Source organism: Oncorhynchus mykiss, chromosome 6 (assembly GCF_013265735.2).
Source record: "Oncorhynchus mykiss isolate Arlee chromosome 6, USDA_OmykA_1.1, whole genome shotgun sequence".
Lineage (NCBI taxonomy): Eukaryota > Metazoa > Chordata > Actinopteri > Salmoniformes > Salmonidae > Oncorhynchus > Oncorhynchus mykiss.
Genome location: NC_048570.1, coordinates 87,524,604 through 87,747,193, shown reverse-complemented (window position 1 = coordinate 87,747,193; position 222,590 = coordinate 87,524,604). Strand labels below are relative to the sequence as shown.

The 222,590-nt window shown below is 44.3% G+C and overlaps 4 protein-coding genes across 7 annotated transcripts; 3 read left to right on the top strand and 1 right to left on the bottom strand.

Moving 5' to 3' along the window:
• The first annotated feature begins 27,435 nt into the window (after positions 1-27,435).
• Positions 27,436-35,914, top strand: LOC110526757 (ceroid-lipofuscinosis neuronal protein 6). 3 transcript variants are annotated; one of them, XM_021607941.2, is made up of 8 exons: positions 27,436-27,592; positions 28,910-29,027; positions 32,056-32,154; positions 32,738-32,926; positions 33,175-33,230; positions 33,825-33,947; positions 34,828-35,113; positions 35,567-35,914. In XM_021607941.2, the coding sequence occupies exons 1-7, from the start codon at positions 27,534-27,536 to the stop codon at positions 35,096-35,098; spliced, it is 915 nt and encodes a 304-aa protein (XP_021463616.1). In that variant the 5' UTR covers positions 27,436-27,533; the 3' UTR covers positions 35,099-35,113; positions 35,567-35,914. The 3 variants fall into 3 exon arrangements, with proteins under 3 accessions (XP_021463616.1, XP_021463617.1, XP_036837283.1); XM_021607942.2 differs by having other exon boundaries at positions 35,505-35,914; XM_036981388.1 differs by lacking the exon at positions 28,910-29,027 and having other exon boundaries at positions 27,472-27,592.
• A 515-nt stretch (positions 35,915-36,429) lies between these two features.
• Positions 36,430-44,918, top strand: LOC110526758 (calmodulin-like protein 4). 2 transcript variants are annotated; one of them, XM_036981390.1, is made up of 5 exons: positions 36,430-36,812; positions 36,900-36,930; positions 37,275-37,415; positions 39,629-39,817; positions 43,137-44,918. In XM_036981390.1, exons 1-5 carry the CDS (start codon positions 36,810-36,812, stop codon positions 43,232-43,234), a joined length of 462 nt encoding a protein of 153 aa, XP_036837285.1. In that variant the 5' UTR covers positions 36,430-36,809; the 3' UTR covers positions 43,235-44,918. The 2 variants fall into 2 exon arrangements, with proteins under 2 accessions (XP_036837285.1, XP_036837286.1); XM_036981391.1 differs by lacking the exons at positions 36,430-36,812; positions 36,900-36,930; positions 37,275-37,415 and adding an exon at positions 38,737-38,760.
• A 4,694-nt stretch (positions 44,919-49,612) lies between these two features.
• Positions 49,613-52,195, bottom strand: LOC110526759 (relaxin-3 receptor 1-like). Its single transcript, XM_021607944.2, has one exon. The coding sequence runs from the start codon at positions 51,493-51,495 to the stop codon at positions 50,287-50,289; it is 1,209 nt and encodes a 402-aa protein (XP_021463619.1). The 5' UTR covers positions 51,496-52,195; the 3' UTR covers positions 49,613-50,286.
• A 1,926-nt stretch (positions 52,196-54,121) lies between these two features.
• Positions 54,122-200,958, top strand: LOC110513865 (A disintegrin and metalloproteinase with thrombospondin motifs 7). The gene is made up of 23 exons (XM_036981387.1): positions 54,122-54,685; positions 60,210-60,577; positions 65,422-65,602; positions 66,777-66,973; positions 75,881-75,964; positions 78,116-78,240; positions 79,509-79,658; positions 98,829-98,972; positions 116,504-116,648; positions 145,196-145,288; positions 146,151-146,296; positions 149,802-149,971; positions 155,137-155,270; positions 158,172-158,292; positions 158,951-159,195; positions 168,951-169,098; positions 191,139-191,265; positions 192,009-192,222; positions 193,866-195,953; positions 196,454-196,606; positions 198,470-198,643; positions 199,415-199,561; positions 200,449-200,958. Exons 1-23 carry the CDS (start codon positions 54,643-54,645, stop codon positions 200,617-200,619), a joined length of 5,568 nt encoding a protein of 1,855 aa, XP_036837282.1. The 5' UTR covers positions 54,122-54,642; the 3' UTR covers positions 200,620-200,958.
• The last annotated feature ends 21,632 nt before the right edge of the window (positions 200,959-222,590 follow it).

Genomic DNA, 222,590 nt, shown 5'->3' with positions numbered 1-222,590 from the left:
AGATCTCAATCCATCTCTATGGTGGCCCACCAAACGGATGATGACACCTACAGTACCACTACCAGGTAGAGATCTCAATCCATCTCTATGGTGGCCCACCAAACGGATGATGACTCTACCAGGATGCTTTAATATGAACTTCCCCCTGACACATCCTCTTCATGAATCAACTATTGTGTAGCAGCTGCTGTGACGTCTCTTGTCATGGAACAATAAGCCCACACATTGTTGTTAAAACACAGCCTGACTGGTTTGCCTACATTTCTTCAGCTTGATGGCAGTCTCCCAATGCTTCTTCTCCCTCTCCTCTTTTCTGCTAAGACTTGGCTTACCATTTCTCCAATATAACCATCACATCATAAAAATACTTTCAATCAACTGCTGTGCTACTGCTATTTTTACTCACTGTCTTTTTTATATTTTTTTATATATATATATTTTTCTTTATTGAATACTCGAAACATACAATATACTTGCAATGACGCTGCTCAATAACTACATCATACCAGTCATCCAACAGATTCCCATTCAGAGTGACACACAGAAGCATCCAGGGTCAATGACGCTGCTCAATAACTACATCATACCAGTCATCCAACAGATTCCCATTCAGAGTGACACACAGAAGCATCCAGGGTCAATGACGCTGCTCAATAACTACATCATACCAGTCATCCAACAGATTCCCATTCAGAGTGACACACAGAAGCATCCAGGGTCAATGACGCTGCTCAATAACTACATCCTACCAGTCATCCAACAGATTCCCATTCAGAGTGACACACAGAAGCATCCAGGGTCAATGACGCTGCTCAATAACTACATCATACCAGTCATCCAACAGATTCCCATTCAGAGTGACACACAGAAGCATCCAGGGTCAATGACGCTGCTCAATAACTACATCATACCAGTCATCCAACAGATTCCCATTCAGAGTGACACACAGAAGCATCCAGGGTCAATGCCCTGCTCAAGGGCATGTTGACCGATCTACCACCAGGCCAAGAAACATGAACCCGAACCCTCCAAGATCCCCCCCACAGTTCCCCAATAGCTGTCCCTCATGTTTGTGTGCATGCCTGGCACTATTACATGTACAGTGCCTTGCAAAATTATTTTGATCTGAGTCACAACAATAGACACACACAGTGTGCTTAAACTAATAACACACAAACAATTATACGTTTTCATGTCTTTATTGAACACAATGTGTAAACATTCACAGTGCAGGGTGGAAAAAGTACAGTATGTGTGTGTTCTTGTGTGTACAAACACCTGCACGGCATCAGCTTCAGGCAAACCGACATTAGTTGTAAAAACACTGCCACTAAGTGTCATTTAAATGTACTTTTTATTATGTTTAATTTAGACTTTTTTTTTTTTTTTACTGTTATCTTTGACCATCATTCTATCTCTCACACAGCAACTCCACTCCCACTTGTCTTTTTTTACTGTTATCTTTGACCATCATTCTCTCTCTCACACAGCAACTCCACTCCCACTTGTCTTTTTTTACTGTTATCTTTGACCATCATTCTCTCTCTCACACAGCAACTCCACTCCCACTTGTCTTTTTTTACTGTTATCTTTGACCATCATTCTCTCTCTCACACAGCAACTCCACTCCCACTTGTCTTTTTTTACTGTTATCTTTGACCATCATTCTATCTCTCACACAGCAACTCCACTCCCACTTGTCTTTTTTTACTGTTATCTTTGACCATCATTCTATCTCTCACACAGCAACTCCACTCCCACTTGTCTTTTTTTACTGTTATCTTTGACCATCATTCTATCTCTCACACAGCAACTCCACTCCCACTTGTCTTTTTTTACTGTTATCTTTGACCATCATTCTCTCTCTCACACAGCAACTCCACTCCCACTTGTCTTTTTTTACTGTTATCTTTGACCATCATTCTATCTCTCACACAGCAACTCCACTCCCACTTGTCTTTTTTTACTGTTATCTTTGACCATCATTCTATCTCTCACACAGCAACTCCACTCCCACTTGTCTTTTTTTACTGTTATCTTTGACCATCATTCTCTCTCTCACACAGCAACTCCACTCCCACTTGTCTTTTTTTACTGTTATCTTTGACCATCATTCTATCTCTCACACAGCAACTCCACTCCCACGTGTCTTTTTTTACTGTTATCTTTGACCATCATTCTCTCTCTCACACAGCAACTCCACTCCCACTTGTCTTTTTTTACTGTTATCTTTGACCATCATTCTATCTCTCACACAGCAACTCCACTCCCACTTGTCTTTTTTTACTGTTATCTTTGACCATCATTCTTTCTCTCACACAGCAACTCCACTCCCACTTGTCTCATCTCTGCTGACCACCCACTTCGGGTTTCTACCCAACACATATCTTTCAACTATGCTGTGATGTTTAACGTACAATTTCAATCTATCTAATCGAATAGAATCCACAAATTGCGAGTTGAAGATAAATACTTTTACTAAGAGTATTAGTATATTAGAAATTGACTCACCCGGTCTCTCCAGATCTCCTAACAGTACAATTTCTAGGGTCAATTTTAGATCAATGCTATGCATTTTCAAGCCATTCCTGAACCTGAGACCAGAAACAGGCTACCTGAGTGTCACGTTCTGACCTTAGTTCTTTTGTTATGTCTTTGTTTTAGTATGGTCAGGGTGTGAGTTGGGTGGGTTGTCTATGTTATTTTTTCTATAATTTGGGATTTCTGGGTTTGGCCTGGTATGGCTCTCAATCAGAGGCAGCTGTCAATCGTTGTCCCTGATTGAGAACCATACTTAGGTAGCCTGGTTTCACCTTTGAGTTGTGGGTGATTGTTTCCTGTGTCTGTACCACATGGGACTGTGTCGATTTTTGTTTGGGCAGTCACGGTGTTATTTTTGGTAGTGTTCAGTTTTCTATATTAAAATGGACACTTACCACGCTGCACATTGGTCCGACCTCTCTTACTCCTCGGAGGAGGAAGAAACCCGTTACACTGAGGGCAATACCGAAATTAATGGTCTATTGATTCTGTATCCTCACAACAAAATCTGCAGAGCTTCGATGATTTTATGCCCCAAATATTCAACATTTTGTTGGTAGCAAGAATTCTATACAATAATTTTAGCTGAAAAGCATTAAGTCTTAAATCTTGTTGTTTTATACATCAACTCATACACCCTGTACCATGGAATCGGTACATCAAAAATCTCTTCCCAACTATTTTGCAATCTGTATGGCACGGTTGTCAACATCCCGGTCCTCAAATGAAACTGGTATACTTTCCCATTTATGCTATTTTTATTCCTCCACTAGTTTTGATCCTTTATATTGGGTAGACAGACCAGTTCCCGACCTCCTCCCGATGCCACCCGCCTCCTCTGTTTTTGGGGCGATGGTGTAATCAATTGGTTGTACTCTTGGAATGAGCAGACCTTTCCGTATAATTCTGATAACTCCATGAAGGTCAGAACTCTACCATTCCAATTTACAATATAATTTAAGAACAAAATACCCTTTTCAAACATCTTTCCCATAAATACAGGTATTTTATCAACCAGAACATTTGAGTTCAGCCATAATATTTGTTGTAATATTTGTCATGTCTTTTCAGGGGGATGAAATGTAAATTGTAGCCAGCTCTGCAATGCTTGTTTTAAAAATAGTTACTTTGAAAAAAGTATAATTTTCAATTCATCAAAAATGAGACATGGCAATCTGCACAAAGGCAAAAAGAAAAAAAATAAACAATGGATGAGCTTTTCTTAGTAATCTACCTGAGAACCATTTAGGGTTCAAATAAAACCTTTGAATGAGTGAAGCTTTTAGAGAGAGGTTTATTTTACACCTGGGGTTGCTATATATTATTTCTACCCATTTTATAAGAGAATTACCGAAATTGAAAAATCCAGGCATTTATAAATAAAATCCAGTCTTTATCAAATGCCTTTTCAAAATCTGCTATAAATACCATTCCTGGCTCTTGTATGTTTCATGATGTTCTATTATTTCTAGTAGTTGTTGTATATTATCTCCCTCGCCGCCGACCTCTCTGTCTGATCAGGATGAACAGTACCTGGTAAAACCCTTTTAATTCTGGGGGTTGGCGCCCCCCCCTTGGGTTGTGCCGTGGCGAAGATCTTTGTGGGCTATACTCGGCCTTGTCTCAGGATGGTAAGTTGGTGGTTGAAGATATCCCTCTACTGGTGTGGGGGCTGTGCTTTGGCAAAGTGGGTGGGGTTTATCCTTCCTGTTTGGCTCTGTCCGGGGGTATCATCGGATGGGGCCACAGTGTCTCCTGACACCTCCTGTCTCAGCCTCCAGTATTTATGCTGCAGTAGTTTATGTGTCGGGGGGCTAGGGTCAGTTTGTTATATCTGGAGTACTTCTCTTGTCTTATCCGGTGTCCTGTGTGAATTTAAGTATGCTCTCTCTAATTCTCTCTTTCTCTCTTTCTTTCTCTCTCTCAGAGGACCTGAGCCCCAGGACCATGCCTCAGGACTACCTGGCATGATGACTCGTTGCTGTCCCCAGTCCACCTGGCCGTGCTGCTGCTCCAGTTTCAACTGTTCTGCCTGCGGCTATGGAATCCTGACCTGTTCACCGGACATGCTACCTGTCCCAGACCTGCTGTTTTCAACTCTCTAGAGACAGCAGGAGTGGTAGAGATACTCTTAATGATCGGCTATGAAAAGCCAATTGACATTTACTCCTGAGGTGCTGACTTGCTGCACCCTCGACAACTACTGTGATTATTATTATTTGACCATGCTGGTCATTTATGAACATTTGAACATCTTGGCCATGTTCTGTTATAATCTCCACCCGGCACAGCCAGAAGAGGACTGGCCACCCCTCATAGCCTGGTTTCTCTCCAGGTTTCTTCCTAGGTTTTGGCCTTTCTAGGGAGTTTTTCCTAGCCACCGTGCCTCTACACCTGCATTGCTTGCTGTTTGGTTTCTGTACAGCACTTATATCAGCTGATGTATGGAGGGCTATATAAATACATTTGATTTGATTTGATTTGAAGATCCGATCGCATTCTGTCTCCTATTAAAACTTTTTTAACCTTTGATGCAAGAGAGAAAGAGACAAGAAAGTAGTCAAGACGACTAGCTTGATTAAGTCTCCTCCATGCATATCTGACTAGGTCTGGGGTTTTTTAGTCTCCAAATATCCACTATTTCTAATGTGTCCATAATATTTGTAATTTCCTTAAGAGCACGGTGATGATAGTTTGTAGAGTGATTACCTTTACGGGCCATTGAGGTACTGAATACTGTGTTGTAGTCTCCTACCATAATGATTTGATCATTTGTTGCCTGTAAGTTCAATAAATTGGTATACATGTTTTTGAAGAAGTGTGGATCATCCTGATTTGGACCATCTAGATTAATGAGCCAAATCTCTTTTTCGTCCACTTTCATATTCAAAGGATCCACCTTCCTTGCGATTCATTCCTGACTATTTGCACATTCAAATCGACATTTTTGTTCATTAATATCATCACACCCTTTGGGTTCCTTTGTCCATGACATAAAATGATTTCACCATGTAGAGTGAGTTTCCTGTAAACAGTGTATGTTATATTCCTTTTCTTTGAGCCATGTAAAGACTGATCTTTTTATATAATCTGCTAAACCAATTATAACTGGCTATACTTATTTCACCCCTTACCATAACTAGACACTATTCTCAGTCTAAATTGGCCATAATTAGTGCTTGTAAAGTTACTGCCATCAGAGGTATTATGAAGGTCAAAACTAGAGCTTTCAAATGTCTGATATTTAGAATTCAAGAAATAAGTTCTAGCAATATTTGTTTTATTCCCTTTCCTGTTTGCTTGTGAACCAATGCCACAGATGTTATAAAATTGAGACAAGATATTATGTGAGTAACAAATCTGAGTAGGTTGATGTGTATGATATTGGATGTGATATAATGAGAGTGTGTACGATGTCTGTATAAGAGTAAGACTATAATGTGTGTTGTCCAAATAAATAATAACCAATTTGCATGGTTGAGTGTCTATGTGTGTAACATGTAGTGCGTATAGCCTTAATATTCATGATGATAATTGTAATCCATATCGTATCCCCATCATAGTTGCATCATAATTACCTTTAACATAACGGAAAAACACATCCCAGCATTTCCATAGGAATTGACGTTTTACATGGTCATGAAAGAGACCTTGCATTACTCTAGAGACGGCTTCACTACAGTACAAATGTATTCCATACAATACTGTATGGTATTATTAACCAATGCCCCTATTCTGATATCTTCCCCTTGCTTGTTGTAAACATATATAAACTTGTAGACAAATACATATAAAAGATAGACAAACAATAAACACATTAAATTATAAAACTGTTCTCGACAATAGGGAGAGAAGAGAAAAGAAAGAGAGAGTGAGAGAGCAAGATCAGGTGTGTGTGTGTGTATGTACAGTCGTGGCCAAAAGTTTGAGAATGACACAATATTAATTTTCACAAAGTCTGCTGCCTCAGTATGTATGATGGCAATTTGCATATACTCCAGAATGTTATGAAGAGTGATCAGATGAATTGCAATTAATTGCAAAGTTCCTCTTTGCCATGCAAATGAACCGAATCCCCCAAAAACATTTCCACTGCATTTCAGCCCTGACACAAAAGGACCAGCTGACATCATGTCAGTGATTCTCTCGTTAACACAGGTGTGAGTGTTGACGACGACAAGGCTGGAGATCACTCTGTCATGCTGATTGAGTTCGAATAACAGACTGGAAGCTTCAAAAGGAGGGTGGTACTTAGAATCATTGTTCTTCCTCTGTCAACCATGGTTACCTGCAAGGAAACACGTGCCGTCATCATTGCTTTGCACAAAAAGGCCCTCACAGGCAAGGATATTGCTGCCAGTAAGATTGCACCTAATCAACCATTTATCGGATCATCAAGAACTTCAAGGAGAGCGGTTCAAATGTTGTGAAGAAGGCTTCAGGGCGCCCAAGAAAGTCCAACAAGCGCAAGGACCGTCTCCTAAAGTTGATTCAGCTGCGGGATCGGTGCACCACCAGTACAGAGCTTGCTCAGGAATGGCAGAAGGCAGGTGTGAGTGCATCTGCACCCACAGTGAGGCACATACTTTTGGAGGATGGCCTGGTGTCAAGAAGGGCAGCAAAGAAGCCACTTCTCTCCAGGAAAAACATCAGGGACAGACTGATATTCTGCAAAAGGTACAGGGATTAGACTGCTGAGGACTTGGGTAAAGTCATTTTTTCTGATTAATCCCCTTTCAGATTGTTTGGGGCATCCGGAAAAAAGCTTGTCCGGAGAAGACAAGGTGAGAGCTACCCTCAGTCCTGTGTCATGCCAACAGTAAAGCATCCTGAGACCATTCATGTGTGGGGTTTCTACACCTGCATTGCTTGCTGTTAGAGGTTTTAGGCTGGGTTTGAGATATCAGCTGATGTAAGAAGGGCTCTATAAATTGATTTGATTTGGGGTTGCTTCTCAGCCAAGGGAGTGGACTCACTCACAATTTTGCCTAAGAACACAGCCATGAATAAAGAATGGTACCAACACATCCTCCAAGAGCAACTTCTCCCAACCATCCAGGAACAGTTTGGTGACGAACAATGCCTTTTCCAGCATGATAGAGCACCTTGCCATAAGGCAAAAGGGATAACTAAGTGGTGCGGAGAACAAAACATCAATATTTTGGGTCCATGGCCAGGATGGACAAAAAAAGGAACACAAACTTAGCCGTCATGGAATCCTTAGCAACAAAACTTTAGTTCAGATTAAAATCGATGTAATGAAGATGTTTTAAGGTAAACAACAAACCGAGTGTAGACAGTACAATGTGCTCTGATGGCGTATGACGAAAAAGGCTGTCAGGCTGTTGAGTATTAATCTTCACATGTATATTTGGTTAATTGATCTCTGGCTCTTACTCACTGTCTTAATCCTCGTCACTTCTGTTTCAGACATCCCAAGTGCATGTTCTTTAATGTGAAATATTACAACTGTTAGGCGAACTACCCATGCCAGATATGGAAAGACATACTGTACTTCTGCACACAAGTACAGTATGGAGCAATGACTACCCTACCCACTGGGCATAGAAGTCAATTCAACGTCTATTCCAAAGTTGATTCAACCAGTGTGTTCCCAGCGGGTATATTGAGATTGCAGTGCAGGTAGTAAATTAATAAGGTCAACTGATTTAAATAATAGAAGAACTCTAAAACATTGGATTTGTCTATATGCATTTCCCTTTTCAATTATGTGGGTGCTAGTTAGCTAACAACAAACAAAAAACACATGTGGATAGGGGCGGCATGTAGCCTAGTGGTTAGAGCATTGGACTAGTAACCTAGATCGAATCCCCAAGCTGACAAAGTACAAATCTGTTGTTCTGCCCCTGAACAAGGCAGTTAACACACTGTTCCTAGGCTGCCATTGTAAATAAGAATTTGTTCTTAACTGACTTGCCTAGTTACATTTTAAAAATTACTATCAAGTGTGGTTTTAGTTGAATATGGTAGTAAGGAGAGTGGTGCCAGGAAAATAACCTCTCCCTCTATGTCAACAAAACTTAACAGGGAGGAGATGAGAGACCTGGCAGTGTGGCGCCAGGAAAATAACCTCTCCCTCTACGCCAACAAAACTTAACAGGAAGGAGATGAGAGACCTGGCAGAGTGGCGCCAGGAAAATAACCTCTCCCTCTACGTCAACAAAACGAAAGGACTAACGGAGACAGCAGAGAGAGAACCCCCTCATCCACAAACACCTTATGGAACAGCTGGGGACTGTGAAGAAATTCCAACATTGGCACATACGCACTATAAATACACATGAATTTAGTACTGTAGATATGTGGTAGTGGTGAAGTAGGGACCTGAGGGCACACAGTGTGTTGTGAAATCTGTGAATGTATTGTAATGTTTTAAAAATGTATAAACTGCCTTAATTTTGCTGGACCCCAGGAAGAGTAGCTGCTGCTTTGGTAGGAACTTAAGGGATCCATAATAAATGCATATACAAATGCATCGATGGGGCCACAGTGGAGAAGGTAAAAAGCTTAAAGTTCCTCGACGTGCACATCACTGACGAACTGACATGGTCCCTACACACAGACAGTGTGGTGAAGAAAGCGCAAAATGCTCCCCTTCGATGGCCACTGACATGCTGAAAAAGTGTGCTCTTCACGATGAATCCCGGTTTCAACTGTACCTTGCAGATGGCAGTCTGTGGGCTAGCGGTTTGCTGATGTGAACTTTGTGAACAGAGTGCCCCATGGTGGAGGTGGGGTTACGGTATGGACAGGCATAAGCTACAGACAACGAAAACAATTGCATTTTATCGATGCCAATTTGAATATACAGATACTGTGATGAGATCCTGAGGTCCATTGTCGTGCCATTCATCCGCCACCATCACCTCTGATTTCACCATGATAATGCACAGCAAGGATCTGTACACAATTCCTGGAAGCTGAAAATGTCCCAATTCTTCCATGGCCTCACCAGACATGTCACCCATTGAGCATATTTCGGATGCTCTGGATCGATGTGTATGACAGCGTGTTCCAGTTCCCGCCAATTTCCAGCAACTTCGCACGGCCATTGAAGAGGATTGGGACAACATTCCCCAGGCCACAACCAACAGCCTGATCACCTCTATGAGAAGTTGATGTGTCACGCTGCATGAGGCAAATGATGGTCACACCAGATACTGACTGGTTTTCTGGTCCACACCACTAACTTTAAGGTATCTGTGACCAACAGATGCATATCTGTATTCCCAGTCATGTGAAATCTGTAGATTAGGGCCTAATGAATTCATTTAAATTGACTGATTTCCTTATATTAACTGTAACTCAGAGCTGCACTGTCGGAGCTAGGGAAATACAAGCATTTCACTGCACCAGCAATAGTTTCTGCAAATCTGTGTATACAACTAATACACTTTGATTTGACTGTGTGATGATTGTACGAAAGGTGAGGAGAGAAAGTGAGGGAATTTAATTGAAGCCGTGGAGTTGGTCATGTGATTTGTGATGGGAATATAAAACCACAGTGTCCTGTGTAATATTTAAACAAGATGAGTTCCTGCTAGATACTGGCTTTATATGGGAAGGGAGAAAAGGAGTGTGTGTCATAGTTTACAACTTCTGTCTCTTCACGTGGGCGGGCCACTGAGTGAGCAGCCCTAACTTATGAAAACCCACATTTCAGAAGCTAAAATTACATTTCATCCCACAAATAATTTCATATTCAAACATTTAAATTGAACAATTGAATGTGAATCTGATAACTCTGATGTATAGACTTTCCACTGTAGAGTTTATGTCATCTTATCATTGATGAGAATGTCTCAAATGACAACCGAACTGACATCATATTCATTAAGTACCACCGCATATGTTCAATTGTTCGGATTATCAGAATATAGTTAATTTCCCCCTCACATACTGAGGTTCCCAGAATCTCTATGTTAACCAAGTTTTTTTTATTTAACCTCAGTAGGTTAGAGAAGGGAAAAGGGGGGAAGAGGTATTTATGACTGTCATAAACCTATCCCCCAGGCTTTACTCAAAGCCAGTGGCATGTCATTAGTAAAGATTGAAAAAAGTAAGGGGCCTAAACAGCTATCCTGGGGAATTCCCCATTCTACCTACCATCCTGATTCTACCTGGATTACCACTGTATCATCCAAGGTATTGTGTCTGCCAATGCCCCTGGGATAATGTACATTTGACGCAGCATTGTGACAACTCATTGTCACAATGGTAGGGATTAGTTGAGCTGGTCTTGGGTCATTGAGAAGTCATTGTCTTAACGCAGCCTTGAAATGCGTAGACAGAGTCCAGGAGCCAAGATGATTAGGATGAACTCATTCCTGTAGAGTATCTTCTGTTTCCAGAAGGTGTCAAAGTTATCTATAAAACTGATTCCAACAGAGCTACAGTAATCTTTTCGCCAGATGTGTAATGCCAGTAGCCTGCTGAATCTTTCACACCCAGGGCAAACGATGGTACCGGACCAGAAATGACAGGACGCTTTTGAAGTCTTTCAATGCTAGAATCAGTTTCTTAAAATGAATCTTCAGAAATTCAGAGCCAGTCCTCCTGATGTCGTTTGACCCCACATTGACTATTACAGCGTCAGCTCCCGGCATCTGTCATAGAATGGTCAGAAGCAGCCTTGTAATGTCATGTACACGAGCTCCTGGATAGCACAGGGGTTTTGTTTGCTCTGGGAACCGAGATGTTTCTCACCATAGAGTTGCCGATGATGACAGCTGGTGACACAGCCGGGGAGGTCCGGCCGTTCTTTCTCCTCGAGTGGAGGTCGGGGTAGGATGGGGAGGGCAGGTGAGATGGGAGGGGATGTAGTTTCCTGTCACGACAACTGCCGAAGTTGGTCCCTCTCCTTGTTCGGGCGGCATTCGGCGGTTGAAGTCGCCAACCTTCTAACCATCGCTGATCTTCTTTTCATTTTCCTTTGGTTTTGTCTTGTCTTGTATCACACCTGGTTTCAAACCCATTCATTACATGTTGGGTATTTAACCCTCTGTTCCCCCTCATTGTCCTTGTCGGTGATTGTTTTGTTTGTAAGCGTTGTGGAAGATATGTTCTGGTGTGCGACGGGTTTTGTACCCACATGTTTTATTTGTATATTTTGGTTGTCTGAGTTTTTGAGCTCTTATTAAACTGCTCTGTTTATACCAAGTTCGATCTCCTGCGCCTGACTTCCCTGCCACCAGCACGCACCCTTACATTTCCAGTACAGGTCGGTTGAAAGCCGAGAGCGCGGTAAGCACTACTCCAGGACACGGAGAGTCAAAAAGAGTAAATCCAAGTGCAGTTCAAGTTTGGCAGTAGTCCAAAAACATCCAAGGCACATTGTTAAGTAGAAGGCACAATGTCAAGTGGAACGATGAAAGCAGCAGTAGGCAGGTGTCTGCTCAGATAATGCCCCAGTGCAGAGTAGGTAACCAGATATATCCAAGTAGGCCTCAAAATTTTCAGCAGACCCGTTTTGTATGTCTCCCTTAAAACTCTGCATGCAATATTGCAGTATTGTCCAATGTGTTCACAGACAGAAGAAACAAAGGTAAAGTCCACAGTAGATAGTGTGGTTCTGTTGTCTGATGATTTTTGTCCTTATGTAGGAGGTAATCTGAGACAAAATATTCACAGGGAAGTGTTATTAGCCTGACTTTAAAGCTGCAATATGTAACTTTTTGGGCGACCTGACCAAATTCACAGTGCCTGAGGAAAAGTTAAAGTATAGAACAGTGTTTGTCATATTGAAGTGTACTGTGTCAATGTTTGATTCATGTGATGTTTTTATCGTTTTTAGTCAGATCATGGGACTAGGGATGAACCTTTCTGGTCATGGCTCACATCAACACCATTATCCCAGAAAACCTAGACCTACTCCAATTTGCATACCGCACCAACAGATCCACAGATGATGCAATCTCTTTTGCACTCCACACTGTCCTTTCACACCTGGACAAAAGGAACACCTATGTGACAATGCTATTCATTGACTACCGCTCAGTGTTCAACACCATAGTGCCCTCAAAGCTCATCACTAAGCTTAGGACCCTGGGACTAAACACCTCCCTCTGCAACTGGTGCCTGGATATCCTGACGGGTCGCACCCAGGTGGTAAGGGTAGGTAACAACACATCCGCCACGTTGATCCTCAACATGGGGGCCCCTCAGGGGTGGATGCTCAGGCCCCTCCTGTACTCCCTGTTCACTCATGACTGCACGGCCAGTCATGACTCCAACACCATCATTAAGTTTGCTGATGACACAACAGTGGTAGGCCTGAACACCGACAACGATGAGACAGCCTATAGAGAGGAGGTCAGAGACCTGACCGTTTGGTGCAAGGACAACCACCTCTCCCGCAACGTGATCAAGACAAAGAAGATGTTTGTGGACTACAGGAAAAGGAGAACCGAGCAGCCCCCATTCTCATCGATGGGGCTGTAGTGGAGCAGGTTGAGAGCTTCAAGTTCCTTGGCATCCACATCACCAACAAACTAACACGGTCCAAGCACACCAAGACAGTTGCGAAGAGGGCACAACAATACCTATTCCCACTCAGGAGACTGAAAATATTTGGCATGAGTCCTCAGATCCTCAAAAGGTTTTACAGCTGCACCATCGACAGCATCCTGACAGGTTGCATCACTGCCTGGTATGGCAACTGCTCTGCCTTCGACCGCAAGGCACTACAGAGGGTAGTGCATACGGCCCAGCACATCACCGGGGCCAAGCTTCCTGCCATCCAGGACGTCTATACCAGGTGGTGTCAGAGGAAGGCCCTAAATTGTCAAAGACTGCGACCACCCTACCTACATGTGCAAATTACCTCAATTACTTCAACACCTGTGCCCCCGCACATTGACTTTGACTCTGTACCGGTACCCCCCTGTATATAGTCTCCACATTGACTCTGTACTGGTACCCCCTGTATATAGTCTCCACATTGACTCTGTACTAGTACCCCCTGTATATAGTCTCCACATTGACTCTGTACCAGTACCCCCTGTATATAGTCTCCACATTGACTCTGTACCGGTACCCCCTGTATATAGTCTCTACATTGACTCTGTACCGGTACCCCCTGTATATAGTCTCCACATTGACTCTGTACTGGTACCCCCTGTATATAGCCTCCACGTTGACTCTGTACCGGTACCCCCTGTATATAGTCTCCACATTGACTCTGTACCGGTACCCCCTGTATATAGCCTCCACATTGACTCTGTACCGGTACCCCCTGTATCTAGCCTCCACGTTGACTCTGAACTGGTACCCCCTGTATATAGCCTCCACGTTGACTCTGTACCGGTACAACCTGTATAGAGCCTCCACATTGACTCTGTACCGGTACCCCCTGTATATAGCCTCCACATTGACTCTGTACCGGTACCCCCTGTATATAGCCTCCACGTTGACTCTGAACTGGTACCCCCTGTATATAGCCTCCACGTTGACTCTGTACCGGTACAACCTGTATAGAGCCTCCACATTGACTCTGTACCGATACCCTCTGTATATAGCCTCCACATTGACTCTGTACCGGTACCCCCTGTATATAGCCTCCACATTGACTCTGTACCGGTACCCTCTGTATATAGCCTCCACATTGACTCTGTACCGGTACCCCCTGTATATAGCCTCCACATTGACTCTGTACCGGTACCCTCTGTATATAGTCTCCACATTGACTCTGTACCGGTACCCCCTGTATATAGACTCCACATTGACTCTGTACCGGTACCCCCTGTATATAGCCTCCACATTGACTCTGTACCGGTACAACCTGTATAGAGCCTCCACATTGACTCTGTACCGGTACCCCCTGTATATAGTCTCCACATTGACTCTGTACCGGTACCCCCTGTATATAGCCTCCACATTGACTCTGTACCGGTACCCTCTGTATATAGCCTCCACATTGACTCTGTACCGGTACCCCCTGTATATAGCCTCCACATTGACTCTGTACCGGTACCCTCTGTATATAGTCTCCACATTGACTCTGTACCGGTATCTCCTGTATTTAGTCCTGCTATTGTTATTTACTTCTGCTCTTTAATTATTTATTATTCTTACTTCTGAATTTTTGGGGGTATTTTCTTAAAACTGCATTGTTGGTTAATTAAGGGCTTGTAAGTAAGCACTTCGCTGTAAGGTAATATTTATTTGGCGCGTGTGACAAATAACATTTGATTTGATTTGAAATGAGCTGAAGCTAGCATTGTCTGAGATGTTGATTATTGTGCCTAAGGTACAATGAGTCTTAACAGGCTCTGCTCTCTCGGTTGTCAATGGTATAATTATCGCTGTGTGCCCGTTCACTGGAATGCAGGTGTGCATTGAAGTATACTTGAACTCTGCTTCTGAACAATTCTTAAATCCTGTACATACAATTCTATTCTGGTTCAACAGCCATGTGTATGACTGTGACAAGAGCCTATAGAAGCCTTTCACGTGACTCGAGGCTAATACATTCTACTGTGTTTTGACAGCTCTTCCTCTGTGTGGGTGAGGGCTGCACTGACAACAACACCAACCCCCTCCACCACACCCACATCGCCCTGGCCTTCTTGACCACATTACTCTTCGCCACACACCTACCAGAGCGCCTGGCCCCCGGCAGCTTCGACTACATAGGTCAAAGTGCATGGCCTATCTGGAAAGGCTGCTTGTTTGATTCATTTCAGAATGATTTGTCACTGTATTGTGCAAGACTTGTGGTAATACAGTGGATACTGACCAACACTGGCTTGACATTAGTGGTATGACATATGTAGCATTAAAACAACATAGTATTCTTTATATCACTGCCTCTGGGTCTCACTGTGCCTTCCTGTTTCCCCCTTATGCTGTGGAGACCAGTTCCTCTGTTGCTGGCCAGTTACAGTTCTCCTCGTTGAGTTCTGCTTCTTACCTCTCCTGTACCAATACTACTGTAGGTATTTAACCACAGTCCTTTTGCACCCTCTGCAGGTCACAGCCACCAACTGTTCCAGGTGTTCGGCATAATCGGCACTCATTTCCAGATGGAGGCCATTGAGCAGGACATGGTGACGCGACGCCCGTGGCTCCTCATGTACTCTCTGCCCATCACCTTCACCAACACACTGGGGGCGGCACTGCTGAGTGTAACCCTCAGCCTTGGCATCATCTTCCTCTTTAGTCTGCCTCTGTTCTGGTCAGCCACCCGGGGAGAACACACTGAGAAGAAGACACAGTCACATCCAATAGCCAAGGGCTGCCAGTACCACTAGCACTAGCCATTAGCCACATGCTAATGATAATGTATGTAGGAACTGGATGGTTCAGTTGGTGGAGCATGGTGCCTGTAATGCCGGGATTGTGGATTCGATTCATGGGCCACCCACACGTAAAATGTATACAAGCATGAATGTAAGTCTCTTTGGATAAGAGCGTCTGCTAAATGGCATATATTTGTATTCTATTACTATGATTAAACTGGACACTGTGGTGGGGGTGGGCTTGGGAGAAGAGGTGAACAACTGAAGTGAACCACTATTGCTTCTTGGTGTTGGATAGAGGTGAAGTCCTGACAAGATACAATGCTGAAGGAACAATGAACTGTTCTTCACATTGTCAGCACGGATGAATAAACTGGTAGCTGAACAAGAGCTCCATATATACTGCAATGAGGGACAGACAGAGTTAGTGGTACCTCTGGTAGTATTACATTGACTATAGGACTAGTACACAGTACTAAACACATAGTCCTTGCTTTTGTTCGATGATTTACCAACGCTACTGAGGAGCAGGAAGAGACTGAAGCAGTTGGAAGTCAAGCTGTATATGAAGAATCAATCCACTGAGGAGCAGGAAGAGACTGGAGCAGTTGGAAGTCAAGCTGTATATGAAGAATCAATCCACTGAGGAGCAGGAAGAGACTTGAGCAGTTGGAAGTCAAGCTGTATATGAAGAATCAATCCACTGAATGTTACATGAAGAGGAATTCTCGATATCGCTTCAATTTTGTTTTCTTCCTTTTTAAACATTATTTGTACACAAAATATAATGATCACTTTATCATTTCTATACACAACAAATTGATATGTACTACAAACACACAGTATATCACCTCACCAATATTATATCCACAGTCTAAGGCATTGTTTCCCAAACTAGGGGTGGGTTGCTTTAAAGATGGGGTTGTGAGAGACTTTGTAGCTTTTATAACAATACTGGTAAACGGCACTGCGCAAGTTGAAAAAATGTCCAGAAAGATTGACATTGTGTCTGCAGCAGAGCTAATCCTGGATTTGAAAGATTTAACATCTGAGGAGCTACAGATTACTGACTCGTGCAGTCCCACTCTCTCAGGCCCTAGAGCCTGAAAAGGGGATTTGAGGTTTCAAATGACTGAAGGAGAGGGAATATAGATACAGTTGAAGTGGGAAGTTTACATTCACCTTAGCCAGATACATTTAAAAACTAAGTTTTTCACAATTCCTAACATTTAATCCTAGTAAAATAATTCCCTGTCTTCGGTCAGTTAGGATCACCATTTTATTTTAAAAATGTGAAATGTCAGAATAATAGTAGAGAATGATTTATTTCCGGTTTTATTTATTTCATCACGTTCCCAGTGGGTCAGAAGTTTACATACACTCAATTTGCATTGCATTGCCTTTGAATTGTTTAACTTGGGTCAAACGTTTCAGGTAGCCTTCCACAAGCTTCCCACAATAAATTGGGCGAATTTTGGCCCATTCCTCCTAACAGAGCTGGTGTAACTGAGTCAGGTTTGTAGGCCTCAATGCTCGCACACGCTTTTTCAGTTCTGCTCACACATTTCCTATAGGATTAAGGTCAGGGCTTTGTGATGGCCACTCCAATACCTTGACTTTGTTGTCCTTAAGCCATTTTGCCACAACTTTGGAAGTCTGCTTGGGGTCATTGTCCATTTGGAAGTGTCACGGCCGTTGAAAGAAGAGGACCAAAGTGCAGCGTGGTGAGCGTACATTTTCCTTTCATTTAAAATGTCACCAACAAAACAATGCAACAACTGTGCCACTTAGAGGGCTAAGTGCCACTAACAAAGGTAATTACCCACACTGAAAGGAGAGGAAAAGGGCTACCTAAGTATGATTCCCAATCAGAGACAACGATAGACAGCTGTCCCTGATTGAGAAACATACCCGGCCAAAACACAGAAATAAAGAAACATAGAAAACATAACATAGAATGCCCACCCAAATCACACCCTGACCAAACCAAAATAGAGACATAAAAAGGCTCTCTCAGGTCAGGGGGTGACAGGAAGACTCATTTGCGACCAAGCTTTAACTTCCTGACTGATGTCTTGAGATGTTGCTTCAATATATCCACATAATTTTCCATCCTCAGGAGGCCATCTATTTTGTGAAGTGCACCAGTCCCTCCTGCAGCAAAGCACCCCCACAACATGATGCTGCCACTCCCGTGCTTCACGGTTGGGATGGTGTTCTTCGGCTTGCAAGCCTCCCCCTTTTTCCTCCAAACATAACAATGGTCATTATGGCCAAACAGTTCTATTTTTGTTTCATCAGATCAGAGGACATTTTTCCAAAAAGTACAATATTTGTCCCCATGTGCAGTTGCAAACCGTAGTCTGGCTTTTTTATGGTGGTTTTGGAGCAGTGGCTTCTTCCTTGCTGAGCGGCCTTTCTGGTTATGTCGATATAGGACTCGTTTTACTGTGGATATAGATACTTTTGTACCTGTTTCCTCCAGCATCTTCACAAGGTCCTTTGCTGTTGCTCTGGGATTGATTTGCCCTTTTCGCACCAAAGTACGTTCATCTCTAGGAGACAGAATGCGTCTCCTTCCTGAGCGGTATGACGGCTGCAAATCAAATCAAACTTTATTTGTCACATACACATGGTTAGCAGATGTCAATGCGAGTGTAGCGAAATGCTTGTGCTTCTAGTTCCGACAATGCAGTAATATCTAACAAGCAATCTAACCTAACAATTTCACAACTACTACCTTATACACACAAGTGTAAAGGAATGAATAAGAATATGTACATAAAAATATATGAATGATGGCCGAACGGCATAGGCAAGATGCAGTAGATGGTATAGAGTACAGTATATACATATAAGATGAGTAATATAGGGTATGTAAACATTATATAAAGTGGCATTGTTTAAAGTGGCTAGAGATACATTTATTACATCAATTTTTCCATTATTAAAGTGGCTGGAGTTGAAAGTGGCTGGAGCTGTTTAACAGTCTGATGGCCTTGAGATAGAAGCTGTTTTTCAGTCTCTCTGTCCCCGCTTTGATGCACCTGTACTGACCTCGCCTTCTGGATGATAGCAGGGTGAACAGACAGTGGCTCGGGTGGTTGTTGTCCTTAATGATCTTTTTGGCTTTCCTGTGACATCGGGTGCTGTAGGTGTCCTGGAGGGCAGGTAGTTTGCCCCTGGTGATCCATTGTGCAGACCTCACTACCCTCTAGAGAGCCTTACGGTTATGGGCAGAGCAGTTGCCATAACAGGCGGTGATGCAGCCCGACAGGATGCTCTTGATGTGCATCTGTAAAAGTTTGTATGTGTTTCTGATGACAAGCTGAATTTCTTCAGCCTCCTGAGGTTGAAGAGGCGCTGCTGTGCCTTCTTCACCACGCTGTCTCTGTGGGTGGACCATTTCAGTTAGTCCGTGATGTGTATGCATGGTTCCATGGTGTTTATATTTGCATACTATTGTTTGTACAGATGAACGTGGTACCTTCAGGCGTTTGGAAATTGCTCCCAAGGATGAACCAGACTTGTGGAGGTCTACAATGTTTTTCTGAGGTCTTGGCTGATTTCTTTTGATTTTCCCATGATGTCAAGCAAAGAGTCACTGAGTTTGAAAGTAGGCCTTGAAATACATCCACAGGTACACCTGGAAAGGACCCAAAGAAGCCATCAAGCTATCGACCAATAGATTATGGAATGTATGATTGCAGAGGGGCTAACGTACTTCCTGGAGAGCATGGGGTTAGTATCGCCACATCAGAGTGGGTTCCCGGAAGGGGAACTATGGACCCAGTGCTCTGCTTTGAAGCAGAGGTCAGGAAGGCTCAGGTGAACAAGAAGACTGTTGTGGCTGTCTCTGTTGATGTGGAGAAGGCATATTATATGATGTGGAACAGTAGCGTAGCTTAATGATGACGGGCCCAGGTGCCAAAAACAATTACGGGCCCCTATCACCACCCATATTTCCCTTAAAATTAAAATAATTTAGTTGGTAAGGCTGTGCGTTAATATTGTGGGACGGATGGAGTCAAACAGACTTTTAAATCTGTTTGACAGCTGGTGGATAACGATGTCAACATTTGCATTAAAGAAGTTGACTCTAAACTACTCTCACCATCAGACAGTCGCTCATCCTCACATAGCTCATCAAAATGACGCCTCACCTTCCTTCTCCGAGTGTCTCAAATGCGTTCTGAGCTCCCCATTTGTCGGCAAGGGTCTTTGCAGTGACTTTGGCCTTCTCAAAATCCTGTGGGAATCCGGACAGGACCTCTATAATGTCTTTGAGTAGGCTGACTGCTCTGTACAGGTCTGCGTCTTTGGCCTGTAGCATTTTGGAGACGACGTTCACATTTGCTAAAACCTTAGTCTGTAGAACGACAAAAAAAATAAAACTACATTTTTCTGTTTTCTTTTTCAGTGCTGCATCATCCCTCTCATCCTTCTTGTCACTTAAAAGCACAATGTTGGTGAGGGCCTTCATTATGTCCACATACCTGTATCTCAGGGTGGCAGGGGACTCATATCTAGACGACCAGCGGGGGGGACACAGTCCTTTTAGAGTTACATTTTCTTTTGCTGATGCCAAATCAAACATACCAACATTGACCATCTCTTTATGTAATGCCCGAACAAGGTGCAGAGCAGTATCATAAAACTGTTTAATCTCTGGCACATTTTTTGACAGAGTCATTGAGAGTGTTATATAAATATTCATACACATAGCTCATATAAACAAAGACATTCCGTCGTAAGAACACATACACCCAGCCATAAGACTGACCCCCTCTTCCTTATATAAACACACATCTCATCTCCCTCTAACTGGCCGGTCCCAAGAGCAAAGAACTTTTGCTGTGCACCAATGGGGCCCGCTCTGGCTAGAGCAAGGCCCGCCTCCAACCCTCCGACCAGTCAAGAAGACCGAAACGACAAGACTCCACCTACTTTATTCTATGTATAAAAATGTATGTAACCATTGTATAGGCCTCTTTTTCACCTGGCTCCTTGCCGAGTTATGTGAACTAGGTCCGTGCACGTAAAACTGCGGGACAAGATATCTCTGACTCATTAAAACTGTCTTTTGTTACAACTGAAATCCACTCTGTCCAGCGTCCGTGATTTGGTCTCAACTCTCCAGTATTTGAACACTAACAGAATTGGTAGCAGAGGATGGTTGTTCTTGAATTCGATCTATTATAAGTTAGTGTGAGAGGACGAGACTGATCACGGCTAAAAAATCAGACGGAAGAGTGACTTCCCCAGCCATTCATCTTGCCTCAGGAAATCTGATCGGAGCGCTCTATATAAAGGTGAGCAGAGCCCGTTATATCGAAATCTGCATATTGTATTATAGCCTAAACCAAATTTTGATCAGAAAGTACTGGGCGTGAGTATGAATCGGTGCCCAAATTTTTTACATAAGAACCTAAGACATTGATTAAAGATATCTTGTTTTGTAAAAAAATATATATATATATTCTTATTAATGGGCCTATACTCAGTTATTTTAATAGGAATGTGTGAATTGTGATTGACCAATGTGTTAAATTCCTCCAGGGACCCTATTTGTTCTGAAATCTGCATAGAAAACTGTCCTAATTATATATGTATTGGGTTGTGTATAGAGGTGACGTTAAATAGTGGCTGTGTTTTAACACGTAATGGACACAATTATGGATGTTGGAAATTCAATGAGAATTTCATACGAATGAATGAATTATAGATGAACCGAATCTGCAAGTAAAAATGTCCTATTTTGATATGTTCTGTACTATCGAATAAGGTCTTGTGGAGGTGTGGTTATAGATGAACCGAATCTGCAAGTAAAAATGTCCTATTTTTGATACGTTCTATACTATCGAATAAGGTCTTGTGGAGGTGTGGTTATAGTTGAATTATGGATGAACCGGATCTGCAAGTAAAATCTCCTGTTGATACATATAACATCGAATAGGTCTTGTGGAGGTGTGGTTGGATTGAATGAATCTGCATGAAAAATGCCCTATTAAAAAAGCTGTGTATTATTTAATAGGTTTTGTAAGAGGTGTAGTCGAGTAGATACAGGATATGTAAGTTTGGCGTTCCACAAGACAGAGATCGGGAATGAGGTGGCTATTGCACATCAAACAATAAACATAATATGAACCAGAGTTGACATTCCATGATTTGGAGATGGGGGAAATTAAATTGAAAGAAACGTTTGTCGCGGAGTAGGTTGGGATACGTAACTGGGCTATTAGGCACACAAAGCCACCTTAGTATCGAATGGCCGTGCAATTTTGATTGACAGCAGCCGGGCTGGAATACTGATTTTCGTTTTTTTTCATTCCTGTTGATATTGCCTAAAGTTTAAAATTATTCTGACAATTGCTATAGAATCGCTGGAATTTACTGATATAAGTTCATAAAGGAATTTACTGAATTGTTTACAGAAAGTATTTAAATAATTCACTGAACAACTCTTAGTTGTCTAGAAATTCTATCTATATTTCCTAAAGAGCTAGAATTACTCTGAAAATTGTTATAGAACCGCATATATTCACTGATATATTGTTCCAAAAGGAAATCGCCGAATCATTTTTAGAAAATACCTAAACGAATCGCTGAACAAATTCAAATAAAATACCGGAGAAATAGACACGTGGCGGGCGTCACATACTGATAACCCCCTTGGTATGCGAGGGTGGGGGTAGAAGAGATAAGCCATTGCCAGTACAGCAGTATATCTAAGCATACAACGATAGAAATAAACACCACATAGTAAGGATTGAATATACCTAAATAACGCATTATACACATTATCAGACGACTTAGATAAAATGTCTGCAGCCATCACGCCCAAACAAATGATTGCAGTAGAAACTCAAGACCAAGGGGAGCAGCCAGATAACACTCAGATCGTGGCACAGACTGTCTCTCAGATGATCCAACAGCAGGCAGCCCCACCACCCCATTACCCTCCCCCACAGCGGTATATCCTGCAACGGCAACGGGCTCAACGAGGCCCCTACACTGGACCATACAGAGGGGGAAACTACCAGTGGTATAACTGAGGAATTCCCGGTCACTATGCCAGATATTGCACGAAACCACTCTCCCCGCAGCAACAGCAATGGAGAGAAAGAGGAAGAGGACGTGGAGGGGCACCAGGAAGAGGAAGAGGACCCTCTCCTAGACACATGCAGCAGGAGCAGCAAGATTACAACCAACCCTCCCACTTCAACACCTGATCACCCAGTAAGAATGATGAGGATGCCACTCCTGCCGATGACCACACTGTCTGAAGCCCAAGAAGTGTACTGGCTAAAATGCCTACCCACAGGGCCTGCCACCCCTCACATCCAGTTTAAGTTCAACCAACTGAAAGCTCAAATCTACACGCTGCACCCATATAAGACTCCCCAAGCTGAGATCCATTGCACACTCAATGCAACAGAAACTGATGACTGCCTCTACACTGCAGACTGGGACGAAGACATGATGCACCTGACCCCACCTATCAGGTGTTGTACCATTGGGTGTGGCCCAGAGGGGGTGGCAGCACCGGTCATCCTACGATCAAGGAACCTCCATGCACCCCTGGCCTGGACGGCTGAAGCATCAACAGCCATAGCACTCCTGAAAACAGATCTATCAGCGGCAGCAGCTCTGACTGCACCTGACTACAAGAACAAGTTCCATTTGGATGTTTCTGGAAGGGAAGGATTCACCTCATCCGTCCTATTCCAGAAACAAGAGGGGGAGAGAAGGGTCTTGATGTACTACTCTTCAAACTTGACCACATTGAGGTAGGACAGTCAACATGCTCCAGATACGTTGCTGCAGTAGCAAAAGCTATTGAAAAAACAGCTCACCTCGTGATGTCACCCTTCAATCAGCCATCATCCCTCAACCAGCATCGGCCAAATTAGCTGAAATCATCGGATTGACACAGGTCCTCATCAGAGGAAAAGGAAAGACTGAATATCTATACAGACTCAGCCCATGTCCATGAAGCAGTCCACACTGATGGACCCAGAACTTTTATGAGAAACACATGGCCCCACACACGAAGGCAAACTAAAGACCTCCAAAAAGGCCTCGCACATCTGGTGGCACCCTCACATAAAAAATATGACTGACTTATTTGATGATGATTTATTTTGTGACGAATGCAATGGTTGTGACAGACACAACCCAAAGAAACCATATCAAACACCAATGGGCTCATACGTAATACCTAATGCATGTTTTCAGGATATTAGTATAGACTACACCGACATGGGCCCCGAAAATGTATCTAAAGGCAAACTCTATCTCCTAGTCATAGTAGATAGGTTCTCCAAATGGGTAGAGGCAATAATAACAAAAGGGGAGGATGCTAGGTCAGTCTTTGAGTGGCTACAAACCAAACTAATACCCAGGTATGGCATCCCAAGACAAATCAAATTTGACAAATGGCTTACATTTAACAAACACCTGAGACAGGTGGAAGAAAGATTTGGCATAACCCACAGATTTGGATCTGTGTACAGGCCCCAATCCCAAAATCTGGTGGAACGTCAAACCAAAAGCAAAAGCTAAGATAGCTAAAGTATGTGCCTCATGGGATAATGACTGGTAGAGTCATGCATGGTCCACCAAGGGAGGGAGGTCATATGCCCGCCCTTGATGTACAACAAATTGTAATGTCTAATTATGTGAAAAAACTGACGGTTCTCTCTGCAGCACTCTCTACCCAGGTTCACAAGGTCCAGGAGGGGGAGCTGCCGGGGGACACGCCACTACTGAAGGTAAAGGTTGGTGACGGGGTGTGGGTTACAGTCCACAAGAGAAAGTGGCTGGAACCCAGGTGGACTGGACCGTACGAAGTGAAGGAGGTTACTTCACACTCAGTCCAGGTCAAAGGTAAATCAGGCACACCTTGGCACCGCCTTACACATTGCACCCCAGCCCCAATTCCTTCTAGAACACTGACTGAAGTCAGAGCTGATTTGAGCGGCCTAAATTCGATTCCAAATGAAGACACTCCTTCCTCAGGTGATGCGGCATCAAACTCCGCCTCCCCTGAGAAGGGAACCTCGCCCAGTTAGAGGGAAATTTCTCCCTCTCTGGGTGAGGCTGGGGATATCTGGTCCCTTATTTGTGATATTCCTGCTGATATTTGGAGTAACCCTAGGACTTTCACATGGTTAATTGAACAACTATTTCACCCTGCCACATCACATACACCAACCCCTACACATGTCCCTAACTCCTTTCCTGATATCACTCCCTCCAATCACTCCCGTCCCAAACGTAGCACTACACCTACAGACCCACCATGCAAACCAGACAAGGTTAGGAGCACCACCTTATGTATACCCACGATTGCAACCGCCACCTTTCTGCTATAGTTTTCACGTCTAATAGACGTGAAGAGGGGGATTTGTTATATAAATATTCATACACATAGCTCATATAAACAAAGACATTCCGTCGTAAGAACACATACACCCAGCCATAAGACTGACCCCCTCTTCCTTATATAAACACACATCTCATCTCCCTCTAACTGGCCGGTCCCAAGAGCAAAGAACTTTTGCTGTGCACCAATGGGGCCCGCTCTGGCTAGAGCAAGGCCCGCCTCCAACCCTCCGACCAGTCAAGAAGACCGAAACGACAAGACTCCACCTACTTTATTCTATGTATAAAAATGTATGTAACCATTGTATAGGCCTCTTTTTCACCTGGCTCCTTGCCGAGTTATGTGAACTAGGTCCGTGCACGTAAAACTGCGGGACAAGATATCTCTGACTCATTAAAACTGTCTTTTGTTACAACTGAAATCCACTCTGTCCAGCGTCCGTGATTTGGTCTCAACTCTCCAGTATTTGAACACTAACAAGAGCCAGGTTAAGATTGTACGCTGCGCAATGCATATAAACAGAAAGCTTCTCTTTATCGGATATTCTGGCCTGCACACCCGACTAGACCCCGCTCATGTTAGCCGCTCCATCATACCTCTGCCCACGACATTTTGAAATATCCAGCCCATTATCCTCTTTGCTGCCCAGGATTTTATGTTGAAGCTCAATGTTGGTCAATGTTGGTACTGACACAGAAATCCCCAAAATGACTCTGTGATGGTCAGATCTGTGGTGACATTATTTGCACGCCTTATCACGCTCACATAGCGATAAACGTGACTTTCTGGTCTACTTTGGATACATCTGGTGTCCATAATAATAGAAACAAAAATGGTCTTCCTGCATCTCTCCCTGAATGTCACACTTCACTCGCTAGACTCAGATATAAATCAACTCATTTTGGATAATGACTGAGATAGTTAACAGATCCTGCGGAGCGTTGTAAAATGTATTTCAGAACTGGGTCGTAAAATGACAGCAGTTCAATTATACTGAGAAAATTCCCACTGTTGGCCTGCCCCAGCTTTTCACGGTGCCATCTGAACGCCAAATGACATGATGCAAGTGAGAGAGTTACATTAACACTGCGCTCCAACAACTGTCACCAGAAATTTTAAAAGGCAGTCTGTCCCACTTCCATCTGTTTCCTCAGCCTCCCCGCCCGGCCCGGGGATAGCATGTCCGGCATGGCTTGTGCTCAGTATCCTCCTCTGTCAAAGTTGCTTCTTCTGGCACTATGGAACAGCTTGGCCTTGGCTCACTTGACCCGCTGAAAGCTGCTGCTGGCGATGACAAACCTTCATCCTTTTCTGGTCCCACTACATTGCTTCTGCTAGCAATGGCTGAACTTGAACTGCATTGAAAAAGGAATCTAATTTAACTAATTTTGATATCTCCTTTGCGTTCTCATTTTTGGCCTTCCTCTTTTGGGCTCCACTTTTCTGTTGATGCATTGCAGATTCTTTAATCCGTAATTTTCTATTCTCGACTTTCTCTCTTTATTTTTGATAGCTAGCTCAACTATTGCTTAAAAACAATGACAGAAACAACAACGCTTTGGAGAGTATTTGCACAATGAATCCCAGAATGCATTTCATTATCTTAACATGGTATTGAAATTATTGAATAGTATGATTTATTTAGCTAATTCATTTTATTTATTGTCATCAATACACTAAAATATTATGCTTTTGTAGTGGCAAAAAAAATGTTGTTGGTGAAACCATCAGTGGGATCCTTTATCATATAGCCTAGATTAAAGAAAGATCTTCTTGTTAATTGTAAACGTGATGGACCAGCGTCAACAATTAATGCTTTGGCATGGTGGGGCAGTATTCAAATTACATAGGGGGCCCACAGCTCCGCAGATTGGGGCCCATCACCGGGCCCAGAGGAGGCTATTTTTTACAAGATGAAGGCTGGAACACAGCTGGTTGAATAAGACTCTAAATGGGATAGGAAAGCATCCAACAGGAGAGTGTGAATATGGCCAGGAAATAGAGACAGTGGGGCATGTACTGACACAGTGTGGGTAGTATCGTCAAGGAAAGAGAGAGACTGAGATCCAGTTTGAGGGAGAAGGGGATACAGGAAATGAGTTTAAAGAGGATATTGAGTCGAACGTCATTAGATACAGTCCCAAATATGTTGTTATCTTCTTTTTAAAGGAAAACGGGACATGGCAGGTAGGATTTACAATAGTATCTGTCTTTGGCCCACACTCCAGTACAGTAGGTGGCGGTAATGCACCATAAGGTTGGATGCCAACCGCCAAAAAACCACACCAAATAAGAAAAATAAGTGGCGAATTTTCGTTGCAGGATTGGAGGACATCGGGAAGAGAATGCAAGCTGCGGTACGGAAACGTCAAAGCAATGCACCTCGGTCGTCAACAAACCCCAGGTTTGAACAGTTTACTTGTGATTAACGTGTTTATATCATCGGCAAGTATTTAATGTTCCCATCTAGCGGGCCAGTGGTTGGAAGGCACCGTGCATGTCGAATAGTCGCCCTGATAAGCCGAAGTGTCTCAGGCATTTGTCTATCAACGAAACGTAAACAATAAAGACTAGGCTACTGTTAACGGACTGAACTCCACCCCATGGTTTAGGAAGTTTGTGAACTTTACCAACAGTGGAGCCGAGACCAGGCTTGGTGGAATCTAGCTCCGACTACATCGATTCGCCCATGGTCAATACTTTAAAATGTCAATTATGAAACGCCCCACTTGCACTTATGTTTGTCCTCTGTAGTTGCATACATTTCTTTGCTTACTGAAATCTATCACGTTACTGTTTCAATAATAGTTAATTCAAATACAACCACCGCCTGTTTGTTCATTGCTGTTGCTGTAAGACAGGGTTCTCCAACTGGCGACTTGGCCCACGAGTGGTTTTATTTGTCCCAAAAGCTTCGGGTGCTTTTAAACATTTGTACAAGGTGAGCGTTTCATAATTTAAATTCATGTTAGTATTGACCTAAGGCGAATTGATCTAGTCAGAGCTAGATTCCACAAAGCCTGGTCTCGGGTCCACTCTGTTGAGGTTTATCAGAAACTTCCTGCACCGTGGAGTTTAGTCCGCTAGGCTACTGTCAGACAGTGTCAGTAGAAAATATACTGTAAAGGCATATCAGTCTGCCACTCAAAACTGCCCCTTATATTCTAAACTAGGTTAGTTATTGCCTGTGCTTGCTGGCTGAAGTTCTTCTTGCCTTGTAATGTGCTCATGGTCAGTGTTATGTGACCAAGGACAGGGAAGTTGTCAGCCTGTACTACTTTCAAAAGATGGCAGCTGTGAAGGTTGTCAAGCACAGCTATACAATACAGTGTATATTGGCTTTTATATTGCCCATTATTTGCAGAGAGTTAGGAACACATGGGGCCTGTGCAAGGAATGCATTGGACTGTGTATAGACTGTGGCAAACAGCCCACTGAATAACATGCATGTCATTTATTTACATGTCCTCGTCCTATTTCCCCCGCTGGCGTTAACCTCGGAGGTAGATCAAGGCCAACAACACAATAATAATGATGAATAATACAGTAGGCTACATGAACAGAAAGATAATGACAATGTTATTCATGTGTATTTATATAGGTGTAGGCCTACCACAGCACTGTTGTGTTCCTACATATTGGCTAATGTCTTCTTCATACATTGTCATTCTGTATAATGTTGTTTTGGAGTTCATACTTCATAATGTGTCTTTCTCTAAAGCCAACCAGAGTCCAAGCCAAAAGGGTCATCAATGAAGAGGCCACAGTTCCACTTTGACCTGTGGTTCTATCTCACAGTACAAAACTGGATACTGGACTTTGGAAGGCCCATTGTAATGGTATGGACAACCTGCTGAGAGATTCCATACCAGGACAGCTTGAAAAAATGTTGGGTATCTCAGGTTGTTCTGGCATTTGGGCTCCCGAGTGGCGCAGCGGTCTAAGGCTCTGCATCTCAGTGCTAGAGGTGTCATTAGAGACCTTGGTTTGATTCCAGGCTGTATCACAATCGGCCATGATTGGGAGTCCCATAGGGCGGCGCACAATTGGCCCAGCGTCGTCCGGGTTAGGGGAGGGTTTGGCCGGGGTAGGTCGTCATTGTAAATAAGATTTTGTTCTTAACTGACTTGCTTAGTTAAATAAAGGTTAAATAAAAAGCGTACAATTCTTACATAGAAACTTAATTGGGGTGAAGGATATTTGACATACTTTTTTACATTTGTATCACAAACCATTTTTGAGAAAATCATGATGAAGGTGGCCATTTTAGGCTGCCTCATATCCCAAAGAGGAATAGGCCTACCTCACGGGGTGGAGTACGTGACTCCATAACTATGCAATACATCTTGAAGGAAATGATTGATGACACAAATCCATTATGGATGACTTCAGTCAACCGTATAAGCTTCATGTGGAGGGGTATTTAAACAGGGACGGCTGCTGCACATTGTCCAGTCCCCCGCCTGTTCAATGTGTTGTAAGGGTAAGTGCAGGTTAACTTTGTCATTTTCAACTATTGTAATAAACAAGCTATACAACATGAAAGGCCTTTTTAGACCTATACATGCCTGCTGTAATGTAGTTTGGTTGAAATGATCCAACCATTATGTAGAAAGTATGTTGAATATAATAATAAACTACATTGATCAATCTGACTGTAATATTATGTGAATAAATCCAACAGGCCCTGTACGTCTCTGGATAAACCCAGTGGTGCTAGCGAGCCTTGAATTACCTCTGAATAGAATTAACATGTCTCTAACTTGCACCGCTATAAAATTATTAAGAGATTTGTTACAAATAGCTTATCCTGGCGACCAATGTTCTAGCATTCATTTATTGAGGCAAGCAGATCAGAGATGTCAAGGTGATATCCAATAATATGTAGTGTAAAAAACAACTATCGATAGACATAAATTATAAGCTTATAGTCAATTAATCTGTAGAACGAGGAATCAATTTACTCATTTCAACTAATATATTTTTTAGTCACAAAATAATGAACGGAAGAATGAAAACAAGTGTTACATGATACCTTACAGAATACTCCGAGTAAATGACTGTCACCAATAGGCTTAACGTAGTGACACGTGTCTTCAGTTCAGAATCGTCTCTGAAAGAAAAGACAGTACGTGACACAGTATAAGAGAATTCACAGTCAAATTCAAGCAGAAACTCACCCCCAACCTGAATGAACATTTCTTTACACTTTGCAATCAAAAGCAAAAGACAGGAAAACACAACCGGATGCTAATCTAATCAACTGAATTTAAATGATAGGAGGACACCCCTGTGTCGCTTTGAACTATCCGCAATCCGACCAACAAAATATACATTTCCCGGAGAAAACCGCAGAGAAGGTGTGTTTGACCTCTGTGATAGCCCACAGATGGTCAGCCATCCAAACAATGTCATAAATCATGATTGAGTCTTCAAGCTGGGCCTCAGCGCCAGCAAGTCGCTAGTCTCGAGGAGATCACCATCTCTCATTCTTCCACTACAGTAAGACCCTATGATCCGTGAGCCGTGCAGTCATACTCCTTAGTGTGTGGAGTAGGGAATTACCAGGGACCTCACGATACGTTACCATCACCATGCTTAGGAGCCGATAAGATATGTATTACGATTCTCACGATTCTGCTATTTGATACACTATGTCTGCTGTGGAGAGATAAGAGAGAACATGGGAAAATGAGTTTTTATCAGTCATGGAAATAAGTGCTGAAAACATGTTGGCTCACTATTTAAAACGATGGAGAACAAGCTATAGGATGAGTTTTGGTGAATTAGATTTTTTACATTTTTTTTAATCTATACTTGTAATCAAAGTATTGATATATCGCCCACAATAATATTGCAATATGTAACTATATATTTTTTTTTATAGCCCCTATCACTAATACGGAGTATGTTTAAGTTCTGAAATTCAATTTGTCACATTAATTTATTCAACATAAAACTCATAAGGACCCTTTTTCATTTTCCTCATTGAAAGACATTGGTTGGAATAATATACTCTATAAGTACATCACATTTCCAGAGTTGGTTGTCTGCTAATTTTGAAGTTATGATGCATTTTATTACCACCACCAACACAGTGAATGGGAAAATGGATTCAAATGCTAACTCCCTCTGCTGGTGATTTGCTGAATGTGCAATCCTAAATGTGGGCTATGATTTATTGAAGACCTATGTTTTTTATAAATGGGTCATATCTTCTAAAGTACCAGAGAGCCACTCTAGAAATTTGACCTGTTTTAAGAGCTGATTAATAAAATCTCATTCTAAACTGAAGATCATGATTAGTTGATTATTGGAGTCAGGTGTGTTAGCTGGGTCTGGGGCAAAACTGTGCCACCAATCAGGCCCTCAAGGACTGGAGGGCCCATTTGTAATGGTATGGACAACCTGCTGAGAGATTCCATACCAGGATAGCTTGAAAAAAATGTGGGTATCTCAGGTTGTTCTGGCAATTGGTCTGCCGAGTGGCGCAGCGGTCTAAGGCACTGCATCTCAGTGCTAGAGGTGTCAATGGCACTGAGATGTCTGTATCACGTACTGTTCATGGATCATAGGTTCTTACAGGAGGCACTTTCAACATGACTTTCAAAGAAAAAAAACACAGTGATGTAAATGTAAAAAGCATGTCTATATCATACTTCCTTCCAATTAAGTGTCTATGTGAGAATTGCCGTAACAATCTGTGATACCCAAAATATTTCCGGGCTGTCCTGGCGTGGGAACCACCCTGCTACAATAATATATTTGAGTAAATAACAAAGTGAAACAAACAAATAGCCTAGTTATAGCAGCATTGAAGTCTATGCTATGAATGCAGCCCTGTGTTGTATCCATTATTTAATACAGCTCATTCTCCCTCTGGAGTGGTTCCCCCTGAACAAGCCCAGTGCTGGAGACTACTTTCACATGGCCTACAATGTCATCACGCCATTCCTACTGCTCAAGGTGGGTGACTGTCTGGAACCACCAAACACAAACTGCAAGGCTGGTTGATACCGTTTGTTCACAGTCACAGTTGCCCTATAAGCTACAGTGATAATGAAATGTGTCCAAAATAATCGCTTTTCAATATGGAATGAATTAATCAGATTCATTTGTGATGCTCACATGCTACACTAAGTGACTGTGTGTGCATGCACACTGACTGTGTGTGTGTTTACTTGCCTGTTAATGTGTGTGTGTGTGTTTACATGCCTGTTAATGTGTGTGTGTTTACATGCCTGTTAATGTGTGTGTATGTGTTTACATGCCTGTTAGTGTGTGTGTGTTTACATGCCTGCTACTGTGTGTGTTTCCATGCCTGTTAGTGTGTGTGTGTTTACATGCCTGTTAGTGTGTGTGTGTGTGTTTACATGCCTGTTAGTGTGTGTGTGTGTGTTTACATGCCTGTTAGTGTGTGTGTGTTTACATGCCTGCTAGTGTGTGTGTGTTTACATGCCTGCTAGTGTGTGTGTGTTTACATGCCTGTTAGTGTGTGTGTGTTTACATGCCTGTTAATGTGTGTGTGCTCTCGTCCCTCTCTGAGCAGCTGATTGAGAGGAGTTCCAGGGCCTTGCCTCGCTCCGCCGTGTACCTGAGCATCATCACCTTAGTGATGGGCGCCAGCATCCACCTGGTGGGCGACTCCATCAACCATCGTCTGCTGCTGAGTGGCTACCAGCTCCACCTGTCTGTCAGAGAGAACCCCATCATCAAAGACCTCAAACCTGCTACACTGGTAGGCTACACCTTTTTATTAGAGAATATATACTTTGTTAGTCCATACGGGATGGAAACGTCTTCTGCTTTTCACCCAACTCCTTCTGATACAATATGACCAAATGACGGAAGATTATAGTTCTGGGTTAACCAGGATGAATGAACGCATGGTCCTGATAGAGCTCAAATGTATGCTGTTTCATATCAACCAACAACTAAAATGCTGTTGATATTGTTTGAACATGTCTCTTATTTGATTTATTTTAGATTGATTCGTTTGAGCTTCTTTATTTTTATGATGAACAACTGGGACATTTGATGTGGTATGTGGTCATCACTTTTAATGGGATATTCTCTTCTGCTTACTGTCATAACATGCTAATTGGTTGATAATACAATTTAGATTAAACACTTTTTTAAAAGTGCTTGAACAAGGACTGTTTTTCAAATTGAGTTGATTTATATATTGGTCTGTATATCTAAAAATCAGATGTTATTGTTCGGGTACACATACGTTGCAGATGTTATTGTTCGGGTACACATACGTTGCAGATGTTATTGTGGGTTTAGAGAAAAGCTTATGTTCAGTGCAGTAATACCGAACAAAACAATAAGCAAATGCAAGTCCAAAAAATGTCAATAAAGGTATTAAGAAATATCAGAACAAGCAATATCAGAGTCCGGAATATAAATATGTATGTATATAATGGTATGGATAAACAATGACATTACGGACAGTATGTGGCTAGAAAAGGTGTGTACAGCAGCAGTTATATAGGATGAGTCTTGACTAGAATACACTATATACAGCATGTAAACCTTTTTAAAGTGATCAGTGTTCAGTATTTGCAGTGAGTTTGTAATAAGTTGACATGAACTAGTTTTCAACTGAGTTCTCTCCTTCTCTCTTCCTCCAGGTATATTCCTTTCTTCATCATCCTCTTCCTCTACTTCACTGGCTGCTTTACTCACGTCAAAGAGGAGAAGACGATGCCCCTGTCTGGTTGGCTGCTACTCGGACCCAGTGCCCTCTACTATTGGTCAGTCCCCTCATTACTTCCTTCTATTATGATGATGCTCGTTTGTGTCTGGTTGGCTGCTACTCGGACCCAGTGCCCTCTACTATTGGTCAGTCCCCTCATTACTTCCTTCTATTATGATGATGCTAGTTTGTGTCTGGTTGGCTGCTACTCGGACCCAGTGCCCTCTACTATTGGTCAGTCCCCTCATTACTTCCTTCTATTATGATGATGCTCGTTTGTGTCTGGTTGGCTGCTACTCGGACCCAGTGCCCTCTACTATTGGTCAGTCCCCTCATTACTTCCTTCTATTATGATGATGCTAGTTTGTGTCTGGTTGGCTGCTACTCGGACCCAGTGCCCTCTACTATTGGTCAGTCCCCTCATTACTTCCTTCTTTTGACTTGAGAAATGTTTTCTGAGCAAAGATTTGTAAAACTTTTTAAAAAACGTTTTATTTTTATTAGACATATAAGACTGTCAAAACACCAGCAATTCAACACCAAGTGATTTTAATTTGGGAAATCTGTAGCAAGATATGTGTGATCGTATACAAATGTAAGCAAGTTTTGAAATATCTGTTTGGGCTTCTTGCAATCAATTTGCAGTCTACAAATTATTTGTAATTATGTTCCGGTCCTCTGACCATTTGCTCAAGAAAGAAATTGGCCTGTGGCTGAATCTAGTTGATGATCACTGTCATAGAGGTTTGCTGAATTCTAATTGATAAATGTACTCCATTATGGGATTAATGTACTCTGATTTATGTCGTACTGAAAGTACCTGAAGGAGGGGACATTTCAATGTGTGAAGCATGGCTCAACTCTAAGTATTTCCTTCTAGAAAGTGAAAGTATCTTGACTGCAGCTCTCACTTCTGCCCCTCTCTCACACCCCCTCAGGTACTTGGTCACAGAGGGTCAGATCTTCCAACTCTTCCTCCTCACCTTCCTAGCTATGGTAGCCACGGTGATCCACCAGCGGCATAAGGGCTCTGTCCCAGACGCCAATGGCCTCTTTCTGTTCGCCAGCTTCTCTGTCACCATGTTCCTGGTGGCCGTGTGGGTGGCCTGGCTGTGGAGCGACCCGGTGCTGCGTAAGAAATACCCCGGTCACCTGTACGTCCCCGAGCCCTGGTCCTACTACACATTACACGTTAAGGACAGCCACTGATAGGAGTGACAACAGGTGAGTGTCCAGTATGATACTAGTTTGTGTTAGCCTGGGTGTCAGTATGATAATACTAGTTTGTGTTAGCCTGGGTGTCAGTATGATGATGCTAGTTTGTGTTAGCCTGGGTGCCAGTATGATGATGCTAGTTTGTGTTAGCCTGGGTGCCAGTATGATGATGCTAGTTTGTGTTAGCCTGGGAGCCAGTATGATAATACTAGTTTGTGTTAGCCTGGGTGCCAGTATGATGATGCTAGTTTGTGTTAGCCTGGGAGCCAGTATGGTGATGCTAGTTTGTGTTAGCCTGGGAGCCAGTATGATGATGCTAGTTTGGGGTTAACAATTAGTTACCCAGGTTAGGTTTGCATGGAGTAAGGAAAGTTATTATGAGCTGTCCTCCCATCACCAGCCTCCTGTGGAATGGACTAATACTGACTGAATGGATTCCATCAATATCTTGCATTTCTGTAGAATTGACAGGTCTGAAACGTTCCTGCTACAGATAAATGGTCAATCTGCTCCCGAATGACATCATCAGCAAGCGCCACATGGAGTGTGGATCGAGCACAGTGTTGTGCTGCATTCTGGGACAGGCCCCTCTTTTCTACAGTTGCACCCCACCACTCCCCCAACACCATCCACATGACAATGACCATCTTACAGTATGCAATGTTACAGTATTCATTTAAAATGAGACAAAAAAATGAACTCAAAGAAAGGTCAGTGTTGGATGTACTTGAACATCATTGTATTGCTTCAAGTAAGTTGTTTCAACATTTCAATATCAGATATTTTTAGTAATAAAAGTTTTTTACTCCACTTTGTGTATATTGTGTTTATGAACTTTGAAGACATGCTTAATTGTACTTGCATATACTGTATAACAGACATCATCATCAAGGTTACTCCGTAATGAAGTAGGTCATATGTCTCCTATAGCAGATTTACATTTGACATTTTTGTCATTTAGCCGATGCTCTGACCCAGAGCGACTTACAGTAGTGAGAGCATACATTTTACCTTTTTATCTTACTGGTCCCCCGTGGGAATCGAACCCACAAACCTGGCACTGCAAGCACCATGCTCTCTAAGCACCATGATCTACCAACTGAGTGGAATACAGAGTACACGCCAGATGTAGTGGGGTATACACATACCAAATTATTATATGGAGTATTAGTACATGGCTGGATTGATAGACAGTGTCCTCTAGTGGTAATGTTATATATTGCAGCTACCTCAGGAAATGAATATATTATTCAGTGTCATCACTATCCTGTCATCTGTCCTTTCACTAGACATAAAATGGTATTGAATTGAAACGGGGGAGTTCTATTAGTTGAGCAAGATCAATCATACTTACGCCTACTTTTAATATAGACAAAGTTACCTATCTTACTGAAGAATTTAACTTTTTTTATTAAACCATTATTTTTATATACTGTAACTTGTCTGCTAATGGCCACGCTGTGTAGATTAACATATCCTGGTTGTCATATCAGATAATAAGGTAGTGATTAGTATCACAAGTATTTGATAGAAGAGAAAGGGAGAGGATAATATGATACCTTGGATCCACTATCTCAGTTTCCACAGCAACCGGTATTAAATAACATGTACTCTGTGGTGGACTTTGAACCGGCAGGCGGATGGGTGTGGAGACAGGTAAGGTAAGCCAGTTGCATTCCAGGAAGAGAGATCTCTGACTACAGACATGGTAAGAAAAAAACAATTGAAGTGTTTTGTGTTTACTCATTTCTGTACATGTTTAGGCCAATTCATGGTGTATTGTGTTTTTCCTCAGGCTAAATTCCTGTCAGGAACTCAGATCAACGGTAAGGTGTGCTATTTTGTTTGCTAGCTTTTCTTTTGGTGTGTGGGAGGTCACATGGGACATAAATAATGTCATTATTTTTCAATAAATTGATATTGAACAGTAAAGTAAAATGTTGTGACAAACTTTGAGAGCAATGTCTTTTTAAAAAGGGAATTTTAGAAAATAGTCCCAATTGAGGTTACAAGTATGATTTACTTATTTCTCTACACTTGTGAGACAAGAACATTTGAATTGCCTCCTTGGAGAGGAGAAACATTGTAATATGCACTGTTTTTAGAATGGATTATCATGATTTGTTTTTTAGTTTCTTTTGGTGCATTATTTGCCTGTTTTTCCCTGTAGAGTTCAAGGAATGTTTCTCCTTGTACGACAAGAAGCGCAAGGGGAAGATTGAAGCCAAGGACCTGATCACAGTTATGCGCTGTCTGGGGACGAGTCCCACCTTCGGTGAGATCGACCGACACCTGCAGGTCCACAAGATAGGTACGCCATCAAGGGCCCCTCACTGACCCTGGGGGCATCTCAGTAGTCTAATGACTGACCCTGGGGGGCATCTCAGTAGTCTAGACTGACTTACCCTGGGGGGCATCTCAGTAGTCTAGACTGACTTACCCTGGGGGGCATCTCAGTAGTCTAGACTGACTTACCCTGGGGGCATCTCAGTAGTCTAATGACTGACCCTGGGGGCATCTCAGTAGTTTAATGACTGACCCTGGGGCCATCTCAGTAGTCTAGAGTGACTGACCCTCGGGGACATCTCAGTAGTCTAGATTGACTTACCCTGGGGACATCTCAGTAGTCTAGATTGACTTACCCTGGGGGCATGTCAGTAGTCTACATTGACTCACCCTCGGGGACATCTCAGTAGTCTAGATTGACTTACCCTGGGGACATCTCAGTAGTCTAGATTGACTTACCCTGGGGGCATGTCAGTAGTCTACATTGACCCACCCTCGGGGACATCTCAGTAGTCTAGATTGACTGACCCTGGGGACATCTCAGTAGTCTACATTGACTGACCCTGGGGGACATCTCAGTAGCCTAGATTGACTGACCCTGGGGGACATCTCAGTAGTCTAGATTGACTGACCCTGGGGACATCTCAGTAGTCTAGATTGACTGACCCTGGGGACATCTCAGTAGCCTAGATTGACTGACCCTGGGGACATCTCAGTAGCCTAGATTGACTGACCCTGGGGACATCTCAGTAGCCTAGATTGACTTACCCTGGGGGCATCTCAGTAGCCTAGATTGACTGACCCATCAGGTCAGGAATTAGACCTGGGATAGCAGGTGTTTGCAATTAATGTTCAGGTAAAGCAGAAAACCAGCAGGCTCCGGACTGGGTAGGGTAAGAGTTGAGTACCCCTGGTCGAGAGTGACCTACCCTGGGGGGAATGTCAATAGTCTACAGCAAGTCTCTCCAACCCTGTTTCTGGAGAGCTACGGTCCTGTAGGTTTTCACACCAAACTTAATCTAGCGCACCTGATTCTAATAATTAGCTAGTTAATAAGCTGAATCAGGTTAGTTACAACTGGGGTTGGAGTGAAGAGTAGCTCTCCAGGAACAAGGTTGGGAGAGCCCTGGTCTAGAGTGACTGACCCTGGGGGCATCTCAGTAGTCTATAGCAGGGGTATTCAACTCTTACCCTACGAGGTCCGGAGGCTGATGGTTTTCTGTTCTACCTGATAATTAATTGCGCCCACCTGGTGTTCCAGGTCTAAAACAGTCCCTAATTAAATGGGAATGATAAAAAACCACAGTGGAACTGGTTGAGTTTGAGGGTTCTAAAGGGACTTCCTCTCCTTCACCACGGCCTGTTTAAAGGTCAGTGCAGATGAAGGGAACAAGCAGGGAAGCGGAAGACTTTAGAATATTGAGGCGGCTCTAGACACCTGTTGATCTAGCCATACTGTTTATGAATCGTAGTGAGGTTTTGGCCGTAAATGATTTAGTAGGCAGGCAAGCTGCTACTTGGGGGATGGGTAGAGGGAGAAGTTGTCACATTGAGTGTAACCTACACGTTAGCTGAAATCTGTCCCAAGCTTGTTCCAATTACATTTATTACATTAAAAAAATATTTATCTTCTCTCAGCTCTTCAAAATTGCTGCACTGAACTTTTTAACCTGGGGGAAGTACTGAGAAATATTCAAACCAATTAACTGATTTGGTAATGTGAAAAAGGCTTTGGTTAGAACACGTTTGACTCAACAGGATTTTTTCCCATCAATCCCCAACTTCCCGATTTACAATATTGAACAGAATGTTTTTCTGAGAGTCATAAAGTTTGCCTGCTCTGTTACTCTGAACTTCATGCCCATTTGCAGTTCATAATTTTACACATTAAACAGACAGCCCAATTCTGATATTTTTTCACTTTTTTTTACCAATCAGATCAGCGCTGAAAAAGATGTGAAAAGATCTGATGTGATTGGTCAAAAGATCCATTAGTGGGAAAAATATCAGAATTGGGCTGTCTGTGTAAATGCAGCCATATTGACATACTCCACTCCCCTAACAAGTTATTTTATTGAAGTAAGGAATAACCAACCATGCTCAGTACAGTTGTATGGACATATACAACTCGGCCATGTAGGAGATAACCAGTCACTTTAACAGCAGCATTTAGGCCTATTTTGGATCAATGGTGCCCTTTGCAGGTGATTAGTTCTACTAATATCCGTCCTTCTCCAGAAAAGAAGGGTGAGCTAGACTTCTCCACCTTCCTGACCATGATGCACCGGCAGATCCAGCAGGAGGACCCCAAGGCGGAGATCCTGGAGGCCATGAGGATGACGGACAAGCAGAAGAAGGGCTACATCCTGGCCTCGGAGCTCCGGGCCAAGCTCACCAAGCTAGGAGAGAAGCTGACTGATAAAGAAGGTAGCCTACAATGTGTTTCTATCACTAGGAGTTTTAGCTGTCGTGGATTAAGACAGGACTAGATATAATGCCTAATGGAGCCTCTTGAAAATGCCGTTTAACGCAGGAGCAGTAGGTAGGCTTAATCTGGGTCTGGGAAACTGGCCCTGAAAGTGCAGCTCAACATTCTGAATTGGCTCCTTCTCACAATCTCTTATACATCATCTGCACTGATCTGAACAGATGGTAGAGGTAAACAAAAGCAAAAAAGTCAAATATAACTGGTATAACTTTACCTGGTATTAGTTTATCAGTTCAGCTCTTTTAACCCTTTACGCTTGTACCCGTATGTATACGGGTTGAAAATGGCAGATTTGTACACTGATAAACACCTAAATTGGAACTCGGTGTCTGTACAGTAACGTGCTATACATGACATCAGAGCTCAGGCTCTGTGCTTCACAGCTCTGTCTGGGTTTTGACTGACAGCCGATCTGAACTTGAGCACTGCAGAGACAAGAAGTTGCCCCCATCCCTCCAGCTAATTGGGCAACTTTTTAAAATGTTTTGTCTGCGTGAGGGAAATGTTGTAAATTAAGAGGACTCTATGTATTTTGAAAGATAAAATGTTGAGGATTATAATAAATACTGCTTTGATGTCATTACAAGCAAGCCTAACACCCTTGAGTCCAAATGTGCACTTCACATTTTCATGTCATAAATCTAATTTCATATACAGCGTTTATGATCACCATGTTTGATGTATAGTCACAAGAAGACATGGTGTCATACCCTGGTTTATTTTTAACAGAATGAGCCTGTCTGTCTACAGTGAAGAACATTTGCCTTGGCACATGCATCTGAATGCACTCATGATTCCTTTATATAGACTGGTTTGGTTGTTTAGCAATAACCGCGCAACCATGGGGTTGGCTTAGATTGTTGAAACGCAAGGTATATTTGATTTATTGAAAACACAAATCAATTTGCACAATGAGCACTTGTCTCTCAAATACATTGTTACAGTTGTTGTTTAGAAATCTAGCATATGTTTGCCATATTAGCAGAGACATGACATCTGTCCAAACACCTCAAAACAAGACATGTTATCAAGAACAAAATAAAACTATCTGAAATTAGCCAACTACAATTCCCCTCATGCCAGGTTTTTTTTCATTGTTGGTAGCTATCTGGCCATCCAGAATCACAACAAGACTTCTACCCCATTGAATGTCGTGCATCGTTTTCGTGACGTTGACAGCTAACCAGTCTATGCGCGCCAAATGTACGATATGTTTCCCTAAATTGCATTGTGAAATCCTAACACTTTCATGTCATGTTTTATTACTTAGCTTGTCATGTTGGCAATAGAACAAGCTTTCAAATGATTCCCATCTGACCCAGATTGCGATTTTCATAAAGGACCGTTCTTGGATTGCTTAAACAACAGTAATTGTGTGATTGCAGGGATGCAGGGTTGTGTTCCAAACAAAATAACTACGTGTGTCCTCGCTCTAATTCCTCCACCGCAGCTAGGAGCTCAAAAAGGCACCGTACAGTTGAAGTCTTTTCTTTGAGTCATAAAAGGGCATTGACATTTCTTAGGAAATGTGCACACTTTGGAGAGCAGTTACACCTCTCTCTCAAACCTCTTATTGTTCTGTCTTGTGTTGCAACTACAACACATTTTACAGGGATATTATCATGTTACTGAATGTATCCAGAGTATTTTCACATTTTGTTATGAACAAATGTGGCAAAAAAGTACATAATGTAAAATGCACATAAAATCAAGTGCTTGGATTCAGTCTTGTTAGGTAAACTGTTGTCTTCACCTCTTGGTCTAATAATCTCTAAACTGTTCCCTTTCAATTTGTACCATGCAAATGCATATGCTTGTCATATTTCTTCTGTAAGAAACATGTCAAGGTAGCCCTAACCAGTTCCATCCCAGGCTGTGTCACAGGCGGATGTGACCGGGAACCCCATGTTGCGGCGCACAATTGGCCCAGCATCGTCCGGGTTAGGGGAGGGTTTAGCTGGAGGGGGATTTCCTTGTCTCATTGTGCTCTAGCGACTCCTTGTGGCGGGCCGGGCTCTGACACATTGGTGCGGCTGGCTTCCGGGTTAAGCAAGCAGTGTGTCAAGAAGCAGTGGCGGCTTGGCAGGTCATGTTGCGGAGGACGCGTGGCTCTCGACATTCGCCCCTCCCGAGTCCGTTGGGGATTTGCAGCGATGAGACAAGATCGTAACTACCAATTGGATATAACGAAAAAGGGGGTACATTTTTTTAATTTTTATTATGTGGCCCTATCCATAGGCCAATTCACAGGAGTGTAAAGGGTTAAATGAGTGCAGAAACAAGGCCACTTTAGACTGTTGTGATGCCCCAAGTGACTCCAAGAGACCCTATGGAAATACACATGCAGATGGGAGCTTCCCAACTGGGAACACACTGGTTGAATCAACGTTATTTCCACATCATTTCAATGAAATTGAATTGATATCTGTCCCAAGGCTCTAGTTTTGTCTAATCTTGATTATTGTCCAGTCGTGTGGTCCAGTGCTGCAAGGAAAGAGCTAGTTAAGCTGCAGCTGGCCCAGAACAGAGCGGCACGTTTTGCTCTTCATTGTAATCAGAGGGCTGATATACATGCCAGTCTCTCTTGGCTAAGAGTTGAGGAGAGACTGACTGCATCACGTCTTTTCATAAGAAACATTAATGTGTTGAAAATCCCAAATTGTTTACATAGTCAACTTACACACATCTCTGACACACACACTTACCCCACCAGACATGTCACCAGGGGTCTTTTCACAGTCCCCAAAATCCAGAACAAATTCAAGAAAACATACAGTTTTATATAGAGCCCTTATGGCATGGAACTTCCATCTCATATAAACAGCAAACCTGGTTACAAAAAACAGATAAAACGACACTTCGCGGCACAACGCCTCTCCCCTATTTGACCTAGATAGTTTGTGTGTATTGACATGGAGGCTACGTGGTGCCTTCTTAAAAATGTATGTAGTTCTGTCCTTGAGCTGTTCTTGTCTAATGATGTTCTGTATTATGTAATTCTGTGTTATGTTTCATGTTTGTGTTGAACCCCAGGAAGAGTAGCTGCTGCTTTTGAAACATCTCATGGGGATCCTAATAAAATACCAAACACCAAATGTGTCAACACATACATTAACTGATTCTTGTGTAAATTTGCAAATGATAAAACACATCATTTGAACGGAGTTAATTTTTTTAAGTTTCTACCTGCTAACATACTTGTTGTTGGTCCCAGATCGGCGAATTAACATGAAGTTGTTTCCCCTCTAAACTTTGCAGTGGACGAGCTGTTCAGAGAAGCCAACGTGAAGTCTAATGGCAACGTGCACTACGAGGAGTTCACCAGGATGGTGACACTACCGTCAGTGGATTACTGAGGGACAGGACAGGAGGAGATGACGTCCTTTATGACAGGGAAGCATGGTCATGGAAGGGACCTGGTTATGCATGCACTGAGCATTACCCAACCACCTCCATGCACTGAGCATTACCCAACCACCTCCATGCACTGAGCATTACCCAACCACCTCCATGCACTGAGCATTACCCAACCACCTCCATGCACTGAGCATTACCCAACCACCTGCATGCACTGAGCATTACCCAACCACCTGCATGCACTGAGCATTACCCAACCACCTCCATGCACTGAGCATTACCCAACCACCTCCATGCACTGAGCATTACCCAACCACCTGCATGCACTGAGCATTACCCAACCACCTCCATGCACTGAGCATTACCCAACCACCTCCATGCACTGAGCATTACCCAACCACCTGCATGCACTGAGCATTACCCAACCACCTCCATGCACTGAGCATTACCCAACCACCTCCATGCACTGAGCATTACCCAACCACCTGCATGCACTGAGCATTACCCAACCACCTCCATGCACTGAGCATTACCCAACCACCTCGATGCACTGAGCATTACCCAACCACCTGCATGCACTGAGCATTACCCAACCACCTCCATGCACTGAGCATTACCCAACCACCTCCATGCACTGAGCATTACCCAACCACCTGCATGCACTGAGCATTACCCAACCACCTCCATGCACTGAGCATTACCCAACCACCTCCATGCACTGAGCATTACCCAACCACCTGCATGCACTGAGCATTACCCAACCACCTCCATGCACTGAGCATTACCCAACCACCTGCATGCACTGAGCATTACCCAACCACCTCCATGCACTGAGCATTACCCAACCACCTCCATGCACTGAGCATTACCCAACCACCTGCATGCACTGAGCATTACCCAACCACCTGCATGCACTGAGCATTACCCAACCACCTGCATGCACTGAGCATTACCCAACCACCTCCATGCACTGAGCATTACCCAACCACCTCCATGCACTGAGCATTACCCAACCACCTCCATGCACTGAGCATTACCCAACCACCTCCATGCACTGAGCATTACCCAACCACCTCCATGCACTGAGCATTACCCAACCACCTGCATGCACTGAGCATTACCCAACCACCTCCATGCACTGAGCATTACCCAACCACCTCCATGCACTGAGCATTACCCAACCACCTCCATGCACTGAGCATTACCCAACCACCTCCATGCACTGAGCATTACCCAACCACCTCCATGCACTGAGCATTACCCAACCACCTGCATGCACTGAGCATTACCCAACCACCTGCATGCACTGAGCATTACCCAACCACCTCCATGCACTGAGCATTACCCAACCACCTCCATGCACTGAGCATTACCCAACCACCTCCATGCACTGAGCATTACCCAACCACCTGCATGCACTGAGCATTACCCAACCACCTGCATGCACTGAGCATTACCCAACCACCTGCATGCACTTAATGTATTGATCATCTAGGTTTGTGTCTATTGTACGCTACTTTCTATCATTTATACAAGTGCATTTGATGAATTAAATGGATGTCCTTTTTTAAATTCTAATTGGGGGGGTTTATTTGACTTGCTGCAGGAAGAGTATCTACAGGAAGAGTATCTGCTGCATGTGCAATATGTAATGGACATTAAAATAAACCAAATCAACTAAAACATCCCTTTCGATTTTGAGTTTTAAACTGTTTGTTGAACTTATGTTCTCGGTGTAGGATTTGATAAATGTAGTTTACATGATGCAGTCATCCGAGCTCTTTCAGCCATACCATTGAGGATTTGATAAATGTAGTTTACATGATGCAGGCATCCGAGCTCTTTCAGCCATACCATTGAGGATTTGATAAATGTAGTTTACATGATGCAGTCATCCGAGCTCTTTCAGCCATACCATTGAGGATTTGATAAATGTAGTTTACATGATGCAGTCATCCAAGCTCTTTCAGCCATACCATTGAGGATTTGATAAATGTAGTTTACATGATGCAGTCATCCGAGCTCTTTCAGCCATACCATTGAGGATTTGATAAATGTAGTTTACATGATGCAGTCATCCAAGCTCTTTCAGCCATACCATTGAGGATTTGATAAATGTAGTTTACATGATGCAGGCATCCGAGCTCTTTCAGCCATACCATTGAGGATTTGATAAATGTAGTTTACATGATGCAGTCATCCGAGCTCTTTCAGCCATACCATTGAGGATTTGATAAATGTAGTTTACATGATGCAGTCATCCAAGCTCTTTCAGCCATACCATTGAACTAAAAAGTAGTGCATGTTGTTTGTTCCTCCCACAATATTCTTTACAATAACAATTTAAGTCAATATTTACTTGTCATAATAACCAAATTATTCAACATGATTAGTAGGAGTATATATATTTTTAAATACTAGATATGTAGGAAGGACTGAATTCTTTGCACACACACTGGGCATTTTGTCAAGTGTGCAACTGCAGCCTGCAATTTGAGGGGCATTATTTGTGCACACACCATGCATTTTGGGCGTAAATTACGCATGTCAAAGGAATCCTCTGCCTAATGTATTGTCAGTAAGCATATATTTTTCCAAGAATGTAATGCCATTTAATTTAGTCATCCAATATTGCTAATCCATTGATGAGTGCAGGAGGGCAGGAAGAATATGTGGAGAATATACATGGAACTGACTAAATGAAGGAAACACTTGAGGGATACCAAAGTATATTGAAAGCAGGTGCTTCCACACAGGTGTGGTTCCTGAGCAATTAAAACATCCCATCATGCTTAGGGCCACGTATAGAATTGCCCAGTTGTGTGTTATTTTGGCTACCAAGCTAGAAGAGATCTCTGTGACTTTGAAAGAGGGGTCTCAAAGGAACACAGCATGTTTAGAAAAACAGAGAATGTGTGTCACTAGATCTCAACCCAGTGGAACACTAATGGAGGTTCTGGAGCGATGCCAGAGACGGCGTTTTCCACCACCATCAACAAAACACCAATATGGAATTTCTGGTGGAAGAATGGTGTTGCATCCCTCCAATGGAGTTCCAGACTGGTAGAATCTGCCAAGACACATTGAAGCTGTTCTGGGGGGGCACATGGTTAAAACACTTGTTGGTATTTCCTGTATTTGGGCAGTTGTCTGTACATCTTCATTTCATCATGACCCAGCACCCAGTGTTTCCCAAACTCGGTCCTGGGGGACTCCAAGGGAGGCACGTTTTGGTTTTTGTCCAAGCACTACACAGATGATTCAAAAAACCCTAGCTTGATGATGAGTTGATTATTTGAATCTGTTGTGCTAGGGGGAAAAACCCTAGATTGATGATGAGTTGATTATTAGAATCTGTTGTGCTAGGGGGAAAACCCTAGCTTGATGATGAGTTGATTATTAGAATCTGTTGTGCTAGGGGGAAAAACCCTAGCTTGATGATGAGTTGATTATTTGAATCTGTTGTGCCAGGGGGGAAAACCCTAGCTTGATGATGAGGTGATTATTAGAATATGTTGTGCCAGGGGGGAAAACCCTAGCTTGATGATGAGTTGATTATTATAATCTGTTGTGCCAGGGGAAAAACCCTAGCTTGATGATGAGTTGATTATTTGAATCTGTTGTGCCAGGGGAAAAACCCTAGCTTGATGATGAGGTGATTATTTGAATCTGTTGTGCTAGGGGGAAAAACAATAGCTTGATGAGTTGATTATTAGAATCTGTTGTGCTAGGGGGAAAAACCCTAGCTTGATGATGAGTTGATTATTTGAATCTGTTGTGCCAGGGGGAAAAACCCTAGCTTGAGGATGAGGTGATTATTTGAATCTGTTGTGCTAGGGGGAAAAACATTAGCTTGATGAGTTGATTATTAGAATCTGTTGTGCTAGGGGGAAAAACCCTAGCTTGATGATGAGTTGATTATTTGAATCTGTTGTGCCAGGGGGAAAAACATTAGCTTGATGATGAGTTGATTATTTGAATCTGTTGTGCTAGGGGAAAAACCCTAGCTTGATGATGAGTTGATTATTTGAATCTGTTGTGCTAGGGGGAAAAACATTAGCTTGATGATGAGTTGATTATTTGAATCTGTTGTGCCAGGGGGAAAAACATTAGCTTGATGATGAGTTGATTATTTGAATCTGTTGTGCCAGGGGGAAAACCCTAGCTTGATGATGAGGTGATTATTTGAATCTGTTGTGCTAGGGGAAAACCCTAGCTTGATGATGAGGTGATTATTTGAATCTGTTGTGCCAGGGGGGAAAACCCTAGCTTGATGATGAGGTGATTATTTGAATCTGTTGTGCTAGGGGGGGAAAACCCTAGCTTGATGATGAGGTGATTATTTGAATCTGTTGTGCCAGGGGGGAAAACCCTGGCTTGATGATGAGTTGATTATTAGAATCTGTTGTGCTAGGGAAAAAACCTAAATGTTGTCCAGAGGACCGAGTTAGGGAAACGCTTCACCACACCTCTACCAAACATAATAGTTTTATTTTGATTTAACCAAGTAAGACTCATTGGAGGTTAGAAACCTCTTGCCAGGTTGACCAGGGAAATAGCAGCGTGTACATAACATGTTTCAAAAAATATAAATACATCAAAAATATACAACTGTAGCTATCAAAAACATTGTCTTAAAAACCGGGAAGGACACTTAACTCCCCAAACTGGAACATCTTTTGAAGCATGTTCCAGAATGAAGCATGTTCCGGAATGAAGCATGTTCCAGAATGAAGCATGTTCCAGAATGAAGCATGTTCCAGAATGAAGCATGTTCCAGAATGAAGCATGTTCCGGAATGAAGCATGTTCCGGAATGAAGCATGTTCCAGAATGAAGCATGTTCCAGAATGAAGCATGTTCCAGAATGAAGCATGTTCCAGAATTCTGGGGGGAAAAATCTTGTTTCCCCATATCAGTTCTAGACTTAGGAACAGACAAGGACGGCAGCTACTGAACGAAGACTGTATTGAGTGACTGACCTGGTCAGGAAGGAACAGAGACACAAAAGGGGCTGCCTTATCAATGCTTTCTATTTACACAAAAGTGCACCAGTGTGTTTGCACCATGGAGAGAGAGGTCCATTGCACCAGGCCATACAAATCACTGTGATGGGTGAGAGAGGAATCTGGCATTGGTGATACATCTTAAAAGCACCATGATACACTGTGTCCAGAGTTAAGGTACTTGCTAAGGCCTGCGTATAGGCACTATAATCCAGCACCGAACAAGATCCTTTCTGACTAACATTGAAAAACAAGTTTTGTTCCTAAAAGAGAAACCCATTTTAAACTTCAGTTCTCTGGTGAAGTTATCAATGTGCTGTTTAAAATGCAGCTTTTCTTCTAACCAATTCCCAAGATACTTATAGGTGACCTTATCAGTTTCCTGACTTTTTAGAGTTGAAATCTGCAAGTGACTCCATGTGTCTACTTTCAAAGAGAAAACCCTTTCCTTGCATTAAGCACACGTTTAAATTCAAACAGCATCAAAAGCCAACTGTAAATCCTGAAAAGCCTTCAAGATGTACTAGAATAAATCATTCTGTCATCAGCATACAGTCTTCGCTGTATCATTTATATGCATTGTAAAAAAAGGATCAGACCTAAAATTGAGCCCTGGGGAAATGAGCCTTTGAAGCTGTATGTATTACCCTCTGTGCTACACACTGCATTCTGTCAGAAAGGTCGTTTTGGAACCAATCCAATGCTTCAACACATAAACCAACCTTTTTTTGGCAGGGAATGGTCAACAAAGGCCTTTGATAAGTCAATCAAAAAATTAAACAGTGATGTTTCTTGTCCTGAGCATCTAGAATATCACCTACAACCTTAAGTTACTGCAGTAATTGCACTATGCTTGGCTCTAAAACCCGACTGGAATTTAGATCAAATTAGATATTATACAGAAATTCTTTCAATTGTGAGTTCAACCAGGTTTTCCAAAGATGTTTCCAGTGCAGATAGTTTACAAACGGGACTATAGTTATCCAACGTTATCCAATTGACCCGCACAACACATTGCCTGAATACATCAATCGACCAAGATGTATAAGCTGCTTTCCAGACTTTTGGAATCGTATCACTCGCCAATGAAAGATTGAATATATGCGTGAGAAGGACAGCAAAGATCTCTGCACCAATTTGGGGAAAATAAATGTTACATTAGTCCGGGCCGGTTGATTTCTTAATATTAATAGATTTGAGTGTCATTACGATTTCTGAAAGTGTAATCTCGGTAAAATGAAGTAGATAACCGTAGGCCGGCTTCCGGAGTTGGCAACCTTCTCAAACTCTCTATATGAACGAAGAAAATACACATTCAAATATGCTTATCTTTATTTATAAAGTACTGTCTACTTGCAATTCATTATATCGTCGCAGTTACAGCTCAACTTGTGCGGCCTTACGCATTAAGTAATCTCCAATAACGCATTGAATATCTTCAATCGACCATTTCTCGACATCTAAAGAGTTTTAGTAATTGATATATAGCAAATTGACCCACACAACATATTGTCTGAATATATCAATCGACCAAGATGCTTAATTGATATTCTCTTTATTTCACATACATTGTAATGACCCTTTTACACTCAGCCATATATTCAGATACCACAACAGAAGCACTGATAACATATTAATAAGATCACATTTATTTCCATTTTCATGTACCAAACATGTGTGCATTGGCTCTGAATGGCAATGTGTGAGCTTGAATGGAAGACAGAAGAAACATCTCAACATTCCAACAATGGGCATAATATCCACAGGGAATATGGACTTCGGTGTACTCTAAATGTGTGACTCTCTTATCTTAAAATCAACATGTAATCATTGCGCGCAAAGTTTACCAAGTACATGTCCTACCCATTCCAGTGCGTGCCAGGGACGCACCAACATTTCTGTAAATACTGCTTTTCACTCCGTTGGCCTACTCTGCGCAATTGGTGCCTCGTGGGTAATGACAACATTGGGAACTCAAGAACTCTGTCATTTATAGTTCCAAAATGCATGCGTAATTACAGCAAGTCGTTTCACAGAGTAAGTGAATTATGTCTGGTGGATGCACTGTGAATCTTCAGGTGCCATTCCGGGTAGACCCGGTATTGCGGGAAGATCCGGTCTGTCAATAAAGGACAGTCGACATTGTGTGGTGTCTAGAACATTCAATGGAATAACCCCTTGGTTGTCGTCGTGTGTTACACGTGTGTTGCACGTCCCCGTAAACGTACGTATTGTACAGGCTTTGGAGATGGCTGGTGAGGAAATTCTCCAAAACAAATCCTTCAGCATCTTTCTGAATTCACGTCGCATGAGACAATACAGAACTGGGTTCAAGCAGCTATTGGCATGCGCGAGGCACACAGTCACCGGGAATACATAGGTGTGGACCAAATAGTAGGATTTATCCCAATTGACAGCGTTAAATTTCACCAATACACCCCAGAATGTGATGGCGTGATTTGGCATCCAGCAAAGAAAGAAGGAGAGGACGACGATGGTGACAGATTTGGTCACCCTCGACCTCCTTTTGGGGTGGTTGTTGTTCATGCTCCTCAGACGGATAAACCGTAAGAGCATCAGATAGCAGACGGACACTATCAGCATGGGTATTACGAACGCTATGATGATTTTTTGGAGATGGTAGAGCGCGAGCCAGTCATGTCCCTCAGGGAACCTGATGAGGCAGAGCTTCTCCCCCGCCACTACGGTCACTGAGGAGAAAATGGTAGTGGGTGCTGTGGCAATGGTTGCGGAGACCCACAGCACCGCGCACACCAATTTCACCGAACACGACCTCTGTCTCGACCGGTTCTTCAGAGCCGAGGCGACAGACCAGTATCTGGTCACACTCATAGCAGTCAGAAAGAACACGCTAGCGTACATGTTCATAACTGTTACGGAAAGGATGATTTTACACATGGCGTCTCCAAACGGCCAGCTGAAGTCCAGTGCGGTGTCCACTGCCCAGAACGGCAGAGTCAACACAAACTGGAAGTCCGTCACTGCCAAGTTGATGATGAAAAAGTTAATACTCGATTTCTTCCGGCCCTGTTTTAACCTCATTAGGAAAAAGACTAACAAGTTCCCAATTAACCCTACCGCGCACACAATGGAGTAAACAACGGAGATGATTATCCTTAGAATCGGAGTGCCGTCCGCGGTCACGTCAATATCCTCCAGACTGCCGAATTTGTCATCATCCATTAAAGTCCTGTTCAATGCCAAAATCCCGCTGTGGTTGAGTAGCTCGCCCATCCTCACAGATAGAATGCAACACCGGTGCTTCTACTAGCATCAGGTCGCTTCTCGATGGCCTATCACAGAATAGTCCTCGCGCTCCATACAGTTGAGTGCTTATTTTAGCTGTTCATTTTAAGTAATTGAAGCTTGTATGATAAAAGTTATCGTGTCTACAGTCCTTTATAACGCCGCAATCAATGTGAAACTTTGCATCTTGACTGGAGTCTTATACAGGTGCGTAGTCGTGCGTGTTCACAGCGCCTGCCCCTGCATCGCGTGGATTGGTCGTTTGAGACATGATGGACCTTTCTGTGATGGACCTTTCTGTGATGGACCTTTCTGTGATAGACCTTTGTGAATAAACTGCTGATAGGTCTCGACAAAAATATGAATTTTCAGATACCAAAATAAAATAAGTTACACTATATGTATAAAAGAACGTGGACACCCCTTCAAATGAGTGGATCCAGCTATTTCAGCCATACCCTTTGCTGACAGGTGTATAAAACTGAGCACACAGCCATGCAATCTCCATAGACAAACATTGGCAGTAGAATGGCCTTACTGAAGAGCTCAGTGAATTTCAATGTGGATGCCATCTTTCCAACAAGTCAGGTCGTCAAATTTGGAAATGTTTAGGAGCATTAACGGCTCAGCTGGGAAGTGGTAGGCCACACAAGCTCACAGAACAGCACCGCCGAATGCTGAAGCCCATAAAAATCGTTTGGCCTTGGTTGCAACACTCAACACCGAGTTCCAAACTGCCTCTGGAAGCAACATCAGCACAAGAACTGGAGCTTCATGAAATGGGTGTCCATGGCAGAGCAGCCACACACAAGCCTAAAGTCACCATGCACAATGCCAAGAGTCAGCTGGCAGTCGGACAGACTAATCTGGGTTTGGTGGATGCGAGGAGAATGCTACCTGTCCAAATACATAGTGCCAACTGTAAAGTCTGGTGGAAGATGAATAATGGTCTGGGGCTGTTTTTCATGGTTCAGGCTAGGCCTCTTAGTTCCAGTGAAGGGAAAACGTAATGCTACAGAAAACAGTGACATTCTAGACAATTCTGTTCTTCCAACTTTGTGGCAACAGTTTGGGAAAGACCCTTTCCTGTTCCAGCATGGCAATTCCCCCATGCACAAAGCGAGGTCCATACAGAAATGGTTTGTTGATCGGTGTGGAAGAACTTGACTGGCCTGCACAGAGCCCTGACCTTAACCACATTGAACACCTTTGGTATGAATTGGAACGCTGACTATGAGGAATCTCTAATCGCCCAACATCAGTGCCCAACCTCACTTATGCTCTTGTGGCTGAATGGAAGCAAGTCCCTCCAGCAATGTTCCAACATCTAGTGGAAAGCCTTCCCAGAAGAGTGGAGGCTGTTATAGAAGCAAAGGGGGACCAACTCCATATCAATGCCCATGATTTTGGAATGAGATGTTTGATGAGCAGGTGTCCACATAGAGTACTTGGTAGTTACAGTCCTTCGGAACACGACCCAGCCAAGCCGCACTGCTTCTTGACACCATGCCCGCTTGACCCGGAAGCCAGCCACAGCAATGTATCGGAGGAAACACCGTACACCTGGCGACGGTTTCAGCGTGCTTGCTCCCCGGCCCGCCACCGGAGTCGCGATGGGACAGGCTGCGTCGTCCATGGGGTCTCCCGGTCGCGGCGGGCTGCTGTTTTTATAGGGGAAAAAAGGTCCCTGACATTTAACAAAATATAATGAATTATGGGAGATTATTTACTTGACCATTCGCCAATACTTTATGGTTTGAATAGGACCAATATAGTGTGGCAAAACAATGAAACAGTTGTTCCTCCCTTGTGCACGAAATAATACCAAAACCTCCCCCTAGTCTAGCCTACTCATATCGGTTTCCTTATCGGCTTTAACATGGCAGACATTACATTTTACAAGTGTTTTTCCTTCTTCATTCTATGACATTTCCATATTTATTCTCGACATTTTGTGCCAAACTGACCGTCCTCTTCCGCTAGAGGGGGCAACATGATGGCTCAACCAGCAGTAGATCAGTGAAGGACGCTATGGGGAACGTGTCAATCTTGTTCCACGGAGGACCGTGTGTCTGCGGGTTTTTGCTCCTCCTTTGTACTCGATTAATTAAGGTCACTGATTAGTAAGGAACTCCCCTCACCTGGTTGTCTAGGTCTTAATTGAAAGGAAAAACCAAAAACCCAGCATAGGCCCTAGGTGGAATGAGTTTGACACATCATTTCCATAGGGGGATACACAGTATTCTGAGCTCCAAGATGAAAGTATAATTTTCACAAAGGAAACATAATGCAATTGATCGGTCGTGTTTATGATTTCCTTGGAGTTTGGGGCTCCTCACAGTGCATAATGCACACAGGTCCCGTTAAACATTGGTGCTCGGCGCAGTAACCATGCGAACGAGATTATGCAGTAGGCTAAAGTGTCGCTGTATTCATATAATATACAAGCAATATTATTTAATATGGTGTTACAATCGTAATATTAGCCTTTATTGCGTGTCGGGAAGCCTATTTGACATCCGGTTAAATGTGTCAATTCGATTTTCCTCAACTATCCCACTTTATTTACGATTGCACACCATACGTATTTTTATTTTAACAGGCAATCCAAATAATGTAATGTAATAGTTTCCCCATCATCTACCATCCCCTGGGCTACTACTGAAAAGCATTCTATTCTCTCAAATCCACCCACTAAACTGTATCGGAGAGGGAGGTTCTTCAGCAAAGTTTGGCTTGTTAGGGAAAGTTCCTAACTGTCAGGGCTGTCGAAGGGGCCTTGATGGAAGAAAGGAAGACATCGTCTTGTCAGCAAACAACACTTACAGTTTACAATTCTTGGAACGCAAAAGACGCGTGTGAAAATCACTGAGGAAGGATACAACGTCGTACAGAAGTTAATTAAGTTTATATCGCCGCCGTCACGCTTTCTATGTCTAAAGTGCATGGTTCTAGCGGGATATAAGTGTTTCACTACAAAATTGAAAGTGTTTGAAATGACAGTCGGTACAGTGAGGATAAACCATAATAACATATTGTCTTTCTTTACCTTCCAACAAGATGATTTACTTACACTGCGGACTTGCACAACCTTTCTCTCCAATTTACTTTCTGGTTGCAGCGGGGATCTTGGCGATGTTTAACAACAGTAAAACATTTGGATTTGAACAAGAGACGGGTAAGCCAGCCTCTTAAAATCAATGAATCATTCGTCTGACATATAACGTTACTTTTATTTTAAATAGTTTTATGCAATAGTTCAGCTATGCTGGCATTTTAAAATGTCAGTAACAAGGGGACCTCTGCAGACTATTGGCAACTGCTCAGCTCCACATAGACTGAACTCACACACACATAGCCTAGCGATGTGACTGATATCCGCAGCCTCAACTCTCACACACATAGCCTAGCGATGTGACTGATATCCGCAGCCTCAACTCACACACACATAGCCTAGCGATGTGACTGATATCCGCAGCCTCAACTCACACACACATAGCCTAGCGATGTGACTAATCTACGCACCCTTTACACACACAGACTAGTGATGTGACTGATCTACGCAGCCTCAACTCATGCAAACATAGCCTAGCGATGTAACTGATCTACGCAGCCTTTACACAAACAGCCTAGCGATGACTGATCTATGCAAGCAGTTCACTTGGGAAATATTGACACTTATAAAGGTTGTTTTCCCATTTTATGCATTGAATGAGGTGCCGAAATCCCATGAGCACATGACTCAAAACAGACGTGATGTTCCCAGGCTATACCTATTTCCAGCTTGTATGAGAACAGCTACAGTATTTCCGTTTTTTTCTCCCCCACCAGAGAGATGCATAATTGAGCCGCCTCTAACGCTTCAGGCCATGCTTAAAATTCTAGTAGCCTAGCTGTAGTTTGCTACCCTAAACTTTACTTGGGTCATGCCTGAATATGTCATATAAACACGCTCATGCTTACCTACTGTGTCTGTACCTCACAGTGATAGTCACATTCATTCCACTAGTCAATTTAAACTGCCCTGCAAACAACATGAGTGAATGGCATCAGGATTAAATAGTGTTCAGTTCTTTAAAGTATTGGCTCCCGTTAGTCCAATAACTCATGCTGTGTTAGGATCAGTGGAGGCTGCTGAGGGGAGGACGGCTCATAATAATGGCTGGGACGGAGCGAATGGAATGGCATCAAACCATGTATTTGATGTATTTCATAACATTCCACCTAATCCATTCCAGTCATTACCACAAGCCGTCCTCCCCTATTAAGGTGCCACCAACCTCCTGTGTTTAGGATGCTAGATACAGTAGTTAACCTAAAGTTGGCCTCTGAGCTGAAGTGTCTTGGTCTGAGAAAAAAGGGGGGTTGATTTAAAAAAAAAGAATACCAGTAGTACACTTACTTTTGAACAAATATTCCAGTTGTTTATCTCTCTCTTTCTCTCCCCTCTTCTCTCTCTCCTTCACCCCTTCTCTCTCTCCTTCACCCCTTCTCTCTCTCCTTCACCCCTTCTCTCTCTCCTTCACCCCTTCTCTCTCTTTCTCTCCCCTTCTCTCTCTTTCTCTCCCCTCTTGTCTCTCTTCTTCACCCCTTCTCTCTCTCCTTCACCCCTTCTCTCTCTCCTTCACCCCTTCTCTCTCTCCTTCACCCCTCTCCCCTTGGTCTCCCTGTGTTCTGTATCAGCCTTAGTGAACAAGGGAAAGGCAGTCTAGATACACCCTTGGGCTGTTTGACACTCTACCGTCCATACAAATCAACCTTAGCGGGTGCTCTGGGGAGCCAAGGCTAAGTGTAATCGGTTTGCGAGGCGATGGACTGACACGGGGGAGATAGCTTGGTACTGCAGCAGTGGCATTTGGGATGGCGCCTGACTCTACTGGTGGGCACTGTCCTCTATCAAAGGATTCAACAGTCTCAGGGTTGGCATAACACATTCCCTGTGAGAGCAACTCTTAACACCCCAAATCAAAGAAAAAAAAACAATCACTACCCTTCACTTCCTATATACCTCCACCGCATCTCACCCATTCAAATCAGCTCCCTGTTTACTCCTGTGAGACTGGTCTGACTTTTGAAGTGAAACCCGTTCTGAATTCCTCTTTGAATTTTAGGCAGAAATAAATATGGCTTACAGATCTTTCTGTTAGGTCTGTGTTTTATAGAAAGGGTTAGTGCTGTTTTTATTCTCCTCTCCTTTGTGATGAATACATTTGTCACTGTCATAGCTTTTCAGGTAAAGAGATGAGAAAGTCATGATAAACAGTATACATTCCTGAAGGTAGTAGTATAGAGATATACAGTTATTGCCATGGAGATTCAGACATGGAAAACCAGTGCTTTGACGAAGCCACTTTCACTATTCATTTAGCGTAATAGTTCATTTGGAGTTTTTCCACAAATCCTGGAAAATGTGCTTGCAGCAAACGTTTAGCCTAAGCACTATGTAACAACATGTACCTACACTGATACCACTGTGACTACCGATGTAACTACTACCATGTGAATACACAGAATACACTGTGACTGCCTATGTAACTACTACCATGTGAATACACTGTGACTACCGATGTAACTACTACCATGTGAATACACTGTGACTACCGATGTAACTACTACCATGTGAATACACTGTGACTGCCGATGTAACTACTACCATGTGAATACACTGTGACTACCGATGTAACTACTACCATGTGAATACACTGTGACTACCGATGTAACTACTACCATGTGAATACACTGTGACTGCCGATGTAACTACTACCATGTGAATACACTGTGACTACCGATATAACTACTACCATGTGAATACACTGTGACTACCGATGTAACTACTACCATGTGAATACACTGTGACTGCCTATGTAACTACTACCATGTGAATACACTGTGACTGCCTATGTAACTACTACCATGTGAATACACTGAATACACTGTAACTACTACCATGTGATTACACTGTGACTGCCTATGTAACTACTACCATGTGAATACACTGTGACTACCGATGTAACTACTACCATGTGAATACACTGTGACTGCCTATGTAATTACTACCATGTGATTACACTGTGACTACCGATGTAACTACTACCATGTGAATACACTGTGACTACCGATGTAACTACTACCATGTGAATACACTGTGACTACCGATGTAACTACTACCATGTGAATACACTGTGACTACCGATGTAACTACTACCATGTGAATACACTGTGACTACCGATGTAACTACTACCATGTGAATACACTGTGACTGCCTATGTAACTACTACCATGTGAATACACTGTGACTACCGATGTAACTACTACCATGTGAATACACTGTGACTACCGATGTAACTACTACCATGTGAATACACTGTGACTGCCTATGTAACTACTACCATGTGATTACACTGTGACTGCCTATGTAACTACTACCATGTGAATACACTGTGACTGCCTATGTAACTACTACCATGTGAATACACTGTGACTACCGATGTAACTACTACCATGTGAATACACTGTGACTGCCTATGTAACTACTACCATGTGAATACACTGAAAACACTGTGACTGCCTATGTAACTACTACCATGTGAATACACTGTGACTGCCTATGTAACTACTACCATGTGAATACACTGTGACTGCCTATGTAACTACTTCCATGTGATTACACTGTGACTACCGATGTAACTACTACCATGTGAATACACTGTGACTGCCTATGTATCTACTACCATGTGAATACACTGTGACTGCCTATGTAACTGCTAGCATACTGCTAGGGCACATCAAGCATACTACTAGGGCACATCAAGCATACTGCTAGGGCACCAGTAGCATACTACTAGGGCACCACTAGCATACTACTGGGGCACATCAAGCATACTACTAGGGCACATCTAGCATACTGCTATTGCACATCTAGCATACTACTAGGGCACCACTAGCATACTACTAGGGCACATCTAGCATACTACTAGGGCACATCTAGCATACTACTAGGGCACATCTAGCATACTACTAGGGCACATCAAGCATACTACTAAGGCACATCTAGCATACTGCTATTGCACATCTAGCATACTACTAGGGCACTACTAGCATACTACTAGGGCACATCTAGCATACTACTAGGGCACATCTAGCATACTACTAGGGCACATCTAGCATACTGCTATTGCACATCTAGCATACTACTAGGGCACCACTAGCATACTACTAGGGCACATCTAGCATACTACTAGGGCACATCTAGCATACTACTAGGGCACATCTAGCATACTGCTATTGCACATCTAGCATACTACTAGGGCACTACTAGCATACTACTAGGGCACATCTAGCATACTACTAGGGCACATCTAGCATACTACTAGGGCACATCAAGCATACTACTAAGGCACATCTAGCATACTGCTAGGGCACGTCTAGCATACTACTAGGGCACCACTAGCATACTACTAGGGCACGTCTAGCATACTACTAGGGCACCACTAGCATACTACTAGGGCACATCTAGCATACTACTAGGGCACATCTAGCATACTACTAGGGCACATCTAGCATACTACTAGGGCACCACTAGCATACTACTAGGGCACATCTAGCATACTACTAGGGCACCACTAGCATACTACTAGGGCACATCTAGCATACTACTAGGGCACATCTAGCATACTACTAGGGCACGTCTAGCATACTACTAGGGCACATCTAGCATACTACTAGGGCACATCTAGCACACTACTAGGGCACATCTAGCATACTGCTATTGCACATCTAGCATACTACTAGGGCACCACTAGCATACTACTAGGGCACATCTAGCATACTACTAGGGCACATCTAGTATACTACTAGGGCACCACTAGCATACTACTAGGGCACATCTAGCATACTACTAGGGCACATCTAGCATACTACTAGGGCACGTCTAGCATACTACTAGGGCACATCTAGCATACTACTAGGGCACATCTAGCATACTACTAGGGCACATCTAGCATACTGCTATTGCACATCTAGCATACTACTAGGGCACCACTAGCATACTACTAGGGCACATCTAGCATACTACTAGGGCACATCTAGTATACTACTAGGGCACCACTAGCATACTACTAGGGCACATCTAGCATACTACTAGGGCACATCTAGTATACTACTAGGGCACATCTAGCATATGATTAAAGTGCTGTGAGGTGCATGCTGCTATTCAAATTCATACCGTTCTTTGAACGGTGCTTGTGTGTGCGCGTACGTTTCTGTCTGTGTGTAAGTGAGGGCCTTAAGCCTCATCCGCTCATTGAAGGTGGCACAGCGGGCCAGCACGCCGCCGATCACCGTGATGATGCCCCCCTGCCAGGACCCGGGTGTAGGCAGACGTAGCGTAGGAGAGTACAGCAGACTGATCGACACTCCAGTCAGCTTCTATAGTAACCCGAAGCCCTAGTTAGTTAGCGCCCGTTGTGAGACCTCATCCACGACTCCACATGACTATTGCCTGCCATTGGTGGATACTGGGTCACATGCTCATCCTCAAATAAAAAAGACAGACATACTGTAGTCATATTCAAGCCCTGTTTAAATGATGGATAGTGTATGTGTGCCTTGTGCAGATGGAACTGTTTACAGCTTGCCAAGTTTGTTTACAACCTCACAGTCAATTAGTAGACAGCATGTTTTTATTTTCTCTCCCAACCAGAGAGCTTTCTACAGGGGCTTCCGCAGTACGAGGTCGTTCACCCCTACCGAGTGGACGCCAAAGGTCACTTCCTGTCCAACTTTGTGTCCTACCGCGTCAGCCGGGTACAGCGGAGGGAAACCCAGGGGGAACCAGGAAACCCTACACGGGTGTTCTACCAGTTGCAGCATGGTGGCCACAATCTGCACTTCAACCTCACCCTCAACCCACACCTGCTGGCTCCTGGCTTCCTGACTGAGCGAAGGTACGGTGGCATGGAGGGGGCCAAAATACGCAGCCATGGCCCTTCGCTGTGCCACTTTATCGGGGACGTGTGGGACCAGGCAACCATGAAGGGGAGGGCGGCTATAAGCACTTGTGACGGCCTGGTGAGTGCGAGAGAGGGAGATAGACCGTCACTGCTAACCTACTGAGACCGTCACTGCTAACCTACTGAGACCGTCACTGCTAACCTACTGAGACCGTCACTGCTAACCTACTGAGACCGTCACTGCTAACCTACTGAGACCGTCACTGCTAACCTACTGAGACCGTCACTGCTAACCTACTGAGACCGTCACTGCTAACCTACTGAGACCGTCACTGCTAACCTACTGAGACCGTCACTGCTAACCTACTGAGACCGTCACTGCTAACCTACTGAGACCGTCACTGCTGACCTACTGAGACCGTCACTGCTGACCTACTGAGACCGTCACTGCTGACCTATTGAGACCGTCACTGCTGACCTACTGAGACCGTCACTGCTGACCTACGGAGACCGTCACTGCTGACCTACTGAGACCGTCACTGCTGACCTACTGAGAACGTCACTGCTGACCTACGGAGACCGTCACAGCTAACCTACTGAGACCATCATTGCTAACCTACTGAGACCGTCACTGCTAACCTACTGAGACCGTCACTGCTAACCTACTGAGACCGTCACTGCTAACCTACGGAAACCGTCACTGCTAACCTACGGAAACCGTCATTGCTAACCTACTGAGACCGTCACTGCTAACCTACTGAGACCGTCACTGCTAACCTACTGAGACCGTCACTGCTAACCTACTGAGACCGTCACTGCTAACCTACGGAGACCGTCACTGCTAACCTACGGAAACCGTCACTGCTAACCTACTGAGACCGTCATTGCTAACCTACTGAGACCGTCACTGCTAACCTACTGAGACCGTCATTGCTAACCTACTGAGATATCTGTTTTTACTTTCACATCCTAAAGGGTCATACAAAACGTTTAACTTCTAGAACTTCTCTGTTCCTAGGGTAACAAGTCAAAGTAGAAATACAATTGATCAAAAACATAATGTTGATCGATGCCAATGACTGGTCCTAGCCCGTTTTTGTTTTCCGCTTTGGTTCTGTGCATGAGACTGGATAAAAGTGTTTGCTAAATTGCATATATTATTATCATTATACAAAACCAAAGAAGATGTATTAAATTTTTAGGTGAAATTGTAAATGACGATTCATTAGAGGTGTATTTAATTCCTCTAGCTCTGATAAAAATATGCTAATGCTTTGCAATAAGCAGTAAGTACTACTGTATAATGTTGTATGCCACACTGGCTTCAACTTAGTTTCAATATTTAAACACACGTCTGAACAGATGATGTTTATTAAGTATTATTTTTTATAGTTGTCTCTGAATTCATTACGTGCTGTTGGCCTCATTCCTGTTCTGTTAGTGTAGTTATATTATTAGATTGCACCATCCATGGAAAACCAGTGACTGGTTGGTGAAGGGACCTGTGAGCTGTGCTTGAGAGGATGCGTTTGATACATCACAAGTGTTAGAGCGCCTTTCATCTAAAATCAGGCTGGATGTCATCGATGACATGTGGGTGTGAAAAACATCATCATGCTTCCATGAACAGAACAAGCGATGGAGCCTGTGTTGTGATTACGCATGATCAATTTACCTCTCATTGTCTTACCTATCCACTAGTGTAGGTCACTCAAACTGAATCATAAAGCATGTGTTCACTGTCACATCTGTGACCGCTGTCCACATACCACCTCTCCTCTGTGACCGCTGTCCACATACCACCTCTCCTCTGTGACCGCTGTCCACATACCACCTCTCCTCTGTGACCGCTGTCCACATACCACCTCTCCTCTGTGACCGCTGTCCACATACCACCTCTCCTCTGTGACCGCTGTCCACATTCTACATCTCCTCTTTGTTCACTGTCACATCCCATCTATCCTCCGTGATTGCTGTCCACGTCCCATCTCTCCTCCGTGATTGCTGTCCACGTCCCATCTCTCCTCTGTGATTGTTGTCCACATCCCATCTCTCCTCTGTGACTGCTGTCCACGTCCCACAATATCATACTGTTCCATTATTACTGTATTCCTTTCTCCCTACAAACCCTATCCAGCAACATCATACTGTTCATTATTACTGTTTTCCTTTTTCCCTACAAGCCCTATCCAACAACATCATACTGTTCATTATTACTGTATTCCTTTCTCCCTACAAGCTCTATCCAACAACATCATACTGTTCCATTATTACTGTATTCCTTTCTCCCTACAAGCTCTATCCAACAACATCATACTGTTCCATTATTACTGTATTCCTTTCTCCCTACAAGCTCTATCCAACAACATCATACTGTTCATTATTACTGTTTTCCTTTTTCCCTACAAGCCCTATCCAACAACATCATACTGTTCATTATTACTGTATACCTTTCTCCCTACAAGCTCTATCCAACAACATCATACTGTTCATTATTACTGTATTCCTTTCTCCCTACAAGCCCTATCCAACAACATCATACTGTTCCATAATTACTGTATTCCTTTCTCTCTACAAGCCCTATCCAACAACATCATACTGTTCCATAATTACTGTATTCCTTTCTCTCTACAAGCCCTATCCAACAATATCATACTGTCCCATTATTACTGTATTCCTTTCTCCCTACAAGCCCTATCAACAACATCATACTGTTCCATAATTACTGTATTCCTTTCTCTCTACAAACCCTATCCAACAACATCATACTGTTCCATTATTACTGTATTCCTTTCTCCCTACAAGCCCTATCCAACAACATCATACTGTTCATTATTACTGTATTCCTTTCTTCTTACAAGCCCTATCCAACAACATCATACTGTTCATTATTACTGTATTCCTTTCTCCCTACAAGCCCTATCAACAACATCATACTGTTCATTATTACTGTATTCCTTTCTAATAATATCTCTCAATTTCTGCCTTTTTTCCATTTGTTCTAGAAATTCAAACATTTGCATGCAAACCTAAATATTTGTGATACTTCTAAGTTTAAGTGACTGTAAATGCTTGTTTTCCCCACAATAAGGGACTTTTGGCCAATGGGGAAACTTTCTCAGAGTATCCTCTGAAATGTCCATGTTCTGGACCAGTCAACTTCTAGTTGAATCCAAGGTGTATATACTGTATAGTGAATCTGTCCTTTTAAACTCTTTCAACCTGGAGGAGGGGAACTTACTGGACTGGAAATGTTGTTTCTTTAAAATGATAGCAATTGGATATATCATTTGGCACAATGCCACATCTCGCTCTAAGTTCCACAGCTACGGCTGAGCCAGAAGCCCAGAGGACAGACTGCTGGGTTGAAGACTGTCATAAGTCTAAATCATTGTTGCGGAGCATTCGCGATTTAGCCATTATAGTTATGACTCAATTTCAGTTGGTGCGTTTTCTCTCATATGTCCTTGTTTTGCTCCCAAAGGGAAGGGAAAATAATCACATGATAAATCCCAAGATAACTTGCGTTTATGTAATACTGTAACCTAATGGCACATTTTCATGAAGCTGATTGCATTTATTTCTCTCTGAAGCAATTTTGACCCATCTCTCACCCAGTAGAATGTGCTAACTGTGTTCTTCCCATATCAAACCAGTTGTGATCCCTTTTTCTCCCAGTAGAATGTGCTAACTGTGTTCTTCCCATATCAAAGCAGTTGTGATCCCTTGTTCTCCCAGTAGAATGTGCTAACTGTGTTCTTCCCATATCAAAGCAGTTGTGATCCCTTGTTCTCCCAGTAGAATGTGCTAACTGTGTTCTTTCCATATCAAAGCAGTTGTGATCCCTTGTTCTCCCAGTAGAATGTGCTAACTGTGTTCTTCCCATATCAAAGCAGTTGTGATCCCTTGTTCTCCCAGTAGAATGTGCTAACTGTGTTCTTCCCATATCAAAGCAGTTGTGATCCCTTGTTCTCCCAGTAGAATGTGCTAACTGTGTTCTTTCCATATCAAAGCAGTTGTGATCCATTGTTCTCCCAGTAGAATGTGCTGTGTTCTTCCCATATCAAAGCAGTTGTGATCCCTTGTTCTCCCAGTAGAATGTGCTAACTGTGTTCTTCCCATATCAAAGCAGTTGTGATCCCTTGTTCTCCCAGTAGAATGTGCTGTGTTCTTCCCATATCAAAGCAGTTGTGATCCCTTGTTCTCCCAGTAGAATGTGCTGTGTTCTTCCCATATCAAAGCAGTTGTTCTCCCAGTAGAATGTGCTAACTCTGTTCTTCCCATATCAAAGCAGTTGTTCTCCCAGTAGAATGTGCTAACTCTATTCTTCCCATATCAAAGCAGTTGTTCTCCCAGTAGAATGTGCTAACTCTATTCTTCCCATATCAAAGCAGTTGTTCTCCCAGTAGAATGTGCTAACTCTATTCTTCCCATATCAAAGCAGTTGTTCTCCCAGTAGAATGTGCTAACTCTATTCTTCCCATATCAAAGCAGTTGTTCTCCCAGTAGAATGTGCTAACTCTATTCTTCCCATATCAAAGCAGCTGTTCTCCCAGTAGAATGTGCTAACTCTATTCTTCCCATATCAAAGCAGTTGTTCTCCCAGTAGAATGTGCTAACTCTATTCTTCCCATATCAAAGCAGTTGTTCTCCCAGTAGAATGTGTTTTACTGTTTTATTCCCCTCTTTCTACCCAAACAATGTGCTTGCTTACGACTGTATTTGTTTGTATGAATAAAGCATTTCTGACCAACTTTCTCCCTGTACAATAGGATCACTATATTTCTCATATACTGTATAATACATTTTGACCTCACTTTCACTCCATAGAATGTCCTTGCTTAGGACCATTTAAATAAATAAAATAATAATAACGCAATTCTGATGCCCTTTCTCCCTGTACAATATGATCACTATGTTTTTCTCATAACAAAAGCAACACTGACCTCCCTCCCTCTGTAGACTGGGCTGTTCAAGCTGTCCCAGGAGGAGTTCTTTATCCGGCCATTGGAGCGGTCTAGTGATGAGTTGACGGCACCACAAGTCCACATTATCTACAAGCGTCACACCTCCCCCACCCAAAGCCAGTTGGTACAGCCCATCTCTGGAGACCATACCACCAACGGTACCTGTGGGGTCAAAGGTGAAGCCTCCCGTCTTGACCTGGCATCACACACTCCATTATAGAGGCCTTAGAGGATGTGACTGTTCCAATACTTTAAAGATGCACCTTTCCTTCCCTTCCTTGAACTAATCACCAATCTCACCAGGTCGGATTGGACAAAACAAAGATCCCACTTCTGACAACAACTGATTTTACATGTCAGATCCAACCAGACCCATCCAGATGGTGCCAGATCAGTCATGCTTTATGGAAGGGAGGATGCATTTTCTAAGTATTGAAACAGGGCCGATGCACTGAGAGATCCCTATCCCAACCTGGATCTATCACACAAACACATACACATACACTGTACACACACACACTGAATTCCACTCTCTAGAGGTGGAGGAAGACGGCCTAGGAACAGTTGGGCTGGCAATGGGGCCTGTTTGAAATACCAGGAGCCTTAATTAAGCCCTGAAACACATTGCCGGATGAAATATCCGAGAGGCAGTATTATGCAAGAGAGATATGTAAATATGCCATTAGGAATTCATTGCAGGCCCCGGGACTTGAACTATTTTGAAAATAACTCTTTGGAACTCACTTGAACGTGCACTTCACTGGAGTCTTGGTTGACTTCACCCACAGGGAATAGGTCAAGAGAATTGTTGGAATATCCTGCAGATGGCTGGGGATGCTAGAGAGAACCAGGAAAGATCATCTGGCTTACCAGGCATTTTAGGGGGGAAATAAAACCTCTTCCACCAGACTGTAAACTTCTGTCTCAAGCATGCATCCCCACTTCCTCTCTCACAGGGTTAAGCGTGCGTAACGCTCACTTGAATTCCCTCAAGACATTTAGAAAAGACTGAATTGTCTCTGTTGTATGTTTCTTTATAGAGTACATGTTATGTTCAACACAATGCATCAGTGTGTACTGTATAGGGTTCTAACGCTGTTGCCACTTAGCTGACTCTTCATTCATATGATGTACAGTTTTGGATAAATTCACTATTGTCTATAGTTGGTGTAACTGACCTGATCAAACACATAACACGTTTTACATAAACATCCCTTACTAATATATGGTCGAAGTTCAAACCAATCAAGGATAACACAAAAAAAGTCTGACTTATTCCATGCTATTTTTAAACACAATACTAAAGCTACAACTCTACAACCACAATATTTGTCATGGCTCCGCCCTCAGATCCCGCTGCGGCGTTGGAGCGTGTGGAGAGGCAACGGGAGCGCTGGGAGAGACGCCAGCGGAGGAAGAGGAGGATACGCCAGCGTTCCATCAGCAGGGAGAAGTGGGTGGAAACGCTGGTGGTGGCCGATTCCAAGATGGTGGAGTACCACGGCACCAAGGGCGTGGAGAGCTACGTACTGGCTGTCATGAACATCGTAAGTGTCTGCTAGCCGTCTGTACTGACTGTCATGAACATCGTTTGTGTCTGCTAGCCGTCTGTACTGACTGTCATGAACATTGTAAGTGTCTGCTAGCCGTCTGTACTGGCTGTCATGAACATCGTTAGTGTCTGCTAGCCGTCTGTACTGACTGTCATGAACATCGTTTGTGTCTGCTAGCCGTCTGTACTGGCTGTCGTGAACATCGTAATTGTCTGCTAGCCGTCTGTACTGGCTGTCGTGAACATCGTAAGTGTCTGCTAGCCGTCTGTACTGACTGTCGTGAACATCGTATGTGTCTGCTAGCCGTCTGTACTGACTGTCATGAACATCGTAAGTGTCTGCTAGCCGTCTGTACTGGCTGTCATGAACATCGTGTCTGCTAGCCCTCTCTGTCTCACTGGGTTTTCGTTTGGTAGGGTGTCAGCAACACCAAAGTTGTGGGTTTGATTCCCACTATTACCAAATATGGGCTAGTGTGCTGGGTGTCAGCTGGAAGTAGCCTTTGGTCGGCTGAAATGCCCTTTCTTTTATTTCCAGTGCAAACTTCTTGACCCTACTCTAAATCCATCCCAGTAACTTGCTTATAGTTCTAGGGAACTAAGTTTCAAATAACTTGATTTACACATTAGCTTCTTTGCTTAGGTAGGCTGCAGCCTTGACAGTAATTCTGTTGTCACTGTATGTAGGCGATGTTATGTAACATCCATATCAACAACATCATCCAAAACATCCCATCTTGGCTGGGTCAATACCTATGCTAGATGCTTCCATGTGTTTCACCCTCATCTCTGTTCTGTTAGTATTGTGACATGTTTTGATTTATCGCTCCTTCCCCATGTCCTGTAGCCCTCATCCCTCTCTTATCATTCCTTCCCCATGTCCTGTAGCCCTCATCCATCTCTTTTATCACTCCTTCCCCATGTCCTGTAGCCCTCATCCCTCTCATATCGTTCCTTCCCCATGTCCTGTAGCCCTCATCCATCTCTTTTATCACTCCTTCCCCATGTCCTGTAGCCCTCATCCATCTCTTTTATCACTCCTTCCCCATGTCCTGTAGCCCTCATCCCTCTCTTATCGCTCCTTCCCCATGTCCTGTAGGCCTCATCCATCTCTTTTATCACTCCTTCCCCATGTCCTGTAGCCCTCATCCCTCTCTTATCGCTCCTTCCCCATGTCCTGTAGGCCTCATCCATCTCTTTTATCACTCCTTCCCCATGTCCTGTAGCCCTCATCCATCTCTTGTATCACTCCTTCCCCATGTCCTGTAGCCCTCATCCATCTCTTTTTTCACTCCTTCACCATGTCCTGTAGCCCTCATCCATCTCTTTTATTGCTCCTTCCCCATGTCCTGTAGCCCTCATCCATCTCTTTTATCGCTCCTTCCCCATGTCCTGTAGCCCTCATCCCTCTCTTTTATCGCTCCTTCCCCATGTCCTGTAGCCCTCATCCATCTCTTTTATCACTCCTTCCCCATGTCCTGTAGCCCTCATCCATCTCTTTTATCACTCCTTCCCCATGTCCTGTAGCCCTCATCCCTCTCTTATCGCTCCTTCCCCATGTCCTGTAGGCCTCATCCATCTCTTTTATCACTCCTTCCCCATGTCCTGTAGCCCTCATCCATCTCTTTTATCACTCCTTCCCCATGTCCTGTAGCCCTCATCCATCTCTTTTATCACTCCTTCCCCATGTCCTGTAGCCCTCATCCCTCTCTTATCGCTCCTTCCCCATGTCCTGTAGGCCTCATCCATCTCTTTTATCACTCCTTCCCCATGTCCTGTAGCCCTCATCCATCTCTTGTATCACTCCTTCCCCATGTCCTGTAGCCCTCATCCATCTCTTTTTTCACTCCTTCACCATGTCCTGTAGCCCTCATCCATCTCTTTTATTGCTCCTTCCCCATGTCCTGTAGCCCTCATCCCTCTCTTTTATCGCTCCTTCCCCATGTCCTGTAGCCCTCATCCATCTCTTTTATCACTCCTTCCCCATGTCCTGTAGCCCTCATCCATCTCTTTTATCACTCCTTCCCCATGTCCTGTAGCCCTCATCCCTCTCTTATCGCTCCTTCCCCATGTCCTGTAGCCCTCATCCCTCTCTTATCACTCCTTCCCCATGTCCTGTAGCCCTCATCCATCTCTTTTATCACTCCTTCCCCATGTCCTGTAGCCCTCATCCCTCTCTTATCGCTCCTTCCCCATGTCCTGTAGCCCTCATCCCTCTCTTATCACTCCTTCCCCATGTCCTGTAGCCCTCATCCATCTCTTTTATCACTCCTTCCCCATGTCCTGTAGCCCTCATCCCTCTCTTTTATCACTCCTTCCCCATGTCCTGTAGCCCTCATCCCTCTTTTTTATATATATTTTTTTTCATTTTCCAAATGACTACAACTTCCTGTGCACTGACCCTTGTGTTTTTAGCACTTCCTGGACGGAGGCCAGGCCAAGTCATCTGACCTCGTCCTCGCTCTATTGCCATGGAGCGCATTAGGAAACTTTTTTCCAAAACACAGTAACTGTTGGGTCCGGCTGCAGCTGTCAAGGAGGGCTAGCACAGGACGGTGTATCAGGAAAGGGGATTTCAATAACAGAGAGCTCCCCTGGCTTCACCGGATCAAGTGGACAATAAGAAGAAGAGGAAACACACATTATCCTCCACATCCTCTCAGGTGTCTTGTTTTCAGCCCAGCAAACCTCTGCTTTCAACTCCACAGCCTCCTGTTATTGTGTCAAGGGAGACTGTAGTGATCATACAGTGAGTGAAGAGCACTTCCACGGTAACGGAATTACACTGAGACTCCGATTTTTCACTTTTAAAATATATATCAAACAAAAAGCATTTGATTTTCAAAGTAAAAAAAACAACTCTATGCTGCACAACTACTTTTAACAATTTCCACTGAACATTTGACAAAAACACATTGCCAATCCTTGTGCTTAGAGTTCTACGGTTTGTTAAACTTTGAAATCAATCGTTTTTGTTTAGTATACAGTCGTGGCCAAAACTTTTGATAATGACACAAAGATACATTTTCAACAAAGTCTGCTGCCTCAGTTTGTATGATGGCAATTTGCATAAACTCCAGAATGTTATGAAGAGTGATCAGATGAATTGCAATTAATTGCAAAGTTCCTCTTTGCCATGCAAATGAACTGAATCCCCCAAAAACATGTCCACTGCATTTCAGCCCTGCCACAAAAGGACCAGCTGACATCATGTCAGTGATTCTCTCGTTAACACAGGTGTGAGTGTTGACGAGGACATGGCTGGAGATCACTTTGTCATGCTGATTGAGTTCGAATAACAGACTGGAAGCTTCAAAAGGAGGGTGGTGCTTGGAATCATTGTTCTTCCTCTGTCAGCCAATGGTTGCCTGCAAGGAAACACGTGCCGTCATCATTGCTTTGCACAGAAAGGGCTTCACAGGCAAAGATATTGCTGCCAGTAAGATTGCACCTAAATCAACCATTTATCGGATCATCAAGAACTTCAAGGAGAGCGGTTCAATTGTTGTGAAGAAGGCTTCAGGGCGCCCAAGAAAATCCAACAAGCACAAGGACCGTCTCCTAAAGTTGATTCAACTGTGGGATCGGGGCACCACCAGTACAGAGCTTGCTCAAGAATGGCAGCAGGCAGGTGTGAGTGCATCTGCACGCACAGTGAGGGGAAGACTTTTGGAGGATGGCCTGGTGTCAAGAAGGGCAGCAAAGAAGCTACTTCTCTACAGGAAAAACATCAGGGACAGACTGATATTCTGCAAAGGGAACAGGGATTGGACTGCTGAGGACTGGGGTAAAGTCATCTTCTCTGATGAATCCCCTTTCCGATTGTTTGGGGCATCCGGAAAAAAGCTTGTCCGGAGAAGACAAGGTGAGCGCTTACCATCAGTTCTGTGTCATGCCAACAGTAAAGCATCATGAGACCATTCATGTGTGGGGTTGCTTCTCAGCCAAGGGAGTGGGCTCACTTACAATTTTGCCTAAGAACACAGCCATGAATAAAGAATGGTACCAACACATCCTCCGAGAGCAACTTCTCCCAAACATCCAAGAACCGTTTGGTGATGAACAATGCCTTTTCCAGCATGATGGAGCACCTTGCCATAAGGCAAAAGTGATAACTAAGTGGTTCGGGGAGGAAAACCGATATTTTGGGTCCATGGCCAGAAAACTCCCCAGACTTTAATCCCATTGAGAACTTGTGGTCAATCCTCAAGAGGCGGGTGGACAAACAAAAACCCACAAATTCTGACAAACTCCAAGCATTGATTATGTAAGAATGGGCTGCTATCAGTCAGGATGTGGTTCAGAAGTTAATTGACAGCATGCCAGGGCGGATTGCAGAGGTCTTGAAAAAGAAGGGTCAACACTACAAATATTGACTCATGTAATTGTCAATAAAAGCCTTTGACACTTATGAAATGCTTGTAATTATACTTCAGTATTCCATAGTAACATCTAACAAAAATATCTAGACACTGAAGCAGCAGACTTTGTGGAAATTAATATTTGTGTCATTCTCAAAACTTTTGTCCACGACTGTACATTTTAAAGTGAAACATCTGAGTTCCCTAATTCTGTTACCATGGAATTGCCCCGAAGCAAAACAAACAGAGATGTCATCATCTTCCTCGGGAGATGCAGGAGCTTTCCATTGTCTAAGTGTGTTGACTAGACTAGTGTGAGGACGGCCATGTTGAAACTCATGAAAAGGGTGAAGAAAGATGGTATTTCGACAGCTCTCACGTGATACTGTCCGTCTGTCTTCTGTGGGATGCTGTCCTCAAACTACATTGACATGCAGGATGACAGAGTATTTAATTATTCCCCAAAATGATAATAGTGTTTTGGGTGAAAGGAAATGCAGCTAGTGAGAGAGCAATGTGTCTCGATGATGATCTAAACTACTGGTCTTTTTATTCTCGGCATTACAACGACAGATACATTGGCGGTGTGCAGTTTCACTTCAAAACGCCTTTCATGTTGGGAACAGTTTGGACCGTACCTAGTATGATAGACCAGTTGTTTCAGTCGGGTACATGGCAGCAGGCACAATGCCTATTTGAGTTCCAGTGCAGTGCTATTTGTTCAGCTATGCGTTTCATCTCTTTTATACTGAAGGCTTTCCCTGCCTTCGGCAGTGGAGCAAGTACTGGGACTCGGGGACAAATAGCATTTATGATGAAAGAGTCTCTTCATACATTGTGCTGGGGATATGCTGTCTGCAATGTCACTATGACGAAGCCCTGCCTGCAGAGTTAGAAGTTGGTTTGACACCAACAAGGGACGGTCATGGATTCCAATGTGACCAATGTCAGGATCATTTTTGAAAAAACGTTCACACAAAGTCAAAGTAAACATTTAAAAAAAATGTACGTTCATATTGTTTCCACGGAGGGGATCCCGATTTGACCAATGTCAGGATAATTTTTGAAAAAACGTTCACACAAAGTCAAAGTAAACATTTAAAAAAAATGTACATTCATATTGTTTCCACGGAGGGGATCCCGATTTGACCAATGTCAGGGGAATTTTTTCAAATCCCTGAAACTCAGTTCATAATATCAGCTCAGCTCAAAAGTCCCAATATTATTCAATACCCACATAAGGTTACGGTTTGGTGTGGCTTTGTAAATTTCACTGGACCAACTTTTGGTCCTAAATCAGACGAAGTAGGCCTATAATTTGATACGTTTGACCACCACTGTAAGTATTGGTAATGACTCATTTTCTCAAGCGTGAAATCCAAAAGCTTTGGTCCATGACCACAATGCATCACTCTGACCAATGATGACTCAATGGAGAAGGTAAATATTACTCAGTGTTGTTGTGAACAGATCAGAACACATCCAAACACATTAAACACCTTTGTATAGAGCACACATCTATGTTGCAAAGGACATACTAAGGTGTTATACTCTGCTTTATTTTAGGGCTGTTCCTGGGGAGCTACTGTCCTGTAGCTTTTCACTCCAACCCTAATCTACTGCACCTGATTCTAATAATTACCTGGTTGATTAGCTGAATCCGGTTAGTTACAGCTGCGGTTGAAGTGAAAACCTACAGGAGGGTAACTCTCCAGGAACAGGGTTGGAGTGAAAACCTACAGGAGGGTAGCTCTCCAGGAACAGGGTTGGAGTGAAAACCTACAGGAGGGTAGCTCTCCAGGAACAGGGTTGGAGTGAAAACCTACAGGAGGGTAGCTCTCCAGGAACAGGGTTGGAGTGAAAACCTACAGGAGGGTAGCTCTCCAGGAACAGGGTTGGAGTGAAAACCTACAGGAGGGTGGCTCTCCAGGAACAGGGTTGGAGTGAAAACCTACAGGAGGGTGGCTCTCCAGGAACAGGGTTGGAGTGAAAACCTACAGGAGGGTGGCTCTCCAGGAACAGGGTTGGAGTGAAAACCTACAGGAGGGTGGCTCTCCAGGAACAGGGTTGGAGTGAAAACCTACAGGAGGGTAGCTCTCCAGGAACAGGGTTGGAGTGAAAACCTACAGGAGGGTAGCTCTCCAGGAACAGGGTTGGAGTGAAAACCTACAGGAGGGTAGCTCTCCAGGAACAGGGTTTTAGTGAAAACCTACAGGAGGGTAGCTCTCCAGGAACAGGGTTGGGGTGAAAACCTACAGGAGGGTAGCTCTCCAGGAATAGGGTTAGAGTGAAAACCTACAGGAGGGTAGCTCTCCAGGAACAGGGTTGGAGTGAAAACCTACTGGAGGGTAGCTCTCCAGGAATAGGGTTGGCTAGCCCTGCTTTATGTTTATGTCATTACAATGTGTGGCGCTTGTTCAAGGTTCATCAGTTCCTATGCTGCAGTGTGAGACACCACCTTATTGGATAGGTCTAGCTTTGACAGCTACAAGTGGTTGTCTACCCAACAGCTTCAAAATTATCCACACAATTCATTAGATGGATTACTTCAAGACAAGCTGTCCTTAACGCGTCTATTTTGAACGTCTGCTTCTTTCCGTCAGATAGGTCCGCTATTTTATCACACTCCAAGTCAGAACAGGAAAGGTGTCAGCATTGGGTCCTTGACTTCTAAACATAACGAGGACTAAGTAACCCTGGAAGAGTTGGGGCTGATTAAACCAGTCTTAACGTATAAGTAACCCTGGAAGAGTTGGGGCTGATTAAACCAGTCTTAATGTATAAGTAACCCTGGAAGAGTTGGGGCTGATTAAACCAGTCTAAATGTATAAGTAACCCTGGAAGAGTTGGGGCTGATTAAACCAGTCTTAACGTATAAGTAACCCTGGAAGAGTTGGGGCTGATTAAACCAGTCTTAACGTATAAGTAACCCTGGAAGAGTTGGGGCTGATTAAACCAGTCTTAACGTATAAGTAACCCTGGAAGAGTTGGGGCTGATTAAACCAGTCTTAACGTATAAGTAACCCTGGAAGAGTTGGAGCTGATTAAACCAGTCTTAACGTATAAGTAACCCTGAAAGAGTTGGGGCTGATTTAAACCAGTCTTAACGTATAAGTAACCCTGGAAGAGTTGGGGCTGATTAAACCAGTCTTAATGTATAAGTAACCCTGGAAGAGTTGGGGCTGATTAAACCAGTCTAAATGTATAAGTAACCCTGGAAGAGTTGGGGCTGATTAAACCAGTCTAAATGCATTACCCAGCACTTGGCTCAAACACATTATTAGTCTGATGTCGTATGCCTCCCTCCTCCTGGAGAAGGGAAATAGTTCTTAGTGAAAATGAGCTCTCACTTTCTATTTAACCAGGCACCCTAGCACCCGTTCAGTGAGCCTCCTGAGCCCCTACTTAATGTAGGACTAGAAACATAAAGCCAGCGTGTGTGTGTATTACAATGTGACCTGAAAACTGAGGTGTGTGTGTGTGGGCGGCTGCCTCCAAGATGTTGCTAATCAGCCCGGGTGAAAGCTGCTGCTGCTCCTGCAGTGGTTGTTTGTTGTTACCAGAGAATCAAAGGAACCCTTAATTCACTACAACAGCTTGAGAGATAAGAGGGAGCAAGGGATGGATGAAAGGAATGAGGAGAGGGAGGGAAGGAGTGTGTGTGTGTGTGTATAGAGCTTTTCCAAATACCTAAAGGAAAAGAAGTATTATACCCTCCTGAACCAGGTAATTGTGTAGTTCAGATAACCTGGCCATCTGTCTCCTAAACCTCAACTGGAAAGATGGAGCATGTTAATACTGTAATCTGCAGAAGTGAGACCCGTGGATGTTGTTTTCTGCATCACATTGTTGCTTTGGAGAAATGTGAGCAGGGAACAGAAAGTTTATTTTTATTTTTTTATTTTTAAATCTTAAAAAAAAAAAAATGTACCCCCTTTTTTCTCCCCAATTTCGTGGTATCCAATTGTTAGTAGCTACTACTACAACACCCGTACGGGCTCGGGAGAGACGAAGGTTGAAAGTCATGCATCCACAGGAGTCGCTGGTTTGCGATGAGACAAGGATATCCCTACCGGCCAAACCCTCCCTAACCCGGACGACGCTGGGCCAATTGTGCGTCGCCCCACGGACCTCCTGGTCAGTTACGACAGAGCCTCGGCGCGAACCCAGAGTCTCTGGTGGCACAGCTAGCGCTGCAGTACAGCGCCCTTAACCACTGCGCCACCCGGGAGGCAGGGAACAGAAAGTTGACCAAAGTTATCAATCATTCTTTTGTGTTTCTGAAGGGATTTTCCAGACAGACTCATGTATAACTAATCATCACTGTCTGCTTTGCCTTGCCAGTGTAGTAGGAAACATTCCTCAGTAGACGAGAGAGTCCTTTATTTATAATTATTGTGATATACCTCATATGAACTGTATACCACACGTGGTCTCAATGAAAGACAATACAACATAATGGTCCTGGATTGCCTATTTGTTGAGAAGGACAGGTTTTTGGCCCAACCCACTGAGTCTAAATCATGTCCATTCTGTTTCAGGTGTCGGGGTTGTTTCATGATGCCAGCATTGGAAACCCTATCAACATTGTAGTGGTTCGTCTGATCCTGCTGGAGAAGGAAGAGGTAAGGGAACCACAGCTCAGGCCTGCACGTTACAAAACACCATTAGCAAACCACTGTCATTGGAGCTCCGTTTTAAAGACAGATTTAGTGAATCAGTGTTGAAAGACTTACAAAGGGTTCATTTGTGGCATAAAATGACTGCCAGATCTTAATGACAATGACCATTAATCTTATCCTAAAACAAAACTGTCAGACTGACCACAGCAAGATATTTTAATTCGATTTTAGCCATATAAAACAACAACAAACAAGGTAACACAAAAATAGCTAATTATGAATTGATCACAAATCCTAACACCAGTAGGCTGCAATAACAGATTCAAGTGGCTTGAGTCCCAGTGTCATACGAGGAAATGGAATATGTGACGCACATTGTAAAGATGTCGCGAAGTTACGTTTCTTTTCATGGCGTCGAGATTCCACTCTTGTTAAAACTAGTGTATGATCATGCATTGTCGCTTGAAACTAAGCAGTTATGCTCTTGGTAATTGGTCTAAACTAGTTCCAATGTCATTTTCCGTAAACAATAAAATAATATTATTAGTTTGTGTAATGATCTGAGGAAGTTCTGACTGCAGGCGATGACCGACTCCGTATGAGAGAGATTGAGACGGGGGAGAGATAGAGACAAGAGAGAGCGAGAGCCAGTACATTGCTACCTGCCTTTCTGTTTATTCAACTGTGAAGCAGTGTCTATTTCACTGTCCATCTTTGTAATGTTGTGCCATAATATCCTAGTCTTGGGGGAAAGGATTGTCTATTGCACTGCAACATTCTAGAGATTTACTTTGTTGGTGGAGGGGTGATAACAGAGAAGCTCATTAGCGAGAGAAGGAAAGCGAGAGCGAGAGAGTGAGAGATGGATAGCGCTAGCCCCATCTGACTACTGTCTCTATCCTCTTTCCCCTCCAGCCTTGTCGTCATCATCATAGCCAAGGTCTCAGTTACATCCTTCAGCCTTGTCATCATCACAGCCAGTTCTTCAGATACATCCTTCAAACAGCATTTTACATCAGAACACCACTGGCTCCCAGTGTAGGAAGTATAGGCCCCTACACCCTTCCCACAATGTGTTAGGAAGTGTAATGTGTAGCTAGTGCTGAAACAAATCTCTCTGAAGTCGTGGCTACTGGCTAATGGGAATGATGTAGTCTGAGAAAGGGCATGTAGGGTAAGTTTCCTAACCATTCCCTAACCAAATCGTCTGGAACTGTTCTAGAGGTCTCTGTTTCATGTCTATATTTTGAAAGAGGAATTGGCCAGATCAACTCAAAAGTTTGTAGTCGAAAAAAGTATTTGGGTGCCGATTTCAAAAGGCAAACATTTGAAAAAAGGAAGAACCTGTTTTCTTTTCATTTTTTATGTATTTATTTAGCAGGTCAGAGGTCAGAGCAAACGGAGGCATTTCGGCAAAGCCTTTGTCTAAAGCTGACTAAGCCTGTCGCCGAAACACGTTCGTTTGCACTGACTTCTGCTAAAAAAAATAATATTTGAACTTATTAAAATAAAAAACAGGTTCTTCCTTTTTTCACATATTCCACTGACACTGTAGTGTCTATACGTTGACACACAACCATATCGTTTAGGCTCCCTTTTCCTACGGGTAGACTCCTAGACTGTCGATGTTTACATCCCCGCAGAGTAAAGTCTGTGGTTGGCCATAATATGGATCTTAATGGGTTGTCATAATCATGCTTGAAAGTGCACATTTGAACCTTGAATGTAGTTTTGACTACTGAAGGTGAATCTAACTCTTCATCAAGAGCTAATAGTTCAAAGCTATGATAATATGGCCAATTGTATTACTTTCTAGAATGGCTGTCTAGTAGACACAGCAACATCTTTTAAATGCCTCTAAAGCAGTGATGTAGGGGTAATCAAAACTGGTGGGAAAACTCTCTGGTTGTAATGCTTCCTATTCTTTCAATGCTTTTTCCCACAAAAGGTGTGTAACCTGTGTTTACTTGACTACTGCTCTACAACGACCAGATAAAGGTCTCACAACCAGAGAACCAGTTTACAAACAGGAAATGATGTCATTATGAGATCAGATGCCATAAGCTACACAGCTTTGGGAAACCTCACCCCTGTTCATGAAGGTATCTGATGTTTCATTGTCTTACGTAACGATGACATCCCTGTGGTTGGCAGGAAGACCTGAAGATCACCCACCACGCTGACAACAGCCTGAGCAGCTTCTGTAAGTGGCAGAAACGGCTTAACGTGAAGGGAGAAGAACACGCGGTCCATCACGACGTGGCTGTCCTTCTCACCAGGTAATCCACTCCCACCAAGGCTGAATTCCATTTGCGGTCTATTGAAGAGAGGAGGTATACTGAACAAAAATATAAAGACAATATGCAACTATTTCAAAGATTTTACTGAGTTACAGTTCATATAAGAAAATCAGTCAATTGACATCTGTGGCATTTTGTTGTGTGACAAAACTGCATATTTGAGTGGCTTTTTATTGTCCCCAGCACAAGGTGCACCTGTGTAATGGCCATGGTGTTTAATCATCTTCTTGATACGCCACACCTGTCAGGTGGATAGATTATCTTGGCAAATGAGAAATTCTCATTGACAAGGATGTAAACAAATTTGTGCCCAATCATTTTAGATAAATAAGCTTTTTGTGTGCATGGAACATTTCTGAGATATTTTATTTCAGCTCATGAAACACGGGGCCAACACTTTACATGTTGCGTTTATATTTTTTGTTCAGTATACTTTCCTCTCTTTACTTGTGCTTTGTGAATAGTAGTACCTTTCGGTGCCGTCCTCGAAGCTGAAGGAAGTGATCCTCCCCGTAAGCATTTGTTCTATTTTATTTATCTCGAAACGCCCAAAATGTATTCCTCCTCACCATTCAGTCATGGAGGACAGTCCTTTTAAAACGATGAATGGAATGAATGTGAGACATTACGTGTAGAACACCATACTGGAACAAAACAGCCTTGAGATCCTTTGCCTACCTTCCCCTCCCATTGATGGCCTGACTGTTATTCGTTGTAGTTTACCACCAGAAACGAATTGTATTTTCCCTTCTTAATTGAATAGACCTTTTTTTCCTCCCTCGCTCCATCTCTTTGATGAGACCGCTTTCCACTCAAAGCCACTCATTAAACTACGACCCTTTTGTTTGACAAACGAGTGCAATTAGAGGCTCCACCAGAACTTTAATTTGAGCAGCGCCACAACAAGGATATTTCCAGAGATTTGGTGACATTCCCTGGACCTGTTTCAGAAGGTAGTTGGAGCTCCTGAGTTGTACTTTTCTGCAATTGTTTTAATTTAAGTAGCTTTTCCACAGAGACTCATCCCACCGGTCATGGTCTTGATAGATTCAGCACATTAAACACATGTCAAGAATAGGAAGTGATGATGTTAAAGGTCATTGTTGTGCTCCTTATTACAATGTCTCAGTCCTTATCTCCCTCTGTTCTCTCCTTCTTTCCCTCTTTCCTCCTTTTCCCTCTCCTTCCCTCATCCTCTCGTCTTCTCTCCCTCCTCTCCTCCCTTTTCCTCTCCCTCCTCTCCTCAGAAAGGACATCTGTACGGCCATCAATAAGCCCTGTGAGACCCTGGGCCTGTCTCATGTGGCAGGAATGTGTCAGCCCCACCGCAGCTGCAGCATCAGTGAGGACACGGGCCTGCCGCTGGCCTTCACCGTCACCCACGAGCTCGGGCACAAGTAAGTGCATCGCATGTGGGTATGTTTGGCAGCATGAGTGAAGGATGCTTTGTTGTGAAATAGGAAGCTGATTCTAGATTTAATTTTGGATTGGAGATGCTTATTGTGAGCCTGGAAGGAGAGTTTACAGTCTAACCAAACACCTAGGTATTTGTAGTTGTCCACATATGCTAAGTCAGAACTGTCCAGAGTAGTGATGCTGGAGAGGTGGGTAGGTGCGGGCAGCGATCGGTTGAAGAGCATGCATTTAGTTTTGCTTGCATTTAAGAGTAGTTGGAGGCCACGGAAGGAGAGTTGTATGGCATTGATTCTCGTCTGGAGGGTAGTTAACACAGTGTCCAAAGAAGGGCCAGAAGTATACAGAATGGTGTCATCTGCGTGGAGGTGGATCAGAGAATCACCAGCAGCAAGAGCGGCATCATTGATGTATACAGAGAAAATAGTTGGCCCGAGGATTGAACCCTGTGGCACCCCCCTAGAGACTGCCAGAGGTCCGGACAACAGGCCCTCCGATTTGACACACTGAAGTAGTCTGAGAAGTAGTTGGTGAACCAGGCGAGGCAGTCATTTGAGAAACCAAGAGTCTGCCGATAAGAATGTGGTGATTGACAAGAGTCTAAATCCTTGGCCAGGTCGATGAATACAGCTGCACAGTATTGTCTCTTATCGATGGCGGTTATGATATCGTTTAGGACCTTGAACGTGGCAGAGGTGCACCCATGACCAGCTTGGAAACCAGATTGCATAGCGGAGAAGGTACGGTGGGATTCGAAATGGTCGGTGATCTGTTTGTTAACTTGGCTTTCGAAGACCTTAGAAAGGCAGAGTAGGATAGATATACAGTGCCTTGCGAAAGTATTCGGCCCCCTTGAACTTTGCGACCTTTTGCCACATTTCAGGCTTCAAACATAAAGATATAAAACTGTATTTTTTTGTGAAGAATCAACAACAAGTGGGACACAATCATGAAGTGGAACGACATTTATTGGATATTTCAAACTTTTTTAACAAATCAAAAACTGAAAAATTGGGCGTGCAAAATTATTCAGCCCCTTTACTTTCAGTGCAGCAAACTCTCTCCAGAAGTTCAGTGAGGATCTCTGAATGATCCAATGTTGACCTAAATGACTAATGATGATAAATACAATCCACCTGTGTGTAATCAAGTCTCCGTATAAATGCACCTGCACTGTGATAGTCTCAGAGGTCCGTTAAAAGCGCAGAGAGCATCATGAAGAACAAGGAACACACCAGGCAGGTCCGAGATACTGTTGTGAAGAAGTTTAAAGCCGGATTTGGATACAAAAAGATTTCCCAAGCTTTAAACATCCCAAGGAGCACTGTGCAAGCGATAATATTGAAATGGAAGGAGTATCAGACCACTGCAAATCTACCAAGACCTGGCCATCCCTCTAAACTTTCAGCTCATACAAGGAGAAGACTGATCAGAGATGCAGCCAAGAGGCCCATGATCACTCTGGATGAACTGCAGAGATCTACAGCTGATGTGGGAGACTCTGTCCATAGGACAACAATCAGTCGTATATTGCACAAATCTGGCCTTTATGGAAGAGTGGCAAGAAGAAAGCCATTTCTTAAAGATATCCATAAAAAGTGTTGTTTAAAGTTTGCCACAAGCCACCTGGGAGACACACCAAACATGTGGAAGAAGGTGCTCTGGTCAGATGAAACCAAAATGGAACTTTTTGGCAACAATGCAAAACGTTATGTTTGGCGTAAAAGCAACACAGCTGAACACACCATCCCCACTGTCAAACATGGTGGTGGCAGCATCATGGTTTGGGCCTGCTTTTCTTCAGCAGGGACAGGGAAGATGGTTAAAATTGATGGGAAGATGAATGGAGCCAAATACAGGACCTATCTGGAAGAAAACCTGATGGAGTCTGCAAAAGACCTGAGACTGGGACGGAGATTTGTCTTCCAACAAGACAATGATCCAAAACATAAAGCAAAATCTACAATGGAATGGTTCAAAAATAAACATATCCAGGTGTTAGAATGGCTAAGTCAAAGTCCAGACCTGAATCCAATCGAGAATCTGTGGAAAGAACTGAAAACTGCTGTTCACAAATGCTCTCCATCCAACCTCACTGAGCTCGAGCTGTTTGGCAAGGAGGAATGGGAAAAAATTTCAGTCTCTCGATGTGCAAAACTGATAGAGACATACCCCAAGCGACTTACAGCTGTAATCGCAGCAAAAGGTGGCGCTACAAAGTATTAACTTAAGGGGGCTGAATAATTTTGCACGCCCAATTTTTCAGTTTTTGATTTGTTAAAAAAGTTTGAAATATCCAATAAATGTCGTTTCACTTCATGATTGTGTCCCACTTGTTGTTGATTCTTCACAAAAAAATACAGTTTTATATCTTTATGTTTGAAGCCTGAAATGTGGCAAAAGGTCGCAAAGTTCAAGGGGGCCGAATACTTTCGCAAGGCACTGTAGGTCTGTAGCAGTTTGGGTCTAGAGTGTCTCCCCCTTTGAAGAGGGGGATGACAGCGGCAGCTTTCCAATCTTTGGGGATCTCAGACAATACAAAAGAGAGGTTGAACAGGCTAGTAAAAGGGGTTGCAACAATTTCGGAGGATCATTTTAGGAAGAGAGGGTCCAGATTGTCTAGCCCTGCTGATTTGTAGGGGTCCAGATTTTGCAGCTCTTTCAGAACATCAGCTATCTGGATTTGGGTGAAGGAGAAATGAGGAGGCTTGGGCAAGTTGCAGTGAGGGGTGCAGAGCTGTTGGGTTAGCCAGGTGGAAAGCATGGCCAGCCATAGAAAAAGGCTTATTGAATTTCTCAATTATTGCGGATTTATCGGTGGTGACAGTGTTTCCTAGCTTCAGTGCAGTGGGCAGCTGGGAGGAGGTGCTCTTATTCTACATGGTCTTGTCACATGGTCTTGTCACATGGTATGTCACATGGTTGGATGTGTCACATGGTTGGATGTGTCACTTGGTTGGATGTGTTTGATTTGCCATCTCTTCTGTGATTATTGGTTGAATGTTAAGTGTTACAGTGCCTTCACAAAGTATTCCACATTTTTAAACGGATAAAAAAATATATAAATCCTCACCCATCTACACACAATGCCCCATATTGACAATGCGAAAACATGTTTTTATACATTTGTTATTACATAAATATCTAGTTTGCTTAAGTATTCACATCCCTTAGTCAATACTTTGTAGAAGCACTTTTGGCAGCGATTACAGCTTTGAGTCGTCTTGGGTATGTGTCTGGATCAGCTTTGAGTCGTCTTGGGTATGTCAGGATCAGCTTTGAGTCGTCTTGGGTATGTCAGGATCAGCTTTGAGTCATCTTGGGTATGTGTCTGGGTCAGCTTTGAGTCGTCTTGGGTATGTGTCTGGGTCAGCTTTGAGTCGTCTTGGGTATGTGTCTGGGTCAGCTTTGAGTCGTCTTGGGTATGTGTCTGGGTCAGCTTTGAGTCGTCTTGGGTATGTGTCTGGGTCAGCTTTGAGTCGTCTCGGGTATGTGTCTGGGTCAGCTTTGAGTCATCTCGGGTATGTGTCTGGGTCAGCTTTGAGTCGTCTCGGGTATGTCTGGGTCAGCTTTGAGTCGTCTCGGGTATGTCTGGATCAGCTTTGAGTCGTCTTGGGTATGTCTGGATCAGCTTTGCACAACTGGATTTGGGGATTTTTTCAAACTCTTAAGTTAGATGAGGAGCGGCGGTGAACAGCCGTCTTCAAGTTTTTCCACAGATTTTCAATGGGATTCAAGTCTGGGCTTTGGCTGAGCCACTAAAGGACTTTCCCATTCTTGTTCTGAAACTATTCTAGCGTTGCTTTGGCTGTATGCTTGGGGTCATTGTCCTGTTGGAATGTAAATATTTGCACCAGTCTAAGGTTGTTTGCACTCTGAAGTAGCATCTTACCAAGGATGTTCCTGTATTTGGCTCAATCATTGTTCCCTCTATCATGACCAGTCTCTCAGTCCCTGCTGCTGAAAAGCATCCCCATAGCATGATGCTACCACCGCCATGATTCACGGAAGGGATGGTGTTAGAAGGGTGATGAGCTGTGCCTGGTTTTATCCAGATATATCCCTTTGTATTCAGGCCAAATAGTTACATTTTTGTCCCATCAGACCACATAATCTTTTGCCTTATCTGAATCTTTCAAGTGCCTTTTAGGAAACTCCAGACGTGCTGTCATGTGCCTTTTCCTCAGGAGTGGCTTCCATCTGTCCACTCTACCATAAAGCCCAGATTGATCAATTGCTGTAGAGACTAGTGTCCTTCTGACAGGCTCTCCCATCTCAGCCAATGAACTCTGTAGTTCTGTCAGTGGTTATTGGGTTATTGGGTTTTTGGTCACCTCCCTGACCAAGGTTCTTCTTGCCCGGTTGCTCAGTTTGGTTGGATGGCCAGCTCTATGCAGAGTCTGGGTAGTTCCATATTTTTTTTTTCAATTACACAATGATGGAGACCATTGTGCTCTTGGAAACTTCAACAATCTAGAAAATATTTGATACCCTTCCTCAGATATACCGTGAGCTCCAAAACTATTGGAACGGTGACACGTGTTGTTTTGACTCTCTACTCCAGCACGTTGGATTTAAAATTATACGAGGACTATGAGGTCAAACCCCCACGACATTCTAACCTCTCAACATTTCAATTAAAACCTGGAAGGTTAGCACAAATATCATACCCTCCCAAAAATGCCAACCTCCCAGGTTGTAATAGAAATGTTGAGAGGTTAGAATGTATTGGGGGGGTTGACCTCATAGACATTATATCATTTTAAATCCAAAGTGCTGGAGTACAGAGCCTAAACAACAACACGTTTGGTGCTTACTGTATGTCTCATCACAGTTCTCTCTCTAAGATCTACAGACAGTTCCTTGGACTTCATGGTATAGATTCTGCTCTGACGTGCACTAAATCAAGTCCAAACTATTGGTGGCCACAGGTGGACTCCAATCAAGTTGTAGTGACATCTCAAGGATGTTCAAAGGAAGCTACATTTGGAGTGTCATAGCAAAGAGTTGTGAATACTTATGTTAATTTGTTATTTCTGTATTTTATTTCCAATAAATTTGCAAAAATGTCTAAAAACATATTTTTTCACTTTGTAATTATGGGGTACTGTGTGTAGACTGGGTGAGAAAAAAATATATTTAGTCCTTTTTTTAACTGAGGCTGTAACACAACAAAATGTGGAATAAGTCGAGGGGTTTGAATGCTTTCTGAAGGCACTGTGTGCGTTGTGTGTTGAGTGTCTGGGACTATCAATCAAGAAGACAATTAATGTCATATTTGAATGGCTTGATGTCGAGATTTGACAATTAATGAATTATCTGCTTACAGTTTATTCTTCATGAAATGATTTGTAGTGGCACAAAATGGTCCTTACTGCGACAGTATTTTAATTATTAATTAAATATACTCACATATATTTAGTCAATTTTCTAGGAATAGATTAGTTTACAGTACAAAACACCCAATTAATTCATGATTAGTGCATCAGAGTGGGTATTGGATTTGCACATGGAATATTCTCTGCCCTCTGTTTACGAGCACTTCGATGTTTAATGCATTTAAATGCATAACATTATCATATATACGATATTTAAATTCTGCTTTTGCAAAAAAAAAAAAAATGTCCTGTCAATGTGCCCAGGGATTCACTAAATCATCAACTTACTAGCTAAACATACACATAACATCTAATTTAAACTACACTATTTCTTCCCCACTGCATATTTCATGTTTTTGTTCACACCAGCGAACACATTCTACCCACTCAAATCAAATCCAATTTTGTTTGTCACATACACATGGTTAGCAGATGTTAATTCGAGTGTAGCGAAATGCTTGTGCTTCTAGTTCCGACCATGCAATAATATCTAACAAGTAATCTAACAAATTCACAACAACTACCTAATACACACAAATCTAAAGGGATGGAATACGAATATGTACATATATATAAATGGATGAGTGATGGCCGTGCGGCATAGGCAAGTTGAAATAGATGGTATGAAATACAGTATATATGAGATGAGTAATGTAGGATATGTAAACATTATTAAAGTGGCATTATTTAAAGTGAATAGTGATACATTTTGTTAAATCCATTTATTAAAGTGGCCAGTGATTTGGGTCAGTATGTTGGCAGCAGCCTCTCTATGTTAGTGATGGCTGTTTAACAGCTTTAATAGAAGCTGTTTTTCAGTCTCTCTGCCCCAAATTTGATGCACCTGTACTGACCTCGCCTTCTGGATGATAGCGTGGTGGACAGGCAGTGGCTCGGGTGGTTGTTGTTCTTGATGATCTTTTCGGCCTGTCTGTGACATCGGGTGGTGTAGGTGTCCTGGAGGGCAGGTAGTTTGCCCCCGGTGATGCGTTTTGCAGACCGCACTACCCTCTGGAGAGCCTTGCGGTTGAGGGCGGTGCACTTGCCGTACCAGGCGGTGATACAGCCAATTCAAAGTTGTTTCCAGCGATGAGTACCCACTCGGCACAAACTGGTTGAATCAATGTTTTTTCAACGTAATTTGTCAACTTATTGTGATATGGAATCTACGTGAAAAATATTATTGGATGTGAAAAAAGTAATCAACGGCAATTTGTATAGAGGTTGAAATTTCAACCACAGGATTATGTTATCATGGTAACCAAATTTCAACATATTCAAACATATAAATATATTGAATGTGTACCTTTTCTAAAACAACGTCAGCTCTTCAATTTTATTTCCGCTATCAGAAGAAAAAAAACAATAGGCTGTGCAGCACCTCCTACTGGAGAATTGATCTATCTACAAGCTGCCCTTTGGATTCTAATCCAGGGTTTTAACCAAGCCCAGTTTAGCTAGGATAATTGTCACTGACTATTACCAATGTGCTATCCTGTGAATGATTGTTGAGATCCACTTAAAAACCTAAATAGATTTACTGTTGCTATCGAACTAATTCCATAGAGTAGGTTTAACAGTGTAAATTAAATGTGACCATACTTTATCACTCATATCTTCAATGATTCTATTGAGACCAAAATAGCATTTGCAAAGTCATCAACAGTTATTTTTTTTTAATTGAACCCAGAATTCAACTAAACATCGACAATACATAGGACTAGGGTTTCACGCTCTGGTTGGTTTAAAATTGAATTATATTTAGTGATATTGAGTTGTTTGGTTGTTAACGCAACCAAATATCAACATTTGAAGGGGTTTCATTGTCCGCTTGTTTAGTTCCATCTTTGCAACTGACTTAGTCTGGCTATCCAAGTTAAAAATTCAAAAAGCTAAATCCGTTCAAATTTTTTCAAGTTTGGTTTGATTTAGTCCTATTCTTTAACTTAGATTTTCAGTCAAGATGGAGATTCGAATCCAACATATCAATTAATAATTTGTAGACAAACTGGAGTTCAAGCCAGACTAAGTCACTGGCACAGATGGAACTATCCAAACAGAAGATGCATCTCCTTCCAATGTTGATATTTGGTTTTGTTGACAACCAAACGAGTCAATATCACTTTTGAAATACAATAACAATCCTATTAACTTGTCAACAAGTTCACAAATGATATGTTGGATTCACGTCTTCAACTCAGTTAAAGAATGTGATTAAGCCAGTGGCTCAGATGGAACTACCCCTGCAACAGATTCATCTTCTTTAAATGTTAATATTTTAATGCCTTGTCAACCAAACACAATTCAATATTACTTTTGTAAAATGGCCTTGCGTTACAACCTAATGTAACAATCAACCTTAAAATTAGTAACACATCCATGGCCACATTGTGAGGTTACTGCAACTATAGAAATGTCTTCCTATTGTCACGATCGTTGTATTGAGGAGACCAAAGCGCAGCGTGGTGTGAATGCATGATTTAATGATAAGACGGAAAAACACGACGTACACTAACTAACTAACTAAGCTATAGAAAATGAGTGCTAACATGCAACATCACATAGACAATAACTCACCAACCACAATACAAAACAGGCTGCCTAAATATGGTTCCCAATGAGAGACAACGACAAACACCTGCCACTGATTGAGAACCATATCAGGCCAAAACACATAGAAATAGACAAACTAGACATACAACATAGAATGCCCACTCATATCACACCCTGACCAAACAAAACATAGAAACAAACAATGCAAATCATGGTCAGAGTGTGACACCTATGTAATCATATAAAGTGTGTGTGTTCAAGATGGCATGAATAGGTCATCGCAGGTCAGGTGGAAATCTTCACAATTCCTGTAATAATCTGACCAGAATCTCCAACAGTATTGATCACTTTTTAATGTAATACTTTTTAATGTAATCTCAACTGTAATCCAGGTCATTTGGTTCTACTATTAGAGGAAGCACAGTGATTTAAAAAAAAGAAAATATTTCACCTTTTATTTAACCAGGTAGGCTAGTTGAGAACACCTTTATTTAACCAGGTAGGCTAGTTGAGAACACCTTTATTTAACCAGGTTGGCTAGTTGAGAACACCTTTATTTAACCAGGTAGGCTAGTTGAGAACACCTTTATTTAACCAGGTAGGCTAGTTGAGAACACCTTTATTTAACCAGGTAGGCTAGTTGAGAACACCTTTATTTAACCAGGTAGGCTAGTTGAGAACACCTTTATTTAACCAGGTAGGCTAGTTGAGAACACCTTTATTTAACCAGGTAGGCTAGTTGAGAACACCTTTATTTAACCAGGTTGGCTAGTTGAGAACACGTTTTCATTTGCAACTGCGACCTGGCCAAGATAAAGCGTAGCAATTCAACACATACAACAACACAGAGTTACACATGGAATAAACAAAACATACAGTCAATAATACAGTAGAACAAAAGAAAACAAAAAGTCTATATACAGTGAGTGCAAAGGAGGTAAGTTAAGGAAATAAATAGGCCATGGTGGCAAAGTAATTACAATATAGCAATTGAACACTGGAATGGTAGATCGGCAGAAGATGAATGTGCAGGTAGAGATACTGGGGTGCAAAGGAGCAAAATAAATAAATACCAGTATGGGGATGAGGTAGATAGATGGGCTGTTTACAGATGGGCTATGTACAGGTGCAGTGATCTGTAAGCTGCTCTGACAGCTGGTGCTTAAAGCTAGTGAAGGAGATGTGAGTCTCCAGCTTCAGAGATTTTTGTAATTCGTTCCAGTCATGGGCAGCAGAGAACTGGAAGGAAAGACGACCAAGGGAGGAATTGGCTTTGGGGGTGACCAGTGAGATATACCTGCTGGAGCGCGTGCTACGAGTGGGTGCTGCTATGGTGACCAGTTAGCTGAGATAAGGCGGGGCTTTACCTAGCAGAGATTTGTAGATAACCTGTAGCCAGAGGGTTTGGCGACGAATATGAAGCGAGGGCCAGCCAACGAGAGCGTACAAGTCGCAATGGTGGGTAGTGTATGGGGCTTTGGTGACAAAACGGATGGCACTGTGATAGACTGCATCCAGTTTGTTGAGTAGAGTGTTGGATGCTATTTTATAGATGACATCACCGAAGTCGAGGATCGGTAGGATGGTCAGTTTAACAAGGGTATGTTTGGCAGCATGAGTGAAGGATGCTTTGTTGCGATATAGGAAGCCAATTCTAGATTTAATTTTGGATTGGAGATGCTTAATGTGAGTCTGGAAGGAGAGTTTTCAGTCTAACCAGACACCCAGGTATTTGTAGTTGTCCACATATTCTAAGTCAGAGCCGTCGAGAGTAGTGATGCTGGACGGGCGAGCAGGTGCGGGCAGCGATCGATTGAATAGCATGCATTTAGTTTTGATAACGCAATCTGTTGTATAAATAAATAACATATCTGACATTGTATTTCCATTTGAGCTTTGCTGTCCTTTTAAGTGGTTGAAGCGCAGGGATAGACATTTGGGTGACAACTTTTCCATTGTAATTGGTTGTGCTTTTAGATGGTTGATAGAATAGTGATAACACATTGGAAATTCAACAACATTTTAGCTGTATTTTTTGAGTGAGTGAATCTCATTTATCCAACGTCTCACACCAAATTTTACCCAATTATCCAGGTTGAAGTGAGGTGGTGTGCTCTACACCAAAAATGGCTTCTATTTTGGAAGATTGCAAAGAGGAAAAACAGACCCAGGTGGCCCAAACAAAGCTTTAAAGCTTCTGTCTGATATCTCATGTCTCTCTGCTACCAATTACAGTTATCCAACACCTTTTGATCTTCTTTGTTGACAACATCACACTAAGATATTGTTCTTCACACGTACAGTAAACCACATGCGCCAACCTACTCAGATATTGAGTTCTTCACACTAAAACTGATGTCATACGAAGCAACCTGGATGCAATTAATGTCCACCTGTCACCCTCAAACTGCCTGCAACATAGTTGCATTGAATCATCACGAGATAGAAACTGACTGGATACAATGTCCAGTCAGTAAGCAGAAACAAGTTTACATGACTCGTCATATCGTTCCGTTCCAGTTGTCATGTTTATTTTCTATTCATTTTTTTACTTTTACCCCTTTTTCGTGATATCCTATTGGTAGTACAGACTCGGGAGCAGCGAAGGTCGAGAGCCAATGCGTCCTCCGAAACACAACCCTGCTAAGCTGCACTGCTTCTTTACACAATGCTTGCTTAACCCGGAAGCCAGCCGCACCAATGTGTCGGAGGAAACACTGTACACCTGGCAACCGAAGTCAGCTTGCAGGCGCCCAGCCCGCCACAGAGTCGCTAGAGCGCAATGGGACAAAGACATCCCGGCCGGCCAAACCCTCCCCTAACCAGGACGATGCTAGTCCAATTGTGCGCCGCCTCATGGGTCTCCCGGTCATGGCCAGCTGTGATACAGCCTTGGATCGAACCTGGGTCTGTAATGACGCCTCAAGCACCACGATGCAGTGCCTTAGACCGCTGCGCCACTCAGGAGGCCTAATAAATGTCATTTTATAAGTGAACTCAGACTTTTCTCTGTCCAGTTTCAACTGAAATTGTACAACAAGAACTGCACTAGCTAGCTTAGCTCGTCGCTATCTTGGTTAGCTAGCTAGCTGTTGTTAAACATTTTTGGTAAATAGGCAACATTTTGGCTAGCTACATTTTACAGCCAGAATTTTGTCTATATCAATGCTGTTACAATTACCAAACATTTGGATAAACAAATAATTCATGAACAATTCTGTGATGTATGAAAGGATTGCATGTTCTGTTTGAATTGCTTTGCCTTTGTGTATCAGCAAGGTCGCTTGAGATGTCACAGCTTGCAACTTGCTGCAACAGAAATTGTCCAAATTGATTCGTGTTACACAGGCGTCGCACAGGCAGCCCAATTCTGATATTTTTCCCACTAGTTGGTCTTTGACCAATCACATCAGATCTATTTACATCAGATCTTTGTCAGGGCTGATCTGATTGGTCAAAAGACCAATTAGTGAAAAAAATATCCGAACTGGGCTGCCTGTCTAAACGCAGCCGTAGAGTAATCCGCATGGTGTTTCATCTCCATTGTGTGATGGGATGAACAAAAATAGGTGGTTCTTTCATGTTTTAGGTCCAGCCTTATAAATACCCTGCTGACAAACACAGCTATACAAATACATTGTCCCCAAATACCCTCAGTAATGACAATGCATTGTTCCCAGACACCTTCAATTAGGATACATTGTACACAAACACCCATGGAGAACATATCCTAATGAAATAATAATAACAGGCAGGTGTTGGATTTATGTACCGCCCACCCCACCCTTGTGTCGCTTAGTTATAATGTGTGGCAGAGGGAATGCAACATGTTAAGTATTTGATAAGCATTCAATGCGCACCTGAATGAAAGAGGAGCTGTGGAATGTGATACCATGGGACATTGCTCTGGTCCCTCCACCCCTTTAGAACCTATTAATGATGTTCTTTGTCCTCAGTGTTCTGTTGTTGTTGAGGCAGACACTATGGCTTTGGAAACATGGTCTGTTGTTGTTGAGGCAGACATTATGGCTTTGGAAACATGGTCTGTTGTTGTTGAGGCAGACACTATGGCTTTTTGAAATATGGTCTGTTGTTGTTGAGGCAGACACTATGGCTTTGGAAATATGGTCTGTTGTTGTTGAGGCAGACACTATGGCTTTGGAAACATGGTCTGTTGTTGTTGAGGCAGACACTATGGCTTTGGAAACATGGTCTGTTGTTGTTGAGGCAGACACTATGGCTTTGGAAACATGGTCTGTTGTTGTTGAGGCAGACACTATGGCTTTGGAAATATGGTCTGTTGTTGTTGAGGCAGACACTATGGCTTTGTCCTCAGTGTTCTGTTGTTGTTGAGGCAGACACTATGGCTTTGGAAGTAAACTAATTAGACAATCAAAAACACATACAGCCAAACACCAATGCATTGATACAAACACATTGTTGATGTGGGCACAATGACATTGACATTTGTGAATAATAACAGAATCTGTCTATGAAATTATCCCCCTCTCAAATAAGTATTTTGAAAATTAAAAGCATATACAGCCACACACAAATGCAATGGCAGTACACTCAAGAACACAAACAAACAAATCTCTATCTTTAATATAGGTCTTTAATAGCGGTCTTTAATAGCAAAATTATCCAGGACTAATACAATTTTGATTTGAGAGAAAGAGAGAGAGAGAGAGAGAGAGCGAGAGAGAGAGCGAGAGAGAGCGAAAGAAAGAGAGCGTGATTTCAAGGATGTGCTTTTATTGAGCAGAAAAAGCAGTTGAGAAAAAAAATCACAACCAGAAGAAACTTTGTTCCAGATGTAATTTGTCACGTTTGCCAAATACAATGCACAATACATTTGTTACATTGTAGTCATTATCAGACGTATAATTTGTGCATTCATCTTAACATAGCTAGGTGATACTTTGACTGTGGTATGTGGTTGTAAATACTTTATTTTGAAAAACTGTTTAAAAAAAAGAAAATGTGTTGTGCTTGTGAAGGATTGATAGGATAGGATAGGATAGGATAGGATAGGATGGGATAGGATAGGATGGGATAGGATGGGATAGGATAGGATGGGATAGGATAGGATAGGATAGGATAGGATGGGATAGGATAGGATGGGATAGGATGGGATAGGATAGGATAGGATAGGATGGGATAGGATGGGATGGGATGGGATGGGATAGGATAGGATAGGATAGGATAGGATGGGATAGGATAGGATAGGATGGGATAGGATGGGATAGGATAGGATGGGATAGGATAGGATGGGATGGGATGGGACGGGACGGGACGGGACGGGACGGGACAGGATAGGGTTGGGATGGGATGGGATGGGATGGGATGGGATGGGATATGATGGGATAGGATAGGATAGGATAGGATATGATGGGATAGGATAGGATAGGATATGATGGGATAGGATAGGATAGGATAGGATATGATGGGATAGGATGGGATAGGATAGGATAGGATAGGATAGGATATGATGGGATAGGATGGGATAGGATAGGATAGGATAGGATAGGATATGATGGGATAGGATGGGATAGGATAGGATAGGATATGATGGGATAGGATGGGATGGGATGGGATAGGATAGGATAGGATAGGATAGGATAGGATAGGATATGATGGGATAGGATAGGATAGGATAGGATAGGATATGATGGGATAGGATGGGATAGGATAGGATAGGATAGGATATGATGGGATAGGATGGGATAGGATAGGATATGATGGGATAGGATAGGATAGGATAGGATGGGATAGGATGGGATAGGATAGGATAGGATAGGATGGGATAGGATAGGATATGATGGGATAGGATGGGATGGGATAGGATAGGATAGGATAGGATAGGATAGGATATGATGGGATAGGATAGGATAGGATATGATGGGATAGGATGGGATAGGATAGGATATGATGGGATAGGATAGGATAGGATAGGATATGATGGGATGGGATGGGATGGGATAGGATAGGATAGGATAGGATAGGACAGGATAGGATAGGATAGGATAGGATAGGATAGGATAGGATATGATGGGATAGGATGGGATAGGATATGATGGGATAGGATGGGATGGGATGGGATGGGATAGGATGGGATAGGATAGGATAGGATAGGACAGGATAGGATGGGATAGGACAGGATAGGATAGGATAGGATAGGATAGGATAGGATAGGATATGATAGGATAGGATAGGATGGGATAGGATAGGATGGGATAGGACAGGATGGGATAGGATAGGATAGGATGGGATAGGATAGGATGGGATGGGATAGGATAGGATATGATGGGATAGGATAGGATAGGATAGGATAGGACAGGATAGGATGGGATAGGATGGGATAGGACAGGATAGGATGGGATAGGATAGGATAGGATAGGATGGGATAGGATAGGATGGGATGGGATGGGATAGGATAGGATAGGATATGATGGGATAGGATGGGATAGGATAGGATAGGATAGGATGGGATAGGACGGGATGGGATGGGATAGGATAGGATAGGATAGGATAAGATAGGACAGGATAGGATAGGATAGGATGGGATAGGATAGGATAGGATAGGATAGGATGGGATGGGATGGGATGGGATGGGATGGGATGGGATGGGATAGGATAAGATGGGATGGGACGGGACGGGACGGGACGGGACGGGATAAGATAGGATAGGATGGGATAAGATGGGATAGGATAGGATAGGATGGGATGGGATGGGATGGGACGGGACGGGACGGGACAGGATAAGATAGGACAGGATAGGATAGGATAGGATAGGATAGGATAGGATGGGATAGGATAGGATAGGATATGATAGGATGGGATAGGATAGGATAAGATAGGACAGGACAGGATAGGATAGGATAGGATGGGATGGGATGGGATAGGATAGGATAGGATAAGATAGGACAGGACAGGACAGGATAGGATAGGATAGGATAGGATAGGACAGGATAGGATAGGATAGGATAGGATAGGACAGGACAGGATAGGATAGGATAGGACAGGATAGGATAGGATAGGACAGGATAGGATAGGAAGGGATGGGATGGGATAGGATAGGACAGGACAGGATAGGATAGGATAGGATAGGACGGGATAGGATAGGATAGGATAGGACAGGACAGGATAGGATAGGATAGGACAGGATATGATAGGATAGGATGGGATGGGATAGGATAGGATAGGATAGCCTCATCATGTAACAGTTGGTTTGATGTCTCTAGCTTGAATGGTTAAAGAGTTACCCTCAGTAGGTTATTTTATGCTAATTAATGTACGTTTATATCGTTATAGTTGATAAACGTTTTAAAGAATTGGAATTTAGGATAGCCTGAACATGAGAAAGTTGGTTTGGTGTCTCTTGAATGATTTAAACCCCATAAGGTCGCTGTCCTCTCCCCCTGCTGAAGTCTAATTAGCATAATAGAACACATTTAATCATCTGTCAGTTTCAGCTAGAGATCTGTTGTTGTTTTTGCATTGGATGCGTCTCAATCCACCACATCCACTTAATTAACACTTCTGCATCTGCTGTGAAAGGTGATAGAGCTAGAGCAGTGTTTATCAGACCAGGAGACATCTGCTGTGAAAGGTGACAGAGCTAGAGTGGTGTTTATCAGACCAGGAGACATCCCATCTGCTGTGAAAGGTGACAGAGCTAGAGCTGTGTTTATCAGACCAAGAGACATTCCATCTGCTGTGAAAGGTGACAGAGCTAGAGTGGTGTTTATCAGACCAGGAGACATCCCATCTGCTGTGAAAGGTGACAGAGCTAGAGCGGTGTTTATCAGACCAGGAGACATCCCATCTGCTGTGAAAGGTGACAGAGCTAGAGCGGTGTTTGTCAGACTGAAAATGGAAAGATGAGACTCACACGTACATGTGGGTTGTTTTGCTCTAGGACGACCACAGGCCACACAAGACTCATCTGAAGTCGGTTCAACCGACCTGCCAACTTCTGTCTGTAGCGTCCCAATAGTTGGGGCTACACACTAATATGACCCATCTGTGTAAAGGTGACACTCTCACCAACACGTATAGTTCCAGTCAAAAGTTTGGACACACCTACTCATTCAAGGGTTTTTCTTTATTTTTACTATTTTCTACATTGTACAATAATACTAAAGACATCAAAACTATGAAATAACTACATTATTCTATGTGTGTTTTGATGTCTTCCCTATTATTCTACAATGTAGAAAATAGTAAAAATAAAGAAAAACTCTTAAATGAGTAGGTGTGTCCAAACTTTTCACTTTTAACTTTTTACATGTGGGTTGTTTTTGCTCTAAGACTCAAGACCCGACAACAATAAATGAATGGAAGTACAGTATATATGGAGACGCTTTAGTGACAAACAATTTCCTGATCTTTCTCATGTCACACTTCGAACAAACTTCGTTTTGATATTTATTTGAGGACTATCTGTTTACGCATGTAGTGAATCTGTTTTCAATGCGTTTTTATGGGTCAATAGCAGTAGAGGGGTGAGTTATTTTATGCAAATGTAAAGCCGTGGCCAAAAGTTTTGAGAATGACACAAATATTAATTTCCACAAAGTTTGCTGCCTCAGTGTCTTTAGATATTTTGGTCAGGTGCTACAATGGAATACTGAAGTATAATTACAAGCATTTCATAAGTGTCAAAGGCTTTTATTGACAATTACATGAAGTTGATGCAAAGAGTCAATATTTGCAATGTTGACCCTTGTTTTTCAAGACCTCTGCAATCCGCCCTGGCATGCTGTCAATTAACTTCTGGGTCACATCCTGACTGATGGCAGCCCATTCTTGCATAATCAATGCTTGGAGTTTGTCAGAATTTGTGGGTTTTTGTCCACCCGCCTCTTGAGGATTGACCACAAGTTCTCAATGGGATTAAGTTCTGGGGAGTTTCCTGGCCATGGACCCAAAATATCGATGGTTTGTTCCCTGAGCCACTTAGTTATAGGTACTCCATCATGCTGGAAAAGGCATTGTTCGTCACCAAACTGTTCCTGGATGGTTGGGAGAAGTTGCTCTCGGAGGATGTGTTGGTACCATTCTTTATTCATGGCTGTGTTCTTAGGCAAATTTGTGAGTGAGCCCACTCCCTTGGCTGAGAAGCAACCCCATATATACATGGTCTCAGGATGCTTTACTGTTGGCATGACGTAGGACTGATGGTAGCGCTCACCTTGTCTTCTCCGGACAAGCTTTTTTCCGGATGCCCCAAACAACCGCTCTCCTTGATGATCCGATAAATGGTTGATTTAGGTGCAATCTTACTGGCAGCAATATCTTTGCCTGTGGAGCCCTTTTTGTGCAAAGCAATGATGACTCCACATGTTACCTTGCAGGTAACCATGGTTGACAGAGGAAGACAATGATTCCAAGCACCACCCTCCTTTTGAAGCTTCCAGTCTGTTATTCGAACTCAATCCACATGACAGCGTGATCTCCAGCCTTGTCCCCGTCAACACTCACACCTGTGTTAACGAGCGAATCACTGACATGTCAGCTGGTCCTTTTGTGGCAGGGCTGAAGTGCAGTGGAATTTTGGAGGGGGATTCAGTTCATTTGCATGGCAAAGATGGACTTTGCAATTAATTGCAATTCATCTGATGACTTCATAACATTCTGGAGTATATGCAAATTGCCACCATACAAACTGAGGCAGCAGACTTTGTGAACATTTATTTTTGTGTCATTCTCAACTTTTGGCCACGACTGTATGCACATTTTATATAATTATAGTTGATAAAGGTTTGAAATAATTTTATGTTAAAATAGCTTGAACATATATGTTAAGTTGGTCTTGTAGCTTGATTGGCCAAGGAGCAGGACCACTTTTAACATCTACTTCTGTATTCCTATGGTACTCATTCAAACTAATGTTAAGTTATGCAAATGTTTTATGGTTATAGTTCAGAAGTAAATAGTATTAAAAAATCATTTGACAAGCAATAGAAGTATAGTGTAGAATTAGAATACTGTGATGCAAGTTAGTTAAGTCAGAAAACAAGTCGTGCAGCACACAAGTTAAATGAATTCGCTATGTGGTGCGTAGATCCAAATGCCCAATAAGAAAATGAAGGTCCACTCTTTTTGGATGAAGGTGATTGAAGATACGTCTGTTTATTCCGTTAGGGACAAACGTCTCACCCCGTCAGGTTTCATCAGTGTCAATGTCAAAGCCTTAATTCAAAGGGAGTGGACCTTATCAATGCTGTGTATGAATGCAAAACCTAATAGAGTTTGATAGTAGTTGAGGTCAACTCCAGTCAATGTATAGCATGTCTCTATACGTGTCCCACTTTCTTTTTTAAAGAGCTCTAACTGAACCAGTACTGACTTAGGCATTTGTTGGAAAGGGGCCCTTTACTACATACAACAACAGGGTATGTAAATACAATTAAAAGTGAGTTTGCCTCGTCTTTGAGGCTTCAGCCCTCGCCTTGGAGTCTTTAGACCATCACAGAGTGAAGCTGTGATATTGGTTGTTGGTGCCATATATTGCTAAGCCCCCTAGTGGGATTCAGATTGGTTTCTAAATACTCCGCTCAGTGGCCATAGGGGGTAAATGGGACTGGGTTGGTTAACGCTTGTGTGAGATCTGGAAGTCCGGCGACTGATGAAAGCAACGTGTTGCATTAGCTTAGCGGGCTATGCTACCCACTACAAAGACACCAAGACTGCTGCCAGACATGTTTGTCAAAGGATTTTGTGCGGTTTCCAAGGCAGGCTCTGGCAGCATTTGATGTGTATACAGTACATGTCTGTCTCTTTGGTCTCTCTCTACTGTGTGAATGTGTACGTTCATACGTGTGCTAATTCAAGTGTGTGTCTAGGCAGCCTGTCTAGGCAGTGGCCTCTCAATATACACTGCATCAGCTGTGTGTGTATATATATTGAGTGGACAAAATATTAGGAATGCCTGTTCTTTCCATGACGGATTGACCTGGTGAATCCAGGATCCCTTATTGATATCACCTGTTAAATCCACTTCAATCCATTAGTTAGGTGTTCCTAATGTTTTGTCCAGTCGGTGTATACTGTATATTTGAGAATGGATATTATATTGTATAGTTGTCCACTCACTGTGTTGTGTGTGTGTGTGTGTGTGTGTCTATATATTCCTATATATCTGTATACATGTCAAATTGTCCATGCAGGGCCCACTCACTCTCCCTTCTCTCTGTGGGATGTGCTTCTATGCCGCAGCTTTGGGATTCAGCATGATGGGAACGGCAATGACTGTGAGCCGATTGGGAAAAGACCTTTCATCATGTCTCCACAGCTCCTGTATGGCACCTCCACCCCCAGCTGGTCGCGCTGCAGCCGCCAGTATATCACCCGCTTCCTCGAGTGAGTTCTAATTCTATTGTCCCACACTGATGACCTCATCATTCTGTCCAAGTTTCTCCCTGTTTCTCTCTCACACTTTGTAATGATAATGCAAATGATAGTATGTAGAAAACCATGCAATGTGTCACTCAATCAGGCTTAATGCAATGTTCCCAAAGGAAAACAGAATGCAAACATAGTGAGAAAATGATCTGTTGTTCTCTTTCTGCCTCTCTCTCCGTCTCCATCTGTCTTTCTCTCTTTTATTCTCTCTCTCTCTCGCTCTTCTCTCCTCATCCCCTTCAAACCACTTTACCGGTCTCTTTCCCGTCTCTAACTCCCTATTCTACAATTCCACTCATCATTTGTGCCACTGATGGCCCTTGAATCCATAATACAACTACACCCCAATAAGGACCTAATGGAATATGTACCGGATATATGCACTGATTTATGAGTGCATTCTAATTGTCCCATGGTCTCTTTGTTCCATGTTGCTTGATGCTTTCAAATTGAGCAGTTCCACCAATGATGTATCCACTTTCAATCTACCATCTACCCAAATAGCCTGGATATGAGAGGGTTGTATGTGGATGGTACTTAGAATGTTTCAATCTACCATCTACCCAGATAGCCTGGATAAGAGAGGGTTGTATGTGGATGGTATGTGGATAGTGTGGATGGTATGGAATGTTTCAGTCACAGATCAATAGACAAAACCTCCATCACTGCTTACTACCATCCAATCTATCTGAGACTCAGAGACAAGCGTCAGAGACGTGTTTGGTTCCTAAGTAAACCAAGATAAAGGATCTATTTCAATACATCATACACCCTTTCCGGTCATAGGTTTGTGTCCATAAAATATGTTATTTGTTATTTTCTAAGACATGACTGTGTCTCCGTCTTAATGCAAACATACTGAAAGATGTCACACTACAACAGACATGCTTTCTGCTTTGTGATTTTGCAGTGTGAAAAATACCTCTTGTCAGCTCCATCAGCTTCACAGAGTACGTGCTGCGCTTTCTGAGGCTTAGACAGACACAATAGTATCTTGTAGTGATGATGCATGCCTCTTATATAGAACCCTAGATAGCAGTGCCAAATAGAACCCTAGCTAGCAGCGCCATATAGAACCCTAGTTGGCAACGCCATATAGAAACCTAGCTGGCAGCACCAAATAGAACCCTAGCTGGCAGCACCATATAGAACCCTAGTTGGCAACGCCATATAGAACCCTAGCTGGCAACGCCAAATAGAACCCTAGCTAGCAGTGCCAAATAGAACCCTAGCTAGCAGCGTCATTTGGAATCCTAGCTAGCAGCGCCATTGGAACCCTAGCTAGCAGCGTCATATGGAACCCTAGCTAGCAGCGTCATTTGGAACCCTAGCTAGCAGCGTCATTTGGAACCCTAGCTAGCAGCGCCATATGGAACCCTAGCTAGCAGCACCATATGGAACCCTAGTTAGCAGCGCCATTGGAACCCTAGCTAGCAGCGTCATATGGAACCCTAGCTAGCAGCGTCATATGGAACCGTAGCTAGCAGCGTCATATGGAACCCTAGCTAGCAGCGTCATATGGAACCCTAGCTAGCAGCGTCATATGGAACCCTAGCTAGCAGCGCCATATGAAACACTAGCTAGCAGCGTGATATGGAACCCTAGCTAGCAGCACCATATAGAACCCTAGTTAGCAGCGCCAAATAGAACCCTAGCTAGCAGCGTCATTTGGAATCCTAGCTAGCAGCGCCATTGGAACCCTAGCTAGCAGCGTCATATGGAACCGTAGCTAGCAGCGTCATTTGGAACCCTAGCTAGCAGCGTCATTTGGAACCCTAGCTAGCAGCGCCATATGGAACCCTAGCTAGCAGCACCATATGGAACCCTAGTTAGCAGCGCCATTGGAACCCTAGCTAGCAGCGTCATATGGAACCCTAGCTAGCAGCGTCATATGGAACCGTAGCTAGCAGCGTCATATGGAACCCTAGCTAGCAGCGCCATATAGAACCCTAGTTAGCAGCGCCATATAGAACCCTAGCAAGCAGCGCCAAATAGAACCCTAGCTAGCAGCGCCAAATAGAACCCTAGCTAGCGGGTCCAAATAGAACCCTAGCTAGCGGCGCCAAATAGAACCCTAGCTAGCGGCACCAAATAGAACGCTAGCTAGAACCCTAGCTAGCTAGCGGCACCATATGGAACCCTCATTCTTCTCTGCGGATCCTCTCAAGCTCTGTCAGGTTGGATGGGGAGCGTTGCTGCACAGCTATTTTCAGTCCGGGCTCTGGCTGGGCCACTCAAGGACATTCAGAGACTTGTCCCAAAGCCACTCCTGCATTGTCTTGGCTGTGTGCTTAGGGTCTTTGGGGCGAAGGTTCACCTTCCAAAAAGACAATCTGAGGTCCTGAGCAGGTTTTCATCAAGGATCTCTCTGTACTTTGCTCTGTTCATCTTTCCCTCGATCCTGACTAGTCTCCCAGTCCCTGCCACTAAAGAACATCCCCACAGCATGATGCTGCCACCACCATGTTTCACAGTAGGGATGGTGCCAGGTGTCTTCCAGATGTGACAGTTGGCATTCAGGCCAAAGAGTTCAATATTGGTTTCATCAGACCAGAGAATCTTGTTTCTCATGGTCTGAGAGTCCTTTAGGTGCCTTTTGGCAAACTCCAAGTTGGCTGTCGTGCCTTTTTACTGTGGACTGGCTTCTGTCTGACCACTCGACCATAAAGGCCAGATTGATGGAGTGTTGCAGAGATGGTTGGAACTCTGGAGCTCTGTCAGAGTGACCACCAGGTTCTTTGTCATCTCTCTGACCACGGCCCTTCTCCCCCGACTGCTCAATTTGGCTGGGCGGCCAGCTCTGAATACTTTCAGAATGCGCTGTAGCTGATGCTGTCAGGACAAAAGATTATGGCTTGTCATACTTTTTTTGGCCAGACTGCATCAGATACATGGGCTACATGTAGTAAGACAGAGGGGAGCTATTTCGCTCGCTCAGATTCTTTCTCCAGTGAGAGAGTTTCAGCCACTTGCGAATTGAAGGAAAGTTGGCGGGTGCACAGTGCACTCTTCAGATGCTGGAATGATTTTGGATGAACATGTGAAGGTAACCTACTTTTTTAAATGAATTTGTTTGACAATCAGATGAAAACATCATGGTTGTGTTCATGGCACATTAAAAGGTAATGCATTTGACAGTTAAATGATGTCTTCACTATACATTCCATACAAAATGTGAGGAGAGGGGTGCCTCAGACTGGCCCCTGCCTGGGGCCTCCAAGTGTGTGTGGGTTTGTGTGGACCTAGGCAGGATCTAGGCCTGGGTTGACTAATTGATTTATCTTCATGCCTGCTAAAAAAAATACGACGGCATTTGCTCCCACATTTTTCCTAAAATGTGATTGGTTGCATGTGCTCTCATATATTGGCTTGCTACAGTGTTAGTCTCTTGCTCCAAAATGCTCTGATAACATTGTTTGGATCGCTGCACTGGCACCAACCGGCAAGAAAGGCAGAAAACCAGTGTAAAAGGTAACTAATGAGCATGTCTGGAAACATGGTCCAGATTTACACGAGAAGTGTTTGCACCAATACAGAACTTGCACCTGTTTTCTCTTTGTCTGAGTGAATATGGCATCAAGTAAAGAATCAAGGTTACAAATAGGAAAATTAGTGTATGGTAAAATGTATGACGATGGTTTAATGTTTTAGCTTTGTTTACTTGACTTTAAAGTCACGGGAAAATGTTGCACCCGTACGTACAAACATTAAATCAATTGGCGTGCATCTGACATGCACCAGCAAGCCTACAATGACTGTCTTTCTTTAGTTTGTGTTTCTTTGTCAGAGTGAAGCTGTATGTATGACTCAGAATGTATTTTTCTTTGCTGAAATGACCTATTTACATGCTATAGCCTACCTTATCTAATGCAGGCAAACCATCACTTGAGAGTTGGCAGTCACAAGTTTAGCTTGCACTCTTCCTTCTACTTGTTTGTACATTTGTACTTCTTGCTCTACTTGTTGTTTTGGTGTGACGAAGTATAATTATTTCAGTATGTTTTCATTCAGACACAGTCGTGTCCTTGAAAATAACATTCACACATAATGTGAGGTTAACATCTCATCAGCACAGACCTATGACCGGAAAGGGTGTATGATGTATTGAAAGAAATCCTTTATCTTTAATTGCCCTCAAGTAAACCAAGATGAAGGGTCTCTTTCAATACAGAATACATCCTTTCCAGTCATTGGTCTGTGCTGATGAAATTTTCACCTCACATTATGTGTGAATATTATTTTCTAGGACATGACTGTGTCGGGTAGGAGTGTTGTGCCAGTAACCGAAAGGTTGCTGGATCAAATCCCAGAGCTGACAAGGTAAAAATCTGTCGTTCAGCCCTTGAGCAAGGCAGTTAACCCACTCTTCCCCGGGCGCCTCTCCGATCCAGAGGAGTTGGTTTAAATGCAGAAGACACATTTTAGTTGAATGCAATCAGTTGTAAAACTGACTAGGTATCCCCCTTTCCCTTAATGCAAACATACTGAAAGATGTATACTTTGTCACACTACAACAGACATGCTTTCTGCTTTATTTTTCATGCTTTCATGCTTTCTGCTTTATTTTTGTTTTTTTTGCAGCGTGAAACACAATTTAAATACCTCTTGTAAGCTCCATCAGCTTCACAGGAGGATTGTACGCTGTGCTTTCTGAGGCTAAGACAGACTTAATATAATATTTTAGTGAGGATGCATGCCTCTCAGACTTGAATGAGGATAGCAATGAAATAAATATTCACCTGACATTCGCAGAATTCAGGTTCATAATCAGGCTTCATTAGTATTGTTGCTCAGATTTTATTTACCTTTATTTACCTAGGCAAGTCAGTTTAGAACAAATTCTTATTTACAATGACGGTCTACCCCGGCCAAACCCGGGGCCAATTGTGCGCCGCCCTATGGGACTCCCAATCACGGCCAGATGTGATGCAGCCTGGATTTGAACCAGTGAGACCTCTGGCACTGAGATGCAGTGCCTTAGACCGTTGCACCACGTTGCACCCACACCTGAAGGTAAAAGGATTATTTCGAATTGTGACACTAAATTAATTGTGACACGAATTGTGACACTAAATGGAGCGGCGGGGTAGCCTAGTGGTTAGAGCGTTGGACTAGTACTAGCATTGAAAATAAGAATTTGTTCTTAACTGACTTGCCTAGTTAAATAAAGGTAAAAAAATGTCAGAAGTGATGTTATGAGGTTTTCTATAGGAAGGCAATATCATGGTTGAATCCATTGCAAATCCCAGAGACTGCGGCATTTGAAATGTGAATAAATGCATGTTCTGTCCAGTTGTCCACTCCATATGCAAGACAACTGGCCACCCCCCTGTGCTAGGTTTCTGTCTAGGTTCCTGCCTTCTAGGAAGTTTTTCCTAGCCAATGGGCTTCTGCCTCTGTATTGCTTGCTCTTTAGGGTTTAGGCTGAGTATCTGTAAAGCACTTTGTGACAGCTGCTGATGTAAAATGGCTTTATAAAATCCATTTGATTGATGGAGCATTATAATGTCATGAGCTCACCTTAAGGATATGGTTTATCCTCCAGTTCTGCTCAAAGCTCAGTGCCTTCAAAAATTATTCATCCCCCTTGGCGTTGTTCCTGTTTTGTTGCATTATTTTGTTCCACAACCTGTAATTTAAATGGTTTTTATTTGGATTTCATGTAATGGACATACACAAAATAGTCCAAAATTGGTGACGTGGAATGAAAAAAAATTACTTGTTTCAAAACATTCAAAAAAATGTCAAACCAAAAGTGGTGCGTGGATATGTATTCACCCCCTTTGATATGAACCCCAAATACAAGATATGGTGCAACCAATTACCTTCATGAGGTCACATAATTAGTTAAATAAAGTCCACCTGTGTGCAAGTGTCACATGATCTCAGTATATATACACCTGTTCTGAAAGGCCCCAGTGTCTGCAACACCACTAAACAAGGGGCACCACCAAGCAAGTGGCACCATGAAGACCAAGGAGCTCTCCAAACAGGTCAGGGACAAAGTTGTGGAGAAGTATAGATCAGGGTTGGGTTATAAAAAATATCAGAAACTTTGAACATCCCACAGAGCACCATTAAATCCATTATTATAAAATGGAAAGAATATGGCACCACAACAAACCTGCCAAGAGAGGGCCGCCCACCAAAACTCACGAACCAGGCAAGGAGGGCATTAATCACATAACCCTGAAGGAGCAGTAAAGCACCACCACGGAGAATGGACTTTCTGTCCATAGTTCCGCTTTAAGCCGTACACTCCACAGAGCTGGGCTTTACAGAATTGGACAGAAAAGCCATTGCTTAAAGAAAAAAATAATCAAACACGTTTGGTGTTCGCCAAAAGGGATGTGGGAGTCTCCCCAAACATATGGAAGAAGGTACTCTGGTCAGATAAGACAAAAATGTAGCATTTTGGCCATCAAGGAAAACGCTACGTCTGGTGCAAACCCAACACCACATCACCCCGAGAACACCATCCCCACAGTGAAGCATGGTGGTGGCAGCATCATGCTGTAGGGATGGTTTTCATTGGCAGTGACTGGGAAACTGGTCAGAATTGAAGGAATGATGGATGGCGCTAAATACAGGGAAATTCTTGAGGGAAACCTGTTTCAGTCTTCCAGAGATTTGAGACTGGGATAGAGGTTCACCTTCCTGCAGGACATGACCCTAAGCATACTGCTAAAGCAACACTCGAGTGGTTTAAGGAGAAACATTTAAATATCTTGGAATGGCCTAGTCAAAGCCCAGACCTCAATCCAATTGAGAATCTGTGGTATGACTTAAAGATTGCTGTACACCAGGGGAACCCATTCAACTTGAAGGAGCTGGAGCAGTTTTGCCTTGAAGAATGGGAAAAAAAATCCCAGTGGCTAGATGTGCCAAGCTTGTGGAGACATACCCCAGAGACTTGTTGTAATTGCTGTTGTAATTGCTGCAAAAGGTGGCTCTACAAAGTATTGACTTTGGGGGGGTGAACAGTTATGCACGCTCAAGTTTTCTGTTTTTTTGTCTTATGTCTTGTTTGTTTCACAATAAAACATATTTTGCATCTTCAAAGTGGTAGGCATGTTGTGTAAATCAAATGATACAAACCCCCAAAAATTCAATTCCAGGTTGTAAGGCAACAAAATTGGAAAAATGCCAAGGGGGTGAAAACTATATTTCACAAGCCACTGTAGGACTGTTTCATAATGGTAGCTCATATTGTCAGAGTACGAGCAGGGTTAGGAGAATGAGCTGGCATTCAGGCGATCAGGCGGTTCATTGTACTCCCCCTCTGTCCTGCTGCTGAATGGGAGAGGGTAGTAGCCCCTCCTTCCAGCTGGCAGTAGCCATGGGCCCATGTACGCCTCTCCTATCTCACCTCATCTTTTCCTAATTTTCTCTCCATCTCACTCTTTCTTTATACATATATCTCGTTCTCTCCTATCTCTTCATATATGTTTCTCTCTCCTATTTCTTCATATATTTCTCTCTCTCCTATTTCTTCATATATTTCTCTCTCCTATTTCTTCATATATGTTTCTCTCTCCTATTTCTTCATATTTCTCTCTCTCCTATTTCTTCATATATTTCTCTCTCCTATTTCTTCATATATTTCTCTCTCTCCTATTTCTTCATATGTTTCTCTCTCCTATTTCTTCATATATTTCTCTCTCTCCTATTTCTTCATATTTCTCTCTCTCCTATTTCTTCATATATTTCTCTCTCCTATTTCTTCATATATTTCTCTCTCTCCTATTTCTTCATATATTTCTCTCTCTCCTATTTCTTCATATATTTCTCTCTCCTGCTATTTCTTCATATTTCTCTCTCTCCTATTTCTTCATATATTTCTCTTTGAGCTGGAACCATCCAATTGCCTCCCTCTAACACTTTTTACATCCCATCTTCTCCTCCTCTTCCTCCATTTGTCATCTTTCCCTCCCTCCTCTTCCTCTCATCTCTTCCTGCTCCCACCACAAGGGCACCATTGTGCGCTAATGGCAGAGAGGTTCCTCAGGGCGCCGTACTCAGTCCTATTTGTCTGACTTTGAGCTGTAGGTGTTAGTTAAATGTGGAATGTGGAAGGGCAGGCTGAGCCATGGGGTTCAGATGGTTATCCTACAGATGGGCTGAGGACAGAGAGAGTAGCTCTCCAACAATGTCTAGACTAGATTGTTTGAAGGGGGGTTGGAGGTTGGAAGGAGAGGCGGGGGTTACAAAAAAGCCCCAAAGCTTTTCATGTGTGTAATTGCAATGAAAAGGAATCTGCAAATTGCAGCGAGGACAATGATTGCCTTCTGCTTGATTGTGAGTGGGCAAGACTTCTGAGACTTAAGCTGTAAATTAACACGTACCATGCAGTGTGTCAATTGTTTTACTGTTTGAAAGGTGAATGACGTTTTCACTGGTGTTACATAAGTTCAGACATTCGTATTGTTGACGCTGATCGATTTTGATTTATTTTAGCTAGCGACTTGACTATTGAAAATATTAGCATTCTTTGTGTGGAATTTTCTCAAAAGAATAGAGTTTATAAATCACCACGGCATAAACTTCTCCTGGACAGCACAAGTGTTTTTCTTTCACAAAGGCATCAGATGTCAGTTCTCCCTCTAAACCTCTATTCAGTGGACCTCTGCAGCCATAGTCACTCATGGAGAACAATTTAATTGCTGTTGCATAGTGGTCAATATTATGTCATCCCAAATGCGTCATCATTATATGTATGCATCATTAAACTCCTGGCTATTGAAGTCCCATTGAAGAGGTGTACTGTACTGTAGGTTAAGCAGCTGTTAACAGATGCTGAGTCAAATATTCCCCTCCTTTTTGGAATACTGCATCTAAAGTTACAAAGAAAAGCTTTGCCCTTGGATGAACCAGTTTAATCAAGGTTTGCATTTTAGAATCAAGGACAATAATAAGTATTAGGGCATTTTTAGTCCATAAATCCCTATACTATTGTCCATTATTGGATGCACAGCAAAAACATTACACAGAAATTCTAGAGCCTTCTATCATACATTTCATTAGCTAGCTGTTAAATGGTCTTTAGTTTAGATGACTTGATATTTTTAAACAAGACACATACCAAAGTATGCAGTTGATTAAGAATCAGTAGATAAACACAAAGTTTCTGACTTATTTTCATGTGTTCCTCTATCATGATAGTGTTTGGCAGGATACATTTTTTAAATTTAAATAAGCTAAAATGGCAAGTCCGTCTTCAGTAGTCGCTACTGTGGTCCAAAGGCTAATATAGGGTCATTTGTTCAGCTCTGAAAGCATTCTGTGGAATTCTCCCCAACTACATTACTAGGCATGTTGTGATTTTTCCTGCAGCTGTGAGGTGCAGCTGGCCAACGCCTCCTTATAGCTCCTCCAGATGATCTAGGCCCTGTGTTCATAAAGTGATTCAGAGTAGGAGTTCTGATCTACGATCAGTTTGTCCTTTTAGATAATGCTGACTAAGACCAGGTGGACCTGATCCTAGATCAGCAGTTCTATTTTGAGACACTTGGGAATACAGGCCCTAAGCTTTGTAGGCGTAATCCATCTCGCCAGCTTTACCTTTTTTATGATATTTTACCAGATCATCTCAGCTTTCAAGCTCTCTGCTCCAAAGTGGCCATTTTGTTTCTCGACTGGGTGCATGGGTTCATTGAATGAAGTACATTTGAACTCAGTCAAATCTATGGAATATGTTGAAATTGGTGTCATGGAGCCCATTGAAGGAAATCACCCTATCTAGTTGCCATTCTTGATTGCCTGATATTGAAATAAGTCATTTTCATATTTTGCGTGTGAATCTGGCTGTTGCTAGGTAGAAGAAATTCCAATGGATTGCTTAGTTTCAGTTCAGCCTTATTCATCACTAGTCACAACAAAATCAGTTGTATAAGCGTATTTATCATGAATGATGTCATAATCTGTTATATCAGATTAGCAGGGGTGGCAGGTAGCTTAGTGGTTAGAGCTTTGGGCCAGTAACCGAAAGGGTGCTAGATAGAATCCCCGAGCTGACAAGGTAAAAATCTGTCGTTCTGCCCCTGAACAAGGCAGTTAACCCACTGTTCCTAGGCCGTCATTGTAAATAAGAATTTGTTCTTAACTGACTTGTAAAAAAAATAGCATGTTATTGTATTGGTTTGGATTGATGTGGTGTCTACACTGTGAAGTACTTTCAAATGCGTCATTGTATAAATGTTGCTTCAGAAATGCAAAAAATCTTTGTTAGAGTTGAAATCACAAGCATATATTCATAGGTTATTTCAGGTGAAATACTGCGTAAGTGGACCAGACAGAATTTACTGAAGCAGGATATTGTAAAGGCCTTTAGCCATAGTTTTATAAATTAATTGCAAAGACACCTGTTGTAAAAGTAATGGTTTAAACATTCTTTGCCGAATCTGTCCGGCTCAAATGTAATAACCCACCATACTGCAGGCAATAAAACACGTGAACTTGAACTACCCTAGTGCTCCAGTAGGCTCCAATATGACTGAATAGTGTCTGAGGGATGAAATTGGACATCAGAGTTGAGATTTGCTCACTGAGTTCCACACAGCTTTTTACATTGTTAGGAGAGAAACTAGCCTGGTCTTAGATCTTTGTACCGTCTTGCCAACTCCTGTGGTCATTGTTTAGCGTGACAATGACCATACAAGTCGGCGATACAGCACAAACAGATCTGGGACCATGCTTGAGAGAAAGAGGCCTGCTGGGAGGATTTGAGTCTTGATAGCAGTTCCACTTGCTGCTATGATCACACCTCACCAATTACTGGGTCAGAATCAGTGGCCTGGGCTGTGATGCAGAGAGAACCTAATTCAATCAAATAACATGCTAGCCTGCCAAGGGTAGACATGATCCTTTTCTCTATTCACAAAGCTGTCAGACTAATCAGTGTGACTGAAAGCAGAACAACTGGTCTTGATTGAACACTTCAATAGTATTATTGAATACCTTTACCGTCTCTCTCGATGGAGTTGTGTTCTGGCCGTCTCAGGATCTCTTCTAATCTGCTATTGTGTTGCTTGATGGCAGTCATTTGAAAACAGTTGAACAGACGCCAGTCACAGTCACTTGTGATCATGTGTTTTTTTTTATATACTTTAAGTAAACAGGAAAGTCCTGTTGCTTTATAAGTTTATTTTATTTGGCCTGGTCAAGGGTCACGCATCTTGTTATATTGTCCATATTTTTGGTCAATTGGACAAGCAGCTGGACTTCTGCTTATGAGAACAGCAATGTGTGTTCTTTTGTAAAAGCTCAGCTGTGCCATACCGTTGCTGTGGAGTTGTGACCTCATTGTCCTTGTCTACTCTCTCCCTTGGCTGCATGTTGGATTATGTGGAAATGTACTACATTTGAATGAGACTTCCTCCCGTCCAGTGTTTCCTCTGGAAACATATGTAGCAGTGGGGGGAAAGGTCACCACACACACCCCCTATTTTGGGTCATTTTTATGTTGGACTGAGAAGCTTCGTTCTGGTGACTTTTTAAAAGGACATTCTACTCTAAAATGAATGAAAATACATTGAATAATGCACACTCCATATAAAATATAATTTCCACCTCCAGAAATGAGAGACAAATAATGTATTGGTCAAATTGTTTTAAAACAATCATTTTACCATATTGGTCCATGCATATAGTCTATGCACCATCCATATTATTAGGTATGCTATTAGCAGTAAGCATAATCTCCTGTAGCCCATCTGATGCAGCATTGTGGCTATAAATAAATAGGCTGAAGCATGGGGTTGCCTACAGTATCTGCATTTACCCTATTGGGCTAATCATTGGGCGAGTTTGTTTTGCATGGTCCGGTGCCCGGGTAGGCAGAGTTTGTACATTTTTACACCATTCCATTGGCTCTCCACTCCCTCGGGGCAGTCATGCAAAACTAACTCGCCTATGAGTAGAGTCTCAGGTGTGCCGCAAGAAAATTAGCTGGCGGGTGAAATGAAAACATTCTTTCAACGCATTGGTTGGCTCGTAGTTCAGAACAATTACATTGGTTGGCTCGTAGTTCATAACAATTACATTGGTTGGCTCATGGTTCAGAACAATTACATTGGTTGGCTCGTGGTTCAGAACAATTACATTGGTTGGCTCGTGGTTCAGAACAATTACATTGGTTGGCTCGTGGTTCAGAACAATTACATTGGTTGGCTCGTGGTTCAGAACAATTACATTGGTTGGCTCGTGGTTCAGAACAATTACATTGGTTGGCTCGTGGTTCAGAACAATTACATTGGTTGGCTCGTGTTTCAGAACAATTACATTGGTTGGCTCGTGGTTCAGAACAATTACATTGGTTGGCTCGTGGTTCAGAACAATTACATTGGTTGGCTCGTGGTTCAGAACAATTACATTGGTTGGCTCGTGGTTCAGAACAATTACATTGGTTGGCTCGTGGTTCAGAACAATTACATTGGTTGGCTCGTGGTTCAGAACAATTACATTGGTTGGCTCGTGGTTCAGAACAATTACATTGGTTGGCTCGTAGTTCATAACAATTACATTGGTTGGCTCGTGGTTCAGAACAATTACATTGGTTGGCTCGTGGTTCAGAACAATTACATTGGTTGGCTCGTAGTTCATAACAATTACATTGGTTGGCTCGTGGTTCAGAACAATTACATTGGTTGGCTCGTAGTTCATAACAATTACATTGGTTGGCTCGTGGTTCAGAACAATTACATTGGTTGGCTCGTGGTTCAGAACAATTACATTGGTTGGCTCGTGGTTCAGAACAATTACATTGGTTGGCTCGTGGTTCAGAACAATTACATTGGTTGGCTCGTAGTTCATAACAATTACATTGATTGGCTCGTGGTTCAGAACAATTACATTGGTTGGCTCGTGGTTCAGAACAATTACATTGGTTGGCTCGTGGTTCAGAACAATTACATTGGTTGGCTCGTGGTTCAGAACAATTACATTGGTTGGCTCGTGGTTCAGAACAATTACATTGGTTGGCTCGTGGTTCAGAACAATTACATTGATTGGCTCGTGGTTCAGAACAATTACATTGGTTGGCTCGTGGTTCAGAACAATTACATTGATTGGCTCGTGGTTCAGAACAATTACATTGGTCTGAAACATTTTCAATCAAGATAATACACTTAAAAATGTTAATCAATATCATACACTTAAAATAGTTTAAATCAAGATAATACACTTTTAAAAACAGGAGCTTGTTGTGTAGCATTGTGTTGTGAATTCCATTATGTGAGCAGCGAGGCAGACATAAGGCTACCAACCATGCATTGAGAGTGTGGAGCCGGGAACAGTGCGTTATTTGTGTGGTGTGAAAACATTCTAATTTGTCCAAATGCAGAGCTTATGTTCCCTCTTCCCACGTGAGAATACGACATGTTGACTTTCCCTGGATAACCTAGCTCACCCTTAAATGGCTAACACAGGCCTCTCTGGATAAATAGAAATAAAGGTTATGATCAGGGCAGGGGTGCAACTTTGGTTTTAGAAATGGGGGGGGGGGCATAACTATATTATTATAATTATTATTTGTGTTTAAAAAATACAAATGTTTTTTATTATTATTTTTATTTTTAATTATTTGTAGATGTATTATTTGTATATTTTCATCCAGTCTGATAAACACTCCAAACAACCTACCCGACCGCTCGGAGGCGTCCACATGGTCCTAAAGCACACCGCTGCCTCCCTTTGTATCAAAAAATCAAATCAAATCCAATTTTATTTGTCACATACACATGGTTAGCAGATGTTAATGCGAGTGTAGCGAAATGCTACACTCGCATTGTTGCACAGCCTGCACAGCCTGCACTAAGTGATTGTTGCACAGCCTGCACTAATGATAAAACTGGGTGGGACACAAAAGCAATTTTAGAATGTGGGGGGGGCATGTTGCACCCCTGGATAAGGTTATAGGCTACAGCACCATTGTGGAAACAGGTGCTGCGAGAGTGAAATCAACACGGTAGATTATTACACAGCCTGCACTAAGTGATTATTACACAGCCTGCACTAAGGGATTGTTACACAGCCTGCATGCACTAAGTGATTGTTACACAGCCTGCACTAAGTGATTGTTACACAGCCTGCACTAAGTGACTGTTACACAGCCTGCACTAAGTGATTGTTACACAGCCTGCACTAAGTGATTGTTACACGGCCTGCACTAAGTGACTGTTACACAGCTTGCACTAAGTGACTGTTACACAGCCTGCACTAAGTGATTGTTACACAGCCTGCACTAAGTGACTGTTACACAGCCTGCACTAAGTGACTGTTACACAGCCTGCACTAAGTGATTGTTACACAGCCTGCACTAAGTGACTGTTACACGGCCTGCACTAAGTGACTGTTACACGGCCTGCACTAAGTGACTGTTACACAGCCTGCACTAAGTGACTGTTACACAGCCTGCACTAAGTGACTGTTACACGGCCTGCACTAAGTGACTGTTACACGGCCTGCACTAAGTGATTGTTACACAGCCTGCACTAAGTGACTGTTACACGGCCTGCACTAAGTGATTGTTACACAGCCTGCACTAAGTGACTGTTACACAGCCTGCACTAAGTGATTGTTACACGGCCTGCACTAAGTGATTGTTACACGGCCTGCACTAAGTGATTGTTACACAGCCTGCACTAAGTGACTGTTACACAGCCTGCACTAAGTGATTGTTACACGGCCTGCACTAAGTGATTGTTAAACGGCCTGCACTAAGTGATTGTTACACGGCCTGCACTAAGTGATTGTTACACGGCCTGCACTAAGTGATTGTTACACGGCCTGCACTAAGTGACTGTTACACAGCCTGCACTAAGTGATTGTTGCACAGCCTGCACTAAGTGACTGTTACACAGCCTGCACTAAGTGATTGTTACACAGCCTGCACTAAGTGATTGTTACACAGCCTGCACTAAGTGATTGTTACACAGCCTGCACTAAGTGATTGTTGCACAGCCTGCACTAAGTGACTGTTACACAGCCTGCACTAAGTGACTGTTATACAGCCTGCACTAAGTGATTGTTACACAGCCTGCACTAAGTGACTGTTATACAGCCTGCACTAAGTGACTGTTATACAGCCTGCACTAAGTGACTGTTATACAGCCTGCACTAAGTGATTGTTACACAGCCTGCACTAAGTGATTGTTACACAGCCTGCACTAAGTGATTGTTACACAGCCTGCACTAAGTGACTGTTATACAGCCTGCACTAAGTGACTGTTATACAGCCTGCACTAAGTGACTGTTATCCAGCCTGCACTAAGTGACTGTTATACAGCCTGCACTAAGTGATTGTTACACAGCCTGCACTAAGTGATTGTTACACAGTCTGCACTAAGTGACTGTTATACAGCCTGCACTAAGTGATTGTTACACAGCCTGCACTAAGTGATTGTTAAGCATTAATTCATGCTTAGACGATGCATAGGCCATATAAAATGGTGTGGTTGGCAAGAGTTTGAGTAGCCTACTAAAATACATTAAAGCCTATTTGTAGCCTATATTTGATTCTGGGAATTCTCTCCCTATGGCACTCGTAACTTGAATGCGCCTGTAAAGGAATATTTATCTTGCATAGAAGACACAGCAACAAGCCGACTGGTACTGCTTTCAAACATGATTTATGCTATATTGCCTCCCCCTTTCATCCATTACAAACATATGTTGGGCGTCTATTTTAATAAATCCATTATTCATTTGTTTAGGCAGGTCCTAAGAAACATTAAAAGACAAATAAAATGTATTTGTAAAAAGAAATGTTACGGCATATTTATGTTAGGCTGCTGGTTTGTGGCATGCACACAAAATCAATAGTTTTGTCCATTAAACAGACAAGACACACTTAGGCTACCCTGATCACAGTCAATGCACATATATGTTATAGAGGCTAGGAGTATAATGAAACATAACAGAATCAAATACAAATATTTTTCCCACACAACTTGCATCATGGCAATGTGTGGAACTGCTGTCATATAAAAACGGGGTGATATTTTAAAACATTTTAAAATGTTTGGAGTGTTTAACGCAAACCCATGCCTTTTATCTCTTCCCTAATCTGGTTGTCAGGGAGCAGGCACAGGGTCTTACATTGAGAGTATCTTCATCATGTTACCCATAGAAAATAATAGCAATCTATATATTTTCAAAAGCATTTGAAAATTCTGGTGTTCACATTTCACAACCTTTGCAGGCTTTTAGAGTTGCCTATATCCAACACCAGAGGTATTCAACTCTTACCTTATGAGGTCCGGAAGCCTGCTGGTTTTCTGTTCTACCTGATAATGAATTGCACCCACCTGGTGTCCCAAGTCTAAATCAGTCCCTGGTTGTCAGACTTTTCTAATCATTACTCGTTTTGTTGGCAGATGTGGACCGTTCCAGCGTCTTAAAAGTGTGCCCGGGCAGAGATGATGCATACTAATATAAAATCAATCACTTAGAATTAAAACTGTTCCAATACTAGGATTTGTAAATGTCCCTTATGGAGATAGATTGGATCCCCATAAAAGGGGGATTGACTCATTGATCTTTTTGTTAATGTGATAGAATGCCTGCTGTACTCATGTAGTTCCAGCTTGGCATTTTGACTGAGCTGGAGTTGACTTCTAACGACTGGTTTGACTGTGACGCCTGCTTGATTCTGTGTCATGCAGACAGCTCTCTAAATTCTGTTAGCAACCTGTCAGCTTTTTTACATGGAGACCTTGTCAACGCCGTCACTGTCTACTCAGTCACATACAGCCCTGTCAACTATGAAATATATGGCCCATTAAAATTAGGCTCAATCATATTTAAGCCCCCTCCATTTTGTTCCAGCCTTAAAGGGATAGTTTGGGATTTGTCAATTTTATTTATCCTTTATTTAACTAGGCAAGTTTGTTAAGAAAATATTCTTATTTACAATGATGGCCTACCCCGGCCAAACCCTAACCCGGACAACACTGGGCCAATTGTGCGCCGCCATATGGGACTGCCCATCACGGCCGGTTGTGATACAGCCTGGAATCGAACCAGGGTCTGTAGTGACACCTCTAGCAATGAGATGCAGTACCTCAGACCGCTGCGCCACTTGGGAGCCCCAAAACAAGAGGACTGATAATGAAACATGTTATCTATTTTACCAGAGTCCAATGAAGTCTTGGATACCATTTTTATGTCTGTCTAGTATGAAGGAAGTTAAGATGTACTTTCACGAGCCAATGCTAACTAGTGTTAGCACTAACTTAGCCAGGCTATCAGTTTTTTCACTAAGCTAGTAAGCATTGGCTCGCAAAACGGTCTCTAACTTCCTTCATACTGGACGCAGAGTCATAAAAATGGTATCCAAGAGTTCATCTGATCTGGGGAAGTAGATAACATGCTCATTGCCAAAATCCTAAACTATCCATTTAATAACACACCTTTTCAGGATCTCGATGTGTGCATGTTTCACTATAATGTGTTTGTCTGACCACCCTGTTGTTGTGGTTGTTCCTCCTCAGTCGAGGCTGGGGCTGGTGCCTGGATGACCCCCCCATGCGGGACGTGCTGGATCTGAACTCTGTTCCCCCCGGGGTCCTGTACAGTGCTGCCCACCAGTGCCGCCTACAGTACGGCTCTGGATCCCTGCTCTGTGACGACGTGGACGTAAGACCCCTGAATCTGAACCAATACTTGTCTGTTTCTTCAGCATACTCCTGCTATCTGCATATCCCTCCATGGTGTGTACTCTCTGTCCTTACAACCCTCATCACAGCTCTCCCCTTCTCACTTCTCCTCTTGTCCTCTCTGTCCAACAACCCTCATCACAACTCTCCCCTTCTCACTTCTCCTCTCTGTCCCACAACCCTCATCACAGCTCTCCCCTTCTCACTTCTCCTATTGTCCTCTCTGTCCTACAACCCTCATCACAGCTCTCCCCTTCTCACTTCTCCTCTTGTCCTCTCTGTCCCACAACCCTCATCACAACTCTCCCCTTCTCACTTCTCCTCTTGTCCTCTCTGTCTTACAACCCTCATCACAGCTCTCCCCTTCTCACTTCTCCTCTTGTCCTCTCTGTCCTACAACCCTCATCACAACTCTCCCCTTCTCACTTCTCCTCTTGTCCTCTCTGTCCTACAACCCTCATCACAGCTCTCCCCTTCTCACTTCTCCTCTTGTCCTCTCTGTCCTACAACCCTCATCACAGCTCTCCCCTTCTCACTTCTCATCTTATCCTCTCTGTCCTACAACCCTCATCACAGCTCTCCCCTTCTCACTTCTCCTCTTGTCCTCTCTGTCCAACAACCCTCATCACAGCTCTCCCCTTCTCACTTCTCCTCTTGTCCTCTCTGTCCTACAACCCTCATCACAACTCTCCCCTTCTCACTTCTCCTCTCTGTCCCACAACCCTCATCACAGCTCTCCCCTTCTCACTTCTCCTCTTGTCCTCTCTGTCCCACAACCCTCATCACAGCTCTCCCCTTCTCACTTCTCCTCTTGTCCTCTCTGTCCTACAACCATCATCACAGCTCTCCCCTTCTCACTTCTCCTCTTGTCCTCTCTGTCCTACAACCATCATCACAGCTCTCCCCTTCTCACTTCTCCTCTTGTCCTCTCTGTCCTACAACCATCATCACAGCTCTCCCTTTCTCACTTCTCCTATTGTCCTCTCTGTCCTACAACCTTCATCACAACTCTTACCTTCTCACTTCTGCTCTTGTCCTCCTCTTCACTAACCTTGCTCTTCATTCCCCCACTAGTTACTGTAACCCTGCATCACTACTCTTAGCCCTTCCACCTTCTTCTCCCTCAATCGCTTCCTTACTGCTCTCTGTCTTTATTCTCACATCACCCTCCATTTTGCTCTTTACTCCCCCACTACTCATTACACCTCATCATCATTACTCCTCCACTCATAATTTCTCCTCATCCTCTTTACGCCTCATCCTCTTTACTCTTCATGCTCTTTACGCCTCATCCTCATTACTCCTCCACTCATCCTCATTACTCCTCATCCTCTTTGCACCTCATCCTCCTTACTCCTCCCCTCATCCGCATTCATCCTCATTACTCCTCCCCTCATCCTCATTAATCCTCATTACTCCTCATCCTCATTACTCCTCATCATCATTATTCCTACACTCCTCATCCTCTTTACTCCTCATCCTCTTTACTCCTCCACTCCTCATCATCATTACTCCTCATCCTCATTACTCCTCATCCTCATTATTCCTACACTCCTCGTCCTCTTTACTCCTCATCATCTTTACTCCTCCACTCCTCATCCTTATTGCTCCTCATCCTCATTACTCCTCATCCTTATTTCTCCTACACTTTTCCTCTTTACTTCTCCACTCATCGTCCATATTACTCCTCATCCACATTACTCCTCATCCTCATTACTCCTCATTACTCCTCATCACTCCTCATCCTCTTTACTCCTCCACTCCTCATCCTCTTTACTCCTCATCCTCTTTACTCCTCCACTCCTCATCATCATTACTCCTCATCCTCATTACTCCTCATCCTCATTATTCCTACACTCCTCGTCCTCTTTACTCCTCATCATCTTTACTCCTCCACTCCTCATCCTTATTGCTCCTCATCCACATTACTCCTCATCCTCATTACTCCTCATTACTCCTCATCACTCCTCATCCTCTTTACTCCTCCACTCCTCATCCTCATTACTCCTCATCCTCATTACTCCTCATTACTCCTCATCACTCCTCATCCTCTTTACTCCTCCACTCCTCATTCTCATTACTCCTCATCCTCTTTACTCCTCCACTCCTCATTCTCATTACTCCTCATCCTCTTTACTCCTCCACTTCTCATCATCATTACTCCTCATTCTCATTACTCCTCATTCTCATTACTCCTCATGCTCTTTACTCCTCTCCTCTTTACTCCTCTACTCCTCATCCTCTTTACTCTTCATCCTCTTTACTCCTCTACTCCTCATCCTCTTTACTCTTCATCCTCTTTACTCCTCTACTCCTCATCCTCTTTACTCCTCATCCTCTTTACTCCTCTACTCCTCATCCTCTTTACTCCTCTACTCCTCATCCTCTTTACTCTTCATCCTCTTTACTCCTCTACTCCTCATCCTCTTTACTCTTCATCCACTTTACTCCTCTACTCCTCATCCTCTTTACTCCTCTACTCTTCATCCTCTTTACTCCTCTCCTCTTTACTCCTCTACTCCTCATCCTCTTTACTCCTCATCCTCTTTACTCCTCCACTTCTCATCATCATTACTCCTCATTCTCATTACTCCTCATTCTCATTACTCCTCATGCTCTTTACTCCTCTCCTCTTTACTCCTCTACTCCTCATCCTCTTTACTCTTCATCCTCTTTACTCCTCTACTCCTCATCCTCTTTACTCCTCTCCTCTTTACTCCTCTACTCCTCATCCTCTTTACTCCTCCACTTCTCATCATCATTACTCCTCATTCTCATTACTCCTCATGCTCTTTACTCTTCATCCTCTTTACTCCTCTCCTCTTTACTCCTCATCCTCTTTACTCCTCTACTCCTCATCCTCTCTACTCCTCATCCTCTTTACTCCTCTCCTCTTTACTCCTCTACTCCTCATCCTCTTTACTCTTCATCCTCTTTACTCCTCTACTCCTCATCCTCTTTACTCTTCATCCTCTTTACTCCTCTACTCCTCATCCTCTCTACTCTTCATCCTCTTTACTCCTCTCCTCTTTACTCCTCTACTCCTCATCCTCTTTACTCTTCATCCTCTTTACTCTTCATCCTCTTTACTCTTCATCCTCTTTACTCCTCATCCTCTCTACTCTTCATCCTCTTTACTCCTCTACTCCTCATCCTCTCTACTCTTCATCCTCTTTACTCCTCTCCTCTTTACTCCTCTACTCCTCATCCTCTTTACTCTTCATCCTCTTTACTCCTCTACTCCTCATCCTCTTTACTCTTCATCCTCTTTACTCTTCATCCTCTTTACTCTTCATCCTCTTTACTCCTCATCCTCTCTACTCTTCATCCTCTTTACTCCTCATCCTCTCTACTCTTCATCCTCTTTACTCTTCATCCTCTTTACTCCTCATCCTCTCTACTCTTCATCCTCTTTACTCCTCTCCTCTTTACTCCTTTACTCCTCATCCTCTCTACTCTTCATCCTCTTTACTCCTCTCCTCTTTACTCCTCTACTCCTCATCCTCTCTACTCTTCATCCTCTTTACTCCTCTCATCTTTACTCCTCTACTCCTCATCCTCTTTACTCATCCTCATTACTTATCCACTCCTCATTCTCTGTCAATCAGTTATGTTCTTCTCCTCTCTATACTCACATCACCCCTATTACCTCTCAACAGACTGCTGTCTGCTCCATTAAAACATCACCCCCATAACCTCTCAACAGACTGCTGTCTGCTCCATTAAAACATCACCCCCATAACCTCTCAACAGACTGCTGTCTGCTCCATTAAAACATCATCCCTATAACCTCTCAACAGACTGCTGTCTGCTCCATTAAAACATCATCCCTATAACCTCTCAACAGACTGCTGTCTGCTCCATTAAAACATCATCCCTATAACCTCTCAACAGACAGCTGTCTGCTCCATTAAAACATCACCCCCATAACATCTCAACAGACTGCTGTCTGCTCCATTAAAACATCATCCCTATAACCTCTCAACAGACTGCTGTCTGCTCCATTAAAACATCACCCCCATAACCTCTCAACAGACTGCTGTCTGCTCCATTAAAACATCATCCCTATAACCTCTCAACAGACTGCTGTCTGCTCCATTAAAACATCATCCCTATAACCTCTCAACAGACTGCTGTCTGCTCCATTAAAACATCATCCCTATAACCTCTCAACAGACTGCTGTCTGCTCCATTAAAACATCATCCCTATAACCTCTCAACAGACTGCTGTCTGCTCCATTAAAACATCATCCCTATAACCTCTCAACAGACAGCTGTCTGCTCCATTAAAACATCACCCCCATAACATCTCAACAGACTGCTGTCTGCTCCATTAAAACATCATCCCTATAACCTCTCAACAGACTGCTGTCTGCTCCATTAAAACATCACCCCCATAACCTCTCAACAGACTGCTGTCTGCTCCATTAAAACATCATCCCTATAACCTCTCAACAGACTGCTGTCTGCTCCATTAAAACATCATCCCTATAACCTCTCAACAGACAGCTGTCTGCTCCATTAAAACATCACCCCCATAACATCTCAACAGACTGCTGTCTGCTCCATTAAAACATCATCCCTATAACCTCTCAACAGACAGCTGTCTGCTCCATTAAAACATCACCCCCATAACATCTCAACAGACTGCTGTCTGCTCCATTAAAACATCACCCCCATAACATCTCAACAGACAGCTGTCTGCTCCATTAAAACATCATCCCTATAACCTCTCAACAGACTGCTGTCTGCTCCATTAAAACATCACCCCCATAACATCTCAACAGACTGCTGTCTGCTTAAACCATATATGAGACATGCTCTCTAAGTGGCCACCAATCGCGTCAATACACACAGCTTCCTGCGTCAGTACACACTGTGCAGCAATGCTCCGGCAATTGTCCATGTGATTGGAGTGACCGAATTTAAAGGGCAACAAATTGGAACAAAAGCATTTCATCTTTAAAGCCCAGATGTGTTGGCAAACGAGCTACAAGCCAATACATGCATATAAGGTTCAAAGTGGCAAGCTTTATGGTTTAGGACACTCAAGCCTATTGGATTCGCAAGTCTTTGTTTGTCTAAAAGTGTTTACAAAAAAAGGCGCAAAGAGTTTTAGACAAACAAGCATATGTTGTCTTGGTTCGAGTCGCGCTACTGAAGGCGATTTTCCAGTTTTGATTCCGTTTACATTTCATTATGAAGGGGAAGACCCACAGAAGAACATACACAGAATCTGTGTAAACAGCATACGTTCATCCCCGGCTGTCTTCTCAAAACATTAATGAGAGAAAACGGTTCAATGAGTTCATCTGTACGTTAATGAACAGTCATGATTCCAATAGTACCCTTTTGATAGAAAATGCTTGCCTGCTGACAGTTGATTGCCGTAGGCTTCGCTGTAATGTGAAAAAGATGCCGTGAGCGATAATACACTGGTCTCACATTTTAAACAGTACATACATAAACAGCCTATAGGTTCACCGAATTTACCTAATACACCCCTCGGGAATTCCTCGCTTGCCACTTGATTGAATAGCGTCCCCCTTAACTGTAACAGTTTTTGACAGAATCTGAGGGGGCCTATATGTGTTGGGTTAAAGGAAAATGGGGTGATTTGCTTGAATTACCAGCGAGCTACTGCGAGGGCCAGAAAGATAAACTCGCAGCCGCCTCGGGAGGCGGAAATAGAGCCGCCGAATGTGTATCCATTTATCACTTCTGGAATTATGGCGATTTGAGCTGGAATTACACCAGTTCCCCCTGTCAAAATGGATGTTTGGTATATCCGGCGCTTGGAAACCGTCAAGGTTTAAGTGGTTAGAACAACTGGCGTGAGACAGCGGGGAGGGTAGCTGATTAACAAGCCCCTTGCTGGGCACTGAGCTCATAATTTGAGCTCATTGAGGAGTTATGCAGTGAAGTCAGCTGGAACAGGATGGATGGTGGCACAGGACTGTGTTTCTGCAGACTTTACATAGAATTCCTCTGGTAGGGTGTTATGTTGTGGAAACCACGTAGTTTACACCAAAACCTCTGCTTTCAAAACTGCCCTGTAAGGTTGAGAAAAATTGGCATTTCAATAGAGAGAGGGAGTAGAGAGGGAGGGAGTGGGGAGAGAGAGGGAGGGAGTGGGGAGAGAGAGGGAGGGAGTGGGGAGAGAGAGAGAGGGAGTGGGGAGAGGGAGGGAGTGGGGAGAGAGAGGGAGGGAGTAGGGAGAGAGAGAGAGAGAGAGAGAGGGAGAGAGTGGGGAGAGAGAGAGAGGGAGGGAGTGGGGAGAGAGAGGGAGGGAGTGGGTAGAGAGAGGGAGGGAGTGGGGAGAGAGAGAGAGGGGGAGGGAGTGGGGAGAGAGAGAGGGGGAGTGGGGAGAGAGAGAGGAGTGGGGAGAGAGCGAGGGAGTGGGGAGAGAGAGAGAGAGAGAGAGGGAGGGAGAGAGAGAGACCACACACCAACATTCTCATCCAGGGTTGGAGTTACTACAGCCCTTTGTATGAATAACATTAGCTGCTCACTCCGTGTGCTTGGGTTTACAGGAAGCCCACCAGGGCAGGAAAGCAAGCGTGGGATAGATCATCTCCTTCAACCCTTTTTGGTGCTATTGCCAGGACTGAAACAGGAAACCTGAATGGAATTAGGGAATCATTGGTTTCCTCCTCCCCTTTCAATCGTGGTTGGGAGGAGGACTATTTCTTTCTTAGTCTGTGTTTTGTAAACAACTCTGGAACAAAACATTCCCAATCAAATAAATGAGTGAGAATTTGACACTTTTCCCAACGGGCAAATCTTGTTGAAATGACGACATTCCAAGATTAGAACCAAGTGGTTGTTGAAATGACGACATTCCAAGATTAGAACCAAGTGGTTGTTGAAATGACGACATTCCAAGATTAGAACCAAGTGGTTGTGGGTTAAGGCTGAATCATAACTTCAGGTCTGAATTGACATTTATGCGTGATTTAGCAGGATTTAGTTATTCAGAGTTAGGATGTAATTTACTAGCTCGTTAGTAAGTAAGCGTTTCGTATACAACGAGGATACATGTTTAACATTCACTAATTGGCTGATGGAGGGATGAAGATATTAGATCAAATGAAGGGATGAATTGTAGTTGTATGGAGATTTAATAAGGAGTGCCCAAATAAAGAACCAAGGTGTCATTATTAAATGTAACGTGGACAAGCTGTATGATGTAGTAAAGTACATGATGACCATCAAATACAGAAACTATAAATCACTTTTGATAGCAGCACTAATTTATCAAATGCTCATTAATATACTGTATGCGCGCACACACACACACACATGGTTGGCCCGAAGACTGTAAGAAATGTGCATAGCAATAACTCCATTCCCTTGTGAAACACTAACCAGGTTTCCATCTTACCTTTTTAATGCGAGTAAAGTACATGTCGTCTGATGGACACCGCTAATTTGCGGGTAAACTTTCCAAATTCTGACAAAGGAAAATAACTTAGACAAGGTGGGATCTTTTTGTGTCTGTAAAATTAATTATGCTAGAAATGGAGGTTATTTACATGACCATCATATCGAAGTAAACTTGGGAGTCACGTGATATGTTGTGTGGTCCTCCCACTACGACTCAGGAAAGCATGCAGTTTATTAGGCTACGGATGAAATAAGTTATGATGAACTTCACAGGGTGGTGAAAGTGCACGGTGACGAGCTTGATGCTCCTTTCCAATCAATATCCAGGGTCTTATTCTGGTGACATGATGATTGACAAATACAAATAAGCAGCAGCCAAGCGTCAATCTTGCTCTTTTGTCTCTAATAATGTCATCATGCAGGTTATACCCTCTGTATGTGTGAGCTGTTGGCTAGAGCACATGTACCAAAACCAGAGTGGGCACCTCGCTGTATCAACACACAGAGTGTAAAATGGGATGGAAACCAGAGTGGGCACCTCGCTGTATCAACACACAGAGTGTAAAATGGGATGGAAACCAGAGTGGGCACCTCGCTGTATCAACACACAGAGTTTAAAATGGGATGGAAACCAGAGTGGGCACCTCGCTGTATCAACACACAGAGTGTAAAATGGGATGGAAACCAGAGTGGGCACCTCGCTGTATCAACACACAGAGTGTAAAATGGGATGGAAACCAGAGTGGGCACCTCGCTGTATCAACACACAGAGTGTAAAATGGGATGGAAACCAGAGTGGGCACCTCGCTGTATCAACACACAGAGTGTAAAATGGGATGGAAACCAGAGTGGGCACCTCGCTGTATCAACACACAGAGTGTAAAATGGGATGGAAACTAGAGTGGCACCTCGCTGTATCAACACACAGAGTGTAAAATGGGATGGAAACCAGAGTGGGCACCTTGCTGTATCAACACACAGAGTGTAAAATGGGATGGAAACCAGAGTGGGCACCTCGCTGTATCAACACACAGAGTTTAAAATGGGATGGAAACCAGAGTGGGCACCTCGCTGTATCAACACACAGAGTGTAAAATGGGATGGAAACCAGAGTGGGCACCTCGCTGTATCAACACACAGAGTTTAAAATGGGATGGAAACCAGAGTGGGCACCTTGCTGTATCAACACACAGAGTGTAAAATGGGATGGAAACCAGAGTGGGCACCTCGCTGTATCAACACACAGAGTGTAAAATGGGATGGAAACCAGAGTGGGCACCTCGCTGTATCAACACACAGAGTTTAAAATGGGATGGAAACCAGAGTGGGCACCTCGCTGTATCAACACACAGAGTGTAAAATGGGATGGAAACCAGAGTGGGCACCTCGCTGTATCAACACACAGAGTGTAAAATGGGATGGAAACCAGAGTGGGCACCTCGCTGTATCAACACACAGAGTGTAAAATGGGATGGAAACCAGAGTGGGCACCTCGCTGTATCAACACACAGAGTTTAAAATGGGATGGAAACCAGAGTGGGCACCTCGCTGTATCAACACACAGAGTGTAAAATGGGATGGAAACCAGAGTGGGCACCTCGCTGTATCAACACACAGAGTGTAAAATGGGATGGAAACCAGAGTGGGCACCTCGCTGTATCAACACACAGAGTTTAAAATGGGATGGAAACCAGAGTGGGCACCTCGCTGTATCAACACACAGAGTGTAAAATGGGATGGAAACCAGAGTGGGCACCTCGCTGTATCAACACACAGAGTGTAAAATGGGATGGAAACCAGAGTGGCACCTCGCTGTATCAACACACAGAGTGTAAAATGGGATGGAAACCAGAGTGGGCACCTCGCTGTATCAACACACAGAGTTTAAAATGGGATGGAAACCAGAGTGGGCACCTCGCTGTATCAACACACAGAGTGTAAAATGGGATGGAAACCAGAGTGGGCACCTCGCTGTATCAACACACAGAGTGTAAAATGGGATGGAAACCAGAGTGGGCACCTCGCTGTATCAACACACAGAGTTTAAAATGGGATGGAAACCAGAGTGGGCACCTCGCTGTATCAACACACAGAGTGTAAAATGGGATGGAAACCAGAGTGGGCACCTCGCTGTATCAACACACAGAGTGTAAAATGGGATGGAAACCAGAGTGGGCACCTCGCTGTATCAACACACAGAGTGTAAAATGGGATGGAAACCAGAGTGGGCACCTCGCTGTATCAACACACAGAGTTTAAAATGGGATGGAAACCAGAGTGGGCACCTCGCTGTATCAACACACAGAGTGTAAAATGGGATGGAAACCAGAGTGGGCACCTCGCTGTATCAACACACAGAGTGTAAAATGGGATGGAAACCAGAGTGGGCACCTCGCTGTATCAACACACAGAGTTTAAAATGGGATGGAAACCAGAGTGGGCACCTCGCTGTATCAACACACAGAGTGTAAAATGGGATGGAAACCAGAGTGGGCACCTCGCTGTATCAACACACAGAGTGTAAAATGGGATGGAAACCAGAGTGGGCACCTCGCTGTATCAACACACAGAGTGTAAAATGGGATGGAAACCAGAGTGGGCACCTCGCTGTATCAACACACAGAGTTTAAAATGGGATGGAAACCAGAGTGGGCACCTCGCTGTATCAACACACAGAGTGTAAAATGGGATGGAAACCAGAGTGGGCACCTCGCTGTATCAACACACAGAGTTTAAAATGGGATGGAAACCAGAGTGGGCACCTCGCTGTATCAACACACAGAGTTTAAAATGGGATGGAAACCAGAGTGGGCACCTCGCTGTATCAACACACAGAGTGTAAAATGGGATGGAAACCAGAGTGGGCACCTCGCTGTATCAACACACAGAGTGTAAAATGGGATGGAAACCAGAGTGGGCACCTCGCTGTATCAACACACAGAGTTTAAAATGGGATGGAAACCAGAGTGGGCACCTCGCTGTATCAACACACAGAGTTTAAAATGGGATGGAAACCAGAGTGGGCACCTCGCTGTATCAACACACAGAGTTTAAAATGGGATGGAAACCAGAGTGGGCACCTCGCTGTATCAACACACAGAGTGTAAAATGGGATGGAAACCAGAGTGGGCACCTCGCTGTATCAACACACAGAGTGTAAAATGGGATGGAAACCAGAGTGGGCACCTCGCTGTATCAACACACAGAGTGTAAAATGGGATGGAAACCAGAGTGGGCACCTCGCTGTATCAACACACAGAGTTTAAAATGGGATGGAAACCAGAGTGGGCACCTCGCTGTATCAACACACAGAGTTTAAAATGGGATGGAAACCAGAGTGGGCACCTCGCTGTATCAACACACAGAGTTTAAAATGGGATGGAAACCAGAGTGGGCACCTCGCTGTATCAACACACATAGTGTAAAATGGGATGGAAACCAGAGTGGGCACCTCGCTGTATCAACACACAGAGTGTAAAATGGGATGGAAACCAGAGTGGGCACCTCGCTGTATCAACACACAGAGTGTAAAATGGGATGGAAACCAGAGTGGGCACCTCGCTGTATCAACACACAGAGTGTAAAATGGGATGGAAACCAGAGTGGGCACCTCGCTGTATCAACACACAGAGTGTAAAATGGGATGGAAACCAGAGTGGGCACCTCGCTGTATCAACACACAGAGTGTAAAATGGGATGGAAACCAGAGTGGGCACCTCGCTGTATCAACACACAGAGTGTAAAATGGGATGGAAACCAGAGTGGGCACCTCGCTGTATCAACACACAGAGTGTAAAATGGGATGGAAACCAGAGTGGGCACCTCGCTGTATCAACACACAGAGTGTAAAATGGGTTGGAAACCAGAGTGGGCACCTCGCTGTATCAACACACAGAGTGTAAAATGGGATGGAAACCAGAGTGGGCACCTCGCTGTATCAACACACAGAGTGTAAAATGGGATGGAAACCAGAGTGGGCACCTCGCTGTATCAACACACAGAGTTTAAAATGGGATGGAAACCAGAGTGGGCACCTCGCTGTATCAACACACAGAGTGTAAAATGGGATGGAAACCAGAGTGGGCACCTCGCTGTATCAACACACAGAGTTTAAAATGGGATGGAAACCAGAGTGGGCACCTCGCTGTATCAACACACAGAGTTTAAAATGGGATGGAAACCAGAGTGGGCACCTCGCTGTATCAACACACAGAGTGTAAAATGGGATGGAAACCAGAGTGGGCACCTCGCTGTATCAACACACAGAGTGTAAAATGGGATGGAAACCAGAGTGGGCACCTCGCTGTATCAACACACAGAGTTTAAAATGGGATGGAAACCAGAGTGGGCACCTCGCTGTATCAACACACAGAGTTTAAAATGGGATGGAAACCAGAGTGGGCACCTCGCTGTATCAACACACAGAGTTTAAAATGGGATGGAAACCAGAGTGGGCACCTCGCTGTATCAACACACAGAGTTTAAAATGGGATGGAAACCAGAGTGGGCACCTCGCTGTATCAACACACAGAGTGTAAAATGGGATGGAAACCAGAGTGGGCACCTCGCTGTATCAACACACAGAGTGTAAAATGGGATGGAAACCAGAGTGGGCACCTCGCTGTATCAACACACAGAGTGTAAAATGGGATGGAAACCAGAGTGGGCACCTCGCTGTATCAACACACAGAGTGTAAAATGGGATGGAAACCAGAGTGGGCACCTCGCTGTATCAACACACAGAGTGTAAAATGGGATGGAAACCAGAGTGGGCACCTCGCTGTATCAACACACAGCGTGTAAAATGGGATGGAAACCAGAGTGGGCACCTCGCTGTATCAACACACAGAGTGTAAAATGGGATGGAAACCAGAGTGGGCACCTCGCTGTATCAACACACAGAGTGTAAAATGGGATGGAAACCAGAGTGGGCACCTCGCTGTATCAACACACAGAGTGTAAAATGGGATGGAAACCAGAGTGGGCACCTCGCTGTATCAACACACAGAGTGTAAAATGGGATGGAAACCAGAGTGGGCACCTCGCTGTATCAACACACAGAGTGTAAAATGGGATGGAAACCAGAGTGGGCACCTCGCTGTATCAACACACAGAGTGTAAAATGGGATGGAAACCAGAGTGGGCACCTCGCTGTATCAACACACAGAGTGTAAAATGGGATGGAAACCAGAGTGGGCACCTCGCTGTATCAACACACAGAGTGTAAAATGGGATGGAAACCAGAGTGGGCACCTCGCTGTATCACGCAACACACAGAGTGTAAAATGGGATGGAAACCAGAGTGGGCACCTCGCTGTATCACGCAACACACAGAGTGTAAAATGGGATGGAAACCAGAGTGGGCACCTCGCTGTATCAACACACAGAGTTTAAAATGGGATGGAAACCAGAGTGGGCACCTCGCTGTATCAACACACAGAGTGTAAAATGAGATGGAAACCAGAGTGGGCACCTCGCTGTATCACGCAACACACAGAGTGTAAAATGGGATGGAAACCAGAGTGGGCACCTCGCTGTATCAACACACAGAGTGTAAAATGGGATGGAAACCAGAGTGGGCACCTCGCTGTATCAACACACAGAGTGTAAAATGGGATGGAAACCAGAGTGGGCACCTCGCTGTATCAACACACAGAGTTTAAAATGGGATGGAAACCAGAGTGGGCACCTCGCTGTATCAACACACAGAGTGTAAAATGGGATGGAAACCAGAGTGGGCACCTCGCTGTATCAACACACAGAGTTTAAAATGGGATGGAAACCAGAGTGGGCACCTCGCTGTATCAACACACAGAGTTTAAAATGGGATGGAAACCAGAGTGGGCACCTCGCTGTATCAACACACAGAGTGTAAAATGGGATGGAAACCAGAGTGGGCACCTCGCTGTATCAACACACAGAGTGTAAAATGGGATGGAAACCAGAGTGGGCACCTCGCTGTATCAACACACAGAGTTTAAAATGGGATGGAAACCAGAGTGGGCACCTCGCTGTATCAACACACAGAGTTTAAAATGGGATGGAAACCAGAGTGGGCACCTCGCTGTATCAACACACAGAGTTTAAAATGGGATGGAAACCAGAGTGGGCACCTCGCTGTATCAACACACAGAGTTTAAAATGGGATGGAAACCAGAGTGGGCACCTCGCTGTATCAACACACAGAGTGTAAAATGGGATGGAAACCAGAGTGGGCACCTCGCTGTATCAACACACAGAGTGTAAAATGGGATGGAAACCAGAGTGGGCACCTCGCTGTATCAACACACAGAGTGTAAAATGGGATGGAAACCAGAGTGGGCACCTCGCTGTATCAACACACAGAGTGTAAAATGGGATGGAAACCAGAGTGGGCACCTCGCTGTATCAACACACAGAGTGTAAAATGGGATGGAAACCAGAGTGGGCACCTCGCTGTATCAAGACACAGCGTGTAAAATGGGATGGAAACCAGAGTGGGCACCTCGCTGTATCAACACACAGAGTGTAAAATGGGATGGAAACCAGAGTGGGCACCTCGCTGTATCAACACACAGAGTGTAAAATGGGATGGAAACCAGAGTGGGCACCTCGCTGTATCAACACACAGAGTGTAAAATGGGATGGAAACCAGAGTGGGCACCTCGCTGTATCAACACACAGAGTGTAAAATGGGATGGAAACCAGAGTGGGCACCTCGCTGTATCAACACACAGAGTGTAAAATGGGATGGAAACCAGAGTGGGCACCTCGCTGTATCAACACACAGAGTGTAAAATGGGATGGAAACCAGAGTGGGCACCTCGCTGTATCAACACACAGAGTGTAAAATGGGATGGAAACCAGAGTGGGCACCTCGCTGTATCAACACACAGAGTGTAAAATGGGATGGAAACCAGAGTGGGCACCTCGCTGTATCACGCAACACACAGAGTGTAAAATGGGATGGAAACCAGAGTGGGCACCTCGCTGTATCACGCAACACACAGAGTGTAAAATGGGATGGAAACCAGAGTGGGCACCTCGCTGTATCAACACACAGAGTTTAAAATGGGATGGAAACCAGAGTGGGCACCTCGCTGTATCAACACACAGAGTGTAAAATGAGATGGAAACCAGAGTGGGCACCTCGCTGTATCACGCAACACACAGAGTGTAAAATGGGATGGAAACCAGAGTGGGCACCTCGCTGTATCAACACACAGAGTGTAAAATGGGATGGAAACCAGAGTGGGCACCTCGCTGTATCAACACACAGAGTTTAAAATGGGATGGAAACCAGAGTGGGCACCTCGCTGTATCAACACACAGAGTGTAAAATGGGATGGAAACCAGAGTGGGCACCTCGCTGTATCAACACACAGAGTGTAAAATGGGATGGAAACCAGAGTGGGCACCTCGCTGTATCAACACACAGAGTGTAAAATGGGATGGAAACCAGAGTGGGCACCTCGCTGTATCAACACACAGAGTGTAAAATGGGATGGAAACCAGAGTGGGCACCTCGCTGTATCAACACACAGAGTGTAAAATGGGATGGAAACCAGAGTGGGCACCTCGCTGTATCAACACACAGAGTGTAAAATGGGATGGAAACCAGAGTGGGCACCTCGCTGGATCAACACACAGAGTGTAAAATGGGATGGAAACCAGAGTGGGCACCTCGCTGTATCAACACACAGAGTGTAAAATGGGATGGAAACCAGAGTGGGCACCTCGCTGTATCAACACACAGCGTGTAAAATGGGATGGAAACCAGAGTGGGCACCTCGCTGTATCAACACACAGAGTGTAAAATGGGATGGAAACCAGAGTGGGCACCTCGCTGTATCAACACACAGAGTGTAAAATGGGATGGAAACCAGAGTGGGCACCTCGCTGTATCAACACACAGAGTGTAAAATGGGATGGAAACCAGAGTGGGCACCTCGCTGTATCAACACACAGAGTGTAAAATGGGATGGAAACCAGAGTGGGCACCTCGCTGTATCAACACACAGAGTGTAAAATGGGATGGAAACCAGAGTGGGCACCTCGCTGTATCAACACACAGAGTGTAAAATGGGATGGAAACCAGAGTGGGCACCTCGCTGTATCAACACACAGAGTGTAAAATGGGATGGAAACCAGAGTGGGCACCTCGCTGTATCAACACACAGAGTGTAAAATGGGATGGAAACCAGAGTGGGCACCTCGCTGTATCACGCAACACACAGAGTGTAAAATGGGATGGAAACCAGAGTGGGCACCTCGCTGTATCACGCAACACACAGAGTGTAAAATGGGATGGAAACCAGAGTGGGCACCTCGCTGTATCAACACACAGAGTTTAAAATGGGATGGAAACCAGAGTGGGCACCTCGCTGTATCAACACACAGAGTGTAAAATGGGATGGAAACCAGAGTGGGCACCTCGCTGTATCACGCAACACACAGAGTGTAAAATGGGATGGAAACCAGAGTGGGCACCTCGCTGTATCAACACACAGAGTGTAAAATGGGATGGAAACCAGAGTGGGCACCTCGCTGTATCAACACACAGAGTTTAAAATGGGATGGAAACCAGAGTGGGCACCTCGCTGTATCAACACACAGAGTGTAAAATGGGATGGAAACCAGAGTGGGCACCTCGCTGTATCAACACACAGAGTGTAAAATGGGATGGAAACCAGAGTGGGCACCTCGCTGTATCAACACACAGAGTGTAAAATGGGATGGAAACCAGAGTGGGCACCTCGCTGTATCAACACACAGAGTGTAAAATGGGATGGAAACCAGAGTGGGCACCTCGCTGTATCAACACACAGAGTGTAAAATGGGATGGAAACCAGAGTGGGCACCTCGCTGTATCAACACACAGAGTGTAAAATGGGATGGAAACCAGAGTGGGCACCTCGCTGTATCAACACACAGAGTGTAAAATGGGATGGAAACCAGAGTGGGCACCTCGCTGTATCAACACACAGAGTTTAAAATGGGATGGAAACCAGAGTGGGCACCTCGCTGTATCAACACACAGAGTGTAAAATGGGATGGAAACCAGAGTGGGCACCTCGCTGTATCAACACACAGAGTGTAAAATGGGATGGAAACCAGAGTGGGCACCTCGCTGTATCAACACACAGAGTGTAAAATGGGATGGAAACCAGAGTGGGCACCTCGCTGTATCAACACACAGAGTGTAAAATGGGATGGAAACCAGAGTGGGCACCTCGCTGTATCAACACACAGAGTGTAAAATGGGATGGAAACTAGAGTGGCACCTCGCTGTATCAACACACAGAGTGTAAAATGGGATGGAAACCAGAGTGGGCACCTTGCTGTATCAACACACAGAGTGTAAAATGGGATGGAAACCAGAGTGGGCACCTCGCTGTATCAACACACAGAGTTTAAAATGGGATGGAAACCAGAGTGGGCACCTCGCTGTATCAACACACAGAGTGTAAAATGGGATGGAAACCAGAGTGGGCACCTCGCTGTATCAACACACAGAGTTTAAAATGGGATGGAAACCAGAGTGGGCACCTTGCTGTATCAACACACAGAGTGTAAAATGGGATGGAAACCAGAGTGGGCACCTCGCTGTATCAACACACAGAGTGTAAAATGGGATGGAAACCAGAGTGGGCACCTCGCTGTATCAACACACAGAGTGTAAAATGGGATGGAAACCAGAGTGGGCACCTCGCTGTATCAACACACAGAGTGTAAAATGGGATGGAAACCAGAGTGGGCACCTCGCTGTATCAACACACAGAGTGTAAAATGGGATGGAAACCAGAGTGGGCACCTCGCTGTATCAACACACAGAGTGTAAAATGGGATGGAAACCAGAGTGGGCACCTCGCTGTATCAACACACAGAGTTTAAAATGGGATGGAAACCAGAGTGGGCACCTCGCTGTATCAACACACAGAGTGTAAAATGGGATGGAAACCAGAGTGGGCACCTCGCTGTATCAACACACAGAGTGTAAAATGGGATGGAAACCAGAGTGGGCACCTCGCTGTATCAACACACAGAGTGTAAAATGGGATGGAAACCAGAGTGGGCACCTCGCTGTATCAACACACAGAGTGTAAAATGGGATGGAAACCAGAGTGGGCACCTCGCTGTATCAACACACAGAGTGTAAAATGGGATGGAAACTAGAGTGGCACCTCGCTGTATCAACACACAGAGTGTAAAATGGGATGGAAACCAGAGTGGGCACCTTGCTGTATCAACACACAGAGTGTAAAATGGGATGGAAACCAGAGTGGGCACCTCGCTGTATCAACACACAGAGTTTAAAATGGGATGGAAACCAGAGTGGGCACCTCGCTGTATCAACACACAGAGTGTAAAATGGGATGGAAACCAGAGTGGGCACCTCGCTGTATCAACACACAGAGTTTAAAATGGGATGGAAACCAGAGTGGGCACCTTGCTGTATCAACACACAGAGTGTAAAATGGGATGGAAACCAGAGTGGGCACCTCGCTGTATCAACACACAGAGTGTAAAATGGGATGGAAACCAGAGTGGGCACCTCGCTGTATCAACACACAGAGTTTAAAATGGGATGGAAACCAGAGTGGGCACCTCGCTGTATCAACACACAGAGTGTAAAATGGGATGGAAACCAGAGTGGGCACCTCGCTGTATCAACACACAGAGTGTAAAATGGGATGGAAACCAGAGTGGGCACCTCGCTGTATCAACACACAGAGTGTAAAATGGGATGGAAACCAGAGTGGGCACCTCGCTGTATCAACACACAGAGTGTAAAATGGGATGGAAACCAGAGTGGGCACCTCGCTGTATCAACACACAGAGTTTAAAATGGGATGGAAACCAGAGTGGGCACCTCGCTGTATCAACACACAGAGTGTAAAATGGGATGGAAACCAGAGTGGGCACCTCGCTGTATCAACACACAGAGTGTAAAATGGGATGGAAACCAGAGTGGGCACCTCGCTGTATCAACACACAGAGTGTAAAATGGGATGGAAACCAGAGTGGGCACCTCGCTGTATCAACACACAGAGTGTAAAATGGGATGGAAACCAGAGTGGGCACCTCGCTGTATCAACACACAGAGTGTAAAATGGGATGGAAACTAGAGTGGCACCTCGCTGTATCAACACACAGAGTGTAAAATGGGATGGAAACCAGAGTGGGCACCTTGCTGTATCAACACACAGAGTGTAAAATGGGATGGAAACCAGAGTGGGCACCTCGCTGTATCAACACACAGAGTTTAAAATGGGATGGAAACCAGAGTGGGCACCTCGCTGTATCAACACACAGAGTGTAAAATGGGATGGAAACCAGAGTGGGCACCTCGCTGTATCAACACACAGAGTTTAAAATGGGATGGAAACCAGAGTGGGCACCTTGCTGTATCAACACACAGAGTGTAAAATGGGATGGAAACCAGAGTGGGCACCTCGCTGTATCAACACACAGAGTGTAAAATGGGATGGAAACCAGAGTGGGCACCTCGCTGTATCAACACACAGAGTTTAAAATGGGATGGAAACCAGAGTGGGCACCTCGCTGTATCAACACACAGAGTGTAAAATGGGATGGAAACCAGAGTGGGCACCTCGCTGTATCAACACACAGAGTGTAAAATGGGATGGAAACCAGAGTGGGCACCTCGCTGTATCAACACACAGAGTGTAAAATGGGATGGAAACCAGAATGGGCACCTCGCTGTATCAACACACAGAGTTTAAAATGGGATGGAAACCAGAGTGGGCACCTCGCTGTATCAACACACAGAGTGTAAAATGGGATGGAAACCAGAGTGGGCACCTCGCTGTATCAACACACAGAGTGTAAAATGGGATGGAAACCAGAGTGGGCACCTCGCTGTATCAACACACAGAGTTTAAAATGGGATGGAAACCAGAGTGGGCACCTCGCTGTATCAACACACAGAGTGTAAAATGGGATGGAAACCAGAGTGGGCACCTCGCTGTATCAACACACAGAGTGTAAAATGGGATGGAAACCAGAGTGGCACCTCGCTGTATCAACACACAGAGTGTAAAATGGGATGGAAACCAGAGTGGGCACCTTGCTGTATCAACACACAGAGTGTAAAATGGGATGGAAACCAGAGTGGGCACCTCGCTGTATCAACACACAGAGTTTAAAATGGGATGGAAACCAGAGTGGGCACCTCGCTGTATCAACACACAGAGTGTAAAATGGGATGGAAACCAGAGTGGGCACCTCGCTGTATCAACACACAGAGTTTAAAATGGGATGGAAACCAGAGTGGGCACCTTGCTGTATCAACACACAGAGTGTAAAATGGGATGGAAACCAGAGTGGGCACCTCGCTGTATCAACACACAGAGTGTAAAATGGGATGGAAACCAGAGTGGGCACCTCGCTGTATCAACACACAGAGTTTAAAATGGGATGGAAACCAGAGTGGGCACCTCGCTGTATCAACACACAGAGTGTAAAATGGGATGGAAACCAGAGTGGGCACCTCGCTGTATCAACACACAGAGTGTAAAATGGGATGGAAACCAGAGTGGGCACCTCGCTGTATCAACACACAGAGTGTAAAATGGGATGGAAACCAGAGTGGGCACCTCGCTGTATCAACACACAGAGTTTAAAATGGGATGGAAACCAGAGTGGGCACCTCGCTGTATCAACACACAGAGTGTAAAATGGGATGGAAACCAGAGTGGGCACCTCGCTGTATCAACACACAGAGTGTAAAATGGGATGGAAACCAGAGTGGGCACCTCGCTGTATCAACACACAGAGTTTAAAATGGGATGGAAACCAGAGTGGGCACCTCGCTGTATCAACACACAGAGTGTAAAATGGGATGGAAACCAGAGTGGGCACCTCGCTGTATCAACACACAGAGTGTAAAATGGGATGGAAACCAGAGTGGGCACCTCGCTGTATCAACACACAGAGTGTAAAATGGGATGGAAACCAGAGTGGGCACCTCGCTGTATCAACACACAGAGTTTAAAATGGGATGGAAACCAGAGTGGGCACCTCGCTGTATCAACACACAGAGTGTAAAATGGGATGGAAACCAGAGTGGGCACCTCGCTGTATCAACACACAGAGTGTAAAATGGGATGGAAACCAGAGTGGGCACCTCGCTGTATCAACACACAGAGTTTAAAATGGGATGGAAACCAGAGTGGGCACCTCGCTGTATCAACACACAGAGTGTAAAATGGGATGGAAACCAGAGTGGGCACCTCGCTGTATCAACACACAGAGTGTAAAATGGGATGGAAACCAGAGTGGGCACCTCGCTGTATCAACACACAGAGTTTAAAATGGGATGGAAACCAGAGTGGGCACCTCGCTGTATCAACACACAGAGTTTAAAATGGGATGGAAACCAGAGTGGGCACCTCGCTGTATCAACACACAGAGTTTAAAATGGGATGGAAACCAGAGTGGGCACCTCGCTGTATCAACACACAGAGTGTAAAATGGGATGGAAACCAGAGTGGGCACCTCGCTGTATCAACACACAGAGTGTAAAATGGGATGGAAACCAGAGTGGGCACCTCGCTGTATCAACACACAGAGTGTAAAATGGGATGGAAACCAGAGTGGGCACCTCGCTGTATCAACACACAGAGTTTAAAATGGGATGGAAACCAGAGTGGGCACCTCGCTGTATCAACACACAGAGTTTAAAATGGGATGGAAACCAGAGTGGGCACCTCGCTGTATCAACACACAGAGTTTAAAATGGGATGGAAACCAGAGTGGGCACCTCGCTGTATCAACACACATAGTGTAAAATGGGATGGAAACCAGAGTGGGCACCTCGCTGTATCAACACACAGAGTGTAAAATGGGATGGAAACCAGAGTGGGCACCTCGCTGTATCAACACACAGAGTGTAAAATGGGATGGAAACCAGAGTGGGCACCTCGCTGTATCAACACACAGAGTGTAAAATGGGATGGAAACCAGAGTGGGCACCTCGCTGTATCAACACACAGAGTGTAAAATGGGATGGAAACCAGAGTGGGCACCTCGCTGTATCAACACACAGAGTGTAAAATGGGATGGAAACCAGAGTGGGCACCTCGCTGTATCAACACACAGAGTGTAAAATGGGATGGAAACCAGAGTGGGCACCTCGCTGTATCAACACACAGAGTGTAAAATGGGATGGAAACCAGAGTGGGCACCTCGCTGTATCAACACACAGAGTGTAAAATGGGTTGGAAACCAGAGTGGGCACCTCGCTGTATCAACACACAGAGTGTAAAATGGGATGGAAACCAGAGTGGGCACCTCGCTGTATCAACACACAGAGTGTAAAATGGGATGGAAACCAGAGTGGGCACCTCGCTGTATCAACACACAGAGTTTAAAATGGGATGGAAACCAGAGTGGGCACCTCGCTGTATCAACACACAGAGTGTAAAATGGGATGGAAACCAGAGTGGGCACCTCGCTGTATCAACACACAGAGTTTAAAATGGGATGGAAACCAGAGTGGGCACCTCGCTGTATCAACACACAGAGTTTAAAATGGGATGGAAACCAGAGTGGGCACCTCGCTGTATCAACACACAGAGTGTAAAATGGGATGGAAACCAGAGTGGGCACCTCGCTGTATCAACACACAGAGTGTAAAATGGGATGGAAACCAGAGTGGGCACCTCGCTGTATCAACACACAGAGTTTAAAATGGGATGGAAACCAGAGTGGGCACCTCGCTGTATCAACACACAGAGTTTAAAATGGGATGGAAACCAGAGTGGGCACCTCGCTGTATCAACACACAGAGTTTAAAATGGGATGGAAACCAGAGTGGGCACCTCGCTGTATCAACACACAGAGTTTAAAATGGGATGGAAACCAGAGTGGGCACCTCGCTGTATCAACACACAGAGTGTAAAATGGGATGGAAACCAGAGTGGGCACCTCGCTGTATCAACACACAGAGTGTAAAATGGGATGGAAACCAGAGTGGGCACCTCGCTGTATCAACACACAGAGTGTAAAATGGGATGGAAACCAGAGTGGGCACCTCGCTGTATCAACACACAGAGTGTAAAATGGGATGGAAACCAGAGTGGGCACCTCGCTGTATCAACACACAGAGTGTAAAATGGGATGGAAACTAGAGTGGCACCTCGCTGTATCAACACACAGAGTGTAAAATGGGATGGAAACCAGAGTGGGCACCTTGCTGTATCAACACACAGAGTGTAAAATGGGATGGAAACCAGAGTGGGCACCTCGCTGTATCAACACACAGAGTTTAAAATGGGATGGAAACCAGAGTGGGCACCTCGCTGTATCAACACACAGAGTGTAAAATGGGATGGAAACCAGAGTGGGCACCTCGCTGTATCAACACACAGAGTTTAAAATGGGATGGAAACCAGAGTGGGCACCTTGCTGTATCAACACACAGAGTGTAAAATGGGATGGAAACCAGAGTGGGCACCTCGCTGTATCAACACACAGAGTGTAAAATGGGATGGAAACCAGAGTGGGCACCTCGCTGTATCAACACACAGAGTGTAAAATGGGATGGAAACACATTTAATTTGTATTTCTTGTATTCGGTACATGGGATTTTAACCTCACATATATTTATGTGCACTATGTCATCACGCAACAAATCAACAAGTTCATTTGGTGGAAACACATCTCTGGTGGGAAAAATGAGCATATTGTTTTTCTGCAGATGTTAGAATTTTTCAATTCAAATTTGTCAACAATTGTATGGAGACCTAGCTACTGACACATCCATCATATCATTCCCCACAGAGGCTTACACACAAAGGCACAAGCACAGCATGCAGGGCTGACACTGTTCACTTCTTCTTGTTTTATCTCCATTTTGATAACCACAACAGTCTTCCCGAGTATGACCGACTCGACCAGCCAATCTGTCTGCGATTTTTGTCGGGTAATTGAAAAAGAAGGGCATCAGCTCTCTCACAGTTCGATAGATGTTTGTTCATTGTCCTCGTTCTAAAGCCGAACAGCTTCAAGAAGGTCAATGCTAACGTCAGAATCAGACACCGCTGACCATTCTGCCTCTTCACAAACAAAATGTCAGTCCCCCCCCAAAAAATACACACAAGTCTATCTCCATCGTCCCAATCTCCCAGCACCAGTCCGATAAACCCTGAAATCGTCCTTTTGGAGCTCTTATCTCAAGTCTCCACATTCAGCAATGGAGTAGATGGTGAAGTCCCAGTCGCACCCTTCTCTCCTTGGTGTTGTGTGAGGGAGCAGACCATGTCTCTCTCCAGAGAGGCTTGTAGTAGCTTCCCAACGTGTCGTCCCATGCCACCAGCTTATACTTATCACAACACCAGGACGCCAGACCAGAGTCACTGTCTCTGACCTAGGGTCAATCTTTAAGAGTGCTCTCTAATGGAATCAGACGCACCTCTGGACATCCGCCTCAGGGCTCAGACACAAGCGATCTTCCTCATGATAAGAAAGCTTTACGGCGGGATAAAATGCTGAGCAGTGAACTCGGTACCATTTTGCCAGTGCAAAGGTTAAGACTTGGCTTGTGTATCAGCAAAGATTATGTAGGGGGCTCGGTGGGTGGTGTAGGGGGCTCGGTGGGTGGTGTAGGGGGCTCGGTGGGTGGTGTAGGGGGCTCGGTGGGTGATGTAGGGTGCTCGGTGGGTGGTTTCGGGGCTTGTGGGTGATGTAGGGGGCTCGTGGGTGGTTTTGGGGGCTCGTGGGTGATGTAGGGGGCTCGGTGGGTGACATAGGGGGCTCGGTGGGTGACGTAGGGGGTTCGGTGGGTGGCGTAGGGGGCTCGGTGGGTGACGTAGGGGGTTCGGTGGGTGGCGTAAGGGGCTCGGTGGGTGATGTAGGGGGCTCGGTGGGTGGCGTAGGGGGCTCGTGGGTGAGGTAGGGGGCTCGGTGGGTGACGTAGGGGGCTCGGTGCTGACGTAGGGGGCTCTGTGGGTGACGTAGGGGGCTCGGTGTAGGACACCTACACCACCCGATGTCACAGGAAGGCCATAAAGATCATCAAGGACAACAACCACCCGAGCCACTGCCTGTTCACCCCGCTATCATCCAGAATGCGAGGTCAGTACAGGTGCATCAAAGCAGGGACTGAGAGACTGAAAAACAGCTTCTATCTCAAGGCCATCAGACTGTTAAACAGCCACCACTAACATTGAGTGGCTGCTGCCAACACACTGACTCAACTCCAACCACTTTAATAATGGGAAATTATGGAAATTGATGTAAAATATATCACTAGCCACTTTAAACAATGCTACCTAATATAATGTTTACATACCCTACATTACTCATCTCATATGTATATACCGTACTCTATATCATCTACTGCTTCTTTATGTAATACATGTATCACTAGCCACTTTAAACTATGCTAATTAATATAATGTTTACATACCCTACATTACTCATCTCATATGTATATACTGTACTCGATACCATCTACTGCATCTTGCCTATGCCGTTCTGTACCATCACTCATTCATATATCTTTATGTACATGTTCTTTATCCCGTTACACTTGTGTGTATAAGGTAGTAGTTTTGGAATTGTTAGGTTAGATTACTCGTAGGTTATTACTGCATTGTCGGAACTAGAAGCACAAGCATTTCGCTACACTCGCATTAACATCTGCTAACCATGTGTACGTGACCATTAACATCTGCTAACCATGTGTACGTGACCATTAACATCTGCTAACCATGTGTATGTGACCATTAACATCTGCTAACCATGTGTATGTGACCATTAACATCTCCTAACCATGTGTACGTGACCATTAACATCTGCTAACCATGTGTATGTGACCATTAACATCTCCTAACCATGTGTACGTGACCATTAACATCTCCTAACCATGTGTACGTGACCATTAACATCTGCTAACCATGTGTATGTGACCATTAACATCTGCTAACCATGTGTATGTGACCATTAACATCTGCTAACCATGTGTATGTGACCATTAACATCTGCTAACCATGTGTATGTGACCATTAACATCTGCTAACCATGTGTATGTGACCATTAACATCTGCTAACCATGTGTATGTGACCATTAACATCTGCTAACCATGTGTATGTGACCATTAACATCTCCTAACCATGTGTACGTGACCATTAACATCTGCTAACCATGTGTATGTGACCATTAACATCTCCTAACCATGTGTACGTGACCATTAACATCTCCTAACCATGTGTACGTGACCATTAACATCTCCTAACCATGTGTACGTGACCATTAACATCTGCTAACCATGTGTATGTGACCATTAACATCTGCTAACCATGTGTATGTGACCATTAACATCTGCTAACCATGTGTATGTGACCATTAACATCTGCTAACCATGTGTATGTGACCATTAACATCTGCTAACCATGTGTATGTGACCATTAACATCTCCTAACCATGTGTACGTGACCATTAACATCTGCTAACCATGTGTATGTGACCATTAACATCTCCTAACCATGTGTACGTGACCATTAACATCTCCTAACCATGTGTACGTGACCATTAACATCTCCTAACCATGTGTACGTGACCATTAACATCTCCTAACCATGTGTACGTGACCATTAACATCTCCTAACCATGTGTACGTGACCATTAACATCTCCTAACCATGTGTACGTGACCATTAACATCTGCTAACCATGTGTATGTGACCATTAACATCTCCTAACCATGTGTACGTGACCATTAACATCTCCTAACCATGTGTACGTGACCATTAACATCTCCTAACCATGTGTACGTGACCATTAACATCTCCTAACCATGTGTACGTGACCATTAACATCTCCTAACCATGTGTACGTGACCATTAACATCTGCTAACCATGTGTATGTGACCATTAACATCTCCTAACCATGTGTATGTGACCATTAACATCTCCTAACCATGTGTATGTGACCATTAACATCTGCTAACCATGTGTACGTGACCATTAACATCTCCTAACCATGTGTACGTGACCATTAACATCTCCTAACCATGTGTACGTGACCATTAACATCTGCTAACCATGTGTATGTGACCATTAACATCTCCTAACCATGTGTACGTGACCATTAACATCTCCTAACCATGTGTACGTGACCATTAACATCTCCTAACCATGTGTACGTGACCATTAACATCTCCTAACCATGTGTACGTGACCATTAACATCTCCTAACCATGTGTACGTGACCATTAACATCTCCTAACCATGTGTACGTGACCATTAACATCTCCTAACCATGTGTATGTGACCATTAACATCTGCTAACCATGTGTACGTGACCATTAACATCTCCTAACCATGTGTACGTGACCATTAACATCTCCTAACCATGTGTACGTGACCATTAACATCTCCTAACCATGTGTACGTGACCATTAACATCTCCTAACCATGTGTACGTGACCATTAACATCTGCTAACCATGTGTATGTGACCATTAACATCTCCTAACCATGTGTACGTGACCATTAACATCTCCTAACCATGTGTATGTGACCATTAACATCTGCTAACCATGTGTACGTGACCATTAACATCTGCTAACCATGTGTACGTGACCATTAACATCTGCTAACCATGTGTACGTGACCATTAACATCTGCTAACCATGTGTATGTGACCATTAACATCTCCTAACCATGTGTATGTGACCATTAACATCTCCTAACCATGTGTACGTGACCATTAACATCTGCTAACCATGTGTACGTGACCATTAACATCTGCTAACCATGTGTATGTGACCATTAACATCTGCTAACCATGTGTATGTGACCATTAACATCTCCTAACCATGTGTACGTGACCATTAACATCTCCTAACCATGTGTACGTGACCATTAACATCTCCTAACCATGTGTACGTGACCATTAACATCTGCTAACCATGTGTATGTGACCATTAACATCTCCTAACCATGTGTATGTGACAAATAAATATCTTTTGATTTGAAGTGTGTAATATAGTATTCTGGCAAAGACCAACGCAGTACTAACTGTAAATAAACCAATAGTTTAATTCCACAAGATGGTTGGCCAAGATGGTTACCTAGTTAAAGTTGTGGCTAGCTAGCTAACTAAATTACCAACTCATTTTGCGAACTGCACATCACTGCCCATGAAGCATCGTTACCCAGCACTCCACAAAAAAATGTCTCAGAGCGAGTGACATCACCTATTGAAACACTACTAACTCGCACCGCTAACTAGCTAGCCATTTCACACCGGTTACAACAGCATGGAAGGTTCTTTTGAAATATGCCCTCCTGTGACTGTGGGGCTCAACATTGATTCATGAAGTAACATCCCCAGATAGTGTAGAGAGAAATGACATCCTTAATGCCAGAGAGCATTACTTCACAGATGGCTACAGTACATATCATTTGATTCTGTAATGGTTTTCTTGGAACATACCATATTAATCCTAATCCTCGCTGTATGTCTCTGTCGTGTTTTAAACCCGGTAATGTTTGCTGTTCCAAATCCTCTCCTGAGCTAAACCTCTCGGGAAATAACCAGAGTAAATCAGATGTACTGTATGTTTTTGGAAATGGCAGACGTGTGCCTCTCGCTTAATACCTCATCTTTATACACACATCGCCGCTACATGTCTACAGTAACTAGAAAATAAGACCATTAGTCACAGTTCACTACATTTTCATAATTGGTTTCACAATACTATATACAGTACCAGAACTGGATTGAAATAGTATAATAGTATATGAAATCGCTCAAATACTTTGAGTCTCTGTTTGAGCCAGCCTGGAGTGCCAGAAGGTCAAACTTTGCAGTGAAAGTGTCCGTCAGTTGGAATCCATAGTAATTCATAAGGCGACCTTATTTCGAGATCAACTGCTCATTACAACTTACTTCAATGTTCTTCTATTGAAAAATGTACATATCATGTCAGCTACACATTATTTAGATGTGTCTTTGTGAAATGATGTCAGCCATCTCTCTGTACTGGGGCCCTGCCTCAGAAGACAGCTGGCTCTCATGCCCTTAGCAACTGTTCCCAGGGATGTTTTAATGTTTAATTCATCATGTTGGAGGCATAATTGAGTTGATGTGGGCAGGAAGTAACTACGACTCTTTGTCCCTTCCCTGTAGAACGTCTGCAGTACGTTGTGGTGCACTGTGGGGACAACTTGTCACTCAAAGCTGGATGGTGCAGTCGACGGGACCAGGTGTGGTGAGGACAAGGTGAGTGTAGACACTTCCTGGGACCAGGTTGGGTGAGGACAAGGTGAGTGTAGACACTTCCTGGGACCAGGTTGGGTGAGGACAAGGTGAGTGTAGACACTTCCTGGGACCAGGTGGGGTGAGGACTAGGTGAATGTAGACACTTCCTGGGACCAGGTGGGATGAGGACTAGGTGAGTGTAGACACTTCCTGGGACCAGGTGTGGTGAGGACTAGGTGAATGTAGACACTTCCTGGGACCAGGTGGGGTGAGGACTAGGTGAATGTAGACACTTCCTGGGACCAGGTGGGGTGAGGACAAGGTGAGTGTAGACACATCCTGGGACCAGGTGAGGTGAGGACAAGGTGAGTGTAGACACTTCCTGGGACCAGGTGGGGTGAGGACTAGGTGAGTGTAGACACTTCCTGGGACCAGGTGGGATGAGGACTAGGTGATTGTAGACACTTCCTGGGACCAGGTGGGATGAGGACTAGGTGATTGTAGACTCTTCCTGGGACCAGGTGGGGTGAGGACTAGGTGAGTGTAGACACTTCCTGGAACCAGGTGGGGTGAGGACTAGGTGAGTGTAGACACTTCCTGGGACCAGGTGGGGTGAGGACTAGGTGAGTGTATTTTATTCTCTTGATTTTCCTCCTCGTTACCAGGATGACTTGAGGAGTTAGGTAAAAAACCTATACATTTTAGAAATGCTAGCCCAATGTTGCTGTTTTTGGTAGTATGTTTGTAATCGTGCACTGGAGACTGTGTTTTTGTACCCCCAAACATAAGGAAATGATGAGTTAGTTCATGAAGACCTAGAAGATTATAAATCACAATGCTTCACTGAGCATCCAAATGAAGTATTGAAATGTGTGATTGTCAGTGGTGCTTTGACGGGGAGTGTGTGGCGGTGGGACACCAGCCTGAGAGCGTCAAAGGGGGCTGGGCTCCATGGAGCGAGTGGTCGGCCTGTTCCAGAACCTGTGGGGCCGGAGTTCAGAATGCCCAGAGGGACTGCGTCAACCCAGTGTAAGTCCTAATGGATTAGTCTACGCACCTGCACCGGAGAATTAGAATTAGTAGAACGCACATTCAAATTCAAAGCAATATTCTGTGGTGTGAACGCCGGCGGGTACACTATCTTGTGTTATTATCTGGTTTCAGATGTATTTTTAAAGCAGAACACCAAGGGGCTCTCCCAGGAGGGGCACCGCTTACTGTTAGTATATAGTTTATGCTGTTGACTCATCAGTACTAAACAGGGACTTAAATAACCCTTAAGGTACACTCTTTAATCTCTGTTTTCACCCACTATGAGGCACTAACATTACTATTTGTAAATAGTTGTTGGGTACTTGCAAATGTAACTACCTCTGAGTATTTTAATTCTGTGTGATACTGCACGTATCAGATATTCCAGTGGACTATACATGCAGACCATGCTCCATCAGACCATGCTCCATCAGACCATGTTCCATCAGACCATGCTCCATCAGACCATGCTCCATCAGACCATGCTCCATCAGACCATGTTCCATCAGACCATGCTCCATCAGACCATGCTCCATCAGACCATGCTCCATCAGACCATGTTCCATCAGACCATGCTCCATCAGACCATGCTCCATCAGACCATGCTCCATCAGACCATGCTCCATCAGACCATGTTCCATCAGACCATGCTCCATCAGACCATGCACCATCAGACCATGCACCATCAGACCATGTTCCATCAGACCATGCTCCATCAGACCATGTTCCATCAGACCATGTTCCATCAGACCATGCACCATCAGACCATGTTCCATCAGACCATGTTCCATCAGACCATGCTCCATCAGACCATGCTCCATCAGACCATGTTCCATCAGACCATGCTCCATCAGACCATGCTCCATCAGACCATGTTCCATCAGACCATGCTCCATCAGACCATGCTCCATCAGACCATGTTCCATCAGACCATGTTCCATCAGACCATGTTCCATCAGACCATGCTCCATCAGACCATGTTCCATCAGACCATGCTCCATCAGACCATGCTCCATCAGACCATGCTCCATCAGACCATGCTCCATCAGACCATGCTCCATCAGACCATGTTCCATCAGACCATGCTCCATCAGACCATGCTCCATCAGACCATGCTCCATCAGACCATGTTCCATCAGACCATGCTCCATCAGACCATGCTCCATCAGACCATGCTCCATCAGACCATGTTCCATCAGACCATGCACCATCAGACCATGTTCCATCAGACCATGCTCCATCAGACCATGTTCCATCAGACCATGCACCATCAGACCATGTTCTATCAGACCATGCTCCATCAGACCACGTTCCATCAGACCATGCTCCATCAGACCATGTTCCATCAGACCATGCACCATCAGACCATGCTCCATCAGACCATGCTCCATCAGACCATGCTCCATCAGACCATGCTCCATCAGACCATGCTCCATCAGACCATCTTAGTTAACAGAACACATTTAATCCATGTATGACACATTTCTGTGAACCATGTCACTTATTGAACACAGAGTGTCACCACCCTACCAAAGCCTTACTTGGCTAATATGTTAGGAACTGAATACTCTTCTCATTCATTCTCATTGAATAGAGTAATCATTTTTGAAATCATTATAGTTGTTGGATATTGAGTGGAGTCGTTTTCAAATAGAGTCCAAGGTCTGTTCAGTGTCATCCATCCAAAAACGTATTTCTGTGGTACCTTATTTACTGTCTTGTTGCCGTGTTTGTGTTGCTCTGCTTGGAGGCGTAGGCCTATTCTGACTTGCCTCTTCATTTGTGCATGGCATTGACGCTCAAATCCAGTGCTTAGACAAAGAGAGTGTCCTTGCGTTTTGAAATAAACCGTGTAGTGCTCAATATCATTTTTCCACTTTTATCTTTCTTATTTGTTGGAATATTGTCCTTTTTGAGGATCTCTGTTCTGCCCTCCTGGATCTGTTCCTGGATCCTGGCTCTAGACAGAGACACCGTGTTCGGTATATGAGCCATCGGGCCTCCTGGCTCTAGACAAAGACACCGTGTTCAGTATATGAGCCATCGGGCCTCCTGGCTCTAGACAAAGACACCGTGTTCAGTATATGAGCCATCGGGCCTCCTGGCTCTAGACAAAGACACCGTGTTCAGTATATGAGCCATCAGGGGCCTCCTGGCTCACTGTTAGACAAAGACACTGTGTTCAGTATGTGAGTCAACAGGGGCCTCGTTTCTAAAATATATTTAGCTTTTATACAAATGGTCTGCGTATGTTCACTACTCAACTTATGAAACGTCTATATTCTTTATGTTGTATAAGTCACACATGTAAGCATGTTCATTTTTATTTACACTACATGCAAAATAAAATGAAGTTCATTGTTTATGAATCAAAACGCTGGCATCGATTTTCACATGCGCCCAGTTTATGATGAAATGTGTACCTAAGAACATTTAGGACCCAGTCAGGGGCCCAGTCAGGCTGAACTGCCACCTGTTTCTGTGCTCAACGGGAACCACCAGAGACAAGGCAAAGAGTAGCACTGGCGGACATTTTGATTGATGGATCCAATAGGATTATGTTAGGAGTTCATAGTTTCCCGACACGGAAGAGAGAGAAGTGGCAGAAAAGGCAGCACTGTGCTGTTGGGGCTACTGGAGGACTGGCATTGGGCAGTGGTGTAAAGTACTTAAGTAAAAATAATTTAAAGTACTACTGAAATAGTTTTTTTGAGTATCTGTACCTTACTTTACTATTTATATTTTTGACAACTTTTACTTCACTACATTCCTGAAGAAAATTGTACTTTTTACTCCATACATTCTCCATGACAACCAAAAGTACTGGTTACATTTTGAATGCTTGATTAGCAGGACAAGATAATGGTTCAATTTCCATTACAATGCCTTACAATAGAGGAGAGAACTCACTTGAGGACCGCTTCAAAAGTATTAGCATTCATAAGAGGAGTGTCTCTGATTGCAGTTATCATTGGTTGTGTTGTTAAGGACTTCACCGCATCATCACTTATGTCATCCCTTTATTTTCAATGACCAATGAACATGAAATGCACATTATGTTCACAAAATAACATTACAACCATCGAATGACATAGAATCTGTCATTTAAGTTGGCGCTGTAGTCTCATTTTCACCTCATTTATCACCTGATTTACTTAAAGGCCCAGTGCAGTCAAAAACTAGATTTCCCTGTGATTTTATATGTAATTCCACGCTGAGTTGGAATAATGCTTTTAAATTATGAAAATGATGATAATGCCCTTTTAGTGTAAGATCTGTTTGAAAAGACTTCCTGAAATTTCAGCCTGTTTTGGTGGGATGGCCAGGCTTGTAAAATATACTGTATCTATGTCAATGTGAGTCACCCGTGTTGAGCCCCCCCCCCCCCCCCCCCGGTTATCACATGCCTTACAGCCACCTGAAAATACTATTATCATCCATTTAAAGACATGCCTGTCCACTAACAGGATGACACTCTGCTCTACTCTCTCCTCTCCTCCAGTCCCAAGTACGGAGGGAAGTACTGCGTGGGGGAGCGAAGGCGCTACAAGATCTGTAACAGCACCCGTTGCCCCCCCAACCAGCCCTCCTTCAGACTCATCCAGTGCAGTCACTTTAACACCATGCTTTACAAGGGCAAGTTCTACAAATGGGTGCAGGTCAACAACAGAGGTGAGTGTGCGTTGTTCTAGCTAGATACTGTAACATAAACTCTTACACCCCAAAGTAACTAAATAACACAGAATACATTTCCAGATGTTCCATTTTAGCCTGTATGTTTTGTCAACTTTAGAGCGACAGTGCAAACAAGAGGAAAATACACTGTCACTTCATAAACATTTTTCTAAACCGTTCATTGTTCGACATCTGAGCAAAGGCCTGTAGCCATTTCATGTCAATAAAGCAGGTGATGTGAGTTGTGTATTTGTTGCCTTCCAAACCCCACTGTGAAGAAATTCAATTTGCATTCCAAATTCCATTATAGCCATGATGATAGTCTGTCTATTGACTGAAATGTTGGTTTGAGATCCATTGTAGAGCACAAACACATGTGGAGCAAGACAGACATTGTGTCTCATTCTGGTATGAATAAAAAAAAATATCTATTCACCTGGAACTATGAAAAGTGTGCAAACCAACTATTGTTTAGCATGCCAAACTCAAAGCATTGTTTGAAGTAATAAGGCATACTTTTACAACAGCACTTAGTAATATTTAACTGTACAGTGTGTGCTGTGTTTATCAGAATAGAAAGAGAAAACGGCTTAAAGTATGCAATGTTAACATTTCTCAGTTTACTACCGTGAATAGACAAGGTTGGAAAACCATGATTCCTTGTCGAAATAGAAATGTTCTCATTGGAAACCCTTCTATAACATTATATACAGTATTGCACAGCAGCTCTTTGTGTTCCCAGCTTGTAATGTACTATGTTATCAGCCTGAAGAATGTTGAGACACGGGACACCGACCAGATTAGCCCTAGCTAAATGAACGTGGGGGTGACGATAACGTTAAGCCTGAGTTAAGGTTACACGGGTCTGTGCAGTGTCAGTAATCTGCAGAGTGGTATTGCTCTGACAGTGGATGTGTTAAATACAGGACCGAATATGTAAACAAGAATAATACTTGAACCCTACAGTGCCTTCGGAAAGTATTCAGACCCCTTGACTTTTCCACAATTTGTTACATTACAGCCTTATTCTAAAACTGATTAAATATTGTTTTTTTTCTCAGCAATCTACACGTATTGACAAAGCGAAAACTGGTTTTGTAGACATTTTTACTAATTTATTAAAAATAAAAAACAGATACCTTATTGACATAAGTATTCAGACCCTTTGCTGTGAGACTGGAAACTGAGCTCAGGTGCATCCTGTTTCCATTGATCATACTTGAGATGTTTCTACAACTTGATTGGAGTCCACCTGTGGTAAATTCAAGTGATTGGACATGATTTGGAAAGGCACACACCTGTCTATATAAGGTCCCACATTTGACAGTGCAGGTCAGAGCAAAAACCAAGCCATGAGGTCGAAGGAATTGTCCGTAGACCTTCAAGACACGATTATGTTGAGGCACAGGTCTGGGGAAGGGTACCAAAACATTTCTGCCGCATTGAAGTTCCTCAAGAACACAGTGGCCTCCATCATTCTTAAATGGAAGAACTTTGGAACCACCAAGACTCTTCCTAGTGTCTGGCTGCCTGGCCAAACTGAGCAATCGGGGGAGAAGGACCTTGGTCAGGGAGGTGACGAACAACCCGATGGCCACTCTGACAGCGCTCTAGAGTTCCTCTGTGGAGATGGAAGAACCTTCCAGAAGGACAACCATCTCTGCAGTACTTCATCAATCAGACCTTTATGGTAGAGTAGCCAGACGGAAGCCACTCCTCAGTAAAAGACACATGACAGCCCGCTTGGAGTTTGCCAAAAGGCACTTAGACTCTTACCATGAGAAACAAGATTATCTGGTCTGATGAAACCAATATTGAACTCTTTGGCCTGAATGCCAAACATCACATCTGGAAACCTGGCACCATCCCTACGGTGAAGCATGGTGGTGGCAGCATCATGCTGTGAGGATGTTTTTCAGTGGCAAGGACTGGGAGACTAGTTGGAATCGAGGCAAAGATGAACAGAGAAAAGTACAGAGAAATCCTTGATGAAAACCTGCTCCAGAATGCTCAGGACCTCAGACTGGGACGAAGGTTCACTTTCCAGCAGGACAATGACCCTAAGCACACAGCCAAGACAACGCATGAGTGGCTTTGGAACAAGTCTCTGAATGTCCTTGAGTGACCCAGCAAGAGCCCGGTCTTGAACCAGATCAAACATCTCTGGAGAGACCTGGAAATAGCTGTGCAGCAACATTCCCCCATCCAACCTGACAGAGCTTAAGAGGATCTGCAGAGAAGAATGGAAGAAACTCCCCAAGCCAAGCTTGTAGCGTCATACCGAAGAAGACTTGATGTTCTAATCGCTGCCAAAGGTGCTTCAATATAGTACTGAGTAAAGGGTCTGAATACCTGTATATAATGTTATAGAAGGGATCCTGTGAGGATCAGGTTACAGTGGATCATGGTTCTACAGGGATATCTCTGTCTCCCGCAGAGGGGGAGGTATAGAGGGATTGATGGGGGGGGGGGGGGGGGTGTTTATGATACCTCACACCCATTGTAAATCTTAAGGCAGCAGACTAATCCTTTTTCATGTAATGTTTGGGACTGGAATGTCTGTGTGGGCCTAATGGAGAATCTACCTCAGAACTGTAACATGAAATAAATGGACTTTGGGACATTATATTTCATCAGCCAAAATGGTGGTGACAATGATAGATGGAATATGAGAATGAATGTTGATTTTGTGACTATAACAAAAACATTAACTTTCAGAGTTGTCATTATATATGCATGTTTACGTACTGTGCGTTGTGTAGAAAATATCCACATCAAAGAGAATGTTTTTGTAACGATGAACTGTTATTCTAGTTGTCTAAACGAGATCGTGTCACGTTCTGACCTTAGTTCTTTTGTTATGTCTTTGTTTTAGTATGGTCAGGGCGTGAGTTGGGTGTGTTGTCTATGTTCCTTTTTCTATGTGGTGTTTTTGTGTTTCGCCTGGTATGGTTCTCAATCAGAGGCAGGTATCGTTAGTCGTCTCTGATTGAGAATCATACTTAGGTAGCCTTTTCCCACCTTTCCCACCTGTGTGGGGTACCACACGGAACTGTTTCGTTTTTTGTTATTTCACGTTGTTATTTAGTATTTTTCTGTGTTCTATTAAAAGTATCATGAACACTTACCACGCTGCGCATTGGTCCTCCGATCCTTCCTACTACTCCTCGTCAGAGGAGGAAGAAGACCGTTACAGATCGTTGTAAGTTCTAATACCTTGCCTTGTAACTAGCTACGCCCCAAGGAACCTAGAGAGCGTGTCATAAAGACGGGGCTTTCTACGCCCCAAGGAACCTAGAGAGCGTGTCATAAAGACGGGGCTTTCTATGCCCCAAGGAACCTAGAGAGCGTGTCATAAAGACGGGGCTTTCTATGCCCCAAGGAACCTAGGGAGCGTGTCATAAAGACGGGGCTTTCTACGCCCCAAGGAACCTAGAGAGCGTGTCATAAAGACGGGGCTTTCTATGCCCCAAGGAACCTAGAGAGCGTGTCATAAAGACGGGGCTTTCTATGCCCCAAGGAACCTAGAGAGCGTGTCATAAAGACGGGGCTTTCTACGCCCCCAAGGAACCTAGAGAGCGTGTCATAAAGACGGGGACGCCTCTTTCTACCCTCTGACCCAAGCTGGGAGCGTCGACATGGCTGATTAGCCTCCTAAGAAGACCACTCTCACAGAACGAGTGCAAAGAAACAGACAACCAAAAGAAAGGGCATTGTGACATCGTGTGGACAATCAGAGACTTACACCTGATAACGAAGGAGACGCGGCCATCGAAAGATCAGGGCGTCGGCCAAACCTATCCCACTAAGCGGAACTCGGCCCACGAAGAGATACCCAACGGAGACCTTCAACACGTAAAAACATGCATTATAATTCTGACCCATGAGAGCGGCAATTCGGGGCAAGGTGTCAGGGTTAAACTAAGCATAGTTTACAAATGTATCCAAGTGTGCTTTTATCTTATGCACTTTCTCTCTCTCTCTTTTTCTTTAAATCTCCATCTTGTGTAACACGTGTCATATTGTGTTGGTCTGCTAGTTACTGCTACCGAAATCACTCAAAGATGATCAGATTATCTGATTATCAGAAACCTGTTGCTATTGTATTAAGTTCTAACCAATAACCTAGACTGTTTGTGTATGTGTATCTTATGTTATCATTTAGCTTGTTAGTAAATAAGTAATCAACTCAATTTGTGCGATATGGAATGATTTAGTGAGACCCGGGTTTGTGCAGATTTACGAATTATGTGATGTTCAGAATGAGTGAGTTAGTGACTCCTATGAAATCGATAATCTGATCATCTTTGAGTGATTTCGGTAGCAGTAACTCATTAAACAAACTTTTCCCGTGGTGCCCCAGGTTACTGAGTTAATGGTTACAGGATTTTTTGAAGTACCTGTCCTATATCTGTGAGATTTAAGAAGGTTCCTAAAATTGTTAAAAAAGGTACAGTGGAATTACCTGTGGGGAAAAATCAATCAATTATAGAATAAGGCTGTAACGCTAACTATTACCCAACTGACAAGCTAACTGTTACCCAACTGACAAGCTAACTGTTACCCAACTGACAAGCTAACTGTTACCCAACTGACAAGCTAACTGTTACCCAACTGACAAGCTAACTGTTACCCAACTGACAATCTAACTGTTACCCACCTGACAAGCTAACTGCTACCCACCTGACAAGCTAACCTTTACCCAACTGACAGGCTAACCGTTACCCAACTGACAGGCTAACCGTTACCCAACTGACAAGCTAACTGTTACGCAACTGACAAGCTAACTGTTACCCAACTGACAAGCTAACTGTTACCCAACTGACAAGCTAACTGTTACCCAACTGACAAGCTAACTGTTACCCAACTGACAGGCTAACCGTTACCCAACTGACAAGCTAACCGTTACCCAACTGACAAGCTAACTGTTACCCAACTGACAAGCTAACCGTTACCCAACTGACAAGCTAACCGTTACCCAACTGACAAGCTAACCGTTACCCAACTGATTACATACGGTAACAAATGACATAATGCTGCTTGGTCATGTTATGGTCATGCTTAGGACAGCTTTGGTTGTCTTAATGCCAGATACAGGCCTAAAGCAAAGTGATACCTTGTCGCTAAAGTAAGATGACACCTAACCTGTTTGTGTTTGCCAGTGAACCCCTGCGAGCTGCATTGCCGCCCTCTGAACGAGTACTTCTCAGAGAAGATGCTGGACGCGGTCATTGACGGGACCCAGTGCTATGAGGGCAGCTTGAGCCGAGACATGTGTGTTAACGGCATCTGCAAGGTAGCGGCAACCTTGTCCCCAGAAATCTCTCTTCTCGCTGTCTCTCTCACTCCCTCATGCCTCTCGCTCCTTGCTCTCTCTCTCTCACTCTCTCTCATTCTCTACTCAAATTGTCATTCCCTCCTAAAGTCTAAGCTGAGTTAACTTCATTTGTTAAGCTCCCCTTGTTGACGTACTTCTCCTGGTCTCAACATTGTGCTTTAGGGATGTCATTTGATATGCACTTTGTTTAGTCGGGCTGCTGCTTGTTTTCTCGGCAGAATGATTTCGAACGCTTTACATTCTGTATGAAAATGAGTGTGCTGTTCGAGTAAGTCATTATCTCGCACAGTACAGTCTCACTGTTGTCCAATATCTTCATCCCAAAATGTCAGACTGTGCTCTAAGGTCTGATTGGACCAAGAAAATAATGATACACTACCCGAGATGCATCATTTGGTGAATTGATGTACTGTAGTGGGGACACATTTTGTTGTCATGACCCCAGTTGACCCCAGTTGAGCCATTCTGTTTAAAAGCTGGCTTTGTTTAATTGGTTTTGGCTGAAAGCAGTTAAATATTTAGACTGTTTATAAGCCAGTCAAATATTAATGTTAGAATCTATGTTTTTAGCCTTTTATCTTGTTTCATTTACATCTTCAAACAAGACCAACATTGTGACCCTGGTCTTTGGTTTCCATAGTTTCCACTCATGTCCAAGACATGGGTCATGTTCCCCTGCTTAGACCTTGCGTACATCAACCAATGATTGCGTGCCATGTCATCGACTGTGCCGTTGGACACCAGATTGCTTTAACATGTGACGTGGTTAACTGATACGTAAAATACCTATCAAGGTATCGTAAGACCTGGCATGCATCAGCAACGCCTGAGCAGAGGAACGTGCTCATTATCGAAGGACTGGAAGATGAGGGATTTAGAGTTCACAATGCAACTGAGGTTAAAGGGAAGGATCAACTCAAGTTAAAAGGATAGTTTCATTTGTGAATCATCACTGCAGAGGGATAGTTCACACTGAAACAAAGTTTGTCAGATGTTTTCATACGGCACAAAGTCATCTGAAGTTTAGCTCCGTCCACACCATCTGTTGTATAGATCTGGCTAGGCTATATGCATCAGGATAAATCAGCAGGGCTCAGTTTCACCGAAGCTACTGAAACAATGAGCAATTGCACATTCGTCAAACTCATTCCACAGAGGGCCGAGTATCTGTGGGTTTTCGCTCCTCCCTTGTACTTTATTGATGAATTAAGGTCACTGATTAGTAAAGAACTCCCCTCAGCTGTTTGTCTAGTTCCTAATTGAAAGGAAAAACCAAAAACCCACAGACACTAGGTCCTCCATGGAATGAGTTTGGTACCCCTGAGCTATTGGAACCTCTTATGTTTCACAGTATACACAGTGGAGGCTGCTGAGGGGAGGACGGCTCATAATAATGTCTGGAACGGAGCAAATGGAATGGCATCAAACACATGGAAACCATGCGTTTGGTGTATTTGATACCATTCCACCAATTCCGCTCCAGCCATTACCACGAGCCCGTCCTCCCCAATTAAGGTACCACTAACCTCCTATGATACACAACAAATGACACATAGATCACGTTGGAGCTATGGAAATGTTTGTCAAACATTGTTTTTAAGGTGAACTCTTTCTCTGATGACAAATGCTCATTCCTGAGTCCTGTCCCTCTACAGGAGATTGTAGAGCCTTGTGCTCAAAAGTTTCCCTCACTTTTCATTTTTTTGCGTGTCAGACAGGTGACATTAGTTTTCTGCATCACCTCAGACAACACTCATTTTTCATGATCTCAATTTTTTTCACACAATGTAATTATAGTACAAACTATGTTTATCTTTTGGGAAAAGACATGTTAATATTTTACTTGCAAGGTGGACGTATTGATGGATAAAGTCATTATCTCCCAACATAGTCTCACTCTTGTCCGATATCTTCATCCAAACTTTCAGACTGTGCGCTAAGCTCTGATTGGACGAGCTAACGAATTTGGATGACTTCATGAGGCGAGGATCACATTTTGTTGTGGTAACCCCAGTTGAGACGTTCTGTTTAAATGCTGGCTTTGTTTAATTGGTTTTGGCTGAAAGCAGTTAAATATTTAGTCTGTTTATAAGCCAGTCAAATATTGATGTTTAGGATCCAACTGAGAATTTGAATATAGAACGTTTCTCTGATAAGTTTTCATTTTGTCCATATTCTTTCCAAACAACACAGGTATAGTAGATGGATAATGTGGTTACTAGATGTAGTGGGGACACAATGTGGTTGTGGTAACCCCAGTTATCAAATGCTAATTCCAGAGTCCTATCACACTACAGGAGATTGTCCTGCCTTGTGCTTATTGCTTCCTTAGCATTTTTTTCTTTGTTTGTTGTTAATTTTCTGCATCACCTCAGACAACTCGTTTTTCAATATCTCAGTGACTACAGACTAAATGGGGAGATGATTATCTAGCAGAACTGTGAATTTGAATATAGAAAGTTTCTTTGATAAATTTTCATTTTGTACACATTATTTTCACAACATTATTATAGTGATTATATTATTATACATTATTATAGTATTCACTATGATTATTTTAGAAAAAAATACCAATTGTGAATGTTTTGCTGCAAAATGGACGTATTGATGGATACTTTTGTTTCAGTGCGAGTACATTATTTTGTCCTCAAATTATCTTAATATGATTCCGGTGAACCCTAAAGATGGAACCCAAAGACGTACTGATGTCCTAAAATGGACACCATACACTGTAATGCGTGGCATCCATTTTAGGTTATCCTTTATTCTCTGCTGAAGGCCTGTCATTCTTCTCTGCTGTCAGTTCAATCGTTATATAGTATGAAACGGCAGGTTCTTGCTTTGTTTTGATCTTTTCAGAATGTGGGGTGTGACTATGAGATTGACTCCAACGCGGTGGAGGATCGCTGTGGGGTTTGCCATGGCAACGGGTCTACTTGTGAGACTGTGAAGAAGACCTTTGAGGAGAGCGAAGGGCTTGGTATGACACTCATGCTACTCTCTGCACTTAAAGTGGCCCTCCAGTCTCCTTTTTCACCTCATTTAACTCCTGATTTACTTAACAAAAGGCACATCCCAATAGGTGGTCAAGGTTCTGTATGTCGTGACATGGCACATTTTACCCTTTGGTGTGTACTTTACTGTATTTATACTTGAGATACCACCTTTTCAACAGTGAAAGTATTAAAAAAAAGAATCTCTGGAGAACGTCTACTGATATAGGATCAGCTCTCCTCACCTCAATCGGAACCTTAACCATTATGAGATAAAAAACCAGACTGACCCTGGAACAGGTTTTTAAAGTGATAGACAGTGTACTGTACACTGGGTATTGTTGTCAGCGTCCTGTAGCTTGGTTTGAGCTGTCAGTTTGAATGTGAACTAGGTCATGTACTGCATCTCAAGTTTCTGTCTCATAATCAACCAAATGTTTGGTGGTATAGTATTATATTTCCATAGACTTCAAAGCACAAGTCTGACATCAGTCCCTTTTTGTGGAGGTATTAAGAAGGTATCAAGCTGGGTGGATTAAAAGACAATAAACTAGGTCAAATTGAAAAGGAGAAAAGTAAAGTGTACCGAGGGTAGTAGAGTTGGAAGTTGAACAGCCCCTCTGGACCCCCCTGTCTGTCTCCCAGGGTATGTGGACATTGGGCTGATTCCAGAGGGGGCTCGGGAAATTCGTATCGAGGAGGTGGCTGAGGCTGGGAATTTCTTGGCTCTCCGGAGTGACGACCCCGGAAAGTACTTCCTGAACGGCGGTTGGACTATCCAATGGAATGGGGAATACAAGGCAGCGGGGACGGTGTTCACCTATGAGAGGACAGGACAACTCGAGAACTTGACCTCCCCTGGACCAACCCTAGAGCCAGTGTGGATACAGGTAGGATCACATACTCGTGCATCACAAACACACACACACATACACAGCATGTGCCAAATACTCCGAACCACACACAGCATGTGCCAAATACTCCGAACTGTCGTTTAACAAGCATTGCATGGTTTGTTTATCTAAAATACCTTCCACTTGAGAGATGTTATCCGGGAAAAACCACACGTAAACAGACAAAATGTTCACTTACACACATTTATTTTGTTTTGTTCAACTTTAATCAAACCGGGACATCTCTTTTCAATTAAACTCTATTTTGCATGATCGGCTCTATGGTTCTAGTTTCATGGAGATCTAAGATGATGTTCGCTTTTGATTATAAGTAATTATTCCCAAACAGGGTTTGGTTGTTCAGGCAGTGTAGATGTTTACACAGAGCTACAGTAATTAAATAAATGTATCTTATTTCAAAGGCTGTGTTATTTCAAAGACTTTAACCCTGCTGTGCCAACCTGTGCAAAACTAAGGGCACAGTTTCCAAGAATTGTTTGTTGTTGACCTTGAGAGAATCCACTTTGAATCTGTACAATTCTCATCCAGCGAGAATTCCTTTGTGTTATGGCTACAAAAGAGAAGGGTTTTTTGGTCGAAGCCATTTAGTTTCGAATGGTGGTGCCGTATTCTATCCTGCCTGTCATTACAAATTCCCCCCATGTACAGTAAATTCATCCACAGCTACACCCGTACAAAGGCATCACAACAACTGAGCAACGATCTCAATGCCTGTTTTTAGACTTTAATGTAGCTGACTGCCCAGTGAAAGTCTCACTTTTAACTCCTATCTGTTAACTCATATCTACATAATGTTGTTGACTCGTCCTGTACTCTTATTTCTGGCAGAAGCATAAATTGGAGAAAAAATGCACTTAAAAAAAAACATCTCAAACCGACGGTTTCAAAAACGCTGGCTATTTTCTCATAGAACACGTTGTCATCTCCCTGAGGAGGATGAGCTAGCCAATCAGCGGCCTAGAGGAGGATGGGCTAGACAATCAGTTTTCTACCGGGAAACGCCCACACCAGGCCAGGTGGTGGAGGCAGTACCAGGGGGCAGATAAAGGGCTTTGTCCCACTGTGGGGATCTGAAGCCCCCCTAGCCTGGCATGGTGCCCACCAGGGTAGGGGTGGTAGGGGGACAGCTTCTGTCTGTCTGTTGGACCACAGACAGTGGACAGGGAGATGAGTACTGGCACTGATGTCATGTTGACCTCTTCTCTCACTGGCACTGCTGGAGTCTACTAATAGCCTCTCTCTCTCTCTCTCTCTCTCTCTCTCTCTCTCTCTCTCTCTCTCTCTCTCTCTCTCTCTCTCTCTCTCTCGCTCATGAGTTGATGCTTAACTTTCTTTCATTCTCCCTCTGTCTCTCTCTCTCTCTCTTTTTCCCTCTCTCATGAGTTGATGCTAAACTTTCTCTCCCTCACACCAAATTAGTGTTTGTGTGGTGGTTTCTCACTGATGGTTCAATGTTTTTGTTATGAACTCTAATGAGACCACCTGTGTGAGGTAAGTGCACCATGTGTGATGACTTGTAGTTGTGTTATGTTCTGCAGTAAGTGGAAACCTATAATCAACAAGTGAGAAATGATTGATCATGAGTACATAACTGTATGACGGTAACACGCAGCGCAGCACTGAAACAACTTCACAATCTACCATGTTATTTTTTTACATTTAGCGATAAAATTCCCTTGCGTCTCTATCTCACTGTGAGGACACAATGGAAACAGATGATTTCCAAATCATTTAGCCTGTCACAAGGCCCCGTGACAATCTCAGCCAAAATGCTTTTGTTTTGGGACATGTGCCACTCAAAATTCAATGTTCCTATCTCCGTCTCCAGAGGAACCGTTTTGGAATGCCTTTCAGAGACAAATACCTTTCAAAATAAATATTTGCACCTTGTCCAAGTAAAACCCTGTGGAGAGAACAACTGTTGAGCCGACTCCCCAGATCCCAGCTTTACCTTTCCATTAGTGTCAACTGTGTCTGCTCACACTGTTTACCCGTCTTGCACAAAGCTCATTCATCACCTAAGTGTGTCAACCTGTCCAAACACAGGATCAGGGAAGTGGCAGCTCGGTTGTTAAGTCCTCTCAAATGGACCCTACAGTTCATTGTAACAAGCTTCCATTGACACACAGAAAAGTCAATGACTTGAGGGAAGGGCGAAGGATGTGTCAAAAAGAGTGTTCAAAGGGCAAACACGTAACCATGGTGTTTGCTGAGCGTTGATAGATATTGGAGATGAGGAGCGTTCCCTGTGGAACTGGATTCCATAGCGTTGTTCAGGTGTTTGTCTCCAGGGCCTCATGTTGGAGATGGTGATGGAGGGTCTGGCGTGGATGGGCTTTATATGTCCCATTTGACCACTTTACCCCGTGTGTCTGACTTGAAGTGGCACTCAGACTGTCATGTTTCAGATATCACTAGGGAGGTAAGGTGTCTGGTAGATTGGACACATTTACCATGGGGTTTGGGGGGCAACTGGACAAATATTTTTTATAAACCTTGGCAACACGTTGTACAGAGAAAACACATTTGCATTTCACTTAGACAAGGATGTTCCTAAAATGTTGAGCGATAATCACAGCCAAGTGTAAACAGACTCTTTAAAATCGGATAAGATAATAATATTACACTCCACTTTCTGCCAGTCTTGCTTGTCTGAGCTTGATTCATTTACTTTGCTCCTCTGTTTCTGCTGACAACCCATTAACTAGATGTGGATCTACTTTCTGTACTAGCATAAGATGGAAGACAAATTAATTAGCTTCACAAACGTAGTCCATACGCCAAGTACCCACCAAAATATTATCCATGACCTTTTGATGGTGAAAGACAATGTACTTGGATTGAAAATGTGGCTGTGATTATATTCGAATACATGCAACTTATCACAATTATTCATGACTAATTGAGTATTCCTTTTGGCTTGGTGATAGCATATGCCTTAGTAACTGCTTACGGAATCATGTGTTATATCAGTGGGCTTTATTCAGAATTGTCAGTGTATCAGTTAGTCCCATGAGAACCCGCTTTGATGTCAGTTTTGGGCAAAAAGCGAAAGAAGATTTATATTGTTCAATCAAATATTGCTTGCTTGTTTCCCAGTTTGCCTGAAGTGATCTTCAATCGTCTGACTAGAGCTGATTCTAATAACAATGATTTGAATCAGCAGCAATACATTGACAGTAAAAACAAAGATGAATTGTGTGGAGCCACAACGTTTTGTTCTGTGCTGTCACTGTGAATGACAAATGACAGTTCTTTGGCAAAATCATTTGTCATAGGCAAGCGCATATCTTGACAGCCACTGTCTCAAATTCTGTTTAGTCTGCGTCATGTAATTATTTATCCCACGTGGAAGAGATATCACGGCCAGTGTTTCACTTCTAACTCTGTATAAAATGGTCAAACTCACTGTGTGACATGACTTGATAGTCAGACGTAACACTTTGTGCTTTGACTTTGTCAGGTTTGCTCCATTCCAATATGATTCCTGAAGTCCACTTAGTTATTTCACCGTGATCCAATAACAGATTTCACAACCTAAACTCAAATCTAGACTCTGGAGATCAACGTGTAGAGAGTTACAGCATACAGAGTGCTGCGGAGTTACCATGGTAACATCATTCATACACTGCAACGTAATGCTGTCGGCTATTCTTTTTAATGCTGCGGTTGTCAATGCTTTCAGTAGATTTGAATGATCCAATCAGACACGAGGCATCTGTGAAAGTGGAGGCCAGAATTTGGGGTTTCATCTGGCCTGAAAACAAATATGCTTGTTCCAGCTACTAACACGACAGTGACAGTGAAATTAGCAAAGATATTGTTGTTCTTTTTCCACAAAAATAGCAATTTCTTGTACTCATTCTCTATTGTATTTCACATTGTACTCGAATGTCTTCCCAGAGAGCCCAATGTTCAACATTGTGTAATTGATCACCTATTTGTAATGTTAAACAAAGGCTTATAGATTAGTTACCAGGAGCCCTTCTCTATGGCAGGGGTCTCCAACAGGTTGATGGTAAGCTACCAGTAGCTCGCAGCCCACCTATGAGCAGCTTGCCGAACAATTCTGAAAGTACATGCAGTTTTCACATCCAGCAACTGTACTGTTACAGGTTTTGGTTTTTCCATTTATATTTAGCACTTGGGAACCCCCTGATTGGGGTCACCTTGTTGGTAAGTATGTGTTACACCTGTGCTGGTTTGTCCATCTTGTTAGTCGGAAGGTGTTTCACCTGTGCAAGCCCAGGTGATATTTAAAAGAGGCCCGCCCAGCGCTCCAGTGAAGCTTGAGAGATGTGGTTAACCTAGTGGGCCGTCCATGGTGGGTGTATTTTAGTCTGAGGGAAAACCTAGTGGGCCGTCCATGGTGGGTGTCTTTTAGAACAGTTTACTAGTGGCGTTGCCAACTTTCAGTGGTCACCCACATGGGTGCCTTTCAGAACCCTTTACTAGCAATGGTGTAAAGTACTTAAGTAAAAATACTTGAAAGTACTACTTAAGTAGGTTTTTTTTTGAGTATCTGTATATTTTTGACATCTTTTACACTACCTTCCTACATTCCTTAAGAAAATGATGTACCTTTTTACTCCATACATTTTCCCTGACCACCAAAAGTATTTGTTACATTTTGAATGCTTAGCAGGACAGGACAAGACAATTGTGCCGTCTGGTTTGCTGTATATAAGACATTTTAAATGATTTATACTTGTACGTTTACTTTTGATACTTAAATACATTTTAGCAATTATATTTACTTTTAATACTTAAGTATGTTTAACACCAAATACTTTTAGACTTTTACTCAAGTAGTATTTTACTGGGTGACTTTCACTTTTACTTGAGTAACTTTCTATTAAGGTATCTTTACTTTTACTCAAGTATGACAATTGGGTATTTTTTCCACCACTGCATACTAGTGGCTTTGCCAACTTTCAGTGGGCATCCACATGGTTGTCTTTTTTCATTATTGACTATTCAATCACTATTCTGAATGGCAGTGAAGGTAATTTTTTTTTGTTGTTGTTTTTATTTCACCTTTATTTAACCAGGTAGGCCAGTTAAGAACAAGTTCTCATTTACAACTGTGACCTGGCCAAGATAAGGCAAAGCAGTGCGACACAAACAACAACACAGAGTTACACATGGAATAAACAAACGTACAGTCAATAACTCAATAGAAAAGTATATATACACTGTGTGCAAATGAGGTAAGATTATTGAGGAAAAGCAATAAGTAGTGGCGAAGTAATTACAATTTAGCAATTAAACACTGGAGTGATAGATGCAGAAGATGAATGTGCAAGTAGAGATACTGGGGTGCAAAGGAGAAAAAAAAGAAGAACAATATGGGGATGAGGTAGTTGGAAGGGCTATTTACAGTTACAATAATCTGTAAGGTGCTCTGACAGCTGGTGCTTAAAGTTAGTGAGGGAGATGTGAGTCTCCAGCTTCAGTGATTTTTGCAATTCGTTCCAGTCATTGGCAGCAAAGAACTGGAAGGAAAGGCTGCCAAATGAGGAATTTGCTTTGGGGATGACCAGTGAAATATACCTGCTGGAGCGCGTGCTACGGGTGGGTGCTGCTATGTTGACCAGTGAGCTGAGATAAGGCGGGGCTTTACCTAGCAAAGACTTATAGATGACCTGGAGCCAGTGGGTTTGGTGACGAATATGAAGCAAGGGCCAGCCAACGAGAGCATACAGGTCGCAGTGGTGGGTAGTATATGGGGCTTTGGATGGTACTGTGATAGACTGCATCCAATTTGCTGTGTAGAGTGTTGGAGGCTATTTTGTAAATGACATCGCCGAAGTCAAGGATCGGTAGGATAGTCAGTTTTATGAGGGTATTTTTGGCATCATGATTGAAGGATGCTTTCTTTTGTGAAATAGGAAGCCGATACTAGATTTAATTTTGGATTGGAGATGCTTAATGTGAGTCTGGAAGGAGAGTTTACAGTCTAACCAGTCACCTAGATATTTGGAGTTGTCCACATATTCCAGGTCAGAACCATCCAGAGTAGTGATGCTGGACTTTAGGGCAGGTGCGGGCAGCAATCGGTTGAAGAGCATGCATTTAGTTTTACTTGCATTTAAGAGCAGTTGGAGGCCACGGAAGGAGAGTTGTATGGCATTGAAGCTCGTCAGGTGAGTTAACACAGTGTCCAAAGAAGGGCCAGAAGTATACAGAATGGTGTCGTCTGCGTAGAGGTGGATCAGAGAATCACCAGCCGCAAGAGCGACATCATTGATGTATAGAGAGAAAAGAGTCGGCTCGAGAATTTAACCCTGTTGCACCCCCATAGAGAATGCCTGAGGTCCGGACAACAGGCTCTCCGATTTGACACACTGAACTCTGTCTGAGAAGTAGTTGGTGAACCAGGCGTGGCAGTCATTTGAGAAACCAAGGCTGTCGAGTCTGCCGATAAGAATGTGGTGATTGACAGAGTCGATAGCCTTAACCCCTTACTAGTGGCTTTGCCATTTTTTAGTGGGCACAAACATGGGTGTCTTTCAGAACCTAAGGGCTACCTAAATTCTATCAGCATATTGATTGCAGCACCCGCACGGGCAATACACTGAACCATTGCTACTCTGACTTCTGCTATGCATACAAGGCCCTCCCCCGCTCCCCCTTCGGCAAATCCGACCACGACTCCATCTTGCTTCTACCGTCCTATAGGTAGAAACTCAAACAGGATGTACCCTTGACTAGAACCATTCAACACTGGTCTGACCAATCGGAATCCACGCTTCAAGATTGTTTTGATCACGTGGACTGGGAAATGTTCCAGGCAGCCTCAGAGAATGACATCGATCTATACGCTGACTCGGTGAGTGAGTTTATAAGGAAGTGCATTGGAGATGTTGTACCCACTGGGACTATCAAAACCTACCCTAACCAAAAACCATGGATGGATGGCGACTTTCGCGCTAAACTGAAAGCGTCGTAGCTGGCTGCGACAGAGCCTTGACTTGAACCTAGAATCTCTAGTGCCACAGCCTTAGACCAGTGCGCCACCCGGGAGGCCCCATCCCTTTAGATTTGTGTGTATTAGGTAGTTGTTGGGGAATTGTGAGATTACTTGTTAGACCTTACTGCACTGTCGGAACTAGAAGCACAAGCAGTTCACTACACTCGCATGAACATCTGCTAACCATGTGTATGTGACCAATAGCATTTGATTTGAACTTCCTTTGAACCCCTTTTGGTTTTATTTTGGTTGTCAATGCGATTTTCTTTGTTAGTTCCCTTTGTTGTGAGTGACATTTGAAGTTTGTCTTGTAGGACGGTCACATTACTATCTAATCAACGCAACATTGACATTATCCCATCCCTGGTTAGCCACTATTGTCTTAAAAAGCCAAACCTAGCACAGTATCTGTCAATGAATTTCCAGCATTATGTCTGTCTGTGTCGTGCGTGCTTTGGTCTATCACTCAGTGTGTAGCCAGTTGATGTGGTAACCATCTTGTGGGTTGACAGAAATACTTTCCCAAAAACCTTCTCAATTAAATGTTAACTGCATAGTAGGCTTACCTGGCAGAAGTACACTACATAACCAAAAGTGTGTGGACACCTTCTCGTCGAAAATCTCATTCCAAAATCATGGGCATTAATATGGAGTTGGTCCCCCCTTTGCTGCTACAACATCCTCCACTGTTCTGGGAAGGCTTTCCACTAGATGTTGGGACTTGCTTCCATGCCACAAGCATTAGTGAGGTCAGGCACTGAGGTTTGGCGATTAGGCCTGGCTCACAGTCGGCATTTCAATTCAACCCAAAGGTGTTCGATGGGGTTGAGGTCAGGTCTCTGTGCAGGCCAGTCAAGTTCTTCAACACCGATCTTGACAAACCATTTCTGTATGGAGCTCGCTTTGTGCACTGGGGCATTGTCATGCTGAAACAGGAAAAGGCCTCCCCCAAACTGTTGCCACAAAGTTGGAAGCACAGAATCTTCTAGAACGTCATTGTATGCTGTAGCATTACGATTTCCCTTCACTGGAATTAAGGGGCCCGAACCATGAACTCAGAACATCCAATTTCGTTGTTTCTCTATGAATCAAAGTAATTTTAAGAGTGAAAAACCAGGACATTTTTAACTGAACATAATTTGGGAAACTATAAAACATAATGGGGGGGTTGCAGATTTTATAGGGCCCCCATTAGTTGTTTATTAACCATTATTTTACCAGGTATATTGACAGAAAACATAGTGCACTACTTTCTCCTAGTGAAGAGTTGCAGGGGAGAGAAAAGAGGAATGTTCCTACTTGAAAGCTAGAAAGAATGTGTAGCTTGGGACATGTTTCATTTAAAGTAGCTCTCATGCTAGAAAAGGTTGGAGAGCCCTGCTCTATGAAGTATGCAACATGAGTTATTGCTTACTGCCTGTGCAAGATTAGGGTACAGGCAGCGTATCACTGGGTATCACAGCCAACAGACTCTGTGCCCTGGCAGTCTCCCGGTGCTGTCCGAAGCTGACCTGTTCTAACTTTACATCCTGTCTGTTTGGATAGCTGAGATCAGCTCAGGGCCTTCCAATGATGCTTGGTCCAGAAATTAAAGTGGAAATTGGTACGTGATTGTGCTGTTGGCCAGAATATGCCCCCCTCCTGTGGGATCATCCACCACCCAATCCAATCTCCTAAATACATATTAGCCACACACACCTCAAACCACTAACATGAGCACATTCCACACACTCCCCAAAATACATGCCCCCCCCCCATACCACTGCACAGCATGACACATACACATAGTACACACACACACAGTACACACCAAACAACAAACCCTTCAACATCACTCACTTCAAGAAATATGTGATCCGAAGCAGCAATGACTTGTTGACTGTTTGAACTTTTAGTTTGTGTGTTTTATGCTTTTGTCTGTCTCGTCTGTCTCATGCTGTCTCATGCTGTCTCATGCTGTCTCATCTGTCTCATGCTGTCTCATGCTGTCTCATGCTGTCTCGTCTGTCTCGTCTGTCTCATGCTGTCTCATGCTGTCTCATGCTGTCTCATGCTGTCTCGTCTGTCTCGTCTGTCTCGTCTGTCTCGTCTGTCTCATGCTGTCTCATGCTGTCTCGTCTGTCTCATGCTGTCTCATGCTGTCTCATGCTGTCTCGTCTGTCTCGTCTGTCTCGTCTGTCTCATGCTGTCTCATCTGTCTCATGCTGTCTGTCTCATGCTGTCTGTCTGTCTCATGCCGTCTGTCTCGTCTGTCTCATGCTGTCTGTCTCATGCTGTCTCGTCTGTCTCATGCTGTCTCGTCTGTCTCATGCTGTCTCGTCTGTCTCATGCCGTCTCGTCTGTCTCATGCCGTCTGTCTCGTCTGTCTCATGCTGTCTCGTCTGTCTCATGCTGTCTCGTCTGTCTCACGCTGTCTGTGTCGTCTGTCTCATGCTGTCTGTCTCGTCTGTCTCATGCTGTCTGTCTGTCTCGTGCTGTCTGTCTCATCTGTCTCATGCTGTCTGTCTCGTCTGTCTCATGCTGTCTGTCTTGTCTATCTCATGCTGTTTGTCTCATGCTGTCTGTCTGTCTCGTCTCTCATGGTATCTGTCTCGTCTCTCATGGTATCTGTCTCGTCTCTCATGGTATCTGTCTCGTCTCTCATGGTATCTGTCTCGTCTCTCATGGCATCTGTCTCGTCTCGTGCTGTCTGTCTCGTGCTGTCTGTTTTCATGCTGTCTCGACTGTCTCATTCTGATTGATCCTATGTGTTCTACAGCTACTCTTCCAGGAGACCAACCCAGGGGTGCGCTATGAGTACACCATCCATAGAGAGACTCTTCTGGACTCAGACAATGACATCCCTATCCCCGGTTTCTTCTGGAAGTATGGCTCATGGACTGAGTGCAGTGCCACCTGCGGGACAGGTAAGACACCAATAATGGTGGTTGGCTACTATGGATGTTTACCCAGAGATGTAGTTCATTATATCCTACTGGCCTACTATTTACAACACATCCAGGTTATCATGCATGACTGGCTTTGCTTAGTCTCTTATGGGTCATGTTACAATGCACTACTTCACTAGATAATTAAAACCTAGACAACGGTTTTTAGCTTTGAACTTTCTAAAATGACGTTTTTAAAGACCCAGGTGTGAATCCAACTTTGGTCTTGATTTCTTTATAAAGTATATTGGAGGTTAATTGTTGTTTATTACTCTTTTAGTTTGAGTCATAACCAAGAACATTACTATTTTAGCGTGAGTCACAACCAACAACATTAAAAGGGTGTTGTGGTGAAACTATGGAATCCCTGAGTGGGTAATGAAGGATGCCAACATCATGGAATCCCTGAGTGGAGGGTAGTGAAGGATGCCAACAGCATGGAATCCCTGAGTGGAGGGTAATGAAGGATGCTAACAGCATGGAATCCCTGAGTGGGTAGTGAAGGATGCCAACAGCATGGAATCCCTGAGTGGGTAGTGAAGGATGCCAACAGCATGGAATCCCTGAGTGGAGGGTAGTGAAGGATGCCAACAGTATGGAATCCCTGAGTGGAGGGTAGTGAAGGATGCCAACAGTATGGAATCCCTGAGTGGAGGGTAGTGAAGGATGCCAACAGTATGGAATCCCTGAGTGGAGGGTGGTGAAGGATGCCAACAGCATGGAATCCCTGAGTGGAGGGTGGTGAAGGATGCCAACAGCATGGAATCCCTGAGTGGAGGGTAGTGAAGGATGCCAACAGCATGGAATCCCTGAGTGGGTAGTGAAGGATGCCAACAGCATGGAATCCCTGAGTGGGTAGTGAAGGATGCCAACAGTATGGAATCCCTGAGTGGAGGGTAGTGAAGGATGCCAACAGTATGGAATCCCTGAGTGGAGGGTGGTGAAGGATGCCAACAGCATGGAATCCCTGAGTGGAGGGTAGTGAAGGATGCCAACAGCATGGAATCCCTGAGTGGAGGGTAGTGAAGGATGCCAACAGCATGGAATCCCTGAGTGGAGGGTAGTGAAGGATGCCAACAGCATGGAATCCCTGAGTGGAGGGTAGTGAAGAATGCCAACAGCATGGAATCCCTGAGTGGAGGGTAGTGAAGGATGCCAACAGCATGGAATCCCTGAGTGGAGGGTAGTGAAGGATGCCAACAGCATGGAATCCCTGAGTGGAGGGTAGTGAAGGATGCCAACAGCATGGAATCCCTGAGTGGAGGGTAGTGAAGAATGCCAACAGCATGGAATCCCTGAGTGGAGGGTAGTGAAGGATGCCAACAGCATGGAATCCCTGAGTGGAGGGTAGTGAAGGATGCCAACAGCATAGAATCCCTGAGTGGAGGGTAGTGAAGGATGCCAACAGCGTGGAATCCCTGAGTGGAGGGTAGTGAAGGATGCCAACAGCGTGGAATCCCTGAGTGGAGGGTATTTCTAATACAAGGCCTTGTTGAATTTCGTGGCTGATTATTGTTGAGCATGATTCACTCATCACCCTCTGAAGGAAACATTGAACCCACATGAACCCCTCAAAGATGCAACAGAGTCATACTCGGAGGAAAACATTTCCAGCTAATTATTCTGATTTGAGAGTAATCCAACAATGCCTTCCTTAATGGTAAGTTTGAAGTTTAAAAGGATACTTTTGTATAAGAGAGCTTTCACCAGGTATTCGAGAATTCCTTACATTGCTTACTGTAGCAGTGAATTTCCACAGGCTATGAGAAAAACGTCTTTCTACCTCAAAGAAGCAAGTCTCAAATGGGGTAATTTCGATCCACACAGTAACAACGAGCTTCAATCACTCGACAGAACGTGGAAATCACTGCCACTCTTTTTATTTTTTTATTCTACTGTATTCATTGAACCATCCAGTCATCTTGTTCCATCTACTTTTACAGGAAATACTTTGACAGTTTCTTACTTTAACTAGTCCCGGTGGAACGCATATTTAAAACTTTAAATTGTATTGAATTTTTTAGCATATGCAAGGATCGACAGGAAAATCCCTCATTATGTTATTAATGTTTTCTGAATAATATTACCTGAATTTTCTTACTTAAACTGACTTAAGGGTCATGGAGTGATGCCATTACACATAATTCCATAGTGGAAGGAAAATTGGGTGGTAATGCTTGTCCAGATTGCATTTTATATCATGTCAAAGTTTTCAAAAAGTCTTTGATGTTTTTCTGTGATGTGCTCCTGTATACCTCTATGCGTATTTCTCTTGGCTCTCAAACCTTCTTCAGTTAAACCAGAAAGCAACCACATGATAATCGATTACAAATGGTTTGGATGAGTAAAGAATCTTAATGTAGAGACTATTCTTATTCTAATGCTTTGCTATTCAGTAGTTATAAAGTGTCTTCTGGCTCGCAAATCCTGCCGGCCAGAATCAATTATTAAACAGGACAGAATTAATTATTAACTCGTCATTAAAGTCAACCAAAAGGTACTTGAATATGCTCTCACCGAAATTCTGCAAAGGATGAAACGGTTTTTAATCAAGTTGCCCTCATCTGGAATATGACTCTCAGGGATCAAAGGCTGTGTAGTAATTCAGTAATTACATTGACTGCCTTAAAAAAGACCCTGTCAAATGGAGTGGAAAACTGATATGCTGCAAGGATTCTATGACTTATGAGAAGTAACCTCTGCATCGCCTATCCTTTTACACTCCTGGGAATTGGCCTGTATGGAGAGGGCTACATTGAAATGTTTCTCACAGAAGAAATATGGAATGCACAACCATGGTAGCAATGAAAAGGGAACAGTTTGGCATTTATGGGAACATTATTAGACTAAAGGTGAGGACAAAACAGTTCACCAAACACAAGACTGAATCCAAACACTACACTGTTGATTCGATGTGCATTTTAAATTAACTTGTACTTTTCTGTCGCATTTGTTCAAAACGAAATCTGAAAATGCTCTGGATACAGTCAGTAACATAAGAATATTCTTGGAGAATTTGGGGAAGGTGCAACATAAGACACAATAATGACAGGAGTTTGAGTGAGAAGTCTAATTGGCGTCTCCAAGTGGCCACAAACCTCTCCAAAGGGTGCACAGTTCCTAAGTTATTTCAACACACGTTTATGACTCAGTCTTCAACTATGAGGTGCTTTGTGATCTCTCCTAGCTGTGTCAATGAGGAATTAGAACACACACTCTTTGGAACACGGCCCAGCATCCGCGCCTTCACACAATTGCTGTTGTTGTCTAAACGATTCAAACACGATCCATTAAAAATCACGATCTGGGTCAGGTGGACATCATTTGAAAGCTTCTATTGCCAACATGACTAGCTAAATGATAAAATATGATCTTACAGTATTAGGCTTTCACACGGCAATTCAGAGAAGCAGGTGGTCATTTTGGTGCACATAGAATGGAGTCATGAGTGTATTCAGTTGCGTGGTCCATGGAACATTTTCTTTACAATACAACAAACACAGGCTCATTCTGTTCAGGGCAACCCGGGGTATAATGCCATAACATCTACATCAGACATAGTGATCCTAAATGTTGACACTACATATCATAAAACTAATAGATATATGAAGTGCACATCTGGAGTCAGAGGTGTTTGGCTTGCTTGTATTTCATTATGATTCTCAACTTTCAAAATACATTGAGTCATCTTAATTGACAGCATTTCCCTTACTCAGACAACAACGACAAACAAAACAACAGCTGTGAAGCGGAGAGCCTGAGCTCTGACGTCATGTATAGCATGTTACTGTACAGCCACTGAGCTCTGACGTCATGTATAGCATGTTACTGTACAGCCACTGACTTCTAATTTCGGCACTTATTGGTGTCCAAATCTGCCATTTTCAAACCGTGTAAAGGGATACTTTTGGCCTTTCCAAAGGGAGAAAGTTAATTGGCCATTTCGTCCAAGACAAGTCTGCTAATGTGTAACTGCCACTTTCAAAGGTGCCATGTTGAAACGCAGTATGACTTTCCGATTGGATACGTATTGAGTTAATTAGAATGAAGGGTAAATGGTTTGCATCCAAGTCCCAAATGGTTTTAGCCAAACGACAGAGCACTCAAGGGGAACTAAAGCAAAAGGCAATGTTGTGGGCTGATACTCTTTCGGTTTCCCAAGAGTGCCTCTAGGAATAAGACCATCTGTCTGCATCATGGCTGGCTGACTCACTGAAATAGGTTTTGGAAGAAGTTTCCCAAACTTTCTGTTCCTTTTCTTTCTGCCACCTATCTAACAGCGGTGTCCTGACAGTGGTGTTCTGAAGTTAGGAGGGCATTGCAATGGAGAGAGTCGCAGCTTAATCGCCAGGAGAGCAGAGGGCGATGACCAGACTCCACAAACATCCACAGCTTTTGACTGCAGCATAAATACTGTTCTGGCCGAACTGGTTATTTAATTATGTCACTGAATATTGACTATTCAATCACTATTCTGAATGGCAGTGAAGGCTATGATTTAGGAAATGGATATTCAGCCGGCAGATCCAAAGGTTAACGCTGCAATATGTAACTTTTTGGGCGTCCGGATAAAATTGATATAGAAATAGGAGTTATAGATCTGTCATTCTCATTGGAGGCAAGTCTGAGAAGCTGCAGGACTGTTCTTTATGTGCTATTTCTATGCTTCTCGTTTTGTTTTTGCGTATTTTACTTTCGGTTTTGTACATCAACTTCAAACAGCTGAAAAGACAATATTTTTGGTTATGTCAAATATATTTCACAACGGCTTAGATGGTACAATGATTCTCTACACTATACTTGCTTGTTTTGTCACATAAACTGAAATTAGGCGAACTATTAGAATTTTAGCAACTAGGAAAGGGCAGAGCGATTTCTGCATAGCACATCTTTTAAGTTAGTTATTTTTTTCCCTCATCAAACTACACATGTGACAATGTGAAAAGCAAATTTAATACAAATAAAAAACAGATATACCTTTAAGTATTCGGACACTTTGCTATGAGACTTGAAATTGAGCTCTGGTTCATCCTGTTTCCATTGATCATACTTGAGATGTTTCTACAGCTTGATAGGAGTCCACCTGTGTTAAATTCAATTGATTGGACATGATTTGGAAAGGCACACACCTGTCTATATAAGGTCCCAAAGTTGACAGTGCATGTCAGAGCAAAAACCAAGCCATGAGGTCGAAGAAATTGTCCGTAGAGCTCAGAGACAGGATTGTGTGGAGGCACAGACCTGGGGAAGGGTACCAAAACATTTCTGAGCATTGAAGGTCCACAAGAACACAGTGGCCTCCATCATTCTTAAATTGAAGAAGTTTCGAACCACCAAGACTCTTCCTAGAGCTGGCTGGTTGGCCAAACTGAGCAATTGGGGGAAGAGGTCCTTGGTCAGGGAGGTGACGAACAACCCGATGGTCACTCTTACAGAGCTCCAGAGTTCCTCTGTGGAGATGGGAGAATCTTCCAGAAGGACAACCATCTCTGCAGCACTCCATCAATCAGGCCTTTATGGTAGAGTGGCCAGACGGAAGCCACTCCTCAGTAAAATGCACATGATAGACCACTTGGAGTTTGCTAGAAAGCACCTAAAGGACTCTCAGACCATGAGAAACAAGATTATCTGGGCTGATGAAACCAAGACTGAACTCTTTGGCCTGAATAGCAAGCTTCACATCTGGAGGAAACCTGGCACCATCCCTACGGTGAAGCATGGTGGTGGCAGCATCATGCTGTGGGGATGTTTTTTAGCGGCAGGGACTGGGAGACTAGTCAGGATCGAGGGAAAGATGAACGGAGCAAAGTACAGAGAGATCCTTAATGAAAACCTGCTCCAGAGCACTCAGGGCCTCAGACTGCGGCTGAAGGCTCACTTTCCGACAGGACAATAACCCTAAGCACACAGCCAAGACAATGCAGGAGTGGCTTTGGGACAAGTCTCTGAGTGGCCCAGCCAGAGCACGGACTTGAACCCGATCAAACATCACTGAAGAGACCTGAAAATAGCTGTGCAGCGATGCTCCCCATCCAGACAAAGCTTGAGAGGATCTGCAGAAAAGAATGGGAGAAACTCCCCAAGTACAGGTGTGCCAAGCTTTGTGTCATGCCCAAGACGACTCAATGCTGTAATCGCTGCCAAAGGTGCTTCAACAAAGTACTGAGTAAAGGGTCTGAATACTTATGCAAATGCAAAATTTACATTTAAAAATTGTAGAAGTTAGCAAAAATGTGTAAAAAACAGTTTTTGCTCTGTCATTATGGGGTATTGATTGTAGATTGTGGGGAGGGAAACAGTTTAATCCATTTTAGAATAAGACTAACGCAGCAAAATATGGATAAAATCAAGAGGTGTGTGTGTACACAGTACCAGTCAAAAGTTGGGACACACCCACTCATTCAAGGGTTTTTCTTTATTTTTACTATGTTCTACATTGTAGAATGATAGTGAAGACATAAACTATGAAATAACATACTGAATCATGTAGTAACACAAACATTATTAAACAAATCGAAATATATTTTAGATTCTTAAAAGTAGCCACCCTTTGCCTTGACAGCTTTGCACACTCTTGGTATTCTCTCAACCAGCTTCAACTGGAATGTTTTTCCAGCAGTCTTGAAGGAGTTCCCACATTTTCCTTCACTCTGCGGTCCAACTCATCCCAAACATTCTCAATTTGAGGTCGGGTGATTGTGGAGGCCAGGTCATCTGATGCAGCACTCCATCACTCTCCGTCTTGGTCAAATAGCCCTTACACAGCCTGGAGGTGTGTTGGGTAATTGCCCTGTTAAAAAACAAATGATAGTCCCACTAAGGGCAAACCAGATGGGATGGCATATCGTTGCAGAATGCTGTGGTAGCCATGCCGGTTAAGTGTGCCTTGAATTCTAAATAAATCACAGACAGTGTCACCAGCAAAGCACCATCACACCTCCGCCTCCATGCTTCACGGTGGGAACCACGCATGCGGAGATCATCCGTTCACCTACTCATCCGTTCACCTATTCACAAAGACACGGTGGTTAGATCCAAAAATCTCACATTTGGACTCATCAGACCAATGGAACGATTTCCACCTGTCTAATGTCCATTGCTCGTGTTTCTTGGCCCAAGGAAGTTTCTTATTCTTATTGGTGTCCTTTAGTAGTGGTTTCTTAGCAGCAATTCAACCATGAAAGCCGGATTTCACGCAGTCTCCTCTGAACAGTTGATGTTGAGATGTCTGTTACTTGAACTCTGTGAAGCATTTATTTGGGCTGCAATTTCTGAGGCTGGTAACTAATGATGTTATCCTCTGCAGCAGATGTAACTCTGGGTCTTCTTTTCCTGTGGCGGTCCTCATGAGAGCCATTTTCATCATAGTTCTTGATGGTTGTTGGGACTGAACTTGAAGAAACTTTCAAAGTTCTTAAAATGTTCCCAGATTGATTGACCTTCATGTCCTAAAGGAATGATGGACTGTCGTTTCTCTTTGCTTATTTGAGCTGTTCTTGCCATAATATGGACTTGGTATTTTACCAAATAGGGTTATCTTCTGTATACCACCCCCTACCTTGTCACAACACAACTGATTGGCTCAAATGCATTAACGAGGAAAGAAAATGTACTTTTAACAAGGCAGCTTCATTAAATAGTACCCCGCAAAACACCAGACTCAACGTCAACAGTGAAGAGGCGACTCCGGGATGCTGTCCTTCTAGACGGAGTTCCTCTGTCCAGTGTCTGTGTTCTTTTTCCCATCTTAAACTTACATTTTTATTGGCCAGTCTGAGATATTGCTTTTTCTTTGCGACTCTACCTAGAAGGCCAGCATCCCAGAGTCGTTTCTACACTGTTGACATTGAGACTTGGATTAGCTAACACATCGTGCCATTGGAACACAGGAGTGTAACAATGTCTACACTGTATTTCTGATCAATTTGATGTTATTTTAATGGACAAAAAAAAAGTGCTTTTCTTTCAAAAACAATGACATTTCTCAGTGACCCCAAACTTTTGAATGGTGGTGTATATCCAACATCTGTACTTGGCTTGAGCCTCTGTATTTATTCAGTCTCTTCCTGGAAGCTCTCGCAGTTGGCATATTAATGAGTTCCAGTGGGCCTGTCCCATCCACTTACAGTTAACAATCAATGTCTTTTCAGTGTTTCCAGTGTTACAGTATAGTCCTATGCTGCAATTATATAAGGGACATGGAAGGCTACATACACTTTTTTATGATATTTTACAGTCAATGGCAGACCACTAAATGGAAATTATTCTACTAAGGTTAGGTTATGTTTGATGTCCAGCCTCTTGTCGTACTGAAGTTGTCTGTCAGCTAAGACTGGGTGTGTGTCCTTTGAGAGGTATTCAGAGCAGTCTGTCAGCCAAGACTGGGTGTGTGTCCTTTGAGTTATTCAGATATCTATGTCCCTGAGTAGAGAAGTCTCAATTAGTCCTTTGTCTGCAACGCAACCAGAGGTCAAAGGGGTTATCTGACCACACTCTTGTGTGCTTGCATTATGCAAATGTTTCACAGATATTCCGGTGTCAACTGTCCTATCTGTTATGTGTTTGTAGCATTTACTCTCTACCTCAGGATATAGGGCACATTTGCCCTAGCCAGTGACGGGAGAGATAATGCAATAATGAGAGCATTGCGTAACTGTTTAAAGGGCATTTTTAAGACAGCAGGTGCCCCAAAATATTACTCCCCGACGGCTTCTTGTGAATATGGTTTATTTTGTTATTTGTTTCTTGTGGGTTTTCATCCATAATGCATTGTTTGCTAGCTGATGAATATGTTTATTTTGACATTTTAGTCATTTATCAGACGTTCTTATCCAGAGAGACTTACAGTTGCATTCATCTGAAAATAGCTATGTGGGACAACCACATATCACAGTCATAGTAAGTACAGGTTTTCCTCAAAGTGGCAATCAGCAAAGTCAGAGCTACTAAGGAGGGGGGGGGGGGGGGGGCTATATTTCCAATCTGGCATTGTCAAGACAGATGCACTGCTTATTCTTTCCTTTTCAATTCGCTGCAATTATTTGTTGAGTAGATACTCAAGACACTTGAGAGAGAGCTGTCTTGATCACTCTGAATCAGACCTGACCTATTCTATACTGAACAAAAATATAAATCAAACATGCAACAATTTCAACGATTTTACCCTCTTACGGTTCATATATGGAAATCAGTCAATTTAAATGAATGAATTAGGCCCTAATCTATGGATTTCACATGACTGGGCAGGGGCGCAGCCAAGGGTGCACCTGGGAGACATTGGCCCACCCACATGGGAGCCAGGCCGACCCACTAGGGAGCTAGGCTCAGCCAATCAGAATGAGTTTTTCCTCACAAAAGGGCATTATTACAGACAGAAATACTGCTCAGTTTCATCAGCTGTCCGGGTAGCTGGTCTCAGACGATCCCGCAGGTGAAGAAGCCGGATGTGTAGGTCCTGGGCTGGTGTGGTTACATGTGGTCTGCGGTTGTGAGGCCGGTTGGACGTACTGCCAAATTCTCTAAAACAATGTTGGAGGTGGCTTATGGTAGAGAAATGATCATTCAATTTTCTGGCCACAGCTCTGGTCGACATTCCTGCAGTCAGCATGCCAATTGTACACTCCCTCAACTTGAGACATCTGTGGCGTTGTGTGAAAAATAACTGCACATTTTAGAGTGCCCTTTTATTGTCCCCAGCACAAGGTGCACCTGTGTGATGATCATGCTGTTTAAACAGCTTCTTGATATACCACATCTGTCAGGTGGATGGATTATCTTGGAGAAATGCTCACTTAAAGGAATGTAAACAAATTTGTGCACAAGATTTGAGAGAAAGACGATTTTTGTACGAATGGAACACTTTACATGTTGCGTTTTATATTTCTGTTCAGTATAGTTGGTTATTGTTTTCAGTGTCTGCTCTGCTTGCTATTTACTCAACCAGCATCTTTCCTGATAAGTGATGATCGCACAGAATGCTAATGTTGTTCACTTTCAGCCTGACTTACCCCACGTGGACTGAGGAAGAGGTTGCTTAAGTTCCTTGGTACTCTGCATTAGGGCTTAGAGAGAGCAGCATCTTGTAGTCAGGCTATTGAACTTCCGAAAGTCTTCACAGATGTGGGGCATGTAAGTCAGTGTGAAGAAAACAAAACTACTGAAGCACCCCACTGTTTAGATGTTCTCAGTGATCATTGCTGAGGATCCCCCTTAGCTTGGGGAGAAGTGAACAACATGCTGCTAGTATTCATCTCATCTTTCTCATAGAAAATGAGTTTCTGCCCAGCGTGTCTAGGGCAGTCCCAATAGGCCCAGTGTTTATATAGGACTTTTGCCAATACTCCAAGTATAAATCTTCATAATCCCACCCTGGAGGAAAGACAAATTGTTCCTTATCATTAGTTGTGGCTTATGTAATGTACTGTAGGCTCTCTCCTGTATATGCTTGTATATGCTGTGTTTAAACTCCTTCCGAGTTTGATCCCAGGTTTAAAAAGGGGCCAAAAAAGAGATCCAAAATTACCTGAGTCTTGCCTCACTGGTTCCCAACTTTTGATTGGTCTAGAGGAGCAGCTAATTACTTATTTGGTATTGACCACAGCATTGCGATTCACTGTCTACCAGGCGTGCAGTCCAGTTTTAGAATTTGGAGACGAGATGACAACTTGGGATTTTGTACGTGTTAAATTGGAATAACTCATGCCAGTTGGGGCATCTGTATGCCTCTGAGTGCATGTGTCATTCATTACTATGATTGAAGACTGGCATGATGTGGCTGAATTCACAAAGATAATTACAAATTAGACTTCATGGAACGACCCTTTTTGTTTTGTTCACTCGTTTATTAAATGAGTTTAAGGTCAAAACCTAAGAATATCTCATGACTGCACGGCCAGGCACGACTCCAACACCATCATTAAGTTTGCCGATGACACAATAGTGGTAGGCCTGATCACCGTATGGTGCAAGTACAACAACCACTCCCTCAACGTGATCATGACAAATTAGATGATTGTGGACTACAGGAAAAGGAGGACCAAGCACGCGCCCATTCTCCTCGACGGGGCTGTAGTGGAACAGGTTGAGAGCTTCGAGTTCCTTGGCATCCACAACACCAACAATCTAACATGATCCAAGCACACCAAGACAGTCGTGAAGAGGGCACGACAAAGCCTATTCCCCCTTAGGAGAATGAAAAGATTTGGCATGGGTCCTGAGATCCTCAAAAATGTCTACAGCTGCACCATCAAGAGCATCCTGACGAGTTGCATCACTGCCTGGTATGGCAATTGCTCGGCCTCCGACAGCATGGCACTACAGAGGGTAGTGTGTACAGCCCAGTACATCACTGGGGCTAAGCTTCCTGTCATCCAGGACCTCTATACCAGGCGGTGTCAGAGGAAGGTCCTAAAAATGGTCAAAGACTCCAGCCTTCCTAGTCATAGACAGTTCTCTCTGCTACCACACGGCAAGTGGTACCGGAGCATCAAGTTTAGGTCCTCGAGGCTTCTAAACAGATTCTACCCCGAAGCCATAAGACTCCTGAATATCTAATCAAATGGCTTCCCAGACTATTTGCATTGTCCCCCCTATTTTACGCTGATGCTCTCTGTTATTATCTATGCATAGTCACTTTAATAACTCTACCTACGTGTACATATTACTTCAATTACCTCGACTAACCGGTGCCCCCACACATTGACTCTGTACCGGTACCCCCTGTATATAGTCTCCACTTTGACTCTGTACCGGTACCCCCTGTATATAGTCTCCACTTTGACTCTGTACCGGTACCCCCTGTATATAGTCTCCATATTGACTCTGTACCGGTACCACCTGTATATAGTCTCCATATTGACTCTGTACCGGTACCCCCTGTATATAGTCTCCATATTGACTCTGTACCGGTACCCCCTGTATATAGTCTCCATATTGACTCTGTACCGGTACCCCCTGTATATAGTCTCCATATTGACTCTGTACCGGTACCCCCTGTATATAGTCTCCATATTGACTCTGTACCGGTACCACCTGTATATAGTCTCCATATTGACTCTGTACCGGTACCCCCTGTATATAGTCTCCACTTTGACTCTGTACCGGTACCCCCTGTATATAGTCTCCACATTGACTCTGTACCAGTACCCCCTGTATATAGCCTCCACATTGACTCTGTACCGGTACCCCCTGTATATAGCCTCCACATTGACTCTGTACCAGTACCCCCTGTATATAGTCTCCACATTGACTCTGTACCGGTACCCCCTGTATATAGTCTCCATATTGACTCTGTACCGGTACCCCCTGTATATAGTCTCCATATTGACTCTGTACCGGTACCACCTGTATATAGTCTCCATATTGACTCTGTACCGGTACCCCCTGTATATAGTCTCCACTTTGACTCTGTACCGGTACCCCCTGTATATAGCCTCCACATTGACTCTGTACCAGTACCCCCTGTATATAGTCTCCACATTGACTCTGTACCGGTACCCCCTGTATATAGTCTCCATATTGACTCTGTACCGGTACCCCCTGTATATAGTCTCCATATTGACTCTGTACCGGTACCACCTGTATATAGTCTCCATATTGACTCTGTACCGGTACCCCCTGTATATAGTCTCCATATTGACTCTGTACCGGTACCCCCTGTATATAGTCTCCATATTGACTCTGTACCGGTACCCCCTGTATATAGTCTCCACTTTGACTCTGTACCGGTACCCCCTGTATATAGTCTCCATATTGACTCTGTACCGGTACCCCCTGTATATAGTCTCCATATTGACTCTGTACCGGTACCCCCTGTATATAGTCTCCACTTTGACTCTGTACCGGTACCACCTGTATATAGTCTCCACTTTGACTCTGTACCGGTACCCTCTAGATATAGTCTCTCTATTGTTATTTTACTGCTGCTCTTTAATTATTAACTTTTTATTTTATTCCTTTAAACTGAATTGTTGGTATTTCACTGTAAGGTCTACATCTGTTGTATTCGGCGTGTGTGACAAGTCAAATTTGATTTGAATGGGCAAGTTAGTGGAAAAGAATCCTCTGAAAACTTATTAGAATTTCTGTTTGTGATTTATTTTTCCTATAGTATAATGATGATGACCAATTGTCTACAATGAATCTTCTGCCATGGAAGGCAACATGTGGACAATTAACATCCCACTGTAAATCATGGGTTTGGAGAGACCATTTAGCAGTATAGATTAATGCAGGATGAGGCCTACCCTGGTAACAAGCTGCACCAAATTCCGATGTGTTGACATCTGCTCAGGCACCATCTTTTTATTCACAAGAGACCTCCCATATTAAATGAGACGCTTCTGCAATTAATTCAGTTTTAGGCCATTTGAGGTTGGAATTTGAGCACAGATGGTCTTGCTTCTCTATACAGTCTTCAAATTCTATGAACAATCTTGAAGTGACTAAGAGCCTGTCTCTTTAGCGGGTACTCATAGGAGTATTGCAATTTAAGTATAAGTGGGTTCAAAAAAATGTAGCCTTCTGGAGATTGGAGGCTCGATTTCAATTTCACAAATGCAGGATATTTAATGTGTGTGTGCTGGCATCATTCTTCTTGCCTGAAGAATGTTAAGTTGTTTCCTTCCATTTCACTACACAGACTAACCTATTTCTTTACTTTATCATTCAGTGCTCAACACACTGCCCCCCTGTGCCCTTTTATATAGGAATTTAGATTATAAAAAGTAACGTCACAAAACTAACAAATCTATTTAATTCAACTTTAATTCAACGACCCCACATTGCATGCTGTTTTTCATTAAAACAAGGACAAAAAAAAGCAATTACAACAACTGTAGCTGAATGCCTCTACTAAAGTGTATCTTTGACTAAGTCAATTATTTTTTTCTAAAGTATCGCACCGAACTGTGATGTCATTATCCTGAAGCATCTTTGTCCTCTGTTATAACCATGATGGCTTAATGGCTTTCTTCTTTGGAATACTGAGCCGTGGTGAATTCTTGGTATTTCTATGTAGGCGGCTGATGACATGCCTCCTACCGTAGTTGGACTGTAGTCTGCTTGTACACAGTACTCTCTGACTCTCCTCTGGTTTGTGATTACATTATCCCATATAAACTGATGTGGATAGCAGAGATGACTTTTATGCCAAATGGCCTTTCAAGAGATCATTGCCTTGCCTTGGAAGACTGTCTTTGCACCTCGTCGACTTGATGTCCTAGCTTTGCCAAGTGACTTGTGTTCACACAGATTTCAGATTAAATATGAACTGAGTAATACCAAGCATTAGGAATACCTTCCTAATATTAAATTGCACCTGCTTTTGCCCACAGAACAGCCTCAATTCGACAAGGTATGGACTCTACAAGGCGTTCCACAGGGATTCTGGCCCATGTTGACTCCAATGCTTCCCACAATTGTCAAGTTGGCTAGATGTCTTTTGCGTGGTGGACCATTCTTGATACACACTGGAAACTGTTTAGTGTGAAAAACACAGCAGCGTTGCAGTTCTTGACACAAACCGGTGCGCCTGGTACCTACTACCATACCCCGTTCAAAGGCACTTATATCTTTTGTCTTGCTCATTCACTGTCTGAATGGCACACATACACATGTCTCATGGCTTAAAAATCCTTCTCTAATCCATCTCTTCCCCTTCATCTACACTGATTTGAAGTGGATTTAACAACTGACCTCAATAAGGGATCATAGCTTTCACCTGGATTCACCTGGTCAGTGTTTGTAATGGAAAGAGCAGGTGTTCTTAATGTTTTGTACACTCAGTGTAGATTACATATTCTGTCTCTGGCGCAATGTAACCTCGTTTAGACTGTCTGGATAAGTAGTTCCCTCTTTCCCCAATTATAGTGGAGTAAATCTGAGATAGAGATTGGCATTGCTCTGTGTTTATCATATCAGAACATGATAGTTTACTATAGTGGTCACTGAATGTTTCATTTCCTATCATAGCAGGGGTCCGTTTACGATATCTTGTGCAGTATTCACAAGTTTAAGTGCATTACACCTGGTGAGTTCTGGGTATAAAATGACTGGTTCCCACCCTTCAGGTTATTGTTCTGACTTTCCCAGGAAAGCCCAAGGGTTCTATTCAAGCCGCGTAGGAGTGTAGATATACACCTCTTTTATCAACATACTGCTACGAGCAAAATGTTGTGAGCTTCATTCTGCAGAATCCATTATGTGAGGGACCTGTGGTTCACCTAATACATCAGACATGCTCCTGAACATCCCTCTAATCTACGTCTCTGTTACCCACTGACCCTTCCCACCATCTGGCTTCCCTTTTCCCAGTCTCTTATATGATGTCATTTCCCCCCGTGCCTCCCCCTCCCAGGGGTTGCTGTGCTTTCCCCTCCCTCTACCAGGGGTTGCTGTGCCTCCCCCTCCCTATCCCAGGGGTTGCCGTGCCTTCCCCTCCCCCTCCCAGGGGTTGCTGTGCCTCCCTCTCCCTCTGCCAGGGTTTGCCGTGCCTTCCCCTCCCTCTCCCAGGGGTTGCTGTGCCTCCCCCTCCCAGGGGTTGCTGTGCCTCCACCTCCCTCTCCCAGGGGTTGCTGTGCCTCCCCCTCCCTCTCCCAGGGGTTGCTGTGCCTCCACCTCCACCTCCCAGGGGTTGCTGTGCCTCCACCTCCCAGGGGTTGCTGTACCTCCACCTCCACCTCCCAGGGGTTGCTGTGCCTCCACCTCCCTCTCCCAGGGGTTGCTGTGCCTCCACCTCCCTCTCCCAGGGGTTGCTGTGCCTCCACCTCCCTCTCCCAGGGGTTGCTGTGCCTCCACCTCCCTCTCCCAGGGGTTGCTGTGCCTCCACCTCCCAGGGGTTGCTGTGCCTCCACCTCCACCTCCCAGGGGTTGCTGTGCCTCCACCTCCCAGGGGCTGCTGTGCCTCCACCTCCACCTCCCAGGGGTTGCTATGCCTCCACCTCCCAGGGGTTGCTGTGCCTCCACCTCCACCTCCCAGGGGTTGCTGTGCCTCCACCTCCCAGGGGTTGCTGTGCCTCCACCTCCACCTCCCAGGGGTTGCTATGCCTCCACCTCCCAGGGGTTGCTGTGCCTCCACCTCCACCTCCCAGGGGTTGCTGTGCCTCCACCTCCCTCTCCCAGGGGTTGCTGTGCCTCCACCTCCCTCTCCCAGGGGTTGCTGTGCCTCCACCTCCCAGGGGTTGCTGTGCCTCCACCTCCACCTCCCAGGGGTTGCTATGCCTCCACCTCCCAGGGGTTGCTGTGCCTCCACCTCCACCTCCCAGGGGTTGCTGTGCCTCCACCTCCCTCTCCCAGGGGTTGCTGTGCCTCCACCTCCCTCTCCCAGGGGTTGCTATGCCTCCACCTCCCAGGGGTTGCTGTGCCTCCACCTCCACCTCCCAGGGGTTGCTGTGCCTCCACCTCCACCTCCCAGGGTTTGCTGTGCCTCCACCTCCACCTCCCAGGGGTTGCTGTGCCTCCACCTCCACCTCCCAGGGGTTGCTGTGCCTCCACCTCCCTCTCCCAGGGGTTGCTGTGCCTCCACCTCCCTCTCCCAGGGGTTGCTGTGCCTCCACCTCCCAGGGGTTGCTGAGCCTCCACCTCTACCTCCCAGGGGTTGCTGTGCCTCCACCTCCCAGGGGTTGCTGTGCCTCCACCCCCACCTCCCAGGGGTTGCTATGCCTCCACCTCCCAGGGGTTGCTGTGCCTCCACCTCCACCTCCCAGGGGTTGCTGTGCCTCCACCTCCCAGGGGTTGCTGTGCCTCCACCTCCACCTCCCAGGGGTTGCTGTGCCTCCACCTCCCTCTCCCAGGGGTTGCTGTGCCTCCACCTCCCTCTCCCAGGGGTTGCTGTGCCTCCACTTCCCTCTCCCAGGGGTTGCTGTGCCTCCACCTCCCTCTCCCAGGGGTTGCTGTGCCTCCACCTCCCAGGGGTTGCTGTGCCTCCACCTCCACCTCCCAGGGGTTGCTGTGCCTCCACCTCCCAGGGGTTGCTGTGCCTCCACCTCCACCTCCCAGGGGTTGCTATGCCTCCACCTCCCAGGGGTTGCTGTGCCTCCACCTCCACCTCCCAGGGGTTGCTGTGCCTCCACCTCCCAGGGGTTGCTGTGCCTCCACCTCCCTCTCCCAGGGGTTGCTGTGCCTCCACCTCCCTCTCCCAGGGGTTGCTGTGCCTCCACCTCCCAGGGGTTGCTGTGCCTCCACCTCCACCTCCCAGGGGTTGCTATGCCTCCACCTCCCAGGGGTTGCTGTGCCTCCACCTCCACCTCCCAGGGGTTGCTGTGCCTCCACCTCCCTCTCCCAGGGGTTGCTGTGCCTCCACCTCCCTCTCCCAGGGGTTGCTATGACTCCACCTCCCAGGGGTTGCTGTGCCTCCACCTCCACCTCCCAGGGGTTGCTGTGCCTCCACCTCCACCTCCCAGGGGTTGCTGTGCCTCCCCCTCCCTCTCCCAGGGTTTGCTGTGCCTCCACCTCCACCTCCCAGGGGTTGCTGTGCCTCCACCTCCCAGGGGTTGCTGTGCCTCCACCTCCCTCTCCCAGGGGTTGCTGTGCCTCCACCTCCCTCTCCCATGGGTTGCTGTGCCTCCACCTCCCAGGGGTTGCTGTGCCTCCACCTCCACCTCCCAGGGGTTGCTGTGCCTCCACCTCCCAGGGGTTGCTGTGCCTCCACCCCCACCTCCCAGGGGTTGCTATGCCTCCACCTCCCAGGGGTTGCTGTGCCTCCACCTCCACCTCCCAGGGGTTGCTGTGCCTCCACCTCCCAGGGGTTGCTGTGCCTCCACCTCCACCTCCCAGGGGTTGCTGTGCCTCCACCTCCCTCTCCCAGGGGTTGCTGTGCCTCCACCTCCCTCTCCCAGGGGTTGCTGTGCCTCCACCTCCCTCTCCCAGGGGTTGCTGTGCCTCCACCTCCCTCTCCCAGGGGTTGCTGTGCCTCCACCTCCCAGGGGTTGCTGTGCCTTCACCTCCACCTCCCAGGGGTTGCTGTGCCTCCACCTCCCAGGGGTTGCTGTGCCTCCACCTCCACCTCCCAGGGGTTGCTATGCCTCCACCTCCCAGGGGTTTCTGTGCCTCCACCTCCACCTCCCAGGGGTTGCTATGCCTCCACCTCCCAGGGGTTGCTGTGCCTCCACCTCCACCTCCCAGGGGTTGCTGTACCTCCACCTCCCTCTCCCAGGGGTTGCTGTGCCTCCACCTCCCTCTCCCAGGGGTTGCTGTGCCTCCACCTCCCTCTCCCAGGGGTTGCTGTGCCTCCACCTCCCTCTCCCAGGGGTTGCTGTGCCTCCACCTCCCAGGGGTTGCTGTGCCTCCACCTCCACCTCCCAGGGGTTGCTGTGCTTCCACCTCCCAGGGGTTGCTGTGCCTCCACCTCCCAGGGGTTGCAGTGTCTCCACCTCCACCTCCCAGGGGTTGCTATGCCTCCACCTCCCAGGGGTTGCTGTGCCTCCACCTCCCAGGGGTTGCTGTGCCTCCACCTCCCAGGGGTTGCTGTGCCTCCACCTCCACCTCCCAGGGGTTGCTATGCCTCCACCTCCCAGGGGTTGCTGTGCCTCCACCTCCCTCTCCCAGGGGTTGCTGTGCCTCCACCTCCCTCTCCCAGGGGTTGCTGTGCCTCCACCTCCCAGGGGTTGCTGTGCCTCCACCTCCCAGGGGTTGCTATGCCTCCACCTCCCAGGGGTTGCTGTGCCTCCACCTCCACCTCCCAGGGGTTGCTGTGCCTCCACCTCCCTCTCCCAGGGGTTGCTGTGCCTCCACCTCCATCTCCCAGGGGTTGCTATGCCTCCACCTCCCAGGGGTTGCTGTGCCTCCACCTCCACCTCCCAGGGGTTGCTGTTCCTCCACCTCCACCTCCCAGGGGTTGCTGTGCCTCCCCCTCCCTCTCCCAGGGTTTGCTGTGCCTCCACCTCCACCTCCCAGGGATGCTGTGCCTCCACCTCCACCTCCCAGGGGTTGCTGTGCCTCCACCTCCACCTCCCAGGGGTTGCTGTGCCTCCACCTCCACCTCCCAGGGGTTGCTGTGCCTCCACCTCCCCCTCCCAGGGGTTGCTGTGCCTCCACCTCCACCTCCCAGGGGTTGCTGTGCCTCCACCTCCCCCTCCCAGGGGTTGCTGTGCCTCCACCTCCCTCTCCCAGGGGTTGCTGTGCCTCCACCTCCACCTCCCAGAGGTTGCTGTGCCTCCCATGCAGGAAGGACCAGCGGAGGTGAGAGGTGGGCCCCTGCTCAGATGGGTTGGAAGCCCTGAGGGGGAGTAGAGGCTAATGACGGGGAGAAAGATGAGAGGAACAGATAAATTGGTCTCGCCCCCTCAGGGGGTTTCCTTCTTGTCTTGTCTCCTCACAGCGGTTCGCTAGATTTGAGACTTGTTCTGGCCATGAGGTGTGACGTGAGGGATGTTGTCTCGGGGAGCTGTGAGTCGAGCAGGAGACAAAGATGGACAATAAAGTTTCTGTTCTCCATTCAGACAAGTCCCAGCTTGCTAGACCGAAGTTTGAGGATCATTAGAAATGTCTTTGTGTTTTAAACTGCTGTAAACATTGACTTACAGTAACTACCTTTGCAAAATCTCAAGTTACCCTAATATTGCTGGGTATAAAATGTATAGTAATGTCTATAATTCATCATTAAGAATGACACGTTCTAAAGTGAATAGCAGTATAATGTATTAGCCTGCCGGGGCGGCAGGGTAGCCTAGTGGTTAGAGCGTTGGACTAGTAACCGGAAGGTTGTGAGTTCAAACCCCCGAGCTGACAAGGTACAAATCTGTCGTTCTGCCCCTGAACAGGCAGTTAACCCACTGTTCCCAGGCCGTCATTGAAAATAAGAATTTGTTCTTAACTGACTTGCCTGGTTAAATAAAGGTAAAATAAAAAAATAAAAAAAATAAATTTATATTCAGTCTTTTAATAATCATCCATGTTTCCAGAATTGAATTGCAGTGGAAATTTGACACCCCATAATGCCTGCGGGGACATATGAGTGGTTCCAGAGCATCCAGATCCCAGTCTATGGTCTTGTAATTACTGGATATACTGTGCCTTCAGAAAGTATTCAGACCCCTTCACTTTTTCCACATTTTGTTACGTTACAGCCTTATTCTAAAATGTATTAAATCATTTTTGCAAATGTATTCTAATTAAATAACTGATATCACATTTACATAAGTATTCAGACTTTTTACTCAGTACTTCGTTGAAGCACCTTCGGCAGCGATTACAGCATTGATTTTTTGGGGGGGGTATGATGGTACAAGCTTGGCACACCTGTATTCGGGACGTTCTCCCAATCTTCTCTGCAAATCCTCTCAATCTCTGTCAGGTTGGATGGGGAGCATTGCTGCACAGCTATTTTCCTATTTCTCAGAGATGTTTGATCGGGTTCAAGTCCATGCTCTGGCTTGGCAACTCAAGGACATTCAGAGACTTGTCCCGAAGCCACTCCTGCATTGTCTTGGCTGTGTGCTTAGGGTTGTTGTCCTGTTGGAAGGTGAACCTTCACCACAGTCTGAGGTCCTGAGCGCTCTGGAGCAGGTTTTCATCAAGGATCTCTATATACTTTGCTCCATTCATCTTTCCCTTGATCCTGACTAGTCTACCTTTTGCTGAAAAACATCCCCACAGTATGATGCTGCCACCACCATGCTTCACCTTAGGGATGGTGCCAGGTTTCCTCTAGACATGACGCTTGGCATTCAGGCTAAAGAGTTCAATCTTGGTTTCATCAGACCAGAGATCTTGTTACTCATGGTCAGAATCTTTAGGTGTCTTTTGGCAAACTCCAAGCGGGCTGTCATGTTTTTTGCTGAGGTGTGGCTTCCGTCTGGCCACTCTACCATAAAGGCCCTATTGGTGGAGTGCTGCAGAGATGGTTGTCCTTCTGGAAGGTTCTCTTATCTCCACAGAGGAACTCTGGAGCTCTATCAGAGTGACCATCAGGTTCTTGGTCACTTCGCTGACCAAGGCCCTTCTCCCCTGATTGCTCAGTTTGACTCTAGGAAGAGTCTTGGTGGTCCCAAACATCTTCAATTTATGAATGATAGAGGTCACTGTGTTCTTGGGGACCTTCAATGCTGCAGACATTTTTTTGGTACCCTTCCCCAGATCTCTGACTCGACACAATCCTGTCTCGGAGCTCTACGGACAATTCCTTCGACCTAATGGCTTGGTTTTTGCTCTGACATGCACTGTCAACTGTTGGACCTTATATAGACAGGTGTGTGCCTTTCCAAATCATGTCCAATCAATATAATTTACCACAGGTGGAGTCCAATCAAGTTGTAGAATCATCTCAAGGATGATCAATGGAAAATTATGTTCTTTATAATACATTCGTAAAAACCTCCTCTAAAAACCTGTTTTTTGCTTTGTCGTTATGGGGTTTTGTATGTAGATTTCTGAGGATTTATTTTATTTTATTTAATCCATTTTAGAATAACAAAATGTGGAAAACGTCAAGGGGTCTGAATACTTTCCAAATGCATTGTAGATGTGTTTACTGCAACTCAGTTGACTGACCAACATTTACTGTAGGAATCTGCTTTGAAAGCTATTAATCAGTAATGTATCTTAAACTGTAGAAACATTTGGCTTGTGTTCATGCCTGTGTGAGTTTCTGTTCTGAGACCTGCTGCTTGATGCGTGTCTGAGGATATGTCTGGGTGCTTTGGTGTGTGTCTGAGTTTTAGATGTGTGTGTGTGTGTGTGTGTGTGTGTGTGTGTGTGTGTGTGTGTGTGTGTGTGTGTGTGTGTGTGTGTGTGTGTGTGTGTGTGTGTGTGTGTGTGTGTGTGTGTATGAAGTATACAGTACATGTCTGTCTGTCTCTGTTATTCTGTGTTAGAATCTGTGTGGGTCTTTCTGTGTGTGTGTGTTTGGGGGGAGGGGGGGTTCTATGTGTGTGTGTTTGGGGGGGTCTTTCTGTGTGTGTGTTTGGGGGGTCTTTGTGTGTGTGTGTGTGTGTGTGTCTGTGTGTCTGTGTGTCTGTGTGTGTGTGTGTGTGTGTGTGTGTCATTTCTAACAGCTGTTCCTGTGTATCCCTCTGGAATTCCAGGTGTCCAGCGACAAATTGTTCACTGTGTGGAGAGGACCTCTGGGATAGTAGAAGAGGGCTACTGTGACCCGACGAACCGTCCAGACGATAAACGAGCCAGCTGCAATGAGGAGCTTTGCCCAGCCATGTGAGTTTGCCCCCAGGACCAGATTTATACTGGGACAAGACCCACTGTAGGGCTTGCATGCTCTCTCACACGCACACACCTTTGTAAACACACACACACATACATGCACACACACGCACATACACACAAATCATACATGCGTTCATAAACACACCAGAAAGGCCTCCCGAGTGGCGCAGTGGTCTAAGGCACTGCATCGCAATGCTAGCTGTGCTACTAGAGAGATTCTGGGTTTGAGTCCAGGCTCTGTCACCGCTGGACACGACCGGGAGAACCATGGGGCGGTGCACAATTGGCCCAGCATCGTCCAGGTTAGGTGAGGGTTTGGCCAGCAGGGATGTCCTTGTCCCATCGCGCTCTAGCGACTCCTGTGGCGGGCCGGGCGCAGTGCACGCTGACACGGTCGCCAAGTGTTTCCTGCGACACATTGGTGCGGCTGGCTTCCGTGTTAAGTGGGCATTGTGTCAAGAAGCAGTGCGGTTTGGTTGGGTTGTGTTTCGGAGGACGCACGGCTCTCGACCTTCGCCTCTCCCAAGTCCATACGGGAGTTGCAGCGATGAGACAAGACCATAACTACCAATTGAATACCACGAAATTGGGGGGGAGGGAGGGGGAAGGGGTAAAAAAATTATTTGAATAATTAACACACCAGAAAGAATACACCCTCTCAAACATGCACTACGCATAAACACACACACACATTACACTTTCTGTCTGTCTTTCTTCGTGACCATTCCATTCAGATGGTGGGTGGGCGAGTGGCAGAAGTGCTCGGCCACGTGCGGTGAGAAGGGCTTGGCCAAGAGGACGGTGCTGTGCATCCAGGCCGTGGGTCTGGAGGAGAACAGAGCCCTGCAGCCCTCTGAATGTCACCACATACCCAGGCCTGAGTCAGCGGCGCCTTGTAACACTCATGTCCCCTGCCCCGCGGACTGGTCCACAGGCAACTGGTCTGAGGTGAGGAGGCCATTCAGGGGAATGTGATACGGCTCCAGCAGTGACTCACACAGAGAAGGGAGAGGCTAAGGAAGGAAAGGAACATCTGGTCTCGTCTTGTTTAATGTGGAAAATGCTGAATTTTCTGCACTGGGAGTACAAGTTGAAACAGAGGCTAGTTTAACTCTGGTTCCACGATATTTGAGTGGAGTAGACATGGGAAAGATTTTGAGGAAGCAGCTAACACACTATGTATAACCTAATTCAAATGTATACGAACTTAATTGTAAGTGAAAACTCTTATGAGCACCATGAAGAGGAGAGGAGGTGGACAGGTCATGAGGGTAGAGGAGGTGGACAGGTCCTGAAGAGGAGAGGAGGTGGACAGGTCCTGAAGGGTAGATGAGGTGGACAGGTCATGAGGAGGTGGACAGGTCATGAAGAGGAGAGGAGGTGGACAGGTCCTGAAGGGTAGAGGAGGTGGACAGGTCCTGAAGAGGAGAGGAGGTGGACAGGGCCTGAAGGGTAGAGAAGGTGGACAGGTCATGAGGAGGTGGACAGGTCATGAAGGGTAGAGGAGGTGGACAGGTCAGGAAGGGTAGAGGAGGTGGACGGGTCATGAGGAGGTGGACAGGTCCTGAAGGGTAGAGGAGGTGGATAGGTCAGGAAGGGTAGAAGAGGTGGACAGGTCATGAGGAGGTGGGCAGGTCCTGAAGGGTAGAGGAGGTGGACAGGTCAGGAAGGGTAGAGGAAGGAGGTGGACAGGTCCTGAAGGGTAGAGGAGGTGGACAGGTCAGGAAGGGTAGAGGAAGGAGGTGGACAGGTCAGGAAGGGTAGAGGAAGGAGGTGGACTGGTCAGGAAGGGTAGAGGAAGGAGGTGGACAGGTCAGGAAGGGTAGAGGAGGTGGACGGGTCATGAAGAGTAGAGGAGGTGGACAGGTCAGGAAGGGTAGAGGAGGTGGATAGGTCCTGAAGATTAGGTGTGTACAGGTCCTGAAGATTAGGTGTGTACAGGTTCTGAAGAGGTGAAGAGGTAGACAGGTCCTGAAGAGTAGGTTTGTAAAGGTCCTGAAGAGTAGGTGTGTACAGGTTCTGAAGAGGTGAAGAGGTAGACAGGTCCTGAAGAGTAGGTTTGTACAGGTCCTGAAGGGTAGAGTACGTGTGTACAGATCCTGAAGGGTAGAGGAGGTGGACAGGTCCTGAAGATTAGGTGTTTACAGGTCCTGAAGAGTAGGTGTGTACAGGTCCTGAAGAGGTGAGGAGGTAGACAGGTCCTGAAGAGTAGGTTTGTACAGGTCCTGAAGGATAGAGTAGGTGTGTACAGGTCCTGAAGGGTAGAGGAGGTGGACAGGTCCTGATGGGTAGGTGTGTACAGGTCCTGAAGATTAGGTGTGTACAGGTCCTGAAGATTAGGTGTGTACAGGTCCTGAAGAGTAGGTGTGTACAGGTCCTGAAGAGTAGGTGTTTACAGGTCCTGAAGAGTAGGTGTGTACAGGTCCTGAAGAGTAGGTGTGTACAGGTCCTGAAGAGTAGGTGTGTACAGTACCATGTTGTTTATAAAGTTGGCACTCTAACTGGTGTTTAGCAGTGGTGTAAATATAAAGCTGTGTTATCGATCAGTTACCAGTCTGTCCTAATCTGACCCTCCTCTGCTTCTCCCATAGTGCTCGCTGACGTGTGGTGGTGGTGTGCGGAGCCGAAAGGTTGTCTGTTCCAGAAACACAGGGGTGGACTGTGACCCCCGAAAGAATCCCAGTTCCCTTACTCCATGCTACCTCCAGGACTGTCCTCAGATCATCGACGTCTTCGGTGGCAGCAACGACTGGTCTGGCAGTGGTTCGTCAAGCAAGGAAATCAACGAAATCAACTCCATCCCTGACTCCAACCCCCTGCCCAAACACAGTACGACTAGAGCTCAGCCAAGGGCCCCTAACAATCTGAATAACATCATCCCCCACCCGAATCACATTGACAAGACTACTGACAACTCAGCCAAAAACAATGTACCGGTGGACGATTTTTACTACGACTACAACTTCATCAAATTCCACGAGGACATTTCCTACGACTTTGGCTTGGGGAACAACGGTAAAGACTTGGTGGATGATCCTGGACCAGATCCACAACAGGAGCCTAAGCCAAGTTCTAGTGCAGAAGAACATGTTTACAGAGAAACTACAACAGATCCTCCCACAGCTACCTCACCCATTTCTACCACTTTTAAGACGACTCCTTTCATTAGGGAAGTTGAGGAACCACAAGACCCTAACCTGGACAATGCAGAGATTGATGGAAGACTACAGACGGAGAAACCTAATGAAGTAGAGCGAGAGGAGGAGGATTTACTCCTTTCAGAGGACTATTTTCTACCTGTTTCCACCACACCCTCAGCACCAGTTTTAGAGACCAGGTTTTCACAAAGCTGGAAAGAAACTAACGGTAATTTTGGTTGGCCTCATTACCTCAGCACTGCAGCTGAGAATACACCTGGGCCCCAGAGTGAAGAAAATGATGATGAAAACACTGACATTTATGTCCCTTTTGATGTGAAAGACAGCAATGTTGGTACAACCATCGAATGTACCACCACTGCCCCTGTCAGCCATGACTATGAAGATGGCACCGTACCCACAACGATGGTAGAAGAGGTGAAAGAAGTGGGTGTTTTGGACTACAATTCCCACCAGGAGACTGCAATTGGACTACAATCCCCTGGCTACCAAGATGAAAAGGAGAGCCCGCTTCCACCCCTGGATCCACCTTCCCCAGGACCTGTGTTTGAGTTTGAAACATACGAGGACAGCTTTTTCACCACAACCCTGTCCCAATGGGAGGCAACCACCTCTCTTCCATACGAGCCACCAGCCCCAGACTCCACTGGGGATTACAATGGCTTTTTCCCTGGTGAACCAGACTTTGATCAGCAGGACTTTGAAGTTGAGCCCAAAGCTGATAGCGAAGTCAATTTAGGGGTCACCGACAGTGACTTCACCGTGACCTCACGTCCTGTGCCTCAGGAGCCACATCTTCCACCCTCTCCTCCCCCACCTCTTTCCCATTCACTCTCAGGAAACCAGGAGAACATCAAACACAGCACATCAACAACTAGAAGTGACTCTCCTCCTACTACTTATCTGGAAGGAGACCCTCAGTCTCCACCTGGAAGTGACTCCCCCCCTTCCACTCATCTGGAAGGAGACCCTCAATCTCCACCTCCGTCAATGTTAGCAGAGACAGAGCTAGCCACAGCCCAGTTAGAGACAGACATTTCAGCACAGTCCTCCACGACTGGGCCAACTCCATCTAAAGGGGCCAATGCGGGCCCTCCAGTCCCCTCCCCATACGGGTGGTCAGAGATTGACTACAATGAGATCCTCATCCCCCCCATGCTGAGATCCAGGGGCATGAACCCTTCCCTCACAAACCAGCCCCCAGTGGATGTCACCACAACCACTCCCCAGGATGGCACGAAACCCATGCCCCCCACCCAGTCCCCTGAACCAGCCGTGCCCCCCACCCAGTCCCCTGAGCCAGCCGTGCCCCCCACCCAGTCCCCTGAGCCAGCCGTGCCCCCCACCCATTCCACTGAGCCAGCCGTTCCCCCCACCCAGTCCTCTGAGCCAGCCATGCTCACTCTGCCAACCCATTCTCCCACCACACTCTGGTGGACACCAGAGCCTACCCCAGTGCCAAGCCCAGCTTCCACTCCAAACGCCACAGCTTCCTTCTGGAGACCCGGCAACTGGAGCGCAGTGAGTTGCACCACTCTCTATGCATTCCACACATTCTCCCTGGTGTAAATGTAGTGTGTGGGAGGAACAATGCCCAGCAGTGTGCCACTATTAATGTCCCCATCCCTTTAATATGCTGACATACTGTCACCCTGGCCTCAGGTTCCAACATAAACAACCCAACTCTCCTATCATGTTGAATGGCTGCTCTCTGACCTTTTCAGATTGCCAGCAGGGAAATATATCAGCCCGACAGGTCATGACACAGTGAATGCCACTTTCTGTCTGTGTTTTAACAGTGAAATCAAATGTGACTTGCACTCTCTCTCAAAGTCAACCACATTCACTCTGTACAGAAACACAGAACAGTCTCGTAATTCCATTGTGTTGGGTTTTTGAATGAGGAAGTATTTTGTCCCCCGTGACTAATCTCTATGTATCTGAATGAGCTGCAACTCAGTGTATTACAAGACATTGAATGATGCCTGGTTCACTCCTCACTGCCTCCCCTTGTGTTGCAGTGTTCTACTAGCTGTGGTCTGGGGGCCATCTGGAGGCTGGTGGTCTGCAGCACGGGACTGGAGTCTGACTGTGACCTGACCAAGAGGCCTGTGCCGGCCCGGCGCTGCTACCTCCGACCCTGCTCCTCCTGGAGGATAGGGAACTGGACCAAGGTGAGGCCCCACACCAGGGAGTGGACGATAATGGAATGTTGTAGCGATAACTCAGGGATGATAAGGGAATGTTGTAGCGATAACTCAGGGATAATAAGGGAATGTTGTAGCGATAACTCAGGGATGATAAGGGAATGTTGTAGCGATAACTCAGGGATGATAAGGGAATGTTGTAGCGATAACTCAGGGATGATAAGGGAATGTTGTAGCGATAACTCAGGGATGATAAGGGAATGTTATATTGATAGCTCAGGGATGATAAGGGAATGTTGTAGCGATAACTCAGGGATGATAAGGGAATGTTGTAGCGATAACTCAGGGATGATAAGGGCATGTTGTAGCGATAACTCAGGGATGATAAGGGAATGTTGTAGTGATAACTCAGGGATGATAAGAGAATGTTGTAGCGATAACTCAGGGATGATAAGGGAATGTTGTAGCGATAACTTGGGGATGATAAGGGAATGTTGTAGCGATAACTCAGGGATGATAAGGGAATGTTGTAGCGATAACTCAGGGATGATAAGGGAATGTTGTAGCGATAACTCAGGGATGATAAGGGAATGTTGTAGCAATAACTCTGGGATGATAAGGGAATGTTGTAGCGATAACTCAGGGATGGTACGGGAATGTTGTAGCGATAACTCAGGGATGATAAGGAAATGTTGTAGCGATAACTCGGGGATGATAAGGGAATGTTGTAGCAATAACTCGGGGATGATAATGGAATGTTGTAGCAATAAGTCGGGGATGATAAGGGAATGTTGTAGCGATAGCTCAGGGATGATAAGGGAATGTTGTAGCGATAACTCAGGGATGATAAGGGAATGTTGTAGCGATAACTCAGGGATGATAAGGGAATGTTGTAGCGATAACTCAGGGATGATAAGGGAATGTTGTAGCGATAGCTCAGGGATGATAAGGGAATGTTGTAGCGATAGCTCAGGGATGATAAGGGAATGTTGTAGCGATAGCTCAGGGATGATAAGGGAAAGTTGTAGCGATAACTCAGGGATGCTAAGGGAATGTTGTAGCGATAACTCAGGGATGATAATGGAATGTTGTAGTGATAACTCAGGGAAGGGATGATAATGGAATGGTGTAGCAATAACTCTGGGATGGGCCGATAATGGAATGGTGTAGCAATAACTCTGGGAAGGGACGATAATGGAATGGTGTAGCAATAACTCTGGGAAGGGACGATAATGGAATGGTGTAGAAATAACTCTGGGAAGGGACGATAATGGAATGGTGTAGAAATAACTCTGGGAAGGGACGATAATGGAATGGTGTAGCAATAACTCAGGGATGGGCCGATAATGGAATGGTGTAGCAATAACTCTGGGAAGGGACGATAATGGAATGGTGTAGAAATAACTCTGGGAAGGGACGATAATGGAATGGTGTAGCAATAACTCTGGGATGGGCCGATAATGGAATGGTGTAGAAATAACTCAGGGAAGGGACGATATTGGAATGGTGTAGCAATAACTCAGGGATGATAATGGAATGTTGTATCATGACTCAGGCATGGGACAATAATGGAATGTTATCGCGATAACTCATGGATGGGGCGATAATGGAATGTTGTATCATGACTCAGGGATGGTAATGGAATGTTGTATCATGACTCAGGGATGATGATGGAATGTTGTATCATGACTCAGGCATGGGACAATAATGGAATGTTATCGCGATAACTCATGGATGGGGCGATAATGGAATGTTGTATCGCAATAACAATGATGGGATAATGGAATATTAATGCATTAATAATAAATCAGTCAGTATAGTATCAAGCAACTTTTTATCACGATAACAGGATTGTTTAAGCTCCGTCCCTCTCACCCTCTTTCGCCCCAGTGTTCCAAGAACTGTGGTGGTGGGGTGACCCTGCGTGAGATCCAGTGCTTTGACACCAGGGACCAGAGGCCTTTGCGGCCCTTCCACTGTCAGACCGTGTCTACCCGGCCGGTGACCCACATGCCCTGCCTACCCCAGCCCTGCCTGGACTGGTACTCTTCTTCCTGGGGACAGGTTAGTTACATCCTTTCCTCCCATCTCCTTCTCTCCTCACCTCTCTCCTTACTACCCATAGTTATGCCTAACCTCTCACTGTGATAGTTGTTATCTTCTGTGACAGTTCCATTTGTAGTAAGAAGTTATCATCACTGTGATAGTTGATGTGTAATAAGGGGTTATCACTGTGATAGCGGATGTGTAATAAGGGGTTATCACTGTGATAGCGGATGTGTAATACGGAGTAATATTCACTGTGATAGTTGATGTGTAATAAGGGGTTATCACTGTGATAGTTGATTTGTAATAAGGGGTTATCACTGTGGTAGTTGATTTGTAATAAGTGGTTATCACTGTTATAGCTGATGTGTAATAAGGGGTTATCACTGTTATAGCTGATGTGTAATAAGGGGTTATCATCACTGTGATAGTTGATTTGTAATAAGGGGTTATCACTGTGGTAGTTGATTTGTAATAAGGAGTTTTCACTGTGATAGTTGATGTGTAATAAGGTGTTATCACTGTGATAGTTGATGTTTAGTAAGGAGTTATCACTGTGATAGTTGATGTTTAGTAAGGAGTTATCACTGTGATAGTTGATGTTTAGTAAGGAGTTATCACTGTGATAGTTGATGTGTAATAAGGGGTTATCATCACAGTGATAGTTGATGTGTAATAAGGAGTTACCTACATAGTTACCCTCATGCAATGTTAAGTGCTTTGAGACTGTCTGAAAAGCACTATGCACAGTCATGGTTATCCTTAAAAGTGTGTGTGTGTGTTTCCCAGTGCTCTGAGGTGTGTGGGGGAGGGGAGCAGCAGCGTCTGGTTACCTGTCCAGAAGAGGATCGCTGTGACGAGGACCATCTGCCCAGCAACATCCAGGCCTGTAACAGCCAACCCTGTACCCAATGGGTCACTGGCTCCTGGGGACAGGTAAAAGAAGCATACTGTGCTCACACAAACACAGCCTACAGGTGTTGTGTGTATGTGAAGGATGTACCATTGTGCCTTCGTTTACAGTAATGTTGCATTGTATTGTGTACCTACTCACATGCACCCACACAGAGAAACAATCACAGACAATCACAGAACCATACAACGTGATTGTTTACGCTCTGCTGTAGTAGATCACCCATCAGACTATTTTTGATTTAATCTTCTCTTTACATATGCTGAATAATGTATGTGTGACATTTTGATTTAGAATGAACCATTATCATGCACCTGTCTGGAAACAGGGGCAGGGGGAAAAATACATGTCATCTATGCACTTAAATAGCGAATGGAGGACGCTTTTCCCGTGGTTCGTTTTCATGCCAGACAGGTAGACTGTACTCCTGTTGTAAAGAGAAGCAATGTGCTTAATATGAGGAAAGTTGAGAAATACATTTAGTAGGCCTAGCCTATAGAAAGCTGATGGGATCCTGTTTTTTTTTAAATAGAGGCTATAACTCTGTTTTCTCACACAATTGCATAGCCTATAGAAATGTTGAGCAACGTGAGCTCATGGGCTCTCATGAAGTGTTCGATTTAGATTTTCGATTACGTTTGCATTGATGTCAGAGTGATTAGAGGGACAATAGAGTGCTGAGAACCAGGCAGTTAGTACGTTTGGTAGGCTACTAATGACCATCAGCAGCATCAGAGCTTGGAGAAGCCTAATTACCATGACTAAACGGTGTGTGTGTGTGTGTGTGTGTGCATGAGGTTGCATGCCTGTGTGCTTATGACTTAACGTGATGCAGCCTACAGCTATAGCCTACAGCCTACACTGTGTCCAAACAGCCCTCCGTATATCAGTTTGTGTGTCCCATCCCCAGTGCTCTGCATCCTGTGGTGGCGGCGTGCAGCGGAGGCTGGTGAAATGTGTGAACACCAAGACGGAGCCTGAGGAGGAGGAGGATCATGCCCAGTGTGACTCTGAGCCCTGGCCAGAAAACAGCCAGAAGTGTAACCTGAATGAGTGTGACAGCGGCCCCGCTGGTGAGTAAACCACACAACAGCTTTCTGTCTTAAATAATGTATATGATAATATACACCATTTAAAATATGCTTTCATCCAAAGTGACGTATTGTCATGCGTACAGACATTTGACATGTAGGTCATGGGTGTCCGTATGGGTGTCCGTATGGGTGTCCGTATGGGTGGCCTTGGGAATCGAACCCACAGTCCTGACGTATTAAGCATTGTGCTCCGCCAACTAGATTTTCATTTCCTAGAAAATGCTCCACTTCCTCTGGTTTTAGCTGAATGGATGGGTTAGATGGATAGACAGGCACGCTGTCAGTCACGCCGGAAAGCAATCGGGCAGAGAGAGACAGACAGAGAGAGAGAGAGACAGACAGACAGACAGAGAGAGAGAGAGAGAGACAGACAGACAGACAGAGAGAGAGAGAGACAGACAGACAGAGAGAGAGAGAGAGACAGACAGAGAGAGAGACAGACAGACAGAGAGAGAGACAAACAGCCTCCATTACCAAAGATGTCTGTACAGTAAGCCAATAAATCATAAGAACATCACCACTCTTCTTTCATGGCCAAGTCTTATAGATTTGTGTAATACAAAAGAACTCGTTTTGCAAGAACACTAAGACTTTCCTTGGTCTCTGTCAGTGTTCAAGGCTGTAGCTGTCACCACTTCCATACGCATAACTGACCTTTTCATGCTCTGTGTAACAACTCTTATGTCAGAGTTATTTCACGGCCATACATTTCAGAAAACATTTTCTGAACAGTCACTTAGTATCTACAGGCAACTGCCAAAATAAAGGAAACGCCAACATAAAGAGTCTTAATAGGACGTAGGGCCACCAGAACAGCTTCAATGCACCTTGGCATAGAGTCTACAAGTGTCTGGAACTCTATTGGAGGTCTGCTACACCATTCTTCCACAATAAATGAATTTGGTGTTTTGTTGATGGTGGAAAACACTGTCTCAGGTGCCACTCCAGAATCTCCCATTAGTGTTAAATTGGGTTGAGGTCTGGTGACTGACACACACACACACACACACACACACACACACACACACACACACACACACACACACACACACACACACACACACACACACACACACACACACACCCTTTAAACCCCCTGTGCTCCTTTGAGACCCCTCTTTCAGTCACTGAGATCTCTTCTTCTAGCCATGGTAGCCAAAATAATGGGCAACTGGGTATTTTTATACATGACCCTAAGCATGATGGGATGTTAATTGCTTAATTAACTCAGGAACCACACCAGTGTGGAAGCACCTGCTTTCAATATACTTTGTATGCCTCATTTACTCAAGTGTTTCCTTTATTTTGGCAGTTAAATGTTGGTTGTAAACTCAAAAGGTGGTGAAATGCAATATTGTGTGCTAGCTTGTGAGGCATGCCAGAACACTGAATGCTTCCTAGTTAGTTGAGAACGACTGACTCAACAGCCATGTCTGATATAACCAGTAAACTCAATGCTTCCTAGATAGTTGATAAAGACTGACTCAACAGCCATGTCTGATATAACCAGTAAACTCAATGCTTCCTAGATAGTTGATAAAGACTGACTCAACAGCCATGTCTGATATAACCAGTAAACTCAATGCTTCCTAGTTAGTTGAGAACGACTGACTCAACAGCCATGTCTGATATAACCAGTAAACTCAATGCTTCCTAGTTAGTTGAGAACGACTGACTCAACAGCCATGTCTGATATAACCAGTAAACTCAATGCTTCCTAGTTAGTTGAGAACGACTGACTCAACAGCCATGTCTGATATAACTTCAAAAAGTTGGATGGCTAACATTTGGCTACATTTGGCATCTTACAGAAGTTAATGCATACATTTTTGTACTGGTTCCCTGTGGGAATCAAACCCACAACCCTGGAGTTGCAATTGCCATGCTGTACCAACTGAGCCACGCAGGACTCTTTCATCGATCCTGTTTTGTGATATACACCTCTAATGTCAAGCCACTGTGGTTCCTGTGTTGTTTATGTTATTCTCATCCTAACAGCTTGTAGCAGTTTATCTGACAATATCAATGATTGATTTTCAAGAGAGAGAGAGAGAGAGACCTCTCCAAGAAACATACTGTAGCCATGCTATCACAAGAAGCATGTTACAGTATATATACCTTATACAGTACGTGGAAAGGAGGAAGAGGAAGGTGTGCTAACTTGGTTGACTTGCGTGTACATGTTCGTGTCAACGTGTGTGTGTTCATGTGTGAATCCCTGGGGTTTAGTGGAGGGTCAATCTGAATGCCATAAACAGCCTCCAGCAGGGATTGAACAGTTCTCTGACCCTCCTGTTCCTCCTTCCACTTCAGCCTCTCTCCCATGGGTCACTGGCTTTCTCTCACCCTAATTGAAGCGTGCCACCTGCTCCCCACCAAACACCACACAAACAAGATTACTCAGTGGAAAATCTGATCCTTGTGAGAAAGGTGGCTGGCTCTTCTCTGTCGTGTGTAAAGCAAAGAGAGAACCTAACTGTGTTAAAGATTGACCTTTAGTATGTATCATGCCAATGCAACACAAAATATGTTATTATATACATTTTAAACATATAGTGAAATAAAATGGCCAAATGTTAATTAATAGTCCATCAGTTTTTAGGGCTGACCCAAGTTTTGTACACTACAAGACTGTTAGCCCACTGAGCTAAAGCATTAGCTTGGAAAGCTAACACAAGTCTAATCACGCATTTAGAGTTCACCGAAGCACCTCTGCTACAGATGTACCTAGAACAGTGGTTCCCAACCTTTTCTGAACGGTGACACACCTTGATGCGCTGAATAATTGTTTTTGTTGTAATGACCTCCATCTCAGCTGATCCATATTGAAAATCATCTATTTTCTGTGACAGATGTTTTTATAGATTAAATAGGGTTTATTTGAATTATTTTCATAGTTCCTTAGTCATGATTCATTTGTGTGTACCCCTTTAAGAGCGTTCCGCAAATCCCTGCTAGAAATATATTTTTTTAGATCGGGTAAAATCTATATTTAGTTTTAAACCGTTTGGACTACAGACGAGTGTTTTTCTGCATTGTAAAGCTGCAAACATAGACCCAAAGCCATGCTCTGTTTGTTGTTGGCTGTGCTACAATTAAACCTTATCCCTGTGCTAATGGTTCTCACAGGCTCACAGAAGTGAGTGTTTCAAGAAATAATGAAGATTAGGAAAGGTTTCGTGGCACACCTGAGAGTTCCTCAAGGCACACCAGTGTGCCGTGACACCCGGTTGAAAACTTTATGTGAATGCACATAAAGTGGCATTCATTATTGGCCCAGCTTATCTCTCCCTCTATCAGCCGGAAACACATATTACAACTTTAAAGACTGACATTATCATCGACTCATTTGACTTTCTAAATGAACGTTAGGCTTATTTCTACCTTTCCAGTCATGTCCATCTCACTCCAATCACACAGGGACCTTTGTCTTGCGGTGCATAATTACCTTGGCCACCCTTGAAACGGACTAACTGAACTGTCATTTAAAAAACCCATAGAAAATTGCCTTGGCAGTGTTTGCTAATTAAAATAGGATTTACACTGTTGGGTGCTGTGTCCATTTTAGGTCTCCCAGAAATATCTCCCCAAACACTATCTTCTAAGGACATGTTTTTTGTGTTAGAATGGTGTTTTCTGAGACCAGTTTGGGGGCTCACGAGGTACATTTAGACTCGTGGAAAGTTGTTTAACTTTTTATGGCTGCAGGGGCAGTATTGAGTAGCTTGGATGAAAAGGTGTAAACGGCCAGCTCCTCAGTCTCAGTTGCTAATATATGCATAGTATTATTAGTATTGGATAGAAAACACTCTGAAGTTTCTAAAACTGTTTGAATTATGTCTGTGAGTATAACATAACTCATATTGCAGGCAAAAACCTGAGAAATTCCACTTCCTGTTTGTATTTTTTCTGGGGGTGGCAGATTTTCAACCAAGCTCTCATTGAAATTACAGGGAGATGTGGATGAGTTTTCACTTCCTACGCCTTCCACTATGTCAACAGTCAATAGAACTTTGTCTGATGACTCTAATGTGAAGGGGGGTCGAATGAGACAGGAAATAGTCACCACTGCCACGAGTTGACCATGCTTTCACCATGCACGTTCACAGGGGAAGGACCTGCGTTCCACTGCTCATCTGAAGTCATTCTAATTCTCCGGTTGGAATGTTATTCAAGATATATGTAAACAACATTCTAAAGATTGATTTGACATGTTTCTACTGACTGTTATGGAACTTTTGGACATTTCGTCACGTTATAGTGGATGCGCTTTGTGACTTTGGAATTGTTTACCAAACGCGCTAACCAAAGTAGCTAATTGGACATAAATAACGGACATTTTCAAACAAATCAAGCATTTATTGTGGACCTGGGATTCCTAGGACTACATTCTGATGAAGTTCATCAAAGGTAAGGAAACATTTATCATGGTTTCTATTGACTCCAATATGGCGGCTAATTTGGCTACTGTTCTGAGCTCCGTCTCAGATTATTGCATGGGTTGCTTTTTCTGTAAACTTTTTTTGAAATCTAACACAGCGGTTGCATTAAGGAGAGGTATATCTATAATTCCATGTGTATAACTTGTATCATCATCTACATTTATGATGAGTATTTCTGTTGAAACGATGTGGCTGTGCAAAATCACTTGATGTTTTTGGAACTAGTGAATCTAATACGCCAATGTAAACTCAGATTTTTTAAATATAAATATGAACTATATCAAACAAAACATGCATGTATTGTGTAACATGAAGTCCTATGAGTGTCATCTGATAAAGATAATTCAAGGTTAGTGATAAAATTAATCTCTATTTCTGCTTTTTGTGAATGCTATATTTCACTGGAAAATGGCTGTGGTTATTGTGGTTTGGTGGAGACCTATAACATAATCGTTTGTAGTGCTTTTGCTGAAAAGCATATTTGAAATCAGACACTTTGGTGGGATTAACAACAAGATTACCTTTAAAATGATATAAGATAGTATAGTGATATAAGTATGTTTTCGGAATTGTAATTATGAGATTTCTGTGGTTTGAATTTGGCGCCCTCTATTTTCACTGGTAGTTGTCATATCGATCCCATTAGCGGGATTGCAGCCATAACAAGTTTTAAGGAGATACCCACTGGGCACACATATCAATCATTTCAACAACTAGATTTGATTTACATTTGGTTGAGTTGTCAACTACCATGAATTCAACGTGAAAACAACCGAACAACGTCACCAAATTATTGGATTAAGGTCTCTTACATTGATGATTTTTTTTTACAAATCCAAATCGTTTTCCAAGTTTATTCAAAGTCAACACATTTTTTTAATTTTTTTATTTAAATGACGTGAAAAGGTTTATTCAACCAGTTTTTGCCCAGTGGGTAATAGGATAATAATACATAATAGTTCCCTTCCTGATTCAAACATATCTGAGCTCTCCGCTCGTGTCAGGTGCGATCCTGAAATGATACATTGATATCACAACGTCTTGCATTTGATTGACAGTTGTTACCTCGTCTAACCTTTTACCATTCTGTGTAAACCAATCTTCCAATGCCTGTCACTGTTGAAATTGACGGTAGAGGTGAAAATCTTTTGAGATGGGCTTCTCATCCAGAATACATATTTTACAGGCATCAAACTACAGTTTATAATCCCTAAGGCTCTTTGAAGACTGGTACGTGTTGAAATTGATTTTACGAGACAGTGCAGTAGCGATTCAGAATATTTATGCGCAGTAATTAAGCGAGGAACCTTGATACTAAATCTTAGTGGGAATAACACAGCCCTTAACCTATCCTGAAAGGATTTGATAGCTTGATATGGAATGTCATCACTTCTGCATTTTATTATCAAGGAGAAACCACAAGACAAAAAGGAGTGTCTGGGTTTTGGGTCTAGCCCTTGAGTTTGATTCATAAGGTAGTGAGAGAGAGAAGAATCCATCCACTCAGAGCAGGTCCAGTGCCAAGACTGTGGTTAATGGTGACCATTTTGGAAACCACTGCCACACAAATGAGTTGTTGCTTTTAAAAACTGGTCAAGTACCAGATGTGTTAAGTTAAAGCGATAGTTCATACACATTTCATACAAAAATGGCGTATTTGTTTCCTTGCCCTAAAAGCAGTATGGACAAAGAGAGACATTAACCCACACGTTTGTTTTGTATACGTAGCCACTGTCACCAACCGCTATCCTTAGCATTTTCTAACTAAAAACATTTACATTTTAGTCATTTAGCTTATCTTCTTATCCAGAGCGAGTGTTTGTTCACAAAAAAATAAAAATACAATTGTGGGTGCTGTGGGGTTATTAAAAATATTTTAAGATCAAGAATGTTATGACCAAGGTAGGAAAATCTATATGATCAGTTTTTACTGAACACCCTGGCTGTATAAAGTGTCACAGAGAGAGATACTGAAGAGGATAGCAAGGCAGACTGACTTCTTACCCATCCATCAACCAGACTGGTGCTTTATTGCTACAGCTGGTGGGTTTGGCTGGTATTGACTTGTTTGTATCCTAAGGCTAACAGATTGGAAGCGTAATCCTAGAGCCATCTGTTGAATAGGCTGCTGTATAGACAGTTCAACCACAGGTAATGGGAGATTTATGTTGTCTACTACGGTAGGAACGTTTTTAAAGACATGCATTGTTACTTGTTAAATATACCAGACATTGCATCGTCACCGTCTGCCTTGGAGGGATATAACAGGAAGAATATAGCAGACTGGGAAGTCCAGGAGTCAACCACATTTTAACTCACATGTCGACCACATTGTTCAGACCCTTCTATGCAAAAAATACGCATCGCAGTTTACCAGTCTCCCCCCCCCCCCAAAATGAGTTGCTCTAGTCGCTATTGCTAATTATTTGATTTCAACACGTATTCAGAACAGGCCCACGCCGTTACATAGAAAGTACAGTATGCAGACTTATATTCTGTTTTGTATTAACATCACAGTTCAGGCCTTGTGGTAATCCACTATATTTAGTATAGTTGTCAACATCGTGCTTGCTATGTTTTGATTTGAAGCTTCTGAAAGAGGTTGCTAAGCTATAAAAGATAACAGCATCAGCGTTGTAGAGACTTCTCCTCTAACCATTCCCCTAATGGTGTGGAATGTCTGTTGCTATTTCACAAAGCCTGTGGAGTACCAGACCACAGTTTGCCACCATAAAAGCCTTTTTGTTTGGGCTGGTTGGGATGGTTTATCACAAGAATAAGAATGAAATGTTCTGGAATGGTTGGCGTTTGATAAGTGAAAGCAGACAGTGAATAAGGGAAATGATCATGATGGCTGTCATGCCTCTGTCTTTAATGGAAGCCTTGAGGTCCATGACCCACATGGGTTTGGGCCTGGAGCTCCAGTTCTGTTGAAACAGAGGAAGGTTCTGACTCATGGCCAAGTCCACAACAACTCTTGGCTCTTAGCTGTACATGTAATTCCATTATATGGGTGTTGATAATGGCCCCACTGTGTGTCAGTTTAATTGCATAAGAATGTCTCATTATTCTTCGGCTGAGGACTGATTGTGACATAGGCACCTCTGTTATCAACCCGGAAAAAAAACATTACTCTAAATGTAACGTTATTCAGAGACAAGTTATTTTGGCTCATTTGCAGTGTCTGTGGTATTTGGACTTGTGTGCTCCGTTGAGCAGTCCACATCTCTCTTGCAGCACAATTCTATTTTAATGATTCATCAACGAGGCCTGCTTTTGCAGATTCTTTTCAATAAGATTTTGGCATGCAAAAGTTTTCCCTTCAAAAAACACTCAAGGAGACGTTTTCTTTTTGCTCATTTGTGCTGTCTGTGAGGGTGGTACTCACATGCCCTGTGAAGACAATTGGTTGGCTAGTACGAAGCTTCTATTTTTGTGTTAGCAGATATTTTATTATTTCTGTTTGTCTGACTTTAGGATGTTGACTGCAGAAATGTTCTTGTTGAAATATTGCTGTGGCATTTCAAATGCTTCTATCCCCAAATAATGATCTGTGGTATAAAACTATAATCTCTGTAATCCAGTCTCGGAGAGGCGTAGTGGCGCAGATCCTGTCTTAACTGCTGACATTCACCACTACCCAGAGAGGTGTTTCCTTCAAATCCCTGAGGTATGTCAAGAATGGTGGCCATTTTGTCTTTTTAAAGTCTCTGTGTGGTCCATCTCCTGGAGGATTTGACCTTGGTATGACTTGTCCTTGTCCAGATTACATCATGGAAACAACACTGGTTGAGGGCAGTTGTAAATCACTGTTTATTAAGCTTGCAGCATAAACTTTGTAGCTAACAATTCAACACCACATTGTTATGTTGTGCTGAATACTTTAATATAGTGCTTTATTTGACCCCAATAACTACCGGGGGATATGCGTCAACAGCAACCTTGGGAAAAGGAGAGAGAGCGCGAGAGAGAGCAAGAGGACCTAACTCACTCTTAAATTAATCAAAACAGGAACGTTTTACATTTGGGTAGAAATTAAAAAGGAAATTATCTCAGCAGAGAAACATTTCCTCCTGTGTGCTACCTTTATCACCCCACTAGAATCCCCATAATTTAATGAAGACAGCTTCTCCATCCTGGAGGGGGAAATCAATAATTTCCAGGCTCAGGGACATGTACTAGTCTGTGGCGACCTAAATGCCAGAACTGGACAATAATCTGACATCCTCAGCACACGGGGACAAACACCTATCTGGAGGTGACAGCATTCCCCGCCCCATATGCCCCCCTAGGCACAACTAAAACATCATAACCAACAAAAACGGGTCACAACTCCTGCAGCTCTGTCGCACACTGGGTATGTACATAGTCAATGGTAGGCTTCGAGGGGACTCCTACGGTAGGTAGACCTATAGCTCATTTCTTGGCAGTAGTACTGTAGACTACTTTATCACTGACCTCAACCCAGAGTCTCAGAGTATTCCGTCAGTCCACTGACACCCTTATCACATCACAGCAAAATCCCAGTCTACTTAAACAGAGCAATACTCAATCATGAGGCATCAAAGCCTAAGGAACTGAGTAACATTAAGAAATGCTATAGATGGAAGGAATGCAGTTTGGAAATCTACCAAAAAACAATTAGGCAACAACAAATTCAATCCCTTTTAGACAACTTCCTGGACAAAATGTTTCACTGTAATAGTGAAGTTGGAAACTTGGCAGTAGAAAACCTAAACCATATATTTGACCTCTTAGCTTCCCTATCAAATCTAAAAATGTCTAACAGACAATAAACAACAATGAAAAATGGTTTGATGAAGAATGCAAAAACCTAAGAAAGGAATTGAGTAACCTATCCAACCAAAAACACGGAGACCCAGAAAACCTGAGCCTACACCTTCTTTATGGTGAATCACTAAAACAATACAGAAATACACTACAGAAAAAGAAGGAACAGCACATCAGAAATCAGCTCAATGTAATTGAAGAATCCATAGACTAGCCACTTCTGTCAAAATTGGAAAACACTAAACAAACAACAACACAAAGAGTTACAGTTGAAGTCTGAAGTTTACATACACCTTAGCCAAATACATTTAAACTCAGCTTTTCACAATTCCTGACATTTAATCCTAGTAAAAATCCCCTGTTTTAGGTCACCACTTTATTATAAGAATGTGAAATGTCAGAATAATAGTAGAGAGAATGATTTATTTCAGCTTTTATTTCTTTCATCACATTCCCAGTGGGTCAGAAGTTTACATACACTCAATTGGTAACATTGCCTTTAAATTGTTTAACTTGGGTCAAACGTTTCGGGTAGTCTTCCACAATCCACATAATTTTCATTCCTCAGGATGCCGCCTATTTTGTGAAGTGCACCAGTCCCTCCTGCAGCAAAAGCACCCCCACAACATGATGCTGCCACCCCATGCTTCATGGTTGGGATGGTGTTCTTCGGCTTGCAAGCCTACCCTTTTTCCTCGCAAGGGGCAGGACTCTAACCTGGAAGCTTACAAGAAATCCCGCTATGCCCTGCGACGAACCATCAAACACGCAAATCGTCAATACAGGGCTAAGAATGAATCATACTACACCGGCTCAGACGCTCGTCGGATGTGGCAGGGCTTGCAAACTATTACAGACTACAAATGGAAGCACAGCCGCGAGCTGCCTAGTGACACGAGCCTACTAGATGAGCTAAATCACTTCTATGCTCGCTTCGAGGCAAGCAACACTGAGGCATGCATGAGAGCATCAGCTGTTTCGGACGACTGTGTGATCACACTCTCCGCAGCCGATGTGCGTAAGACCTTTAAACAGGTCAACATACACAAGGCTGCGGAGCCAGACGGATTACCAGGATGTGTGCTCCGGGCATGTGCTGACCAACTGGCAGGTGTCTTCACTGACATTTTCAACATGTCCCTGATTGAGTTTGTAATACCAACATGTTTCAAGCAGACCACCATACTCCCCGTGCCCAAGAACACAAAGGCAACCTGCCTAAATGACTACAGACCCGTAGCACTCACATCCGTAGCCATGAAGTGCTTTGAAAGGCTAGTAATGGCTCACATCAACACCATTATCCCAGAAACCCTAGACCCACTCCAATTTGCATACCGCCCAAACAGATCCACAGATGATGCAATCTCTATTGCACTCCACACTGCGCTTTCCCACCTGGACATAAGGAACACCTATGTGAGAATGATATTCATTGACTACAGCTCAGCGTTCAACACCATAGTACCCTCAAAGCTCATCACTAAGCTAAGGAACCTAGAACTAAACACCTCCCTCTGCAACTGGATCCTGGACGTCCTGACGGGCCGCCCCCAGGTAGTGAGGGTAGGTAACAACATGTGCTCAGTGCTCAGTCCCCTCCTGTACTCCCTGTTCACCCACAACTGCATAGCCAAGCACGACTCCAACACCATCATTAAGTTTGCAGACGACACAACAGTGGTAGGCCTGATCACCGACAACGACGAGACAGCCTATAGGGAGGAGGTCAGAGACCTGGCTGGGTTATGCCAGAATAACAACCTATCCCTCAACGTAACCAAGACTAAGGAGATGATTGTGGACTACAGGAAAAGGAGGACCGAGCATACCCCCATTCTCATCAACGGGGCTGTAGTGGAGCAGGTTGAGAGCTTCAAGTTCCTTGGTGTCCACATCAACAACAAACTAGAATGGTCCAAACACACCAAGACAGTCGTGAAGAGGGCACGACAAAACCTATTCCAACTCAGGAAACTAAAAAGATTTGGCATGGGTCCTGAGATCCTCAAAAGGTTCTGCAGCTGCACTATCGAGAGCATCCTGACCGGTTTCATCACTGCCTGGTACGGAAATTGCTCGGCCTCTGACCGCAAGGCACTTCAGAGAGTAGTGGGTACGGCCCAGCACATCACTGGGGCAAACCTGCCTGCCATCCAGGACCTCTACACCAGGCGGTGTCAGAGGAAGGCCATACAAAATGTAAAAAGACCCCAGCCACCTGTCATAGACTGTTCTCTCTACTACCGCATGGCAAGCTGTATCGGAGTGCCAAGTCTAAGACAAAAAGGCTTCTCAACAGTTTTTACCCCAAAGCCATAAGACTCCTGAACAGGTAACCAAATGGTTACCCGGACTATTTGTATTGTGTGCCAACACCCTCCACAACCCCTCTTTTACGCTGCTGCTACTCTCTGTTTATCATATATGCATAGTCACTTTAACTATACATTCATGTACATACTACCTCTGTTGGCCCGACCAACCAGTGCTCCCGCACATTGGCTAACCTGGCTATGTGCATTGTGTCCCACCACCCTCCAACCCCTCTTTTTACACTACTGCTACTCTCTGTTCATTATATATGCATAGTCACTTTAACGATACCTACATGTACATACTACTACATATACATTCAAGCTACATAAGCCTGACTAACCGGTGTCTGTATAGAGCCTTGCTACTGTTAGTTTCAAATGTCTTTTTACTGTTGTTTTATTTCTTTACTTACCTACACACACACACACACACACACACATACCTTTTTTTGCTCTATTGGTTAGAGCCTGTAAGTAGCATTTCACTGTAAATACCTGTTGTATTCAGCGCACGTGACAAATAAACTTTGATTTGATTCGGATGGGATCGGGTACTGATACTCTCAGGTCTATATGACCTGATACTATCTGGTCTATATGAAACGGGTCCAGTTGTCCTTGGGTCCGTTCGGAACAGGTCTCTATATTTCAAAAACATATATTCGGTCCGGGTGTGAAAGCCGCAGGTCCATTTCGGAACGGGTCTAACTTTTTGGACCCGTGAAGACCTCTAGCATGCGTGCGTACGTTCATTCATGTGTGTTCTTGCATGTGAGTGTGTGTGTCTATGTGTTCATGCATGCGAATGTGTGTCTCTGTGTAGTCATGCATGTGAGTGTCATGGCTATCCCCCCAGAGGGAAGTGTGTGTACCTGGGCTTTACAAAGTGTCAGGTGTGTCACGCTATCAAGGTCTTATGGGAGAGAACCAGTCCAGGGTCTCTCCCATACCTTTCTTACCCAGAAACAGAAACCTACAATCCCCAGAGTATGTCCATGTGACTGCCTGGCATGCCAGTCTTCAGACTGACTGGGGGATACTGGTACTGACTAACTGGGGGGTCCTGGTACTGACTGACTGGGGGTACTGGTACTGACTGACTGGGAGGTACTGGTACTGACTGACTGGGGGATACTGGTACTGACTGACTGGGGGATACTGGTACTGACGGACTGGGAGGTACTGGTACTGACTGACTGGGGGATACTGGTACTGACGGACTGGGAGGTACTGGTACTGACGGACTGGGGGGTACTGGTACTGACTGACTGTGGGGTACTGGTACTGACTGACTGGGGGGTACTGGTACTGACGGACTGGGGGGTACTGGTACTGACTGCCTGGGGGGTACTGATACTGACTGACTGGGGGGTACTGGTACTGACTGGGGGGTACTGGTACTGACTGACTGGGGGATACTGGTACTGACTGACTGGGGGATACTGGTACTGACTGACTGGGGGGTACTGGTACTGACTGAATGGGGGGTACTGGTACTGACTGACTGGGGGGTACTGGTACTGACGGACTGGGAGGTACTGGTACTGACTGACTGGGGGGTACTGGTACTGACTGACTGGGGGGTACTGGTACTGACGGACTGGGAGGTACTGGTACTGACTGAATGGGGGGTACTGGTACTGACGGACTGGGAGGTACTGGTACTGACTGACTGGGGGATACTGGTACTGACGGACTGGGGGGTACTGGTACTGACTGACTGGGGGGGTACTGGTACTGACTGACTGGGGGGTACTGGTACTGACGGAATGGGGGTACTGGTACTGACGGACTGGGGGGTACTGGTACTGACTGACTGGGGGGTACTGGTACTGACGGACTGGGGGTACTGGTACTGACGGACTGGGAGGTACTGGTACTGACTGACTGGGGTGTACTGGTGGGTGCATGAATCTCATTAAGGTTTGTTCATGCTACATAAGCAGCACTATAACACATCTAATAACAATAGCATCCTGATTTGAAGAATACTAAAGAATACTGGTGTGGTGACCGTTGTATGTAACATTTGTAAAAGCTCTGTCCTCCACTGAAGTGCTCCACACCATGAACAAAAGTAGAGCAGTATGTTCATATGCTCACAACATGGCCTCTCACTGACTCAATAACAGTTTGAGTGAACATCAGGTGTCTTCTATGGTAGTGCTGCTGGTGCAGTGAATACACTTTGCCTTGTTCTTCCATTAGCCCTGTATAGAGCCAGATGAAAGACCCCATCAGTGTTTCTTTCCTCAAATTGGACCAGTCCACACAAAGCCTCAGTTCTTCACATTCTATTACAGGACCTTGGATGAAATAGTTCATAACAGAGAATTCATGTGGTTTCTCTGCCTGGAACACCCAGGAGAAAAGGCTAATAAGACAGACAAAAGCTTATAGAAAAACATGTATCAACCTGGTTGGATTGGCACTGAGCAGGTCTATGTTATCACACGTGTCCACCTGTCTGATACACGTGGTAGGGGACATTAATGGAGCTTCTCTGGTGGAAAGTAATTCATTCTGCTGTAGCCCCCTCTCTACCATGTGAATCATATAAGCAGACAGAAGGACTAGTCAATAAGGGGCTAAGAATAAAACAACATAAAATACAATTTAAAAGGCCATTTCCGTCAAACTTCGCTCTCATGCTTCAAACAGGAAGTGTGGTATGGTGTGTGTGTGTGTGTGTGTGTGTGTGTGTGTGCGCTACATATTGAAGAAGACAGGGGTAAAGCATGAGCCAGCATGTGATAAACAGTTACATTTCTCGTCTATAATCCACTTACAGCAACAGGGAAATCAGTGTATGCTTCAGACTTCCCTCATTATGCTTCAGGCTTCCCTTCCTAATGCTTCAGGCTTCCCTCATTATGCTTCAGGCTTCCCTCATTATGCTTCAGGCTTCCCTCATTATGCTTCAGGCTTCCATCCATTATGCTTCAGGCTTCCCTCATTATGCTTCAGGCTTCCAGCCATTATGCTTCAGGCTTCCCTCATTATGCTTCAGGCTTCCATCCATTATGCTTCAGGCTTCCCTCATTATGCTTCAGGCTTCCCTCATTATGCTTCAGGCTTCCCTCATTATGCTTCAGGCTTCCATCCATTATGCTTCAGGCTTCCCTCCATTATGCATCAGGCTTCCCGCCCTTATGCATCAGGCTTCCATCCATTATGCTTCAGGCTTCCCTCCATTATGCTTCAGGTTTCCCTCCATTATGCTTCAGGCTTCCCTCCATTATGCTTCAGGCTTCCATCCATTATGCTTCAGGCTTCCCTCCATTTTGCATCAGGCTTCCCTCCATTATGCTTCAGGCTTCCCTCCATGATGCTTCAGGCTTCCATCATTATGCTGCAGGCTTCCCTCCATGATGCTTCAGGCTTCCCTCCATGATGATTCAGGCTTCCCTCCCTTATGCTTCAGGCTTCCCTCCCTAATGCTTCAGGCTTCCCTTCCTTATGCTTCAGAAAATCAAATCAAATCAAATGTATTTATAAAGCCCTTCGTACATCAGCTGATATCACAAAGTGCTGTACAGAAACTCAGCCTAAAACCCCAAACAGCAATCAATGCTGGTGTAGAAGCATGGTGGCTAGGAAAAACTCCCTAGAAAGGCCAAAACCTAGGAAGAAACCTAGAGAGGAACCAGGCTATGTGGGGTGGCCAGTCCTCTTCTGGCTGTGCCGGGTGGAGATTATAACAGAACATGGCCAAGATGTTCAAATGTTCATAAATGACCAGCATGGTCAAATAATAATAGGCTTCCCTCCCTTATGCTTCAGGCTTCCAACCCTAATGCTTCAGGCTTCCAACCCTAATGCTTCAGGCTTCCAACACTAATGCTTCATGCTTCCCTCATTATGATTCAGGCTTCCCTCATTATGCTTCAGGCATCCCTCATAATGCTTCATGTATCCCTCATTATGCTTCAGGCTTCCCTCCGTTATGCTTCAGGCTTCCCTCCCTGATTCTTCAGGCTTCCCTCCCTAATGCTTCAGGCTTCCTCCCTAATGCTTCACGCTTTCAACCCTAATGCTTCAGGCTTCTAGGGGAGGCTGCCAGGCCTGGTTTATTACTATGGACAGTGATGGGAGGCTGCCAGGCCTGGTTTATTACTATGGACAGTGAGGGGAGGCTGCCAGGCCTGGTTTATTACTATGGACAGTGAGGGGAGGCTGCCAGGCCTGGTTTATTACTATGGACAGTGAGGGGAGGCTGCCAGGCCTGGTTTATTACTATGGACAGTGAGGGGAGGCTGCCAGGCCTGGTTTATTACTATGGACAGTGAGGGGAGGCTGCCAGGCCTGGTTTATTACTATGGACAGTGAGGGGAGGCTGCCAGGCCTGGTTTATTACTATGGATAGTGAGGGGAGGCTGCCAGGCCTGGTTTATTACTATGGACAGTGAAGGGAGGCTGCCAGGCCTGGTTTATTACTATGGACCGTTAGGGGAGCCTGCCAGGCCTGGTTTATTACTATGGACAGTTAGGGGAGGCTGCCAGGCCTGGTTTATTACTATGGACAGTGAGGGGAGGCTGCCAGGCCTGGTTTATTACTATGGACAGTTAGGGGAGGCTGCCAGGCCTGGTTTATTACTATGGACAGTTAGGGGAGGCTGCCAGGCCTGGTTTATTACTATGGACAGTGAGGGGAGGCTGCCAGGCCTGGTTTATTACTATGGACAGTTAGGGGAGGCTGCCAGGCCTGGTTTATTACTATGGACAGTTAGGGGAGGCTTCCAGGCCTGGTTTATTACTATGGATAGTGAGGGGAGGCTGCCAGGCCTGGTTTATTACTATGGACAGTGAGGGGAGGCTGCCAGGCCTGGTTTATTACTATGGACAGTGAGGGGAGGCTGCCAGGCCTGGTTTATTACTATGGACAGTTAGGGGAGGCTGCCAGGCCTGGTTTATTACTATGGACAGTGAGGGGAGGCTGCCAGGCCTGGTTTATTACTATGGACAGTCAGGGGCGGCTGCCAGGCCTGGTTTATTACTATGGACAGTTAGGGGAGGCTGACAGGCCTGGTTTATTACTATGGACAGTGAGGGGAGGCTGCCAGGCCTGGTTTATTACTATGGGCAGTGAGGGGAGGCTGCCAGGCCTGGTTTATTACTATGGACAGTGAGGGGAGGCTGCCAGGCCTGGTTTATTACTATGGACAGTGAGGGGAGGCCTCCAGGCCTGGTTTATTACTATGGATAGTGAGGGGAGGCTGCCAGGCCTGGTTTATTACTATGGACAGTGAAGGGAGGCTGCCAGGCCTGGTTTATTACTATGGACAGTTAGGGGAGGCTGCCAGGCCTGGTTTATTACTATGGACAGTTAGGGGAGGCTGCCAGGCCTGGTTTATTACTATGGATAGTGAGTGGAGGCTGCCAGGCCTGGTTTATTACTATGGACAGTGAGTGGAGGCTGCCAGGCCTGGTTTATTACTATGGACAGTGAGGGGAGGCTGCCAGGCCTGGTTTATTACTATGGACAGTGAGGGGAGGCTGCCAGGCCTGGTTTATTACTATGGACAGTTAGGGGAGGCTGCCAGGCCTGGTTTATTACTATGGACAGTGAGGGGAGGCTGCCAGGCCTGGTTTATTACTATGGACAGTTAGGGGAGGCCTCCAGGCCTGGTTTATTACTATGGACAGTGAGGGGAGGCTGCCAGGCCTGGTTTATTACTATGGACAGTGAGGGGAGGCTGCCAGGCCTGGTTTATTACCATGGACAGTTAGGGGAGGCTGCCAGGCCTGGTTTATTACTATGGACAGTTAGGGGAGGCTGCCAGGCCTGGTTTATTACTATGGACAGTGAGGGGAGGCTGCCAGGCCTGGTTTATTACTATGGACAGTTAGGGGAGGCTGCCAGGCCTGGTTTATTACAATGGACAGTGAGGGGAGGCTGCCAGGCCTGGTTTATTACTATGGACAGTGAGGGGAGGCTGCCAGGCCTGGTTTATTACTATGGACAGTTAGGGGAGGCTGCCAGGCCTGGTTTATTACTATGGACAGTTAGGGGAGGCTGCCAGGCCTGGTTTATTACTATGGACAGTGAGGGGAGGCTGCCAGGCCTGGTTTATTACTATGGACAGTGAGGGGAGGCTGCCAGGCTTGGTTTATTACTATGGACAGTTAGGGGAGGCTGCCAGGCCTGGTTTATTACTATGGACAGTGAGGGGAGGCTGCCAGGCCTGGTTTATTACTATGGACAGTGAGGGGAGGCCTCCAGGCCTGGTTTATTACTATGGACAGTGAGGGGAGGCTGCCAGGCCTGGTTTATTACTATGGACAGTGAGGGGAGGCTGCCAGGCCTGGTTTATTACTATGGACAGTTAGGGGAGGCCTCCAGGCCTGGTTTATTACTATGGACAGTGAGGGGAGGCTGCCAGGCCTGGTTTATTACTATGGACAGTGAGGGGAGGCTGCCAGGCAAGGGGGAAGGTGGAAATTCTTTGCAGCCTGATGTGTGCAGTGGGCTGTGACTTAGTGCAAAGCCTTCAGTCTCAGTGAACTCAGTGAGTAGTGGTGTGTATCCCAATCTCACTTTCTCTTCTTCTCCTCTAATTGTCACACCTCTTCTCTTATTTCGCTCTAATTTCTCTCTATCTTTCAACCCCCCCACCCTCTCTCTCTCTGTCTCTCTCTCTGTGTGAAAGTTGACAGCGCTGGGCAGCTTCCACAAGTCAGTAATGAGGGGTACTCTGGGGAAGCCCCTGTCCAAGGAGAGACTCATTGATCCAGACAGACCGACAGGCCGGCTAGGAGTTCCAAACCGCACAGCTCCCTCTCCAAAGCGCTTTTCCCCTGAGCACACACAGACAGGTTCGGTAGAAAGTTGGAAATTGAAAGTTGGAATTGATAGACACTAAACAGAAAACAAGATCCCACAAAACCCAAAAGGAAAATTACAACTTATATGTGATCCCCAATCAGAGACAACGATAGACAGCTAGCTGCCTTCTGATTGGGAACCACACGCGGCCAAAAACAAAGAAATAGAGAACATAGACTTTCCTACCCGAGTCACACCCTGACCTAACCAAACATAGAGAACAAAAAGGATCTCTAAGGTCAGGGCATGACATTAGGCTTCCTGTAACTTCCATCATGTGCACATTTCATATCAAATTAAATGTCCATTAGTTTCATGTGGAATTCTCGTCTCGTTACATTTTCATCTACTAAAATTAATTTGTAATAGTTATTGTGTTTTTTCCAGGGCATTTCGTCTCGTTATCGTCCTAGTTTTAGTCAGGAAAAGTAGGTTGTTGAGTATTTTTCATCATGGTTGTTGTTGACGAAATTAACACTGTTGTTGATGTAGCTTTAAACCAATGCGTTGTGATCCTCTTGCCAGGTCCAACCTCTCCCTGGTCTACTGGCCTGCATTTCCAATGTGAATGAGGTCATCCCGTCTCTCCCGGAGTCATGCCCCAGTAGTACGTCTAATAAACCCTGGGTTATATTCAGTCACAGTGAAGAGGATACGGTACAGTACAGTGGCGTGGGACGAGAGGTCTGTGAACAAGAGGTTCCAGTTGCTTCAAATTTCCCCCCGGTGCTATAATAGTCCATGGATACTGCTGCTTCCAGTACAGTTTGAGAGTGGAAAGCCAGAGGAAGTCCACATCAAGCAGGCCTACAGGATATGCCTCTCTCCCCCCTCTCTCTGTGTACTGTCATGTTTTTCCATGTGGGAGGGGTTGGACGGTTAGTGGGGGAGTGGATCATACCATGAGAAGGGGAGGTGGTGAGGGGGAGGGGTGCAGGAAACAGTGCGGGATAGCATTTCAGCTGTGACCTCTGACCCCTGTGATGTTAGGGCGCTCTGTGATCTGGGGCAGCAAATGGAAATTATGTTGCGCTGACAGAAGCTTCTGAGGACTGAGAGATGAATTGGTTTCTCTGTGGTGGAGCTGGTTAAGACAGGAGGGTAGTGGACTCGACTGAACCCTCTGTGGTGGAGCTGGTTAAGACAGGAGGGTAGTGGACTCGACTGAACCCTCTGTGGTGGAGCTGGTTAAGACAGGAGGGTAGTGGACTCGACTGAACCCCCTGTGGTGGAGCTGGTTAAGACAGGAGGGTAGTGGACTCGACTGAACCCTCTGTGGTGGAGCTGGTTAAGACAGGAGGGTAGTGGACTCGACTGAACCCTCTGTGGTGGAGCTGGTTAAGACAGGAGGGTAGTGGACTCGACTGAACCCTCTGTGGTGGAGCTGGTTAAGACAGGGGGGTAGTGGACTCGACTGAACGCTCTGTGGTGGAGCTGGTTAAGACAGGAGGGTAGTGGACTCGACTGAACCCTCTGTGGTGGAGCTGGTTAAGACAGGAGGGTAGTGGACTCGACTGAACCCTCTGTGGTGGAGCTGGTTAAGACAGGGGGGTAGTGGACTCGACTGAACCCCCTGTGGTGGAGCTGGTTAAGACAGGAGGGTAGTGGACTCGACTGAACCCTCTGTGGTGGAGCTGGTTAAGACAGGAGGGTAGTGGACTCGACTGAACCCTCTGTGGTGGAGCTGGTTAAGACAGGAGGGTAGTGGACTCGACTGAACCCCCTGTGGTGGAGCTGGTTAAGACAGGAGGGTAGTGGACTCGACTGAACCCCCTGTGGTGGAGCTGGTTAAGACAGGAGGGTAGTGGACTCGACTGAACCCTCTGTGGTGGAGCTGGTTAAGACAGGAGGGTAGTGGACTCGACTGAACCCTCTGTGGTGGAGCTGGTTAAGACAGGAGGGTAGTGGACTCGACTGAACCCCCTGTGGTGGAGCTGGTTAAGACAGGAGGGTAGTGGACTCGACTGAACCCTCTGTGGTGGAGCTGGTTAAGACAGGAGGGTAGTGGACTCGACTGAACCCTCTGTGGTGGAGCTGGTTAAGACAGGAGGGTAGTGGACTCGACTGAACCCTCTGTGGTGGAGCTGGTTAAGACAGGAGGGTATTGGACTTGACTGAATGCTCTCAAGCCATGGCTTGTCTTCCAGCCCCCAGCTACAGTAGGGGCGAAAAACACTGAGGCGGATTGTTAAGTACCCATGTCTGTTCAATGATGAAGTACAGTAGGAGGAATACTGTATGTGGAAGAGTTGTGTGGTGCCGTCTTAGTTGGAACATTTGACACAATAATGTACTTGTTCCTAACTTGTACAAGTGTGAACAACCGGAGTTCATCTCGCTGTTTATTAGCTCAAGATTGGCTGTATACTGTTTTATTAGAGCAAGATGCTCTTTGTGTGTTTTTGTGATTTGTTAGATATTCATCATTTTAAAATGGAATAAAGTACTGTACATTGTAAGTCTTGGATGTGTGTCAAAGTAGATAGATAGAAAGCCTGCAGCCGGCATATTCTGTCCCACATGCTTCAGTCGATCTCGCTTCACAATATACTGTGTTTTCTTTATTCCTATCACTGTGTATTGTGAAGCTGGCTGATGAAACCATATGGGAACAGAATATACAGTACTAACTACTACAGCCACTATCTCCCCCTTGACTACTATCTTGACCTTGACATTCACCTAGAATTCCCCATTTAAGATGGCTCATCTACCATGATTCAGATTCATGAGACGCTGATATGTTCGTATACCACCACTTCATTGCTGGTTATTGTTTGTATATGTTTTGTATATTTTGTCCTGAATGTTCTTGCTGTTGGGCTCTGGTGGGTTAGATTTCCAAACTTGAAACGTACTTACCAGCTGTCCAGTGAGGGAAAAAAACATGGCTCCTCTAGCTAATTAGTGTGCAATGAGATTTGCTTGTTGTGAGATATTTGGTGAAATGTACAATATATTACCCTGGACTCTATGATTTAAGCAAGGAGTCAACTCAGGATGGCAGTGATGTTGGAATCTCAGCATTACAAATGACTCCAGTTCCTTGAATAGTTTCAGCAAATGGTATGTGCCAAGAAAGGCATATTTATTTCAATTTCTAATGCTCTTCCTGGGTTTAATATGATAGCAACCCAGCTCTCTGGGGGGTCTCGCTACCTAGCTTTACAGCAATATTAGAATTTGACTGGAGAAGGAAGCTTTGAGCACACTTAAAGCACACTGTAGACAGGATACCTCCACACCAATTGCTGCTGACAAAGGTGAGTCATGGTTAAAAATAAAGCTTTGCTTCTCGGTGACTGTTTGTGTATGTGTGTATCCTGTCTGCTTTTATTCACAGGATTATGTCTTGTTTTTATTCAGCACCTGCAGCAACTCATCCAAACTCACCTTCCACTGTCGCTACGCTAGCTCATCCAGACTCACCTTCCTCCCAGTCGCTAGTCTAACTTTCGTGACTGGAACAAATTGCAAAAATCGCTGAAGTTGGAGACTTTTATCTCCCTCACCAACTTCAAACATCTGCTATCTGAGCAGTTAACCGATCGCTGCAGCTGTACATAGTCTATCGGTAAATA

Excerpts from the sequence above, each read along its gene's own strand:
- LOC110526757 (XM_021607941.2), top strand. The coding sequence starts at position 27,534 with ATGCAAGCTGCGGTACGGAAACGTCAAAGCAATGCACCTCGGTCGTCA. Across the intron at positions 27,593-28,909 it reads CGGTCGTCAACAAACCCCAG|CCAACCAGAGTCCAAGCCAA; the intron begins GTTTGAACAGTT and ends CTTTCTCTAAAG. Across the intron at positions 32,927-33,174 it reads ACCTCAAACCTGCTACACTG|ATTGATTCGTTTGAGCTTCT; the intron begins GTAGGCTACACC and ends GATTTATTTTAG.
- LOC110526758 (XM_036981390.1), top strand. Across the intron at positions 36,931-37,274 it reads GTCAGGAACTCAGATCAACG|AGTTCAAGGAATGTTTCTCC; the intron begins GTAAGGTGTGCT and ends TTTTCCCTGTAG. Across the intron at positions 37,416-39,628 it reads CCTGCAGGTCCACAAGATAG|AAAAGAAGGGTGAGCTAGAC; the intron begins GTACGCCATCAA and ends GTCCTTCTCCAG.
- LOC110526759 (XM_021607944.2), bottom strand. The coding sequence starts at position 51,495 with ATGGGCGAGCTACTCAACCACAGCGGGATTTTGGCATTGAACAGGACT.
- LOC110513865 (XM_036981387.1), top strand. The coding sequence starts at position 54,643 with ATGTTTAACAACAGTAAAACATTTGGATTTGAACAAGAGACGG. Across the intron at positions 75,965-78,115 it reads TCCTGCTGGAGAAGGAAGAG|GAAGACCTGAAGATCACCCA; the intron begins GTAAGGGAACCA and ends TGTGGTTGGCAG. Across the intron at positions 199,562-200,448 it reads TCACTGGCTCCTGGGGACAG|TGCTCTGCATCCTGTGGTGG; the intron begins GTAAAAGAAGCA and ends TCCCATCCCCAG.